We start from the raw sequence: 224515 nt of genomic DNA, 5'->3' as shown, positions 1-224515 counted from the left end.
AGTGTTAAAAGCAAACAGAATAAAATATAAAATGCATACCTTTTAAAATCTGCATCTCCACCACTACAATTGACACTGACAGTTATTTATTCTTTGTCCTCTGTCCAGACCAACTATCACAGCTCTTTGATATACTGTTCTCTAATATTTTTTGAGAAATAATTTTAAAAGCTCATCTCAGTGTCTCAAAAGCTGGCAATGGCTTGGCACGGTCAACAAAAACTATTTTGTAGGGGAAGCAAAGCTTTTAAAATGAGAAGCAACGTGGAAATGAACTATCAGAGAGTGAAGCAAAGCTTTTAGTTATACTGAAGTACAGCTGAAAAGTACAGATACACCTCAGTCAGTCCACGACTACACTGCAGAGTTAAGTTTTGTCGATGATCGTAAGTCGCTTTAACAACATCGGTGGAGCACATCCACACAACAATCCTTGTGTTGGCTGAGCGTGTCCACAGTTATTGCTCTTGCATCGACAGAGAGAGCGTTGCATCGTGGCAGCTATCCCACTGTGCAACTCGTCACCTCTGTTGCTGGGAGCTCTAGGAATGGATGCAGTGCATCTTGGGGATGTGCTCGCTGACCTGTGATGCAGTTCTTTCCATTCCATCATTCCTTGGGCTTACTACTTCATTTCTCACTGTTTTTCAACAGACCTTATAAACTGTGTGTCTGCCCTCTCTGCCTGGCAGCATGAACACTGAGCTGCTGACCATTCTGGGGATGAGCATTATGAACGCAACACAGCTGGTCATGCAGTATTTCATGAGCTGCGAAACGGAGAATAAATCGGTAGTGCCTGCCCTGCTGTCTGCCATGGAAACAAATAATTAAAGATTGCTGCTAGCATTCACGGACCAGCTTGCCATGGTGGACCTTCGACACTGGGCTCGGGAAACACACACTGAATGGTGGGATCGCATCGTGATGCGTATACGGGTTGATGAGCAGCAGCTGCAGAACTTTCGGATGCGCAACTGTGAGCAGAGCTCGGCCCAGCGCTGCAGTGCAGGGACACCAGAATGAGAGCTGCCCTCACCGTAGAAAAGCAAGTGGCGATTGCTGAGTGGAAGCTGGCAACTCCAGAATGCTACTGGTCAGTTATGAATCAGTTTGGATTTGGAAAGTCCACGGTGGGGGCTGCAGTGATTCAAGTGTGCAGGGCCATTAATCGCCTCCTGCTATGAAGGACTGTGACTCTTGGTAATGTCCAGGAAATAACTGATGGCTTTGAAGCAATGGAATTCCCTAACTGAGGCGGGGCGATAGCTGGAACACATATCCCAATTTTGGCCCCTGACCATCTTGTGACAGAGTACATCAATCGAAAGGGCTAGGTCTCCATTGTCTTGCAGGTGCTGGTGGATCACCAAGGACGTTTCACAGACATCAATGTGGGGTTGTTAGGGAAGGAGCACGCATCTCTCGGAACACTGGACTGTACAGAAAGCTGCACGCTGGGACTTTCTTTCCAGAGCAGAAGATTCCAGTGCGGGATGTGCAAACGCCCATAGCGATCCTTGGAGACCACCCTTGCTCCCGTGGCTCATGAAGCCTTACTCTGGGAACCCAAACAGCAAGGCAGCTTTTTGGCCGGTTAGACCTCAGTGAGGAAGATATTCTGATGGTCACCGCGGCATGCTGTACTCACTAAATTATTTGTGAATCAAAGGGGGGAAAAGTCTCTCCAGGGGTGGGTCACTGAGGCTGATTGGTTGGCTGCTGATTTTGAGCAGCCAGATACAAGGGCAACTAGAGGGGCACAGTGAGACTTTGAATCAGGGAAGCTTTGAAGGAGCATTTTGACAATGATTCCCAGTAACGTGTCTGTATGTGATGCGTTCAGCCAGGCAATGTTTACTTCCTGCCAGCGCTGTCCCTAGGCATTGTGGTACCCTAGCAGACCCCCTGTGGGGGGAGCTGGCCCCAGGCCTCCATGGGGGGGTGGGAGAGGGGTGCTATGCCCAAGGTCTGTGGGGGGCAGGAGTGGGCTTGGGGGGGAACGACCTCCCAGCCTGAGCTGGCAGAGCGGGTTGGGGCTGGGTCGCTACACTTCCATGTGGAGCGGGGACTTTGGGGAAGGGGTGGAGTGGGGGTGGGGCAGGGGTGGAGCAGGGGCGGGGGGCCATGGGGAAAGAGTGGAGTGGGTGCAGGGCAGAAGCAGCACGCAGAGTGGAGTGGGTGAAGGGGCTGGAGCAGCACACAGCTGAGTAGGGCACCAGGAAATTTGGGGCAATTTGGTGCCCCAAATTTCCTGGTGCCCTACGCAGCTGCACAGTTTGCATATGGGTAAGGACGGCCCTGCTTCCTGCCATGCCCTGTAATGCTTGCTCCACGAACGGGTTAATTGCAAGGAGCTAATATTCTTACCTGTAGTCACTGTGTTTCAATGTTAGCACTGAGCGATGTATGTATGTCACAAACAAAGACTCAAGTTTAATAATGGAGTAAAACACAAACTTTGGACAAAAGGGATATGAAAATGAGGAAGTGTCTCACGGTTAGGGCTCTCACAGCTGGGTGCAATTCCAGTTTTCATTGGAAAACCAGTCCCAGGCGTGGCGTGCCTGGGGTACTGTTAGGGACCAAGAACACGTGATGAATGTGGCTCGGGAGTTTGGGGAGGGCATGAACTGGGGTTCTGTAGTGGCTGAAAGGGGAGTCGGGCACAGATTTGCTCTGATGGCAGGCTAATGACAGACGTCAACATCTATCTGGTCCTCCAGGAGTTTTATCATCCGCTCCTGCCTGTGTCTTTTCCTGGCTATTCAGCCGCAGGCTTTCATTAATTGTCGCCCTCCATGCTCTTGTTTCGCTATGTGCTGAATCTGTTGACTGCAATACTTCGCAAAACATATCCTCCTTACTCCTCATGGGTTGCCCCCTTATCTGATGGAGGTGCTCTGCTGGTGTGGAAGAGTATGTTCTCAAGGGCACATTTGCAGAAGGCAAAGAAATAATTAAAAGAAAACGATGAGCATGCTCACAGTCGTGAATCACAAAAGTTATACACACCTCTTTCTCATTGCCCCTGGTCTAGCACACAGGTTGCTGAGAGTCCCAATTATGATGAGTTCACGGGGGTGGAGGTGGGCAATGGGCAAAGAGAAAGAAGGGACAAAGGGTGGTTACTATAAGTGCCTAGGGAGCTTATTCTGAATATTGGTACCGTTTTCCATAAGCTAGGGTAATCGAACCCAGTATCTCACTCCTAAAGGTAACCCAGGATGCAAGGGAGCATCTCCTGCATGCATGTGGCTTCAGACCAGCTCCATATGCTGCTCCCCTGTGTACTGCTCTGGTCCCTGCAGAAATAATTGCCAGGTGGTGCAGCAAAGTTTCCTACAGTGGGGGAAGAAACAAGGCAGCTCTCCCCCAAGGAACCTTCGGCAGAGGATTGCAGAATACCTACAGCAGGGGTTCTCAAACTGGGGGTTGGGACCCCTCAGGGGGTCACAAGGTTATTACATGGGGGGTTGCGAGCTGTCCGCCTCCACCCCAAACACTGCTTTGAATCCAGCTTTTCTAATGGTGTTAAATATATAAAAAAGTGTTTTTAATTTATAAGGGGGGAGGGTTGCACGCAGAAGCTTGCTTTGTGAAAGGGGTCACCAGTACAAAAATTTGAGAACTACTGACCTACAGGAAAGTTTCCTAGAGATCATTATGGAGGATTCCAGAAACATCCCCGGATACATTAACAAACTTTTCTGCCGTGGCCCCACTGTGTAGATGGACAGGCTCTGTTGTTAATTTCAGTCCATTATCCCTCTTCTACCATATAACAAAGCACAGGAGAGCTCAATCTCCTCTCACCGTGCAGTATCAAAGCAAAATGAGCCCTTACCGGAGCTCCCTTCTCCTGCATCCTGTGTGCCAGAGCTGGAGTGCTGGGACTGGCTAGACCAGTCAAGAGTGGAAATGAGGTCCTGACTCGCTGCATCACCAGATGACCCTGTCATGTGCTCCACATCGTCATCCACCTCCGCATCCAGCACTTCTTCACTGGGGTTGAGTCCGCTGCCTCCAGTCCTCCAGAAGTATCGATGGAGCTCTTGGCGGTGAAGGTGGGGTTGCCGCCGAGGATGGCACATTTTTGGCACCACACCGAAGTAACGGCTGGCCTCCTTTGCCTTCTGATACGCCTGCCTCAACCTCTCGATTTTAGCATGACACTGCTGCATGTTCCTTTCATGCTTCTTCTCCTGCATGCCACTAGCAATCAGCTCGTAGGTATCAAAATTCCTACAGCTGGTGCAAAGGTGCAACTGCAGAGCCTTCTCTCCCCATATACTTAGCAGATCCAACAGCTCTGGTGTGCTCCACGCAGGAGCGTGTTTGCTGCGTAAAGCTGGCACGATCAGCTGGGAACATGCTGTGGGAACTGTGCATGGTGAGCAAACAGGAAGAGGAATTTCAAAAATTCCTGGGCTTTAAAAGGGGAGAGGGGTGCATACCTGTGTACCTTCAGGGCAGCGGAGTTCAAGCTGATGACCAGAGCGGTCATGATAAGCATCATGGGACACCTCCTGGAGGCCAATTAGGGCAACATAACCAAGTGAGGTGTCTACACTGACGCTGCGTCACTCTAACTACGTTGCAAAAAGCTCTATGTCACTCGTGGAGGTGGTTTTATTATGTTGGTATAGCAGGGGAGTTGTATCGGTGGGAGGAGCATTTCAGTGTGTAGCCCTCCACTCTTGTCAACAAAAGCTGACTTTTGTTGACAAAACTGTGTATAGACAAGATGTAAGTCAATGTTGCAATGTTATTAAAATGCTGGTATACTGTTTAACATGCAATGCACAGTAACCACATGTACAATGGCTCTTCATCTGCAAATAAGCTATCTGACACTATTTCAAACATCCTTACAGATTTGCTAACTGAGAAGTTTAAAAGTCTAAATTTATAAATGCTGAATAAACCCTGTAAACAGTTGAAAACACAAAAAAACCCCACTCATTCCTGTATTTGCTTTATTTTCTCCGCATAAGGAACCCTGCACAGGCAATTCAAATTAAAACAAAATAAATATAGGACTACTCATGTAAAACTGTCCTTGCTAATGAACAATTATACACAATGTACAACTCTTCATGTTCACTGGGAGGGCTTACAAATGTACCATTCCCAACAAAAAATGAACCAAAATGGCTCCATGCAAAATTATCAAAAGTGACCAAAATATGGAAAAAACTTACTGACTGCACTTTTTTGCCCCCCCTCCACCCTTTTTTAAACAATCACCAAAAAATAAAAACATCTAATTTGTTGTTACATTTAGAGTAACTAAAATGTGGCCACTGCTTATTAATGTCTGTTTATGCTCCTAAAACATCTATGGTTACCATAAAATTGTGTCAACATTGAATTGGATTTAGGGCACTATCCGTAATAAAAGGAAGATGATTTTGTTCACAGAAAGTTAATAATCTGTGTCTGAGCCCTCTGCATTGTCCACATTGCGTGAGAGCATGTAATTGTCCATATCTATAGACCTGCAATTATTGATTGCATACCGCAGACGCTCTGCCATGATTAGTTGACTGGAGTATGGTGGAAGCCTCAGTTGAAAGAAACAAGTCTGTGAGGTAGGCAAGCTGTCATAAGGCTGTGGAAACGGACAAAAAGTAGGACATGGTTAAGACTGCAAAGGAAATTAAAAGGTGTAGCAAATTCACTATTTTTCCCTGCCCCAAAAAACAAACTTTAAAAAAAGCATGCCTCTCTCATCCACAATAAGGTCTCATTAATCAAGCCAACAAGCAGTAAAGAATTCCTCTGAACAAAAAGACAAGACTAGTACCATCTTATATTTTTATAAAAATGTTCAGCCCAAAATAATTAACACACCACCACTATCGTCCACTCAATAAGTGATTTCAACCACCAATGACATGCATCTTTTTTAAGAGTGGAACTTCCAGGCGTTTGTCTACTGCAATATATTAAATAATAATTTAGACCAAGCAGTAAAATTTTTGTATCCAACTGAAACAACAGGGGGCATGCAGGCAGACATATTGCAATTATTCCAAATTTAAAAGTAAAAAACCCCCCCAAAAACAAACCTTTTGAATGCAAGATTAAGAAAGTTATTTTCTAAACAGAAATTAAAGTGCAGAGCTTAATTATTAGGAGCAGCAAAATAGTATCAGTGTCTACTTGCTATCTAGTTTTCAAAATATCATGAATATCCCTTTTAACGTTCTTTTCATATTATGATAATACAGAGGAGGACTGTTGCAATTGTAATGTGAATACTTAATTTTCATGAAGATATATCCATCAGGTAGCTTTATTTGTTCTAAATCTTAAGAAATAGCTGCAGTCAGTTTTCAACCAATGCATTAGAAGCCAGTGAGCTGTAACTGTGTTTCTTGGGGTAGTGTCTGAATCTAGTGGGTTTCCACATGGGTAAGAGGGTGATATTTGGTGGCAATTAACATGCCAACAGTTTTAGCAGCTCCATTTCTATTTTCCATTTTCTCAAGTCATTCTATAATGTAGTATATTGAGAACGCTTTCATAGAGATGGAACAAGACTTCATTAAGGTTTGTTTTTTTTAATCTTTAAAATACTAAATCAGAAAATGTACTGTAGTAGAAAATTACTGTAGATTAAATATGGTACAATAATTCACACTGTGTTGTTTAGACACCAGCCTGAACTCCACCTAATAATTACATTTACACTTTATATGTTCAAAGTCCTGAGTGAATTATGCTATAATTCATGCAATGTTAGGCACTATCATATTTATTATAATGTTAGGCACTATCATATCATATAATTAAATCCCATGGCTCTAGCAGTCAGAAGCTCATTCCATTCCTCCAGGCTTAATGTTAGTGAAACTTCGCTCTTTTTGCCAAAGGATTGATTAAAGTGGACAGAAATGAACAACATATTAAGAAAATAGCATCTTACCCTATCAACCTTCATTATTTGGAATCGCTGAGAGATATCAGCAGTGTTTGCTGGCAGTCGAGATCTTCCTGACACAAACCTCATGAAAAGGACTCTTTCCTCATTTGAAAACTCTTCAAGGGTATGCCAGAACCACTGAACTAACTGATGCTGTTCATCAACCTCTCTGTACCGCACAACTTTCTTCAGGACCTCAACTGAGATTTCTGGCATTCCACAAACCATCTGTTCCAATTGCTTAGCAGTCAGAAGAGACAACAAGGGAACTGGAACAATCCAAGACATTCCTTCTCTCACAGCAGCCACCTTTAACACAAAAAGAATAGTTATTAAAGGAGTCATTACACTTATTTTGGATCCTTAGCACACAATCTGTATGCAAAAACTAAGACTTTGAGAATGAATACACATGTGGATGAACAGGCTAAGGGTACAGTTTAAGTCATTGCCTAAATACAAAAATACCACATAGTAATGCATATGGCTCCCTTCAAAGGATAACATTCCCCCTCAAAAATTGTTGATGTGTTGCAGAGAATTATCTTTGACCAAAATGATTTTATAGCACTTTCATGCTAAGAAAAAAACCTCAGATAAAACCATCTAAAAAAGTGGTAGAGTTATCAACACAAATGAGCGTCTGCTAAACCAAAAACTTTGTTGCCAGCATCCTGCTAGGACTGGGATGAAACTATGTTAAAAACAAAGTCTATCTTTGATCTGAAAGACTTAAGGTCTTGGGGTCAGTATTGAGAGGGCTACTGCCCTAAAGTGGAACAGCCATGTGACCTTGTGTGCATCTATCTTTGGAGAAAGAGGAAAATTAGTTCCCTAATGTAATGTTGCTGTATTAAGACACAAGGCTCTCATCTGATTCACATAATGCTACTGTATAAGTCACAAAATAGCTTTTCAGCAGATGATACAAAAGTATTTACATAGATTACTACTTACTTTTTCAATCCACTTATTGAAGTGTTTACAGTTACTAGTCAAAAGCAGGTAAGGTAAATATTAAGTAAAAATATATCCACAGTCCATTAATAAGTTAAACAAATATTATTACTTCCCAATGATATGTGCCAGATTATGTGCTGCTGTAAATGCAGGGTTAAAGGTGCTGAGCTTTCTGTGTGATCCCTGTTTAGTTTCCCAGTCAGTTTAATGATCTCAGTGGGACAATTCAGATGAATATAAAGCAAGTCCTCAGTTTTTCAGTACTCTTGTGGTCTTTCTTGACATTCTAGACAGCTAGGTAACAGCTGAGATGTGAATCAGATTTAATTTAAAAATGATTCACAAATTATTTGAAAAAACACAGAGGAAAAATCCAAAAAATGTATAAACCAAAACCTTTGTTATTTCTGGCATATTGTGATGGTCACCATCCAGTTAACAAAATAGGTCGAGTTCAGTGAGATTCTCACCTGGCGGTCAATTTCATGAAGTCTGTACTCAATTGCCCTCTCCACATATTCTTTCCTGTTTGAAAAGGTAAGTGGGATACTGTTCCCACCAGGAATTATGGGAACCATTTTACCATCAGCACTTTGGCCTACAAAGGAATCTAGAGGAATCATCTATTAACAGAAAAGAAAAAGTATTGTGCAGCATAAGATATTTGGGTAAAGAATTGAATTAAAAATTACCGTTAAGTCACTTAGCAATAATCTGATATTCATAGTTATATCCATCAGAGGCAATTATGAGGTGTCTGTTACCTTAAAGTATAAATGCCACCTCAGTTTTTTTTTTAAATTAGTGCATTGTAATTAGGTCAATCTATAAAAACAACTGGATTCAGAAGATTTGTGGTGGAGAGGGAGGAAGCATATTTCCATAGCTTACCTCATGGAAATTTTCTTCAGTAATCCCACTGTCTTCAATGTGAAGAATGCTGTTGAGGGTCTGCACATACAGCAAGTCCACCTCCTCTAAATCTTCCAAAGTAAGTGGGATACAACAAAGTTGCTTCCAAACCATTGGGGCCAAATGAAGATCTAAAGGCTTCTTGGTACGAATAGCCACGCCCATCAGAATGCCTAAGAACTTAAACTGCATCAAATGTTCATCTAAACATGCTGAAGAATTAAAAAGAAACCTAAAAGAAAACAGAAACAATGTAAAGGCTTCAGTAAAACCAACCTCTCACTTCTTCATATTGCTTCAAGTTAAAAGACAGCTATATGCAGGGATGCAAGATCTATATGTAAGATCCCCAAGTTCACCATAGCAGTGTTCTGCAAATCTGGAGAAGGGGAGAATAGGTAGATTGATGTGATCTTTCTGCCCTTTCTTCCCAAATCCTGAAAGTTGCCAGAGCCAAACTGGCCAGCCACAAGCTAGATCAGAGGTTCTCAACTTTTTCTTTCTGAGGCCCCTCAACATACTATAAGAACTCTACGGCCCACCTGTGCCACAACAACTGGTTTCTGCATATAAAAACCAGGGCTGGCATTAGGGAGTAGCAAGCAGGGCAATTGCTTGGGGCCCCATGCCACAGGGGCCCCTGCAAAGCTAAGTTGCTCAGGCTTTGGCTTCAGCCCTAGGGTGTCAGGGCTCAGGGTCCCAGGCAGCCCCAGGCGAGTCTAACGCTGGCCCTGCTTCGAGGTGGTTGAGAACCACTGAGCTAGAGCACCTTCAGTGTTGCTTTAATTTATTCTCCAGCAAACCTAGCTGTAGAGCTACCTCTTAGGAACCATTACCTGGCCTTGCACTTTCCCTCACCTTGAAATAACCCCTACATACAAGGGTGAAAAAGAAAAGTGCAGATGGAGCAATCAAGAAGCCTCAAAGAAGAAGGAGCAATCAAGAAGCCTCAACATTTGTGAAACAGCTGTTACAGGAAGTTCTTTCTTCCATTTTGTCAGCTAATATCCTGTAGTAAGATGAAATGCTGTCCAACTTACCTATCCCTATTGTAGCCTACTTCAGCAGTAGCATTTGGGGAAGGAATAAGCAGGTCTACCACACCAGTTTCAAGTTCCTTAAAAATAAAAATATAAAGTGCTTCTTAAATATTATAGTTCAGCACATTGTATTATCTTAATGATAATTTTGCCAGCAGTAGTATGTTGAATTTTATTTTTTAGGAAATCAGCACATGGTAAATATTTTTACCATGATAAAACTAGAAGAAAACAACAGAATAATCTAAGAACCAGAAATCTGTCTCTCATTTGTGATGGTATTTTATTTAAATTGATTTTCCTGCATTTCTGAAGCTAGCACAGAATACCTATGTACATACTATAGTAACAGCATTTAATGGCACCATCATCAAGAGTTAACATGCTATGCAAGATCTGCTGTCCTCCCCCCACGTTGTGGAAGATGCATGGTGGCCCTGGTGTAGCTTCAGAACTGCTGCCACTCGAAGGTATGGGTCCAAGGAGAAGGATTTCTTTCCTTCATGGAGGTACCCAGTGCACACACTAGTACACAGGCTGGGAATCAGATGAGAAGATTTGGGCCAAAGTGCTGCATAACAGGAAGTGGTCATAGGAATTGAAAAACAAATTGTGTGCTTTAAGATATTTAAAACATTTGTCATACCTGGCACATTTCTGTAATAGTGTCATCAAACACCCCCCCGGCGTCATCAGCCCCTTCTCCAACCAATTTCACTTTCCAGGCACGGGAAGGTAGGCGAAGGTCTGAAGCATTCAGCTTTACCACTTGTCTTGCTATTTGTACAAAAATAGGCTTACATTTCCGACCTCTTCAATGAAAAAGAAAGTGACAGAAAATGTAGTTCATAGAAAGATCACTTTTGTATACTTTAAAGGCTTGGCTATACAGTAGGGTAATGTGCACTACAGGGCTGATTTCTAAAGCACACTAAAATGTTGTGTGTTAATTGGTCCAAACAGAGCTTTCGTGGTGCGCACTAGAGGTTCCAGAGTGCACTTTAACGGAAAGCGCATGAGGGAGAGCTTTTGGTACATTATAGCAGGGTCTACATAGACCAATTAATGCACAATATATTAGCATGCTTTAGAAATCACATCCCTATACCATGTATTAACCCACTGTGTGGGTTGACTTAGGGCTTGACATCAAATCTTTCACAAACACAAAGGAGCCAATACTGACCTGGTTGATATTCTTTTTACAGTAATTTGAGGCCCGTAGTTTTTCCCCTGAACCATGGTTTTTCCTATGGAGCGTACCATGGGAAGTGTGTAGACTCTTGGTGCCAATAAGGGTCTTAGCTGTCCTTGGACTATTCCCCATGTTCCAGCATTGTAATGAGATGTGCTGTTCTGTAATACAGCAGCATATTCATAAACATAAAATGCTTTTGTTTATTCATATTAATTCCAATACTTCCGGAATAAGAATCTCCATAATTAAATACTACCTGAACTTTTCTCATAATAGTTCAGAAATTAATGAAAATATACAAAAAAAAATAACAGGAAAAACGATTTTAGTCTTACCAGAATCTTACAAAATGTTTTTCACCAGTTATAGATGTTAGGCTAATGGTTTTTATGACATTAAGATACTGAAATGTCAAGGTTCACATAAATCAGACTTTATTAAAACTATTTTGGGGAGAGATTGATTTAATTAAGTTTTTATTCCACAGACACAAAGACAAGAGAGCACTATTACCAGAATTGGATTTTGGGGGAGAACACTTTGGTGACAAGGCACAAAAATAAATTTGTTAACTCTTTTCAAAATAATGTTTTACCTGGTTATTGGGGCTGAGATTAAGTAATCTCCAAGAAGAGTACATGAGGTCTGAAAAATGGTACAGCAGTCTGAGTCTCGCTCTCACTGTATGAATGCTCACTTCCTTCAGTGCCCCATACTGTGGTGGAATGGCATCAGGTAAACCAAGCTGTAAAGGCACTGATACACCTACCACAGAAAACAGGAAATTATTTCGTGAACTGCCTGATCGTGCTCCTCTTTAAGCTAATGGCAAAATTCCTGTGGGCTACAGTGGAAGCAGTTTTGGGCCTACAGTGAAACAAATTTTAATAGACAATAAAAGATATTACCTCACCCACCTTGTCTCTCGAATAATATCCTGGGACTGACACAGCTACAATAACACTGCATACAAATTTTAATAGGTTCTTGCTGTATAATACTGTGTATGTGGACATGCACTAAAAGCTCATAAAAGCAGAATAAAATTAAAATACAAGCAATTATCTATTCTTCACCTGGAGCTCTTGGTGGGACAGGTGGGGCAGTCCATGCAGCACTGTGACAACGTCCTGCTGAGATCTGTCGAATATTCTTTCCTTGTAGAACAGTTATTAAGGTTGGTTCTCTGACATGGTTGGTATGGCCCAGTCCAAGCTAGCAATTTACAGGAGATTTAAAAAAGGATGCATCATGAGGTTCTACTAATGGGACCAAAAATTAGCTTTATTATTTGCAAAATTCTCTAAGCAGATGTTCAAAAGGAATAGGAGATGAAAACTGGTAAGATGACTCTCTCAACATATGCTTTTACTAGAGAATGTGATATAGCATTTACTAGCTATATTCCTCTAATATAATATTACACCTATGATTAAAGAAAATAGCTGCCTACATCTGCTAAATCACATTTCATGAATATGACAACATTTAAATACAAAAAGGATAAGCTATTCCACATAAATGTGACCTACATACCTGATAGCTTTTAGACTGACTAATGGTTTATGATTTGTGACCAACTTTGTACATAGTATTTTGCAGAATAAAAAAAATATACATTTTGTGATTCAATGGCTCATAATGACTGTTTGTTTAATAATGATTATTATTTGTGTTTTATTATTTCTGTGTTTGCCATTTAAAGTTGGGGTTTTTTTGGTTCTAATATATAAATTCCCACAATAGGCTTTTAAAATGTATCCTCTGTAAAAGACAAACATTTATTGCATGTATTAGCTTTTCCTACTGAATACCATTTGAATTTCATATTCTAAAACCAAAGATATAAATAACTGTATAAAAGTTATAAATCATTGATGTTGCAGCAGAAGACATATAGAACTAACAGTCTTTTAGAATCCAGACTATATTTTTTTTAAACCAAAGAATGTTTACCCTCCATAAAAATACAATACTTTCACTACAGAGAAAGCCCAAAGCTTTCCCTTTAGGGATTAATTCAAAATAGCCTGCTCACCCCAACAATGCCGACGTACCAATCCCTCTACTATCCTCAGAACACCAGTTTCACACACTTCAAGCCTCCTGCTTAAATCTGCAACCCACAAAATGGTCAAAATGCCATCCCATAACCCAAATCCAAAAGTCCCATGAATCTGTAATGGTTTGACAGAAACCAGGGGGTCATTGGACATTTTTTGGGTCATGCGCCAGAACAGGCCAATAACTACTGCAACAGACCACGAAAATTTACTGATAACTATAGCTGGTCAAAATGTTCAAATTTGACCTTTTTTGTTGGAATTTAGATTTTTGCAAATGGAAAAAAAATTGATGAAATTTTTAGTTTGTTTTCAAGTTTCAAATTGGTTGTAAAAGTTTTATGTTTAAAAAAATTAGATGAAATTGAGAAATTAGTAAAAAAATTCAAAAAATGTGTGACATTTTCATCATATTTTCAATCATCTCTATTATAACATTTTTAATTTGGGGAGAGGGGAAGAGTGCCAATACTGCATTGTATTTTTCTTTACTTACTCTTCACTAAAAGATTCCAAGTCCATCTAGGAAGCTATACTTATTCTTATGAACACCTGAAATAAACATGGTATTGTACACACCTGTCCTTCCGAGTTGCTACCCCAGGCATACACATCACCAGATGATGATAAAGCTAGTGTATGCTCTGCTCCTACAGCTATATCTTCAATGAAGATTCCTGACAGCACTGGAACTTGCTGTGGTCTGTTGTGATTTCGAGCTCGGCCCTCAGGCAAGCCAATCAGCCGATCTAAAATTGCACAAAATATTCTCATGTAGTACACAAATACCCCAGTCCTTTCTAAGGGTTAATTTTATTATGGGGAGAGACAGATAGCATTCATGTGGGATACTAATGGCATTGGCTAGAGACAGACCTAGGGGGCACTTACTCCCCTGAAAAGCTTTGTCAGTATCCCTTCAGTACTGATCTGAAGTTCCTGCTATTTGTGTTTTAAGCCTGATAAAGCCAATCACACTTTTTGGTGCTAGACTGTATGGTGATTTTGTGATTCAGGTTGATGTCCACAAGGGGGTAAATGAAAAACATTTAACTAATTTCACTTGGTGCCTCAATTCTATATATTTCTACACAGCCTCTGTAAGTGCATGGTTAATGACAGTAATTGATCATGGGTATAATCCATTACCTCTGTTCATATCAAAATTAATCAAGATTCAGGAAAAAGAACTGAAAGGTTATAGGTAAATGAGGTTAGTGCTACTATGAAACCTACATTAAGTTTGTCTTCCTTTAAAAATAGATACACAGCTATTAATTTGGACTTTAAGAATGCGTCAAGAAGTAGTTGGTCTCAGGTGGTCACATTTACACAAATCTATAGAGTAAAACTCCGTATTATGATTTCATATATTTTACATCTAATATTCTTCCTTTTTACTTTTAATGATTATATTACTGGTTATGCAACAGTGGTGGGAATTATACAGTAATAATTGCCAAGCCTATAAATGATCGCTTATGTACTGTATGGTTGGGTAGGTACCATATGGTGGGGGTCAATAATCTAAAATTATTGGCTTCTATATATCTTTAAACGTATGAAAGCCTACAATACAGAAATCCCTCCATATGGGCAACTGACCTTGTCCAAAAGTATATACATGGCCGCCTTTCGTCAGTGCCACAGAAAACTGCGTTCCACAGGCAACTCTTTTTATTCCAATTCCGCAAAGAATATCAACCTTCTGCGAACAGGAAAGAAAGAGCTAAATACTGTATTACGAGTATACGAATGGAAAGCAGACAAAAAACTCCTCCATTTCCACCTCCCCCCAAAAAGTGGTTTAAAATTCTCAGAAAGACAATCTGTATGTTATAGCTTTAGTGTGGTTCCTGTATTAAACTTGAATGTATTAAACAAAGACACTAATTTCTTGTAAAATTTCATTCTTTTAACACATTATTCCACATTAAATGAGTCTGAGTGCATCTCTATACTAAGGTAAACATTTCTCTCCTTCAAGCTAGCCTTCAGGTTTTTACTATTTCTAGAGCTGCAGAAGGGTGGTTGATATGGTTTAGAGAGCCATTGTGGCAATTATTAGTTTCAGTTTAACAAAACAATGGATAATTGTTTGTACTCTAAGCACTCAGGTGGGAATTTTCAATGGAAGTTGGGTGCCTCATTCCCACAGGCTCCTTTGAAAACCCAACCCTCAGATACCAGTGTTGTAAAAATACCAGCTAGTGATTCATGTAACTGTATTAGCCAATATTTTGACACAGTAAACTTTTCAAAAGTAGTTAAGTCCCACTGAAAGTTACTTATGCCTTTTTGAAAATTTACATCACATAAAAAATGAAATAAAATAAGAAGTTAAAAATTTCAAACACACATTTTGCAAATTTTCAAATTGCAAACACACATTTACAGACACTAAGCAATTATTCAAAGGATAATTTCAGTATGAATTCTAACCTGTGGTGAGGATTTTGCTGTGGAATTTCCCAGCCCAAGTTTTCCATAATCTCCATCTCCAAAAGCCCACACCATTGAGCCATCTGTGGACACAACTACAGTATGGTTTAGTCCACAGGCCACCTGGTAATTGTAATACAGTTTTAATTAGTTTTTCATCAACTTACTGAAACAAAAAATAAAATGCCATATTCTGAAAAAAACCAACAAAACAACCACCCCCCCCCGAAACGCTTTTCTAAATATTTAGAAAAAATGTTAAAACCTTTGTTTAAAATTTTATACTAAAGAAATGTAGTAGGGTTTATACATTGACACCCTTAGATAACATTCTTTAGACAGTTCTTCCCTCACCCAAACTATAGAACAGCTTTCAAATTATATATCCTCACTGGAGTTCTTTAAACATTAATTCACTAATGGTTAGGGCTAAAAACAACAAACCCCAATTTTATCACTCCCTTTTTCACAATTCAATGTTTATAAATGTTGCAAAATAGGGACACACCATTTCAGCAAAAGGATCAGATTATTCAATAAAAAAAAATATGAGAGATTATTATGGTTAGATATTTGAGAGTGTTCTGAGTGTATTAAAAATGCAGAGGCAGTAAAAACCAACAAAAATTATAAAGAGAATTTTTAAACTGACACTACTAAGGATCATAGCAACTGAACATCCTCAAGCACAACAGTTACTAACAAAATACATTTTGTTACATAATTTCATGTAAGTAACACTAGATAAACCATGCCTGTCCAATTTGATAACCCTCCAGTGCTGTCACTCTTTCAGGAAGTTTCTTGTTGGAAGTGTTTCCTAGACCCAGTCGACCATAGTCACCATTTCCAAACGTAAACAGTTTGCCATCTGCTGTCACCACCGCTGAGTGTTTAAAGCCACATGACATCTAGAAGCCAGAATTAATATGAATTTTAAAATGGAATATTAGCACCATACAATTCAAGAAAGAAGAGAAAAGAACCTTCTGAATGCAGACCTAGTCATTCACTACAGTTTAACAGGACAATTAAAAACTAGACTAACTGAATAAATTAACTGTTTTAGACTCTTCTTGTATTTCAATAACAATGTCATAAAACAATTAAAAAGTCTGAATATAGGATGACACGGGAATCAAATCATAACCAAAGACAGAAGAGTTTTTCCCACAACCCTCCCAATAATCTGTTTGCACAGTAAAGAAAGGAGTTTGAGTTCACTTCCTTTAATTTGTACCAGCACACCTAGCTGGGATTCTTATTTATATTTCTGTGATTACTTAATTCTTTAAAAAAGTGTGCTAACTGATTTGCCTTGTTTTCTAGTATTACATTACCAGGTCAATTAAATACTGTGTAAATTCCCCACCTCTGTATTCTGTTCCCCATCTTAGTCTCAAAAGAATTACTTATAGCAAAGACCTTTGTTTCAGTTTTTATTTTAAAATTTCCCAGGAATTTATGAGTGTTAATTACAATTTTTTTTTAAAAAAAAAAGGGTGAAAATCGGAGCAAAAAATTAACTTCAGAGTTTTCTGGGTAAATATTGGGGGATGATAGGACAGAAAAAAAGCACAGTGTACCTAGTGTAATGTATCAGATTTTCTTAATATAATCAGTATTTTCAGTGGTTCAAAATTTGGATGAAAACCAGTAAAAAACAAATAATAGCTTTTGTAAAACTCAAGGATTTTTTTTAGTAAAAATCAGTAAAAACTTAAAATGAAGGGCCTTATCAACAGTGAAGAAAGGAATTCTCTCTCTCTCAGTAAAGAATTTAGACTCCATTATCCCATGTTTGTCAAAGAACGTCACAATACAGTGCATAAAATATCAGATCACCACGTACACTATGTCTGATAAGTCAGCTCATCCCCTGGTTACATCAAAAATATAAAGATAGAAAAGTTTTCTAATGAACCATGATATGAAAGATAAAATGCCTCCCCCTCTGTTTACAATATTGTTCCTGTTCATATAAGTATCAACTACTTAAAAATTAATAACTGCCTACATGTTACAACACGTTTGAATGCAGAATGTTTGAAACATTTATTTGAAATTTGTAAAATGTGCAATATTAACTACAGGAAATGTATAGTTTTTCCAAAACTAAGCATAATGTTAAAAATACGGTATTTTTCTTAAGGTATCTTCAGCAAAACTGTTCTTATTTTAGAGATGTAAAACTATAGTAGTAATCTTTAGCCAGTCACTACCACTTAGATGCACAAAATTATTTTATATTGCAAATATATGGAAAAATCAATGATGTCCTATTTGTCCATGGCGAATGCAGACAAAAACAACTTTGTAGTGTTTTAATATTTGAACACAGATGCAGCTAAGCATGAAGATACAGTGGTTGCCTTAAGACAGTCAACATAGTATGTCAGTCATATTTACTGACATTTTCAAACTGAAACTGAACCAAATGATAGCATATATGATGGTAATTGAGATTAAAAGTATGTACTGTCAACTATTCAAGTCAATATAGATATATTGCACAGTTGCAATCAGCATAGATGTTTGGGCTGCAGTCCTTTAGTATAGGAGAGGGAGCTGCCTCAATGCATTCTTCACAAAGTGTCCTTAATTTTGAAACCAACTCCCCAACTTGGTCTGAAACCATCTGAATTTCTTGACCTCCAGGGCATGCTGCAACCTTGTTTATCTACCTAGGCTTTTGAGGAGTGAAGGGCATGAAAAGGGGCCGATATTTGTGTGGCAATAAAATTATTATTGGGATTGATTTATATTAATTTGTTATTGTTTGTGTGTGTGTGTGCAGACTAGCTGCTGGCTTTGCTTTTAATTTTGGTTAAAGACACCAACAGCCAAAGACAGGCACTTTTTGGTATAGTTTTACAATACACATCAGTACTAGTACTGTATTTCACCATTTAAGCGAATTTAGAGCTAGTGAAAAAAACTAGTTTGACATAAGAACACCATACTGGATCAGAATAATGATCTATCTAGCACAGTATCCTGTCTTACAACTGTGGTAAGTGCCAGATTCTTCAGAGGGAGTGAACAGAACAGAGAAATTTATCTAGTGATTCATCCCTTGTCATTTAGCCCAGATTCTAGTGGTCAGAGGTTCATGGACACCCAGGGCATGGGACTGCGTCCCTGACTGTCTTGGCTATCAGACACTGATGGACCTATCCTCCATGAATTTATCTAATTCTTTTTTGAACCCCTGTATACTTTTGGCCTTCACAACAGTCGCAACAATGAGTTTCACAGGTTGACTGTGTGTTGTGTGAAGCAGTACTTCCTTTTGTTTGTATTAAACCTTCTGCCTATTAATTTAATTGGGTGACCCCTGGTTCTTGTGAGAAGGGGTAAACAGCAGTTCCCTATTCACTTTATCCATGCACTCTCTCATGATTTTATAGACCACGATCATATCCCCGCTCAGTTATATTTTTTCCAAGGTGAAGAGTCATAGTCTTTTAAATCTTTGCTTGTATGGTAGCTGTTCCATATCCCTAATAATTTTGGTAGCCCTTTTCTATACTTTTTCCACGCAGTATTCAAGGTGTGGACACAGCATGGATTTATACAGTGGTACTATGATATTTTCCATCTTATTATTTATCCATTTCCTAAATGTTCCTAACATTCTGATAGCTTTTTTGATTGCTGCTGCACAGTGAGCAGATATTTTTAGAAAACAATCCACGGTGTCTCCAAGATCTCTTCCTTGAGTGATGGCCGTTAATTTAGATCCGATCATTTTGTTTGTATAGTTGGGATTATGTTTTCCCAGTGTGCATTCCTTTGCATTTATCAACAGTAAATTTTATCTGCCATTTTGTTGCCCAGTCACCCAGCTTTGTGCAATCCCTTTGTAACTCTTTCAGTCTGCTTTGGACTTATCTTGAGGAATTTTGTATTGTCTGCAAACTTTGCTTCCTTACTATTTACCCCTTTTTCCAGATTGTTTATTAATATGATGAACAGCACTGGTCCCAGTACAGATCCCTGGGAACCCTGCTATTTACCTCTCTCCACTGTGAAAATTGTTTATTCCTACTCTTTCTTTCCTATCTTTTAACCAGTTACTGATACATTAGAGGACCTTCCTTCTTATCCCATGACGCCCTTTGCTTAAGAGCTTCTGGTGAGGGACCTTGTCAAATGCTTTCTGAAAATCCAAGTATACTATATTCACTGGATCACCACTGTCCACATGTGCTGACACTGTTAAATAATTCTAATAGTGTGGCGAGGCATGATTTCCCTTTACAAAAGCCGAGTTTCCTCTTTCCAACACATTGCATTCACCTCTGTGTCTGATAATTCTGTTCTTTACTATAGATTACACCAATTTGCCTGGTACTGAAGTCAGGCTTTCTGGCCTGTAATTGCCTGAATCACCTTTGGACTCTTTTATAAAAATGGGCACCACATTAGCTATCTACCAGTCATCTGGTACAGAGGCTGATTTAAGCGGCAAGTTACATATCACAGTTAACAGTAATGCAATTTCATATTTGAGTTCTTTCAGAACTCTGTGGTCTGGTTCTGGTGACTTATTACTGTTTAACTTATCAATTTGTTCCAAAACCTCCTCTAGAGACCCCTCAATCTGGAACAGTTCCTCAGAATGGCTCAGGTGTGGGAATCTCCCTCACATCTTCTGCAATGAAGACCAATGCAAAGAATTCACTTAGCTTCTCTGCAACAGCCTTATGTTCTTTGAGCGCTCCGTTAGTGCCCAGTGTGCCAGGATTGGGTCTTCTTGGAGTCAGGTCGCTTGGGAATGCTAACCTCCACCTACAGCTAAATACTGGCAGGTGACCTAGAGACTGAAAGAGGTGCAGCACAGACAGGAGCAATGGAAGCTTCACCAACACTACTCTACTAGTCCACTAAACTTTCTCACACACACAGACACACACACACACACAGAAGTTTTGTGCTGCTGACACTCTTAGCTGGGAACTTGACTGAAACCACCAACTCATTTCACAATGGCCAGAGAACCATCAGCTGATGACGACTTTTATTCATTACTTACCTGTGCTTAATTCGATTTTGTGACATTAAAGAGAAAGTCTCCACATTCCACTGTCAATCCCTGTGTGAACCATCCAGTTGCCTACCAGCATTTATTAATGAGCCCTAGCTAATGTTCCTAGCAGCAACTATTATGTCTACATTTAATAGGTGAATAATAAATTTGTTTTTGAACCTGTGCCACTTCTTCTCCTTGTAAGGCCTCTATTTGCCTGGGTCTGCGCTGTCTGTCACTGTTCCCATGGCCCAGTTTACCATAATCTCCATCTCCCCAGCTAAAGACCTCACCACTTTCTGTCAAAGCCATGGAATGTCCATCGGATCCACAAGAAGTCACTAGTTGTGTTACAACAAAACCTTAAACAAAATGAAAAACAATATCAGAATAAGTTAGAAATATAAATTCAGTTATTTTGCATTGTACAAAATAGTCCACAATAATAACAATTACAAGCTAGTGAATGGAATCAGCTCTGTATATACAACCCTGTATACAGTCTTCCTTTACTTTAAGATATAACTTATGCTTGAACTGCTGCAATAACAAATATTATGTTAATAATTATCTAATTCTACTGTGCTAGTCTATTAAGTTTGGGTAGGTGTTCAGTTACATAAATGTATTTCCTTTTTCAGTCCTACTTAAAATGATAAATAATAAAGTTTAAAAACATTAAGTAGGCTTGAATAAATGCATCAAAAGAGACTCAGACATGTGTTTATCTGTTCAAATTAATATGAATATAAGATTTTTATTAAAGAGAGTAAAGTACATTATTTTATTCAGTAAATCTGTGTAAAGACTTAGACAATTGTCCTTTTAGTTTTTGAAATATCAACTTCTGCTTCACTAATAGAACAACTCAAAAAAATTAAGACAATTTTACCTTGAAGTGCTGAAATAACAGTTAACACATGAAGGTCATCAGAATTTCCTTGTCCCAATCGGCCATAACTCCCTTCTCCACAAGCCAAAACTGTACCGTTAGCTTGAATGACAAAAGTACAGTTCTGACCACAAATAACCTGGTTAAAGAAAGAAATTAGGGTTTTTTAATGCAATTACATCACAAACCATGAACCAAAATGTGCTAACTTCGTCTTTATTCATAACCTGAATTGAGACTACAAAGCTGAAAACAGCAGGTTCTGGACAACCACCAACATATTTCTTGGCCCTGGTCTACACTAGGACTTTAGGTCGAATTTAGCAGCGTTAAATTGATGTAAACCTGCACCCGTCCACACAATGAAGCCCTTTATTTCGACTTAAAGGGCTCTTAAAATTGATTTCCTTACTCCACCCCTGACAAGTGGATTAGCGCTTAAATCGACGTTGCCGGCTCGAATTTGGGGTACTGTGGACACAATTCGATGGTATTGGCCTCCGGGAGCTATCCCAGAGTGATCCATTGTGACCGCTCTGGACAGCTCTCTCAACTCAGATGCACTGGCCAGGTAGACAGGAAAAGAACCGCGAACTTTTAAATCTCATTTCCTGTTTGGCCAGCGTGGCAAGCTGCAGGTGACCATGCAGAGCTCATCAGCACAGGTGACCATGATGGAGTCCCAGAATTGCAAAAGAGCTCCAGCATGGACCGAACGGGAGGTACGGGATCTGATCGCTGTTTGGGGAGAGGAATCCGTGCTATCAGAACTCCGTTCCAGTTTTCGAAATGCCAAAACCTCCCAGGGCATGAAGGACAGAGGCCATAACAAGGACCCGAAGCAGTGCCGCGTGAAACTGAAGGAGCTGAGGCAAGCCTACCAGAAAACCAGAGAGGCGAACGGCCGCTCCGGGTCAGAGCCCCAAACATGCCGCTTCTATGATGAGCTGCATGCCATTTTAGGGGGTTCAGCCACCACTACCCCAGCCGTGTTGTTTGACTCCTTCAATGGAGATAGAGGCAATACGGAAGCAGGTTTTGGGGACGAAGAAGATGATGATGATGAGGTTGTAGATAGCTCACAGCAAGCAAGCGGAGAAACCGCTTTTCCCGACAGCCAGGAACTGTTTCTCACCCTGGACCTGGAGCCAGTACCCCCCGAACCCACCCAAGGCTGCCTCCTGGACCCAGCAGGCGGAGAAGGGACCTCTGGTGAGTGCACCTTTTAAAATACTATACATGGTTTAAAAGCAAGCATGTGAAAGGATTACTTTGCCCTGGCATTCACGGTTCTCCTAGATGTACTCCTAAAGCCTTTGCAAAAGGTTTCTGGGGAGGGCAGCCTTATTGTGTCCTTAATGGTAGGACACTTTACCACTCCAGGCCAGTAACACGTACTCGGGAATCATTGTACAACAAAGCATTGCAGTGTATGTTTGCTGGCATTCAAACAACATCCGTTCTTTATCTCTCTGTGTTATCCTCAGGAGAGTGAGATATAATTCATGGTCACCTGGTTGAAATAGAGTGCTTTTCTTCAGGGGACACTCAGAGGAGCCCATTCCTGCTGGGCTGTTTGCCTGTGGCTAAACAGAAATGTTCCCCGCTGTTAGCCACGGGGAGGGGGTAGCCACGCGGTGGGGGGAGGCAAAATGCGACCTTGTAACGAAAGCACATGTGCTATGTATGTAATGTTAACAGCAAGGTTTACCCTGAAAGAGTGTAGCCACTGTTTTATAAAATCTGTCTTTTTAAATACCGCTGTCCCTTTTTTTTTCTCCACCAGCTGCATGTGTTTCAATGATCACAGGATCTTTTCCTTCCCAGAGGCTAGTGAAGATTAGAAAGAAAAAAAACGCACTCACGATGAAATGTTCTCCGAGCTCATGCTGTCCTCCCACACTGAGGGAGCACAGACGAATGCGTGGAGGCAAATAATGTCAGAATGCAGGAAAACACAAAATGACCGGGAGGAGAGGTGGCGGGCTGAAGAGAGTAAGTGGCGGGCTGAAGACAGGGCTGAAGCTCAAATGTGGCGGCAGCGTGACGAGAGGAGGCAGGATTCAATGCTGAGGCTGCTGCAGGACCAAACCAGTATGCTCGAGTGTATGGTTGAGCTGCAGCAAAGGAAGCTGGAGCACAGACTGCCACTGCAGCCCCTCTGTAACCAACCGCCCTCCTCCCCAAGTTCCATAGCCTCCACACCCAGACACCCAAGAACACGGTGGGGGGGCCTCCGGCCAACCAGCCACTCCACCACAGAGGATTGCCCAAAAAAAAGAAGGCTGTCATTCAATAAATTTTAAAGTTGTAAACTTTTAAAGTGCTGTGCTTAAAGTGCTGTGTGGCATTTTCCTTCCCTCCTCCACCACCCCTCCTGGGCTACCTTGGTAGTCATCCCCCTATTTGTGTGATGAATGAATAAAGAATGCATGAATGTGAAACAACAACGACTTTATTGCCTCTGCAAGCGGTGATTGAAGGGAGGAGGGGCGGGTGGTTAGCTTACAGGGAAGTAGAGTGAACCAAGGGGCGGGGGGTTTCATCAAGGAGAAACAAACAGAACTTTCACACCATAGCCTGGCCAGTCATGAAACTGGTTTTCAAAGCTTCTCTGATGCGTACCGCGCCCTTCTGTGCTCTTCTAACCGCCCTGGTGTCTGGCTGCGCGTAACCAGCAGCCAGGCGATTTGCCTCAACCTCCCACCCCACCATAAACGTCTCCCCCTTACTCTCACAGATATTGTGGAGCACACGGCAAGCAGTAATAACAGTGGGAATATTGGTTTTGCTGAGGTCTAAGCAAGTAAGTAAACTGCGCCAGCGCGCCTTTAAACATCCAAATGCACATTCTACCACCATTCTGCACTTGCTCAGCCTGTAGTTGAACAGCTCCTGACTACTGACCAGGCTGCCTGTGTATGGCTTCATGAGCCATGGCATTAAGGGGTAGGCTGGATCCCCAAGGATACATATAGGCATTTCAACATCCCCAACAGTTATTTTCTGGTCTGGGAATAAAGTCCCTTCCTGCAGCTTTTGAAACAGACCAGAGTTCCTGAAGATGCGAGCATCATGCACCTTTCCCGGCCATCCCACGTTGATGTTGGTGAAACGTCCCTTGTGATCCACCAGAGCTTGCAGCACTATCGAAAAGTACCCCTTGCGGTTTATGTACTCGGCGGCTTGGTGCTCCAGTGCCAAGATAGGGATATGGGTTCCGTCTATGGCCCCACCACAGTTAGGGAATCCCATTGCAGCAAAGCCATCCACTATGACCTGCACATTTCCCAGGGTCACTACCCTTGATATCAGCAGATCTTTGATTGCGTGGGCTACTTGCATCACAGCAGCCCCCACAGTAGATTTGCCCACTCCAAATTGATTCCCAACTGACCGGTAGCTGTCTGGCGTTGCAAGCTTCCACAGGGCTATCGCCACTCGCTTCTCAATTGTGAGGGCTGCTCTCATCTTGGTATTCATGCGCTTCAGGGCAGGGGAAAGCAAGTCACAAAGTTCCATGAAAGTGCCCCTACGCATGCGAAAGTTTCGCAGCCACTGGGAATCGTCCCAGACCTGCAACACTATGCGGTCCCACCAGTCTGTGCTTGTTTCCCGAGCCCAGAATCGGCATTCCACAGCATGAACCTGCCCCATTAGCACCATGATGCATGTATTGGCAGGGCCCATGCTTTCAGAGAAATCTGTGTCCATGTCCTGATCACTCACGTGACTGCGCTGACGTCGCCTCCTCGCCCGGTATCGCTTTGCCAGGCTCCGGTGCTGCATATACAGCTGGATAATGTGTGTGGTGTTTAATGTGCTCCTAATTGCCAAAGTGAGCTGAGCGGCCTCCATGCTTGCCTTGGTATGGCGTCCGCACAGAAAAAAGGCACGGAATGATTGTCTGCCATTGCTCTGATGGAGGGAGGGGCGACTGACGACACGGCTTACAGGGTTGGCTTCAGGGAGCTAAAATCAACAAAGGGGGTGGCTTTACATCAAGGAGTATTTCAGGCAGGACTTCATGGAGGGTTCCAATAGGAAATCGTGCACCTAAGTTATCGTTCTTATTGGAACAAGAAGGTTAGCTTGGCCTCTGATTGATACATGGCTAGATTTACCTCGCTGCACCTTCTCTGTGAGTGACTGCAGTGTGACCTAGAAGAATGAGTCCCCTAGACGGGGGAGGGGGGGAAGCAAATGAATACAGAACAAATCTGGTCTATTTCTTGTTTTGATCCACTCCATCTATCTTTTACATCTTTGGCTGGCAGCAGACGGTGCAGAAGGACTGCATGCCATCCACATCTCATGGCTGCTCGGCAGAAGATGGTACAGTACGACAGCTAGCCATCCTCATCTCTTGCCTGCCCGGCAGAAGATGGTACAGTACGACAGCTAGCCATCCTCATCTCTTGCCTGCCCGGCAGAAGATGGTACAATACGACTGCTAGCAATCCTCATCTCTTGCCTGCCTGGCAGAAGATGGTACAGTACGACTGCTAGCAATCCGTATTGCCTGCCTGCTCACCATAAGACGGTTCAATAGGACTGACTGCAGGACTAAAGAGAATGACCTGGTCAAGTCACTCCAAATTTAGTCCCTGCGCCCATGTCTGCCCAGGCGCTCCCAGCCGACGTGGCCAGGAGCACCTCGGACATGACGATGACGGCTACCAGTCGTACTGTACCGTCTGCTGCCACAAGGCAAGGGGTTGCTGCTACTGTGTAGCAATGCCGTACCACGTCTGCCAGCACCCAGGAGTCATAGGGTGACTGTTACCTGAGTGGGCTCCATGCTTGCCATGGTATGGCGTCTGCACAGGTAACGCAGGAAAAAAGGCGCGAAACGATTGTCTGCCCTTGCTTTCACGGAGGGAGGGAGGGAACGGGGGTCTGACGATATGTACCCAGAACCACCCGAGACAATGTTTTAGCCCCATCAGGCATTGGGATCTCAACCCAGAATTCCAATTGGCAGCGGAGACTGCGGGAACTGTGGGATAGCTACCCACAGTGCAACGCTCCGGAAGTCGACTCTAGCCTCGGTACTGTGGAAGCGCTCCGCTGAGTTAATGCACTTAATGCACTTAGAGCATTTTCTGTGAGGACACACACACTCGAATATATAAAACCGATTTCTAAAAAACGACTTCTATACATTCGACCTTATTCCACAGTGTAGACATACCCTTAGTTTAATCACCTAACTGTTACTTCACTTATTCTGAATTTAGCAGAAAAATACGTTTTAAACTAAGGGGGTTTTACCACATCATCACATCACAATAAAATTCCTTCATTCAGTGTTTTGGATGAAGGTGGCCCCTGGAGATCTAAAAACGGCACCACACACAAAAAGCTCTCTTTATGATTTAGCTTCAAAGACTTTCCCTTTCTTTGCAAAACTATTTGGTCTGGTAGTATGTTCTCCAGTGAGATTCTCAATGTATTTCTTGCAGCAATTTGGTTGTCTCATTATTTCACCCTGTGCTCCAGCATCACATTATTTCAGAAAGCAATCTTGCAACATGGATTATATTAAAACTGTGCAAATATTTTTTTACATTGTACTCACTCTAATCCTAAGAAATGATTTTGCCAGTTTCTTGGTGTGAATTTGACAAAAACTATAGCAAATCTAATAAAAATTCTAACTGGGGGGAAAGTACCTTATACATTTCGGAGTTCTTTTGTTTTCTGGAAAATTAGCACTGAGTCCAAAAGGGATATTGATAGATATTTTGTAACTAACAACTGAAAATAAGGCAATTTGTGAAGAATAAAATGTAAATCTCTCCTAACACTGTTACCTGTTGAGCCTGTGAGAATGAAGGTGCTGCTACTGGTATCATGACATTTCTACCGGCTTCTGCTAGCTGCCCATGGCGCCCTGCTCCCCATAGATACACATCACATTTGCCACCAAGGTGCCAATCCTATGAAACAGCATAAAGGAGCACTTGAAAATTATATTGATAATTTTAGTATTTTAAATTTAAAATAATCAATTTTACTAACCTCAGGCCTTGATGTTGCCCAAGACATAATCTGCTCATCCATACCATTAATCCATTTACTGTTATCCTGAATGATTAAAAACAGGTATATTAGGGTCAGCCCACCATTTGTGCATTATTCTTTCAGTTAATAATCTTTAAATAGTCTAAATAGTTTAAATACTTTAAATAGTCACTTGGAAATGGCAAGCCTTTTCCTAGATGAAAAACGGTTATACGGGTCTACTATTGAACAACAAACAGCTTTTGAACATAAATGTAAAATAGTTTTAACTGTGACTAAAGCAAAATTTATGTACAAATTATTTTAATAAATTCATTCATATTCAGTATTACTCATGTAAACTTTAATGTATCATTGTTGTCCTTGGGGTACACCTATTTTTCTTAATACTGGAATCTAACATTTAATATTGTTACCATAAGAAAAAATTCGGACTCATGAGTGTCTAAAACTACTTATGGTAAAAACGGTTGCTTTTAACTGCTGCAGTGGAAAACAAGCTAAGTGTGCCACTCAAAATAGGCTAGTGAAGGAAGATGTGACAATGGGTTCAAGAAATGTACAGAAAAAATAAAATCTTCCTTGCAGATTTGGACCAACAACCTGCCAAGTCTAATAGCATGCATCTTGCACTGGTATATGCCCAATGCTTCAGAAAAAGGCAAAACCCCATAGTGCTCTTGTACACAGAAGGGAATCCTTCCTGATCACTGTGATAATCTATATGAATATTTAAAAATAAGGGACGAAGGTATATGTGGGGTCAATAGGTATATAGCAAGGAAAGCAACTAGGAAGAGCCATAATTATGTTTTCCCTATGTAGCCTTAATTTTAGGAGTACATAAGTGAAAGTATTTATTTGCAAAATTATACATACTTACTGATAAAATCCAATAAATACAAAGTTTCCACTTCAGGTTCACCTGTCATAGCCCATTATATTGGCATTTTGGTAGTGCCAATATAGTTAAAGTGTAGGACTACTCTGAAAAACTACTTTAAAGATGGCATAATAGGGTGCCATTGCATTTCAATGACTCCATATAAAATTTACTCTGTCTACACGTTACAAAAATGAATGAATGGTCAGCCCTGCAAGCTCCCCTTGGAATGTCATAGTCAAGCCAAATTCTCACTGGTTTATGTAACCATAATAGAGGTTCTGCAAATGGAACTTTGTTAGTTCCGTTGATTTGTGAACCAGAATTAGTCCAGCTCACTTTTCCCTGTGTCAACTCTGCAGGCTAAGACAATATAACAAAAACTGACTGTAGTTAGTAAAGCAAGTAGATATGACTCTGAATAGACACAGAGGGAGCAGATCTGCTAAACAAGGAAGATGCCACTTTCACACTATTAGTTCTATTACAAATATTTATATGGCACCAATTGCCTCATTTTATATCAATTAAAATAAAGTCTATGCACTCTCTTGGTATTTCCATTAAGTAAAGCATAACAATTTACTCTTTACAAACTTTTAAATTTTTTTAGGTAATTATTACAGATGTTATCTGCACAATATAGTGCATGCTATACATATACTTAATAATTGGCAGAATGAAGTGCATATTACCATTAGAAGTATAAGCTCATCCTCTGGCACAGGCTCCAGATCTGGAACAGTAAAGGATTCTGGAAACTGTGCTCCTTTGGCCAGAGCTTCAGCAGCTTTTATAGTAGTTGAAAAACATTCTAACCAGGCCCACTCTGTAGGATTCCAAGCTGAGGGATCGGGGAGGCAGTTCTGGTGATGAGGCGGTATCGGTGGATTACACAAAAGCTGATCGAGGTGAAGCCCCACAGCAAGTGAAGCCAGGCACTGCATATAAGGGCTATGAACAAGCTGATCTCCACAGACCACATGGGGCTAGAGGGAAAAAAAAATGGAAGGTCAACATATGAAGCTAGAGGCATACTTTCATCACTTCAGAAATAGTAATTCTTCAAAGCTCTTTCTATAGAAAAAATATTTCCCAGAAAAACCCCTTTCCAATAATTTTCATTCATTTCCGCACAATGAATCGGGACTATTTGTCAAAGTATCAGACTTCACTCTCGTTCGGTATTTGAAACAGAAATACTGCAAACATATTAAAATGATTTCACTAGCAAATGCACTTCAGCATATTATCAGAAATTACCATTTTTTAGACAAGGTACATCACTCAAATATATTACAATATAAAAACATTTTTTTAATTTGGTTTTTCTCTCTCTCTTTTTTTCCCCTTTCTTCTTTTTAAGTAGAATACATTATTGACTAGAATAATTTCTTAACCTAAACAGCAAATTTACAATAATTTGATGTATTTTATGAACAGTTTAAATAATTCTCTGAAAAGCCTACAATAATTTTCTCTTCATTTTCTTCTGCATGTTAAGGAAGACACAAAATCCAGCTTTCAAACATGATTTTGTTTCTCTTCAGTTGGGAAATTCTGAAGAATGAAAAGCAGAAGTGGAGAAGTGAGCACTATTACATGCCTGAATGAAAATAACCTGAAGGAAAGAGGTTACTATGGCATTACAACAAATGATGAATAGAGATTGAGAAAACTGTAGATGGTGACAGATGCTGTAGCCATAAACAGATGAGGGAATGCATCAGAATACCAGCAAAATAAAGTATTTGTGACATATCTCTATGCTCCTAGGTTTAAAGGCCTCAAATGAGTGGACAGAATTTGGAGATGTATTCGGGAAAAGGATATGTAGCAGACTTAGCTGCCCGCTGCATGGAGTGCTGTATTGTACCAGCTAGAGAGAACTGGATAGGTCTAATGGAAAAAATGTACCTTGGACTCCAAATTAGGGATGTAAAAGTTTAACCAGTTAACTGATAAACTTGATGCTTATCGGTTTCTGTTAACTATTAAACTCCACCCAGGGTCCTGGCTACCACCCTGAGCAGAGCCCTGGAGGCGGGTCCAGCAGTGGAGCCCTGCCTAAAATGTGGTGGTACTGCAGCACCCCCCACATCCCTAGCACCCCAGTTAACCGTTTAACTAATAGAATTTTAATCGGTTACATGGTTATTGTTTTTACACATTATTTACATCCCTACTCCAAATTGCTTATTGATAGAAGTAAAGCAGCATCCTAGTTTGTATGGGAATCTGCAATGAGGTTTTGTTATTAAAGGTCATTACAAAAGAAGACTGATAAAAGAAAATGTCAGATAAGTTTTGCAGAGTTTCCTGTAACTATTCTGGCAGAGATTCTGTAGTAGACAGAAAAAGGACTTTACAAATTTGATTCAGACATATGACCAAATATGACAGGTTTCAGAGTCCACATGTTTTAAAGATAGAGTGTGTCTTGGTTAGCCATTGTGAAGAACTATATTAGAGTCAAGCCAGAGAAAAGACGATTAAAGTAAGTGATGGATATCTTGTAGGATTGTCTGGTTACAGTTCAGGAAATCAAAATAGCCTGAATCCAGTATCCAATTTGTCTGGCAATCCTGACATTGTCTTGTGTCAACAACAGATGTCAACAGGTGGAACAAATCTAGATTTCAGTGTGTAACAACAAATTCTATCTACACTGCCCCCATCATTTATACTGCTCACACTGATGGGAGGGACATGACACAGGACTGGCAATGCCAATAGGATCAGAATCCTTGTTTTTTAGTTAAGCCAGTTGGTTTATTTTTAAAGAGACTAAGCAGAATAGTATCTCTCTCTCCTATTTGTTTGAGTAGAGATACTTTCTTTCCTCACAACTGGTTTTCTGGGAAGTATACATAGGATCCTATGTCCTTCTTGGTATATCGGTGCCCAACTCAGGAAGGTTAGTTCACAATTTCTATAATTTCTAAAATTCTTTAGGACATTTATTCTATTGACTGCTCAATAGTGTTAAGGCACACAGTGATTTCTGTGAAGTACCTCCAGCTATACAACTGAATAAATGGGAGAGAGAGTAAGGGCATGGAAAGTGCTAATGGAGTAGTTCAGCAGGCAAAATCACATTTATTTGCATCCGGACCATATGTTAATTCCACTGAAGAGGTGCAGATATTAATACCAGCACCAGAACTGCAGATCTAAATACACACTTCCAGAGAAATCTGTAAATTCCTGTATTAAAAAAGAAACACTGGCTATATTTCATAACAAGGCCTTGCAAGAGATTTTGTGAAGATTATTTGTATACCAGCCCTTACAGTCATAAAGAAGCTAAAATAATGAGATTCTGAGTGGATTTTGCACAAAGAAAAATGTTCATATATATGCAACAAATTGTTTTCTGAGACATGAGAGCAATCTCCTAGCCTTATCATTTCTTATTCTAGAGGAGGATGCAAAGTAATCAGGACAAGTTTAACACCATGTTTAAGGTCATTCAAATTAGGTCTCGAAACAATGTTTTGAAAAAACATGTGGATACCACAGAAAATTAAAACAAACAAAGGTGAGAAAAGCCTAACTTCCTGGTTGTTTTTTTTTTTTGGTTGATTGGTTTTAAGGGAATGTGTGTGGGCGGGGGAGGGGAGGAGGAGGGGCGGGGAAGGCAACCTGATAAAGGGTCAGTTTGAGGCTGCTTTATCCAAGTGCTGCAGTTAAAACAATACAGCAATTCGTGTGTAGTGGTGCGGTCAAAGTGAGTTAAAGAAGAAACTTCTAGGATAGCTGAAACACCTATTTAAGGCCACAAGAGCCAAGGATCTTGTAGTAGGTGACAAAACAAGAGGAAGATCAGAAACAGCCCGACATTAGGACAATGTAGTTCTGCTAGAGTACTCAAAAGAGAAACTATAAATCTGATGTCCAAAGGTGGGATTGAACCTCAACAAAGGTTTCTTGGGTTGACCGTCAAAAGTTTAAGACAGTTGAAATTCAAGACAGACATCTAATGTTACATATGTCAGTATTTGATGTTCCGCATTCAACTATTCTTACCTTTTCATAGGCATACTGTTCCTGAAGCATTATTGGCAAACGTTCCAAGAAAGCCCTCATGCAAGGGGCCATATTTAATCCTAAAACTCCCTGTTGTTTCAGTGCAGTCCTACATGTTGCAAGGACGTGATTGGAAGATATCCACTCTGATGTGCAATTCACCACCAACACATCCTGTTCAACAATACAATCACCAGATACATTTTATATACCAGAAATTAAACAGAGGAAATATGCTTATTCAGATCAATCTGACTACTCTCACTAATTGTCTTTGTCCCAATACTGCTCAACACCTAAAAGTATCAGTGTGAGTAAGTGACAATGCTGAGTTGAAAGAAAAATTATGTACCTTTATCATCTGTGTATTTATACAACACTTTAAACAATTTGTCTTAGACAGCATTATAAAATGGGTTGGTAGCACCTACTATTATTAAGATTGCCTGATATTTCTCATTATAAAACCATTTTCAGTTTCTTATATCTTTTCTAAACTCTAGATGTTTGAGCTGAGGTTTTCTATGCTGGGTGTCATCCTCAAGATGAAATTTTTTGAAAAATTTCAACCAAAATGGTTCCAAAAACTAGGCTAGGGAAAAATATATCAAGAACAAATCTCCTTCTTTGACAGGGTTACTGGCCTATTGGCTGGGGGAAAGCAGTACATATGGATTTTAGTAAGGTTTTTGACTCAGTCCCACATGACATTTTCATACACAAACTACGGAAATGTGGTCTAGGTGAAATTAGTATGAAGTGGGTGCACACCTGGATGAAATACTATACTGAAAGTAGTTTCAATAGTTCACTGTCAGACTGGGAGGGTGTATCTAGTAGTACGTAAAAACACCCCCGCATATAAAATTTCAGCCCAAATGGTTAAAATTTGGTAAAATTATAACCCAATGAAAAATGAAGGTTACTCATCAGTACCACTTACAGGTGAGTAACCTCCATTTCTTCTTCGAATCACCTCAGCACATTCGATAGTTTGATAAATAGAACTGTCTTCCAAGGAAGATGGGATGTGGTTTTCTAATTAAACAGTGACTCAAGTACCACTTTACCAAACTGAGCATCTGACCAGGATGCATAATGTTTTGTTAACATAAGAATAAAGCTCCATGTCGCAGCTCTGCAAATTTCTGCAATGGGAATATACCTAAAACAGCATGCCATGGAGGCCACCTTTGCCCTTGTGGAATGGGATCTAATCCCTGCTGGGAGAGGGACAGAGGCTAATTTTTAGCTCTTTTCAATGCATTGCCTAAGCCACTTAGATAGTCTTTGTGAAGTAAATGCCTGTCCTTTATTATTTTGTGCATAAGAAAACTGATCTGATGACATTCTAAAGTCTTTGGTTATATTTAGATAGAAAGCTAAAGCCCTTTTAGCATCTAGTGCAGGGGTCGGGAACCTATGGCACGTGTACCAAAGATGGCACGCGAGCCGATTTTTAATGGAACACTGCTGCCTGCCGGGTCCCAGCCGCTGGCCCCACTCAGTCCGCTGCCGAACCCAGGCTGGGACCCTGGCAGGCAGCAGCATGCCATTAAAAATCCTGCCCACCCTGGCCCGCTCTTCTCCGCCCCCTGTAGGAGCAGGGTGAAGAAGCTTGGTCCGCGGTTGCTGCTGAAGGGCAGGCAAGGTCCCCCCTCCCCCATCTCTTCCCCCAGAGTGCTGTGTTCCCGCCCCTCCTCCTCTCCCTCCCTGCCGCCGATCAGCTGATGGCCCTTGCGAGGGAGGGGCAGAAGCAGAACCACAGCACGCTCGCTGCTCCGGGGAGGAGGTGGAGAAGAGGTGGAGATGGGGCCTTGGGGAAGGGGGGTGGAATCAGGGCATATACCCTCCAGCCCTGTCATAAATATAAAGGGAAGGGTAAACCCCTTTAAAATCCCTCCTGGCCAGAGGAAAAACCCTTTCACTTGTAAAGGGTTAAGAAGCTAGGATAACCTCGCTGGCACCTGATCAAAAGGACCAATGAGGAGACAAGATATTTCAAAAGCCGGGGGAGAGGGAGAAACAAAGCCTCTCTCTCGGTCTGTGTGATGCTTTTGCTGGGGACAGAACAGGAATGGAGTCTTGGAACTTAGTAAGTAATCTAGCTAGATATGCGTTAGATTATGATTTCTTTAAATGGCTGAGAGAATAAGCTGTGCTGAATGGATATTCCTGTTTTTGTGTCTTTTTGTAACTTAAGGTTTTGCCAAGAGGGATTCTCTATGTTTTGAATCTAATTACCCTGTAAGGTATTTACCATCCTGATTTTACAGAGGTGATTCTTTTTACTTTTTTTTCTATTAAAATTCTTCTTTTAAGAAACTGAATGCTTTTTCATTGTTCTTAAGATCCAAGGGTTTGGGTCTGTGGTCACCTATGCAAATTGGTGAGGATTTTTATCAAACCTTCCCCAGGAAAGGGGTTGTAAGATTTGGGAGGATTTTTCGGGGAAAGACATTTCCAAACGGACTCGTTCCCAGTAACCGGTGTTAGACGTTTGGTGGTGGCAGCGAAAGTCCAAGGGCAAAAGGTAAAATAGTTTGTACCTTGGGGAAGTTTTAACCTAAGCTGGTAAAAGTAAGCTTAGGAGGTTTTCATGCAGGTCCCCATATCTGTACCCTAGAGTTCAGAGTGGGGAAGGAACCTTGACAAGCCCCCTGCCATGAGCCGCTGTGGGCAGGGGGCTGGGAGCACCCCCATGGCCCTAGCCCACACCTCCAGCCCTCTGCCCTGACTCCTGTGCACCCCCCTAACACACACCCAGCCCTCTGCCCTGACCCCTGCACCCCCCATGATCCCAGCCCTGACTCCAGCCCCCGCCACACATACCCAGCTCCCCCACACCCCATGCCCTGACTCCTGCACACCCCTCATGTTCCCAGCCCTCTGCCCTGACTCCTGCACCCCCCACACATACCCATCCCCTCCACCTCATGTCCTAACTCTTGCACCCCACACATTCCCACCTCCACCCTGAGCACCAAACAAGAGCTCCTGCACACACACCCCCACATTCCCACCTGCACCCCTTGTACCAAATGGGAGCTGCCCAGGTAAGCACTCCACACCCAAACCTCCTGCCGCAATCCTGAGAGCCCTCCCTCATTCTAGCTCCTGGCCAGGCCCTATACCCCAACACCCAGCCTACTCCTTCACCCCCAGCCCTGTGCTCAGTGCACACCCACCCTCAGCTCAGTGCAGAGATAGAGGAAGGGAATGGGCTAGAACCAGGGAGAAAGTAGGTACCCACTCTATGTGGGCCGGGCTGGGATCCCAGACCGGCAATGTGCTGATCCGCTCAGCCCACTGCCGGTCTGGGGTCCCGGCCGCTGGCCCCGCTCAGCCCGCTGCCGGTCTGGGGTTCCGGACGCTGGCCCCTTGCCAGCCGGGGTCCTGCCCGCAGGCCCCGCTCCGCCTACTGCTGGCCTAGGTGAACGGAACCCCAGGCTGGCAGCGGGCTGAGTGGGCCGGCGGCGTAAGATCAGCATTTTAATTTCATTTTAAATGAAGCTTCTTAAACATTTTGAAAACCTTGTTTACTTTACATACGACAATAGTTTAGTTATACTAATAGAGAGAGACCTTTTAAAAAACGTTAAAATGTATTACTGGCATGCAAAACCTTAAATTAAAGTGAATAAATGAAGACTTGGCACACACTTCTGAAAGGTTGCCAATCCCTGATCTAGTGTTTGAAGCTTTGCTTTGCCTGAATGAGCATAGGATCTAGGAAAGAATACTGGCAGATTAACTGATTGGATGAGATGAAAATTGGTTACCACCTAGAATAAGAATTACAGATAGGGATGGAAAAATCACCGTGTCCTTGTGGAAAATAGTGAGAAGTGGGATCAGTCATTGTGGCTTGAAGTTTGCTTACTCTTCTGGCAGATGTTATGGCTATAACAAATACTGTTTAGATTAACAGGTAAAACCGTGAATATTCATTCAGATGCTCAAAGGAAACCTTTATAAATTGAGTAAGGACTAGGTAAAGGTCCCATGATGAAGGTGTATCTTTGACTGATGGATAGATGTTCACTAGACTAAGCCCTGGTCTGTAAAATATTCTGGGGTGGATCTTTCCCAGTCTTTCCTTTGAAGCTGTTCCATTTTGCATATGTAATTAGTCATTAGGCCAGAGACAGCAAGAAAGAATGACTCTAGAAACTGGTGGTTAGAGGACTCACTTGCGAAGTGGAAGACTCAAGTTCATTTCCCTGTTACAATTAGTATTTAATTATTTATACACAGTGGAACAGCTTTAACAACAGAGAGAGTCCCACACCATATCATCTCATAGTCCAGTGGGTAGGGCACTTTCCTCCAATGTGGAAGACCCAAGTTCAAATCCACATTAGCCAGAGTGGGAATTTACTTCGGGTCTCCCACATTCTAGGTGAGTGTTCTAACCACTGGGCTAAAGATCAAAAGGGAGAAACCGCTACTTCCAACCCGTTTTTTGTGACTGGTGCCTCAGTCCTGAAAAAAAAATTAATATTTTTTTTGACAAGAACTATTTGGCAAATTCACAAATAGATTTGGCCAACTGAAAATTGCATTTTTCAAATTTCACTATAGGCCAAAAAGAAAAAAATCACCCAGCTCTAATTGCAATAGAACACTAAAGAAAGGTACTGTACAATGCTAAATTTTACATTTTCAACCACAAAGACTATTTTAACCTTCTGAAGCAGATATTTCTTCTATGACAGACACATTTCACATCTCTGCCATAAAGAGGGGTGACATTTGTTACATGCAATAAATTTCAAAATGACAAAGCATTCACCTGGGTGCATATTTTTTTAAATTGATTTCCCCATTTCTCTCTTTTTCATACATGAAGTCTGAAATCTAAACAAAAAGTTTTTTAACTCTTTTTAAAAGATAAGATGGCAGTTGAGAGTCAAAACAATGTATTCTGCATGTAAACAGACAAACTATGTACAGCAGAACTTTAATTACTCAAGCTCCTTATTTGACAGCAAATGCGCGTGGATAACATGGACTAAGCAGAACAGGGAGAGAAATATGCTAGCAGTTTGTTAGAAAGAAAAGTTTGGGTAAATGGGCTTCTTTTTGTAATAAGAACCTTCCCTTACTACCCACAAATTTAACTCAAAAGAACAGCACTTTAATATACAATAATACCTTTGATCTATTCGAGCAAGCAGCTACTCCAACATCAGGGATCCATACTGCAGTTTGAATAGCTCCAGAACCAATCACAACACTTTGTAATACAGAGCCATCCTAAAACAAGAAATGTTTTGATCAATACACATATTTAGTTAAACATTTGAATTTATCATCCTGTAGTACTCTAAATAAACACCCCCCAAACATTTCAATTAATGCTTGTTTAAAGTATTTTAAACCCTTTGAACTAAAATTCCTATACGACAGTCAAAAAGGCATATGCGTTTTCCATAATATATTATTAAAAGTTAAAAATAGCATTGATATAACATCTTCTAAGTGTTTTACACAGTCTCAACAGCCAGTGAAGAAAGCAAGTATTATTCCCTTTTTTCAGAGGGGAGAAACAAAAGCACAAATTGGCTAAAGACCTGAGGTCATAAATGACTTGACCAGGCACATAATCAGTTGCAGAGCCAGAATTAGAATTCAGGTATTTTACCCCAAATCTTGTATTCATTATTCATGACTACGCTTCCCCTAATTTTATAAAGTATTTATCAAAGAAAACTACAAAGGACATAAAATTATCCTTTAGCTTTTGATCTTAAACATACCTATTTTAACAAACTTTAAGAAATATAACTAAGCTTTCATCACGGTTATTATTAGTAAAAGTCATGGACAGGTAATAAACAAAAATTCACAGAAGCCCTTGACCTGTCCGTGACTTTTACTAAAAATAACGTGGGGGGAGAGCTGATGAGGGGGATGACTGAAGACCAAGTGTGGGAGAGGAAAGCCCAAGCTGCGAGGGCCCTCTGGGTGCCGCAGCCACTCTAGAATCCATGAATTCTGTGACATCCATGGCATAATCTTTGAGTAATCTTAAATATAACTCAAAGACAACCTTACCCGTAAAGACCAAATGTTCATGAGCCCACCGAGTCCACCAGACACTAATACCAGTCCATCAGAGCTGAAGGCCAAAGTCCGAACAGGAGTAATATGTCCTCTCAGTTGATAAATGCACTTGGCATCTACTGCTTTTCTGTATCCATCCTGCAAATTATTTTATCATTATGACATATCCTGGATTGCATTTATAGAAAATTGTGAATAGAAGAGTGTTTCAGATTTAGACTTTTTTGCAACCAGTGTATAGATTTTCTTGGTTCAACTACTTTTATTTTAACAGGGAAAGCAGAATAAGGCACCATAAAAAGAAAAGGGCTTATAGAATTATTCAAGCTGATACAACAGACTACGAGCACCTACAGTGATGTTGCACTCTAAGTAAATATATCTAAATGCATATTTACTTAAGAAACCTTAGTTTTATTTGTAATTATTTTAGTCATGTTTTATAAGGATGCCTTTAACTTATTACCATCTATATTTTCCTCTTCGAAATACCATAAGCATTCAAGATCACATTACGGCTGGGTCTTACCATTTAAAAAAACATTTTAGTTAAAATTAAGTCGAGGCGAATTTATATGCGAAGAAACTTTCAATATTATTTTAGTTTTCTCTTTTGGAAATAACTGAATAATTTTAAAAGAACTAGATAGCATTACCAAGTTTTAGCCAAGATCAATAGCTCTTGCAAATAAGTTGTTTTTAAACCTTGACCTCCCGTTTAGAGTCATAGACCTTAAGACCATAATGGACCACCAGATCATCTAGTCTGACAACAGGTCACTGACAGCACCCAGCAACCACACACTAAACTCAACATCCAAAATTAGACTAAAGAATTAAACTACCCAGGAAATAATACTATTAGGCAGGGAACAGAAGGGACCAAGGTGCACCAATGCCCAAAGTACCTGTAATAGCAGGGAATTGATTAAGGGAAGTACACCCAGATAATCCTGGCAAGCGACCTGTACTCTAATGCTACAGAGGAAGGCGAAAATCCCCACAAGGTCACTGCCAATCTGACCCGGGGAAAATTACTGAGCATGTGAGCAAGACCCTGAGCATGTGAGCAAGAACCATTTCCTGCCTTGGAAACACCTCCATGTGCATAAGCACAGACAAATTAAAATAAATGTAACTTTTTTAAACTAAATGGTTTTTAAATATTTCTCTCTTCTCCCTCTCCATCCATGCAGATATTTAAATATCTTGCTCCCATCCTTTCCTATTATCGTAGAAAAAACCATGGATACAACCAGGTTAAGATTTCCTAACATTTGCTCAATTGTCTTTACCTTGCCACTTGTTTCCTGTTCCCACCATCCTTCTGCACTACTTGAGCTGGACTGCAACACGATCAGCATGTCTTGGGGAACACTCCAAACACACACTAAGCCATTCTGGCATCCTCTGAAGAAAGTTAGAATACATCACATGAAAACAAAGTAAAGTTATTAACATACAGCACCAATCAACAAATGTCCTAAAAGTATGTCAGTCTGTAATGATATACATTTAGAGCAAGGTGATTAAGAAAGATAATCTGCTTAAAAACAAAGTCCAAGGGCGGCAGATAATTTTTTAAAAGTTGTATACAGATTTAGGGGTAATGCTGATTGAAAAAGTTCATTTTTCTTTGTTTAACTCTTTCTTAATATTAATTTTTGCCAAAACTAATTTTGTCAGCACCACTTCGTTTAAACGGAAGTTAGTGAAGTAGTATCTCCAATATAAAAGGAAAGCTGAGGCAGACTGGAAAAAGGAAAAACTTCTTTTTCATTGTACTGTTTGAAATTTTACTATATTATTTAATTCACTTTTTATTTTTACATAAAATATGCATATTGACAGTGATTTTTTTTTATTCCTGCTCAAAATATTTAGAAATATCCTCCATAGGTTTTCACCCTATTTTTCACATTAAATATTTTCATATTTTACCTAATACTCCCTTGCAATCATTGCGCAATCAGAATGTATAGGTCCCAGGAATATTTATCAGCACAGGAAGCATTTGCAACTATGGACATAACTGGCACTTTCTACAACAATGATTGATGTTTCCAGTAACCTGCAAACATACCACATTACGTTTTCATTGTGACAAATTCAAGTTAATTAACTAAGATCAGCCCTGGTCAGTACTTGGTGCAGATCCCTCCAGAGAAAAGCCTAGGTGGAGGGGAAAAGCTGTTGGTGATTTAGTAATGGGAACTTTTTGCATTTAAGTCAGTACTGAACAAGTGTTCTACTATGAACAGCTTGTTGAATTTTGTTGTTTTTTTGTTTAGGATGAAAGATGCTACATAAATCCAAATTGCTATAAGTATTAATACAAAGTACAAAGACTACACAGGAAGTATTAAAGCAAAAATGTTAACATACGTAGCCAGTAACAGCTGCAACTTGGGTCCTTTCCCTGGAAGGTTGCACCAGGTAATACTATTCACAATAGCTGGATGGGAGAGTGAATGCAAACGCCTCCAGCATCCCCCCATATATCTCCAGAGTTTCACCATTTCTTCTTTGCAACATGTCATAAGAATCTTACCAGTTGGATCCCACTTCACACTAACAATGGTGTCCTAAAGGATTCAAACAAACAATCAAAAAGATTACAACATTCAGTGTCTTCATAATATGACTTACGAATATGAACATCACACAAATCCAACTAAACTTCCTTCCAACACAAAAGTATTAAGCACTTGAACTTCATATACATCGTCATATAAACCACAAAAATGGAACTATGTTGATGATTTGATGCAGCAATTTATAACAGAAATGAAGTCATACCTGGTGGTTATCACAGTTCTACGAGAGCGAGAAAAAAAAACAGTTACTCATCTTCTCAAAACTCTTCAAGATGTGTTATTCATGTCCATTCCAATCAGGTGTGTGTGCGCGCGCACGTGCACAGTAGCCGGAAGATTTTCCCCCTAGCAGCATCCATGGGGTCGGCCTGGGTGCCCCCTGGAGTTGCATCTTCATGGCGCCCAATAGAGAGCCCTGCTGACCCACCACCCTCTCAGTTCCTTCTTGCCAGCTACTCCGACAGAGGGGTAGGAGGGTGGGTATTGGAAGGTACATGAACACCACATCTAGAAGAACAACAGTTACGAGAAGGTGAGTAACCGTTTTTTCTTCTTTGAGTGCTTCTTCCTGTCAATTCCAGTCAGGTGACTGAAAAGCCCAAGTTCCGGAGGTGGGGTCGGAGTTGTCCACTGACTGGAGCACTGCTTGTCCAAAGGCCACATCGTCTCTGGCCTGCTGGGTAATTGCATAGTGTGTGGTAAAAGTATGAATGGAGGACCATGTAGCGGCTCTGCAGATTTCTTGAGTGGGAACCTGAGCCAGAAACGCTGTTGAGGCCTGCACCCTGGTGGAGTGCGCAGTGATTGGAGGTGCAGGAACCCCTGCCAGGTTGTAGCACTCCTGAATGCAGGACGTGATCCATGATGAAATTCATTGCGACGATATAGGCAGACCTTTCATTCTGTCCACCACTGCCACGAATAACTGGACCAACTTTCTGAATGGCTTCATTCTCTCGATGTAGAAGGCTAGCGCCCTACGGACATTCAATGAGTGAAGTCTCTGCTCCCTGCTGCTGGAACACAGCTTAGGGTAGAATATCAGGAGAAAGATGTCCTAGTTGATGTGAAACTGTGATACAACCTTCAGTAGGAAGGCAGGATGCGGTCTGAACTGAACCTTGTCCTTATAGAACACGGTGTATGAGTGCTCTGATGTTAGGGCTTTAAGTTCAGACACCCTCCTGGCCGAGGTTATCACCACCAGGAACGCAACCTTGTAAAAGAGGTAGAGCAGGGAGCACGATGCCAAGGGTTCAAAGGACAGTCTCATGAGTCTACGAAGGACCAGGTTAGGGTCCCAAGCCAGGACAGGCTGCCAGATGTGAGGGTATAGCCTGTCGAGACCTTTTAGAAACTGGCTGACCATCGGGTAAGCAAAGACAGAATGGCCCTCCGCGCCCGGGTGGAAGGCAGAGATGGCGGCCAAGTGAACCCTTATTGACGACACTGAAGGCCCCTGCTGCTTCAAATGGAGGAAGTAGTCCAGAATAAGCAGCACTGAGGCTAGCATCGGGAACAAATGGCGCTGTGCTGACCAGATTGAAAATCTCTTCCACTTGGCAAGGTACGTGGCTCTCGTAGAGGGTTTTCTGTGGCCAAGGAGGACTTGTCTAACCTGTTCTGAACAGGAAAGCTCCACCAGGTTCAACCACGGAGCTTCCAAGCCGTGAGGTGCAGAGACCTGAGGTTCAGGTGTCGGAGACTACCGTGATCTTGTGTCAGAAGGTTCGGGAAGAGCGGCAGGGTGATTGGAGCTTCCATGGACATGTCTACGAGAGATGTGTACCAGTGCTGGCAGGGCCAGCTGGAGCTATCAATATGACCTGAGCTCGTTCCCTCCGGATCTTGAGGAGTATCTTGTAAACGAGTGGTATGGGTGGAAAGGCATATAGGAGACAACCTCCCCATGGGAGGAGAAACGTGTCCACACTGGAGCCCAGGCTGTGATTTTGGAAGGAGCAGAACTGCTGGCACTTCCTGTTGCATCATGTGGCAAATAAGTCTATCTGGGGAAATCCCCACCTCTGGAACATTGAATTTGCAACGTACAGGTGAAGGGACCATTCGTGGCCAGGAAAGGCCCTGCAGAGGTGGTCCACCAGCTTGTTCTGTACCCTGGGGCGGTACGACACTTGTAGGTGTACTGAATGTTCTACAGCAGGAGGGCTTCCTGGCACAGGGGAGAGGAGCGGACACGCTCTTGTTTGTTGATATAGAACATTGCCGTGGTGTTGTCCATTGTAACTGATACACATTGTCCGTTAAGTATGCCCGGAAGGTCTGGCACACCAGGCACACCGCTCTCAGCTCTCTGACATTGAGGTGGAGAGCCAGATCTGCCTGAGTCCAGAGACCCCGAATCCTGTGGTCTCCTAGATGTGCTTCCAAGCCCAAGTCTGATTCGTCCATCACTAGCAAAAAAGATGGCTGTGGACTGGCGAAGGGGACCCTGGAGCACACTTTCTGAGGGTTAAGACACCACAGGAGGGAACTGAGGATTGGGCGAGGCAGGGTCACGATCCTGTCCAGGTCGATGCTAACCATGACTGGTGCAGTCAGAGCCTGAGTCTGGCATGCTGCACCACGCAGGTGCAGGCAGCCATATGTCCCAGAAGCTTCAGGCATTTTCTTGCTGTGGTGGTGGGAAACTGTCTGAGACCTCCAATGATACTGGCCAGGGCCTGGAACTTCGCTTCCGGCAGTATGCTCCGGCTTGGGTCGAGTCCAGTACTGCTCCTATAAACTCTATGCTCTGAAGAGGGCACAGAGTCGATTTTGCTTCGTTTAGAAGGAGACCCAGGTTGTCAAAGGTGGCCCTTAAGAATCTGACTTGCGTTTCCACTTGGGTCCTGAAGTGACCCTTGATCAGCCAGTCACTCAGGTATGGAAATACCTGTACCTTGTGCCTGCACAGGAACACAGTGACAACACAACACAGGAACACAGCGACAAGTCTTGGTGAAGACTTGAGGTGCTGCCACCAGGCCGAACGGAAGAACTGTAAATTGGTAGTGGGTATTGTTCATCACAAACCTGAGGTACTTCCTGTGTGGCTGAGTGATTGCAATATGAAAGTAAGCATCCTTCAAGTCGAGGGTGGCATACCAGTCTGCTGGATCCAGTGAGGGGATGACAGAGGTCAACGAGACCATGCGGAAACTGAGTTTCTTTACGAACTTGTTGAGTTCTCGCAGGTTCATGATTGTCCTGAGGCCACCTTTGGCTTTCGGTATTAAGAAATACCGGGAATAAAAGCTCTCGCCCCTGTGCTCCTGGGGAACCTCCTCCACTGCCCCTAGCAATAGGAGCGACTGTATCTCTTGGATAAGGAGTTGCTCATGAGAAGGGTCCCTGAAGAGGGACGGGGAAGGGCAGGAGGGCACAGAATTGGATGGAGTATCCCCTTTCTACCCTGCAGAGCACCCAGCGGTCCGAGGTGATACAGGACCATGCACGGTAGAAAGGGGATAGTTGGGACGAGAAGGTAAGGCAGGGTGGATCTAGTCTTTGGAGTGGTACACCGTCCTCGACCGTGCCTTCAAAAGACCAGTTTGGGTCCTGAAGGTGGCTTGGGTTGTCCTAAGCCCTGGTCAGAGGGTTGACGCGGCCTTCTCCTGGCCAGTCCTGTTTCTCCTTCTGGACCCGTCCTGGTGGTTCTGGTGACCGAACATCTGAGGAGGCTGTGGATGGAAGTGTGTCTGCTGCGTTGACAGTGTACAGAGGCTCAGGGACCTGAGGGTGGCTCTGGAGTCCTTTAGGCTGTTTAGATTTGTGTCCATTTTCTCCGAAAAAAGAGTCTCACCCTCAAAAGGCAGGTGTTGTATGGTCTGCTGGACCTCATAGGGGAGACTGGAAACCTGGAGCTATGAGCCCCTTCTCATGGCTACTCCTGTGGCCATAACCCTGGTGGCAGCATCTGCTCCATCAAGTGCCGCCTGCAGCGATGCCCTGGAGATCAGTCTCCTTGACCAAAGCCGAAAATTTGGCATGGGAATCCGAGGGGAGGAACTCTGTGAATTTAGCCATTGCCGAGCAGGTATTGTAGGAGTACCGACTGATGATGGCCTGCTGGTTGGCTGTTCGGAGTTGTAGTCCCCCCGTTGAGTATACCTTTAGCGCGAATAGGTCTAGTTTTTTAGCATCCCTATTCTTGGGAGAAGGGCCCTGAAAGCCTTGCCTCTCCTGCTGGTTAGCAGCATCCACCACCAAAGAGTCAGGCTGGGGGTGGGATTATAGGTGTTCATAATTCCTGCAGGGCACAAAGTACTGGCGTTTGTTACGCTTGGCAGTGGGTGGCAGCGAGATCTGGGTCTGCCACAGGGTCTTAGTCATATCCATAATTGTCTTTATAAATGGGAAGGCAATATGGGAAGGGGGCGAGGGGGCCAGGATATCAGCCATAGGGCCTTCATCATCTACTTCTTCTGCCTTAATGCCCAGATCCTGGTGACCCGGCGCAGCAACTGCTGCAACACCCTGGAGTCTTCCAGAGCTGGGGCTATGGAAGTGCCCGCCAGCGCCTCATCTGGTGAAGAGGAGGAGGAGGCCACTAGAGACTCTCTACCATCCCCACCTGAGGGATCTCGTGACCCCAGGGGGACTGTGGTTGGTTGGCCCAGTCCCACGAAGGGCATGGGTATTGGTGCTGACGTCGGGTCCCACGCCGTTGCTGGTATAGACACCTGGTGTAGCATCTACTCTGGGGTCTTCATGGATGCCGTTGCAGCCGGCTTAGACAACGATGTCGGTGCCGTCGTCAGTGCCGAAGGTGCAGCTGGCGCCACAACAGCAGCACTCCGGTGCTGAAGGCGTTGTCGTTGTTGGTAACGGTGACATGGCCGCCAGCATTGACACTGGAGATAATGGCTCAGTCGCTCGTCGTGGCGGATGCCACTGATGCAGCTCCCAAGCGGAATCCTGGGCTCTGACCCTGGCCTTGATGGAAAGCCCCGAGAGTCCAAAAGGGCCACTGAGCCAGGTTCTGCCATTGTGAGGGCCACTGCATTGCGTGGGACCCTCTGCTCCTGCTATAGTCAGAAAGGTACGAGTTTGACTCTGATGTTTCAGAATAGGAGGACCAGGGTGGTGCTGCACATCGCGATGTAGTGTTGGGAGCTTGGGGACCGACTGCGCTCTCTGGATGGAGGCGCTGGGGTGTTGAGGGGGTGCCGTGGTGACGGGCGTGACATCATCGACGACTTTCCCTTTGACTGAATGGGGTGCTGGGATGAAGCCTACAGTGCTGGCACATCTTTCTGCCTCGGGGACGAGAACGGCGCCGTGAGTCTCAGCAGGTCCTGCGCTGCCTCAAAAGCCTCCGGGGTGGACAGGAGTGGCAGGTGCTCCAAGGGGTTTGGCGAGTGCGGTGGGCCTAGACTCGACTGCCTCACTTGGGCAGGAATTCACGTAGCTCCACTCTGAGCCTCAGAGTCAAGGCCCAACTGAGGTGCCACTGATGGCTGGTCCCTAGATTTTGCCACGGGGGATCGGCCTCTTTCCATCCTCTTCTTCTTCTGCACTGGTGATTGGGACCAGTGCCGAAGGCTGGAGTGCCCCCGAAAGGCTCCATGACAGTGCTGAGCCTCCTTGTCGGTGTCTCTCTTTGACTGAAGACAGCACCGGAGTGCTCCGCACCGAAGATGACATACTGGGAGCGGGATCTCCGGCACCGGGTCTGACTGAAGTTGGAGAGCTGCCTCCATGAAGAGGATTTTAAGCCACTGCTCCTTCTCTTTAAGAGTTCTCAGGCGGAATTCTTGACAGATCTTGCAGCAGTCTTTTTGGTGACCTTCGCCCAGACACCGTATACAGGAAGTGTGAGGGGTCACTTTTAGGCATGCGCTTCGCGCAGCCCTGGCAAGTCTTGAAGCCTGGGGATCGTGGCATGCCCCAGTGACAAATAAGGGGGGGGAGAAAAATGGGGGAGATGGGGGATGACACCCCCCATAACTGAAAATTTTAAGTGAACTAACTACATTATTCTAACCAACTAGAACTAACTATCTACAGAGAAAACCAAAAGTACTACTAAGCTGCTTGCCGATGCAAGAGCAAGAGGAAGTTCCAGCTACCGTCACTGGCAGTAAGAAGGAACTGAGGGGGCGGCAGGGCACTTTAATGGGCGCGACTCCAGGGGGCACCCAGGCCGACCCCCCAGATGCTGCTAGGGGAAAAAATCTTCCGGCTACTGTGCACATGCGCGCGCACACACCTGACTGGAACTGACATGAACAAGCACTCAAAGAAAAAAAGTTTAATGAAAACAGGATCATTACTAATAATAAAGAATATGGGGAAAGATTCACAGAAAGTACACAATAAGCAGAATTCTCTTTCTACAAAATGTTTTTCAAAGTATCCTGCGAGGCTTTACGCAACTTTTTAGTTATGAAGTTGTAATATGAAAGTACTCCAGTGACACAAAGTCCTTACCTGAATCTGTAGATAATGGGCCAGATTCTGCACTGTGCTTCCTGAAAGATGTAGCACAAAAGGTGCAGCCCAGAAGATGGAGCAAAGGTGAATTTATGCCACCTTTTCATTCTTGGAGTCCAGCCTGCTGTCAGAGCCAAAATGGATCCTGGCATACGTTAGAACAGCCCAGTAATCTGTAATTTATGGCAGCCATTCGCAGGCTATTTTATGGGTTGCACTGCAGATTATTTCCCTTCCTGCTTCCAACTTGCCTATTCCTGTGCTTGGCATGCTCCATACAATGGGAATTGTGAATGGAACAACACTGGGTCTGCTTACATCAGCCTTTCACTGTGGGGGAAGTCTCTTTGCAAATTATTTATTGATTTTATTGGCCACTGGACTGCCATATATTGGCCAGAACAGGGACATAAGGTGCAATGCCGGAGTATTTTGAGAAACATCTTTTACATTTCATAATAACTTTTTTAGTTCTGGCAAAAAAACCCTATCTGTAAAATAAATGATACATTTTAAGTAAGAAAATTTAACAGGCTAGTATCTAAAATTACTTTTAAATTTGTCAAATTGTTCATAGAGAACTACATCTTTTTTTAGATCAGAAGTGCACAGCAAATCTTGAAATGCACTTCAGTTACAGTATAAACAACATACATTTGAAGAACCCTACTGGAAGAACTCTTGTTGCACACGTGTGTGCGTGTGCGTGCGCCTGCAAATCACCTTAACTTCTTTTGGCCTCTAAATTTACTTCAGTTTAAAATGTACATCAGACTGGATGTCCATCATCGGTAACAGGTGGCTTTCTTTAAAAAATGGGCTATTATCTTTTAAGCCATTTTTATACACAATTTTGAAATGAAGACTATAGTTTAAATCCTGAATTCTCTTTGGGAAACTAGGAGAGTATGAATTAGTTTTCAAGAAAATTAAAACTCTACCTTATGTGCATCAACTAGAACAATTCCTCCTTTTTCAAGTGGCTCCTTCGTACCTATCAGCAATTTTCCATCTGAATAGCCAACTGCAAATGGTCTGTCTTCACTGAACCAGGCAAGGCATGTGACAGACACTATTGGAACAATAAGCACAAATAAAATATATTAAATTACAAGCTATACTGTTCAATTCCCATTGCATTTAGCTCAGAGAAAGAGGTTACTTACCTTTTCGTAACTAACTGTTGTTCTTTGAGATGTGTTGCTCATGTCCATTCCATTCTAGGTGCGCGCCCATGTGCGTGGTTGTCGGAGATTTTTGCCTTAGCGGTATCTGTAGGGTCAGCTGTGGCACCTCCTTGAGTGCCGCACTCATGTATTAGTATATCAGGTGCCGCCGACCCGATGCCCTCTCAGTTCCTTCTTGCCGGCAACTCCGACAGAGGGACAGAAAGGCGGGGTAATGGAACGGACATGAGCAACACATCTCGAAGAACAACAGTTACAAAAAGGTAGGTAACTGTTTTTTCTTCTTTGAGTGCTTGCTCATGTCGATTCCATTCTAGGTGACTCAAATATCCTTGGAGGTGGGCTCGGAGTTCACAGTTATGCAGCTTGAAGCACTGCTCTGCCAAAACCAGCGTCATCTCGAGCCTGCTGGGTAAGTGCATAATGAGATGTGAGCATGTGGACAGATGACCAGGTAGTGGCCCTACAGATCTCTTGGATTGGTGCCTGCGCCAGGAAGGCTGCTGATGACACTTGAGCCCTAGTCGAGTGAGCCATCACGATAGCCGGCAGAGGCATTGTTGCCAGCTCACAGCCGTAGCGGATGCAGGCAGTGATCCAGGGCGAAATCCTTTGAGCAGACACTGGGCGACATCTCATTCTGTCTGCCACCATAATGAACAACTGTGTTGATTTACAGGACGGCTTTGTTCTATCTATGTAGAAAGCCAGTGCCCTCCTAACGTCCAGGGCATGCAGCCTGCGTTCCTCATCTGACATAGGAGGCTTTGGAAAGAAGACAGGTAAGTATATGCCCCAGCCAGTCTGAAACTAGGAAACTACCTTGGGCAGAAACGCTGGGTCTGGGCGCAGCTGGACCTTATCCTTGTAGAATACCATATAGGGCGGTTCTGAAGTAAACGCCCTCATCTCAGACACCCTCCAGGCTGACGTTACTGCAACCAGGAACAAAACCTTCCAGGACAGAAGCAGGAGAGAGCAGGAAGCCAGAGGCTTGAAGGGAGGCCCACTTGAGCCTCGACAGCATGAGATTCAGGTGCGAGGGAGGGAAGGGATCCCGGACATGCAGGTAGAGACGCTCCAGACCCTTCAAAAACTGGGCCATCATGTTGTGAACAAAGACAGACCTGTCTTACAATGGAGGGTGGAAAGCCGAAATAGTGGCCAGGTGGACCATGATCAAGGATGCGGATAAACCTTGGAGTTTGAGGTGCAGAAGATAATCCAGGATCTCCTGCACAGAGGCCTGTGAGGCTCAGATACGCCGTTCTGAGGCCCAGCACGTGAACCTTTTCCACTTGGCCAAGTAAGTTGCTCTGGTGGAGGGTTTTCTGTTACCCAACAAGACCTGCTGAACCCGGGCCAAACATTCCCGTTCGTCCGCGATTAGCCATGCAGTCGAGTGTCAGTGCCGAAAAGTTTGGGTGCAGAAGACTGCCATTGTTCTGGGACAGCAGATCCGGCCAGAGGGGTAGCTGCAGCGAGGCGGCTACTGAAAGGTCCAGCAGCGTGCTGAACCAGTACTGGTGAGGTCATGCAGGGGGTATTAGGATAATCTTCATCCTGTCCTGTTTGAGCTTCACGAGGACTGTGAATCAATGGCACTGGTGGGAAGGGATACATTAGCGCCCCCGACCATGGGAGGAGAAACACATTGACAGGGAGCCCCGGTCCATCCCCTGGAACAAACAGAACACATGGCATTTCCTGTTCTGCCTGGACACAAACAGGTCCACCGGGGGAGTTCCCCACCTCTGGAAGATTGTACTGACTGCCTCTAGATCAGGGGTCGGCAACCTATGGCACGTGAGCCAATTTTTAATGGCATGCTGCTGCCTGCCGGACCCAGGCAGACAGCCGCGTGCCACTAAAAATCCTGCCTTGCCCGGCCCGCTCTTTTCCGCCCCCCCCCGTGCTCTCCGTGCAGGGCATGCAAGCTTCCCCCCCACACACACTTCCTGCCCCTCCTCCTCTCCCTCCCTGCGGCCGATCAGCTGACGGCCCTTGCTTTGGAGTAGGAGGGGTAAAAGAGGAGCCACAGCACCTCTCTCTGCTCCGGGGACCTTGGGGAAGGGGGCTGGAATCAGGGCATATCCCCTCCAGCCCCCTGCCGTGAGCCGCTCAGGGCAGGGGGATGGGAGAACCCCCATGACCCCAGCCCACACCCCCAGCCCTCTGCCTTGACCCCTGAACCCTCCTCACACACACTCAGCCCTCTGCCCTGACCCCTGCACCCCCCTCACAACCCCAGCCCTGACTCCAGCACCCCCCACACATACCGAGCCCCCCCCAGCCTTCTGCCCTGACTCCTGCACCCTCCTCACACCCCCCCCAGACCCTATGCCCTGACTCCTGCACCCCCCACAAATACCCAGTTCCCCCACACCCTATGCCCTGACTCTTGCATCCCCCACATCCCCACTCCCACCCCTCACACCAAATGGGAGCTGCCCAGGTAAGCGCTCCACACCCAAACCTCCTGCCCCAACCCTGAGCCCACTCCCTCATTCTAGCTCTTGGCCAGACCCTGCACCCCAGCCTGCTCCTTCACCCCCAGCCCTGTTGTCAGCACACTCCCACCCTCATCTCAGTGCACAGAGAGGAAGAGAATGGCTAGAACCAGAGAGAAGGTAGGTACCCACTCTATGTGGGCAGGGCTGGGATCCCAGACCGGCAGCAGGCTGAGCGGGGCCGGCAGCCAGGACTCTGGCTGGCAGGAGCTGGCGGACGGAACCCCAGACCGACAGCAGGCTGAGGGGTAGTGGGCTGAGCAGCTCAGCCCACTGCCGGTCTGGGGTCCCAGCTGCCGGCCCCGCTCAGCCCACTGCCAGTCTGGTGTTCTGGCTGCCTGCCCCTTGCCAGACAGGGTCCTGGCCGCAGGCCCAGCTCAACCCACTGCCGGCCTAGGTGAACGGAACCCCAGGCTGGAAATGGGCTGAGTGGGCCGGCGGCGTTTTAATTTCATTTTAAATGATGCTTCTTAAACATTTTGAAAACCTTGTTTACATACGACAATAGTTTAGTTACATAATATATAGACTTATAGAGAGAGATCTTCTAAAAGATGTTAAAATGTATTATTGGCATACGAAACCTTAAATTAAAGTGAATAAATGAAGACTCGGCACACCACTTCTAAAAGCCGACCCCCTGCTCTAGATGGAGCAACCCTTGTGGCCAGATGAGAAGGTCCTGCTGAGGTGATCTGCTAATACGTTCCTGGTCCCGGGCAGGTGTGTGGCTACCAGATGAACAGCATGCCACACACAAAAGTCCAAAAGGCGGAGAAGTTCTTGGCAAAGGGCCAACAACCTGGCTCCGCCCTGCCTGTTGATGTAATACATTGCAGCAGTATTGTATGTCAAGACCTGCACCACCTTGCCCTTCAGGTGGGGTAAGAAAGCCTGGCAGGTCAGGCGATCTGCTCTGAGCTCCCCGACATTGATATACAGGGCCAGATCATCCCGCAACCAGTGGCCCTGCATTTCATACTGGCTGGGCCCGCCACAAGTCTGGGTCCCCTACTGCTCCCGGGAGTCAGTGGTGGATCCTTTGGGGGGGGGGGGGGGCTAAGAGCCCGAACAGGGAGGCATGTCCATGTGGCTCCAGTGTGGATGAGCAGCCTGAACTGGGTCCTTTGCCTGATAGCTCATGTTCTTTCCTGGCCAATGCTGGGGAGCCATATTTCTGGGTCTTCTTTTTGGGCACTGGCGATGGAGAGCGGTGCTGCGCAAAGCCTGGTGCCAGGCGTGCACTATGCACAGTGGCCAAGGTACCAGGGGTAGAGTCCAGCCGGGATGTCTTGGAAGCCAGTCGGAAGCACAGCCTCCCTGAGGAGAGCCCTCAAACAGATATTGCACTCTTTCTGGGTCCTGGGTCAAAAGTTTTTACAGATACAACACTTGTCCTTCACATGTGATTCCCCCAAACCCTTGAGGCAGCTGCTATGTCGGTCAATAACAGGCATAGGCCTGTTGCAGTCCGAGTAGAGCTTAAACTCAGGAGACTGGGGCATGCCCCACTTTGGGCGAAGTCCCTGATGGGACTCTAACTTCTAACTACACTTAACACTAACTACTGTAAACAAACTATTTACAAGGCCCTAAGGCTCAAAGTCAGAATGTACGAAACTGCTAGACTTTGCTATGTGAGGAAAAGCGCTCTAACCACCACGAGCAGTAAGAAGGAACTGAGAGGACGTAAGGCCAATGGTGCCTGATATACCGACACATGAGCATGGAACTCCATGGAGAGCCAAAGCCGACCCTACGGATACTGCTAAGGCAAAAATCTTTGACGATCGCGCACGTGGGCATGCGCATACACCTAGAATGGAATCGACAGGAGCAAGCACTCCAAGTTTTTGTATTGTAATTACTTTCAGAAAACAAAAATGACATGACAAAATTACAGCTTAATGAATGTTAATATAGCTGTTTACTTTATGTTTTTTATTCTATGCCTATCACCTTAAATATCTAAGTACCACTGTAGTTATACATTTCTATCCACAGTGCTATTTTATAGGAGACAGTACCGTAAAAGCTTTTTGTGGTAGTTTAGAGATAAATGCAATTCTAAATATACATTTCAATAGGATGAGCATAACCTACGTATTTACCCAGCTACTCTTCAAGTTTTATTTAATATAGTATTGCCACTTCTTTTTTTCCTTCTTTTCCATTTTAAATGGGATTCAAAATAGACAGTCCTTTTCTACTTTGAATAAGTTAATGACCAAAGAATTTCAGTTGCAAACCATGCCACAGTACTTATGGCTAGAAACCATGAACTTTCCACTGAATGCCTTTTATTCAAGGCACTTTTCATATGATTTTGCCTCCTCTTTTTTTTTTTTTTTAATTCATGCATTTGCTAACAGTCTGTCTTAAAGAGGGAGGCAAATAGCTTTCCTGTTCTAGCCCTGATTACTTCTATGCTTTTTTCACAAAGTCTGTGTTTCCTTTTTGGAAGTCTCTCACAATTTCACAGTCACAAATGGAGCTGCACCAGTTACAGTAAGATTGTTCCTCCCCCCACAAAAAAATCGCTAATGTAGATAAGGTCAGAGAGGATACATATGTCTTTCTTCACACATCCAACCTGTAACGGTTAGGCAAGGGAGTCTTGAATCCTACATTGCTCACATAGCAATTTAACAATAACAACTGCACTGTTTTTTTAAATGCCCCTTTGAAGAAGCAGCATTTGTAGTTGTAATAAAATCCCTGTTGGAAGTTTAGGCATTAAAAGAATGAAAATGGTTACCTATTCTACAGAAAGTGCAGATCTTCAAGATGTGTAGTCCACATAGGTTCCACTTCTAGTGTGCATGCATCCCATGCACACAAGATGATATTCTTTGACCAGTAGTGTGCACTGGTGCTGTGCCTGTACTCTGGATGCCCTCCCACTCGAGGGCATAAAGAACAGAATGGGCCAACTGTCCCTCAGTTCCTTTGTCAATATGGGGTCCAGATGGCCTTAGACTCCAGAGTAGCAGGGAAGGAGCATGAGGCATAGAATATACGTGGACAGCACATCTTGAAAAATGACAGTTGCTGTTTTTTCTCTGAATGATTGTCCACATGGATTTCACTTCTAATGACTTGCAAGCTCTGACCACATCAGAAGGTGGATGTTAGGAGTCCTATTTAAATAATGACTGCAGAATATCACTGCCCAAGAGGGCATCAGATCTTGAGGCCTCAACTAATGAATAATGCTGGATGAAAGGTGGACTAATCCCCATGTAGTTGCCCTGCACATTTCTGACAGGGATGCTGGGCAACGTTAGATTTTGGACTTTAATGCTGCACCCTATATGGAAGGATATTCTAGCACTTTATATGTTAATTGATTAAGCCACACAATTTCCTGTGTGATGTGTATTAAAATCCCCATTTAACAGAGATAAACTGAGGCATGCAGAGGTTAAGTGACTTGCCAGACATCACACAGAGTCAGTGTCAGAGTTCGGAACAGAAATCAGGAATCCCTGCTCCATGTACATCAGTAACATCAAGCACCATGCTTTAGGGCATTAACTGGTCACCAGCTGAGGTCAGGAAGAAGTCTCTTTCCTCATGGTAAGGTAGTGCATTATGAAGTACTGTCCAACATCATACACAAGATAGTATAGCATACACCATTCTGAGACCTGGTGGAATGGGCTCTAATCTCTATGGGTGCTGTATTTAATATAATTAGATACCCATTTAGAAAATCTTTGGTTGGTATTGCCTGACCAAAGTGGACACTAAAGGGGTACCAACTTGATGCCGCGGACAATAAGAAGAAACCGAGGAAAAGCTGAGCCTGCTACACTTTTTATGCCTTTGGGGTGGGGAGCTGGGGATGAGGCAAGAGAATCCAGGGTGCAGACACAGCTCTAACAGACACTGTTGGCCAAAAAGAATCTGATCTTGTGTTTATGGGGCATAGGTGTACTAGAACTGGAATCTGTGTGGACAGTTCTTCATAAAACTGAAGTAGACTGCATTTTCGATACAGATGGCAAAAAATTCTAAGTATGTAACTTACAAGTTTTCTTTTGAAATATCAGTACGGTCACCTACCATCCTTTCTATAGCAATGCTCCAGTTCTAATCGATGCATGGTTGAAACATCTACAACTTCAATAAGACCAAGAGATCCATCCATACGACCTACTAATAATACTTCTGGGGCGTCTCCTGTCCATGTTGCAGTTGGCCCTTCTTCTGGCCAAGCTAGAGCAGATACCCAGTGCGGCTGAAGGTCTAATAATCCTTTTCCTCCTAAAACCCACAAAAATCTGTTACTATAATACTTCATTTTACTTCACATTAAAAGACCAAAGAGTACCTTTCAGAGGACAACGTTGAAAAACTATGTATACAACTTGGACATATACTACTGATGATCCTTAAAATCCTTTAAGCTGACATATGGTATGTGATTACAAAGTAACTGGTTACTAACTTGCCATGAAAAATAAATCAATATAATGTCTCTAACAGCATCACATATAGAACTAATCTTCAAACAAATTACTCCAGAAAAAGTAATTCACAGAAGAAGGAAGTGAAATTTTATGAAAGACTGCAGCATTCAGACAATGATGAAGTGCCAGTAACCATATAAATGAAACAATACACTGAACCAAGCGTGTGTCAAGCACATAGGAACAGTTCTCTATGGAAACATCCAAGACTGTCAAAAACTGTAACTAGTGATTTTTGCAAACGTAAGAAGTTAGATAGAGATCCTACAGCTGTCTAAAGGATTAATGCTCTTCTCCTTTCAGAGTTAGTCTCGAACGTACCATTTTGAGCATTCTGGTGCACCTATGGAAGGAAAATGTTGGAACCTTTTTGAACTGCTTTCTAAAGAACTATTTATACGAACTTTTAGAGATAGCTAGTTTAAATGTCAAATATATTTTATACCCTATAAAAAGAATAATATTTATAGGCAATGATTGTTATTGTAGTAAGCAAGTCTAAAGCCCAGCACAAATTTCAATGACTCTTTTCTGGTTCAATGATAGGCTAGAAGGATTCATGTTAACTACTGAGTTTCCAATGCCTATATTGTAACAAATGTTGAAAGAAAGGCACTAAGGTGCTAGTGAACTAGCTGGGTTCAGAGCACCTAATGAAGGACAGTAGGCATATTAACTGACAATTAAATCTGCAAAAACACCTACCAATACAAAAGTGCCATTTCTCAGGAGTTTTTAAATAGCTGTCATAGACACAGGTTAAACTATTAAAAAAAAACAAAAAACCCATGTGCATCATACCATTGACTTGCCATATGTTCACCGTTTTTTCCAAAGCTCCAGCCAGATACTTGCCACTGATGCTCCAGCAGATGAGAGACAAGCTAAGGTCACTGGGTGACCCCAGACTTTCTTCTGAATCACCTTCTCTACAAAAGAATAAAACAGTGCACTTAAAGTAGGCATTTCTAACTGGAGAAAATGAGAAAAAGTTTAATCTATTAAAGATCTGAGTCATTTTCTGTACTTCCCTTGTTGTTATTGCAGATATAGAACCAAGCATTTTTTCCCCTCAATTTTTTATTCCACATCATCCCCTGGTAAAGTTATTAGAGAGACTCTCTCTGTAGTTAAATGTTGCAGCTAGCTTTCTATAATAGTCCTAATTCTGACTATCTCTGACATTGTCAAACTAAACCAGCCTGCCTGAAACATCACAAACTTTATCTTATGCCAAAGTAGAGTTTTCTGGGAAGTCTCAGGAAAACCGAACAGGGAAGTTAAGAGGTCTAAGAACAAAAAAGTCAGAAGAGGTACTCTCTCTTCTTGATTTTTGGCCCCAATTCTACTCCCACACTGGGGCAGCTTCGCACAGCTCAACTAGAGTAAAGCTATTTTAAAGCCAGTTTAGCCAACCACAGTAGGATCACCGATTAAAGGTCTAGAAAACATGACCTATGAGAGAAGATTGAAAAAATTGGGTTTGTTTAGTATGGAGAAGAGAAGACAGAGGAAACGTAACAGTTTTCAAGTACATAAAAGGTTCTTAAAAGGAAAAGGAAGGAAAATTGTACCAACCTATGAGTACAGGACAAGAAGCAATGGGCTTAAATTGCAGCAATGGCAATTTAGGTTGGACATTAGGAAAAACTTCCTGTCAGGGTAGTTAAGCAATGGAATAAATTGCCCAGGGAGGTTGTGGAATCTCCATCATTGTCTAACCTGCTCTTAAAAATCTCCAAACACCTGTCAGGGATGGTCTAGATAATACTTAGTCCTGCCATGAGTGTAGGGGACTGGACTAGATTAACTCTCAAGGTCTCTTCTAGTCCTATGATTCTATGATCACCTTAGCTTAACAGGATTCTTTAGAGTGCAGAGCTGTATAGCAGCTCTTATGACCTCCAATTCTCTGTGACAAGTGCAGGGCGTGCAATCATGGTATCCCCACATGTCAGATATCATATCAGCTTGTTGGGGCCACTGGCAGCCAGTGTAAATTGCAGTACTCCTCAGGCTGTTCTAATTTATGCTGAAGGAACAGCTCCGTAGCACAACGACACCAAGATAAGACAGTGAAATGATGGCTTAAACCATCATTGACCCTCCCCACTAACTTCTATTAATCACTCCTTGGCTGGAATTGGCAATTGTAGACACTTCATTTTTTTTGGCTCATCACAATGCCAAAAAAGCTTGGCCAAGAAACATCCAGTTTGTTTTAATTGGCTTTGTCTGGAACTGGTTTCATTTACCAGTTTTGGAGAGTTGCTTGGTGAATTATTTAGTTTTTGAAAAACAGTTCGTGTGTGTATTATAAGCTCTGCAAAATTCTTAATTCTGCAAGCCATCTTTTACAGAGCTTAAGAAGTCCATGCTAGAGAGAGATGAAATTTCTGAACTGCACAAAAGCGTGTGTGTGTGTAAAAAACTCCTCAGGAGACAGCTCTAATGCAAGTCTGCTAAAGCCCAAAACAAATACATACTTCAAGAAACTTGCAATCAGCACATACAGGTACCTAAAATACGTAAATGCCATAAGGAGAAGGGAGTACCACTTCCCGCAAGGCCAAATGGCCTAGAGAAATAAGCAGTGGAATGCAAGCCCATGTGTCCTGAATTCTATTCCCACAATTAACCCCAAAATTACCTTAATACTTAGTACAGTATAAACATATTTTTGGGCCATATCTAATGCACTTTGAAATCAAAGGAAAGACTCCCACTGAGTGAATGGGAATCAGGCCCTTCGTTAGGCTTCTTAAATCCCTATGAAGCAGGCAAATATAATTTGATACACCCCAACTTTACAGATAAGGAAGAATAAGCATTTAAGAAGTCCAGGGACTTGCTCAAGGTCACACAGCAGTTAGGAAAACAATTAAATTCATTCAAAAGTACATTTAAGTCAATATATTTGTAAGCTGCCCTCAGTATGACAGTCCCTCTTTAAGCTTATATTTTGCTCGTTAATCTTTGTTCTTTGGTAGATTTATTATAAAGTAATACATAAACATTTTCAGGTCAAGAAAAAAAAATTTAATCCCCTTATCTGGATTACTACCTCCACCTTCAATTTTAGGTTCTCTTTTCAGTTTTAAATCATTTACTTTTAATCATTTTTGTTATTTTAAATACAGTAATCCCAAAGAAGAATAAGAGCATCCTACGCTCAGGCAGTTTCCTGTGCCCATGGGAATCCCCACATGATTGCCATTGTGGATCAATTAATAACTGACTTCCATAAATAAACAACTTACAATTTGTTGAATACACATGTTTGCTGCAATGAATATTGCTTCTTTGTTACATTCCACACTCTTATAGTCCCATCATTCCCACTAGTTGCCAAAAGTCCCTTTTTATTGCACCAAACACATGTCATCACCTGCAGAAATTAAATTAACAAGTGTAAAACCAGAGTTTAAAATTTAAGGGTAGACATATTCATCTCATGCAACTCATTAAGTTTGCCTGATTTGGACAAAGCATTAGCTGTATTATTTAAATCAATTATACTAAACAGAATCCAACAGTGCCCAAGAAGAAATTTCCTTTCATCGTACAGTATTGCATAGTTAGGAGCATTATTAGGGGTACTGCACATGAATCATCTTCCATAGGCCACTGTCAAACAGAATAGTAAACGAGACAGATTATCTATTATGGCAAAACAAATTAATACATGTGTACTTTTAAAACAAATGTATAAGAAAAGACTTGTAATAATTCAGTTGACTTTGTGTGTTTATTTTTTTAAATCAGTTTAATGAATCCGACAGATGCAAAAGGTCTCATTTCTGCAACTGCCTCTATGTTGACAGATAGTGATGTCAACAAGATGCTGCTCATGCAGCGCCATTTTTGCCAGATCAGTGCCTTAATTATTGAAGCTGACACTAGAATAAGGAATTTGAAATGTAGTTACCCTCATTCCCCACCCCACTCCTAGCTCATTTAATTTGTCATTTTTGAGGATATAATTTACTGTGATCCTCCTCCCATTCATTTCTTTTGTAAAAAGAGGGATTAAGCAATGTTAAATCTTAATTTTAAAAGATTTGTAGCTACAACAACAAAATTAGTAGCAGAAGGCCAAAATCTTTGATAAAAGTAAGCTGCACAGCAGCAACAGGTTAAATGTTTTATGGCATAAGATGTTGTCCCAATCAGTATTTATCACTACAAAATTTTATTTATCTTTTGTGGGAAAATACTTTTTCTATAAAATACCAGCAGTCTGTTGCTTTGCTTATATGGTTATGTAATTACTTGCATTTTTTCTGTGTTCTAAAGTAAAAGGTCAATAAAAGAATAAATTATACATTAAAAAAAACTATTTTGGGAGGAACAATACTTACCCTGTTCTGATGAGCCTCCAGTTTTATGAAGGAGCATTTTCGTAGATCTCCACCCATATCAGCAAGGGTCTGAGGACTAATTTGGTTGTCTCGGTCATGTGCTGCAAGAGTTCGCACAAGCTGCTGTGCAGCCCACTGCCTATGTTGTGAAGACAACCTTGAGGAAAGGCAGCAAGCTGCTAATGCATTAGCCAGCTCCAGAGGGCCTACAGCAGAAGGATCACAGGGAGGATGGGCATACAAATGGGCAATTAAACCTGCTTAAACAAAACAATAAGATGATGCCCAAATGAATATTGATAGTATTAAACAAGCCAATAAAATATTACACACAATTGCTAGAAAGAACAAAATTTCTGCAAAAAGATGTTTTTTTTCTTTACTAAAAATACCACAGAGCCATCTTAAATTTGGAAAAACTGTTCTGATACAGACTGAAAACCAGCCATCCTCTAATCTTTTTTCCACAAAACTCTTCAGAAGCCCTTTAGATTGACGGCGAAATACTGTCCTCATTAGAGTCAATGGGGAACTCCAATTGACATAATTGGGCCAGGATTTCATCCTAAAACACCAAGCTTTTTAAGGCCCCAGTCCTGCATTGGGATCTATTAGCATAAACGTCTGCACCCATGTGGAGCCTCACTGGCAGTCAATGAGACTCCATAAGAATATGAACCATACACCATTGGTTTTATAACTAATTCGTAAATAAATGTCTCTGATGATTATTCAGGTATAACATAGAATAACATAGAATATCAGGGTTGGAAGGGACCTCAGGAGGTCATCTAGTCCAACCCCCTGCTCAAAGCAGGACCAATCCCCAATTTTTGCCCCCGATCACTAAATGGCCCCCTCAGGGATTGAACTCACAACCCTGGGTTTAGCAGGCCAATGCTCAAACCACTGAGCTATCCCTCCCCCCAATTCTATTCTCCCTGTACCTTTTTTTTTTTTAAAGCTTCAAATAAACTTTTCTGCTTCTCCACCCTGTTATAATTATTAAGTAAAGCACACCGGGTAACAAACCCCTCCTGTTGTTTTGCCTCTCGGCACTGGGTGCTGGCAACACTTCCATCAGGCAAGGGGGACTTGAACCAGTGGCCTTATACACGGTGGGTGAGTATGCTAACCATGAGGCTAAAGATTATAATTTATAATTTCCAACAGATGTTTGGGTAATGAAAGTCACCCATTACTATAAGGTCTTGTGTTTTGGATATATCGGTTATTTCTTCCACAAGTGCCTCATCCGCCTCCTCTTCCTGATTTGGTGTTGAAAAGTTAGACCCCTACCATGACATCACCCGTTTTCCCCCTTTTATCTTTACCCAGAGGCTTTTAACTGGTCTGCCTCTCACTTCCTTCTGGACCTCAGAACAAGTGTATATATTCTTGTATATATTTTACTCCCTTTTTCTTCTGCCTGTCCTTCCTAATCAAGCCATCCCCATCTATGCCAATATTCCAGTTATGAGACTTATCCAACTTAGTCTCTAATGCTCACATGCTAACAAATGACCTCTCTAAATATTCTCCCTTATAACTAGGAATGAGCTATCAACTAACCAGAAGACTACTAAAGTTTGCCCTAATATCTCCACAATATTCAAGCTTCCCCAAACCCAGGGGCCGCATCCAGCCCTTCAGACATTTTAATCCTGTCCTCGAGCTCCCGCCAGGGAGCAGGGTCAGGGGCTTGCCACACTCCGTGTATACCATGGCTCCTGGAAGCAGTGGCATGTCCCCCGATGCTAACCACCATATTAACTTTTGTTCTTTCATGTAAGTGCCATAATTTTATGCATCTATGTTTAGGAGGGTTAGAGCCTTAGTTCTGTGCCTAATGACACTTCTGTGATTGGTGGCATGTGGAATAGTAATGAAGAGTGGGTAATGATTGCTTTAAGTATGCTATCTGTCTCATCAGGAATTAGTAAAGTATATCTTTTACTGTGGACTATGTATGTCCATAAAAAAGGCTAGAGCTGGAGCAATCACTGTGATTAAGAGTGAAGCATTTTACTTTCTGTGGTTCCTACAGACATGAAGTTTTGACATGAATAAAATCTCCAAAGGGCTCCCCCCCACACTTCACTGCCTAACTATAGGGGCAGAGTTAGAACTGAATGCCTAAACTATGGATTTTCATACTTTCAAATATTTGGGTTTCTTTCCAAGGAACAACCAGCAACTTGATAATCACATTTCTGCCTGAAAATTTTGCATCTATTATAGTTAAGTAACACCTAAGATTACACTCTTTGAAATCAATAGTGAAAAAACATCTAATCTTTAATTTATTTTGTGAATTTGACAGCAATTTATGTATAAGCAGTTTCGCAGTGTCCTGTATATAAACAGTTTTACTCTTATAAACATCAACAGGGAGCAGAAACCTCTTAAAATAATTTTAAAATTCAGGACATACCATTTAAAGGGTGCTCCATCAGAAACTGGATTTTTTAAATTAATCTCAGGTTTCAGAGTAGCAGCCGTGTTAGTCTGTATTCGCAAAAAGAAAAGGAGTACTTGTGGCACCTTAGAGACTAACCAATTTATTTGAGCATAAGCTTATGCTCAAATAAATTGGTTAGTCTCTAAGGTGCCACAAGTACTCCTTTTCTTTTTTTAAATTAATCTTTTTTTAAAAATTAAGGTAAATTCAAGTTCCAATCTGACTGAATTTCCTGGGTTTATAATGGTGATTTTTATTGACAATTACAAAACTCTTGCAGGGTTTTTGAAAAAAACAAAACAAAACATATTTCTCTTATGTGCTCTCAAGCTTAACTCCAGTTTAACAAATCTGTCTGGGAATATAAATGAGAAAGTGCAGATTTTTGTGAATTATATTGACAAACTTTTTTTTTAAATACAAAAAATACCTTTCTTTTCAATTTCTGCTTTATCATAGTTCGGCCTCAATTTAGCCCCTTTGTCTGCCAACAATGCTACAAGTGCCTGAGTTACCACAAAGTTGGGTGATGTTACAAGCTTGTTTTCTTCTGCAATTCCTCGCAGAAAGCTTGGCAAAAATTTTCTTTGAATTGGATCATCAACTGTAGTCAAATTTACACCAGTCGCAGCAGAAATCAAGTTCTAAGAGAAAGGCAATCAAGTGAAAAAATTAAATGTATCCAAATGTTTTTAGTCAAACAAAAATAAAATCTAAAATGTATAGATTTTTCAAGAACTTCAGTTTATTTGTAGAGATTATCATTGGCTAACCAACATCCTCTAATTATGCAAATATTACATACAAAACAGAATTCAAGACCTGTATCCCACAAGCTGATTGGACTGAATGGACTCCTGTGCCAGTGTGAAACAGGTTGTTTGTTGCTTGCAGGTTCAGGGACAAAGAATTTAATGTGTTGTTATTGTCATCACTGTCAGCTAGGTAATTTAATCTATTGGAGAATTTTGAAAGTTTAGAAAGTTGTGGATGGGAGAAGCAAAAACAAGATATGTAATAAAATCAGTTACTCCATCTCAGGGTAGTTATAAGTCCTTCACTTACACACACTTCACAGTCAGTAAAAGCAAATCAATAATGAGCTTGCGTGCTACCGAGGTTATAGATATACATGGCACCTTGCTACATATATCCACTTTTTTCAAACTTGAATGTACAGCGCTGGGTATAGTTGACTCAATAAAACGTAGGTAATTTGTGTAGCCAAAGATTGTTCCCTTTTAGGGTGACCTGTTTAAGCAGCAGCAATTTAAAAAGAACCCCAACAGATTCATGTTTTCCTTGGCAGATATACATTCCTAGCACCCAAATAAAGATACATGAAGTTACCAACAATAAAACATAAACTTGTGCTAAAGCATGAGGGAAAACTCCAAAGAGGGAATAATCTCTTCCATTTTACTTTCATCTTGATTCTTTTATAAAAAAGAAAGGTGATAAACATGAACAAGTTTCAGCTACATTTTTCAAGCAGTCCTTTCTAATCAAAATAATTTTCACATCCAGTTGCACATGGTATGGTGGAGCATACAATATCCTTGGTATATTAGTGCCTTCTTTATGTAAATCATTTCTCACAAGATTTACCACTTCGACTCATATACAAAAATTTCAAGTGTAAAATACCAGTGTTTTAAGCAAATGTTTGTATAGAAATAACAATCCTACCTGCGTACACAACTGTACCAGCAGTTTTGCAGCACTAGGAGTATTTGATGCCAAACAGCCTACAGCTGTACTCAGGTACGCCAAGCAAGATATAGGCTTGCTTGTTTTACTATGTACTCCTCTAGAACGCTCTGTAGAACTGGACATAGTGGATGGACTTGTGGAGAGGCCTGCTCTCCCTGCTGCAGCCAGGCACATTAATCGAACCAAAGTTCGGATATCTGTTAAACCCAAGGACTCAAGACCAGCCGCAAGACTACAGCTGGACCCACTGTCAAAAATGAAAAAAAAAATGCTTTAGTTTAGGGTGTTGTTTTTTTTAATGTTAGGTACATAATAGGAAATTTCATCTTGCATACAATGTAACTATTACTAAATGTCATTAATAAATAGAATACTGCTTGCTTGATTAGTGGGAAATTATTTCCCTAGAAAAGGGTAGAAGAAAGGAAGTATTACCCCCAGTTTACAGATGGGGAACCGAGGAAGAGTTCTGATCTTGCAAATACCAATGTGCTAAACTTTAAGAATGTGTGCAGTTCCACTTCAGAAGAAGAGACTACTCATGCTTACAGTTAACCACAGAGATAAGTATGCTCAATAGTGAAAACTAAGTAACTTCTTCACATCTGCATCTGCATCCTAAATACCCCCATGCTGTGGTGTGAGGGCATACAAGACCCCTGTACAGAGGCAAGTATTGAAACCTGATCTCTTCACTTCATAACAAGTGCCATAACCACAAGACCACCCTTCCTTTACTGATTTAGCTTTAGAAATTCTAACATTTTATACTATGCGTTTCTACAATGTGCAGCACAATTGGGCACTAATCTCAGTTGGGTCCTCTAGGCATTAACCATGATATATAAAGGAAGAAGTGTCTTTTAGGGAAGGAAAGTGAAGAGGATGGGACTCAAAAGAAAGCCCTCCTCATAAAAACAGCACCAAATTATTTAAAATGAGTAACACAGGCCCCACCAGATAATAAAACTGAATCCCTAGCAAATACAAGTTGATAATTAAACCCAGAGGAAATAAAGAATGTCACAAACCTGACAGATAATAGTGAGAGTGCTCTCATAACCATGGTTCTTGCAAGAAGCACTTGGGCTGCTGCTGTCACTCTTCTTAGTGCCATAACACGGTCATGTGGATTTACTAGAGCAGCAGCTTGTTCCCCCAGGGTTATCCTGCCAGAAGAACTTTTTTCTATGGAGCCATGACAGCCTTAAACGTAATCATGTTTTGAATTAGTGTTAAACAAAAAGGGAAAATTATAGTGTGCTATTAAACACAAAACTACTGTATACAAATTAATATAAATTTTGCAGATTTCAGTTTGTGAGTCCTTATAAAAACTAAGTATTGTTTGTATACTCCTAAAGTTCTACACCCAATTTAGCCTTTTTTAATTTTCAGCAGATTGGGAACAATTTGACAACAGCCAAAATGCATTACAAAGCCCCTTCAAAACTGGGCTACAGAAAGACCTAACTACTACAATCTGATCTCCTAGCACAGCCCCTTGTGAGAAGTCCATTTAAGTTACTGTAACTTCCCTAAGGGTTCAGGGACCATGCTAGTGAAGCCCATTGCAGGACTGGGGACCTAGTGTTAACCGAAAATCACAGGTTTTAGTTTTTTGTCAATATAAAGTATCTTGTCCCTCCATCACCACAGCTTCTCTAAAAAATAAGAAAAATTAAGGTCTGCCGCATTTCCTGATGTTGGGAGGCTGGGCAGACTGACTGACCCATGATATCATAACTGCCCCTATAAGCACACACCAAAGAAAACAAAATGTCTGTACTTTAAATTACACTTGTTTGCCAAGTGCTGTTGCCTCCCTCCTGATTATGAGAAAGCATTCTGTCTAAATGAGAAAACAAATTAATAGATTCTCCAGTGTCTCACTCCTCCTCTCTGCAGCACATGGGGTTTAAATCACAGGGTAAAGCAGAACATAATGCATCTCCTTTGCTCAAATTTACCTATCTGCATCAAAGTCTCCTCCATACTATTGGTGGCTGTGACCATTGCAACTGATGCTCCCAGTGGATCGCTGTCAGGGAACTGAACTGCCTCAGGTACAATACGGCGATCATTTAATCCCAGGGGTCCAGCCAGTAATTCAAATTCCTCTTCTCCTGTCAGCTTTTCATCTTCATCAACATCCAACATATCCCAGTCTTCTAAGATTGGAGAAATAAACAAGGGTTAGGCACAAAATCTAAACTAGTGCTATCAACTGTGCAATAATGGGATGCATTTTAAGTAACAGCATGCTTGTGCATTTAAATAATTTCAATGGATTTAAGAACCTAGGCCTAGTGTCATAAAAATATGAATTGCAATCCGCAACCTAATTTTTATTAAAAACAACCCTCATCTTTAGAAGCGTGTATCGATATAGTACAACTGAAATAAAAAAAATCTAAAATTGCTACATTTGTACAATTTCTGTATTTCTTGTATAAAGAAGTTGTATGGATAACATTTCTCAAAAGCAAGTGGCATATGTTATGTGACTACTTGCAGCATCAAACTAACTAGTTATCCTTTATATCCTTTCAAGAAAATAAATAGGAAACTCAAAGGGAAGGTTACTCACCTTGTGCAGTAACTGAGGTTCTTCGAGATGGTTGTCCCTGTGGGTGCTCCACTTTAGGTGTCTTGGAGCCCTATGCTTCTATGCAGAGATTTGTAGTAGCAATCCCGTAGTTGGCTGTGCTGCTCCGAGCAGTTACCCCATGTGTGCAGCCAACCGTCCCCTTGTTCCTTCTCTACCCCAGAGGATCAAGGTGAAACTCTGAAGTGGGCGGGCGGGGTGGGTGGAGTACCCACAGGGACAATCATCTTGAAGAACCTCAGTTACTGCACAAGGTGAGTAACTTTCTCTTCGTGTTCGAGGAGTGTCGCTGTAGGTGCTCCACTTTAGGTGACTGCCCCTCAATGGAGGGGCGGGGCTTCAGAGTTGATTTATGTGCAGAGGAGAGGACTGATAGTCCAAACTGCACATCTGTAGCTGATTGTTGTTCTAATGCATAGTGTGTGGTAAAAGGTATGGGCTGATGCCCAGCTAGCTGCTTTACAAATGTCCATGATGGGTACATCATTGAGAAATGCTACAGATGTGGATAGTGCCCTAGTGGAGTGTGTGCGAAGTCCAGAGGGAGCGTGCATATTATAATTTTGGTAACATAATTGGATACATGTAGATATCCATTTCGATAGACTCTGCTTGGAGATCCTTTGACCCTGAGAACGTTCTGTTGTGGATAGGAACAGTCTGGATGATTTTTTAAATGTTTTTGTTTTTTCTATATAGGAAGCTTGCGCTCTGCAGTCGTCCAGTGTGTGGAGGGGGGCCTCCCTGCTGTCAGCATGCAGTTTGTGGAAAAATACAGATAAGTAAATGGGCTGGTTGAGGTGGAAGGGGGAAGCAACCTTGGGTATGAACTTGGGATGTGGTTGCAAGATTACTTGGTCTTTGAGGAATACGATATAAGGTGGATGTGCCATTAGGACACCCAGCTCTCCCACACTTCTTGCTGACATGATGGCTAAGAGGAAGGTGACCTTCATGGAGAGATGTAACAGCGAGCAGGTCACTAGTGGTTCAAAGAGCTTGCCCATGAGGGCATGGAGAACGAGATTGAGGTCCCACATGGGGATTGGGTCCTGTAATGTGGAGTAAGTGTTCACGATGCCTTGAGAAAGCATTTAGTCAGTGGGTGAGCACAGATGGCCTTGAGATGGAGTACCAAGATGTTGGGGTGACAAAGGTGACCTGCGTCCTGTGTCAACAGATGAGGCACAAGGGGAGGGGTTCTAGCCATCTGTTTCAGGTATAGAAACCATGTTGGTCTGGGCCATGTTGGTGCAATAAGGATGATCCTGGACCTGTCTTGCTTGATCTTTTGGAGGACATGGTGCAATAGAGGGATCGTGGGGAAAGGCATACATTAGTGGGGCCTCCCATTTCATAAGAAAGGTGTCTCCCAGAGAATTGTGGCCCAATCCGGCTGGTGAGCAATATTGCGGGCAAAGATTGTAAAGATCTATTGTGGGGAATCCCCATTGTCTGAATATAGTTATTATTCTGGGATCCATTTCCCACTCGTGGGTTTGTCCTGCTTAGGTCGTCTGATATTACATTCTGGGGTACGGGCAGGTAAGATGCTATGAGGTCTATGTTGTTGGAGATGCACCAGTGCGTGTGGCAAACTGCTTCTGCACAGAGGGGGTAAGATCAGGCCCCTCCTTGGCGATTTACATAAAACAGTCGCCAAGTTGTCTCTAGGAATCTGTACAGTCCTGTCGCGGATCAGAGGGAGAAAGTGTTGGCAGGTGTTTTGGACCACTCTTAGCTCTAGTAGATTTATGTGGAGATTGGATTCCTCTGGAGACCAGCGACCTTGAATGGTACTGTCTCCCAAGTGTGCTCCCCATCCCACCAGAGAGGTGTCTGTGGTGAGTGTTATTGTTGGGGGGTTTTGTTGGAAGGGGACACCCAAGTAAACATTTGTATGTTGTGTCCACCATCGGAGCGAGACCTTTACTCTGCTGGGCATTGTAAGATGTCTGTTGATGGAGTGTCTGTGTGGAATGTATACAGTACGGAGCCAGGCACGTGGGCATCTCATGTGGAGCCTGGCATGTTTCACAACAAACGTCGTAGCAGCCATGTGCCCAAGGAGTTGTAGGCACGTTCTGGCGTACATTTGTGGGCTGTGTCTGACAGTTGTAATTAGGTTTGTTAAGGTCAGGAAGCGTTGCTGTGGTAGGCATGCTATTACTGTGCGGCAGTTGAGGTGTGCCCCTCTAAACTCCAACTGTTCGGTCGGTGTCAGAGTGGATTTTTGAAGATTGATCTGAAACCCTAGGTCTGTAAACCGGACTACAGTTGTTCAAATGGTGTCGACTGCTGTCTGGTGTGTTGGTGCTTTTAAGGAGGTAGTTGTCTAGGTAGGGAAAGATGATCACATCCTGCCTGCGAAGATGTGCTGCTGCAACAGCGAGAATCTTGGAAAAAACAAAAGGAGGACTTGTGGCACCTTAGAGACTAACCAATTTATTTGAGCATAAGCTTTCGTGAGCTACAGCTCACTTCATGGGATGCATACTGTGGAAAGTGTAGAAGATCTTTTTATACACACAAAGCATGAAAAAATACCTCCCCGCACCCCACTCTCCTGCTGGTAATAGCTTATCTAAAGTGATCACTCTCCTTACAATGTGTATGATAATCAAGGTGGTCCATTTCCAGCACAAATCCAGGGTTTAACAAGAACATCGGGGGGGGGGGGGGGGGGAGAAAAAACAAGGGGAAATAGGTTACCTTGCATAATGACTTAGCCACTCCCAGTCTCTAGTCAAGCCTAAGTTAATTGTATCCAATTTGCAAATGAATTCCAATTCAGCAGTCTCTCGCTGGAGTCTGGATTTGAAGTTTTTTTGTTGTAATATCACAACTTTCATGTCTGTAATCGCGTGACCAGAGAGATTGAAGTGTTCTCCGACTGGTTTATGAATGTTATAATTCTTGACATCTGATTTGTGTCCATTTATTCTTTTACGTAGAGACTGTCCAGTTTGACCAATGTACATGGCAGAGGGGCACTGCTGGCACATGATGGCATAGATCACATTGGTGGATGTGCAGGTGAACGAGCCTCTGATAATGTGGCTGATGTTATTAGGTCCTGCGATGGTGTCCCCTGAATAGATATGTGGGCACAGTTGGCAACGGGCTTTGTTGCAAGGATAGGTTCCTGGGTTAGTGGTTCTGTTGTGTGGTATGTGGTTGCTGGTGAGTATTTGCTTCAGGTTGGGGGGCTGTCTGTAGGCAAGGACTGGCCTGTCTCCCAAGATTTGTGAGAGTGTTGGGTCATCCTTCAGGATAGGTTGTAGATCCTTAATAATGCGTTGGAGGGGTTTTAGTTGGGGGCTGAAGGTGACGGCTATTACCAACAGGAGAGTGGGTTTTTGTGTGTGTGTGTGTGGGGGAGGGAACCTGGATTTGTGCTGGAAATGGCCCAACTTGATTATCATACACATTGTAAGGAGAGTGATCACTTTAGATAAGCTATTACCAGCAGGAGAGTGGGGTGGGGGGAGGTATTTTTTCAAGCTTTCTGCATAAAAAGATCTTCTACACTTTCCACAGTATGCATCCCATGAAGTGAGCTGTAGCTCACGAAAGCTTATGCTCAGATAAATTGGTTAGTCGCTAAGGTGCCACAAGTACTCCTTTTCTTTTTGCGAATACAGACTAACGCGGCTGTTACTCTGAATCTTGGAAAACACTCTTGGGGCAGTGGAGAGGCCAAAGCGGAGTACTTTGTACTCTGTTTCTGAGTGAATCATGACATGAAAGTAGGCATCTTGTAGGTTGAGGGCTGAGAGCCAATCTCCTTTCTCCAATGCTGGAATTATAGCTGTCAAAGTCACCATCTTGAAGCATTGTGTTCTTACAAACTTGTTCAGCTTTCGCATGTTGAGAAGTCTGTTTCCTTCCGGGTGAGAAAGTAATGGGAATAGAACCCTCTGCCCCTCTGTTGAGCTGGCATGGGTTCCACAGCACCTAATTGGAGGAGATGTGTTATTTCCTGTTCCAGCAGGTGCTCGTGAGAGGGGTCCCTGAAGAGGGATTGGGAAGGGGGGGTGGGTAGATGGAATATAAGTAAAGGGAATGGAATAGCCCTTCTGAATAATTTCCAGAACACATTTGTCCATGGTGATGGTTTGCCAAACTGGGCAGAATGGTGACAGGTGGGTCTCCAAATGGGCTGGAGGTTAGATGTAACTCTGGGATTGGAGAATGTGGGGTTCTCGTGTCCTTGAACTACACTGCAAAACACTTGTCTCGAAGTGGATGATTGAGACGTAGATGACTGATCTTGTGGTTGTTGATGCCTCATCTGCCTCTGCGGAGCTGGTTGTAGTGTCTTTGAGGCTGGACGCATGGGTCAGTTCGGAACAGTTAGTTATAGAATCTGCCCGTTTCTTTTTGTTTGCAGGAACGTAGATTCTGAGTGTCTTTAGAGTCACCCGGGAGTCCTTCAAAGTGTGTAAGGACTCGTCCATGCTCTCTGCAAACAGTTTTTGACCTTTGAGACTGAGGTCCTGTACAGTGGCCTGAACTTCTCTGGGAAACCCAGAAAGATGGAACCAGGAAGCCTTACGCATGACTATGGATGGGGTGATGGCTCGTGCTACTGTGTCAGCCGAATCAAGAGAAGCCTGCAGGGCAGCTCTGGCAATGGGGAAACCCTCTGTAATACTGGCCTTGCATTGCTCTTTTTTGTCTGCTGGGAGACGGTCAAAGGTTGACATCTGCAAAAACGTGTTGTGTGTGTATTGGCCAAGTAGTTGGCTGGGCGGAATTGCAGGGTAGCCGATGAATAGGCTTTCCTCCCGAAAAGGTCTAGCCTTTTCCAGTCTTTATTGTAAAGGGTGGTTTTAGACTGATGTTGCTTCCCCCTTTGGTTAACAGCTTCTACCACTAATGAGTTTAGAGTAGGATGGGTGAACAGAAACTCAGCTCCTGAGATCTTTAACAGGAAGGCGGGGCTGTGGTTGGCGTCTGCCAGACAATTTTAGCCAGGTCCATAATGGCTGCATTGATGGGCAGTGTAACCCTGGCTGCTGGAGAGGCTTGGAGTATATCAGTCAGTTTATGCTGTGGCTCAGGTAGCTCTGTCAGTGATATGTAAAGGGAGTCAGCTACTTGTTTCAACAAGTCCTGAAATGATTTGAAGTCATCACCTGATGTGGGAGATGATGGCATTATTGTTTCGTCTGGTGACAAGGACGAAATGTGAGTAGATGGGAGGGTATCACCCTCAGGCGCCTCCTCAGGTTCTTCCACTTCCTCCTCCAGCATTTCTATAGATGCTGGAGCCGGTGGTGAAGGTGATCGTGTTGGTGATCTGCACCTGGATAGGTGGGGGGGCCTGATGTCCTGTGCCCTGTATAATGTACATGGGTCCCAGTATGACCAGTTGGGTGGGAGTGGCCATGCGGGGTGGCATTCATTGTGGACCTTTCCAGCCTCTCACATCGAGGGATGTTTGGTGCCATGGTGGTCCAGGTTTGGGTGAGGAGTGGCGTGGGGTGTACATTCCTGCCTCCACTTCCTCCTCCTCATTGCTGGAAAGAGGAGGGACTAAGCCAGCAGGGGTAGCAGTCAGGCTTAGTCCCATTCTGGCTGGGGTGCCGTGAGTGCCAAAAAGCAGAGTCCCCAGAGTAGAAGAAACAAGGAGGCCTGCATGTCTGATGAATTGTTGCGGCACCAGAAGGCTTGATACCGAAGGTGGAGACACACTCTGGCTGGGAATCAGAGGCAGTACTGTCGGTACCGTAGGCTTGCTGCATTGTATTGGTGTGACAGATGGTGCCATTGCACGGCTTGGTGCCTGGGTTTTTGTAGGCTTCCCCGGTGCCGAGCGAGGAGGCTTATTTTTGTTCTGTGTGCCTCCATGAGAACTAGACCGCACAGGGTTTTTAGCTCCTCAGGATGTCTCGGTACCGGCTGGTCCTGGTGCCTCATGGTCTGACTCTCTCAGTGCCGTCGGTACCAGGGAAAATTCTGCAGTCGGAGATGGCTTTTAATGAGGCAAGTCTCGCTGTGGTGAAGAGTGAAACCGCTTTTTTGTGGCTTTTTTAGGAGCAGGGTCCTTAGTAACTGTTTTTGAGAATATCCCCGTCAGAGGCAGCTGTAGGCAAGTGCTGGCCAGGACGTGTCCTGGACTCAGGGTCAGAGGCTGGACTGAGGGATTTCTCCATCATAAGAAGTTTCAACTGGAGATCCCTAGCCTTCCTTGTCCTAGCTGTCAGTTTTTTGCAGTGAGGACACTTTTGAGTTATATGTGTTTCTCCCAGGCTACAAACACACTGTGCGTGGCCGTCTGAGACTAGTATGGAAAGTCTGCAGGTGAGACAGCATTTGAAACCTGGAGAGCCAGGCATGTCTGAGAGGCTATGCTGGAGACTGAATGGGGTAGTCCTATTCTAATTCCTATCTTGGTAGGCAACTGCCTGCCAGAGGCAGGGGAAAAAGGGGAAAAAATCCTCTCTTCTCTTTTTTTTTTTGGTAAATGGGAAAGACATTTTAGAGAGAAATTAATAAAGAAAGGTTACTAGTTGGAAAAAACTAAAATAATAAGAAAGAGCTAAAGCTGTTAAGGGCACTGCTGTTGTTCCAACCAAAGCCAAGGGTGGTAGAGAAGGAACTGTGCGATGGTTGGCTGTGTGCATGGGGTAACCCCTCAGAGAGGCGTAAGATGGCTGCTGCGCATGCGACCAACTGGGGCACTGTTACTACAAATCTCTGATTAGAAGCACAGGGCGCCAAGACACCTAAAGCTGAGCACCCACAGGGACACTCCTCCAAGAAGAACCAGACTCATGCTCAGATATATATTCAAAGGGAGTGAGTTCCAGAGGCAGTCACTGGGAATGCCTTGCCCTCGTATTCATTACAAAGTATTATGAATGTGGTTGTGGGCTTTGTGCAGTTATAGGGCCATGTTTTCTCTTTTCCCTTTTCAGGGGATATATATAAATATATAAAAAGAATAATTTTAAAGTATGATTTTAGTGATAGAAAAGACTGATCATTTCACTCGGATTGTCAGAGAAGTCAATTAACGTGCTACTGCCCTCCTCCACCTTTGTCACTCACCTTGTGGAATGGAAACATGCTAATTTACACATCCAGAGAACTCAGCACCTAGTAGAAGCTGAATCTGCCCCTGGGTGCTGGTCTTGGAAGATGCACATGAGCTTCCCCAGACCCTGCTCCAAGGCTCTTCCCTTTAAGGCTGAAAGGACTGAGCTCAGGGAGCACATGACAGGTGACTGCAAGTTGCAAGCAGCACGTGCTATAATAGAGACAACCTCCCCTTAGAAAAGAGAGACCCAGGACCAGGGAAGGACCTGGGTGGAACTCTCCAAAGGAGCCAAGAAGTGGGTCTTAAGTGGTCTTTGTGAGAGAGGTCCCTGAAGAGGGATGGGGACAGAAGTGTAAGGAGCTGAACAGGATGGAATAATCTGTAGAAATCACTTCTAGGATCTGAGCTGATGAGCTCCCAGGAAGGAAGGAAATGGGAGAGATGATCCCCATACGGGTGCGGGGGGGCCAGGTGCAGTGTATGATCTGGGGTAGACAGTTTGTGACTCTCAACCAATGGGTCAAAACAGGCATTTTGAGGATGTCACCGACTGAGAGGTTGCTAAGAAGAGGGCGTAAGTCTGGGCTTTTGCCTCGGGCAGTGGGGAGGGGTTCAGCTGGTCTGATAGTGGACTGTGCAACACTGTTGAGACGTCTGCGATTTGCTATATTTTCTTTTTGTTGCAGTTGTACAGATGTCGAAAGACTGTAGTGTTACCCAGGAGTCTGTAAGAGAATGAAGGGACCCATCCACGGAATCACTAAACAACTTAGGCCCCTCAAAGGGAAGATCCTTGACAGTTTTTTGTGCTTCCTGGAGGAGGCCAGAAGACTGCAGCCAGGAAGCTCAATACATGAATACTGTCATAGTCATGGAATATGAAGCTGTGTCAGCAGCATCACGTGAGGCCTGGAGAGACCCCTTGGAAACTGCCTGGCCTTCTATAACGAGGACCTGAAATTGTTCTCTCTCCTCCTGGGGCAGATGTTCAATAAAAGATGAGAGTTCTGAATAGACTGTGAAGTCATATTTTGCTATCAGGGCTTGATAACTAGCTACTCTGAACTGCAAGGAGGCTGAGGAGTAGCTCTTGTGGCCCAGAAGGTTGAACTGCTTTAGCTCCTTATCGGATGGTACTGAATGGGATCAGTGTTACCTTTTCTATTTGTTAACAGCTGCAACAACCAGAGAGAGAGAGGAGAGGAGAGTGGAAGGAAAAATATACTCCGAGCCTCTTGATGGGATGGGATGTAGGACCTTTTGTCAGCTCATTTACAAGGGAATGGGACAGTAGCTGGGGTTTGCTACACTGTGCATGCCAGGTTAAGCAGAGCATCGTTGATGGGCAAGGTCTGCTACCCTTTTTATAAGGTCTTGGAAAGCCTTAAAAGTCATCAGCGTAAAAAAACTGGAGAGTCATGGCAGCCTCATATGGTAAGGAGGAGGACTTATGATAAGGTGGAGTTTCTTACTCTTCTGTTGGTTCTTCCTCTGAGAGATGTATCTGTGGGGCAGGGCCTTAGGCCATCAGTTAAAGCTCCTGACAAGTCCTCTTTTGAGAGGGTACCCTGTAAAAAGGGTTGCCATAAGGAGCCCACAGGTTCCACTAAGCCCACTGGTGTGCGGCATAAGGGAAAGAGGCAGGACTCCAAGGTTGACCTTGCCAGCATAGTCAGGTATGCATCCTCCTAAGAGCCTCCCTTTCAGTGGTAACCTCAAAGGAAGAAGGCTGGAAGGGGGAGGAACCTTGTACAGATTGTTTCTGAGTCAAATGAGGTATCATCCCCTGCATCCGCTTGGGGGAGGAGGGGTAAGTAGTGCCAGTACCCAGGTATCAGATCAGCACCAGGCCCCTGGAAGAAACCTGTACTTGCATCGGTACAGATATTTGAAAGAGAGGATGGTGAGGCAGTGCCAAAGAATGTTGTATCACTACCAGCTAGAAGTAAAGCTCAGTACCCCCAAAGAGGCTGCATGGAGACTGTGTTGGTAGCAGTGGACGAGTCACCAAAGATGAATATGGATGGCAAGTAGGCTCTTGGAGGTATGCTGGTACCAGTGCAGAGTACTGGTGATTTGGGCTCTTTAAGGATTTGCAGGTCTTCATGAGATAGGAGCCTGGACTGTACCAGGGACTCTGGATTGGGTTCCTCAGGTGTCAGAATGTCAGGTCATACTGAAGACTGTACCAAAGTGTAATGAGTACAGCATTTGCTTCAGGCTACAGAAGACAGTAACAATGAGGACTGCACCTTGGTTCTGGACTTGGGAGGCCCTAAGCCCAGTGCTCGTGCCGCTCTAGACAGCTTCTCAGTATGCAACATGGTCTTCTTAGCTGGTACCCTGGATACAGTAATAGAGGGAATGGGAGCCTCAGTGGCACCAATATTGGGATGTGAGGTAGGCCTGGACTTGTGTACACTGCTGACAAAAATCTCATTTCATAAAAGTAACATGTATCTTCAAAAATTCAGAGTAAAGAAATACCTTCATAGACACTGTCTTGCTTGCCTATTAAATCAGGAGCCTGGCCTTTGTACCTGCACCAAACAACAAGAATATTTTATTAAGAGCATACTAAGTAAAAAAAGTCTCAAAAGAACAACAGTATACACATATTTATATTTAAAAATAGAACTATATTACAGTTAGGTAATATGTAAAATGTTTTCCGAGGTTTGCTACTCAGGAACAATAGTCTATATTTAATAAAAGGCCTGTTAAGAGTGGGAGCCTTACACGTACATCCTTCAAAAAAATCCATTTTGTGATATTGAAAGAAGGATCCAGTGCTAGTATTCCTAAAAAATATTGTAATAGCTTCATTTTTAAAGCTGCTGGGCCGATCAAACTACTTACTTGTTTCTTAGTAAAATGAATTGAACAGAGCTTGAATCTAGGCTCCAAGGAGTTGTTTATTATATGTATTTTGGAAAATTATTAAAAGATGAAAGGATTTAATTTTCCCTTTCCACAAAAGGTGTGATCATAGAAAGATTTTTAATCTCAGTTACCACCAACAATACTGGTACAAACTGTAAAGCTGGCAAATCAACGCTTCTTAAGATACATACATTGATGGACGTTTTCAATTTTCCCTCCTAATGAAATTTCCCAAACCTAATGAAACCTCCCACCACAATTTTCTTCTGTACCTTTCTGATGTTGATGTCTTGGATTTACTTTTCAAGGCCAAATATTTCTCTCTGCAGCTGCCACACAACAGGTAGTATGGATTTCCACTTCCACATTCACCACCGAACCATCCATCCACATAGGAACCATTGCTACGATAGCCTTGTCGATTTGCACTACGGCCACAACCAGGGTGATTTCTTTTCATGTGTTGATTGAAGCTGACAACACTGGATTCACACAGTTCACAAACTACCACTTCTTCTCTGTCTTCAGACTCACAAACATGCTGTGTAATATAATTTTCATATGAAATTACTAGATATAGAATAATTATGCTCATAAGAGTACTTCTATTTTTGTTAAGTGTTTTCTTCTATCTATGTCTGTTAAGCATGCATGACAGTATTTGTGCTGTAGGTTTTACTTAGAAGCAGACCAGAGATGGCTAAGTTATTGTGTGTGGGGGAAGGTGGCAGGTGTCTTTCCCTTTTTGATTATAGTACAAAGTACAGAAAGGATGATTTAAAAAAAAAAAGGGGGGGGGCGGAGGAAATCTGTCCCAGTCGGTCACATTATTAGAATTTCTGTCTCTAAACTCCTTACAATCCAGTCCTCAAGAATCATTCTGCTTCAGCCCACCAAAGACTATATGAGTTATTAATTTCTTCCTTAAAACTTGGCAAAGTCTAGATACAGAACGGAAAACATTTAACAACTTTTCAGACTGTTGGCTACTACATTCAGCGAGTGACACTGATTAATGCTCAAGTCAACACATACTGTACACCAAGGTGTCTGAATTTGGAACTCACTGATCTAAGATGGCAATTCTACCACAAGCTGGTACTACTGTCAAGAATCTCTATTTAAACAGACTTACTAGGAACTTAAACTCACATGGCCAAATTTTCAAATTCTGCCTTTGAAACTGCACATGCAAATATGTTCATATTGTCTGAATGTGCAAATCAGGTAACGGCGTGTTACCAAACCCCCCCAAGTTTCGACTGAGTGTACTAATTTGTGAAATCAGCCAACAAAGCTGCATACACAACGTTTAAGGAAGCTGCAGTTATTAAATTTACCAATCCCATTTTAATTATAGGGAACACTGAAAATACCACAATAAAGACAAATACTGTATGTGAGATAGTAATAATAACTTTTTAACAGAACCCACTGTAACATGCATAACAACACTGAATACAGTCATACTAAGACAACAAGCCTAATTCACCTGTAAATTACATTGCTGTAAATCAGGACTAACTCCACTGAAGTCAATGGAGTTACACAGTGACAGGAGAATCGAGCCAATCGTATCAACTTTTGCAAAACCTAGATGTAGTAATAGTATTATAGGACACTGTCACCAAAGAACCAGCCTCTCAATCCTCTTCATATGACTACAATGAAGGAAAAAAAGCTAGTCTGAACTAATGGTTCCCTCTAAATACAGAAAAAAAAACTTTCATTGCTATAAAGAAGATACAACTGAATGATGAATGGGAACTTTATTCCATTTCACTGGACAGCGTCTCCTATCAGTTTCACTTGTTTGCTTTGTTTGTTCTAACTGAAGAATGGTTAGCAATTGTTTTATCCTTATACTGCTTTACCCCACATAAATTTAGCAATCTAGTACAGGTGTTTGTTTTCTAAAATTGGATGTCATGATCAAAATAATTTAGCTAATGTACCACTTATCCCTTTTCTTAGGGAAGAAACTAATGAAGTTTGTGCAGATGAACACAGCAAGAATCAAACGAATAAATTAGTTATGTACTGCTGTCTTCTCATTAAACTGAGGCGACAGACATCAAAGCAGCTTTAAGCACCATTATGGTTTAGAAACTCATTATGTCCAAGCAGAAAACTATTAATGCAATGTGTTATTTTAATTTTAAAATATGATTTTGCAAAAAGCAGTAAGTAAGTCAAAGCAGCCCCAGCTGCAGTCACACACACCCAGGTAGGCCAATCCAATACCTCTGGGATCCACATTCCCAGAATATCATTATCAGTGGCCAGATCCTGTCCAAACATTGCTTCCATTGCTTCATCATCAAGGTCAATTTCTAACTCTTCATCCAAGTTGAAGTCATATAAGGCTCCTGGATCTTGCTGCAAAGATATTCCCTCTCTCCGACTCTGATTTCTGTGAGCCTGTACTGAGCGGTATAATCCCGCTCAAATCAAAGAGAAAACATTCTTTACTTTGCATGTAATTAAAAAGATAACCTATTCAAAAGCTTTTAAAAATACTACTAGTAAAATTAATATTATTTATTCATTACTGTATAAAAGAAATTAAGCTAAATATATACTTAAATATATACAAACAGGATTTATATTTTTAAAGTTCCATATTAGATGCTAAATACCTTCTTCTCACAAATTTACCAAATGAACAAAAGATATTCGAACCATTTTAGTGCACTTACCAGCACGTGCTAGCAACGTTCGGGCAGCTAAGTCAAATTTATGTCTCCTTGTTACTGCTGACCGACCTCTTGAGGGGGGTCCACTTCCAGAAGCAGCATTCTCTGCATGATCTATATTATCAGGACTGGGAAAACAGTTTGAATATTCAACAGATAAGCCAAAAAACATTTAGCATGGATCTTACAAAAAAAAAAAAAAGTGAAAACACTGATGGTAGTAAATTCAATTCTCTCCCTCCAAAAAAGGAACTTCAGAAATTTATCATCTTGTGTCTGTGCATATTTATACTATAACCCCCATTAATAGTGAGGAGTTGCATGCAGGTGTTACATCAGCAAAGGAACCCAAGAAGGCTGATGTGTCTTCCTTCACTTACTCTGTGGGGCCTAGATATTGCAGAAACCGCAGAAAAGTATTCATTTTACATTCTGCACACTACTATAGAATGAACGGGGAAACAACAGAAATATCAACATCAGTTTATCTCCTTAATCACTCTCCCTTTTCGACAAAAGTAAGGATATATATATGGAAAAGTAATCTTTAAATGTGTGACTCCTAAAATTTATTCTTCACCTGAAGTTAAGTCTCTGTGACATCATAATTATCTCTAGAATCAGTAATTGTGACACGCAGGGTCAAATATCTAATCAGGATTAAGCAACCAAACGCGATAAACTCTGAGACAAAATGACACTGTTTTCACACAAATAATACTTCCTAATAAAAATCTGAATGGCCTAAGATTTATGACACAGGCACAATTGTTTCTATATAAAATGTTTTCCCCTCACAATTTGCAGTATCTACTTTTTAAAGGACAGAATTGTTCTTATGAGATAAATATCAATATAAAACAAAACACTATTCTTTCCTTTCTAGAGAACAGAGTTTAAATCTGCCTGAGGTCAAGAATGTGATTAAGATTATTGGCTTTAGTTTAGTTCCTGATTGATGTATCTCTTCCTCATAAAGTCAGCACCTAATTTAGCATAATCAGCACAACTGAAAGTGCTTTTGACTGACAGGTATTAACACTATCCCTCCCCTCAGGAGTGGGCCATAACTTAAAAGGGAAGTGAAAGTAAGGAATGCAGTCGCATTATAAAGCTCAATGAGAAAACGTGCATGAGCTCTGCATTTTAAAAAAATTAATAAACTAAATATCCAATGAAATTTCTTTTCATTGTAGTCAGACCATTAATATCATATGGTTTAATTATCTTGGAGGGGAATATATTCAGTTTACTTTTTTCTTAATAAACACAATACTGTAAACAAACGTATACAAAAACTAATTTACTGACAACTCCACTTCTACGCATATACAACTTTAGAAAATTAATTCATAGTGGTATTTTGGAGTCTTCTTCTGTCAACTATCAAATTGCTGAAATAGCAGCAGCAGGATTTATGCAATCAGAAAAGAACTACATTTTACCTTTCACTGAAACCTTCCTCCATTTCAGTGGCATCAGCTGAAGGGATATCTCCTGGGGATTGTAAATAACATTGGTCATTAGATTTTCCACTGCTTCCAGAAACTATTGTCCCATGATGTGAATCTGCAGTTCCTTCTGATTGGGGCTCTTCATCTTCTTCATTCCCAGGATGCTCTATCATCCACATGGCCAGTACTGTGATATTCTGAGCATCCGCTTCTCCTCTTGCACCTGAAAAGAAAAAATCTTACCTCATAATTTTATATCACTGTTGATGAAAAAAATCCATTTACTCTTTCCATAATTCGCCATGCATTTGTGAGTTCAAAGCTTATAGCATGCAGTGTTCCATTAAAAAGACCTGTTTCTTATTAAACTGTGTTTTCAAGTGTAATAGGTATTATTCAACAAACAGATCACCTGTGGCTTCCATAGCTTTTGCTATTTGCCTGAGAGAGAATCCCATTTCTAACAATGGAACAGCAATGGCAGGTGGAGGAGGAGAAGTTGAAAGCCGACTACTTGGATCTGACAAAGCTAAGAGAAAAAGAAAAAAGTTAACCGATGGTTGCATAAATTATCGATATTCTTTTGCCTTTCTTCGGTCTTTTGCATTTTATTAGGCTTCTTTAACCATTTATTCCAATATTAGTTGATGATTAAGAATTAAAGAAAATTTGTTCCCTGAGAACTTTCCTTCTAACATCTTCACTAATTTGCAGCTCTGGATCATCTCCTTTCCATAATAAAACCAGAGAGAGTTCCTCTTCCTTTAATTGGCCAGATGATGGTTTCCAAGACTAGGTAAACATTTACTTGATCCATTAAGGTCAATGCAATTTCAACTTTTTGAATTAAATTTATTTCCTTTACATCCAGTTGAAACCCTACCACACTACTCTTAGATGGACTGGACTAAGTTCAGCTTGGTTGGACTTGGTTCAGAGGATCAACAACCTTCAGGAGATCACACCAAGATATTTTGCCATAATTAGCAGCTAGACACACTTGCATAGCTGCTGAGGATACTTCAAAGTCTCTTTGAAGGGTGTGTTCTCTTTTCCTGTAACAGAGTCTTTCAAAAGAAAAAAAATCACCAACGGAGAAGGATTATTATATCCTTGAAAAGGCCAACATCTCTCCAAGAACTGCTGCCCCAGAGCTTAGAAGAAAAAAAAAGATTTACACATTACTTGCCATAAAGGTGAGGATTAATGTCTGAAAGCACTAAAGTAGCAAGAGAATTTGCTGCCACCTAATCCTAATACTGGAGGCAAAGCATCTGGAAAGAAAAAAAATGAGGCAGTCTAGTTGCTGAGCAGGCAAGTTGCTCAGCAACAGTCTGAGTTGCCAAAAATAGCACTACAGAAAGGAGACAACCAGAACTGTGGATTAATAAAGATGTTATGAAGAAGGAAAACATAAATTGTATACCTCTATCCTGCCTCATTCTGGAATCTGAAAAAAGTCTCTCCCCCTCAACACTGAACATCAATTCTAGAGGAGAGATGTTGATTTAGTTTTCATGTTAGTCACTCAAACATATGAGCTGACTTTTTCTTATTATATTATTATTACTACATTATAAGGTGAACATTTTACTGAGTGATGTCAATGTTAACTCTGACATCAGCAGGAGTAGGGATTTACTGATGCAATATAGAAATTCTAATAATGGTGCTTCCAACTGGATATCATCATTCCCCAGATAAGAGGAAAATAGTCAGAAAAATGGTGCTATTTAATTACTCTATTCAGTTTCAACTTTTTATGTATTACTCAAAATAGAAGCTTGCCCCTGTAGCTCACAGGCAGGATTAACTAGAGAGACTGTATTTCAGAAATATACAGTAATGATGGATATCAGAAAACAAATCAATTCATTCTAGTGTTATAAGTGATATATTCTAGGTTGTGATGGATCACTCTTGAAGTTTGTTCTGTTAAGCAACTCTGTAAGCAAAGACCAAAAAGAAACTAAAATAATATTCTAGAGTTATTTATCATAGTTAATAATACCACCTGTTCATTCTTGTACATGGCTACTAGTATGCAATCTATTCAGCCACTTATAAGCACCAATTTTAACTTTTTTTTCCCTAGCAGTCAGTTGCTGACTTTTAGTACTAAGATCTCTACCATAAGATTTTAGTTATGACATGCACACTTAAATTTTATCAAAATGTAGACTTCAAATTAGTTAATGATGCCTTAAAAGCCTACACTGAACATACTTAAATTTAGGAAACTCCTATATTTCCTACTAAGTTATTTGTTGCTTACAAGTATACCTGTACGATTGGCAGGTCTTGTGGACTGGGAATCAGGAGAGGTCAGACTTTGCCTCCTTCCCACTTCATCAGAAGGAGATGTTGGTAAGGAGGATATTGGAGGAGTTTGTGCACGTCGTGTTGGAAGTACTGTGGTGGTTGGGTAACTTGAGAACATTTGCCTTTCAAAAAAGGAAAAATGTATTTAAACTACACTACATCTCCACACTGTGGAAATCTTGCACTATGCCTACCATCAGCTAGTACTAACCTAGTTAGAGAGAGGGTGGGCACTTAAAGGTAGCCCATGCTACCTTGACAGCAGAACCCAGTGCAGTTTCATATAAGGTTAGGGGGCATTATTCTGGTGGGAAGGGCTCTGCAGGGACAACACAATCCCTACATGCTGTGGCAGGGCAGCTCAGTTTTGCAGCGTGCCTCTGCACAACAGCACACAGGAGTGGGTAGAGGCAGGATATGGGCTAGACTAGGAGATTCATCATCAGAAGTACTCTTCCTTCCAATTTCCCAGAACATCTGCTCAGTGTCCAAGCCAGCTATGCTGACCAGAGGATATGTCCTTTAGGAGCTGAATGTTCCAGAATGTGAGGCCTCCCACTATACTAGTCCTCTGTTCCTAGCTGCCTCAAAACAGCCCCTAAAGAGTCCTAAGAAGAGGGAAGATCGGTATGGATCTGCAGAAGCAATTACTCAAAACTGAATTCCATATAATGAAAAGAAGCTTTCCTTCTTCATCATGAATTGCAGATCTACCCTGTAGGAGATTAACTAGGAGTATCTCACTATGACAACTGAGGAGACTTTCAATACATAGTAGGGTCTGAAGGAAAACTCTCTTGAACCAAAGCCTAATCTAGCTCCAGAATCAACAGTAATTAGTTAAAATTTTAAGTGTTGGCAGCCTTTTAAAAAACAACCCAACAAACAAAAACCAGGACATGAGGAAGGGTACGAGGAAGGATATAGGGAAGGTATTTTTAATAGCTTCCAAGTTCTGGAACATTAAGATCCTAAGTGTACAAGTGCCCCTGAGCAGCTTTACTACTACTAAAAGTCCAGTGTTTTCTGAGATATGGTGAGAGACATATAGCCTATCTCTGTAGAAACAATTCATGATGGAGAATGAAAGTAACAGAAATTTGAAAAAGCCACCCAACAGGACAAAGACACTAAGTAGTAGTATATCAAAACGACCCACTTGAGCTAGGAGAAAATGTACTTTTTTTTTTTTTTTTTATTAAAGTCAAGCACTCTACCTAAGAAGACTAAGAGGCATAACTCCAGGTGATTCTGAAGCTGGCACTGTTTCAGTATCTGTTACTGGGGTAGTAGCAGTAGTAGTATCCTCCAGAGAGCTGCTCATGAAAGATGTAGTACTAGAAGCAGAAGGACTGGTAGTAACTGGTGTTTGGGCCTGCTGAGCTTGTTCACTTTCTTCTGCTTGCTGGTCTACTTCTGCAATGCAAAAAGGATGTTACAGGAACATTAAGCTAATGCTACAGAATGAACGAGTGACTCTACCTAGCCTTAAATTTTGTGTAGTGGTGTTTATAAATATACACACATCCACATGCACAGTTCACAAAAATATTTCTGCCCAATATCTTGCTGACTAAGGAAAATATGGTCGGTCAACTCATGTTATTCTCATAATGATGAAAAGTAGTTGATAAACAAGTTTTTTTTAAAGATGGCTAGAGAGGAGAGCAAAAGCTCCTTTCTTCATTAGATCTTATTATAGATGCTAAACTACAGCAGTTAGATTGTAACTTTCCCTTTTGTCTGAGAGATCAGGTTTAAGAGATTAAGACATGTAATCTCTGGTGTGGAAACAGTTATTTACAAAAAATACTATGTAAAATAAACCGTATAGTTTCCTGCAGCAAAAGAATCTAGACTATTTACGAAGTTTCTACATCTGAGCCAGTTGGATCTTTGCCATTTTTCATTTATTTGTTCTTTTATAAATAAAACAAAGAGGTTCAAAATCTGCTATTTAATTGGCTATGACTGGGAAAGTGTGACAAGTAGCTTCCCTGAAGTTCCGACAATGTCATACTACAGGTATACAGGGATTCTAAGACTAAGAGCAACACTATTTGTATTATCTCCTTGTCTCTTCGAAGTCAGCATCACATCAGCTAATTCCAAAAAACTCTGCTCACTGAGGGTTTAAACATTATTGGTGGATTATGTTCAACACATTTATTCTTCATCTGCACTGACTACAACCATGGTCAGCCATGCTAAAATCAGGTAGACCTGTGTCACAATATAATACAGAAAGGGAGAATCTATCTTTCAAAGTTGGGTATAAACACAAAATATAAATCTATTTTTTTCTCACTACAGTGATGTGCATTCCTCCTGCATATAGCTCTGAAAGTGTACCCTAAATATCAATCTCTATTTTAATAAGCTATGCAAATGAAGGGGGGTGTGTGAATCACCAATGTCCATAAATTCTACAGAATTGATAGGATTTGCTACCATCCTTAATTTTGTTGGTTTGGATTACCACAAGTGTCAATCGCTGCAGAAATATAAGCCTATATGTTATCTATGTCCATATTCTAGGTAATTTTAAGTTAACTCTAATTAACTTTACAAATCTATATATTATCATAACTTTAAAAAAGTACCTTGTTTAATTTTGCCACCAAACTGGTCCTCCAACAGCCCGTGAACCACTAACTTGTAGATCATGGCTTGTGCTCGTTCCAAATCTGCTAGTCCTAGAGCTCTCTTTATTGGTGAACGCATGACTGCCCTTTTCACCATGTGTCGCATCAGGAACTGCAATGCAGCACGCATTTCAACATCTTCATGAACAACTGGAGAACTAGCACAATCAGAATTGTGACCATTTTCTGCAAGGACTTTTGGTATCAGTAGTAACTCAGCATATTTACTACAACTAAGAAGAGCACTAAGTGATTTCATAGCACCAAGGTAAAGATAGGATAACTGTACTGCTCTGATTTCTGACTGTACTACATCATGATTTCTTGGTATGTGTTCATGATTCTTTCTTTTTCCTTCTATGGGTTGATGCTGGGACTCCATACCTAGTAGTGTTGGTTCTAAAGAGAAGGAAGCTATTTCGTTTTCTGACTTGGAACATGTAGTGATAGGTCCTTTGATATCATCAGCACTTATTAGTGATCGCATATCTGATCCAGCGTCCCCCTCTGTTTTCTGTTCAATGTCCCCTTTATCTTCAGTCTCATGTCTGTGTTTTTTCTCATGTCTCTTCGCACTTTGTTTTCCTGTGTCTTCATGAATACCAGTCAGATAGGTAAGGTCCAGCAACACAGTAGCTGTCAGTCCACGGAATCTTGCAACATCAAAAGGCAGTGGTTCACAGGGCTCCAGATTATACAGTGGAGTATCACTAGGCGACCAAAAAGTTGGGAAGCTTTAATAAAGATCAGAACGACACAGGAAGAAGCAAGTGAGGGATAGACAAGAGGAAAGTACAGGAAATAATGTAGGCAAAATAAGACGTAAAATATACTTAATAAAATAATTTAAATGAACAGACAGTCTAAAAATTAAATGTAAACAAGGGAAAGAAATGAGGTTATGATCAGAAAACGGGGATATATGATACTCAACACAAAGGCAGTGAGACATGCACACATTTTCAACAATGAATGTTAATTTCCAAAAACTTCATATAATCCATCACTTAGGTAATGACAAGTTTCTACTGCATTATTTTAAATGTTTTAAGACATTTACAATATAATTTCTTATAATTATCATTTAAGCGTCTGGTAATTGGTTTGAGCGAAATTTTATCTTTAGTTTATGAAGGACACACAGGCAAAGATTTAATCATGAAAACTTCTGAACTTTTGCAATATTAACTTAAAGCTGTTGCCAATGTTTTATCAATTTCACTCTACTACTTGTCTTTTTATTGCCAAGATGCACAAAAACGATAACCAGAAGCAAAAGCGTCACTAGCAATGCAGGGAGCAATTCCATCACTGAATATGAGTCTATCAGTTTCTTTTTTAAATAGGTCAACAACATCCATTCCTGCATCCTAACAATGACCATTCAGCTGAGGCATACCATGTATGTAAGAGCTCCTACCCCTGGTGACAGACCTTTATATTAAATATTGCCATACGAGTCTCTGCCTCCATCATAAACAGGGCAAACAGAAGAAACTTGTAGGCATATATTTTCCACACATCCCGCAGATTTACAATTCAGAATCTTCCCTACAGTTTTTGATATCCTCAATATTTTCTTCAGCATTTAGACTTTCTCAATTTTTTTTTTTTTTTAAAAAGCAGGCTTCCATTTCTAACCCTTCTAGAGATTAAAACATTCTAAACAATAACCATTACAAGTGTTGTGTTACGGAGACCTTGTCTATATATTAATGAATATCACACCGGCTTAAATAGATTTTAAAATTGGTACAATCCCCTTCTGTGGACTCACTCAAATCTGCTTACATCTGATTTAATTTGGTAACCGAATTAAGTGAAATTGATTTAGTTAAATTGGCACAACTTTTGTGTATGCACATGGCATTAGTCTGCAGACAAGCTAACACAACAGTTCTAAGAGGTGTGAACAGCCACCATTCATCTCAAAGAAGAATTAAACTTTAAAAATTTAATTATGCCCAGAGTCAAAAGAAATCAGTGGTGATGAATTTATTTAGAAGACTGGAAATCAAGCTATCTCCAAGAAACTATGAATATAGGGAAATCTAATTTTCTGCAGAGAACACTCAGCCAATTCACAAACAAATATAGGAAAGCAAGAAGAGTCCATGAAGTTCTCCTCACAGAATTTTCTTCAGATGTGCCTCCCATAGATGGAGACACTCGAGGGTCTGTAAAGAAGGCAGAGGTGCAGTCACCCAGCCCTGCAGATTCATAGGATCTGCTGGAAAGGAAACTCCCAGTTTGATGAAGAGATAAATGTAGTGTTAGTTCTTTAGCCATTGACGGCAGACCAGAGCATAAGTAAATGCTGCTTCAAAGCAGCATTAACTTAGATGTGGCTATCCACCACTTTGAGAAGGGAGAATCATCCCACCTGCTGGCCTTGAATCCTCAAGACCCATGGAGCAATTTCCACAGAGACCCAAGCAGGAGAGGACAATGTAGCAGAGCTATCACTTCCCAATTCTGATAAACCAAAACAGAGTTTCCCACCACTTGCAGAGGCATCCTAGCTCATTATTTAAAGCAAAAATGCAAGCTAGTCAATAAAAGTTTGTGTCCAAGAAGTTGTAATAAAAATTCAGAAAGATAACATATTAATAAGCCTATATATATAAGTTTCAAACATAAGCAACACTTACGTCAAATGTAGCTCACAAGCATGTGGATGTCCTCAAATTAGGAAATTTAGAGTCAAAACTCAGTTTAAAAACTACCAAATCATGTAGATGAATTCCAGTTTTCCAAATGACAATTATATACTGGATATACAAGACAGATATTTTATTTCTCTAAATTCAAAGTTCAACTGAGTTGTTTTTCAAACCAGAATTCTTGAAAGTTGATTTAACAAGTTAAATGCCCAAGCATCTACTTTAAACTTAAAAGTTACTAAAAAAGGAGGACTTGTGGCACCTTAGAGACTAACAAATTTATTTGAGCATAAGCTTTCGTGAGCTATAGCTCACTTCATTGGATACTGTAGCTCACGAAAGCTTATGCTCAAATAAATTAGTTAGTCTCTAAGGTGCCACAAGTCCTCCTCTTCTTTTTGCGGATACAGACTAACACGGCTGCTACTCTGAAACCTGTCATTAAAAGTTACTAGTGACTGAAAATTCATGTTTCAGATGTAAAATGTATGTTACTTAGGAAGTTTTCTAAGCACTAAAAATTGCTAATTAGTTCAAAGAATAACTGAACGCACTATACCTGATAGTAATCTCTGCTTCATCCCACTGGACCTTAGCAGACGTACTGCCCTCTTTGACTACTCCAAGTAAGGTGGCATGACGCCCAGTTTGCTTGTGTACACATCGGCCTCCAACTCTAAGACCAGCATCAACTCCACCAATTACTGCAAGCACAGGCCACACCTCTACACAGAGAGTCTTAAGCTGAAGCTCCGGGAGGTCAGCAAGACCATGTCTACTGTGTTTATTTTTCTCCTCTTCTTTATTCTCTTTCTCCTCTCTCATGTCATTCTCATCTCGGCTTTGGACCGAACGACTTTTCTTCAGTTTTTGACCTGCTTCTTTAAGGCACATTTTGATTTTGTGCAGCCGTTCCATCATTTTCTTATTGATGCAGTGTGTCCAACGGTCTGCACGATGAAGAATGCGGATAAGTTGGATAGTGGCCTCTGCGAGCACTGCAGCAACAGGACTACAGATAGGGTCACCAGGTAGCAAATCTCTTGGTGTGCCACGCATCTGCATATCACAAATTTTCACCTTAGTGTTTAAAAGAAAAAATAAAAAATCAAAGTTATGCTCTCAACTTGTGTTTATAAAGCTTATTCTAATTCCATAGTCTTTCCAGCTGAATTGAAAACTCTAACATTTTTGTCTTTTTGTGTCTATCTCCAGTGAAATGCATGATAATATTTTCTTGGTATTGAAGAGAAAACTCACCTGCACCTTTACAACAAACTCCAATAGAACTGTGAAATGCAAGAACTAAATAAATTCATGGCTTCTAAGAAAAGAACTGTAGGTAGTCCAAAATATTCCTAATACTGGAATTTGTTCCAATTCTACTGACAGACATCTGGGTACAAGATTCAGAGTCTTGTAGGACAAACTACAGGTCTATCAATAGATTATAAAATGTAGGAATTTAACTAAGGTCTACAACATATTTTTCTGGTAGTGTACAAAATTCATACAGCATAATGAACAATCAGTGAAGTTCTTTCCATAGACCAGCTAAAAAGCAGTCAACATTTCCATATAGTAGGACAAGAAGCAAAAAATAATCCTGTATGACCTCTTACTGTTATGCAGATATAAATTTCAGTTACCTTTTCTCCTGGGTTACTGCTATAGAACATTACACAAGGGTATAATTCTGCTGCATCCACATCTTCAAAAGCTAGCTTGGGCTCCTAGTTAAAAAATAAGGCAAGGAATAGAAACTTTTAAAACAACAGGTTTTTAGAACTAGACAAATTTTAAATAATTATTTTTACCTCTTTATAATCTTTACAAGTAATAAAACTAACTTTTTTGTGGTTTTAGAATCATGTGTAAGTTACTGAATGTTCACAGTCAAAGTTACAACAGGAAAATATTAAAGAAAAAAGAAACACAGAAAACAGTTAAATACCTCTCCATTTTTACCAAAGGAAATGGTTCTAGCTTCCATATCTAATACACATGTGATGAAGTCTCCTTGGGTAAAACTGGACAGAGTCAAAGTCTGTTCCCCATTATGATATAGGTTACCACTGTAGGCTCTATACAGCCACATATCTGAGGTAGTGCGATGGTTAAAGTCATGTACTGGCCAGCGAGACACTCCTACGCATGTGCCTTCATTGCCTCGATTTTCCTTCACAATATAGAACTAGAAGGATTAAAAAAAAATTAATACCATGGCATAATTCAACATTCCAGTATAATACTGAGCATAGGAATTATTATATTCAAGGAGTGAGGAGAATATACCCTAAGTATAAGAATTTAAGGAGAGTTTTAAATATGTTACATGTAAAATAGCAACATTTTCATAAATTAATACCTTTAACACATTGGTTGAACACACTTTTCTTGCCTCAAAAATTATATTTTTCCAACTACAAGGTCAGTTTCTAACGAGTGATTTATCCTGGTCTACTAGCAACCATTAGTATTGAGTATTTGGGCACCAACAGATGTCTCAAAAGTTCATGTTAACTTTTCCAGACATAAACCAAATTCTGGCACACTTTCAATTTAAGTAGTATATATGTACCTTACAAGTTAGGAGGTAAGATATAGTTGAAGTGATGTTAGTCAGCAAAATAAATTAGTTTCACTCATGTTTAAAGTGAATGATTTATCCAGAAAAGCACAAGCTACAATATACTATCCTCAGAGAGAAAGGATACAGAAACAAAACAAAACAAAAAATATAACTCCATATGTAACTAGGTTTGTAACAGAACTACTCTGGATGATTTGTTAGAGAATTACCTTGTCTAACTGAGAAGTGTCATTTACCCATGAGAAAATGTATGCATTCTCTGAGTGGAGAAATTCAGATCTACATAGGCTGGCGACTAATATTCCCTTCAGACGGCAGTGCAGCCTTATTTGTCGAAAACAGAAGCTACGTAGTGCATTTGCATTAGCCTACATATATCTGTAAAATCTAGTGAAAGTGTGTGTGGAGGCCTAAACAATAAATTTTCGTAACTGATTTAGTAAAGCTTTGCCTTTCTCATCCAAAAGCTGGCAGAGCTTCTTCTGACATAGACCTTGACCTGGGTAAGACAGGGCAGGCCTTGGGCAATCATCTTTGGCCAACATGTTTTGGCTTTCTCCCTTTTTTTTGTCCATTCAAAATTAATGAGAAAAGTAATCAGTTTTTTTTTTTTTAAAGCTAGTTCTATTTACATAGGATTTTATGGCTCATCCAATATTAAGAAAGAGGAGGCATCTATCAGTCTTGTTGAAGAGGACAAATCCTTCATAGTGAAAATCAGTAGGCACTGATGAACAGAAGGTGGCACAATATGGAGGACAACCTAGTGATAAACTAAGTTTAGAGAGCCTGTATACAAGGGCTGTTAATCTCAGACATCTGACAATTATCACGAGAATGTGTGATAATAAGGATTAAAAACAGATGGACACTTGAAAGAGGTTCATTAGGAGGAGTGCACAGAGAGAGGATTCAGAACCAGGATTTTAGCCAAAATGCTAAATGGGCCACGTTAGCACAGCCACTGCCACTAATTGGGCCCAGTGTCAAAGGTACAGATTCCGAGACCTGATTGCTTACATGGTGTGTGTTGTTCTATTGATTTCAAAATGGACTATTTGCAGATTAAGGTACTCCTAATTATGAGCAACGCTATTATCTGGCCCAATGTGTATAAAGAAAGGCATCATGCAAGTATTTTGGTAACAAATCAGTCCCTTCCAAATGTCTTGAGATGGATCTTAGACTAAGATGAGAGAAATTCAGTATTCAACAGTCTGCAGGTGGCATACAGCTGGTTAACAGGCAGGAAGAACAGAAGAATTCATAGGATCTTCATCAGAGCAAAGGGCCTTCGGGCAGCAGTTAGCAGCAGCGGAACTCAGTTTGGGGACAGCATGTCTTCTGAGTTGGCAACCTCTTTTGTTGAAGATATTTGAGAGAAGAGTGAAACAAAAATCAGGTGCACTCCACCTGATACCAGGATGCCACTGATTAGCATCATCCTGTGTGTTCACACAATTAACAGAATGCAAATTAAATCTAGCTCTTTTGAACAGTGTGGAGGGGAAAACTTCAAAGGGTTAGTAAAATTAAGCATAAGAGGTAAAACTACAAGGGTGAATTTTAGACTGGTTAGGAACTTGATCCTGGAAACAGACCTTTGAAATGCAAGGATAAAGTCAGTTCATACTGAGAGAGGTAATTGTGGCCTAAGATGTCTAGGGCAGTAAAAAGGTTCTTCTGAAATGCAGAGTATGAAGAATAATTTATGCTATTGACTGACACATTATCAAATAGAAGAATGACACCAGAGACTGGGGTAAGGATATTGGAGAGAGTACATTGACTGATGGGCCCAGACTGGATTTTAACAGATCATTTTCTTCTATGTGCAGGTGATTTTTAGACAAGATTTTGGCAAGAGCAAAGAATGGATAATCCAACTTTGCTGTGGCTGCCACAAAGGTCTTCACTATCAGAGAAGATACATCTTGGAGAAAGGGGATAGATCCACATTCCAAATCCCAAAATCTAGCCTTACGCCAAAATACAATTTCAAAACATTTGGTCTAATTACCCTAAAAATGGGATTTATAGAAGACAGTTTTGCAAAAAAAAAAGCCATGAAAATTTACTAGGCCAGATACAAGATCTACTCCCCCTTTTACCATGATGATTGATAATAAATAAATAACAAATTAATTCATCCTTCCCCACTGCTCCCCCCACCCCACAAAAAAAAAAACTAAAAAAATTACTTGCAATGGAGAAAGAGAATTTTGCAAGTCTGTTTTAAACTTATGACTTTTATACTGACTGTGGATTTAAAAGGAAACTACCATCAACAATGAAAAAAACAAAGGACTTCATAGCCATGTTCTTGGTTTGAAGCAGCAACTAAGAGATCTGCTTCAGTAACACCATAAACAGGAGCACTCAAAATACAGCATTGTGCAGTTTATTTTAGATAGAGAATAGTCCTTTAATCACTAGGTTTTGCTTCTTCTGTAGTACAGTATGTTCTTGAATATTTATTTATAAAAAAGTATTTTTCTGAAGCAAAGAAAGAACTGAAGACAGAATTAAAATAATGCGTTTAATTCCATATACCTTCCACTGATAACACCCAGAAGTGACTCCTGTGGATGCTAGTCCATATCCTTTACCTCCACTGCCATGAGTTAAAATCTGCCCATTCTCTACTATGCAGCATTGAACTTTCTCAGGATCAAAGGACACTTCCTGTATAGGAAGATTCTCATCCTCTTCTTCAGTTTCTCCCTGCTTCTATCAGAAATGGAACAAAATAAACACCTCAAATTATGACAGGTTTCAGAGTAACAGCCGTGTTAGTCTGTATTCGCAAAAAGAAAAGGAGTACTTGTGGCACCTTAGAGACTAACCAATTTATTTGAGCATGAGCTTTCGTGAGCTACAGCTCACTTCATCGGATGCATACCGTGGAAACTGCAGAAGACACTATATACACACACAGAGACCATGAAACAATACCTCCTCCCACCCCACTCTCCTGCTGGTAATAGCTTATCTAAAGTGATCATCAAGTTGGGCCATTTCCAGCACAAATCCAGGTTTTCTCACCCTCCACCCCCACCCAAACTCACTCTCCTGCTGGTAACAGCCCATCCAAAGTGACCACTCTCTTCACAATGTGTATGATAATCAAGGTGGGCCATTTCCTGCACAAATCCAGGTTCTCTCACTCCCTCACCCCCCTCCAAAAATCACACACGCAAAGTCACTCTCCTGCTGGTAATATCTTATCCAAAGTGGTTTTTGGAGGGGGGTGAGGGAGTGAGAGAACCTGGATTTGTGCAGGAAATGGCCCACCTTGATTATCATACACATTGTGAAGAGAGTGGTCACTTTGGATGGGCTATTACCAGCAGGAGAGTGAGTTTGTGTGGGGGGGGTGGGGGTGGAGGGGCGGAGGGTGAGAAAACCTGGATTTGTGCTGGAAATGGCCCAACTTGATGATCACTTTAGATAAGCTATTACCAGCAGGACAGTGGGGTGGGAGGAGGTATTGTTTCATGGTCTGTGTGTGTATATAATGTCTTCTGCAGTTTCCACGGTATGCATCCGATGAAGTGAGTTGTAGCTCACGAAAGCTCATGCTCAAATAAATTGGTTAGTCTCTAAAGGTGCCACAAGTACACCTCAAATTATATAACCCAGAAGTATCTAATGAAAATTTAAAAAGAACTATTACCTGCAGCTTCATTTCTTGTTCTCTCTCTTTTATTTGTATTGCATATTTAGCCTGAGCGATCGGTGTCTCCCACATGCAGTCAGACAGAAGTGAGAACAATCGTTCAACAACCTGTTGTATGTATTAGAGCATACTTCAGATCACTTTAATCCCAAACTTGTAAAAACAAATAATAGGTTTAAACCATTTTGGTCTATTTTGTAACTAGTTTAAGATCCGTAGTGATCATTCCTAGATAAGTAAATACATTGAGCATCGGGTGGCCAAAATTCTGAAAATCTAACAAGCACGGCTTAATTTAAATTTTTATTGTATGAGATTTGCTGCAGAAAACAACAACTTAAAAAGTTTATTTAAAAATATATAAACCTGAGCCATCTGATCATCTTCAACACCAGATTCACAAGCAGGCAACACAGCTTCCAGTACATGAAGTGCAAGCAGTCTGGTCCTTAGGTTGCCCACTAGGGGTACTCCTTCAAGAGGAAAAGTATGTTACTGACAACCACTAAAACACATTGAGTAAAACTACAATAATGATTACAATCATAAATTTACTAAAATCAATTAATTTTTTTAATTGAGTGCTGAATAAGTAACGAATGTTAGAAACAGCACACACATACATATACATACAGACACAGAGAGAATCCATTTTGAATAGATCATACCTGAACAACACTTTTGAGATGCAATATTAAGAAGCACCTCTGTCCATTTGGGAGAAGCCATTTTTGACTGAATGGCTTTTGAAGAAACAACTCTTCGCAGAAAGACTAAAAAGTCTCCCAGGTGCAGTTCTGCTGCATGTTGCTTTCGGAGTGCAGCTGAAGAGTAAAATAAAGTTATTGCTAAAAATTCTAAGCAATGAATTGATTGATATATCTGCGGTAAACAACCTACATATACACAATATTTAGGTCATGAAAAATGTCAGAAAATTCACAGACATTCAGTTGGGGTTCCAGGCTTACTTTGTTTTTGAGAGCAGTGAGAGCTCACAACAGAATGCCACCAACTTTGGCTATCCTGTAAGACTGTAAAACGTGCATCAGCATGCATCTGGCAGATCATAACTACAGTAGAACCTCAGAGTTACAAACACCTCTGGAATGGAGGTTGTTTGTAATGGAAACGTTCGGAACTCTGAACAAAACATTATGGTTGTTCTTTCAAAAGTTTACAACTGAACATTGACTTAATACAGCTTTTAAACGTTACTATGCAGAAGAAAAATGCTGTTTTCCCCTTCATTTTTTTTTAAAGTAGTTTACATTTTACCCAGTACTACATTTGCCTTTTACTTTTGGTCTCTACTGCTGCCCATGTACTTCTGGTTCCAAATGAGGTGTGTGGTTGACTGGTCAGTTCGTAATTCTGGTGTTCGTAACTCTGAGGTTCTACTGAACTCAAAATCAGCCACACGTGCCTTATGGAACACAGAGAGACTATTTTAAAAAAAATAAATTAGGTATACAGCTATATGCAAGTTTACCATAACTGCACAGAGTACTTGGCATATAGATGACCATAATCAGCTATGTGCAAACAATGGCACACCTACCTTACTTAAAAATCAGGCACAAAAATTTTAGTATTTGCAAGTTGTCTGTAGCAGTTTAATTTTCTGGACATTTTATATTAAGGGTATATTCACAAAGTGTTTATAAATGATTAATAAGTGTTTTAAGAATGTTAGACTCTTGAGTAGAAGGTGTTATGGATGGTTTTAAGATTATTAGCAATCTATTGACCAATTGGATTCTATAACAATCTGTAATAATTGATTAGCCATTTATTAGCCATTTATAAATGTAGCCATACATCAAATGTAATCAGTTGTCTTAGAGGCTCTTTTTTCCCTTTTAAATGGATTTTTGATCCAAAACACTAAGCCCTCCTTTGTTTCCTGTCTTTTTCCGAAGTTGATACTACTATCTTAACTAGTTGGTGACTTTTAAAAATGAAAACATTAAAATTGTTAAAACACACCCAACAGTACTAGCCCATGCTATGAATCTATCAGGTACAAAACTACTACTAAAAAAACCAAACTCCTGTGACTAGTCATATGACCTAACACCAGGGATTTGGAGCAATCAAATTTTTGAATTGCTCCGCTCCGGCACCGATAGTGACTGTTCCAGCTCCGCTCCCCAACTCAAATTAATTTTTAACTAAATAAAAAAGTGAATACTGTAATTCTGAAAAAACATTTTTATTCAGACTTTTAAAACAAATTTAAATGTCATCAACAATTATACAAACTAGAATCATTCCTAATTCATTCTGTAAAAAATTATTGCAGCAATCAAGTCGTCTTTCATAGCCTGCCACAAATCATTTAAAATTAACTTTAAAGTCGAAAACAGTTGCTCTACACTAGCTTGAGTTGTTGGCATACTCGAAGCAATTCTACAGGCAGCTTGAATGTGGTGTGAGTAGCTGTGAAGGGCCTCAAACACAGACAACTTTTAGCCTACCAATAGTCTCCATCGCCTCACAATCTTCCCGAAAGTTTCTCTCGAATAATGCTTCATTATAATTATGAATCGCAGAAACTCGTCTGCATCTTTGTTGTTTATCCAATTCCTTTTCGAAGGCGTCATCTTCTCCATTTCCCTGTGATGACTGAAGACGGGATGGACGCTCGAACAAGTTCAGAGTGGAGACGGACGTTTGAGAACAGCCCGCTATTTCTGAATGATGTGAACTTTCCAAAACCGCAACTTCGATTGTTAATGACTCCTTTTGTTGTGTTTCGTTTTCTTCAACCTCTTTTGCCGAGTTCAAATGTAGCAATAGATTTTGTTTTTCAAGTCGTCGAGCAATATCAAGGAGCCCTTCCTTTGCCGTTGGTATGTCTCTTGAGGTAAGAAGAATCTGATACCGTGGGTCAACATAAACTCCAACAATGAAATGAATATTGTCAAAAAGTTTCTCTTAGCGTTTCTGCGTGGAAGATAGAATTCCTTCTGCAATTTATCCCTCATTTTCTTGCAAGAATTTTGACAATTTTCGCCATTCCTTCATTAAAACTCCCGGGGTTACATCGACAACTTGAAGATTCACGGTTGTTTGGTTTGGCTTTTTCAAGAGGTTTCGCAGGTTCTTCACTTCGTCCCATTCAGCTTTTGTTAACTTGAGTTCTCTTGTTCTAGCAGCAGCCACTTGTTCACAGTAAGACTGAAAAACGAGAAGCCGATCAATCATCGCAAATGTTGAACCCCAGTGAGTCACAGTATCCAATGATTGAGTTACCCCGTGTAGATCAAGCAGAACACTTTGAATACTTGGGGTTCATAGTTTGACGACTTGGCGAATTTTTGCCAGAAATTTCTTCGCATGTTCTTTGTTCAGTCCATCCCAGATTGCCAACTGAAGAGAGTGAATACCACACCTCATCAGTTGTACTTTTGAGTCATCCTCATGAAGCCATGTTGGAAGTATGAGGCTAGGGTCATTAACCCATTGCGCAGCAGCATCCATGTTGAGTTCAATTTCATCCATTCCTTTAGTTCCTTCATCAGGCAAAATAGCTTCAGTTCTGTCCACATCCCTGTTCTCAGAGGTAGAAATGGTTTCATTGTCCTCGCTGAAATTTTTGATGGCACACGTCATGTTTGCTGCATTGTCAACGCAGATGCTCAGCACTTGCATTTCACTGATCCCAAATTTTTCTAAAATAGCTTTTACTTGACTTTTCATATACAAAGAATTATGACGCCCTTCAGTATCGATTATGTCCAAGGTTTTTCCCACAGCTTTATCTTTTCCTTCTTTGTAGTACTGAGCATTGATTGCAAGAAAATTTCTCTTTCCACGGGTTGCCGCATCCATTTTCAGGTAGCACAATTTTTGCTCCAAAAGCTTTCTTGAGCTCTTCACGACCAGACTCAGCTGTGCTGACAACTAAATGACGAACTGCATCGTGCCCTGTCGAAACGCCAAGCTGCAGACCCATTTCACCTGCAACTTTTTGGAATCCTTTGTTCTTTAGCCTGAAGGTAGTGAGCGGTGTTAAACTCAAGCAAACCATTTCCATCAGCCTTTCATGGAAAGTATTGGCATCCATGGTGACTGTAAACTTTGAGGACTTTAAATATGAGTTAAGTTTTGTTTGCTCAATTTTGGGTTTCTTTTCCGATGAAGCTCTGCAAAAAAAATCTTTTCTCCAGGAGTTTTCAAAGAGCCAGAGGAACGTCATTTACTGAGTTAGCTTTCTGTTTTGCCTCATCTTCCTGGTCCTTTTTTGAAACCAGAGCTGCATAGTTTTCAGGATGGTTACGTTTTCCATGTCGCCAAAGGTTGAAACTTTTCATGGCACTTGCTTCACTTGTCTTGAAGCTACATGGTTTGAGCTCGCCATTCACTTCCTTTTCCACCTTGCATGTTGCCGATTTCTTCTTTGCTTTTCCCAAAAGCCCAAATTTGGGCTTTTCAAATTCAAAAGTAAAGACACTGTTGAGATCCTTTTCCATAAATCGGCTATCAATCATGGGGGGCAGATTTGATTTTTTTGTTGAAGCCAGGGCCAAATCTTCTTGTGCTGCTACCACATCCAAATATGTTTCTTGTTATGATCTTCGAAAAGCAATGAACAAAATCATTATTTTTTTTTATAATATACCTACTTGTGATATCTGAACCACTTAAGGTACTTTGAATTTATTTTGGATTTTCTGGACAAAAATGATCACATTTTCCTTTTACACAAAATTATTATTAAAGTATATTTTAATATTTTAACATGTTTCTTGCAGTTTTAATGAAGTATTTTTAATATACATAATTAATATAAATTTGTATTTATAAATTGCAAGTTAGTTTTTCTTATGACATTTTTCAGTAAAAATATTTAAAATATTTTCCAAGTTTTTAATTAATATCTCAAACTCTTTAATATAGATATATCAATAAAATTTGGTATGTGCCATAGCGTTAGTTCGTACTATTGCTGTTCTACAACATTAATTGTTGGGAAATAACGAGGCTACATGTTACAAGGTTGAAAATAAACTTTAACGGGAAAACGGATTCAAATTGCAAGCACAGTCCTTTTAGTAAAGAGAGCAAATTTTCGGAAATGTGTTTTTGCTTCGTCAGCCTGAATAGATTATACAAGATAGAGCATATAACAGGTTCTATCTTGTATAACGTTTCCAGCCTGATGAAGGAAAAATATATTTCCGAAAATTTGCTCTCTTTACTAAAAGGACTATGCTTGCAATTTGAATCCGCTTTTCCGTTAAAGTTTATTTCCAATGTTCTATCATACAACATCATTCAAATAAAATTATTTAAACTAAACTTGGTGGAATGGGCCAATCTTATTTAATATTTTTTAAATCTTTGACTATTTAACAGATATGACCCTGGAATATGATTTAATGCTGAAACATACATTAAAATGGTACTCTTAATTTATTTTGTATAATTAACCGTTTCCGAGAAAACTATTTAAAAATTTTAATCTGCTTAGATGCTTAGAATGATACAAACAATTTTACTTATTACTTATTTTTCAACTTTGGAACCATAAATTTTAAAAATAATAATAAATAACCAAAAATTATTAACTTATTATGGAACATAATATTACCACTCGTAGCCAGGCACAGTCTATGACAAGCTTTTCTTGAAATATGAAATAAAAATGACCAAATCGCCAGTTCAGAACGCCTATGGTTTAAATAATTTTGGATAACGTAATATGGTAGCACATACTAACGCTAAGACACAGACATAATTTCATTACTTTATATTAAAACGTTTTTGAGATATTAATCAGAAATTAACTTTTCATCACCTCCTTGAAGGGACTGTAGCTCTCTTAGGAAGAATTTTAGGACACGTGTTCACAGAAAAGTTTTTTCTTAAAATTATCAAAAGTTGCGTTGGACATTTTCCAATGACTCTGGATATATCACAAAAATCACACCTAATTTATGCAAAAATGTTTACTGTATATTTATATGCCTCCTGCACATGACTTTTTCAGTAAATTTAAAATTACAAACAACGCTATCAAACGACTGTAGAACAGACGACATATAAAATAAGTCCGCCAGAGTGATACGGGAGCATGTACAAATGAACAAATGTACCGGTAACGGGAGCCTGTGTGAGAAATGAGCTTAAGTGGTTAATACCTCTTGCGATATGTTAATATATCAATAAACAAAAACATTATCTTTTTTGCAATATACCTGTTTGTGATATCTTAAATGTTGCGTCTTGCGTCACACTTTTCCGTAATCGCAGCACTCAGCGAATCTCGTTGATCAACCCTTACAAAAGAAGTATCAACACATACTAATCTAACTAACTAATCTACGCGAGTACGTACTCGCCTAACCATGGCACAAGGGTGGGAGTAGTCTGAAGTGTTGCCGGATGTCTCATAATTATCTGATTCTTTAATAAAACATATCTCCAAAAAACTTTGTAATTTTGTATCTGTACATTAAATCTCGATTTCAGCCGAAGTGAGAATAACTGTGACATATTACGTAAAGTGGTAAAGTAGATATTAATATCAATTGTTATACAATCTGAAACTTTATGGCACCTTTAGGACTTTCTTGCTAAATATAATTCGTTTTGGATTGAAAATGAAAAAAAAAAAAAAAAAACCTGGAGCAGTGGAGCAGTCAAGATTTTCTGTGCTCCGGCTTCGCTCCAGCTCCGGGCAAAAACCTGCAGCTCCACTACTCCGCGCTCTAGCTCCGGGCTCCGCTTCAAAGCCCTGCCTAACACACATCTAAAAGTAAGTAAAATTCCGTAAATTGTTTTTTAAAACACACAATTTCCCTAGAAATTAAATATTTTTATATCATATTATACAAAATAGGTTCCTTAAGGGACAAGACATTATTTGACTACTTTTATACTGGAGGAGCTTTTTTCTTAAAGACAACTATAGACCCTTGAATATAAAGGTTAGGCTAAGTTTTTTGACATCAAATCACTCTGCACTCCCTGCAGAATATGAAATAGGTTGATAGCTATAGAAAATTTTGAATGTGGACTATGTGATAGCGATAACCAGAGAGGAACCCAGAGAAGAATTCTGCCTATATTATGGGAAATTCAGCTCCTTAAATTACAATTGTGCAAAACACAACCACTATAACAATCTTATTTGCTGGAGGGGAACAATATTCTCTCCCTAAATATGGAAATGGAGGAAATGGGCCTGATTCTCCACCACCTTGCACCTTGTTTAGTCCTTTACGTATGCACGAAGTAGGTGTAACACTTATGTGAATGGAGAATTCTTATTCAGTAGCATTTCATTCTATTCTGCACAGGAGGAAAAGACCACACAAAAGGCAAAATAGTGGAGAGTTAGGCTTTTATTGTCCGCCCTCCAACCCCCTCTTTTTTTTTTTTTTTTAAAGAAAAGATTAATTCTAATATAACAAAAATGGTGTAAACATGGTACCTCTGAAGTCTTTCTTCTCATTATCTCCGTTTGAATCTAATTTTTTTTCTTCTTCCTCCTCCTCCACCTCCTCATCTTCCTCACCTTCACCTTCTCCAAAGGAAGCCATAAGCATCACGCCAGCTTGTGATAACAGGTTCTTCAACTGACTGCATAGCAGATCCAGCAAAGACTGGACCACTTTGGGGCTCAATTTATCAGCATAAGTTCTTTGTGAAAAACAAAGATTAAAACATTTCAGAGCTATTCCAAGTAGAAATCATTTTAAGACATGTACATTACAAAACTCTCATTATGCACACATTCAGTGCACATGAAAATGAGGCACTAACGTAGCACAGGCTGTAATCAGTTACAGTGTTGTTGGGCACTTCCCCAATTGCTTTCCTACTCATTCTGCATTGCACCTCACCACTAACTTTAGCACTCTGATATTCCAGTCCTCAGTCTCATTTTAGCAAAAACTGTTAGTGATGTTAAATTACTTAACGTTTCACAGTGTGGCAAATGAGGATTAGATGAGACCAGCCAACTCATTTTCATTTATGACAAACTAGGATCTGAACCCCAGTTTTAAGAAATTAAGGTGATTACAGTTCAATCGTAAAACCACTAAACACAGTGGGAGCCTTTCCATTGACTTCCGTGGGTGCTGGATCAACCCTTTAGTGCATAAAATCACATCACCACCACAGCCCCACAACAGCACTTCTTAATGACGGACAGCAGCTGAGTGTTTACACTTTATAAACATTTAAATAGAAGTGATACATACTGAATATTAATACTCTTGATCAAAATCAGAAACCCTTATTTTCTCCCCTATCTTTTTTTTCTTTATTAGTTATGCACTTAAACTAATTCAGTAAGAATAAGGCTGGTCCCTTGTTCCCGTGACCAGCAGCAAATGTTAGCAGCACTCAAGGAAATCTGTTAGACCCTGTGAAGAAGCATGGAGTCTCCCTCTTGCTAACAACAATGGAGGGAATTATGCATCAGAATAGCACAAATGACCTCCAAAGAGAGCTACATAAAGCTTCATCAGCTGGAGTGATGGGATCCATGACAAGACCAAGCAGGGAAAAATGAGGAGGATACAGGAAGATCAAGCTTACAACCCTTGTAGGCACAGGATACTGAACCCAAACTCAAATCCTTACATAGCAGCTAGTTATGCTATTTTATCGGAAGGGTACACATTGATTTGATTAATACCCGTTTAACATTTTTGTCAAATCTTCCTCTTTTTTTTAAGCTAGTGTGCTTCTGAACACTGTTCTTCCATCAAATAGACATTCTTCTGAAAACATTTTTTTGTTATTTTTAAAAAGGCACTGTTCAAAGAGCTACCGGTGAATTATCATCTAGGAAAAAAAGTCTTGAATTCTTACCCTGTGGTAATGGCAAGGATTTGAAGTAACCTTGTACTAGCCACTTTCAAAGCAGTGCTGAGTTGAGAAATACCAGTTCTGGGCAACAATTGCAGTGGCTGTCCAAGCATTGTGTCTGTGCCACACAACTGTGATAGTACATTGAGTAGACCAGTGGAAATGGCCAAGGAGACATCAACAGGCTGATAGTGTACACTTAGAGCAAAGACAGTTACCAACAGGAGGCGCTGTTGTGCTTCTAAAATAAAAATAAAAAATGCTTTTGAATCAAAGTACTTAAATAACTCAGAAACAATAGCTAGGTCTTTAACAACAAAAATGTAATGCTTGAGGAACGTGCCAGAATGAAAGCCCACTAGTTATGCCCTCAACAAATTCAGCATGAGCAGTAAGGTGATTTTTTATTTTTATTCATCTTTTGTAATCCCACTGTATATAACGTACAGGTCTTTTGGTGTTCCATTGTGACCCCCTCACATGATTCACGTGTTCTCAAACTTGTTCTCCACTTACCTATGTGGTGCTTATTTGCTTGCAGAGCTCTCTCCAACGTAGCAGATAATTGCTGGTAAATCTTGTGCACAGCCACTTGGATTTCAATCTGAATATTTCTCTTGGCTGCTCTGATACCATCCTGAGTCAAACAAATAAGTACTGTAATAATCGTACACATTTTAATTTTTCAACTATTGGAACAGAAAGCATAGACTAGTGATTAAAACAGAGAACTAGGGCTCTGGAGACCTGGAGTTCTACCTCATTTTCCTCACCTGTAAAACAGCAGTAATACTGTTTGCCTCAGTTTCCATACCTGTAAAACAACGGTAATACTTCCCCTATCTTACAAAAATGAGTCATTAAAGTTTACAAAGTGCTTTTAACATCCTCAGATACAGAATGATATGTAAGTGCAAATTATTATTATTGTAATACATACACAAGCAAGGAGGAGGTCTGGTAGTATTAAACTGAGTTTCACTGACCACTCTAATTGTATGACACAGCCTCTTGTTTAATTTGAGTATGTGGAAACTACAACTTCCTCAATAGGCTTTTCTCACTGATGCAGTTTAAAACAGATTAATTTCACTTTTGTTATTTGAAGACAACAGCATTTTCTCCCAAATTCAAGGACTGGGCTACATGTATTTCAGTGAAAGGTTAGGTTTGTTTGATCTTTCACCTGGAGGGAGAGAGCTCTATTGCCCGAAGAAAACCTCTGCCAAAATGGTTTGATGTTTTGGGCATCTCTTGCAGTTGGTAAGGGGATGTGCAGAAGCTTGAGTCTCCACAATATCCATGCTGTCTTATCTCTTGTGCTCACAAGAGTGGAGCACTCTTCACCGTACAAAATATAATCTAGAGGGGAAGCGTACAGGGATATTCCTAAAAAGAACAGGAGTACTTGTGGAACCATAGAGACTAACAAATTTATTAGAGCGTAAGCTTTCGTGGGCTACAGCCCACTTCATCGGATGCATAGAATGGAACATATAGTAAGAAGATATATATATATATATATATATCACTCACACACACAGGCTAATTAATTGTACGGCAGCTTCCACCTTCTCTGTATGTATATATCTTCTTATTACATGTTCCATTCTATGCATCCAATGAAGTGGGCTGTAGCCCATGAAAGCTTATGCTCTAATAAATGTTAGTCTCTAAGGTGCCACAAGTACTCCTGTTCTTTTTGCAGATACAGACTAACACGGCTGCTACTCTGAAACCGGATATTCCTAAGAGATTCCAGAACTTTCTCTTGGGAAGGAGAAGAGTGCAGTGATGCTATCATTCTAGATTCCTTACCAAAGTGACTTAATTATCCACTTAAACTGAAATACTGCTCTAGAGTTTTCCTCTTTAGTGGTGGATTGACCTGGGAGATTTGGGATCATTTTTAGGCTTACCCCTGAAGATCTTTGATCAGTGATGATGACTGGGTTTGCTGAGTCCCAAAACCTAAAGACTCACCCACCCTTGCGGATGTATCTCAAGAAGAGTCTCAGCTGGTGTGTATGAGGAGGAGCATGATGTGGGGGGAATGCAGAGCCCTCCACAAGCTGTCCAAACTTTGAGCGCCTTCCCCTGGAACAGCAAGAGACTGAACTGGGAGTGATCATGGCAGCGCTCCCTTTCTGTGGTTCCTGTGAGGGTCTCCTCACAGAAAGAGCATCTCTTTCCCTTTGGCTTGCTTCAGACTGCTTTACTATGACTTGAGAAGGGGGAACAAACAGAGCAGCCTGTTAGGATATAGATATTCAGGCCTGTCTGCAAAGGCCTGTACTTTAAGAATTTAGGTGTATTCTTATCACTTGGCTAGTTCCAGAGGTATAAAAGAAAGAATCAAAACCACTGTCTGCCAGTGTAAGGGCCTTCTCTTACTGTGACAGTTTGTGGCCCTGTGCTTAGGCTCAGGCCTTTGGCTAAGCAGCAGAGGCAGCCATAAGCTGGGAAGCAAACGGTCACATCCTCACATTCCAAACTAGTCACATTGAAATAAGGTGCTATTGGGCTGTTAGGCACTATCAGGACAGGATTGTATTCCTATCACCTCCAGAGAAAGGGAAGTGCCTAGAAAATGTAAAAGGAAACTTAGTTTGATAGCATCCTGTCTCGCAAGAACTCACTTATCAATAGCTGGGATGTGAAATCCTCTCTTCTGCGTTGTCTTGTCATTGTAGTTCCCACTTTGCTATTGTTTGTCTGTATAATCTCTGTCTGGTTCTGTGATTGTTCCTGTCTGCGTATAATTAATTTTGCTGGGTGTAAACTAATTAAGGTGGTGGGATATAATTGATTACATAATCACATTACAATATGTTAGGATTGGTTAGTTAAATTTCAGGAAAATGATTGGTTAAGGTATAGCTAAGCAGAACTCAAGTTTTACTATATAATCTGTAGTCAATGAGGAAGTGACTGGGTGTGGGTGGGGGTGGGCATGTGGGTTGTGAGATGGGAACAGGGAATGGGGGTAAGAAAATTGGAATCATGTTTTGCTAAAGGGGGAAATGGGAATGGGAGTAAGGAAGTTGGAATCATGTTTGGCTAAGGGTAGGAATGGGAACAGGGACACAGGTGTAAGGCTCTGTGGTGTCAGAGCTGGGAAGGAGGATACTAAGGAAGGAAACTGGAATCATGCTTGCTGGAAGTTCACACCAATAAACATCGAATTGTTTGCACCTTTGGACTTTGGGTATTGTTGCTCTCTGTTCATGTGAGAAGGACCAGGGAAGTAAGTGGGTGAAGGAATAAGCCCTCTAACACAGCCTGATGAATGGTCCAATTCAGAGATCAAAGCACTGGAAATGTTAGCCCCCTAAAGAATAGCGGAGAATGTGAGGATGGGAGCACAAGGAAGAAATCCTGTTTGCTGCTGCAACAAAATCAATTTTGAAAGCTGGGATTGCAAGGAATAAGGTGGCAATGCTGAACCACCCTTCTACTTGCACCACAGGAAACAGAGAATCTGGAGGGGGGGAAGGCTATACAGACATGCCACAGAACATTGTGGCCAAGTTTGGATTTCCTCTAGTATTTGGTGCAGGAGACAATCAGATAAGAACATTCGCAGGAGTGCTCTTAATGTTTGTCATTGTTTTAAACTGTATCAAAACACTGTCCTCCTTAAAAATGGTTTCTACATAGGGAAGAGTTTGGGGCTCCAAATAAACATTGTTCAAGATATAAAATATACAGTGAATATCCTCAAGTGAACATAATTCTAGTTTGTTCTCCTACCGTCTTTGATACAGACTAAAATAAGAGTCATTAACATCTTCAAATTAAAACTTTCTGAATCACAAGTGTCTGTATATTAAAACAGCTTTATTGAACGAAAAAATTTGGTCAAGAACCTATTTTTTCAAGCTATGTAAGTACATTTCATACCTGATAGTGATGCAATCGGACACTCTCCCCTTTGGCTCCTGCAAGGCCAACAGTGCCCAAACCAAAGCATCCAGCTAGAAACTGTAGTCTAACAGAAGTAAGTAGTGAGGAAGACTGAAATGCTGGCCCTTGACGGCTTCCCATTAATGGGGCACTACCTTTCTCCTCCATCCCTGACAGCAATACTAGGATCTGATGAAGTGCTTCCAAACGAAGCTTAAAAGAAAAAAAAGAAAATGAAAAAAACTGATTTACTTCACTTAGATTTTATATAACAAGGACTGTTAATTGAAGTATTTAATAACTGAAATACCTTAAGAATTGATAACGAGATTACCTGTAAATCATAAATAAAATAGCAGGTAGTCAACTGTGAGTAATATGGCCATTAAATCATGGAAGGGTTTTGTTTGCATTATATATCATGGGGATAAAACTCTTGTGGTTTTTACATTTAAATTTCCTGAGGTAGGTATATTTTTTGTTGGTTTTGTAAGAAAAATTCTGAGCTGTTGACCCTGATGCCTCCTGATCCCTGGATCACAGCTAAAATGTTTCTAATCTAAGCTCCACAAGCCAAACATGATGCTTAAGAACTTTAGGCTCCAGGAGCAGTATAGTGACAGCTACATTTTAAAGGTTTCAGAGTTTTAAGAAAGTCAAAGATTTAGCGTTTTCAAGCTTCCACTGAAACTTTTAAATATCCTAACTTGTCTGTTTTCAACACTGATAAATTTACCACACCTGAGATAATTGTCTTCAAGTCTGAAATATTTCAAGTTTACAGAACAGCATCTTACATAGTTTTTATGAATTCCAGAAAGTACTTCTTTCTCTTCTTTCAAACATGTTAAGTGAAAAGAATGCTCTTAAAGTTCAGCCTACTATATATTTAAAGAATACTGAAACAAGCAGCAGCTTCAGTTAAAGTTTGTAACAAAGAAGGGAGAAAATATGAATAAAATATGCTTTGTGGTTCAAAACATTTTCCAGTAGAAGTTTAAGAGTCAGCCCCATCATATTGATTCATTCTGAAGTTAAGATCCATCTAAAGTTTAGTACACAAGGAATATAAAAATAATAACTATATAGTAACTATAACTTACCTCAGCCCTCAGCTGCTGCTGTTCCATTGCAATAACTGAAGCCTGGGGGCTAGTAGACATACTTTCCTCTGGCTCCTTAAAACCTGGTGAGTTTCCTACATCTCCACTTACGAAACTGACAACATTTTCAATCAAAGTATGAACTCCAAGGGATTTTGAAAGATCAAAATCAGATTCAACAAATGAGTAAGAGGAGCTGTACAACCAATCTCTGCTGTGTTTTAGTCGAGCCCATGAGTCACTTAGAGGTTCCACTTGACTGTGCATTGCTCCTAAATATAAAATATAAAATTCCATAAATTCCAATTCAATAGAACATTGCATTTTGACAGTAGGTGAAGACTGAGCTGTTGCTGTTCAAATAGGTGGGAAATGGGCATTTATGTTTAATTATACCATGCATTAAGAAATTAGAGCAAAACACCTCAGTTAAAGGATAGCAGTATAATAAACTAAAGGGAAGGCCACATTTCTATTACTACATATCCTTTAAGCAGTATAGCAACAACACCTGCCGCAGGAAAAAAAGAAAAGGCAAAGCCACTCAAACCATTTAGCTTAAAGCTAGAACACTGAATAAAAATGCTATGCAGCTAAATGGCAAACAGTGGTGAAGAAAAGATCTGCAACGAAAGAAATTGTACACTAAGGTATTTCTTTTAAGATTTGATTGTAAAACAAGATTTTATTTTACTCAAGCTATTATATCTTTTCTATAGGCAAAACGACATAGTGGTTTATAGCCTGTTTTGGATGAAATATTTACAAAATTCATGAGTGAAGTAAACCAACAAAAATACTTCACTCTTATACAGAACATTTACTTTGTCATGATTATGTGTCAGTGGGTGGTGTATTTTAAATGCAATAAAATAATTACATATATGTTATGTCTACAAACTATAATTTTGATTTCATGAAATTCTCTTTGAAATACTTCTTGATATTTCCTGTAATAACTGTATGTGACTACATCTATTCTAGGATATCTACCCAATGAAGACAAGTGCCCCCAAAAAGCTGAATCAGTGTGGAACATGGTTTAGTTTCAAACCACACCATGATCAATGAAGTGCTGTCCGGTCCTGGTCTACATCTGTACTTAAACCATGTCTTGCAGAAGTTCCTGGTACTCATCAGCAGTGGGTCATTTTCCATTGCAGACGAAGTTTATAAGATTATGGGTGAAATGCCCCTCTGGCAAAAGTGGGTACAACTCCACTAAGTAAATGAAGTCACAGTTGCTCAGGCATTTCACCCTATAACTTTAGCTTTGGTAATCAGTATTTTATTTTTATTTTTTTTGCTAAGCGTCACTTAGTGTGCTTGGTGCAATACAAGATATAAACAAAAAACAGCTCCTACTTCAAGGAGCTTACAATCTATAGACAGACAATGAATGGAGACAGACAAAGAGATACCCAGAAAATGGTACTAACTTAGATTTTATTTGATACACTTATTTTAAATAGTCTGAGGAGTTTAGTTTATACTAAGTAAGCTACCTTGGCATCATTCAGTATTAATGTCTCTTGTGAGCCTGAAACCACAAACATAATTTAAAGAGTCATATCCTTATTGCTAAATTAAGTTAATTGTGCATTCACACAACTGTGACAAAACTACACCAGCATTTCTGTTTTAAAACACTATTTGCAGGGGATGGGGTTTAAAACTCAGTTATACAAATTCTAAATCAGAAAATTCAATCTTTTCAAAACAATCCAAATTTTTACTTTCACAACTGACCACAACTACATCTTAGGTTTTAAATATTTCCTTTTCCAAATGTGGTACATAATATGGCTTAGCCACAACTTATTTAGATTATCAGAGCATCTAAAAGTGACCACAATTAGCATGAGTATTTGTCTCAGTTATATGTGGAAACCACAAGTGAGATCCACACTTCTGCTCCAGCCCCTTTACAACAAACAAAAGGGCCAGAGTGGTGTAAATGGACCCTAAAATCCCTGATCCTGACCAAGGAAGGATGCTGTGGGCACAAGCACTGATGAAAACAACCATGAGACTGCCTTTTGAGCCCTCCCTTGCAAGCCCAAGAAGAGAAGGCATGCTGGAGGCAAACACACAGCACTGTAGAAATTCCGGACACTGGTATGGCCCACAGAGTAGCCTACTCTAAGGTTGAGAGGCCTCCCCTGGGCTGCCTAAGTTACACTAAAGGCCTCTCCAACCTCCTACTGCAACCCAGGATCAGGAAGGCACAAAGCTGGCTTAAAGGCATCTTAGTTCCCCTTCACACCAAACTGTGAGTTCTGCATTGAACCTTTAAAAGCACAGCACAGACTCTCATCCCATGGCTTCAAACATCAAAGGGTTGGTAGAGAAAAAGCAGTGGAAAAAAACAGTTTATTAAAACTATGCTACCCTATCATCAAGGTCTGACAAAATATTAAGTGAATTTTAAATTTCGTTAATAGAAATTTTTTTTTTTGAAGAAAACAGTTGATATTACTGAACCACAACATAAAAACGTTGATACAGAGGGAAAAATTTCAAAACCAATTAAAAAATTTAACTGCCATTATTGAAAAAAAAGAAGCGTGTAAAAGGATGAGAAAAATCAAGGACTCTGACAAGCAAAATGAAATTAATGAATATGAAGAAGGATTCCAGATGAATACAGCCAGATTTTTTTAAATGAATGTAATATTAAAATAGGATAAGTTTGGAACAAAACAATTTTTTCAAAAGTTAGCATATATAAAACAAGAATGAACCAAAAAAAAAAAATCAATCTCATGTTCTGAGAAAAACGTTTAAAGTAAAAATTCAAACAATGAAATATTTCACTCTGTATTAGCTTAGCTGGGAGATAGTGATGACATTCTGAGAACCTACACAGTTACACTAAGGATTTCTTATAGAGCATTTCAGACCATGTAAATACAGTTACACTTTAAAAAAAAATCCACAGAGCAATAATCTTGAAACTTACATGAAAAATGACTGAACGTTTACTTGTCCTTATAAGCTAGCTTTTAATAATGGAGTTGTCAAAATGAATGTGGCACAGCTGCAATACATACTTTATAAAACATAAAATATGTAGGGAAGCTATAGAGGAAAAAAAAATAAACATGCCATCATGTACTTGCTTGAAGCTCTTCTTTTTTCTGGGGCTCAACTGGCCAAAAAGGAGTAAATACACTACCACATAAGAATCAGAAGACAAAAGGAGACATTTGATACAAAAGACAACATTCATAAAATCTCTTTCTTCATATTACCCTGGCTCAAATTTAATTGATCTATCTGCATTTCATCCATGCATGAAAAACATCAACAAGCAAACTCTGAAGAAAGCATTTTCTTGGTAACAATATTCATTAGTGTATATCATCTAGGCAGCACAAACCTTGTAAGTTCTCTGCATCACAATTTTTGATTTTGTGTTTCCTCTTCTGTTGCATTTATATCTATATGCTTATATATATTAATATTCATACTTAAGAGTCACAATCATTTAATTCAAAAATTCAGAACTACACTCACTACTACAGGTACAGAAAAATATTTAAATTACTACAACAGTAGATATTTTAGATGTAAGATATCTGCACTATTGTGTCCTGTTGGTTATCATTCAAGTTACTAGAAATTTAAGAGGCAAGCACTACACTGTACTTAAAGAACATCTGTGTAATATACCACCTCATGACAGACATTTGTGCAACATACCAACTCATAACAGATTGAGACAGCGACTCTTGGTTTTGTTTGCCCACAAAAATGTATGTGTGATTGCATGTCTAAATGTGTGTGCATTTACTACGTGTGCATTTACTAGAAATGTATATGCAGAATCTGGTGTTTTCTTGCCCAAACGACCATTTAGATGCATTAACACTCACTCTTTCCTGCCCTAAAGGAACTGGGGAAAAGATCAGAGGGATAAGAACAAAGAATGCAGACAGGGTGCTGCCTACTGAGCTACATCAGTGTTGGGGGTTCTCTCTGGTCTGGCAAGACTGAAGATGATGAATCAATAACAGACAGAAGAGAGGAGAAGAGAAGGCTGAGGGAGGTCCAGGGAAGATGCTAATCGCTCGTCTCCATCTCCAATAGCCAAAAGCATTTTAGAGAAGATTTCTGGAGGGATTTCTACCTTGTTGGGGTGGAAGCTGATGGTGGCTTTCTAGAATCTGAGTAGTAATGGGTGGGTATAAGAGCTCCAAAGGATCCTAGAGCTGAAGAAGGGGCCTTGTTGTCATGCTACTGCTCAAGTGGAGCATCTGAAGAAACGGGGAATGGAGAATTAGCCACTCAGTCCCTGCTTGCATTTTTGGATCTAACAAGAACTTGAGGTTCATGTAGGTGAAAAAGCAAAGCTTTCCTTCCACACCCACCTACAGAACCACCAAGAAGGGCAAACACTTTTTTTAGCAACTCTTGCACCGCTCACTAACTATGTTGCTGATGACGATTGGGAGCAACGTTCACACATTAAATTTGACCATGGGAAGTAGTGAGCGTTAAGCTATTGGGAAAGAGGAATTGGGCAGGGAAAGACAGTTCAGTAACTCACTATTTAACAAAACTATCTGAAATACACTATTTCTAAAGAGATGTAACCCACTCAAGAGCTTGCTCATCCCCAAAATGGGGCTACGTGATTAAATGTTTCTCTTCAAATAAAAGGAACACAGTATAACCAAAAGGAACAAAAAATACTTCCTACGGTACAGCATGGTTCCATTTGCTCTTTTTCCTTCCCAAACAGAAGATTAACATCTCTGTGCACTAACTCATCATTCAAACTGGTAAGTAAGAGTCCTAAAGCTCCATTATCAATCCCCTAAATCAACAATATTCTTCCCTACAAAACAAAATTAACAAATCCAAGACCTTAAACAAGTCACAATAATCAATTCCCTTGAGCCGCAATGAGGAGAAAAAACAATAGTTAATTGCCCTACGTAACTAGTTCTTCAAGATGTTGTAGCCAGTGTGGATCCCACTATAGGTCCATGTGCACCTCATGCACACAAGGCTGGACTTTTTGGCAATCAGTGTCTGTTGGGGCCATGCATGTGTCTCCTTGTGCTAAGTGATAAAGGGAGGGACAGCCACTACCTACCTCACTTCCCTTGCAATCCAAAGTCTTTGCTAGAGGACTCCAAAAAGCAGATACACAGGATGGGTCATGAAATCCACACTGAAATCGCTTTGAACAGTTAGTGTAAGGTAAGTAACTGTTCTTCAAGTATGTGTCTGTGGATCCCACTAAATGTGACTGGAGAGCAGTATCCTCTCTGGGTGGTGGGAGTAAGCAATGTCAGCTGCGACAGTCAGAGACTGAAGTACTGCTCTTCAAACTTGGAACCTGCAGACATGTCAAGTGCCTAATGTTAACAAGAGCCAGTGTGTTGCTCCACATGGCTGCCTTACAGATTTAAGAGATTGGCACATTTCTGAAGTAGGCTGAAGATGTTGCCTGTGCCATGGTGGAGTGAGCCTTGATGTTTCGAGGGAGAAGCTTGCCAGCCAGTTGACAGCAGGTGGAAATATGCCATGTGAGTCATTTCAAGATTCTGTGGGATGAGATAGCTTGGCCTTTGATGTGCCTGATATGACCACAAAGAGGGAGAGAGCCTGAAATGATTTGTACTGTTGGAGTAACAGAGCAAGGCCCTGGAAATATCCAGATAACTAGGCTTCTTTTCTCCTGGCAAAGTGTGTGGCTTCAGGAAGAAAACTAATGAGACAACAGACTGATTCTGATGTAATTCTGAAACCACTTTAGGGAAGAACTTAGGGTGTTATTTCATCACATCTTTTGCCTTTGGAAGATGGATACAGACGTAAGAGCCAGGAGCTTACAGACTCTCCACACTGATGAGAAAGACCATCTTGATGGTAAGATGGTATATCGAGCATCTGGTAATGTTCTGAAAGGAGGCTCCATGATGTGTTAGAAGACGTGGAGGTCCCAGCCGAGAGTCAGGTCTCTAGCTGGAGGGCAGATCTGAAGAAGGCCCTTGAGGAATCTCAACTCCACAGTTTGTCAGAAGACTGAATGTGATCGTTTTGGAACGCAGCACACCAATATTACTGCCAGGTGGACTTTGAGGGTATGTCTAGAATGCAGTTGGCAGGTGTGATTCCCACATGGGTAGACAGACTTGTGCTAGCTTAGCTCAAGATAGCATGGTAAATACAGCAATGTGGACACTGCAACACTGGCAGCAGTTCGGGCTACCACCCAAGTCAAAGCCCACTAAACACCAGGTCCACACAACCCCATGGGTCCTAGCTCGAGCAGCTGGCCCAAGCAGCCATCAGAGGCCACAACATCCACACTACCATTTTTAACAAGCTAGCTCACCCTGAGCTCACGTGAGTTTGTCCGCCTGTGCTGGGAATCAAACCTCCCAGCTACAGTGTAAACATTTCCTAAAGCAGCTAAATGCTAGTCCTGCCTGCTTCAGGAGCAGCATCTAGTCCAGAACCTTTGGCATTGAGGCCTCTACTGCATTCGTATTGTTTTGGGCTGCCCACACAGAAATCTTTTCCACTTTGAGGAGTAAATTTACCTGGCAGAAGGTTGCCAGCTTAGTAAAAGAAATCTCCTGAACCTGTGAGAAGCAGTCTCCTTCGGTCCTGTTCATGCAGCCAACATCCAGGCCATCATGTGTAAAGCCTATGGATTTCAGTGCAGTATTTGACCCTGGTTCTATGATATAATGTCCAGATAGGTGAGAAGGTGCATGGGTGGCAGTCTGGACATCTGCAGGAAATGCAATAGCCAAAGCTGACTTGGCCAGTAGGCAGCTATCTTAATGATTGTAAATTTGTCCTATCTGATGTTGGATATTATCATGGGAATCAGGGAAATATGTGGGAAGGCATATAGGAGTCCTCGAGACTATCGAAGAAAAAAAAAAGACATCTGGAAGGGAGCTTGGGCTCACTCTGCCTCTGGAGCAGAAGTCACTGCACATGGCATTTTCTGCTATGGCAAACAGATCTATGGAGGGGGTTCCCCACTGGCAGAATATTGGGCCTAGATGGATTTCTGCTGTGACCACTCATGTCTAGTTACTATGTTTCTGCTCAGTAAGTGAACCAGGTCATTGCTGACTACTGGAAGGTGTAGAGCTAGCAGCCTCCTTCTGTGCTGATGGCACTACTCCCATAACTCAACTGCTTACAGATAAATGGATAATTGAGCACCTTGTTTGTTTACACAGCGCATAACTGAAGTGTTGTCCATCAAGATCTGCAGAATAGAGTTCCAAAGAACAAGTAGGAAAGCAGTGCAGGCTAGCTGGATGGCTCTTAGTTCCAAGAGGTTCATATGGAGCTTTATATGATTATGAGACCATATGCCTTGCATCTGAAGATGGTTCAGGTAGGTGCCTCAATTTGTCCCTAAGGCATCTGTGACCAGCTTTGTTGCTGGGAAGAAGACTGAAAAGAGCATCCCCTTTTTCAAGTTCAACCGTCATCTTTTGAGGTCCCACATGAATAGGGGCAGAAGTGTGATTCATTTGTTTGTATAATGCCTGGGTGGGGAGTAGATGGTCCTTAGCTATTTTAGCAGCCCCAAGTGGAATCTGGCAAGTGACAGCACATATTTGCACATGCACATATTGGTTAGGAGCCTTATATACATATGCATGCATGGTCATCTGTCTTGTCCATAGGTAATGCACGACTGACTGAAAGGCCCAGAATCTGTCCTCTGGCAGGTATGCTTTTGCTTCTCTGAAGTCAAGAAGAGCTCCTACAAACTCTCTCGCCTGTGGTGGTACGAAGGAACATTTCTCATAGTTCAGCAGGGGTACCAAGAGAAAGAACAGGGAAAGGATACAATCTAGGTCTGTTTTGGTCTTCTTCCAAGACTTGCCTCTGATAAGTCAGTCATCCAGGTTGAGGTAGACATGGATTCCCTGTTTCCATAGATGTGCTGCCATCACAGTCAAACACCTTGACTGCATGAGGGACTTGGTTGTCTTGACTCAATACCTTCTTGTGCCTCTCTTTATGAGAGGACACCAACCTCCTACTCAACCTACTGCCCTGGTGCTTGGAGCAGCTTGTTTTGGCGCTCTGCTTCAAAGAGGTGTCAACTTCAGTGTCTGAGGCGGTGCTGATGTTGATGTCGGCATGGGGTCATGTTCAGTGGAGCACAGAATGATGGGAGCTTGACCATTAGAAGGGTCTTCAAGCTTTGTTCTTGTGGATCAAATGCCATCTTCATGGACTGCTCCAGAAAGTGGAGCTTCAGCCTCGCATCTTGTGACCTGTGAATCCTTGGAGAAAAGACTAGACCAAGCACCTGCTTGGCATATGGGATTCTCCCAGACAGAACAAGCAACTGTGCCCATCTTTCAGAGGAATAAGTTCATCACATTATGGATAAGACTTAAAGCCGACAGGTTTATAGTTTGCCATTTCAAGGTCCTTGCACGGGGAGTCTCTATGGAGGAGGAGAGTCTGATCAATGATGTTAAATCCAACAGGTGCTAGAACAGACTACAGTCATTAAATTTAAAGAATAAAGGTTGTTCGGAGGATTCTCAAAAGGTCTGAAAAAGTTTAGCCTAAGCCAAGGTCTACTAGGTCAGACACCAGCTAGGTTCCATCTCACTGCCAGGGGAGCTAGAGGGAACAGATAGAGGGTTTCAGAGTAACAGCCGTGTTAGTCTATATTCACAAAAAGAAAAGGAGTACTTGTGGCACCTTAGAGACTAACCAATTTATCTGAGCATAAGCTTTCGTGAGCTACAGCTCACTTTATAGTAATTTCATTTAGACTATGCTTCCTTAGTTTATGAGAATGCCGTGTGGAACTGTATGAAAAGCCTTACTAAAATCAGGATATATAACATCTACTGCTCCCATCCCCTCCACTAGACGAGACACCCTATCAAAGAAAGACATTAGGTTGGTCTGGAAAGATTTTTTTTTGAAAAATCCATCCTGGCTATTCCTTATAATCTGACTATCCTCTAGGTCAGGGGTCTCAAACACACGGCACACGGGGCTATTTCCTGCGGCCCGCCAAGCTCCCCGTGCCACACTGCCCCCTCCGCCTCACCTACCTCTGGGCCAGGGGTGGGCAAATTACAGCCTACGGGCCAAGATTGCCCCCCCTGGCGCCATGAGCCCAGCGCTGGGCCCAGCACTACATCAGAGTTAGGTGGACCAGACTATAATTGCCTGAGTCCTCTTTGTTCCCCTTTTTATAGACAGGTATTATTTTTGCCCTTCTCCAGTCCTCTACGACTTCAACTGTCCTTCATGTGGTCTCAAAATAATTGCTAACATTTCTGTGAGATTGCTTCAGCTAGTTCCTTATGTACTCTAGGATGAATTCCATCAGGCCCTGCTCACTTGAATACATCTAACTCATCTAAATATTCTTTAAGCTATTTTCCCCCAATTCTGGCTTGTGTTCCTTCCCCCTTGTTGTTAATATTAATTGTGTTGAGTATCAGGGTCACCATTAACCTTTTTAGTGAAGACTGAAGCAAAATAGGTACTGAACACCTCAGCCATCTTAATGTAATCAGTTATTAGCTCTCCTTACCCACTAACTAGAGGACCAAACACTTTCTGTTGTCTTTTTCTTGCTTCTTTTGTATTTAAAAGAACCTATTCTTATTGCCTTTTACGTCCCTTGGTACATGTAATTCATTTTGTGCCCCAGCCTTTCTAAATTTGTCCCTGTAAGCTTGTGCTATTCTTTTGTACTCCCCTCCTTAACAACTCATCCATATTTCCAATTTTTGTAGGATTCCTTTTTGATTTTCAAGTTATTAAAGAACTCCTGATGTAGCCACACTGGCATCTTCCGATCTTTCCTTCTCATCGGGATAATTTGCAGTTATGCCTTTAATAGTATCTCCTTGACAAACTACCAGGTCTCCTGAACTTTTTCCCTTATATTTTCTTCCCATGTGATCTTACCTACCAGTTCTCAGAGTGCTTTTTTGAAGTCCACTGTCCTTATTCTGCTGTTCTCACTCCTTCCTTTTCTTCAAACCATGAAATCTATCATTTCATGGTCACTTTCATCCAAATTGCCTTCCACCTTCAGATTCATTACCAATTCTTCCCCGTTGGTCAGAATGAAGTCTAAAAGGGCTATCTCCCTGGCTACTTTCTCCACTTTCTGAAACAAAAAGTTGTCCCCAATACACTCCAAGAACTTATTGGAAATTTTGCATTTTGCCATATTACTTTTCATAGAATAACATAGAATATCAGGGTTGGAAGGGACCTCAGGAGGTCATCTAGTCCAACCCCCTGCTCAAAGCAGGACCAATCCCCAATTTTTGCCCCCGATCACTAAATGGCCCCCTCAGGGATTGAACTCACAACCCTGGGTTTAGCAGGCCAATGCTCAAACCACTGAGCTATCCCTCCCCCCAATTCTATTCTCCCTGTACCTTTTTTTTTTTTAAAGCTTCAAATAAACTTTTCTGCTTCTCCACCCTGTTATAATTATTAAGTAAAGCACACCGGGTAACAAACCCCTCCTGTTGTTTTGCCTCTCGGCACTGGGTGCTGGCAACACTTCCATCAGGCAAGGGGGACTTGAACCAGTGGCCTTATACACGGTGGGTGAGTATGCTAACCATGAGGCTAAAGATTATAATTTATAATTTCCAACAGATGTTTGGGTAATGAAAGTCACCCATTACTATAAGGTCTTGTGTTTTGGATATATCGGTTATTTCTTCCACAAGTGCCTCATCCGCCTCCTCTTCCTGATTTGGTGTTGAAAAGTTAGACCCCTACCATGACATCACCCGTTTTCCCCCTTTTATCTTTACCCAGAGGCTTTTAACTGGTCTGCCTCTCACTTCCTTCTGGACCTCAGAACAAGTGTATATATTCTTGTATATATTTTACTCCCTTTTTCTTCTGCCTGTCCTTCCTAATCAAGCCATCCCCATCTATGCCAATATTCCAGTTATGAGACTTATCCAACTTAGTCTCTAATGCTCACATGCTAACAAATGACCTCTCTAAATATTCTCCCTTATAACTAGGAATGAGCTATCAACTAACCAGAAGACTACTAAAGTTTGCCCTAATATCTCCACAATATTCAAGCTTCCCCAAACCCAGGGGCCGCATCCAGCCCTTCAGACATTTTAATCCTGTCCTCGAGCTCCCGCCAGGGAGCAGGGTCAGGGGCTTGCCACACTCCGTGTATACCATGGCTCCTGGAAGCAGTGGCATGTCCCCCCTCCGGCTCCTACATGTAGGTGGCAGCCAAGCGAGTGTGCAGAGCTGTCTGGCCGGAGGGGGAACATGCCACTGCTTCTGGAAGCTGCTTGAGGTAAAGCACCACCCAGATCCTGCACCCCTCACCCCCTCCCAAGCCCCAACCCCCTGCCCCAGCCCTGATCCCCCTCCTGCCCTCTGAACCCCTTGGTCCCAGCCTGGAGCCCCTTCTTGCACACTGAACTCCTAATTTCTTGACCCACCACAGAGCCCACACCCCCAGCTGGAGCCCTCACCCCCCCCCCGCACCCCAACCCCCAATTTCGTGAGCAATCATGGCCTGCCATACAATTTCCATACCCAGATGTGGCCCTCAGGCCAAAAGGTTTGCCCACCCCTGCCCAAACACCACGTACATCTGAACTGCAAAGTTAGTTTCCAAGCCCTTTGTAGAGATCAGGCACTGAACTCAAAATTATTTTAGCATCAGCTGGTCACTCTTGTGACACATACATCCCTATCTCACCCTCTAAAGACAAGACATATTCTTTGCTTCCTCCATTACTTCCAAGATGACTCTTTGATAGTCTTCAGAAAGAAAACCATTAAGATTCTTCAGACTGATATATCATATCATCTAGAAGGACCAGGTACTTGGACTTACATATACTGTTAACGGAAAACTGCCCTCCCACCCTCTTCCAAATCAAGTGCCTTTCATCTTCTGGATTAGAGTTCTGAAAGCTCTGAACTGCACTCTATGACAAAAATCCATTGTAAGCATAAGGATAGAGAACATCACTTGAACATCCCCCATCAGTTTCTTCTTGCTGGCTTCAGAAAGCGAGTGAAAGTAGAATGAAAACTCTCTGAAAGTTCTGTAGTAATAAATGGACCTACAAATTTACCCTAATTGTAAGCTCAACTTGTGAAAAGTGGATAAAGTTTCATGAATTGTCACAATGATCTATTATATAAAACTGTTTAAGAAAAGATATGTAAAGAAGAGAGAAAGACTGAATTAATTTAAACAAAAAGTTTACTGATATAATCTTAACACAGTTTTTGAATTTAACTGGTAAGCAAGAGGACCACTCATCACTCCTTTTTGAAGTCCTTAAAAAGATATTTTCAGGAAGAACAGTGAGAAGAACTTTTCATCACCACTGCTGCTGTGGTGGAAGGATTGTTCCCATGACGCCAGACCTTGATATTCTATGGGGGATGCTTGACCATGATCGCTGCACCAGAAAGGATGCCAATCTGATACGTTAGATCCCGCTGTCTTCTCCTCCCTCAGGTGCCCCTTTTCGCTCCCTATCTTCCTCCTGTCCTACCTCTATCCCTCTCTCTCAGTTTTTAACTGGATCCTGAAATCAACTGTACTGCACAGTGCCAGCACGGTGGAATGAGATGGTTCATCCAGCTCTGCTCAGCCTGAGGACCAGGGAAGGAAAGGGACCTGACCAGACCAGTCAGATGATGTCTCTGATGAGGCTGGTGAGCCGGCATCCACAGCAACAGCTGTCATGGTCAACCTACCTGCCCAAAACATCCCAGCCGTGACTGAGCAGGCACCCAATATCCTGAGATCATCCACAAAATCCATATTCCCCCATCTTTACTGTCCTATTTATTCTCTCCCTTCTGCATCTGTCTGTTTTGTCTAAGGCAGGATAATGACTATCATTCTCAATTCAGAACTGAACAGAAGAACTTTCTCCTCAACCAGGAAGGACTGTTAGACTGCATAAGAGACTTTAACCAATATTCACTGTCTCCAGAAAGGACTTAATAGGTTTTGATTAAGTTTGTTTTGGAAAAACGATCAGAGTTCTAATGCTTTTTACCTCGTTTTATTTTCCTTGTGTGTGTTTCAATCAATACATTTCTTAAGTTTGGTCTGAGTTTCATAATGTGTTTGCCACGGTATTAAGCAGGCTGAGGACTCTGTATATCAATCCCCAGACCTTGTTTAACACAGTTTAATGTTGGACAGTAACTGAGTTGTGCTAACACCTTTATCCTCTATACTCCATCTAAATTAATACAACAGCTTTCACTAGCTCCTAAGAAATATCCCACTAGGAAAAGATATATACAGTGGGTTCTAGAACTTACCAATCAGACATCTTTGCCACACAAAGACATGATCAAAGAGTGGTTATTTACGATCAACAGTAATATATAAGAGACTTCAAAAATTCTAATTTTTTTAAAATAAGAACAAAATTTTCATGTACCATTCTAATGAGCTAAGATCGTATATATGATACTTCAGAAACAAGTTATTTCATGTGAATCTAAAAGTACTTTAAAAAACACTGAAAGCAAGTTTAAAATCTACTAGTTTACACCAATATCCAATATATTAATAAAAACTTACCCCTCTTTCTATGTGAGGATGCAAAATCCAAATCAACATTTCGTCTTCCACTCTAGATTAAAAAGAATCAATACAAAACCTCATTTCTTTTTCTAATTATACAACAAAAAAGTACCTCAAGATTTAGGTACTTAAAGCTTTTCAGTGCTAAGTGAAATGAGATAAAGCAAAGCATTTTATTTTAGTTAAAACAATCTGAGTTTTAAATAACACGACAGAGAACACCCCACATTACATAAGATATAATTACGCTAACTGCCAAAACTTAAAAAAAAAAAAAAATAGGGAAATACTCTTAACTAAACTTCAGATCCACATGAGTACATGTAAATCTAAAATCATGTTCCTCAGAATACTCCAATTCTTCATATAACAAGATTTCCAAGCCTTTGGGGGGAAAAAACTGTGGTGCATAGCTTTGGCTGTGTAAATGTCACTGCTGCTCATGAATAAGGCTCCGTGTTTGTCACGGAGGTCACAGATTCCGTGACTTTCCCTGACCTCCGTGACTTCTGCAGTGGCTGGTGTGCCTGGCCTGCGGGCTGCCTGAGCAGCTCTAGCAGCCCCTGGGCCAGGCGCACTGGCTGCTGCTGGGGCAGTCTCCCCACTCCCCCCAGCAGCAGGAATTTGGGTGTGAGGGGGCTCAGGGCTGGGGACTGTGGTGCGAGGCGGTGCTTTTTGTTTACTGCCCATGACTTTTAATAAAAATACCCATGACTAAAACGTAGCCTTACTCATGAACAACAAAAAGACAACCTAAACTAACCTATAATAATTTTAAAGTTCATTTTTGTGCAATCATTTGTTTTCCCAATAGAAATGCAGGTGGTTTGCAGTGGGCTCCTCTGTATATCCACCGTAAATTCACAATGATTCTAAGCAAAATGGCACATGTTTAAGATATCTTTCGTATCTGAAAAAATATAGATGTAAGACTGAAACTGTATAAAATATCAAGTTAGTTTTACCTACCAGTGAGTAACCCTCTTCATCTGATTCAGGCTGAGATAAATCAGATTCACTCCTCGATTTGATCAGCCTATAGTTTGAACTAGGATGGGTTGAACGACTCTCTGCAGTAAGACTTTCACTCCTGCCTCACAAAAATACACAAATAAAAGAGAAAATTATTTCACAAATGCCCTTTGTAGAATACAAAACTAAAGTAAATTAGCAGCCATAAGATGTTGCACAAAGTCTCTGCTACAAATATTAATTTCAGGGTATAATACTCAAAAACTAAACTTTGTATATTTAATATGAACATAAGAAGTGTGTATACTACCTACCTGTATCACCATTAATGTTTATATCAGACAAAAGTAAGCACTGATAGTCAAATATTGATTCAGCTGGCAAAACAGCTTTATTTGGGAGAAGCCTAACCAGGATTGTCTCAAGAGCAAAAGGGGACAGGAATAGGATGTGAAAGGGCTTGCAAACGTTTACTAATGCCCTCTATTAGCATACATTATTGCTCCTCAGCACTGTTACTGAGCTGATGGCAGCCTGAGATGATTGATTTGCCTGAGCTCTTCAGTAAGTGTTATACATAGTAATGTTCAGTATGCAGAAACACTTAGATTTCTAGTGGAGGGGACATGGCAACAGACAAGGAAAGGCACTATATTTATTTAAGACCCACCCATTAAATGAATCCTAAGGTCAATATGCTGAAGATGAAAGCCACTTTGATACCACCACCAGACATAGCTGCCCCTGTTTTAATGCCTGGACTCCCAGCAAACAGTCAAAAAGAATAAAAATGGAACTGAAATTAAAAAGTCTTCCCTATAAATTTCTATTAAAATTTCAGTTTAAATACAGTTTAAATGTGAAACAGTCACAGAAAAGCTAAAAACACTGACTTTTAGTATAACTCTACTGAACAGTGTGACAGATGTTAAAAAGGACAAAGTCAAGATAGATGTAGTTTAAAAAAAAAAAACTACATCTGTGTTACTAGCAATACCTTAGATTATTAAAATTAAATATTTTTTAAAATACACTTGACTACCAGAATTTATACTGTTTACTTCACATGCTGTTTCACTCCAATTTAGACAATGAAACTAGTTAGCCTTCCTTTCTGGTTTTCATGCATCTGGCTAAAAAAATGCTTTGTTTTCCAGGAAATATTGAATTTGTTTTTTTTTTAAATCATGAAAAACATTTCTATTTATATTAGGCCCTGTCTATCTTACTACTTTTTTTTAAAACCCCAAATTTGGGGTGTAAGCAGTGTAACCTTTAGCCAACACTATGTTAAATCCCACTAGATACAACAAATATAAACAAAAGAACAAAACAAAGACTCTTGTCAAACTAATTAAAATATGAATTTTTCAACAAATCAAATTAATTTTAAATCCTAGATGATCTGGATTTCATTATGAGTCCACACACCTATACTCAATTTCAAAAAAATCAAACTGTTTCAAGTATATCATACTATATCTAGGTTGCCAGTATGGCTCATGAGTATCATGTTGGCTTTTCTTATGAAAAATTGAGACACACCACTTTTCCTCTGAACCCAAGCATCAGTGTAATTTTATCTAAACCCTTGAGTTCTTTTTCTTTGTTGTCATATCCTCAGTTTATCTTCAAGGGTTATCTACTAAATTTTAATAAATATTTTTGGAAAGAAAGAACTAGAGGAAAATTAACTACTTTAATTAGTTAATGAATCCCACCTAGTCATGAGTCCAATCCCTTCAGGAGTACTAGTTGAAGGTTGCTGCAACTGTCCTTCCTCCCTTCGTTTTTGGAGCTCTTTAATAACAGGGCTTACTCCTAAGATCAACAAGGCACATCTATGGATCACAGAGTTGCATGCAGCAGTGTACACATCTTGACCCTCCGGAAGATCTGTGCTAACTCTTCGTTCCTGTTGGGACTGAGGAGGCTGATCATCAACTCTAGTCCCATTTCCAGTGTTCATCCTATCTCGATCCCGACTGCGAGCTACTTCACGGGCTGATAGGAAACATTGAAATATTTCTGTAACATGCAACACAAAAACAAGGTCTTAACTTCTAGGCAAAACTAAATGATAATAAAATAGTCATCTTCAGTTTAAGCCAATCATTGGCATTGACAAGTGGAAAATAACAATTTTTTCCTAACAGTAAAAAAAAGGATCCATTAACAAATAAAAAATCTACAAAACAAATTAACAAACGTAGAATAATTACTTAGTCTAGCATTTACAATGTTAAATTTAAAATGAAGGGAATAGTAAAATCTGACATGCTGCTAAACAATTCCTTCAGCAGCGCAGCAAGAAAGGGAATGATCAAAATTCTCACTCCGTTGAATACCTTCAAAGAGCCAGACTAAACAGGAAAGCTTCTACACTGCCATTTAAAAACCTCACATTTTATTTTTTAACATAAAAACACATCCCGTATTACAATGATCGGAGCAGGCATTGGCAATGTGCTATTCCTTGGATGCATTGTGCTTATGATAAACAACCTCCTGAAACCTCCTAGAGAATGGAATTTGTTTATATGGTACTATATAAAGATGGCCTGGGATTATAAAGTTAGGCTCAGGAAATAAGGAACAACTGCTACCAAGTAAAAGTAATAACTGGCTTTTTAAGCATGCCAGCTTCTGACTGTAACACTGTCTATCAGTGGCAGTGCAGGGTTAGCCATGTCCCTTAGAAGAGCATAAAAATTAGAGAAAATGCTTCCAACTAAATATTTCTAATTCTTACAATAAACTGGTGAAACTTACTGCAGTGCATGCATCCTACTCAAATTAGCCAAAACAACACAAATTCCAATACACACCAAACTGCAGCCTAACCAAAACAAGTGCTGGTTGGTCAACATCTGTGTACCTGAATTCTTGGAGAAAAGAAATCATCTGTAAGAAAGATAAACATTCCAATTTTCAATCAAATCTAGGTCCACAGACCCACCAATGGGATTTGTGTAACAGTATCCATCTGGGGGATATACAGTCATACAGAAGAACTGGTGTTGGCAGCACTGTTTACAGACAGTGCGTAGCCTGTAAAATCTAGAGGTCATTTGATTTTTGGTCTGTTCATTTCCTCTGGCGAAGTGGCTTTCCCTTCAGTCATATCTCTATTTCAGTGGGAGACACAAAAAGACTATACTCTTCTCCCATATTGCCGGTAGTAGTTCCAGCATATTTGGCAGGTGCCAATTTCTTTTTGGACTTGCCTCCTCAGAGGTCACTTTGCTAAGGTATTCTCCAACAGTCTTTCTCCCAAATATTTAGAGGCTAGTAGTAGAGTTTTTGCCTGAATATCACCACAGCAGGATTGAAGACAACCATGTCTGAATAAGAGAGATGAAACCCACAGCTCTGGCAAAAAATCTGAAAGAGCTGAGCAATGCTTTGGAAACAAAAACAGCTATTGGAATTATCTTACAGAAAGAGAGACCACCTGACCACAACATTTCCTGATCTTCAGGAGTACATCAGCCCATGCTAATATTGTTTGGGTAGAGCATGTGGATACACATGAAGCTGTCAAAGCTGTTGAGGATGCTTCAGAATTCCTCAGGAGAGATGAATCCACTTCCCCACCTCCCTTTCAGAAGGTACTGTGGCTCCTTTACCACAGAAGAAAGAAATTTAGGTAGAGAGATAACAGGTTTTGAACTACTTCACCTGGTAATATTTTCAGGACCTCTCTCCTAACCATCTGGGATTAGTTGGCTATTCACATTCTTTCCTAATCACATCTCTAGAGCTGAGTGGATTGACACCAAAATCTCAGATTTGTCTCCAGAGAGGAAATACTACTCTGTGGTCTCCCTTTCCTCCATAAGCTCAGTCCTTTTCATAATCCAAGCTCCATGTTTTGAAGGTTCTTTTAATGAGAAGTCTAGGAATTACGAGGCTTTTTTAATTTTTAAACTAAGAAGAATCCTAGTCTGTTTACCTGTGCTATGGGGGCAAAATAAAAACAAGTATGTTCTTCTAAGGGAAATGATGGCCCAATCTAGTTCTATATCTTTCTACAGTGCAAGCTGGAAGACCCTGTTGATGGGTCTATGGATCTGGGTTCGGTAGCAAATGGTGTCTCTTTATAGCTCCAGCCTGTTTCTAGGAAAACAAACTTAGGCTTTTGTTAGCTTTGGGTCACTGGGAAGAGTCTTCTGCCAAATGTTTGGCAGGCCTCTCAGTCCTTACAAATCAACAGAAAGTAGAAAACAGTCTCATCCAAGACCCCCCTCAAGCAAAGTTAAGTCCCTGAGCAGAAATTAAGCAATTTGCTATGCAGGTTCTCCTTAACCCTTGGTCAGGGTAGCCACGGCAGGCTCCTCCCTGAGGAGAGGGGAATAAGTCCTTTCTCCATGTCACTGAGAAACTCCAAACCACTTCCTCTTCCTGTTTTAATATTTGCCTTGTTCCAATCATGAGGCAAAGCAGGTTCTCTAGGATGAAACAAGCAACCTACCTCTCCTTCCCTAAAGGAAATTAACCCCTTCCTAACCTGCTAATGTGGTGATGACTAAGCAAAGGCTGGGGAGATGGATGTCTTAATAGTGGGATAATGTTTGGGGACGGCGGGGGTTAAAATATCCATTTTCACAAAGCTTTTAATATTTTCCACAGTGCATAATACACATTTGTTAAACCTTGCAAACTTACACAAAATAATTTTTAAAAACAAAACACGACTGATTTCTTTTTAAGTCAAATTCACTTTACTGCATTTTTCCACGACTGAAATGACTTCACTAACATAGAGCACATTGGGAATGTCACACTGATATAGTAACTAGCCACCTGAATATGGCTAGATGTGGTTTCATCAAAGGAGGAAAAACCACAACCTTTTAATTAACAGGCTGATTATTCCTTTCAGCCTGGGCACAAGACCCAATTCAGCAAAAACTACCAAAGCTGAAGGAATTTTGGCAATTTTCTTTGCAAGCCATATTTAAATATCAACAATTACAAATTATCTAGACAGTCCATGACGTTTACAGATGGTGGTGCAAATATGAAGTGTACTGAAAAACATACATTGGTAGTGTTACCAAGATCTGATTAAAGTAGGCATTCAACAGCATTAGTAAATTCCAAACCAATCCAATGTTAGCAACAATATATTTGATTCCAAACTCTAGAATAGGAGATATTTAAAATCTATTACTACATACATATAGAAAATATATTACAAACACACGTTTATTTAAAAGTGATGAATATTTCTTATCTTTTGACGCAATGAATATACTAAAATTTAACACAAATAAACTCAATGACATTTTGGATGTCTGAAGTAAAAACTCCTAGATTAATTTTTAATTTTTCCTGTGTCAAAAAAATGTACTGTTCTTTCTAGAAACCATGAATTGCATTCATACATTTAATGTCTACTTACTTCCGGCTGTCATGACTTCATGCTCTCTTTCCTCCTCTTCATCTTCTTGTTCTGGATGCCCCTCTTCTCTGTCTCTCTCTGCCTGCTCCTCCATTTCAGCTTCTTCATCAATGGTCCGAGTAAAAGAATGCTCTTGAGGATCAATATCTGCAGACTCCTGGTTTTCTGACATCTAGACAAAGTTGTTTAAGTTACATGGTGAAATCACTTCTCACTAAATGAAAAATTGTAATGTTGAAAAAATATTAAATAAAAAAGTTTGTACTCATTGTACTAATTGCTATCTACTTTTATGTACTTGGACGGGGTGGGCAAACTTTTTGGCCTGAGGGCCATCTGAAACTGTATAGAGGGCCGGGTAGGGAAGGCTGTGCCTCCCCAAATGGACGGGAGCTCAAGGGCCAGGCAGGATGGTCCCACGGGCCGGATATGACCCACGGGCCGTAGTTTGCCCACCTCTGTACTTGGGCCTCAACCTTTAATTGCCTGCACTGAACTTGTCCAAGTTAGACTGTGTCCTATCTAAGCTAAAGGCTTTGTAAGGCACCTTATTCAAATAATGGGTACTAAATAAATAATGAATAATAACTTACTGAAATTGAGGGCTATTAAAATCTCTATATATAGTCCACATTTTAATTTGTAAACATGCTTTAAAAACTTAAAGTCATTTTAATGAAGTGCAAAATTTCTTACTGAGGAAATGAAGAAACGTTTGGAAAGTGATCATTAAACCATAGCGTATATACAGTATTTGGTTAACAAATATATCCTCATAATATGCAGCAATATCCTATAATCAAGCAGATATTTTTCATTCTTACCCATCTGTCTCTTGAGGATGATCTAGTTTGAATAAGTTCCATGTTTTTGCAAGCAAGCAAGCGACTCCGAACTTTATACACACAGCGGTATACTTCTGCGAGGGCTTTACCAGGCTGGTATCTACAAAGAGCCATAATAGAAAAATCATACATTTCATTAAAAAAAAAAAAAGTACACAAAGATTTAAACATAGTTTCAAGTTACTTGCCTGCTCTCACCACAAGCTTGACTAAGTAAATTTGTGTGTTTCAAAAGAGCTGAAAGAACAAATCTAGACACAGTATCCAAGAGTGACTCGTTACTTAAGGTTGCACTGTCCCAATCTGAAAATAAAAACGAACCATTAAAATTTACTGGAATTTCCAAAAACTAATTCTGACAACATTTTAAAACAACATCAGTTACGAAGTTACATAAAAATCTTTCTCCCGCTAAATTTTTTGCCAATTTATAAATGAATTTAGTGTTCATGAAATAAACTAAGAGTACTGATTAACACAACACATAATGCAACAAACAAGGGGTGAACTAAAACAAAATCCTTAGAAACACCAATGAAATTTGAAATAAATCATGTTAATAATTATAGCATCATTTGCTTAAATGAGATGTTAAGAACTAACAAACTAATATTGATAGACTTGAAATATGCTTCAAAGGAACTTTCCAGCCACATCTTTCATTATTCTTTACTTAAAATTTTCTATTAGAACATTATGAAGATGCAGTTTTACTTCTGGATAACTCATCTAAAGACTGTTTGAAGTGCTGTTGTAGCCGTGTTGGTCCCAGGATATTAGAAAGATATCTTTTATTGGACCAATTTCTTTTGGTGAAAGAGACAAGTTTTCAAGCTACATAGAGTTCTTCTTCAAGGGGATGTGGAGAGTTGTCAACAGTCTTCTTCAGAGCTCTCTGTAAACTTCACAGCTTGTCTCATTCACCAGCAGAAGTTAGTCCAATCAGAGATATTACTTCACCCTACTTGTCTCTTTCAGAATGTGTTAACTACTTATGCTAAATGATCTGTATTTAGTGTGATACTCTGAGTACCTTTCCCTGATCTAAACAAGAGTTCTGTGTATGTCGAAAGCTGGTCTCTTTCACAAACAAAAGTTGGTCCAAAAAAAGATATTACCTCACTCACCCTGTTTAGTTTAAGATTGAAATTATGTGAGTTGCTTATAATTTGACCTGAAAATTACAAATACAGAAGATGATCAGAGTACTCCAAGTCTAAACTAGGAAGAGTCTTTGCTTAAGGACACCAGTCTTATCTTCAGATCTACCAGTGCAAAAATTGTGGCTGCTACAGAGATACTAAATTGCATTGAGCAAAGCTTGAATAAAAGGAGATTCTGACTAGCAAACAAGGTTTCTGAGACATTCATTTTAGATCACTCAACTGCACTGAAATTAACCCTCTCTCACATCCATATGACCAGGAAAAGGCAATGAAAACAACAAGGTTTTCCATCCTATTTATACATTTTTTTAAAAGTTTATAATATTGAAACACAACAGGGTCCTGAATAATACAAAAGTTACTAAATACTCATAGTAGAGTGACAGCTTGCTCGAGTCCCAAATAACTAAATTGAACAACAGATTTAGTAATTCATGAGCTGTCTTATGAGCCGTCCTGCTGCATTTTTGAAATCACCCAGCTTGGTTACAGTCGTGACAATCTAAAACAGACCAGTATTTTTTATTTATTTATTTATTTATTTATTTTTAAGTAGCCTTCCTCCCTTGGCATCTACATTTTTCAAACTCTGTAGGTGTTTTTCAAAAACTTATTGGAAAAATAATGGCTCTTTTAAAACAGACCTTGTTTTTATGAAGCTATAGCAATTTCAAACCCAGTAAAAAACTCTCAGTACGTAGATAAAAAATTCTACTATTAAAATAATTACAAAACAAGCTATTACTTTACTAAATGCAGCTACTTTACAGTCTTACATGTTTCTAAAAGCTCTAGGGCTAGATTGTGCATTTATAAACTGCCCTGCAAAAGGGTAGTGGGATGCACCTGTGTCATCCCAGGTGCAGCACAGAGAAGAAATCATGACCCAGCCAATCACAATTCCTTCCCTGTTGCTTCCCATTTGCCCTTGGAAAAGAAAAGATGGAGAAACAAGGGGAAATGGAGAGTAATCTGTTGCTAGCCCTGACGTACGTACACACACGTGTACGTGTATGTGTGTGTAAGGGGCAAGGCTGCACCCATGCCCTCCATTCCTGCTCAAGAAAGTTAGTGGGCTCACGTATGTCTATGCACCCAAACCCAAGGTCCAGAAAGGCCATGCAGGTGCATGTACACCAAGCCATGATTTTGCCCCCTTTAGTGTTTCAGGTTCTAATTCAGGAAGTCACTTAAGCATGTGCTTAAATTCAACCCTATTCAAGATAGCATTTAAATATATACTTAAAATTTAAGCATGTGCTTCAGCCCCATCAACCTCACGTCCTTAATTACTGTCCTTATTAGGGAAGCTTTCCTGAATTAGGACCTTACTGAGGATTGCGCAAATCTTGTTATTGTGTTTTGAGTGAAATTCCCACCCTTGAAAAACTTCAGTATTGTTGCAGGCCATTTTGAGGTCCAAAAGTCAAACTTCTTGCAACATTTTTATTAAATGTCCATTTTCACATCAAACCGTGACAATTCATAATTTTAAAAATTTCATTTCTGACTTAAAAAAAGAGGACCATGAAGAAAATAGCCTGCTTTTGCTACAACCCTACCATCAAGCAAACCCAACAAAATCTAATGTGTTTTTCACAGAAGTGGATCACTGCCACAGAATCAAAAAATGTATAAACCACATTTTAAACTTTTCCAATTCCCTTGCAAACATTTATACAGCCATACTTTCAATATTAAAAGTAAGACTAATCCATAAAAGGAAATGTTCACATAGATTCATAGATATTAAGGTCAGAAGGGACCATTATGATCATCTAGTCCGACCTCCTGCACAACGCAGGCCAGAGAATCTCACCCACCCACTCCTGCGAAAAACCTCTCACATGTATATTTGGAAACTAGTTTAAATAGAACAGCAACCTATTTCATGATTAGGGCCCTACCAAATTCACAGCCATGAAAAATCGCATCACGGACCGTGAAATATGATCTTCCCCATGAAATCTGGAGCCCAGCCAGGCAGCTCCTACCATACGCAAGGCTCCAGCTGCGAGTCCCAGTTGGGGATTGAGACTTCCTCTTCCCCTGCAGGGGTCGCTCCAGGACAGACCCACCTCCAGGATTTCTCCCTAGGCTTCCGGAAGCTCTGCAGCTTGAGCTGTCCCTTCCCCTCCATCCAGGGAGGCTGTGGCTCTAGCTGTCAGCCCTCCACTGGGACACGAGATTGCGGGGAAAACTGAACCTATGGTAACTCACCCTGCCATATCCTGCAACCTCACTTCTAGGCTGCTGCCCGTGGTGGTGCTGGCTTTAGAGCTGGGTGCCCAGCCAGCAGCCTTCCTTGCTGGCTGCCCAGCTCTGAAGGCAGTGCCCCAGCCAGCAGCAGAACAGAAGTAAGGGTAGCAATCCCATGACCCTGCTACAATAGCCTTGCAACACCCCCCACCCTCACCCCCCGACCACCTTTTAGATTGGGACACCCCCCAGTCACAACACTGTGAAATTTCAGATGTAAACATCTGAAAATGTGAAACTGACTAATTTTAAAACTCCCTGGCTGTGAAATTGACCAAAATGGACCCTATTCATGATGTTATATATCGTTATGGAGCCAAAGCAGTCTTTTTGGATCTCAAACCTTATGATTAGGGCCCAGCATTTTCCATAATGATGGTATTCACATCTTGCTGCAGACTCATGATTCAAAAATCCTTTATTTTTAAAAATAATTATGATTCTAGCCATTATAGTTGCAATGCAATAGCCTTGAAAATGTGAACTGAGCCTGGCTTGACTGAATCCGCAGACAACCTGAAAGAATAGCTCTAAGAGGTGCAAAGTGACCCATTCATCTCAGAACGCCATGGATTTCCCAGCTCAGAAATCTGTTAGTTTTCCAAGGCACAATGGAATTCGCATTCCTTCAACCAAATTCTCCATTTTGCTGCAAGCAGATGCCCAATATTTTGATTTGTCCCCTGCCCAGCAAGCCTCTGCCTGCAATTGCCTCTTATTATCCAGCTTTCCTCACAAGAGAGTGTTACAGGATAACAGCACATACTCAATGTGTTGTTCCACGGAGATAGTTGGCAGGAGCCGGAAATGGAGTGCAGTTTGCAAACACTAAGTAAGGGCTGCCAGAAATGTAGGCTGGTAAGCTAGGCAATACAAAGAGTCAAAAAAAGCTGTACATTTTTTGTGGGAAACATTTCTTGAGTATTTGTTCCTGTTTTTTCTTTAAAAAAAATGAAATCAAAATTGTATTGACCCATTCTACTAGAAAAAATAGATTTATTTTATAACAATGGTTACTTCCAAATATGAGCCATAGCTGTGTCTGTGTAAGTGTGTAGTGACTGGACTGAATGGCATGACATGGCAACATAATTTATCTTGCCATGGAATTTACATATTGTTGTCACAGAGTACACAAGGCCCGGCTGAGCATGCCTGAAGCAAGCAAGTAGCTTGGCAATAGGGCTAATAGTCTGAGCACTGTAATGTCATTATTCTGCACATAAAGTTGTCTTTCAGGTTTACAAGATATGTAGAAGTCTCCTACTTCTGTTTTCATCTTCTTACCTTTACTAACAGCATAGTCTTGCATACTGAGCCAGAGACTACGGGCTGGCTCTTTTGTACAACCCAAGGCCAAATCAACAAAGACACCAATCTCAGGTCGCAGCTTATAATCAAATGGCTTCTGTTCCTCATTTCCAGAGAGGGCCACTTCCAACAGGGAACTCATGCATTTGTCTAAAGTAAGGGAAATATTTAGGTTTTATATTCTGCTGATTTTGATAAGCACATACATTCACTGATTTTGCAAGCTATTAAAGGGGTAGAAAAAGGACATCCCAATGAACACACCATCAACCCACAAGGAAAACCCTATCATCCCCGCTCTTTCTATTCCTCAGGTCATGGAATATCCCTGTCCCCAGCTGTAAAGTTACCACTTTGTGCAGAGGCCACCACCCATACTCAGTGCCATGGCTCAGTATCAGGACTCCTGCTCCTCCATATATTTCACAGGGAGATCCAGAAAGAAGGGTGACAGCCATCCCAGCAACTGCACTGTAGTTCTGCACGTGTTTCTCCTACTGCTGTATATTCATATAGGTACGCTGTGTTTTTACTTTACAGCAAAAGCTTTTTTATCCGGCATGGTGGGGGAATGATGGGTGTCGGTAGGTCAAAAATTCCAGTTAACTAAGAGGGAGGGAATTTGGGTGGGGGTGGGGGCTCAGGGCTAGGGGATGTGGAAGCGGGTGCCAGATCCAGGCAGCAGTCACCTAGGGCAGCTCCCCGCAAGCAGCGACATGTCCCTGCTGCTCTTAGGTGGAGGCGTGTCTAGGTGGTTCTGTGAGCTGCCTCCGCCCAGAGGTGCCATCCCCACAGCTTCCACTGACCGTGGGTCCCGGACAATGGGAGCTGCGCAGCCAGCACTCGGGGCGGGGGCAGCATGCAGAGCTGCTTAGCCGTGCCTCCGCCTAGGAGCAGTAGGGACACGTCACCGCTTCCAGGGAGGCACACAGAGCCAGGTAGGGAGCCTGCTGGCCTGTGCCAAGTGGATTATAAACTGGACTTTCCATTAAGATCAGAAATTCTGTTTTATAGAGCTTTCTGGTTGGTAAATGATCCTTTTTGACAGTAAATAAGAATGTTTAATGCAAATGGAAATGAGAAATAGTACATCCAAGTTGAAATGATACAACCTGGTGAAAAAAGAAAGCTTGTTATTTTTTCCCTTAGAAAACTTGAGATAGTTGATTTTTCTGTTTATAAACATCGAAGTTCCTACACTGATTAAGCACAGGAATAAATTGCCTAGGGAGGCTGTGGAATCTCCTTCATTGGAGATTTTTAACAGCAGGTTAGACAACACCTGTCAGGATGGTCTAGATAATACTCAGTCCTGCCATGAGTGCAGGGGACTGGACTAGATGACCTCTCAAGGTTCCTTCCAGTCCTATGATTCTATGATGTGCTGAAGTTTATATTTACTTATAAACATCCAATTTCCTACTTTTTCATATTAAAATATAAATAAATCAGAGAGTTCAAATGGCAAACCATACAGCACAGATCTTTCTAAATCTGATTAGACATTTCAGAACTGAACCCAAAGATTTACCATATGTGTTTTGGTGAAATGTCATTTATGCTCATTTAGCCAGAATCTCCTTAAAGGAGAAAGGGGAGGGAGGTATAGCAAAACCTAACAAATAAATTATTTCTTATAAGAAAGAAATATAAAGATTCCACATTAAATCAAATCTTACAAATGGTAAACACAATTTAATATACTACAAAAAAGGAATAAATTGACAGAGCTTAACTGGTGGAAAAGTTAGGCCAATATTTTAGAATACAAAAATGGTAGCTATTCGCAAATTTTATTCTTTTCTTCCTCCTTTCCATCCACTCCTAGGAATCCACAGGATGAGACTTGCTTCTCATAGCCAAGACCATCCTACTGTCAATCTCAATTTGGAGGCCAAAAGCATAAATTGGCTTGGAAAGAACCAGGCTTTTATATATCTGTCTACTATGAGGGCATTTTCCAAAAGCTTCTCACCATTGTTAAGATCGTTCCATCAATTGCTATGATATTGAGTGCCCTAACATAGATGCTCTGCCAAGTACAGTGTTTCCTAACCCTGCTTAGACCAAGTGTAACTGATACTCTACTTAAAATGGTATCACCTATACAAGGATTCCTAATGTTGTTAAAATCACTGTGAGGCAAGTGACAACTAAAATATGTGCATACTTAAGTTCATGAAGGCTGGAAATTAAATATCTAGATCTCCTACAGCCTACTCCTCAAGCATCTCCAAAAGTTTGTGAGGATGGCAATACCCAGGCTTGAAAGTGTGGCAATGTTAAACTGCAATGAAAAATTATAAAAGCCTACATATAGTAAGTTTACATTTAACAATGTAGCAAACTACCTAAATGAGGAATGTCCATTTCCACTCCATCACTGAACAGTGGTGTTTTCAACCAATAGGCTGTATCCTGTTCCTCAGGGGACACATGGGATCCCTGAAGCATTCCACCAAGACAGCGTCCAATAAGCAGAGCTACAGTTCTCTCTAGATCAACAAGCCATACCCAAGATTGGGCAGGCTGTGGTAAGGGCACTCCAGCAGGATCAATTACTTCAGGTCCACCTAAACCATTATAAATAATTAGTCAAAATAGATTTAGTTTTCTATTCTGAAAAACAGACTGGAACAAAACTCAATCTGACAGAATTTACTGCTTTAGAAAATCCTACCGAAGGACATACGTACATTGCTGTAGATCCTCAGGTAACTTTTTGGGAGGTAAATATTTTAGATCTTATCATTCTCCTTGGATATGACCAATTACTTACTTTTTCCCCACCTTCCTTGTATAAGAAAGATGGTTGAAAATACTGCAGTTTTACTATCAACTTTCCAATTTAGAATTTTGGGGTTCAATTCTGGTGAGAGCAGGTACAAAAGCCTTTTTTAGTTTCACTAGTAATCTATTACTTTCATAATGGTCTTCCAATTTTGTAACTAAATTTCAAAGTAGTGAGAAAACTCCTTTTGCCTCTTAGCCATTTTATTCACCTTAACACAGTCCAGAAGATATTCCTTTGTGAATCACTTTTGGAGTGTTTATTGTGAAGACATTTTGTGCATTTTGGGACAATTTTTTAAAAATATATTGTACCTGTATGTCATCATCATCTTTGCCCCATACATGGCTGAATTTCCCTCCATAAAAGTTGTCTGTTGAACTGATAAAAAATTATTCCACTGCTTCTTAAACTTTGTCCCATATTCCACTCACTCACGATTTATTTAAAAAATTGCTTTTGCAAAACCTTTGTCACATGTTGCAAACAGCATTTCTCCAAAAAGCGGTAAACACTGTCATATATAATCTGATTAGGAAATAATTCAAAGTTTGCAAATAACTATAACAATTCCCCTTCCCAAAACCCCTACCATTTCTCCCTCCATTTTGTATTTTGGAAGGAGCATAAATATTTGACAGCATTTATTCAGATAAAAGTTAGTAGCTAATCTTGTCTATTAAAGTTAATTTTATCACACTCCATACCAGAAAGCATTAATAATACTTGAAAGTCTGGATAGTATACTATATAAAGGCACATGAGGAATAACATTTTACAACAAAAGCAAAACATGTTCATGCATTACAAACTGGGTATTTTGGCCCTAATCCTACATTCCTTGTGCACCTGAAACTCCCACTGAAGTCAAAAGGAATTATAGACATGCAGGATCAAGCAATTTGTTTGTAGTGCAAAATACTTAGTTTACAGCAAGGTATCTTAATAAATTTTCAAGGTTAGAGGGGAGGCGTACTGAGACATTTTGAGATTAAAGGGACACAAAATACACAGTTTCCAATTTATAGAACATATTTACATATTCTAATTTTAACTTGCTATTTAACATTTTTCATCTGAAAAAGAACAACTTACCATGAAGCGGCCACTGTAATTCCTGATCTTCTAATAGCGCAGCAGCAGGCAACAGTCTATTAAGGCGATCAAGAGGTGGCAATAGATCTAGCAGATAACTCAGTAAAGGCCGGGCCACTGACACAGGCAGTAACAACAATGAGTTAACAATCTGGCATAGCATACTGCCAGCTGCAGATACATAAATTACATCTACAAGGAAGAAAAGGGAGGGAATGTGTGTTTATGTTAAACAAATTACATTGTTTTTTAAATTCAGCACCCAAAAATGTCTTAAAACATTTTATATTTAAATGGTTTTGGCAAGAAAAACATCCCAATTGTCCTTAAAAGTTTAATTATTCTATATGACTTCATACTGTGACATAGTAAAATGTCCTATGAAGATCACCTTAAAAATATCTTTCTAAAGCACATTTTTTTAACAAGTTTACATGAGACTATGATGCATACATAACCCTAATTTGTAACGTTTTCAAAATGTACCTGTGTTGGGTTTTTTGTTTAATATACATCACCTTAAAAAAAATCACACTTGACTAAAATATTTTTATGAATATACTACACTACCACTACAACAAGCATAACTAAAAGCAGTTAAGATTTAAAAATTCCCCTTAACTTTATCTTCACGTTTACTTTATGCACAATGTGCTATCAAATGTACCATCTGTTTTTTTCTGCTGCATCTGTGCAATTAGTCAATTTCCTGTTTGGTCAGGTTTTGCCCCACACAGCAACAAGGGACAGAAAAACATTTGAAATTTATTGGAATCTAAGTAAACAAAAATTGTCAAGTGAGCTGAGGGCATGGCTACACTTGCAGATGTAGAGCGCTGGAAGTTAAACCAGCCTTCGGAGGCTGCAGCAGGGGAAAATGCAGCCGTGTGTTTACACTGTCAGATTCAAGCGCACTGGCGTGGCCACATTAGCAGCTCTTGCAACACCACAAAGAGCAGTGCATTGTGGTAGCTATCCCAGTGTGTAAGCTGCTGCAACATGCTTTCCAACGGGGCAGGGGAGGGGGGAGAGAGTGTGACAGGGAGTGTGTTGTGTGTATGTGGGGGGAGAGAGAGTGTGGGTTTTTGGGGGGCTGAGAGCATGTCAGCATGCTGTCTTGTAAGTTCAGACAGTAGCAGATTCCTTCCCCCCAAGACACACCAGCAGCAACATTCCACAGTAATGGCTTGCTTTGTCCCAGAGCAGATAAGCATGCCTGATGTCAGAAACGGAGCTTTGAAAGGGGATATCCACATTCCTGCAGCCGATTCCAAAACAATGAGAAGAGTGGCCACTTGACTTCAGGGGACTATGGGACGTTTCTGGAGGCCAATCTCATTCACACTGATGCCTGGACGTTTCAGCTGGGGCACAGCAAACTTCATGCTTCTCATGGAGGTGGATTACCAGGACACTCCAGCTGCAGAGTCCAGGCGTTCTACGTGCCTTGCCAGTGTGGACGCGTCACGAGTTAGAGTGCCCGGGGCTGCTTTAATGTGCTCTAACTTGCAAGTGTAGCCAAGCCCTCAGAAGCAGTTGTGGTACCTGAAGTTACTTTAAACTCTTTTTTAATTAGTATATTTCAAGTTTGTGGTACCTCTTTAAACTTGACCTTTTTAGCAATATATACCTCTTAGTTTTTCCCCAACACTGCCATTCCAAGAACTTTCCTTAAGAAGAGTTGCAGAACGTGAATAGGTATCTGTAGCATGCGGCAGTAAAAGCTGGAGGTGTTTGTGTAGCAGTGCCACACTGCTAGAATTCTGGAAAAAAGAGAAACTACGTATAACAAAATAATACAAACGTATTTTAGAAGGTTTCATCATGTATTAGACAAATACACATTATTCAAATCTTATCCTATGTAGATGCTCACACAATGAAGAGGAGTAATGTTATATTTCCAGAAGATATGACCAAAAAGCCCACGTACCTCACTAACACTGTTGGTATGACAATAAGCCAGCAATTGTTTCTGCAGTGAACACAACAGCTCATGAAGATGAGCAGGTTGGCTGTTTTCAGATGATGATGTCCCAAGTAAAAACTTATCACTATTCTTTTCCAACTCTCCAAAGGCTTGATCCTAATTAGACAAAAGGAATAATCACATATTGTCCATTTTAAAATATTATAATACTCTTAGTATCTTAAAATGAAACTCTTTCACCTCCAAATATTTACAGTTGGGATTTACAAAAGAACCCAAGAAAGTCAATGGGAACTGGGCTCCTTACTCTCTTGGGTTCCTTCGAAAATCCCAGCCTACATAAATTTGGACTTCTCAGCTGATAGGCTGCATAGAAGAGTGCAGCAGAAGCCCACTGGCTCACACAAATCTGGAGGGAGGATTTATGAACCCTTTTCATCTGTCTGGGGCACCATCCTGCATCTGGGAGCAACTATATATAAACAGAAGTCAAATGCAACAATAAGTATTACAACAATAATATCAGACCCTTCGTATTAGGGATAGTAAATTAGTTTTAGTCCTGTTTTAGGGGGGAAATGAGGCTAGTGCAGGTTCCTGTTGCAGGTCTCTTGAACAAACATTAAAGGAGGAACATAATTATTTTACCCAAACGAAAGAGAATTTTTTAAAAATAACTTGATTACTACTATAAAAAATTAAAGACAAGCCCTAAACATACCGTGTAAAATCCTAAATTTCTTAGCAGAGTCTTCATTAAAATTTCAGCTAGATGAGTATCAGGATGGCTGCTCTGGACACCATATGTTTGATCAGAGAGGTTTCCATAGCCAACACATAGTGAGGAAACTTCTGTTGCATCAGATGGTGAACTATAACCAAGTAGCGAGGCTACATGGGTATGATCTTGCAAACTCGTCAGAATAATATCCAATTGCATTCTCTAAAGGAAATAATTAGATAGGAACAATTGTTCTTGTTAGACAACTTGTTAGACAACAAAGTAATGAACTTTAAAAGTTAGAAATTTTTTCCTTTAACTATTAAAACACTTGGGTAATGTAACCACCTGCTAACAAAGTTTGATGACTAGCTTTCACTGCAGATTTTCAAAGATAAGCACTCGATCAATATACTGGACTAGATGACAGTCTAAAGCAGGGATGGGCAAACTTTTTGGCCCGTGGGCCACATCTGGGTATGGAAATTGTATGGTGGGCCATGAATGCTCATGAAATTGGGGTTGGGGTACAGAAGGGGGTGTGGGCTCTGGCTGGGGGTGCAAGCTCTGGGGTAGGGCCAGAAATGAGGAGTTCAGGGTGCAGGAAGGGGCTTTGGGCTGGGGCAGGGGGCTGGGTTGTGGGAGAGAGATCAGGGCTGGGCACAGGAGGGGGTCAGGGGTGCAGCCTCTGGGCAGCGTTTACCTCAAGCAGCTTCTCGGCACACACGCGTGGAGCAGCCTTCGACCCCGCTACCTGGCTGGAGCATGGGAGCAGGGCAAGCCCCAGACCCTGCTCCCCAGCAGGAGCTCGAGGGCCAGATTAAACTGGCTGGAGGGCCGGATGTGGCCCACAGGCCATAGTTTGCCCACCCCTGCTCTAAAGATATCTAGGATGCTTTAGAGAGAATTAACTCAATATTCCCATCATTCAGGGGGACAGAACAGATGCCAGACTAGAAGATCCTCTCCAACTCAGTCTTAAGAAACTGTGGCTAACAAATTCACAATGCTCTTCATAATGACTTAGCAAAACAACAGTATAAATGAAGCTCAAGCAGAAAAAATTCAGTAAATTTGTATTATTTATGGCAATTGTGAGGTCTAGAGGTTTAAGCGAACAATTACAAACCACAGAAGAGAGCACATAACTTCATGGAAGAAGATGAAAAAAGCAACTTAGAGTCACCATATCCTACAGTCAACCTTTTCCAGCTTTGTATTGTGGTACTCTCAGTACACAAGGTTTTGTAAAAGACAGAATGGGTAAAGGAAAGAAGAATTTTGTTTCTAAACACTTTTCACTACAACATTTTAGTGTACTGCTCATGTCATACAATTTAGAATGTAAGAATCTTCTTTTAATCTGTAGACCACACTACTTTTGCTAACTGTATAATCAGTGTCAGACAATTACTAGGCATAACCAACAGTTACATTGTTAAATATCCTTGGTGTCATCTCAGCATGTTGGAATCAGATTTTACAGAGTTTTGTACAATTCTCAATGCATTAATAAATAAGGTATCCATGCAGTATACCCATATTTTAGTTTATTCTGTCTGTAACATCCACCTTGTCATAAATCATTCACTTGATTCAGTGCAGCCTTTTGAAAGCCAAAACTGCCCATTAAACTGCCTATATTTAACCCAGCCAAGCTTCACTCATCTGACTGTACGATATCCTAACTTATACCATGCTTCCATATAACTTTGGACAAATCTCATACTTAAGTTTTAATTCCTTTGACCAAAAAGTGAGAGTTACATTAACAAAAGTACACTAATGTGGATGTACTTATGAAATCCTTTAAACCTATCCCAATGCCTTTGTTCTGAGATGCTCCACACTGCTTGTCTGTATGCACTGTAATCACTATCAGTTAACAGGGGATAAGTTAAATTATAAGGAGTAGCGAAAACTCCAGTCTACTAACTATTATACAGGAGGTCAGGCTAGATGGTCACAATGGCCCCTTCTGGCCATATAATCTATAAATCTATGAAGATACCAGGGTTCTTAGTTTGTGCTGGCCCTAGTGTACTGTACTTTGAGAAACAATCTTCCAGTTTTGTTAGAATTCGTACTCATAATTCTGACATCATTCTAGTACACTGTATACTCCATAGTACTCAAGTTTAAAGGCCGTGATTATCCTATGTGACAGCTGCCCAATGTTATTTTAAACTTAAGGCTCAAATGCTGAAGACCCACAGTTCCCATCCATTTCAAATCAGGGAAAGGTCTTTTTGTTCTGTGTCTGTAGCATGCCTAACACAATGGGGTCCTGGTCCATGACTAAGGCTCCTAGGCACTACAGTAATAAATAACTAAAACAAACAAACAAAGGTCTGTCTTTAACTTCCCACTCTATGATGGGGTGGGCAAGAGGAATGTCTCAACAGGATATTCCCCACTCCTCAAATGAAGCACTGCTAAATGTAACTCCTCTGCCCAGCAGTAAATCACTAGGCCTGCTTTTCTTCTTTCCCACAAGGAAGGAAAGGTATACAGAGAACCTGGTCTGAAGCACACTCTACTCCAAGATACCACTGTAGCTTATGCTCACTCATTTCACTAATAGAAGTATAGGATCTTTACCACTGGGGTTTGGGTTATAAACATTATGGGGAAGGATAGCCATCCACACACACTGGATAGCTGAGATTTAGGCTCCTGGACTACACACCCCGTGAGGAGTTAAAATTTGTATTCTGTTCCTGATTCTACGATTGACTTGTTGGATGACACTTGGCAAGTCATCCAACCCTTTTGTGTTAATCTCAGTTGCTCACATTTGTAAAAAAAGGGACAGTAATACTTATCCACTTTTGGAAAGTGCTGTAAAATCTATGTATAAAAAGCATTACACAAGTATTCTGATTATTAGTACAGAACCACAAGATCTAATTCCAGCACTTTTCCTTACTTTTGAAAAAAGATTTAGGGCACCGGCAACATAAGATTTTTAAATTTACATTGTTCAGATTTGTTTAATTAGATTGGCTCTCAACAGCAATTGACCTTCAAACTGCTCCAGGTGTATCTTCTAATATAGGTATTCACATAATTACTTTCAAAGGGTGACATAGTTTTACAAGGCCTTACCTGTCCCTTTGATAAGCTCTCCCATCTATCAGGGCCTTGGGGTAGAAGAGAATGCAGCAATTCCATTCTTTCTCGCAAGGGAGGCAGTAGCATAGTTGCACCTACTGACAGAGTCTCAATTACAACCTAACATGAAAGGAGAGGGGGAGACAACACTTTATATTTTGAAATATTTTTCTATCAACATAATGGCTCAGGGACTCATTCACCTGCACATCTACTCATTTGATAGATGCCATCATGTGCCAGCAATGCCCGTCTGCCATGTACATTGGCCAAACTAGACAGTCTACATAAAAGAATAAATGGACACAAATAGGACATCAGGAATGGTAACATAGACAAGCCTATAAGAGAACACTTCAATCTTCCTGAACGTTCTATAACAGATTTAAAAGTAGCCATACTTGAACTAAAAAACTTCAGAAACAGACCTCAAAGAGAAAAGGAGTACTTGTGGCACCTTAGAGACTAACCAATTTATTTGAGCATAAGCTTGAAGTGAGCTACAGCTCACGAAAGCTTATGCTCAAATAAATTGGTTAGTCTCTAAGGTGCCACAAGTACTCCTTTTCTTTTTGCAAATACAGACTAACACGGCTGTTACTCTGAGACCTCAAAGAGAAACTGCAGAACTAAAATTCATTTGCAAATTTAACACCATTAATTTGGGCTTGAATAGGGACCGGGAGTGGCTGGCACACTACAAAAGCAACTTTCCCTCTCCTGGAATTGACACCAACTCATCAATTATTGGAAGTGGACCACACCCACCCTGATTGAATTGGCCCTGTCAACACAGGTTCTCCACTTGTGAGGTACCTCCCTTCTCTTCATGTGTCAGTATAATAAATGGTTGTATCTGTAAGTTTCACTCCATGCATCTGAAGAAGTGGGTTTTTTACCCACAAAAGCTTCTGCCCAAATAAACTGGTTAGTCTTTAAGGTGCCACCGGACTCCTTGTTGTTTTTGTAAATTTGGTTAGTGCACTAGCTTTTCTTATTTTCTAGGAATGTGTGTTCAAACCCTGATTGAGCCCAAACTGATCACAAATAATAGCAAATTACTTAATTTCTTCCTAGTTCTTTCAAAATACATCAGTAAACCACCCAAATATTAACACAATTTGGTATGATTGGTAGTCCCTGCTAAAGAGAGGCCTATGGCTGGAAGAGCAGTTTTATGTATTTAAGATGTAGGACAATATCCACACATCCTAACATACTGCATCTTTCACTTGTGTCTTTTTAAGCTTTTTAGAGCAGAGACTTTATTTTTACCAGTTTACACAGCACCACCCACACTTGGCTCAAATCACAGTGGTGCCCTAATGGATAGTAAGGCTGCTTTGAAAACTGCACCTAAAGCGGGCCTAAAATTCCACCCTATAATTACTTTAGTCTCAAAATTTAACAACTCACTCAAGAGTGATTTATTTCCACATAATTTTTTGTTCAAAAAGATTCTAACTTCAGCAGAGGAAAGAGTTTGCAAAATGAGCTAGTGCTGAAAATTCAGACTTCCTCACTTTTTCAGACTAGTACAACTACAGAACCAGTGTCTTGACAAAATCCAAAAATTACACAATAATAGGACCAATTTAAATTTAAAGTAGGGCTGTCCATTAATCAGTTTTAATCGCACTGTTAAACAATAGAATACCAACTGAAAATTATTAAATATTTTGGATATACATATACACACACACACACACACATATATAGTATTCTGTGCTGTAATTGAAATCAAAGTGTATATTATTTTTATCACAAATATTTGCACTGTAAAAATGATAAAATAGTATTTTTCAACTCACCTCATACAAGTACTGTAGTGCAATCTCTTTGTAGTGAAAGTGCAACTTACAAATGTATTTTTTTTTGTGTTACGTAATTGCACTCGACACAAAACAATGTAAAACTTTCTGAGCCTACAGGTCCACACTGTCCTACTTCTTGTTCAACCAATCGCTAAGACAAACAAGTTTGTTTACATTTCCGGGTGATAATGCTGCCCTCTTCTTATTTACAATGTCACCTGAAAGTGAGAACAGGCATTTGCATGGCACTTTTGTAGCCGGCACTGCAAGGTATTTACAAGCCAGATATGATAAACATTCGTATGCCCCTTCATGCTTCAGCCACCATTCCAGAGGACATGCTTCCATGCTGATGACGCTTGTTAAAAATATAATGTGTTAATTAAATTTGTGATTGAACTCCTTGGGGGAGAATTGTATGTCCCCTGCTTTGTTCTACCCGCATTCTGCCATTTATTTCATGTTATAGCAGTCTCAGATGATGACCCAGCACATGTTGTTCGTTTTAAGAACACTTTCACTGCAGATTTGACAAAATGCAAAGATGGTACCAACGTGAGATTTCTTAAGATAGCTGCAGCACACGACACAAGGTTTAAGAATCTGAAGTGCCTTCCAAAAAACGGAGAGGGACGAGGTGTGGGGCATGCTTTCAGAAGTCTTAAAAGAGGAACACTCTGATGCAGAAACTACAGAACCTGAACTACCAAAAAAGAAAATCAACCTTCTGTTGGTAGCACCTGTCTCAGATGATGAGAATGAACATGAATCAGTCCGCTCTGCTTTGGATGGTTATCGAGCAGAACCTGTTATCAGCATGGATGCCTGTCCCCTGGAATGGTGGTTGACGCACGAAGGGACATATGAATCTTTAGCTCATCTGACACACAAATATCTTGTGACTCCACCTACTACAGTGCCATGCGAATGCCTGTTCTCACTTTCGGGTGACTATTGTAAACAAGAGGTGGGCAACATTTACTCCTGCAAATGTTAACAAACTTGTTTTTCTGAGCGATTGGCTGAAGAAGAAGTAGGACTGAGTGGACTTGTAGGCTCTAAAGTTTTACAATGTTTTGTTTTTGAGTGCAGTTATTTTTTTGGTACATAATTCTACATTTGTAAGTTCAACTTTCATGATAAAGAGATTGCACTACAGTACTTGTATGAGGTGAACTGAAAAATATTTGTTTTTTACAGTGCAAATATCTGTAATCAAAAATAACAATATAAAGTGAGCACTGTCTACTTTGTATACTGTGTTGCAATTGAAATCAATATATTTGAAAATGTAGAACATCCAAAAATATTTAATAAAATTTCAGCTGGTATTCTGTTGTTTAGTAGTGCGATTAAAACTGCAATTAATCGTGATTAATTTTTTGAGTTAATCGCGTGAGTTAACTGAGATTAATTGACAGCCCTAATAATATAGCTATATAAGTACGATAAAAAAGCCAACTGAAGTTATACTGAGGTTCAGATATCTATTCATCATCAATAACTATTTAACAAACTGGCTCAATTTACAACTCAAAACTGGATTTTAAATCAGTAAATCAAATATTGATAATAATAAGGTACCATTTTTACAAAATATCTTTTCTGATCTTAACTATACATCAAAGAGAATTAGATGTGAATTAAATAAAATTACTTACTTCCTGTATTTCATCTGGGACAGAGGAGTCCATCAACCTAAACAGCAAATTCCGAAGTGGGCCTGCCTGCCTTCCAAGAATGCTAGTAGCTACTCCTCCAGCTAACGCAAGAGCAAGATGATTAGAAAGTAACTTCAGGCACAACTTGAGGAAACTGTGATGTTCTCTGCAAAACAAAATGTTGTTGTTAATCTTGCCTGTAAATCAGCTTTGACACAATACAAGTTTAGGTCCCATGGGGGAACCGGGTCTTATACATGAGAATATAATCTTTCCAGGCCTCTCAAAAATCTTATTGATATTCTAATATAAAAGACAGATTGGTTATCCACCTGAGGGTGGAAGGCCGAGATAGCTGCTAGGTGGACCTTTATCGAGCTAATGGCCAAAACCTTGCCGTTTTAGGCACAAAAGATAGACCAAGATATGCAGGATTGAAGAATGCATTGGCGAAACTGCAGAACCAGACCAACTAGAGAAACACTTCCACTTAGAGAGGCAAGTAGACTTAGTAGATAGTATTCTACTATCCAACAGCACATCTTGAAACTCTTTTGAACACATTTGCTTCCTAGAATCTAACTATGGAGCATCCATGCTGCTAGATGGAATGTCTGCAGGTTTGAATGGCGCAAGCGACCAGAGTTTTGAGAAATCAGATCCGGGTCCAATGGAAGTGGTATCAGCTTTCACCAAAAGGGACAGGAGGTTGCTAGACCAGCGCAACAGGAAAGCATCTGTCATGGAACCCAGACTGTGACCCTGTAGGGAACAAAATTGCTGGCATTTCCTCTTGTATCTCACTGCAAACAGGTCTACCTGGGGACTCCCCCAGAGCTGGAAAATGGATCTGGTTACATCAGAAGGGACCACTCGTGGTGACTCGTAAATGACCTGCTTAGATAATCTGCCAACGCATTCTGTACTCTGAGAAGGTAATAGACATTGAGATAAATTGAGCTAGCAACGCAAAAATCCCATAAACAAATTGCATCTTGGCAGAACAGGGATGAGCAGGCCCCTTCTTGTTTGTAGAAACAGAACAATGCTGCTGTGTTGTCTGTGATAGTGAGCAGGCGTCTTCCCTTGATATGGGGTAGAAAACCTGACATGCCAGCCAGATAGCTGCCAACCCCCTGATATTTATGTTAAGAGTTAGGTCCTTTGTGAACCATATCCCCTGTGAGTGAAGGAACCCAGACAAACCCCTCAACCTACGGCAGATACATCCATTACTAGCATTAGCCATGGTTGAGGAGGGACAAATGGAACTCCTATGCAGACGTTAGTGGGGTTCGTCCATCAATCTACAGTGTCTAAAATGTGAGGGGGGGGGCCCTTGACCATAGTGGTCAGATGGTGACAGCACAGCAAAAATACTGAGGCCAGCCAACCTTGTAGAGTCCTCAGATACAATCTGGCATACCAGACTATATATGTACAAGAGGCTGTTTGTCCCAGACGCCTCATACAATTCCATACAGTTGTGATTGGGTAAGTCTTGAGATCTAAAATGATGGACTGAGTTGTCTGAATCCTTGTCTCTGGAAGGAAAAAAATGGTTACCTAACTCTCTAACTATTGTTCTCTGAGATGTGCTGAACAAGTCCATTCAACTGTAGGTTTGTGCATGCCTCATGCACAGCTGTCAAAGATTTTTCCCTTAGCAGTACCCATCAGGGCAGGGCAAGGGCCCTCTGGTGCCTTGTGCCACTGCACGCATGCATAAAGAGGCACGCTGCCCCCAACCTTCCTCAGTTTTTTCACACCAGAAAGACTCTGATAAAGAGGGGAAGGCAGGCAGGTCATGGAATGAACATGTGCAACGCATTTTGAAGAACAGTTACAGAAAACCAGTTTTGCTTCTTCGAGTCATTGCACATGTCCATCCTACTGTAGTGATTCACAAGCAGTTCAAACTGGCAGGGGGCTCAGAGTCTACTTAAACGAGGATTAAAGGACAACTTGTCCAAACCTGGCATCCTCTCTGGATTGATGAGATATGGCATAGTGAGAGGCAAACGTATGGAGCAATGCCCATGTAGCTGCCTTACATATATCCAGAACTGGAACCCTAACCTGCAACCTGGTTGAGTGAGCCATTACTCTACTCGGAGGTGTGATGTCAACCAGCTGGTAAGATAAACAAAAGCAGCTGGAGATCCAGGCAGAGATCCTCCAAGTTGAGACTGGTTGGCCCTTTACTCTATCTGAAATGATGAAGAAGAGTTTAGTCGAAGACCTGAATGACCTAATCCAGTCTTGATAAAAGGTCAAAGCTCTTCTAACATCAAGAGTATGAAGCATTTCTTTCCCTTTACAGGAATGACACTTTGGAAAAAACGTTGGTAGATAATCTCGTGATTTAAATTCAATTTGGAGACCACTTTAGACAGGAATTTAGGGTGAAGCCAAAGTAAAACCTTGTCCCTAAAGAAAATTGTATAGGGAGGCTCTGACACTAAAGCTCATAGCCAAGGTTATGGCAACAAGGAAAGCTACTTTCACTGACATGTGTAACAAGAACAAGTTGCAAGCAGCTCAGGGGGTGGGGAACATCAACTTTGCTAGTACTAAACTTAAGCTCAACTGTGAAATATGATAAACCTATAGCTATAACTGAACAAATCCTTCAGAAACCTGATGGACATGGGATTTGAAAAAAATTGATCCGTTATCCACAGGTAGATGGAAAGCGGATACCACTCCCAGATGAACTCTAATCAAACTAAGAGCCAATCCTTTAAGAACAAAAGATAGTCCAAGACGTGGCTAATCAGATCTTGAGCTAGAGGAATGCGCCTCTGAGGGACCAGGTATAAAATCTCTTCCATTTAGCAAAGTAAGCAGACCTAGTGAAGGCTTCCTGCTATTCAGTAGGACTTCCTGTATCCCTTTAGAGCAAACTTGTTCCAAAGTTGTCACCCACAAAGAATCAACACAATCAGCTAGAGAGCTTGAAGCCTGGGATGAAGAAATAAACCGTTGTGCTGGGAGATAAGATACACCTCTCTCAGGAACAACAGTTGAGGTCTGACTGATTTTCAACCCTATTAGCGATATCAATGTTGATGGGGCTATGCAGGGGCTATTAGAACAAGGTGAGCAGAATCTTGCTTACCTTTGGATAAGACTTTCAGCTGAGGCCCCCTCGGGGAGGAAAAAGATGACTTTTGTTTTTTCTTGCTGCAAACATGCCCACTTTGGGAGTTCCCCACTGCTGGAATATGGATCTGGAAATGCCCAGTCAGAGAGATGACTTGTGGTGGCCTGTGAACAACCTGGTCAGGTGGTCTGCCAGAGAGTTTTGAACTCCTGGAAGGTAAGGTGCTTTCGGGTTGATGGAACTGATAATGCAAAAGTTCCATAGGAGGATTGCTTCCTGGCATAACATTGTGGATCAGGCCCCTCCTCGTTTGTTTACATAAAACATAGTTGCTGTGTTGTCCATGAGCACCAATAAGTTCCACGTCCTGATGTGTGGAAGGAATGCCATGTAAGCTAGGTGGATGGCACAGAGCTCCCTAACATTTATATGGAGTCAGATCCCGGGGAGACCAATGCCCCTGACTCTAAGTGAGCGTCAGTTGTGGAGGGGCAAAGGGAACTCTCTTGCAAACATCAGCAGAATCTATCCACCAGTCCAGGGAGGATAAGACCCCATGGGGATACTTGAACCACACTGTCTGCATGATAACAGGCTGGTGAATACACCGAGGCTATCCCACCCTGTAAATGTCTGAGGTGCAGTCTGGCATGCTGTATCTCGTAAGTTCATGCTGCCACGTGACCTAGAAGTTTGAGGCAGTTCCAAACTTTGATGATAGGATGCACCTTTAGACCTAGAGCAATAAGACACAGCTTGGAACCTCTGCTACGGTAGGAAAGCCCTGGCTTTTGTAGAGTCCAGGACTGCCCCAATTAATTCTATTCTTTGTACAGACGGCAGGACAGATTTCTATGCATTGATTAGTAGCCCCAGTACATCAAAAGTGGATTGAATACTGCCAATGCTGGAAAGCACCTGAGATCTGGACCAGGCTCTTACTTGCCAGTCAGGTAAGGAAACACATGGACTCCTAACAGTCAGGATGATGGTGCAGAGGCCATGGTCCTAGCAGCCGAGTCAGCTGCATCCAAATCAGCCTGCAGTGAAGTTCTTCCCATCAACTTCCCTTTATCGACCAGAGAAAGGAACTTCTGCTTAGTCTCCTCAGGCAACTTGTTCTTAGATTTTACAATAACATCACAGATCTTAAAATCATATCACCCTAATAAAGCCTGTTGGCTGGTGATTCTAAGCTATAACCCTGCCATAGAATACATTTTTCTCAGCAAGTCCAGCTTTTTTGCATCCCTTGACTTAGGGGTAGATGCCGGATTCGCCTAGCACTCCCTCTCGTTGGCAGCCGAGACAACCAGTCACCCTGGAGGGGCCTGGGAATAAAAATGCTCAAAACCCTCGGTGGCCACAATACCTGCACTCCACTAGCTTTGCTGTGGGAGGGAGGAGAGTTTGCCAGAGAGCCTTGTTAGGTTCTAAAATTGCTTCATTAATTGGCAGAGCCACTTGAGATGGAGCAGCAGAGGCATCGACGAGGCAGTGAGAAGATTCCCTAACTGCCTCCACCTGAATATCTATGGCCAAAAGCCCCCCTTTTTTAAGAGCTCCTGGTGAGCCTTGCAGTCATCAGGAAGAGGCAAAAACACCCCCAAAGAAACTGCTTCATCTGGAGAGGAGGATGAAACTAGCCCAGATTTAGGCTGTGCCTCCTTGGTTAGCTGTCCTGACAGATGTTCCTCAACACTTTCTTCCTGCTCAGTACCAGACTCAGTAGCAGGTTCAGGAGGGGATCGATGAGTTGATTTCCCACGTCTATCCAAGGAAACTGAATGTGACTGACATAGGGAGGATTCAGAAGGGGAAGGAAACCCTGACTCACAAGTTCAGAAAGGCCAGTGAAAGAGTGCTGGACCCTAGTGTCACAGGTCACATGTCCATGTCAGCACCAGTTTCAGGGTCTTACAAATACCCCAAGTGGTAAGGTCTAGGACAGGCGTAGGCAACCTATTGCACGTGTGCCAAAGGGGGCATGCGAGCTGATTTTCAGTGGCACTCACACTGCCCGGGTCCTGGCCACCAGTCTGGGGGGCTCTGCATTTTAATTTAATTTTAAATGAAGCTTCTTAAACATTTTAAAAACCTTATTTACTTTACATACAACAATAGTTTAGTTATATATTATAGACTTATAGAAAGAACTTCTAAAAACATTAAAATGTATTACTGGTACGCAAAACCTTAAATTAGAGTGAATAAATGAAGACTTGGCACACCACTTCTGAAAGGTTGCCGACCTGTGGTCTAGGAGAAGAGTGGCAAGACACACTTTGCACCTGGGAAACATAAGAGTCAACCTCCAAGTCAGAAAAGTTGCTTTCTCCTGACCACAGAGGGGCCAATCCAGTCGGCTCCGGGAACTGGTGCCAGGAGTCCAGGGAAAAGCAAAGACAAGACATTATTGCTTGCTTACATCTCTACAGTACCAAAGAATAAGAGCTCCAGAATGGAGCTGACTTGATGCTGGGCACTATACTGAGGAAGCTGAAGTCAAGCGGTCTACCGCTACAGGAGGAGTGATCTCCTGCACTACTGTGGAGACCGGCACCAATAAGCTCAGCAAGCCTCTTGCAGCTTGAGGGTGAAGATGGTACTGGGACAGTCTCTGACTGGTAGACAAGATATATAGATAGTGCCAAAGATGATGAAGATGCTGCTTTGGACTCTAGACTTGATAGTGCCTAGCTCAGCACTTGATCGATGTTGATCGATGAGTTGAGGAGTGATTTGATTTTAACTGCACTCTATTCAACACTCTGTTCCCTTTCTTGGAAGGCTGAGGGACCAGAGAGATCTGCCTCTCCCAGCAGTGTCCTTGGAAGCCTTCTACTTTTTCCTTGGCAGTGGTGATGGAGAGCAGTGCCGCATCACACTTGGTGCACGTCTCACAGATGCTGAAGTTCTTGGTACCATCTCTGACCGAGAAGGCGCTGAAGGTGGTCTCAGAACACCTCCATCAAAAGAAACTTCAGCCTACCCTCTCCATCTTTCTTAAGCTTGAAGTTCTTGCAAATCTGGTACTGATCCCTAATATAAGACTCATGCTAGCACTTCAAACTAGAGTGCGGGTTTCTCACAGGCATGGGCTTAAAGCACTCCAGACAGGGCTTGAATCCCAGTGCCCAATGCATCCCTTGGTACCAATAATGGAACCCCAAACTTGGCGAACTGAGAATAAATTAACTCAACAAATACTAACTAACCCTAATGACTAAACAAATATGTAATTACATGTAAGAAAAAACAGCTGAGAGCACTTGTTAAAGCAAAGCCAACAGATTAAAACAATCATCACAGGCAGTAAGAAGGAACTGAGGGGGGCCAGGGGCAGCTCCTCCCTGAATACATGTATGCAGTGGCTTGCTACTGCACAAGGCACACAAGCTACCTCGATGTGTACCACTGAGGGGAAAAAATTTTGACAATGGTCCTTGGGATGTACACACACCAAGAGCGAAATGCACATGTGTAATCACCCAAAGAAGAGTAGTTTGATTTTTGGCATTGAAAAAAATATTGTATTGCAAAACAAAATATATCTGAAATGCAAAGGCTGTTTAATCCAGGAAACCAAAATCCCAAATCTTTACTATTAAAAACAAAAAAACAAAACCAAATATGTATATACTGTATAGATACCTTGATGAAGGGAAAGGAAGAGGAGGAATCTCACTGTTAATTTTATCACAGTACCGCTCAAGAAAGGAGCGCAGATGGGAGAAGGTACTTTCTTCCAGGTCTACACAATAAGGTCTGTGCCATGCAACAACTTGTCTGGAATCAAACATAAGAAATGCATGAAGTACACTGAAATAAATGTACATGTAAAACATGCAACTATCTGTATAATAAATTAACAGTTACAGTAAATTAATACGGTTGTCACGTCAAGGACACTATCATTGCATTCATAGGCAGCAGGGACACTTGCTGGGATTATCTGGGTTTCTCTCACTTAATTCTCTGCCATTGCAGGGACCTCAGTCCCTCCTATTCTCTGCCTGTGGCACATAACCGTTTAGTGTCCTGTGGGCTATAATACATAGGTCTAAGTTTGGTTGTTGGGTTCAGTGACTCTGAGTAGTGTTGGTGGCCTGTGATATACAGGAGGTCAGACTAAATGATATGGTGGTTCCTTCTGGCTTAAAACTCTAAGGTTTTGGCTCATAGCTTGACCTAACAAAATAGTTATCTGATTGGGGCAGAAAATCTTCCTGATTCTTGTAGCTAGTTTCTCTTTTTTCTGTAAATGTCTCTCTGAATCAAACACTGAGCAACTAAAACAAAATATGTGCTTTTATGGGTACCTCAAATATAGGGACATGGGATTTTTTTTGAAGCTGATTCTTAGAGGAGCTGTAAAACATTCTCAAAACTAGTTTGGCATCATGAAAGTTACTAATTAACTACAGAAATTTTGACATAATACTGACAGTTTGAAGGGATGCAGTCATTTGATGTTATATGAAATTAACTAATTTTTGAAATTCCAATTTCCACTATAGCTCCCTTTAAAACAGAAGGTTTTGAAAAAAAAATTCTGTCATCCTTAAAAAAATTGTTAAGAGTTTCTCTAGTTCTATGTTGCTTTTTATCAGGGTCTTCTCTGTTAAACTGCTTCAGCTTCAAGCATGGACAAGGCCTAACAAACAATTTTTAAAAACTGATTTAGGTCAACCAGAGCGAACACCTACATGGACACACTTATTTTGATGTTAGAATGGCTTATTTCAGTTAAGTAATAACAATTCCCAATTAAGTTAAACTAAAAAAGCCTCTCAAACTGAAGTGTGTCTATCCTTGAGGTTTGTTTACACAAGACGTGAGACATTTTTTTCCTTGCTAATAGATTATACAGGGAAACAATGTAACTGACACAAAGTGCTGTCATATCCACAAAATAAACAAACTTGAAAAACAATTATTTTTCAACTTTTCAGTTTTATTAACCTTAAATGTTCTTTGTCCAATAGTAGGTACAAAGCTTTCAGAGAAAATATTTCTGAATTGACAGTGTCCCTATCTGTTATAGCTGTTAAACACGAATCACAATGATAAAAAAAACCAAAACAGAAAATCTTTAAAGCATTATAAACAGAACTATTGCAATACTGTGATGTACAATGCTGTTAACAAGTACAATTAAAAATTTTAACATACATCAGGTTATTTTTATAAAATGTAGTATTTTACCTGTCCCTTGGAAGGGCTGTCCAGGCAAGGCTATGCGACGTGCCAGCTGAAATCTGTTGAATTGCTATTCCGTCTAAACCACTTACTTTCTTTGGTTTAGTAATGGGACCAGTGGAATTTCCCTGACCGCACTGTCCCATGGAATTGTTACCCCAAGCATAAACTTCATTATCTAAAGAGATAATCAAAGAAGGAAATAAAATGTGTGGCTCAGTGTCTTTTAATCAAAGATGATTATAAACACCCTATATACCATATTTATATTACCATGAGAGAGTGCCAAACAATGGCTGTCACCAATTGACGTATCAACTATTCTTGTAGCAGCCAGCTCTTCAATCAGCTTGGGTCTAAGAGCAGTAGCTTCTGAAGAACCACAGCCTAGGCATGCACCACAGCCCCACGCATATACCTAAAAACACAAATATACATATAGGTTTCAAACACAATATTATTGGTATTTGTCAAGAGACAGAGCTACAGAAGACTGTGTGTGTGTAATTACTGCAATTATACCTGTAATTGCACAAGCAAGTTATGTATGTATACTTGTATTTATGCACTCTGTACAAATCTGGACTCTGATATACCCACTTATATAAAAATTCCTGACTGCTTCATAAATTAATTATACACATTATGCCACGGAAAATTCTTCGGGATAACAATTCTCCAATATACAACACAAGAAAAAATATTTGAGAAATTAAATGACCTCAAACCTCCATAATTTCCAAAATCATCATTACACATAAGCTATAAAAGATTATTCTTCTGTTTTTAGTCCCAACATTATTTGGTATATAAAACATCCTGTTGGGGGTAAATTTAATCCAGAATTCCTTCCCATTTGTAGGCTTAAATTTCATTCAATCACACCTCACAATACCTTTACAAACAAATCAAAACAAATACTAAAAGAGTTGCAATTACATGTTAAGTAACTGGGGTTAAAAGAGATTTTAGTAAGGGTGATGGACAAATATGGCTGTTGAAATTTAGCAAACAATGCAACAATCAAAATTTATCTGAAATATATGTATAAACCTTAAAAAATTATTTTCTTTGGTTATCAAGACCCTTGGGACCACAGACCTTTTCTTTACTATCTGACATGGACAGGAATGGACTGCTGAATCCGGGCCCAAGTACATATATGGCTTTATATAAACAATGTATTCAAACCTATTACTATATATGCTGTAATGTTCATTAAGACTATGAAATACTCTATATAACAGCTCCACATTTCTGTATTACCCTTTAAAAGAGAACCTTTGCAAGACTGGACCTTTGGTGTTTTGCATTTATAATACAGAAATGTATACTAAATATACAGATAGAAATTATAAAATGTAGTTCTAGTCTGTAAAGATAAACATATATTCTTTTTCTATATATATTATAATCTTGGGAATTTTTTCCCTATAGACTGAAGAAGTCATGTGGCACTTGAATATTATACTACAGCTATAGTATATTACTGGAAAACAGAAATAATTGTTATGTATGACAACTACGATTATAAACTATGATATTAGTTACCACTTGTACCAATTTTGATCTTGAGGAAGGATGACAGCACTGCATGAATTATTGTGTGATAGATCCTAGATATGTTAATAAAGTTGTGGCCTAGTTAAACCACACTCCTGGTGTCTTGTCTTTCTTCCAGCTATGCTTGGAACAAATTATACTTCTCTAAATTGTATTTCTCTAAACAGAGCATCTATGCTAAGTAAAATTTTACATACCTGTTGTATAACATTTAAGATTTTTTTTGGTTTTAAAGTGTCTCAAAGGCGTATATTCCTTTTCATAATTTTAACCAAAATAATAACCATACACATTTAAATAACAAGTCTCGGGCATCTTGTCAAACAGCAAGACTGTCGTTCAAGTAAAAATATCTTTTTGCCTACCTGTCCTGTTGATGTCAAGGCAAGTGAAGATTGGCTCCCAGCACATACTTTGCGAATGAACATTCCTTGTAAAGCTTCTATAACCTTAGGTTTATATACTCTATTGGTATCACCATGGCCGAGTTTACCTATCAGACAGACACATAAGGTAATATTAGACAAAAGTAACCTGCAGTTATGACAGTTATGTGAAGATTTAACTTCCCAAACAAAAGCCTTTTAGATTTCTAAACATTTGCCTCAGTGTTTCTCTTTGGTAGGTAAGTGTTTTGCTTTATTTTTAAATTACTTTATTGCTATTCAGTAGAAGGAAGCATAGAGGTTGTAGTAGATGTTTACTGAACACACACCTAGCAGACTAAACTGAGTTTTTTCACTAATGTGTTGCTTAGCTCCTCATTTTGTGATCTGTCATTTACTTAAGTCTTCTTAAATGTGAAGCCTTAGCATGTTTAGTAAAACAAAAATCCAACTCTATTTTTTTTTTTAACTTAAAGGATGGCCTGAAAAGTTTTTCTGAAGTTTTCTAACAGTCCTTCATACGTTAATATGTCTGTTTTTAAGCCCTTCACATAATTTTAAGGTTTTCTGTCTTTTCTTCCTCGAAGTTTCTCTTTTGAATTCAGCCCTTTGCCCTCAGAAGTTCACGTAATGTCATTTTCTGTGAAAGAGCAGTTGTGACCGGGTGTATAAACCCCACACTAGACCTGAAGTTAAAGCGCAACCATAGGCCCAAACGACCCAGCCCAGCTGCAACTGCAGAACATATTTCAGATGGAGGAGGGAACTTAAAAGGAAAGCAGACAGTTCAGAAGGGGGTTGAACAGGCAGGGATAAGGACCTGCCTTGGGAGCTGCTGCAAAGGGGTACTACAGGAGCTTTCATCTGGAGAAAAGGAGCCTAACTGCTCTGCCCAGACAGAGCAAAGGACAGTCCAGTCCATATCTTTCTCTTTTACTGGTCCACCACAGTAAAAAAAACGGTTACTTACTTTGTCGTAACTGTTGTTTTTCGAGATGTGTTGTTCACGTCCATTCCACATTAGATGTGTGCGCACTGCATGCACGAGCGTCGGAAACTTTTTCCCTTAGCAGCTCCCATTGGGCCAGCGGGCCCCCTGAGTGGCGCCACTGCGCCCCGCATATATACCCCTGCTGGCCCGACCCCCTCCAGGTCCTTCTTGCTGGCGACTCCAACAAAGGGGTAGGAGGGTGGGTGGTGGAATGGATGTGAACAACACATCTCGAAGAACAGTTACGAGAAAGTAAGTAACCGTTTTTTCTTCAAGTGCTTGTTCACGTCCATTCCACATTAGGTGAATTACAGCTTACCTCTGGAGGACGGTAGGAGTCACGGAACAACTGCTCGGAGGACCGCTCTGCCAACTGCCACGTCCTCTCTGGCCTACTGGTTGACCACACAGTGGGTCGTGAAAGTGTGCACCAAAGACCAGGTGGCTGCTCTGCAGATCTCCTGGATGGGGACCTGTCCCAGGAACACTGTGGAAGTCGCCTGCGCCCTGGTCAAGTGGGCCGGGAACACCTCGGGGCGGGAACACCTGCGAGCTCATAGCATGCCCTGATGCAGCTTGTAATCCAAGACGAAATCCGCTGCGCCAACACTGGGAGGCCTTTTAACCTCTCGGCCACAGCCACAAACAACTGTGCGGATTTGCAAAAGGGCTTGGTGCGCTCCAAATAGAACGCCAGCACTTGACGCACTGGATGTGCCATGTTTGTCTTTCTTCCACAGGACAGAAGCGACTTTGTCTGTACAAAGTGCAAGCTGGTCTCCATATTGGAAGAGAAGATTGAAGGTCTGGAGCAACAGATAACAACCCTGCGTTGCATACGGGAAACTGAGGATTTCCTGGACGAAACTCAGGATAGGCTTCTAGGGGCACAAAGCTCTACAGATATAGAGCAGGTTGCACAGAGGAGCCAAGAGACCAGTGAAGAAGCTTGGCAACATGTGACCTCCAGAAGAGGTAAGCGGAATGTCCGGGTTCCAGTAACACAGACACAGGTAACTAACCGCTTTCATGTTCTCTCCACAGGTATCGTTGCGGAGAGTGGACCAGATGATATGTCTGGGGCGAGAAAGCAGAAGGAGACTCCGCTGGTTGGAAGGCATGAGATGCGCTGTCCTGAGGTTGGGGGTTCCACGACGACCACCCCCAAGAGGAGAAGGCGGGTGGTGGTGGTCGGGGACTCTCTCCTCCGGGGGACTGAGTCATCTATCTGCCGCCCTGACCGGGAAAACCGAGAAGTCTGCTGCTTGCCAGGGGCTAAGATTCGTGATGTGACGGAGAGACTGCCGAGACTCATCAAGCCCTCGGATCGCTACCCCTTCCTGCTTCTCCACGTGGGCACCAATGATACTGCCAAGAATGACCTTGAGCGGATCACTGCGGACTATGTGGCTCTAGGAAGAAGAATAAAGGAGTTGGAGGCGCAAGTGGTGTTCTCGTCCATCCTCCCCGTGGAAGGAAAAGGCCTAGGTAGGGACCGTCGAATCGTGGAAGTCAACGAATGGCTACGCAGATGGTGTCGGAGAGAAGGCTTTGGTTTCTTTGACCATGGGATGGTGTTCCATGAAGGAGGAGTGCTGGGTAGAGACGGGCTCCATCTTACGAAGAGAGGGAAGAGCATCTTTGCCAGCAGGCTGGCTAACCTAGTGAGGAGGGCTTTAAACTAGGTTCACTGGGGGAAGGAGACCAAAGCCCTGAGGTAAGTGGGAAAGCGGGATACCGGGAGGAAGCACAGGCAGCAATGTCTGTGAGGGGAGGGCTCCTGCCTCATACTGGCAATGAGGGGCGATCAACAGGTTATCTCAAGTGCTTATATACAAATGCACAAAGCCTTGGAAACAAGCAGGGAGAACTGGAGGTCCTGGTGATGTCAAGGAACTATGACGTGATCGGAATAACAGAGACTTGGTGGGATAACTCGTATGACTGGAGTACTGTCATGGATGGTTATAAACTGTTCAGGAAGGACAGGCAGGGCAGAAAAGGTGGGGGAGTAGCACTGTATGTAAGGGAGCAGTATGACTGCTCAGAGCTCCGGTACGAAACTGCAGAAAAACCTGAGTGTCTCTGGATTAAGTTTAGAAGTGTGTGCAACAAGAGTGATGTAGTGGTGGGAGTCTGCTATAGACCACCGGACCAGGGGGATGAGGTGGATGAGGCTTTCTTCCGGCAGCTCACGGAAGCTACTAGATCGCATGCCCTGATTCTCATGGGTGACTTTAATTTTCCTGATATCTGCTGGGAGAGCAATACAGCGGTGCATAGACAATCCAGGAAGTTTTTGGAAAGCGTAGGGGACAATTTCCTGGCGCAAGTGCTAGAGGAGCCAACTAGGGGGGGCGCTTTTCTTGACCTGCTGCTCACAAACCGGGTAGAATTAGTGGGGGAAGCAAAAGTGGATGGGAATCTGGGAGGCAGTGACCATGAGTTGGTTGAGTTCAGGATCCTGACGCAGGGAACAAAGGTAAGCAGCAGGATACGGACCCTGGACTTCAGGAAAGCAGACTTCGACTCCCTCAGGGAACGGATGGCCAGGATCCCCTGGGGGACTAACTTGAAGGGGAAAGGAGTCCAGGAGAGCTGGCTGTATTTCAAGGAATCCCTGTTGAGGTTACAGGGACAAACCATCCCGATGAGTCGAAAGAATAGTAAATATGGCAGGCGACCAACTTGGCTTAATGGTGAAATCCTAGCGGATCTTAAACATAAAAAAGAAGCTTACAAGAAGTGGAAGGTTGGACATATGACCAGGGAAGAGTATAAAAATATTGCTCGGGCATGTAGGAATGATATCAGGAGGGCCAAATCGCACCTGGAGCTGCAGCTAGCCAGAGATGTCAAGAGTAACAAGAAGGGTTTCTTCAGGTATGTTGGCAACAAGAAGAAAGCCAAGGAATGTGTGGGCCCCTTACTGAATGAGGGAGGCAACCTAGTGACAGAGGATGTGGAAAAAGCTAATGTACTCAATGCTTTTTTTGCCTCTGTTTTCACTAACAAGGTCAGCTCTCAGACTGCTGCGCTGGGCATCACAAAATGCGGAAGAGATGGCCAGCCCTCTGTGGAGATAGAGGCGGTTAGGGACTATTTAGAAAAGCTGGACATGCACAAGTCCATGGGGCCGGACGAGTTGCATCCGAGAGTGCTGAAGGAATTGGCGGCTGTGATTGCAGAGCCACTGGCCATTATCTTTGAAAACTCGTGGCGAACCGGGGAAGTCCCGGATGACTGGAAAAAGGCTAATGTAGTGCCAATCTTTAAAAAAGGGAAGAAGGAAGATCCTGGGAACTACAGGCCAGTCAGCCTCACCTCAGTTCCTGGAAAAATCATGGAGCAGGTCCTCAAAGAATCAATCCTGAAGCACTTGCATGAGAGGAAAGTGATCAGGAACAGCCAGCATGGATTCACCAAGGGAAGGTCATGCCTGACTAATCTAATCACCTTTTATGATGAGATTACTGGTTCTGTGGATGAAGGGAAAGCAGTGGATGTATTGTTTCTTGACTTTAGCAAAGCTTTTGACACGGTCTCCCATAGTATTCTTGTCACCAAGTTAAGGAAGTATGGGCTGGATGAATGCACTATAAGGTGGGTAGAAAGCTGGCTAGATTGTCGGGCTCAACGGGTAGTGATCAATGGCTCCATGTCTAGTTGGCAGCCGGTATCAAGTGGAGTGCCCCAAGGGTCGGTCCTGGGGCCGGTTTTATTCAATATCTTCATAAATGATCTGGAGGATGGTGTGGATTGCACTCTCAGCAAATTTGCGGATGATACTAAACTGGGAGGAGTGGTAGATACGCTGGAGGGGAGGGATAGGATACAGAAGGACCTAGACCAATTGGAAGATTGGGCCAAAAGGAATCTGATGAGGTTCAATAAGGATAAGTGCAGGGTCCTGCACTTAGGACGGAAGAACCCAATGCACAGCTACAGACTAGGGACCGAATGGCTAGGCAGCAGTTCTGCGGAAAAGGACCTAGGGGTGACAGTGGACGAGAAGCTGGATATGAGTCAGCAGTGTGCCCTTGTTGCCAAGAAGGCCAATGGCATTTTGGGATGTATAAGTAGGGGCATAGCGAGCAGATCGAGGGACGTGATCGTTCCCCTCTATTCGACATTGGTGAGGCCTCATCTGGAGTACTGTGTCCAGTTTTGGGCCCCACACTTCAAGAAGGATGTGGATAAATTGGAGAGAGTCCAGCGAAGGGCAACAAAAATGATTAGGGGACTGGAACACATGAGTTATGAGGAGAGGCTGAGGGAGCTGGGATTGTTTAGCCTGCAGAAGAGAAGAATGAGGGGGGATTTGATAGCTGCTTTCAACTACCTGAAAGGGGGTTCCAAAGAGGATGGCTCTAGACTGTTCTCAATGGTAGCAGATGACAGAACGAGGAGTAATGGTCTCAAGTTGCAGTGCGGGAGGTTTAGATTGGATATTAGGAAAAACTTTTTCACTAAGAGGGTGGTGAAACACTGGAATGCGTTACCTAGGGAGGTGGTAGAATCTCCTTCCTTAGAGGTTTTTAAGGTCAGGCTTGACAAAGCCCTGGCTGGGATGATTTAACTGGGAATTGGTCCTGCTTTGAGCAGGGGGTTGGACTAGATGACCTTCTGGGGTCCCTTCCAACCCTGATATTCTATGATTCTATGATTCTATGACGCACATCCAAGGTGTGCAAGCTGCAGTGACTCGGGTCCGTATGGGGTTTCGGGAAAAACACCGGCAGACAAGTGTCCTGGCCTAGATGGAATTGGGACACCACCTCAGGGAGGAACATGGGGTGCGGCCGGAGCTGCACCTTGTCCTTGTGAAATACTGTGTATGGTGGCTCAGAGATGAGGGCCCTCAGTTCGGACACCCTTCTGGCCGAGGTAATGGCAACCAGAAACGTCACCTTCCAGGAAAGGTGGAGGAGAGAACAGGTAGTGAGGGGCTCGAAAGGGGGTCTCATGAGTTTAGAAAGGACCAGGTTAAGGTTCCATGGAGGGACTGGGGGGCGGGAGTAAAGAAACACCCTCTCCAACCCTTTAAGGAACCGTCCCACCACTGGGTGGGAAAAAACCAAGCCCCCGAGAACCCCGGATGGAAGGCAGAGATGGCCGCCAGGTGCACTCTGACTGAGGATGGGGTTAGTCCTTGCTGCTTGAGGTGCAGGAGGTATTCCAGAATGGCCTGCACCGGGGCCTGGCCCGGCCGCACCTGTTGGGGTTCACACCAACACGAGAACCTTTTCCACTTGGCCATATAGGCCGCCCTGGTAGAGGGCTTTCTACTGCAAAGCAGAATTTGCTGCACAGGAAGGGAGCACTGGCTCTCCAGGGCGTCTAGCCACAGACCCTCCATGCCATCAGGTGCAGTGACTGCAGGTTGGGGTGGAGAAGCCGCCTGCCGTCCTGAGTAATTAGGTCCCAGTGTAGGGGCAGGACTACTGGGGCTCTAGGAGCTATGTGTACCAGTGTTGGCAGACCCAGGCTGTGGCGATGAGGATCACCGCCGCCCTGTCCCTGCGCACCTTGAGCAGGACCTTGTGCACCAAGGGGAGCAGGGGAAAGGCATACATCAAGCTCCCTCTCCACGGGATCGCAAATGTGTCCGCGAGTGAGCCTGGGCTGTGGCCCGGAACAAGCAGAACCGCGGGCCCTGGGCATTGGCCCTGATAGCAAACAGATCTACCCGGGGAAACCCCCACCTGCAGAAGAGCGAAAGCATGACGTCCGCCCAGAGCGTCCACTCGTGCATGCAGTATGACCTGCTGAGGGAGTCCGCCAGCTCGTTCCGTACTCCCGGGAGATTGCATAGCCCATGCGATTCATCTCGAGGCATCCTAAGGTCCCAGAGGAGGAGAGCCTCACGACAGAGTGGCGAGGAACGAGCCCCGCCCTGCTTGTTTATATAAAACATGGCAGTAGTGTTGTCTGTGAGAACTGTCACGCTGCAACCACTCAGCGTGGCATGAAAGGTCTGGCAGGCGAGACAAACCGCCCTGAGCTCCTTCATGTTGATATGGAGCGACCGCTCTGCCTCGGACCACAACCCCATAGTCATGAGGTCCCCCAGGTGAGCCCCCCATCCGTGGTCTGATGCGTCCATCATCAGCATCAGGTCCGGAAGTGGGGCAGCAAAGGGGATGCCTTCGCAAACCACAGGCTGGGACTGTCACCACAGCAGGGACTCCAGCACATCCCTTGGGGATGTCACTACCAGGTCCAGGGGGTCCCTGCCTGGTACACCTGAGCGAGCCACGCCTGCAGAGTCCTGAGTCTCAGGCTGGCATGCCTGACCACGTGTGTGCATGCTGCCATGTGGCTCAGCAGCCACAGGCAGCATCTGGCCGTTGTTGTTGGAAACTGGCGCAGGGAGGCCACTGCCTCTTGGATAGCCCAGAATCAGGATACCGGAAGGCTTGCCCCGACCTGCACTGACCGCCCCTATGAATTCCACTCTCCGTGTGGGTACGAGCGTGGACTTGGGGATGTTGACCAGGAGCCCAAGCTCTTGGAACAATCTCAGGGCCACCTCCACATGGCCCCGTACCTCCGCCTCGGATCAGCCCACCAGGAGCCAGTCGTCGAGGTACGGGTACACCCGGATTCTCTGCCTCCGTAAGAAGGCCGCCACCACCGCAATGCACTCCGTGAACAGCCTTGGGGCCGTGGCTAGACCCAACGGAAGAACCACAAACTGATAATGTTCTCGGCCCACGGTGAAGCGTAGGAACTGCCGATGTGCTGGCAAAATGGCGATATGAAAGAACACGTCCTTCATGTCAAGGGTGGCGTACCAGTCCCCCAGATCCAGGGAAGGGATGATGGTGCCCAGAGAGACCATTCGGAACCAGGCCTTGACCAGGAATTTGTTGAGCCCACGCAGGTCTAGGATTGGGCGAAGGCCCCCTTTGGCCTTGGGGATGAGAAAGTACCGGTAGTAGAACCCTTTTCCCCTTAGGTTGTGAGGCACCGCCTCTACCGCCCCCACCCCCGTAGCAGCGAGCAGACTTCCTCCTCTAGGAGATGCTTGTGAGAGGGGTCCTTGAAGAGGGACGGGGAAGGGGGGTGGGGTAGGGGGAGACAAACTGCAGCGCGTACCCGTTCCGCACCGTGCATAAGACCCAACGGTCCGGCGTAATGGTGGACCACGCACGGGAGAAATGGGACAGGCGGTTCAGGAAACAAAGGGACGGATCCGGTGACTGGTCTGTTACGCTGTCCTCAAGCGCACCTTCAAAAGCCTGGCTTAGTGCCCGGCTGGGGTTTGTGCTGGCCTTGGCTCTGGCCCGGCGCATTATTGTTATTATTGTTATTGCGCCATCTCCTGTTATCCCTGCCTCACCTACGGTAAGGCTCATGTCTGTGGTGAGGCTGGTACTGGCGTTGAGGGGGAGGCTGAGGCTTAAAGGGCTCCCTCTGGGTCGCTAGTCGCTAGGGTGTGCCTACCCAGCGACTTGAGCATAGCCCGCAAGTCCTTGAGGCTATGCAGCCTCGCGTCTTTCTGATCCAAGAAGAGCCCAGACCCTTCGAAGGGGGAGGTCCTGGAGCGTATTCTGGACCTTGGGGGGCAGCCCTGACTCCTGGAGCCATGCCGAGCGCCTCATGACCACCCCTGACGTGATTGTTCTAGCTGCCACGTCTGTCAAATCCAAGGAGGCCTGGAGAGAGGTCTTGGCTACTGCCTTGCCCTCGTCCACCCGGGCCTTCTGTTGGGAACCTTGCCGGAGGTTGTCCTTAAACTTCCCCACTGCCACCCAGGAGTTGAAATTGTGACGGTTGAGGATGGCCTGCTGGTTAGCAATCCTCAACTGAAGGCCCCCAGATGAGTACGCCTTTCTACCAAAAAGGTCCAGGTGTTTTGCTTCCTTGGTCTTAGGGGCCGGGGCCTGCTGTCCATGGCGCTCCCTTTCGTTCACCACTGAAACCGCTAGGGAGCCTGGACTCGGGTGGCAGAATAGGAACTCATAGCCCTTAGCTGGAGCAAAGCATTTTCGCTCCACTCCTTTAGCCGTTGGAGCACTGGAGGCCGGGGTCTGTCATATAGTCTTATAGTTAGACTGAATGGTCTTAATGAGCGAGAGCACTATTCTGGATGGCCCTTCGGGGCTCAAAATGTCCACCATGAGGTCCTCCTGCTCAACCATCTCCTCAGCCTGCAACCCCAAATTTTGGGCATCTCTGTGCAGCAGTTCCTGGTGGGCTCTATGGTCTATTGGCGGAGAGCCAGATACCTCTGTACCCACCACCGTTCATCAGGGGAAGACAAGGAGGTTAGTTGCTGCTCGATCCCCTCTGGTTGGTCCTCCTGCTCCCCATCTTCCGTGGCAGGGGCCCCCAGCTCAGGCCGGGGCAGGAGTCCATGGGACAGCACTGGGCTCGGTGCCGGACTCTCCGGTCTAAGCTGGGGGGATGCTGGAGGCCTGGATACTGTTGCCTCCGGCACCGTCTGGCGTCGGTGCGGGGACCGGGACCTCTGCACCAAGTAACTTGCCCTGGACGGGGCCCCTTGGCACTCCTGATAGCCCCAGGGGGTCCAGAAGGGCCAATGGCCTGGCAGCCCCCATTGAGGTTGCCAGCTCCCCGGAGGGTCCCTGCTGTCCGGGCCCTGGTGTGGGTAGCTATAGCGGCTGGAGCCGACGCCGGACTGTGGCAACGGCGATCGCGAAGGCCATGGCAGTGCCAACCATCTGTTTACTGGTGGGAGAATGAGCGGCTCCTGGCTGAGCGGGAGCGGGACCGGGACCAGCATCAGCGTTCCCTGGACCGGGACCGTCTACGGGAGACCTCTGGCGAGAGCCATCTCAACTCAATTTTGGCAACAAAAATGATTAGGGGACTGGAACACATGAGTTATGAGGAGAGGCTGAGGGAGCTGGGATTGTTTAGCCTGCAGAAGAGAAGAATGAGGGGGGATTTGATAGCTGCTTTCAACTACCTGAAAGGGGGTTCCAAAGAGGATGGCTCTAGACTGTTCTCAATGGTAGCAGATGACAGAACGAGGAGTAATGGTCTCAAGTTGCAGTGCGGGAGGTTTAGATTGGATATTAGGAAAAACTTTTTCACTAAGAGGGTGGTGAAACACTGGAATGCGTTACCTAGGGAGGTGGTAGAATCTCCTTCCTTAGAGGTTTTTAAGGTCAGGCTTGACAAAGCCCTGGGATGATTTAACTGGGAATTGGTCCTGCTTTGAGCAGGGGGTTGGACTAGATGACCTTCTGGGGTCCCTTCCAACCCTGATATTCTATGATTCCTCCCGGTGCCAGTCTCTGGGCAGTGCTGGAGAGCGATGTGCCCTTCCTGGTGCTTCTTCGCGTCAACCCACTGCCGGTGCTGCAACCTCTTTCTGGGCCGCTGGCAAGTGCAAGTCTGCGGAGTCGGAGCTCAACCGGGACCAACTCTGGGAGCGGTGCCAGGACAGTGTCTTTGAGCGGCACACCATTGCCGGCTTACCCCTTGACGGCGCCCGAGGCATGGGTGCCAGAGGGTTCTCCACATATGGGAGGGGGCTCGCCGCCGACAGCTCGATGAGGTCCTTTGCGGCCTCAAAAGGTGCCAGGCATAGAGGGCTGACCCGTTATGTCCTCAAGCCCATCCTCCGCACTGAGCTCACTTAGGTCTGGGCTCAGTGGGGCTTGTGCCGCCGGGACCGCCTGCGTCAGCGCCGGTACCGCGGCCTTCCCGCTCTTGGTCAGCGCTCGGGGCCTTGGGAGGCGCCAGCCTCCTGTGCGGGGAACGACCGCGCCTTCCTTTAGGCTGCACCAGGGGCCACACCGGGGAGGACCATCTGTGCCGGAGCCTAGCCTGGAGCTTCGGGGCCGGGTCTGAGGAAGCCTGAGCCAGCGTCGGGCGCTCCGGGCCCAGCGGCTGCAATGCAGCCTCCATCAACAGTTGCGTTAGGCGAAAGTCTATTTCTTTCCTTGTCCTTGGCTTGAACGCCTTGCAAATCCTACACCTTTCAGTTTGATGTCTGTCCCCCAGGCAACGTAGACACAAGTCGCGGGGGTCACTAACTGGCATAGGTTTGTGACACGTGGCGCAAGCCTTGAAGCCGTGAGCCTGCGGTATGCCCTGCGGCCCGGGGCCAGTGCTGGAGACCTCCAAACACCTAATCACTTAAGTGTTCACAATCTATATGTAAACGAACTGAAAACAGCTACTCTCCGGCTAAGGGACTGCTCTTCTATGAGAGAGAAAGGGGGTGCGGGGGGTTGTTCCAACACCACCATGGACGGTAAGAAGGAACTGGAGGGGGTCAGGCCAGCGGGGGTATATATGCGGGGCGCAGTGGCGCCACTAAGGGGGCCCACCAGCCTGACGGGAGCCGCTAAGGGAAAAAGTTTCCGACACTCGTGCACGCAGTGCGCGCACCCCTAATGTGGAATGGACGTGAACGAGCACTCAAAGAAGAACTTGGATTATAGAGAGTGGGTGATAAGGAAAAGGCCCAGGGAGTGCAGACTTAAGGCGCTCCTAGGTGCTAGACCCTTGGTAATCCTTGCAGGGCTCTGGGTTGGAGCCCAGTAGAGTGAGAGGATCCAGGCTCCCCTACCAACCCCCCCCGTGTATATTGTGTATCATTTAATATTTTAATGTAATATTAAAGTCAAAATGAAACATTTCAATGGTCTTGCATAGAAAATTTCCTGAATTTTACAGGACATTTTGGTTTTCATTCCAATTTGGAACAATTCCTCCTCCCTTCCCCTTCCCCCCGACCCGGGGTCAGAATTCCCCATGTAATGAAAGTTCTAGTTCCCAACTAGCTCTATTAATCACTGATGGCAATATGAGCTGCTGCTCTGAGCTTTTTCACCTTTCACACACATACACTGCGCTAGGAGGTCGCAAAGTAACAGCTTTAATCTTAACAAATCCAGCTGCTCTAAGGAAGACAGTGAGTAAGTAGAAAAGCTTGATAGAGGAATCCTATATGCACTTCTGGCACTGAAATAGCTGTAAAGACAGGAGATGGCAGAGTCTGAGTCTCTCTTATTTTGGCTTTTCCTGAGAGATGTGGTAGTGACAGCAACTATTCCAAATATATATATATAAAAAAAAAAAAACATTAAAAGTTTTGACAAAAACAAAACAAACAGAAGTAGAACTTCATGGCTCAGGAGTCACATGAGATGAAAAAGTGAACGAACTTGAAAAAACTTTACACTACCTTTAAATATTTCATTCTACATATTTGCAGACATGATAAACTTTTAGTCCATTTTTACACAAAGTCTACGTTCTAATATTAAAACTTATCCTTATATTTGTGTATTGACTTCACTATACCATTTCTGTCTTAAGAACTACCAAATAAAACAAAGAAGTCAAAGTACATGGACTGTACTCTGGTTGGAATCATATGGAATGGTAATTGAGCTAATAGTGATCACTTCCATAGGATGTAAATGCATAAAAGATACTTGTACTGAAGAATGTTACACCAAAATGTATTGGATTTGAAGCCCATAATGAAGATTGTGAAATACATCTTAGTTTCCCTATATCTTCTGACAAGAAGTTATTCCACCTAAAAAAATCACAGATTAGATTCTGACCTCTCATACACAGGCGTATTGACATGCACAGCAATAAAAAAATAAAATAAAATAAAAATAATAGAAAAAACGTATGTAGCTTAATTCCAATGTGTTTCCCGCAAAAAATGGGTGAATCTCATTATAAGTATATTAAATATATGGAAACTGATGGGCATGTACTTAATTTCTCTATACAAGATCACACAGCAACCAGGATTACGACTTCAGAGACCCTGTGCTATAATCACTGTACAATGCTACTTCAGTAAGGTCAGGTAAAATCATGCGGATCTTGTAGTTTTACAAGTCTCTCACACTAAAAGACATTATAATTGAAATGTATGGTAAAAATCAATACATACAAATGTCTTTTTTTTTTTTTAAACTCTTCATGGACTTGCCTCAACTTATCACATGAACTTAAATCTCCTCTTACACCCCTGAACAAGTCCTTCTGCTTAATTACAATCTTCCTTTCTGTATCTTTACACAATTTCACAAGATATTTGCATCTACAAACAACCTTTTACCTCAGCGTCTCACCAATCCTCAGTTTTAGCTCCTCTGTGGATAACAACTCAGTCCATTTGATGTGCAACAGATTTTTCAAAAATGTAGAAAAACTTCATCATATTTCAGATCACAAATGACCCATGTTAACTATTATTAAAATTTTAGTTTTTACATACCATTATCTCCTCCTCCAAATGACCACACTGTTCTTCCATCTTTGGATAGCGCTATTGTGTGTGAACTGCCACAGGAAACTTCTCCCACATTGCTAATGTCTTTTACTAAAGTTGGAATGTTACGGCTATTGCTGTCACCATGACCTTGGAAAAACAAAAAATGTATTTTGATATGTTTCCTTCCTCCTGTTTATGAATTTTAAGATCCATCTGTAATTATAACGCACAACAGAACTTTGCTAATTCATCACCTTGTAATTGACACAAAAATTTTATGTTTCTGCTTACTTCTCAGCAATGATTTAATAGAAAAGTTCTGTAGTAAGGTCTCAAATTACCAACCCTTCATTATTTTTACAAAATGTACTACAGAATGTTTACTAGTGCATTATGATGCATCATAATTTAGGGAAATTTCTTACCCACTAATTAGATTTGCGTCACCAAAACTAGGCTAGATGGGGATAACGTACCCTTTCTAATGCTGGGTTGTAGCTAGCCCAAAAGGTAGTGGTCTCATAGGGTAAGTGACTTCCTGAATGTGGACCTTAAAAAAAATCAGTGTGTGCAGGTAAGCATCACAGAAAGCCACTGAATAGAGAACTACCCAAGATGAGTAGCCTGAAACACTGATCTCTGAATCAGAACAGCAAATCCAGGAATATGTTCGGCCCACTTCGGGTCCAGGTAAACTTTTGAAAGCCAAGAGGACTGTGGGACTATAGCATAAACTAAATAGATGCTATGATCATCCTTATCTCGAGAAAATAGAGCAATACGACTGAACGTGAGACTGATTTTCTAAAATCTAGCAGCAGAAAGACCTGAGCCTCAGAGCAGCACCTGCTGGAAACAGGAACAACTGAAACCTGGTATCCAATAAACCTTAAATGTACCAATTGTGTTCTGCTTTTGCTACCTGCTGGGAGGAAAGCTACATTACCCCAGATCTGATCTGGCACAGGACAAAAACTGAAATAGTCAAATGAATGAAATAAGTTTTAGATGCAGCATACTGGTTTTAATTGTTTTCTCACTTATTATTTTGCAAAGTTCAGTAATTCATAATGGATCACTCTAACCAGTGTGAATTAATAAGGTTTTAGTGATACTGTTATTTGAGCACCTTTTTCCTGATGAAAATTGCAGTGAAAAAAAATTTTAATAACTTATTTGCATACACTGTGAAATTTCAAAACACAGAAAAGTATGTTTTCCATTTAACAAAATTAACATAGCACATACAAATTTTAATTTGCTCACCAAGCACACAAATCACCATTAATCCTTCTAAAGATAGTAACTCCTGGAGTGCTACTGTTTTAACTTTTAAGAATTAGTAGAGGTAAACTTTTATCTATAATAATTTCTTTACCATAAACAATTACATATAGCAAACCATTAATATTAATATCAACAGTTTAATAGAAAAAAATCAGTCACCTAGTTATAGCCCAAATAACTATAAAAAAGTAGAAAATTCAAAATCAGACAAACCAAAGGAAAGAGAAATATGACTACAGTACACTTACCCTCAATCAAGAAACAGAAATCTTTTCTTCCCTCTCCATTTCCCCCATGAGTATGTATACAGTTGGCCACAACATTTCTAACTTCCAGTTGGTCCTTTCTGTATGTAATCCTACCACTTAAGAACCCAAAATACTTTATGACAAACTTGACCTACATTTTAATTTTGCAATGTTCTACAAAGGTTTTTTGTTCTGTGTTTTTATTATTACAGAAGTTGTTGCGGAAGCTGGAGTATTTGAAGTATGGGGGTTTTGTTACCAAGGAAGGCATAGGGGACAGTTTGGAGCACTGGGAGAAGCATGCTTTTTGAAAACAATCAGACATGTAATAGTTAATTTTGCAGAGTAAATATGAAAACTTTAGAAACCCTAATATACAAGGAAAAAATCTGAATAAATGTGTAGGATCATTACTGAACATATGCCCTTTTCAAAAGCAACAGGTCATGTCAATTTCATACAAGGAATTTTGAAATTACCTAGTCTTCCAAAGTCTCCTTCACCCCAAGTATACAATTCTCCATCTTCTGTAACAGCAGCACTGTGTCTGTATCCAGCTGACACGCATACAACTACCTACGTTACATGCAAAGAAAACGACATTTCTAAAACTGAAGCTGTTGCAAGTAGTAGAATCATACAGAATTTTGAGTCACTAAGGAACAGGGTTATGAAAGTTTGCCTTCAGTAAGAACATTGGACTACTGTATTACAGATCCATTTTTTTGCCCCCATAAAATATATCTTGTTCATTAAATTATAGTTACAAACTCTCTTTTAGTATTTAACAGGCATTTGCAAATGGCAGGGGGGAAAACAAAGAAAGACAGAAATCTGAAATTTGGCCATGTGGCCACAACTTTTATTTATCAAGCAAGCTTAAACAGGAGTAATTTAAACTGGATAATGCCTGCAAGGCAACCTAGTCTGGCAGCACTAAATGGGAAAAGGGAGGAAAACCCACACCCAGCTGTCATCTGCCTTATTCCCTACAGGTGCAAACCAAGAGCTATTATAGCATGAAAAGGCTCTCTTCCACCCTTAAGACACTCTTATGAATATTGCACCACCTTCTTCTGGATGGACCAATCTGCTTCAGGGTCTGGGAACTGTGAAGGACCTGCCGCCGAAGGCTCGGAGTGCCGACGGGTGAGTAAAAATTCACAGGGAAGCCTCCCCAGCCGAGAGCTCAGGCGGGACGGACAGGACGGTCCCGCAGGTCGCATGTGGCCCACGAGCCGGAGTCTGCCCACCCCTTTAACAACCGGTTTTAAACCGGCTTCAAAATTTAACAACCAGTTCACGCGCACAGGTGCGAACCGGCTCCAGCTCACCACTGGGCCTGTTCCTTTCCACCCCACTGCCCCCCACATGTACGGCAGTTGTAAGAGTGACTCATCTTAATCATCTCAAGAGAGTCACTTAAAAAGAAAATCACTTAAAGTGGTATGTATTGCCATTTAATACTGAGAGAGAACTGACAGCAAGAAACTTCCATGGGCTACTCCTGGCTCTACAACTGACTCCGTCTGTGGCCTTGACAAGTCATTCAGCCTCTCACTCAGTTTCTTCATTAGAAAAAATGGGAATAATACAGTATTAATCGACTGCACCGAGGAGTTATGAGGATTAACTAATGAACTCTGAAAAGGAAAAGCACTGTCAGTGTTAAGGATTCTGTGTTAAAATTATTACATGCAACTAAAAAGATCAGTAATCTTCTAAAATTAGGTACCAGTTCAACAAAGCACTTAATCACATGAGTTAGACCCACTGACCACCAAAGGAACTACTCACGACTAAAGCTGAGTGCATGTTTAAGTGCTTAGCTGAAAGAGAGAACTTCTACCCTTCTAGCCTCCCCAAAAGAGTAGTCTTGTATATAAACTGAAATATTTGAATCTTTATGGAAGTAACAGCATTGAATTAAAAAAGCATGAAAACAAAAAGACATTCCATTACATAAAACATACCTTTCCTTGTAAAGGACCCTGAATAAGTTTGGGATATTTCTGTGTTGAGCTATTTCCATGTCCTAGTTTTCCATAGTCACCATCACCCCAGCTGAAGACTTCCCCCTCTGTGGTAAATGCTAAAGTGTGACCATCAGATCCTTTTGAAGAGGATACCTTTTTAATAGACCTGTGAGGCTCAAAAGTCAATTTTTTCAGTGTGGACTGGTTATTGGAGTCACCAAGTCCTAGCCGCCCATAGCTGCCTTTACCACAGGCTCTGACAGAACCATCCGTGGAAATGACAAAAGTACAATATTGTCCAGCTTCAATCTATAAGCAAAAAAGGTAAAAATATTACAAAAGGAAATGCATTAGATAAATACATTAGAGCAAAGCTTAAAGTCTGTACTTTTAACAGAATGTTGTATTCCTTCATGGATCCCTTTTGTGATAATTTTCAGAGTGGTAGCTGTGTTAGTCTGTATCAGCAAAAAGAATGAGGAGTACTTGTGGAACCTTAGAGAGTCTGTTTTTGAAGTTTTTTTGTTGAAGAACTGCGACTTTCAGTTCTGTAACTGTCTGACCAGAGAGATCTTGGTAAGCAAGGCCAGTCCTCGCTTACAGACAGCCCCCCAACCTGAAGCAAATACTCACCAGCAACCACACACCATAAAAAAAAAAAAACACACTAACCCAGGAACTTATCCTTGGAACAAAGCCCTGACCACATAGCTATTCAAGGGACACCATCACAGGACCTAATCACATCAGCCACACCATCAGAGGCTCATTCACCTGCACATCTACCAATGTGATATATGCCATCATGTGCCAGCAATGCCCCTCTGCCATGTACATTGGCCAAACCAGACAGTCTCTACGCAAAAGAATAAATGGACACAAATCAGACATCAAGAACTATAACATTCAAAAACCAGTCAGAGAACACTTCAACCTCCCTGGTCATTCAATTACAGACCTAAAAGTCATAATCCTTCAACAAAAAAACTTCAAAAACAGACTCCAACGAAAAACAGCAAAACTGAAATTAATTTGCAAACTGAACACCATTAAATTAGGCTTGAATAAAGACAGAGTGGATGGGTCATTATACAACGTAAAAACTATTTCCCCATACTAATTTTTTCCCCTACTGTTACTCACACCTTCTTGTCAACTGTTTGAAATGGGCCATCCTGATTATCACTACAAAAGTTTTTTTTCCTCCTGCTGATAATTGCCCACCTTAATTGAATAGTGTCTTTAGAGTTGGTATGGCAACACACATTTTTCATGTTGTGTGTGTGTGTATCTATCTATCTATCTTCCTACTGCATTTTCCACTGCATACTTCTGATGAAGTGGGTTTTAGCCCACGAAAGCTTATGCCCAAATAAATTTGTTAGTGCCATAGGTACTCCTCGTTCTTTTTGCGATAATGCAAACTAAAAATTAAGGAGCATTTGGACTTGAACGAGCTATGGGAACGCAGGTTAAGTTGATCTTCTGTAAATCTTAAATTAAAAGCATTCTTAAATTCCAAAATAAAGCTATTTTCTTGCTACATAGATAATATAAATACACCCCAATAAAGCTATTTTACCTAGTAATTTGCACCTCTTCACTCACATAGTTTAAGTTGTAATTCTCACCTTAAACACACAAAACTAAATCAAGCAGGAATAGTAAAACAACACATAGGTACTAGGGACTTTCTCTGGCATGAGTTTAGCGAGGGTGATTTGGGCCTCCTTTAGCTCTGTCAGATTCATGAATGGACATGGATTTCTTTGCTGCCTCGGCCATCCCTGCTTCCAGGGTTAAAAAACAAAGAAACAACTTAATGAAATAGATTTACAGTAGGTTATGCTTCACTGTAACTGATGATAAATAGTCCCTTCTATACACTATTATGAATTCACTGAACATTAAAATGTGTAGTTCCATTAACAATACACAAAACACAGAAGAAATATGTTTTTAAGGGCAATAAGACCAAGGATTAAATGTTCCTGGGCAGAATAAGATTACCTGGAGAACACAAGAAGGAATTTTTCCACACAAAGTGTGCAGCACACAAAATATGTTGTGTGGGTATTTACTATATTATTTAAATAACCAAACACACACATCATACATTAAGCTTTTGTAGATTATATTTGCTTGAAATGTAGTTATGTTGATGCATAAGCCTGCCCTATTAGAGATGTGAACCTACTGTCCTTTGGCATATAAAAATTCCCATTGACTTCAACAGAACTGACTGCAGAATCTGGACCATAATCACATCTTTGTCCAGTGACCAAAACAAGCTTTTACCTACACAAACATTGCAAAGCCACAGCAGCAAAAGAACAAACTTTTCTATTTTGTGTCACGTATCAACAAAAGTGGTAAGTTGTGCCAGCATAATCCATGACTGAAAACGGAAAAAACAAAAAGCTAGTCAAGCTTGCTGTGTCAGCAGTTAGAAAGATCCTGCTTTGACTTTTAAACTAAGCAAACTTGATGTGAAAGTAATTGATGGAGAATAAATATTAACAGCTAGAACATCTTTTGGTCTTTAGAGCCACTTTTTTTTTTTTTTTTTTTTTGGGTAAAGAGTGAAGCACAAAAAATGTAGTAACCCAAAGAATAATCTTCTTTTCAAACAGCTTTTACAATGAACTAGAGGATTTACTTATACACCTGTTCACAGTCATTTAGGAAAAAACTGATTCATGTTTAAGTGTTACTATAGAGAACAATCATGTTTCTTCACAGACCCATTAAGAATTAGGATATATTTCCAGATGTTTTTCTCTCTTCAAATATTAGGACTTGACAGTCAAAACTAATCACAAAAAACTCTTTAGATCTTATTTATTAAAGTATAAAAACTGGAAAAACTTAAAAAATGATATGCATCTTCTTAAGTTTACGACTACAGTACATTAGATACCACTACAAAAATCACTCACAGTTTGTGCATCAGAAAAACTTGGTGCTAGTTTGGGCTGAAGTATTTTCTCTTGTGTTCCTTCTACCAGCTGGTGGCTGCTGTTACTACCCCAAACATACACTTCACAAGTCTCAGAAACAATGGGAGCATCACCAGTTTGTATACTGTCAGTGCTGGCACATGTTCTAGAATAGTCTGATGCCATTCGACAAACCTAATGCAATAAAATAAAAAACAACACTAACAAGGTAACTAAACAAGAATTTTAGTTAACTTTCAATGCATTTTCCTATTGGCCAACCAACATGTGCATTCTTACATTCCCATCATTCTGATTAATTCAATTTTCTACCTAATGCACAGTACTGACTTTTAGCAGTCATCTGGTGGTTAAAATGCAGGCCTGGGTGTCAAGAGATATATGGGTTGTATGCCCAGCCATCCAACAGACTTGTTGCATTATGATCTTGGCCAAGTATCTTAGCTTCAGACTTCCTTCTGTAAAATGGGGATTTCTCCCCCCTCCCCACCCTCCATTTCACAGGATAGGTGTGAGGCTTAATTCATAAAACATTTGTAAAACACTTGGATATCCTTGGAAGGACCACAAAGTTAATAATCTCACTTTTAAAAAATGTGAGCTAAACAAATAAGTGAATTGTATTTTGCACTGTTTCACTCGAAACTCAAAGTTCATTAAAAGACATACCTCCTCAAACAAACACAAAGCTGCCTCATAGAGAGAGCATAAACCATCAGGCGTTCTAGTTGGTTCCCTCCACTGACTTCGATCAGCAGATGATCCCTACAAATTTAAAAAATATTGGTGATGTTGTCAGAAAGAGAGAAGTACACACAGCAATGGCACATTACACAACATATTTTTGATGCATTTATTCTTCTAGTTGTGCAGTGAAATCAAATTTGTTTTCGGAAATCAGTCTATAACCAAAACAAGTTTTAATTTTGAATAACTAAACAATAACATGGGAAATTAATATATTCCTAAGACTTTTCATTTTTAAATTAACCACTCCAAAAATAGTGGTGGGTTAAATTTTAAGTTTGAGTTTTGATTTCCTTAATACTGTTTTAAAGTAGTTGTTTGTGTGCATTTTTAAGGTGAATGCTTTTTCTCTTAAACCACAGATCACACACTATTATTTGTGTATGATGCAAATCCTCCAATGGTTTCAATGATGTTTTTATATTTAATCATCAAAACAAGTTAGACACATTAGACAGCTTCAATTTTATATAAGCAGAGGTTTTCTATGCAAACACTGGTCTTTCACTGGTACATTTATCGCACATAACTAAGGTCTGAAAGACAAACACTATTACAAGCATTTTAAAGCGTCTGGTTTGATTCAGAATCTGATGCAAATCCTCCTAAATAAAGCACTAGTCCCTAATATATCCCTGGGTCAGCTCACCTTCTTTCAACATAGAGCTGACACAAACTGTAAAATACCCATATGACCAACTGTATTACTGTGCATATACAATAGTGATTTTCTGCAGTACATTTAGTAGTTTTGTGCTGTGCCCCACCCCACCCAAAAAAAAATAAAAAAATTCTCCCATTCTTTTAATCCCTTTCAAAATAGGTTTAATTTAGGTTTTTTTAGTAGATGGGCGGGCAGAGGTTTTTGTTTTTCAGTTTAAGAGAAAAATCTGCCCCTGTTTGAGTTTGTGCACATTAAGCTTACGCCCGATAGGTTTTTGACTGCACATCCCCCCAAGATTTCAAGACTTTAAAGAATATTCCAGAGTGGGGAAAGGAACCTCACTCCCAAGGGCAATTTACAAGAATCGCATCAATTTCACTCTTGTTCAGAACTTACACAACAGCTTGTAAATTTTGCTGTTTCTCCCAAAGGTACAAGCAGCAGACACCTGGGTTAATTAGGAGGGTGGGGATGTCACATGCTACACAAATTTGAACAGTGAACCAAGTATATTACACAACTTTGAACACTAAGTGAGTCCAACAGAAAGCAAACTTTAAAACCCAGTTTTGTACTTTTTACTATATTTACTTTGGAATAAAATGTATTTGCAAGTGGATAATTATTCGTACGTTCTTCATACTCTGTACTGTCACACAAGAAGTGTCAGATTTCTTGTTTAGTTGGCTTTTTTAGGCGGCTGAGAGTGGTAGGCAAAAAGACATTCAAACAAGATGATGTTACTGAATATAATCTTTCCAATTTCTAACCCCTTCAAAGCAATTATACTACTACTAAAAATGGATACATATTCCATTCAGTTTTGAGGCGATATGTTTAGATTCAAATTAGTAAGAATTTATTTAAAGTTGTTAATTAATGACAATGAAAGATTTAACCATAATAAAAATCAAATTCCAAATAGAAGTCTTAGATACATACCAAAGATCTCCGCATCTGTGTTAATATATTCATAAAGCAGTCAAAACTGATCATCCCTTCAGGACTTTGCTGTATTTTGTTTTTCTCCATAGCATTTACTACTGCTGATGCTCCTAAAGCCATCTCTATCCATTCAAGAAGGTATCTCAGAGAACCACGCTGGGCAGCTAAACCAAGAAGCAACTCAGATGCTAGCCTACGACCTAAAGTATCTGCCCCAGAGTTAGGAATAGTTACTCCTTTAAGAAATGTCGTTACTTGTGATAAACAGTCAAGTCCCATTGGTGGAATCTTACTTTCATTTGCTAGAGATAAGGGTGGCAAAGAGCTCACAACTTCTATTGCAGTATGAATGACATCATTGCAAAGACTGAGGCCAGGTCCTGAAGCAGGCATCATCCAACTTTGTCTTAGTAGTGCAAATAGCAAGCTTAGTCCAGTCCGGACTCCCATTTCTATTAGAGCATCTGTACTTGACCTGGGACGCTCACTGATAGAATGAACATCTGTTGATCCAGAACTGCTTTCTGGAGAATGCTGTTGCTGTTTCACCTTGCCTTTATCATGATATTTATTAGAAAGTGCATAGAAGACACGCTGCAGCACAAGCAGACGTTTTCGAAGTGCTCCAGCAAATGGAGAATCTGAACACACCATCTTAGCCAGTGCCAGCTGGCTGCTAAGAAGGGCATCCAAGTAGTGGTCCTGTTCATCACTGGATAAGGATTCACGTTCAAAATCTGGTAACTGAGGTCCTTTGAGGCACAGAACCTGTTGGGGCAAGGGCACTACTTCCTTATTGCTGACTAATTTAGAATACAGGACAGAAACTCCCTCCCTAGTGGCAATAGATTCACTGTCCTCTGTGATCCAGGAACTGTTTAGATGTTCAAGCCATTTCAGCTTCACTGGTGGCACCATAGCTGCCATCTTTGTTTATTCTTCTGCCATTAGTCCTAGAAATGCAAAAAAGATTTATAGGCATATGCAAAACCATCCTTATTACTTGTTCCTCCAATTAAAAACAACTCCATTTTTATATTATATATATATATACATACAAAACAAAACAAAACACAAAACAAAACACAAAACAAAACACAAAACAAAACACAAAACAAAACACAAAACAAAACACACACACACACATATATATATATGAAGCCAAGGATTTCCATTTGTTTGTGCCTAAATTTAGGCACCTCTACCTAAGTTCAGATACCTAAATAGCCATCAGAGTTCCCACCAATTGCAATACAAAAACGTATACAGAAATTCTGCAGACTAATTTTTGATCCTCATTTGAAAATACACATCAATAATCCCTAACAAAAAGGCAGAAATCTGCACAAAAAATTAAATGCCAGAATCTCCATTATAGCTCAAGTTATTCACTCTTAAAACAAATTTAATCCAGATACTTTAGAGTCAAAGTAATTACCCCCCCTAAGACAAATATGTCCCCATTTTACATATATAAAAACGGAAGCAAATAAAGGTTCTATGAATTGCATGGGATCATACACAAACTCTATGCTACATTCACAAAATCATTCTGCCTCTGAACATGTATACTGTGGGGATAAGGCATGAAAATGAAAACATTTAGTGCACAAGAAGTTTTTATATTATCATAGTCCAATATATAGAAGCACGCACTATTAATGACAACTGTATTAATTTTCCCCAAAACACAAAGACTTCCCAATTCTTTAAACCTTTGACATTCTTGAAATCAAATAGTATCAATAAACAGGGTAGTAGTGGCAACATCCACTACTACAATGAATGAAGAAACAGATTTGAGGACATCCCTAATAGCCTATGCCACAACAAAGGGTCTGATCCTGCAAACATACATGTCCTTAAACTTTACTATTATGAGCAGTCCCACTAGAAGTAATAGTCCCCTTTCAGAGTAGGAATCTGGGCATTATTGCAGAAATGATGTTTTCAAAATGGCTGTGAATGCATTAGTAAGGGTCAGCAAAGAGCCCTTTCATCGTATTTGCAGACTTACGCTGTGGCTACGCTGCAGAGCTTACAGTTCTACTAGCTGTGCCACTGCAACAATGCTAGTGCAGATGCCCTAAGCCGATGAGAGAGAGCTCTCCCGTTGACTTAATTATTCCAGCCCGTGCAAGCAGCAATAGCTATGCTGGCGGAAGAAACTCTCCTGCCGACATAGCACTGTGGGCACTTAGGTGGATGTAACTTACATCGCTGAAGGGGATGGCTTACTCACACCCCTGAGCAACATATAACTTATACTGATGTAAGCTGTAGTGTGTACATAGCCTTATTCTCTGGATTGTATTTTTGACTTTATCAGTAGCACCTCAACGGTATTAGATGGGCACATTACTGGATTCATTACTCTAAATAAAATTAAGTATTCAAATAAATATGTACTGCATGTAATTCTGTAGCTTCCCCCACACACATCTTTTGTGTATGGGAAAGCTTGCACACTAACTCCCTAAAGGCAGGAAAAATACCTGTTTGGGGCTACAGAAGACATATATAACTGACTCAAAGGACTCTTGTCAAAAGAAACAAATAGCAAACAACCCAAGCAGATACAAAAATGTAGTCACATTTGTTCTGGACTCTTTTCAAATGCAGGAAGTGACCTGGAGCTCAGAGATAAGTTTATCACTCTAATGAGTACTAAACACTATCCCACTGGCTGCCACCTGCCTGACAAGCAGAGGAGGAATTACCTGTGAATCTGCATTGATGGCAGCTAAATCAGAGAAAATATATACTGTGCCACTCAGTCCCTTGCCATTTTTACTGTTTCTGTTGTAGATTCCCAAAAAACTTCTATAATAATTACTGCCATGAATGGTGCATGCTCTGCTACATGTGTTCCAGCCTTTCCCACCCCCACCCCCCCACCTCCACTCTCAAACTCTCTCACACACACACCCTTGCCAGAGTTTCCATCAGGATTGCCTTTGGGTCTTTTTGGGGAGAGGGGTCTTAATGTAAATATAGTAACATGGTGCTTTTTGTTTCTAACTCTAGAGGTTTCCTTACTATATAACTTCCCTCTTCAGCACAGCAGAACTAAAGAAGAGTAATTTCATATTAGATAATATAACATTTTTATCACTTCTTTATTGCTCCTCTAAACATCAGCCATTGCTATTTCACACATAGCATAATTGCACATCTTTAATGATAGACAGGATAACAGAAGTTAAGAGACCTTGATAAGTGAAAACAGGTTCCGGAATTTGTGAACACATGTTGATTATACAATGCGAAATTGTCCGAATCCAAATTTATTTGAAAGATGGCTCAGCTCCTATTAGCATTCTGGTAAGAAGATAATTAACAGCAGAGCATTAACAACCTTCGGATAGAAGTGTGCACCACAAAACAGGTCTACTATATTCCCTATAAAATAAGAAGATTCTAGAAAGCTTTCATTAGGAAAATACAAATGAGTCCTTATTAGATTGTTGTTCTCTCATCCAACACATCAGCAATCACAGGAAGGCCAAAATGTATTGTTGGAACCTGGGGGAATATCTTGTTCATATCAATAGCACACACTTCCCATGAAAGGCTCAGCTTCTACAAACTAGTATCCAAACAAAATCCCTAAACTAATGGCACCAGCACTGACACAAGGGGTTGAGGCAATGATCTTATCACTGGCAATGAGCTTATCCAAAGTGACCACTCTCCCTACAATGTGCATGATAATCAAGGTGGGCCATTTCCAGCACAAATCCAGGCTGTCTCACCCCCCCCCCCCCCGTACAAACATTTCAATTTGCACAGTGCTTTAGTCACATTCTAGCACTCATTTGTCAACTGCACAGTAGATGAGTAGATCTACAGTGAGTCACAGGAGGAGTACCTAATCCATCTGCAGATGGCACTGGAGAAAAATCTGCCTAATTTTCCCACACACGGAGTGTGTTTGGCTGTACCATTATACAAAAGTGCTGGCAGTACATACTAGTAGTGAGTGAACTACAGGTGGATGGAGTCAATGTCATCAACCAGACACCAGCCCCAAAGATAAAGCAGATGATCAAAGTTTTCCTTAGGCATGTGGGTTGGTCTAGACTATTTATCCTGCACTTTAGTATTACTGTGGTTCTGTTAAATTTGGACAGAGAAGCAAAGGCTAATAAAGTGAAGAGGGATCAAGGATTTTCACACACTGCCTGTGTGATGATCGTTATTTAAACAGGATTTTAACAGCCAAATCCAGGACCCAACTGATACCTCAGTAGTAAGATGTGGAGTAGTGCCCAGGTGAAGAACAGTCAGTCACTTTTCTCCCCTGAAAGCCCTTTCCTTCAGGATATCAAGTACCCTACGCTCTGGTCAATTACAAAATATTTGGCAATTAGAAGTGAGCGAGAAATCTAAAAGCATTAGCTCCTCAAATAAAAATTCATCCTAAGGATAAACTAGAGGATACTAACGGCATCACTTGATGAAGGGAAAGAATGCCAGGCTTAGCACAGGGTCTCTATTTTCATCAACCCCATAAATGAAAGGCAGGAGCAAACCACGACAATCTGGGAGTGCGCCCAGACTGGACCACAGGTTTGACAACCCAAGCAATGCGAAGGCAGTAAAGTACATGCGAATTTTTGAGGGGCTAAGGGCATTTCAGGCCACATTATTAACTGGTTTGTATCTCCCATTTTCAATCCCCCACATTCCTTTGAACTTTGAGAACAGGAAAGATGGATCATGAGATGCACATTCTATCTGTTTTTTCTAACCATATTCCCTTTTCTTTTTGGGGCTGAAAACATACTAGCTCTCTGTCAGAGACTGGGATTAAACAATCCAAAATGAAGGCAAAGATATTTTTAAAAAGTAAGTCCTTCTCATAGGAGTGGTTAATTAGAAATAAAACAAGGGTCCTATGGTGCACTGTTCTGGCTATGAGTGTAGTCGGGCTAGTTGAGCTCTGGAGAAGAAAGATGTGTAGAGCAACTGTGCTTAAAAGATTTTCTATATAGACAGATATAAAAATATATAATTAAATAAACAAAAAAACACATGCAGCACACCTGCATTGTTTTCTTTATTGTCCTGTTATTTTTATTCATTCACTTGCATTTTAGTCACATTTTGGTATTTGAACGGGCACTGTGTTGTGCAGCCTAAAGCTAGATTAAGGACTCTATCATCCTCCATTCCTTAAAAAGCAGTGAGACAGATTCTTTAATTCTTCACTATTACCTGCCAACAGAAGACAAATTTTTGTCCAAACATAAAACATTGCACAGAATGTAAATTATGTCACTTTTTTTAAAGAAACCAGAAGTAAAAAAAAGCAGCCACTGCACATGTATTTCTGGGTCAGTAAAATCACTACAGGGGTTCAACACATGCACGGCCAACAGGTAAAAAAAAAAGTTTTCAAATGTTCATTTTGGTCCATTCTTTTACTCTGTTTATATAGTACAGTGCACCTTTAAATTTTTCTGCTGATCAGAAATGACAATATTTGCTCTAGATGGATAAAATTAAGATGCCTCCTCCACAATGCCTGGGTAGATGAATAAAGAGCCATCTTCAAACCAGACTTCAATCCTGCAAGGAACTCTACAAAGGTAGAGCAGTGAACTCATACCAGGCTTTAGGCTTCATTCAGAGGCGGCTTGATTTGTGTAAAACTGATAATATTGATAAGGAGACTTAGAGGACACATTCAGGCTCTAGAGACAAAAATATCGATTTTGAAAAATTCTTAACAGGAAAGTAGAAAGATGGTAGTTAATAGGGCTAAATCTAACTCTAAATGTGAATGATATAAACACTGAAAAAGTTAGACAAAAACAAAACTTTAGCTAGAAAGAATGTGTCAGGGTACATCCATGTGCCCCCCCGCAAAAAAAAAAAAAAAAAACCAAAACACACCAGAGCAGCAAGTTTCACAGCCTAAGTCAACTGACTTGGACTTGAGTGACTTGCGCTACAAGTCTACAAATAGCAGTATAGATTTTCCCACTCAGGCTGGATCCCAGGCTCTGAGACCCACACCCCTCACAAGGTTTCAAAGGCCAGCCTCCAGCCCAAGCAGGAACTATTTTTAGCCCTGTAGCACAAGCCCCTCAAGCCCAAGTCAGTTGATCCAGGCTCTGAGACTTGCTGCCATTGGGGTTGTTTGTTCTGTTTTTGGGAGAGGGGGGCCTTTGCAGTGTAAATGTACCCTTAGAAAGACAGCTGACCCAGGGTTCTAATTTCCTCAAAATGTTTTTAGGTCTGACAATCTGTTACTTCAAATTAACCATGAAGTCGAATATGAAAGGAAGAAGTTTTCAAAGCACTGCTGTAATTCTTGTAAAATGGGTGTCATTTCAAATGAGTAATAAATACGCTTCAGAATGGGATTTCTTTTAGGGATCCCAAAAAGGTTCACACCATGTTCTGCAGAACAGGTTCAGTACAATGTGTCTGACCTTGTCCTGATGAGTCCGCCTCTTAAAAGAAAGTGATTTGGTCTGCACCAGTTGAGTTCTTAGTTTTCCTTATGAGATTTGCTGTAATGAGTGTTGTCCATACCACAAAAACTATCATTATACAAAATAGGCTCAGAAACCAAGTCATTAACCACAGACAGTTCAATAGAGACTTTGAATGGTAACTAATTTCTAGTCACTTGTGCCAAATTTTGATGAGGGGCCCAACAAGGTGACAAGCATTTAATTAGGGCTGTCAAGCAATTAAAAAAATTAATTGCAATTAATTGTGCGATTAATCACACTGTTAAACAGAATACCTTTTATTTAAATGTTTTAGATGTTTTCAATTACAACATAGAATATAAAGTGTACAGTGCTCACTTTATATTTATTTTTGATTACAAGTATTTGCACTGTAAAAAAGACAACAGTATTTTTCAATTCACTTAATTAATACAAGTACTGTAGTGCAATCTCTTTATCATGAAAGTTGAATTTACAAAATGTAGAATTATGCACAAAAAGTTGCATTCAAAAATAAAACAATGTAAAATTTTAGAGCCTGCATGTCCACTCAGTCCTACTCCTTGTTCAGCCAATTGCTAAAACAAGCCTGTTAACATTTGCAGGAGATAATGCTGCCCACTTCTTGTTTACATCACCTGAAAATGAGAACTCGCATACTCATGGCACTGTAGTAGCTAGTGTTGCAAGATATTTACGTGCCAGATGCGCTAAAGATTCATATGTCCCTTCATGCTTCAACTGCCATTCCAGGGGACATGCTGATGACAGATTCTGCTCAATAATGATCCAAAGCAGTGCAGACTGGCGCATGTTCATTTTCATTATCCGAGTCAGATGCCACCAGCAGAAGGTTGAGTTTCTTTTTTGATGATTCAGGTTCTGTATTTTCCGCATCAGAATGTTCCTCTTTTAAGGCTTCTGAAAGCATGCACCACACCTCTTCCCTCTCAGATTCTTAAACCATGGGTCAAATGCAGTAGCTATCTTTAGAAATCTAACACTGGTACCTTCTTTGCGTTTGTCAAATCTGCAGTGAAAGTGTTCTTAAAATAAACATGTGCTGTGTCATCATCCAAGACTGCTATAACATGAAATATATGGCAGAATGCAGGTAAAACAGAGCAGGGGACATAATTCTCCCCCAAGGAGTTCAGTCACAAATTTAATGCATGCATTCTTTTTTTAACGAGCATCATCAGCATGGAAGCATGTCCTCTGGAATGGTGGCCGAAGCATAAAGGGGCGTACGAATGTTTAGCATAACTGACACGTAAATACCTTGCAATGCTGGCTACAAAAGTGCCATGCAAATGCCTGTTCTCACTTTCAGGTGACATTGTAAATAAGCAGCACGCAGCAGTATCTCCTGTAAATGTAAACAAATTTATTTGTCTTAGCGACTGGCTGAACAAAAAGTAGGTCTGAGTGAACTGTAGGCTCTGAAGTTTTACACGGTTTTGTTTAGCAGTTATGAAAAAAAATCTACATTTGTAAGTTGCACTTTCACGACAAAGATTACACTACAGTTCTTGTAGGACGTAAATTGAAAAATACTATTTCTTTTGTTTATCATTTTTACAGTGCAAATATTTGTACTCAAAAATATACACTTTGATTTGAATTACAACACAGAATACAATATGTATGAAAATGTAGAAAAACATCCAAAATATTTTATAAATTTCAATTGGTATTTTAATACTTAATGCGATAAAACTGCAATTAATTTTTTAATCGCAATTAATTTGAGTTAATTGTGTGAGTGAACTGCGATCAATCAACAGCCCTACATTTAACTATATTATGAATTCACAGAGTACATTAATACAGTATTTTTAATTGTACTGGGGCAGGTGTTTTTTGTGTCCAGTGGTAATTTAAATCCTGATTTGGGTTTAAGTTTCTTTCTAGACAGATGAATTACCTGGAAGAAAGATACTCTATGCCAGCAATTAGAAGGTGCTTACTAGCTACAAGCACTGTTTTCTGTTTGTGTAATTGTGTAACTCAAGGGTTCTCAACTGGGGGTCAGGACGCCTCAGAGGGTCACAAGGTATTACATTCGGGGGTCGCGAACTGTCAGCTTCCATCCCAAACCCCACTTTGCACCCACCATTTATAATGGTGTTAAATGTATAAAGAAGTGTTTTACCGGTAATTTATAAAGGGGGGTTCACACTCAGAGACTTGCTGTGTGAAAGGGGTAACCAGTACAAAAGTTTGAGAACCACTGATGTAACTGGTGACCTTTATCATTCCTCAGAAGATTCCAATTTCATTTGCCATGTTCTTAACAGCTGGGACAGGTAAAGTGATGGGAACTGTAAGCATAGGGCTACAACTGCTCTTGTGCCGATATCTTAGTGAAAAAAGGCTTCTGGAAAAAGATGCGAGTTGCATTATGCTCTGAAGAAGTCATCTTTATTCCATCTTAATTTCTGCTGAAAGATCTCCACCAGCAGCCTCATTTTCAAATGAACCTTGTCTGGATAAACTCAGTTGCAGCACAATCATCGTTCACAATATTCTTGGAGTGATGCAGAGAAGTGGTCTTAAGTATGTCCATCCCATTGAAATTATTATGAGCAACAGAACCTTCTTTTGGGTAGGACACTCAATGGAAAACTAATGTAGCAGTGTGTGTTTGCTACCATTTCCATGTAAGGAATGGTCTTTGGATTTGGTACTAGTTGCAGCTTCTGTGAGGCTGCTACTGTGAGTCTTAAGTAGAGAGCACTGCAGTAGTCCAGCCTCAAGTGTCAGAGCCATCAACAGCCACTCCTTTGACCACAAGGAGCAGGCAGAATTTTCTTGACATTTGGGATGGCATAAAGGCCATTCTTGGCCATTGCTACATTCTGATCAGGCTGGTGGTAAGGCTGAATTCAAGTGACTTTGAGATTCCAGCCCTCTCTACTAGCTATGGTACGGACACCCTCCCATGAGGTGGAAAACATGGACCTAACTATATCAAGAGATTTCCAGATAAACACATTGTCTACTCTGACTTCTTTAAGTTATTTATAACCTGTTATTCATCCAGACACTAGAGAAGATGGTCAACTGTATTGTCTGCCTCAGAAGTGAAAACTACACAGCTATGTCATCTGAATACTGACATTTGAGTCCACAGCTTCTCCTCATGTCCCCAGGTTATCTTTTTATGTATGTTTAACTTTGGGGAGGAATGGGGTGGAGAATCAATTTGAAACACAGGTGAGACTGCTCTCCTATCATGACTCTAGGAAGAAAGAAAGAAACTATTACAGGAAAATTTGTCAACTCCTGCAAGAGCCAGCAAACAGTCTTATAGCACCAGACAGATCCAAAACTGCTGTTTTACCACTTCCCATAGTTATGAAATCATCTACTAGTGTGACTGGTGCCGATTCTGTACCCTAGCCAGGCCTTAAACCCATTGGGTGAGGACCAGAATACCAGCAGAGGTAAATTGTTGCTGTCTTATTGATGACCTTACCCAAGAAAGCAAGCTCTGAAACCAGGTGAAAGTCAGATTATTGAAGTTCAATTAAAAACATATTTTGTTTAATATTGGCTGGACTACACCATATTTCAAGGATTATACCAGATGTTGACATCCGTGGTGAGAAGTAGCTACAGGCATCAGTAATATAGCATAACAGGTGTTCATGAGACTAATAATCCTTCCTACTTTTAGGCCATCCTGACCAGTAAATCTTAACATTTTAGGATAAAAAAAGCCCGTTTCCTGGAGTCTTGTCTGTACTTAATTAAACTGGATAAAGCACTCAAGAGACCACTGTAGAGAGAAATCATTCAAATCTGCCAATACAATTTAATGGAGAGCTACAAAGTGAAACAAGACAAAACAGTAAGTAGACCAGGAAATTGAAGGTTAGGACTCCTGGGTTCTGTTGCCAAACATGCTATATATTTGCTGTATGGCCTTTAGCAAATGTCTGGGTTGTAGTTTATATATAATCTAAATTACACGGATATTAAAGACAATGTTTGTCAAAGTACTTTGACAATGTTGAATGAAATCTGAACTCCAAGAACAAAAGTATTTTAACCAGTACCAGTAAAAAAATTTATAGTTATGATCACAAAAAAGGAGTTACCTTTATAATCCCCTTCTTTGACCCATATTTACATGCTTTTAACTTTCACCTTTTGGGCTTCAATAAGAAAAATCCCTTCAGCTACTTCAGTTATAGCTAAATAATAAAAAAAGACTTTCCACTGTAAAATCATTAACCAACCAGTTTAAATAACTAGGAGCACAGCAAACATTTTAATCATGCACATAGACAGCCCTTGTTCATTTAAAAAAAAGCTGGTTAGGATTTAACCAGGATAGTAGATTGAACATTGTCTGGTGATAAGAAAATTTCCTTAAGGCTACAGATTCACACAGCAAGATGATTCAAAGAGTTTTGTTATTTCAATCTTACACAATGTGCCTATTTTAAACACTCGGTGCATGAATAGTTCCATCATTAAAGCAAAATTCAGGTTGACTCAATGTTAACATAAAAAGACAGGCCATAAATCCCCAAATCCTCCCTGTCCAGCACAGTCACTTAGAAAAGCCAAATCAAACAGCAAAGGTTTGTTACATGACAGTTAGACTTTATCAGGATTGGAGTGAAGTTAAGAGGAGTAAATTCCAAAGTCAAGGACACTCCCCTTACAACACTGCCCCTTGCCAAAGGCACATGCGAGCCTCCTGATAGATGGTTTACTTTGAGGGAATAAAGGTGACAATACCCAGTTTGTGCTGACTGCTGCCTTCTAAGGCAGCTTCTTAATTCTGGTTCCAGGAGTATGAAGTGAAGTATTGGAGGGAATTAGGAGTGAACAAATTCATATTGCTCCCTGAACCGGAACCCTAACTGGGCCAGTTTCACTAAAGTAAAGTTTAAATAAAATGATTTAGAATAGTTTCTCTGTTCTGAACAATGTTTCCCAGACTGATTAAGGCTTCAGCATTGTGCCTCTTCCCAGAAAGCTTGTGTCCAATTTGTCAATCCAATTTTGTAAGAGACCACTCTTCACTCTCCTCTGACTCTCTACCATTACAGTGATCATTGGACCTAAAAATCAAAAAAAAAAATGTAGCATGGAAATGCCCGCTCTTTCCCATTCCTACTTCTTCCCCCTGCTTAGCAGTGTATAAATATATTTAGTGACATACCACAACAGATCCTGGATGGCCTGGAGGACGCCACTGGCTTTAATCTTTTGCTAGAAATGTTAGCACAGATAAGACTTCTAGAACCTGTACACCAGGGCCTCATGGTGAAGAGGAAGGGAAGATAAAGAGAAGACTCTGTAAAACCGTGGCAGTATCACCACCATGGAGGTAGTGTCTTGCCTGCTCCAAAAATTCTCCAGTGTTTCGTCATTAAAACGGGATAGCTACTATGCATTGCTTGGAACTCTAATCTGCCAAGTTCTGAGGTACAGACTGCCAAAGTTTTGGAGAGTCAAGCTAAAGCAAAGCCAGCCTAGATGCTTTTGGTATTGAGCTCATGACCTCCCCCGGGCTCATTTCTTTTGAATGGCTCTTTGACAAACATGTCCTCTTCCAAATAGGTAGGGTAGACTGACTGCCACTGCTATGTAGATCTGAGGCAAAGGTTCCCAAACTCATGATGCTTTTTGATAGTTAGAAAGCACATGTCTGAAGTGACATTGGACCAGAAAAACTTTACTCTTTTCCCTTCAGCTTTGGGACTCCTAGAAGAATAGACATTATCTGTTGTTCAAATTCATGGAGGATGTGTGCGCACCTCTGTCCCTGTCAAGAGGGAAAATACATCTCACAGTTGTCTCTGAAGGGGCATATAAGGAGCCCTACTTGAATGATGATTGCAGGACAGCACTACCAAAATCTGCACCCAATCTGGAAGCACACACTAGGGAATAGTGAGTGGCAAATGTGGATAGTTTCACATAGTTGCTCTACATATGTCAAATGGAAGTGTTCCCCAAAATAGGCAGAAGCATCTGCCAGAATTCCACTGTGGCTAGGATGATCTTTCCTAGCTAACTCGTAAGTTCCTCCTATTCAGTCAGACTCATTTGAATAAACTCTGTGTTGATATAAGTTGCCCCCAATCCTGTCAGTGAAAGCCAGGAACAGCCTAGATGTATTTCTGAACAATTATATTCTATCATAATAAAATGACAATGTTCTCACTATATCTAGTGTGTGAAGCTTTGCTTCACCAGGTTAGCAAAAGGCTTAGGAAAGAAAATTAGCAGGTGAATGGACTGATTTATATGGAACTCGAGACCACCTTAGGCAGGAACTTAGGGTGAGGTCTAAGTGAAACACTTTCTTTGAAAGTGAAAGATCTTGTGAAACACTTTCATTGGAAAACCAGGCATAACAGCCTGAATCTCTTCCAGCTGATGGACTCCTATTGAGCATATTGCTTTAGGGCTAGCAAATAGTCCAGGACTGAATAAACTGGTGCTATCAGAGGAGAAAACTGGTGCTGATAAGATAGAAAATCTCTTCCTTCTAGCTTTGCAAGACTGTCTTCATTAATTTTTCCTGCTCTGGAGTAGAATGTTCTGAACAGACTCTTTCATGGAGGTCACCCAGCCAGAATCCAGGCTGTCAGGTGTGAAGATGCTGGGTCCAGATGGAGGATCAGACCGTTGTCCTGGGACACTGATTTGGGAGAACGGGAAGAAGATCGGTAGCTGTGCTGATAGGTTCACCAGATCTAAGTTCCAGAACTACCTGCTCCACTCTGGGGCTATCATGGTCATTCACCCTGTGTCTTGCCCCAGTTTCCTCAGGACCCTATGAATCATGGAGATAGGAAGAAAGGCATATATCAATCCCAGTGTCCTAGGGATGAGCAAACAGTTTGTCAGAGTCTGGGCTTATGCTAAATGTCTGACACTTGTTTGAAAAACTACAAATCCACCTCTGGGAATCTGTATTTGCAGAAAATCCTCTGTATGCCTGAGTCTTTGAGGAACCACTTGCGGTTTTTACAGAAACTCCTGCTAAGCTGGTCTGCCAAGATGTGCTGAAAACTGAGAAGCTGTAGAGCTACTGGCAAGATCTGATATAGGATACACCACTTCTACAGACATGGCCACCTGACAAAGTGGGAATGATCTTGCACTCCTTTCTCTTGATGTACCTGCATTGTTGTGGGGTTGTCTGTCAGTACCTGACTTGATGATCCCTAAAGGACAGACACGAAAGCATTGTATGAAAGATGGATGGCTCTGAGCACTACAAGATGTGTGTGTAAGCAGGCTTCCTGAGGAGACCACAGTCCCTAAATTTTCAGTTGATCCAGATTTCAGTTGATCCTGAGAGGAGGCGTTTGTTACCAATATCTTTGTAAGCAGATATGTGAAAAAGGAAGCTCTGTTGCACATCAGAAGTGGTTCTATCCATCACTTCTTGTGAGCCTTGACCGTCATGTCCACACAGTGTCTGCTGAGTAACTACACTGATTTTGACCACCCTCACCTGGATTCAAGGTGAAGTCTGGTATGCTGTGTGTCATAAGTACACGAAGCCATGTGTCCCAGAAGTCCAGGACAAGTACTCACTAGTGTTCTTTGCTGGTCACAAAGTTGATTGATAAGGCCAAACACTGTCTGAAATCTTTGCAGTAGAAGGTAGGTTCTTGCTTAACACTATGAACTCTATGCTGAGATGGAGCATGCATGGATTTCTCTCTGCTGACTTTCAGACCTTGTGATGCAGAGACTTTCAGGATTGTGTGTACTGAACTGGTCACCTGTTGTGGTGATCTTCCTCAAATTAGCCAGTAGTCTATGTAAGAATATACCTGGATTCCTCATCTCCTTGGATGAGCTGCCACTACTGACAGATATCTCATGAAAACCTTTGAAGCTATAAAGAGCCCATCCTATCAGGAATCTCAACTATTTCCTATAATCCAGATATATGGAGATATGAAAACAAGCATCTTGCAGGTGGAGAGCTGCAAACCAGTCCATAGGCTCTAATGAAGATACTACTGAAGTTACTGTCACTATTCTTCAGAATCTTGAGAGAAGCGTCCCTGAAAAAGGACAGGGAAAAGGGGAGGGAGTTGGAATAGGATATCCTTGCTCATGATCGCAAGGAAACACGAGCTCAAGTATTCCCAGCCCAAAACTTGAAAATAAAAAGGGACACCAAAAAATAAATTTCTAGAGGGAGGAGGGAAAGAAGTGGTGTAGAATAGAATACTTCTGGGGCAAATTCTGTGCCAAAAAATTAAAAATTCTGTGAACAATATTTTAAAATTCTACAAAAACTTTTGCATATTTTATTTGTCAAAACAATACGATATAATCAAGTTGTCAGCAGGTATGTCTGTAACAACACAGATGCGCACAAACATTGCCCCAGGAATAAAGAATTAAAGAAACCCCTACAACAACCCAGTTCCTGTTTCTCTGCCCCCTCCCCTCTCAGAGCCCAGCCATGGGGCGCTGCCCCCCAACCCGGACACCCACACCCCTGCCCCCCCAGAATCAGCAGCGGGTCTCCCCAGGCCAGGCACCCACACAGCCCAGCTGTGGGCTCCCCCAGCACAGACACCTGCATCCCCTAACCCCCAGAGCCCAAAGATCCAGAGGGAGAAACAACCTGATGCTGGGTCCCAGGCTTGTATGCAGTTTCCTGCATGCTGTCTCCTCCTTCAGGATGTGCTGAGAACTCCAGCTGCCGGGAACCCTCCAGCTCCTTCCCACACCTCACGACAGTGTCTTCTATTTGCAAGCTGGGCTCTGCTGAGTCCAGCAGCCCTAGTGGCAGCCAGCAGCTCTTCCGCTCATTGCTGGGCGGAAAGGAAATTCTGTGCATACAACATTAATTTCTGCACAAATTCTGCATTGTGCAGTGGCGCAGAATTCCCCCAGAATAGAAAAGATCTTGTGGTAATCAAGCAAGCTTCCAACGTTTGCATCAAATCTGCTGCCTATTCAAAGCCCTGAACGGTAGGGCAGCTTAGGAGGTAGCAAAGGGTCACCTCTGCTGAAATTTCTAACTCCTCAGTGGCTCAAAAGACCTTGGTGGTTGACGATAGTATTAGATCAAGATGCGCTGCCTGAAATTTTTGCTGTTGTGTCCGCTTCCTTTTAGGAGTTGTGACAGAGAGTCCTAAGGAGCAAAGGGTTGCCCTGGAATCTTTTAACATCATGGGTTTCATCAGTACCACTGCTGAAAGAGTCATTGCTCTCAAATGAGAGGTTCTTCACTGTTCCCTTGACCTCCCTAGGAACATCAGATGACTGGAACCAAGTCAATCTCCTCATAACTACTGCAGGGGCCATTGTCATTCCCCACAGACAGACACATTCAGACACAGCCTGTAGTGCCATCAGCTGGACTTTGCCATAAGTAATTTAAGCCCTTATGTTCCTGGGAAAACATCAACAAGATTAGATCATTTGTCCTAATTTAAGAAACCATGTTTTCAGACCAGCACTTGGTAGTTAGCAACCTTCATTTACAGACTTCTAGATGAACAGACCTCTTGGCTGAAAAGATTCAATATTTTGGGATCCTTTTCTCTGGGGTAGATTTCAAAGAACTTCATTGTTTTGTCTTCTCCTGTACAGCTTGCACAACCAAAGAGCCAGGTGCAGGATGAGAGTTTAAATGCCTACATCACTTTGCAGGTAGTCAATATCCTCTTTATGTTCTACTGGAGGTGACTGAAACAGAAACAAGCGTATGCCAGACAGACTTGGCAAGATTCAGCAGGCAATATTTTATTGGCATGGCTAATCTCCCTGCTGTTGCGGAATGTAATATGTCCAAGGGCTTGTGTTGTTTCTCTTGCACAAACTTGAGAGAAACACATAAGTCCTGTGCCATGCACTTTATTACATCCTGGAAAGTCTTGAATTTATCACGAAAGGGTAATGTAGGTGCAGTTACCACCTCATTGGGAAATTAGGAGGCTGCAGCCAGAACTTGATTTCTCCCACTGGAGAATGATGTTTGTCTCAACCCTCCTCCTCTTGCCTCACCAGTAGCTGCAGTTGGAGCATCTGAGTTTCCTGAAGAGGCTGAATGTGCCTGCTACATGAAGGAGGCTTACCCCTGGACATACGGGATGAGGCTGGCTTCCTAGACTAAGAGTCAACAGCCAAGGGATCCAGTATGGCCAAGGCTGATATGGATAGGAATTGTGTGGTGGAGGGCACACTGGGGATACCTAGTGGGGTGATCTCTCTGCAATCCTGATCACTCCCTAGAATCTCTCCCCGATTCCCACTGAACTACTGAACAGGAAGATGTAGGACAAGCAAGTGAGGAGTCTCTGCTGTGCTCAGCAGAAGAGGAAGGCAGGGCAAAGAGGAGAAGTATACCTCTTCTGTGGAGATGTAGTCTTATCAGGTGTACCCTGTCTATGCATAGGGGATACTGGTATAGGACAACTATCTGGCCCTGTATGGAGGTTCTACAGAAGAGGACTTTACAATGATCTACCTAAGTCTCTCCTGCAGAAATGACTCCAGTACAGGGTCCACCTAAAGATCATCTGGTATCGTGTATGTACTTTCTGGATGCCAAGGTGGTTGGCATGATACATCAAGCACCATACAGGTAGCCAGTACAGAGGTGTGGGGTACAGCTACAGCTGAGGATACAGTCACTGCAGAGACTCCAGATACTTGGTGTACTGTTTAGCACAGTCCTTAAATTTCGACAGTACTCCATGAGCTGCCTTAGACATTAGTATCAGGTACCAAAAGGGGGTCTTCTCTAACTCACGACCTCTCACTGACTGACCAAGCAGCAAGCCACAGGGCTTGTCTACACAAACATTTTGTTTACAACAAGCTGGAGTGTTAATCTATCCTGCACTAGCCTGCGGCGTACTAAGTGTCAGTGTCAACTTAATTAACACTAATTACACTACACTAAGGGCATGGCTACACTTGCAGATGTAGAGCGCTGGGAGTTAAACCAGCCTTAGGAGACCACAGCAGGGAAAACGCTGCCGTGTGTTTACACTGTCAACAGCAAGCGCACTGGCATGGCCACATTAGCACCTCTTGCAGCACCACAAAGAGCAGTGCATTGGGCGGACATCCCAGTGTGCAATTGGCTGCAATGTGCTTTTCAAATGGGGGAGGGGCGGAGGTGGAGAGTGACAGGGAGTGTGTTTTGGGGGGCTGAGAGTGTGTCAGCATGCTGTCTTGTAAATTCAGACAGCAGCAGACCCTCCTCCCCCACCTTCTCTCTCTCTCTCTCTCACACACTCACAACAGCAGCATTCCACAATAAAGGCTTGCTTTGTCCCAGAGCAGATAAGCATGCCAGTTGTCAGAAAGAGAGCTTTGAAAGAGGATATCTGCATGCCTGCAGATGATTTCAAAACAATGAGAAGAGTGGCCACTTGACTTCAGGGGATTATGGGATGTTTCCGAAGGCCAATCACAGTGCAGTAATGCAACACCTCGTCCACACTGATGCCCGGGCATTTCAGCCGGGGTGCAACAAGCTTTATGCTTCTCATGGAGGTGGATTACCAGGAGCGCTCCAGCTGCAGAGTCCAGGCGCTCTACATGCCTTGCCAGCGTGAACACTTCAGGAGTTAGGGCACCATGGGCTGGTGGTTTAATGCACTCTAACTTGCAAGTGTAGCCAAGCCCTCCGCCAAAAATCTCACAGTGCACATGAGAAGCAGACATTGACAAGGGTTATGAAACTGATGGATAGTTGAACAGCTCCACCCTTAGGGGGAGTGTGTGTATTTTCGGGAGAAGGGGGCCCACACAAAGGCACTTTGGCCACAGGCAGGGATGCTGCTAGCCAAAGATAATCTGATCTTGCAGACATGGGGCACATGTCCACCAAAGTTGAAACCACACGGACAAATCACTCAAAGAATGAGATATGCTTGTCCTAAGAGAAATGTTTCCAGGACTAGTTACTAAAATATCAACTGAATTCTTTTTTAAAAAATTCCTCCAAAATATTTAAACCTAAACATTGCAGGACTAGGATTGTGCAGGAAAATCTCAAAATGAAACCTACTAGAAAAAACGAATAGAAACAACAGTGAAACTTTTTTTTTATTTTCATTGTCCACTCAGAGAAAATAGACCATCTAAACAGCAAAAAAGTAAGTTCTTAAAACAGAACACTTCTATCGAAAGTGTTTTGGATTTTTTTTTAACCTGACAGAACCCCTAACACTAAAAAAATATCTTCAGAAACTAGTGAAATAATTTTCTGTTAAACAACTGTATGCCACTTTAGCAGGGGTAAAGTTTTTTTCAATAATGTAGTACGGTCCTTTACTGTAAATAAGAGCTTTTTAGTCCCTGTGATATCAGAAATAGGTCTGCTTCACAAGATGCATCTCAGTGCAGCCACCAGCTCAGTTCCACCTTGAACAGTGACCCCCTAAATTTTCCTGTTTATATGTTTTAAAGAGCAAGGACTGAGCAACCACCCTATATGGTTCAGCTCATGCCTTCTCCACTAAGAATGAATGAATAAAAAATGGCTATCCTCAGAAGCAAAAGCAATACTAAGAAGTCCACCATAAATAGTACTTCTGAAGTTGGAACATGCATACACACTCTGTCAAGGACTTCTTCTATTGGTAGTGTAAAGGAAGAAGACATTTGACTGCACTTTCCAAGAATATGTGCCTGTCAGTCATTTTGACTATTCTGAAGAGTTAACAGACAGACATTTTGTGTCCAATAAACCAGAAAGTATCACATTAGACTCTCACAATTCATAGTATTTCCTCTTTTCACATGTATTTCTGCAAACCATGTTTATTTTGTATCCTACAGAATGATTTAGCAATAGTTTTGTTTCTAGACTGTCATGAATATATCCAAGACAAAGCAGACCTTCGATCAAATGCTGGTGTGTTTGCCTGCAAAACAAAGTAAACTGCATTTTTAACCATCTATTTCAATTTTGAAATTTTAGTTAAAACAAAAAAGTGAACGGTTAGCATGTTTTGAGACAAACACATGCAGGCTTTAGCAATCAAGCAGTAAGAGTTCTGCTGGCTTAAAAATTAATAAGGATTCACCGTAATGTAATCCTATTTTTCTAGCTCTCAAAATATTTGACATTTATATGAGTTACAATTTACTTCAAAAAGTAACATTCAGATCTAACTAAAATATTAGTGCAATTTAATGTTTAAGATGCATGCAACAGGATTACCTGAAACAGGCATCTCACATACATTTAAACTCAGCATCAGACTGTGCAAATTAACGTTCTTTCTAGTTCAAGTTTAATAGCACACTAACAGTACGTGTACTAAATAGAAATAGAAAACTTCATTTGCACAAAATCAAGCAAAAAACAGCATATAATTTCAAAAATAGAAAAGAGACACTGAAAAACTACACATTTGGTATTAAAAAAGTTATTTTAACAGTATGAGAAGCAAGCTGTAAAACAACAAGCTGTAAATATTTCTTTTCCTGCCTCCTCACCACAGCCTCTTAAGTCCATACATGAAGAGGAACATCTTTCCAATTCACCCCAGCTTGTCTATTTCATAGATACAGAAACCAGTCACTAATTTCATGAATGTATGGCCAATGCCTGAGCACTTGTCTACACAGAGAAACTACACCAGCACTCCTATTCCAAAATGCTTCTGTATGGATATTTTATTCTGCAATGAGTGACTTTATTCCAGAATAACTGATCTGCTTTCAAATCAGGGTAAATATCCTCGAATAAAAACAGTTACCTACCACTTAAAACTGTTCTTCAAGATGTATTGCTCATGTCCATTCCATTCTAGGTGTGTGCACGCCCACATGAGTGGCCGGAGATTTTTGCCTTCGTGATATCCGTAGAGCCGGCCGTGGCTTTCCCTTGAGTGCCACGCCCATGCGCTGGTATATCTGGTGCCGCTTGGTTCCTTCTTGCCGACAACTCCAACAGAGGGGTAGGAGGGTAGGATGGAGTAATGGAATGGACATGAGCAACACATCTCAAAGAACAACAGTTACAAAAGGTGGGTAACTTGAGTTCTCCTCTTGAGTGCTTTCTTGTGTTGATTCCATTCTAGGTGACTCACAAGCGGTATCAACGGAGGTGGGCTCAGAGTTCAGTGCCTTGCAGCACAGCTCTGCCAAAGCCAGCATCGTCTCAAGCTTGCTGGGTCACCACATAATGCGTGGACTCGAGGACCACTCCAATGAATTCTATGAGCTGGACTGGCGTTAATATGGACTTTTTTGTTTATTAACAGGCCCAGATTAGGGTAGCTCGAACTCACCAGATAGAGGCTCCTCTACACCTGCTTGCGAGACCAGCCTTTGATGAGCCAGTCGAGATATGGGAAAATCTGGACCCTTCAACATCTCGGGTAAGCCGTGTGACACTGTATGGAATCTGGGGGACACTTGAGGATATCTGAATATTAATATTGTAAAATTGCAACGAGTTCTCCCAGATGCGCCATGTAAGATATCTGCAAAAATGTTATAAATTTGCCAGATATGATAATCTCATTTATGTGTTTGTTATCACCTTTGTATTATGGAGTTATAGATATGTATGTATGTCTATTTCAAACTTGTGCTATGCTTCTGGGTGACACCACCAGACAGTTTGGAATCAGCACTGCTTGGCCTGCTTGATGGCCCATTAAGGATCATCAGCTATACAAATGACCCACAGAGAAGGCAGAAACACCTTATGACTTAACAAGGCATTCAGGGGCATGCCTATGGACAGAACTCTAAGGCTTTCAAGACATGCTGGGCAGCTTGTGGTTGAAACAAAGGAAGCACAGGCCACATGGCAAAAAGATAAAAGGTAGCTGTACTGTCTCCATTTTGTCTTCAGTCCTGCTTCTCACCTCTAGAGGAATTTTGCTACAAACTGAAGCTCTGAACAAAGGACTTAATGACCCATCCAAGCTGTGGATATATTCCAGAGGGACTTTCAAGCCAGCAAACTCACCAATACTGCTGATATATAGACTTTGATGTCTTTGTATGTATGTCACTGTTTTACCGTTTAATCTCGCTCCTCTTGTTCTTTCTTTTCTCTTTATAATAAACCTCTAGTTTTAGATACTAAAAGACTGGCTGGCAGTGTGATATTTTGAGTAAGATCCAAAGCTATACTGACCTGGCGATGGGGCTGACCCTTTGGAGTCAGAAGAACGTTTTTGTATATGTGAACAGAATTTAAAATAACTTCTCACTGTACTGGACCTAGGTGCTGATTGGGAGACAGAACTGGAATGCAATAAAGTGGGCTGCGTGATTTCATTTTTGCTTCTAGATAACCAGTGTGGGGGATCAGAAGCAGTTTGTGACTGGTTGAGGAGAATAACTTCAGTGTTATCCACCAGTCTTGGGAGTATATCCTCTCCCTTTTGCAACCTGCCATGACCTTGGCATTTCCAGTCAGGGCTGCCCTGGGCACCCCAGGTCACAAGCCGCCACTGGCACCGTGCATTTTGTGAACACCCTTGGGGCCAAAGACAGGCCAAAGGGCAGCACTGTGAACTGAATATGGCACCCGCCCACTATAAAGTGGAGGAAATGCCTGTGACCTGGGAATACGGAAATGTGGAAATAAGCATCATGTAAGTCAAGAGCGGCATACCAGGCTCCCGAATCCAGGGAGGGGATGATGGAGGCCAGTGAAACCATGCAAAACTTCAACTTCTTGAGAGACTTATTGAGGCGACGCAGATCCAGAATGGGTCTGAGACCTCCTTTTGCTTTTAGGATTAGGAAGTACCAGGAGTAGAACCCCTTCCCTTTCATGTTCCAAGGGACCACCTCTACTCCCCCAGGCGCAGAAGGTTCTCAACCTCCTGAATGAGTTGCTAGTGAGAAGGGTAACTGTCAGTGTCTCTGTCCCTTCTTCTAGTGGATCCTGGATGAGGCTGCCATGGCCTTCGCAGTGGAGGCGGCCCAGAACTGCTTACGCACCAACTGAAGCATGTGCATGCCCAGTGAGCAAAGGGTGGCTCTGGTCTTTCAGCCCATGCAGCCTCGCATCGGTTTGGTCAGAGAACAGACCGTTCCCATTACATGGAAGGATTTGGATGGATGTCTGCATCTCCTGGGAGAGTCCAGTGGTTTGAAGCCAGGAGCTGTGCCTCATTATCACAACGGACACCACCACCCTGGCTCCCAAGTCCGCCGCATTCCATGCCATTTACAGGGAACACCGAGCCGCCATATTGCCTTCCTGCACCAGGCAATATTGCCTTCCTGCACAAGGCAAAACTCTTGGGCCAAATCCTGCGGGAGGGACTCAGACTTACAGAGGCATCATCTGGTCTTGTCTGGAAGGAAAATTTATTCCAACCCAGTTTACAGTTTCAGGTGGCAAACCATCAGGCCCTCTTGGGTCGTTACAACTTTAGAACAGGGAGAGAAGTTCAGCTTCTCACCTGGGCACTGCCAGAAATGGTTGATGTCACCTCTCCCATTAGAGACTGACACAAACACAGGCAATAATTTTGATTTATAACCTTTGTTAAGAGATAGAAACACTAATACTTATCTTGCAATCAAGGTCTTTATTTGCAGCTGAATGTTTTCTGGGTTTTTTTTGGTCAGCCTTCTACGCAGACAGGCCGCCTCTTGTCATAAAATTCTCGAATCAGCCCACAGATTTATCCAATGAGTATCACAACTTTACAGTGTTAACTGAATAAAGTATGCAGTGTTGTTGCAGCTCTCCCAGAATACGAGTGAGATAAGGTGGGGGAGGTAATACGTTCTATTGGACCAATTCTTTTGGTGAAAGAGACAAGCTTTCAAGTTTACAGATACCCAAAGACCACCTCACATTTCCTGTATAAATTGTTAAGTCGTGTCCCTGTGCACATGTAAAGATAGCTGCATCATTCCACCCAGGAGCAGCTGGATTTCTGATAGGTGAAGTGATTTTCCTCTAGAATGGAAGGTGCTAAAATAATGATATAGCATAATGTGCTACAACTAAGATAATCACTGTGACAGATATGACGATTTCCTGCAATATCACTGGGAGACATTATTGAATTAAGTTTCATCATCTTTGGGGTACCTTGTATTAAATGAAAAAAAAATTATATATTATTGTGGGCCAGGATTGTATGTAACCTCTCTAAGGCAGAGACGTGATGTGAGGCCTGGGAGTTTAAAGGACTATACTGAAAATGTTCCAGACAAGAATGGGCTTCTGGAACAAAAAATATGAAGTGGATTTCCTGGGGAACACTCACTCAAGGAGAGGTTAATACAAACTGCTGGGTTGTGCAAAAGCTCAATCTTTTTTTAAACTATGCCCCAAGAAGTGGGTCTTGTGTGTTATCTGTTCCCAGAAACTGGAAATCAAAGGCCAGAGCTGTATAAAGAAAACACTCAACTGTCCAGCCAGGGTTCTGGTTTTGAATCTGACAAAGTTATAAACTTGTAACCACAGTGAAAACCCAGTACAGGTTTTGAAGAATCAACAGCTATGAGAGGTTATCTTTGATAAGTTTTCCAGCATGCATTAGGTTCTTCTATTGTTTTTAATATGTTTTTGCTGTAATACTTTCACCGTAAGAATAAATGTGCTTGATTACAGAGCTGTATGGTAATTTATCAAGCAGGCAATACACTGCACTTTACTTTCTCTCCAGAGACTATGCCCAGACACTGGTCTTTTAGGCAGTCTGGCTTTCTGGGAAATATCAAAGTGTAGTTAGGGAACTGTGCAGTCTGAAAAAACTCTGGGGTCAAGAGGTATGATGCCAGTCTCTGCTCAAGAGAGGTGCCAGCTAAGGTGTGCGTCCTTGGTGGACTATATGGGGGAATACAGGTGCAGTCACCCCGAAGCTGTGACAAATCACATAACACTAACCTAGATCCCTGCTTAAAAAGTTGTATGCAAATAGTAAAACACAGGCATTCTTCTACCGCTAACCTCTTATTTTTCTAGTAATGGTAAAATGCTTATTCTCAGAGGACAACATTAAGTTCTTCTGCAGCTAGTTAGAATACACAGAGACTTTAAATTATATCTAATAATTCTTCTGGTCCTAAAAAAGACAAAAAAACACTGAAAAAGAAAAGTGAAGAGTGAGTTCATTCTAAAGCCTTGCACACATTAAGGAAATTCACATTAGTGTAACTGCCCCAAAATCAGACTTGCACCCATGTAGCTTAATACAGTAAGATAAGCATGCACCAGTGCATCTACATTAGGCCTTTGCATCATCATAATTATAGTGACAATCAGACTGGCGAAAACTTCCTTAACAAAGACAGTGCCGACATCTTTATTGCAGAATATAAACTGAATATTACAGAAAGATGACAAATTTATGTGTGTGTCTGGAAAATATGAAGCCATCATTCAGCCTGAAAAAACAAGCAAGCTGCTTTCGAGTATGAGGCTAAAGACTGTTGTGCATATGTCTAACAAAGTCATTGTCCAGTTCATGTTAAGCACAGTTACACACTAGAAAATTCTAAGCCCTCTGGAGTCTGTTATATTGGTTTTTACAAAAAGAAATTAAGCAATACCAAACTTCATCAAATATTAGGTTCAATGAAAAAAATGTATCTAAAACTGGTCCAGACTTGCAAAGTTTCACTTTCCGAAAGTAACTTTTTGACAGGAAAGTAAAATCCCACTTCCCCCCAACCAATCAATCAAGGCAAAGGGTAGTCATGTAATTTTTCAAGACAGTTTTGTATGACTATTCTCAAAGATGTAATTGAAAAATCATTATCTCTGTACTGATACAAAATATGCCTTTGTGTCTAAAATAGTAATGTTAAGGGATAAAGCCCATATAAACAAGGAGGGTACAAGACAAGGAAAAGGAATAATGCAAAGGATTTTTAAGGACTGCTGTGTACACTAAACCACAGTCTATGAAAAACTGAAAGACTGCTCGACAAATGAACTCTGAGGGCTTGTGTACACAGGGGATATTAGTAGCATACTTATACTGGTATAGTTCTACCAGTATAGTTATACAAGTATAACTCCATGTGGACACACACATTCCTGAATGTCCCTTCACTTCAGAAGCAATACAGAACAAACAAACCAGAAGACGACAGTCTTATTCAGGAATCTAAGTATCCACATGGAATTATACCTGTGCAACTACAGCTCTTGCCCTGACCCAGAGATGGACATGGGGTTGGTGGAAAGAGAAGCTCTGACGTGATTAGATTAGAAGCACCAAAGGAGTGAGGTGAAGACATAACAGGAGCTGTTCCTTAACTTCCCCTCCCTGGCCTCCTGTAGCTCAACCTAGGTATTTTGCTTCTCTGAGATGGTGGATGCAAGCCATTAGGTGCTGTCTTGTGAACAACACTAATTACCTTTCCCTTTTATTCTAATTTATTCATTTTATTCTATTTTCTAAGACAGGGATTGTCAAATGTCTTCAGAGAGTGGGCCACGTTTCTGAGAGTGTCTTTACAGGCTATTTCCCCTTCCATCTGTTGCTACCCAGGACACTCCCCTCATTCATAACACAGCCACTTCCCTTCCCTCCACATGACATAACATCCATGTGGCAACTACGGGAGTAGTTCAGGGAAAAAGCAAACAGATACTTTTATATCTTTACTTTCATTTGTATTGATCTGGCAGCTGCAAACAAGGAGAAGGCAGCACCATGTGACCAGACAATGGCTGGGAACCAAAGTAAATAAACTGAATAGTAGCACCTTTGCTTGACTTGGGGACGGAATATCTGGTATGCTCAGTGGACAACTGCTAAGATTTTAAACAGAGCTATAATTTAATGAAGCCCCACATTACTACACATTCATTCTAACCCAGTCTGACCAACGCAGGGGTCAAGCAAGGACAAGCACTGCTGTTGGGATAGTTTGTATGGAGGATATTAAGTGTCCCTGATAAAGGGAAACTGTTTAAAAACTGCTTTAAAAAATAGTAGAATTGCACAAATTTATAAAAACTACAGATCCTACAATTTTAGATTCTCTACAGCATTGTTACAAAATCTAAGCTTTCCTTAAACACACACAAACATCCTTCATTGCAAAATATAGCCATCAATGTAAGCCAGCAGAACACTTCCAAACAGAAGAGTCCCTCCCACACCATCTCATCTCAGTGAGATGATTACAAAGCCTACAAACAGCTACATGATTAAAATAAAAAATATTGTCTACATTTAAAGTTATTTTTGATATAAATGCAAAAAACTGCTAATGTAATAGCATTAAAAGCTGTACAGTTAAAATCAAAGGCCAGAAATACCAACATTAAAGCATAATTATGCATGCTGAAAAGTGGCTGTGAAAAATGCATGACTAAATTCTATGGTTGTCTTCTGGAAGTCTGTATCAACTTTGTTCCATTATAAGAAATTTTTCCTAACATCCAGCATTGTAACCTATGATCAGAGTTTGTCTATAGCAGATAAATTCTTCAAAAGTTTAATTCTTCAGTGTGAATTTATTGATGTAGTTTTTTCCAGTTCACATCAGTTCAGCTCCATCAGTGTTGGCAACATTAGCAGTCTTACCTAGTGCAGACCACGTTGCCAGTATTTTAAGTGTTATGTCCATTAGTCTTGCTCTGAGCAAGATTAGAGGACATTTTATTTAAAACAGGCAGCAGTCAGGGTGCATGACAGCACTTAGTGTTGCTAAGAGTAGAATTTAATTTGTGTCTGAAACAGCGAGAAATATTTTTTGCAGATGGGGCCTGAAAGTCAAGCTGGGCTCTTTCTGGCTATTGCATCACAAGTAAAAGATTTTGCAGTCAGAATGTAGTTAATTCACTAACAATCCAACTCATTCTTCCAAAGCTGTAGTGACCCTACAGTACTAACAGGAGTAAAAGTTGGTAAACTTTTCATCCCTAAAGCAAACAATCACATTAAGTGCACAAAATTCAGAGTTTCTCTGGAGTTAAACAAAGTGCCAATTGTAGTCACTTTTCTGACTATAATAATATTTCTATATACATTTAATCAGAAAAAACAAGGAACATATTACCACCTTTCACATCCCCAAAAGCATACAGATGTGTAACATGACCATATTAACATTCCTACAGAAATGCTTTAATAGAAACCCAAATTTTAATATTTCCCCCACTGATTTTTACTGTGAAATCTTAATACATTAACAGGGTTTGGAGGAACCTTTTCATACAATAGTAACATCTAATGAGAGTGAAATACAAAGACTGCCATATTGGATCAGGCCAGTTATTCATTTAATTTAATATCATGTCTGACAATGGACAATACCTGAGAGGTAAGAAGGTGCAAGAACCCTTAAAGTGAAAAATTATGGAATAACCTGCCCACAAGGAAAAAAATTTCCTGACACCCCACCTCAGTCAATAGTTATCTTATGCCCTGAAGCATGAGTTTATATTCCTTATAAAATATTCTCACCTTAACATACATAACCATGGATGATCCCATTATCCAATGAGCGTATAAGCCTTATCTAGGATTTTACTAAATTCTTGGCCTAATTGCTATCTTGTGGCAAAACAAGTTCCACCAGCTAGTTATGTTGTAAGTAGCTACTTTTGTCAGTTTTACATTTGTTGCTTTTTCACTTCATACAACATTCGCTTGCTTTTATATGATGAGACAAGATAAATGGGAGCACACCATTTATTTTTTTGGCACCATTATTTTATATATTTAAATCATGTCCCCTCTTATTAATCTCCTCTCTCTAAACAGTCCAAAATCTTATTATTCTCTTCATATGGAATTCTTTCCAAGCCTCTGATCATTTAGGTTGCCCTCTCTGGGCTCCTTTTTATGCTATATGTTATATTTAAGATTGTATAAAAAATTGAATACAGCATTCCATTGAGAATAAGCAGTGGTTTTTATGATGGTATAATATTTTCAAAGCTATTTTCTATCCTAATCTTTATACTACCTAATTACATACTTTTAAACTGCAGTAGTGCATAAATGCCCCCAATCAGAATTTGGGCCTCCCTGTGGCCACATGGAAAGTTATGCAGTCCCTGCTCCAAGGATTTTCAATCTAAGATGACAAATGACAGACAGAGGACACTGATATGATCAGTTATGGAATTTGTTATATATTTATCTATAAAAAAAGCTGCAGAGTGTTCCATACCCATATACCCCTCCAACAAGCCATTATTAATGGACTGATTTCTTATTTTTGAGCAGATGTTTGTAGTTAGCTATCCAGAATGACACCCAGGTCTTTTATCTGAATGGTTGTTAGTACAGAACCCAACAACATGTTCGATTAGTTCAAATCAGGTACTGAAGAATTCATCCTCCAACTTGGCCTTGAGTAGCAGCAATCTTTCCCATACAAGTGTCAAAAAATTGTGTAAAATCTAAGGCCACGTCTACACAGAAAAGTTGTACTTCTCACATTCCTAAGGCCTATGCTTTCATTAAAAAACTCTTAAAATAATTTTCCAAATGTGAACCAAGAGTAAACTGATTAATACTATTTTGCAAAATAGTCTTCAGACAGCTCCAGTGCTGTCACTGCTGCTCATAGCTTTGCCAAGCTGCAGCAAACTGAAAACTGAATAATCATATCTGTTTTCTGTGCTGCCCTTCAGAACCACAGTAGCAGCAGTGAAAACAACAAGAATGAGGTCAATTTCACACTGATGCTTGTTGCTAAAACTATGAGCAGATTTAAAAACAGACTGGAAAAGCGATAGATCAACAAAAAGACATCCTCCTGCAGGAGCCAGGAGGATGAGAAAGGAGGAAGGACAGAACAGTGTACTCTACACTTCCAGCAGTCCAGAGATCTGAAGTGGGGGGTGGGGGGGGAGGAGAAGCAAAGCAAATGCTGCTTCTCCCCCAACCCCTTCCAAAAGGAAAACAGGCTGAGGATTTAAGGCCTGGTCCACACACAGATTTTGTACCATTATAACAATTTTGATTAGGGATGCGATTCTTTTTAAAAACCAAAATAGTTCTACCAGTACAATCCCCTCCAGCATGGAGCTAGTTACATCAGCATAAAAGATGCCTTATACCAGTATAGCTTAAGGGCTGTATACACAGGTATGTGTTTTTCCACTTTAACAATATAGGTATCATCATCACAAAAGAGTGCATCCACACTGATTTGTTTAGGCCAGCATAAGCTACTTCCCTGTTGAATCACTGAGTCCACACAACTCCACATTTTTCTGAAATATGCACACAGCATTCTGGGTAGATATCCTATGATGTAATGTTTCACCACCAGGATCTATGCATTCTGGGATTTTTCTCATGGCTTCTTTTGGGATATCTACCAGAACCTGATGGAATTCCAGGACTTGGGCTCTCTTTGACCCCCATGATTCATTCTTCATGTCATCCAATAATTCATCTGGCTTTTGCAAGCCAGCACTATATTCAAACTCCTGCATGCCTCGATCCTGATAATCATTAATATGAACAGGCTGCTCTAAATATATTGGCAGTTACACAGCTGGATTGCTATGGAGGAGTTAAGAGACAGCCATAGTAACATCGCAAGGAAACTGCTGAAGGAGAAGTAGGATGAAAGAACAGTTATTTCTGAATGACATTTTTCCAGAGCAGCTTCACTCACTAGAATACTGTGTCTGGGCTCAGCCAGTTAGCACTGTGTGCTGTGACTGGACACTGATGCAGAACTGGGATAACCAACAGTGGTTTAGCTACTTTCCTAAAAATCTGTACAGATCTCACCTGGAGCTGCAGTGGTGGACTACCAACATGAGAGTTCCCCAAAATATGTAGAGCATGTGACAACTGCCATCTGAAGGTCACCACATTCAGTCAGTGGGTGTGAGATTTGATATTTCAGAAAAACAATACTTTGGATCTTAAAGTCTCTGGCATACATGTCATTTTGAGCACACAAGGCGGAAGAATAAAACCCAAGCAAGTGGAGCACATCCAACAAGACAGTGGCCAGCCAGTACCCAGAACAAAAATTGTTTAGTTCTTCCATATAGCTGTACTGTAATACAGCAACTACTACCTACTAGAAGAAGTCCCCTCCACAGCACTTTCAGGCTCTCTCTCTGCCTGAGTTTTGGGAGACATCTCTGGCACTGTTGCTTCTTCTGAGTTTGGCGTGCTAGAGGTCTTGGCTATCTAGGGAAATCTCCCAGTTGGGGTCCATGATTCTTTAATGTGGCCTTCTGGTGCTGTGACCAAACTATCCAGAACACCATGCCAAGGTTTGGTTGTGTCCACTGTAGCAAAAATCTAGTCCAGTTCCTCAGAATAAGTGGAGGTAGTGAGAGCGTTACTGGAGGTTTTGTTTTGGTCTGACTTTTTAGAATTCTGCTAGAGTTCCTTTGCTTTGGGACTTGTCCCAGGAGTGACCCATCTCCCACCTTTGCTCAAATAGCTACTCCTCTCTTGATATTCTAGTGACTACTGTTAAGATACGACTGGACATTCCCCTCTCCTAAAAGGGCAAGAAAGCCCAAAACCTCTCAACAGGACCACATAGAGGCACAGGGCCTGGCTGCTATAATGAGTATGTGATTCTGGGGGTATGAACTCACCATAAACTGGAATCTCAAAAGGGGTAAACCTGGGTGTGCGTCAACATTTAAACAGAGAGGCAACATCCAGTCAAGGTGATCCTGGCGCAGCAAAGAGCACACATGTAAACGGAGACTGATCCAGATGTGAAGCAACATCCCATGGTAAAGAAGGGGGAGAACTGCCAGAAGTATATAGTTAATCCAAAATAGGGATGCATCTATGTGGTCCTTTTGGGAGGTTCTGGGCTTTCTTGCCTGTCACTTGGAAAGCAGAAGATAGATAAGATGACAGGTAAATTTTAAAATCTTGTGTGGAAACAAATTTATACAGAAAAAAAAAAGCTTTCGCATGTGGACAAACTCTTATTGACATACAGGAAGGGGAATAAGCTACGTCAATCTAATGAATCTTGACACTAACATAACTGCACCGACACTGGGGAGTGGGAGGGAGGTTGTACTGTTTCTACTATATTGATATAGTGATTTTTTTTTGTTTCACATTGAAGTCAGTTGTCTACCCGGACAGAAAGTGTTGCAACATGTTTATGAACTTGAAACAAAGTCCGATTTTTTCTACTAGATTTGAATTTCAGCAACACAGTCACTGTATGATCCCCACTGTTTTGTGCTTTTGGTTTACCTTGCTGATATTTTTGACAAACTGAATTCTCTAAATGTCTCATCACAAGGAGCGGAAAGTACTATTTTTGACCTGCACAACAAGATATCAGCATTCAAGAGAAACATTCACTGGAAAACGAAGATTGAAACTGGTTTAAGCGTTCCATTCCTGTCGTTACCTGACACTATTGACTAAACAGAATCTGAACTATTGAGTGTTGAGAACCCAATCAAGAATCACTTGACTTGTCTCAGAGCCAGTTTGGATATTTTCCCAAAGGAAATGCACCCCTGAATGACTGGATTTTCCAATCTTTTCTAGCTGAGGCACGGACCCTGTCCCATCTCTCAAATGGCATTCAGAAGAAGCTGACTGCTCTTCAGAGTGATAGGACACTGGACATTCGATTTAAAAAACAGTATTTGGGGGACTTTGGGTTGAAAGTTGGTTCAAAATATCCAGCTTTGTCAAAAGGGCGCGATCAAAATTCTTTTACCGTTTGGTTCATCTTATTTGTGCGAAATCAGAGACTCTGCACTTGCTGTGCTAAAGACAAAAGTACTGTTCGAGCCTGGAAGTGGAGGACAACCTCAGAGTGTCATTTTCAAAAATCTCCCCACAAATTTATAAACTGTCTGCCGAGAAACAGGCACACTCTTCACATTAATTGGTAAATATCTGTCACGGTGGATTTGATTTAAATAACTAGTAAGGAAGACTCAATTTAATCATAGATTTCTACATAAAAGTGCATTCTTGCTGGTTGTTATAACCTTAATACATATTCTTCACAACTCAGAGATAGACGTAGGTTTCATTTTCAGAAGGTACATAAATCACTTTAAAAATGTATAGTATTTTGAAAACTTTTCAGATTAGTTTTACAGCTATATCAGAAAATGAATAATTGTTTCGTTATTTCATTTACCAAAGGCAGTGGTACCCAACCCAGTGCCTGTGGGTGCCATGGTGCCTGCCGGGGCATTTTTGGGAGCCCACAGGACACCGCCCGCCGAAATGCCACCAAGAAGCGTTGCCGTTTCTCGCCGGCATTTCGGCAGCAGTGCTTCTTGGCGCTGCCGCTTCTCAGCAGCATTGTGTCCAGCGCCCGCCACAGTCCTCTGAGAATAGCAATATGCAATAGCAATATGCTATTCCCACAGAAAAGTTGGGGACCACTCACCAAAGGTAATTGAAACAGATATTTATGAAGTCATTGGGAGGTGAACTATCTCCAATTCAACAGGTTAATCATTAATATTGGGAGGATTTTCTTGACATGCTGTATTAGGAGACCACCACCAGACAGATATTTAAATGGTTTTATTTAATCAAAACAACAATGTTGTGTGTTCTGGATTTTTTTCTTCAACAGCAAACATAATATTTTAACAAAAAATGCATATGAATTTTTGTATGTAGTTAAACATTCAAGTTTTTTAAAATCAGGTTTGTTTTTGTTAAAATTGTTTTGAACTAAAATAGCTGAATGAAATATTAAAAAAAGTTAAAATCCACTATGTCAGCCAGCTCAACATAAGAAACTTAAAATATTGGCTTCCACAGCTAACAGTCATCTTCACCTTCATTTTCCTGTTTCTTCATAATCTGGAAAAGGAAAACAAGCTTTCCTGCTTTTTCAGGTCCCAAACGATTTCTCAGTTTGGAATGAATTAGTCCAAAGGAAGAAAATATTTCTACACTGACAGAAGAAGCTACTGCTGTTAAAAGTGAGATTATCACTTCAACAGTCTCTGAATCCAAGCACTTAAGTGACTTCCACCAGTTCACTGGTGTGACTTTCTTTAAATCATCAACAAACATATTTCTTGAATGGTTCACCCTTAGCTCTGAAGTTTATTATAGTTGGCATTATGGAGGGATGATCGTTGAGTTGGCTATGACATCGACATCCAGCAGCTGAAGAGGAAAAGGTTTGACCCAGGTACCAAGTATTGAGAATACTTGCAAGAAAGTGAGCTGCAGATGGTGCTTGTCCCATTTGTTTTTTTAATGCTTGTAATTTAACTCTGTCATTGCATATTTCTCTTTTTAAGATAGCCATTCAGTTCCTTCCAAATGTCAACAGCATCAGCAATAAAACAGCTATTTCCCTGCATTTTGTTCAAGGCTATAGAAATAGGCTTCAGGGTACTCAGTATGTGTTCAACCTTTCTCTTAAGCCCAATTTTGAGAACTTTGGCTGTGACAGTGCCATCTTTTTTTTCACAATTTTGTTCACAAACTGTCATCAGATTAGGCAAGTTTTTGAGATAGCGTTCAAAACAGTCCACTACTGAGTTCCATCACACATCTTGTGAAAGAGTTAGCTTGGTTCCTCCCACTTTTTTCAGAGCAGCTGCTGCGAAGTGGTTGTTACGGAAGTATTTTGCAATTTCAACATTAGTCTTTATTTCTGGAACACTGAAGTCTTTGGCTAGGAGGTGCATCAAATGAACACTGCAACTGTATGTTATTAGCTTGTGACTCTCTTCTCTCTCTTCTAAATAATTTCTTCTCATCTTGGATACATTTGCAGTATTCTCTGTGACCAAGCTGCGTACTAGACATTTGAATTTTTTTTTCAAAGTTTGTTATAGCTTTTACTGCTACTTCTTGTAAATATTCTGCTGTGTGCGCATTTCCTGATGTATCAATTGTTTCTGTAAGGAAGACATTCCCTTCTTCTGTTGTCACACAAGCACACACAAGAGGATCATTGTGGACATTGCTCCACTCATCAAGACTCAGGTTAACAATTTTTCTAGACGTTTGGCACACTGCTCAATTGCTCTTTCATACACTTTATCCAGCAATTTGCCTGCGACATCTGCTCTGTTGGGTGGACTGTATCCTGGTCTTAATGACTGAACCATGTTAATTAAGTGTGGGTTCTCAATCATACGGAAAGGAGAGTTTGTTGCACAAACAAACCAGGCAATTTTTTCATCAATTACCTCTTTTTCTAATCTGCTGGTTCTTATCACAAACTTATCTATGGCTGTTTCTGGATGATGGAGTTTTTTTTTTTCTTTTTTCTGCAGGTGATATACTGTGGCTATGTGACATATATGATGTGACTGAAACACTATCATTAGCAGATAACTCAAACTATAGAAAATGATGGTGATCTTGAAGGTGGATAGTCTTCAGAATCCTGTATGTTGAGGATGGATTCTCCTAAACAAAGTAAATCAATCCAGTTATTTAATTATTATTACCATACTGCGCATTTAGTATGCCTCATTGCATTCACTGATACTCAGTACTACTTTAAAGGTGAAATTGTAAAAGGAAGATCTGCCTATTTCAGATATTTATTTTTTTATCTCAACTGGATCTAAAATGATAGTACCTGTGATGTTGCACTACATGTTTTATGAAAATATGCTAATGAGCGTGAATATAATGTAACTGGAATATGCTTCATGCAAAAGGTCTCTTGTAAGGTATCATACAAAGCTTATAGTTTACTGAGTGTGTTCATCCTATTTGTATGAATGTATCATTCTTGTATGTGAAGCTGGAAATATGATGTATTACTCTAAAGTCCTAATGTAACTATTCTAAGTGTGGGCCATTAATGATGGTTCCCATTAACCAGGACAATTGGTTGTAAATGGCTCAGTTTACTTGTAAGCCTTCCTGTGTTTATGTGAGTTAGGCCAGAAAGAATGGCAGCTTGGGGTCTAACAGGACGTGCGACCATGTCACCTGGTACTGAAATCCATTTTAAACCTGGTGTTTTTCCATTTAGAAGGAGGGGTGGGGATGCAGAGAGACAAAAGATTCCCGCCTTGGGCCAAAGCTGTAAGAGGGGGTGGAACAGAACAAAGAAGATTGCCAGTCATGAGAAATCCCCTAGTTACCACCTGAGCTGAAACTAACAAGAACTGTACCAGGGGAAAGAATTGTGCCCAGACTAGAAAGGTGTCTAGTCTGTCAGAGAAGCTTATTTGAACATCTCTAAGATTGAGATTTACCTGTATTTAGTTTCTTAATGTATTAGGCTTAGACTTGCATGTTTTGTTTTATTTTGCTTGGTAACTTACTTTGTTCTGTGTTATTACTAAAACCACTTAAATCATACTTTTTATACTTAATAAGATCACTTTTGTTTATTAATTAACCCAGAGTAAGTGATTAATATCTGGGGGAGAAAACAGCTGTGCATCTCCCTCTATCAGTGTTATAGAGGGCGGACAATTTATGAGTTTACCCTATATAAGCTTTATACAGAGTAAACCAGATTTATTTGGGGTTTGGATCCCATTGGGAGTTGGGTATCTGGGTGCTGGAGACAGGAAACCTGCTGAGCAGTTTTGGTTAAAGTCTGCAGGTTTGGGGGCGTGGTTCAGACCCTGGGTCTGTGTTGCAGTGGAATAGCATGTCTGGCTCAACAAGACAGGGTTCTGGAGTCACCAGCTGGCAGGGAAAACAGGCTCAGAGGTAGTTTCAGCACGTCAGATGACAGTCCCAAGGGGGTCTCTGTGACCAAACCCGCCACAGTACCATTGAGTAACAACTATATTTTTTGCTCAAACATGAGAATTCAAGAATAGTCCAGAAAGGAAGACAGGCAGGCCTTAAGAAAGTAAGGAATAAAAATGTTTACCAACCTGAAGATCCTGCATGTTCAGACATGTTCCTTTCATCATCTTCAGCGCAGCTTCCTCCTGAGAAGAAACACTTCTCGTGATGTTGTTTCATTTGGGCAACCAAGCCTTGTATTTCTTTGTTGCACTGTTTGCATTTTTCACGCATGCCTGTCTTACCCGCAGGTAGAGGAACTTCATTAAAATATTCCCAAACTGGGTCTCTTATGGCCTGCTGCCATTATAGGTTTTACCTTCTAGTGAGAGAATAGTATGGTAGATCTCAAATCAATGAAGGCTACACTCAGAAAGACCTCAGGACTTCTGGAATGTGCTGCTCAAACAGTTTCACTTTTGTTTCTACTGCCTGTCACTTCTCACATTTATCTATTCCACCCCCAACAAAATCTTTTAGTCATTGAACTTTTTGAAGCTTTGCACTTTTAGAGAGGTTTGGGATTGAATCTGTGTACACAAATTTGCAGAGGGACAATAGGGTTGAGGTCTGTTATTTCTCACCTCTCTGTATTATTTTATTTATTTAAAACATTTTTGCTGTTAACAAGCATGTTATCTCTGGAGACACAAATCCACAGTTTGAGAACTGCAAAACTAAGCATCTCTGATGGTATCTTCTAGACTGAGCACTGAGTCCCATTGGGTAGAACAATTAACCTAAATAATCTATACAGAAGACCCTGGAACTCCATAAAATTGGGTCTCTAATCCATGAACTATTGGAACTCATTTACAAAACTTTTCTTAAACATTACATGAATATATTGTCTCATACAATAGAATTAGAATTTATAATCCCTATTCCATGATGAGATATCTTTAAGCTATAATGTATCGTAATTAAAATGATCTTTAGATAAATGCTTTTTGAGGAAGAAACCTATAAAAAAGTCTGATTTTTTTTTTGTTTTAAAAAAAATTGATTTTTATCCACCCTGGTATCTGTGTATTTAAAATTTACAAGTGTACATAATTCAATTAAAGTTATGTCAAGGTCTCCGTTAGGTTTATAAATGGGCTATCAAGCATATTTTTGCACTTGTCTTTTTTTGGTCTAGGTTGGGGGGCATAACTCAAAGAGGGGGCTCAGCTCAAAAAGTTTGAAAACCGACCTAAAGGCTGATGCAAGTGATAGGAGCACCATTTATAGTCTAGGGACAGCACCCTAGTACAGTGTCTCTCAACCTTTCCAGACTACTGTACCCCTTTCAGAAGTCTTATTTGTCTTGCATACCCTAAGTTACACCTAATTTAAAACTTACTTACAAAATCACAAATAAAAATACAGAAGTGTCAAAGCACACTATTACTGAAAAAAATGGCTTACTTTCTCATTTTTACCAGATTATAAAATAAATCAATTGGAATATAAATATCTTACTTACATTTCAGTGTATGGTATATAGAGCAGTATAAACAAGTCATTGTCTCTATGAAATTTTAGTTTGTACTGACTTCGTTAGTGCTTTTTATTTAGCCTGTTGTAAAATTACGCAAATATCTAGATGATCTGATGTACCCCATGAAAGACCTCTGCGTATCTCCAGGGGTACCTGTAACCTCGTTGAGAACCACTGCCCTAGTAGATTCCTACCTGCTCCCAGTTGCTGGGCTTCTGGCTTCTTTCCCAAGCATTCCCCTCAACATTTTTCTTATTACCTAATCATTTTAGTTCTATATTAGATGTCTGGTAAAATGTGGGGTAATGGGAGTCTGGAGGGGCAACTGGATGGGCAAAAGAGGGAGCAATTGATTCCAAAATGTTAGAAAACATTAGTACAGCGGAGAAATTATGGGGGAGAAGAAGAAAGATACAAAGAGGAGACAGAGTTGATAATGTTATAACTGAATATGTGATAATTAGGGCTGTCGATTGATTGCAGACAACTCTCGCGATTAACTCAAAAAAATTAATCATGGTTTTAATCACAGTTAAACAATAGAATACCAAATGAAATTAAATATTTCGGATGTTTTTCTACATTTTCATATATATATATATATATATATAGTATTCTGTGTTGTAATTCAAATCAAAGTGTATATTATTTTTATGACAGATCTTGCACTGTAAAAATGATAAAACAGTACTTTTTAATTCACCTCATACAAGTACTGTAGTGCAATCTCTGTCGTGAAAGTGCAACTTACAAATGTAGATTTTTTTTGTTACATAACTGCACTCAAACACAAAACAAAGTTCACTCAGTCCTACTTTTTATTCAGCCAATCGCTAAAACAAACAAATTTGTTTACATTTACAGGAGATAATGCTGCCCTCTTCTTATTTACAGTGTCACCAGAAAGTGAGAACAGGCACTTACATGGCACTTTTGTAGCCGGCATTGCAAGGTATTTACGTGTCAGTTATGCCAAACATTCATATGCCCCTTTATGCTTCAGCCACCATTCCAGAGGACATGCTTCCATGCTGATGGCGCTCTTTAAAAAAAGAAAGCACGCATTAAATTTGTGACTGAACTCCTTGGGGGAGAATTGTATGTCCCTTGCTCTGTTTTACCTGCATTCTGCCATGTGTTTAATGTTATAGCAGTCTTGGATGATGACCAAGCACATGTTGTTTATTTTAAAAACACTTTCACTGCAGATTTGACAAGACACAAAGAAGGTACCAATGTGAGATTTCTAAAGATAGCTACAGCACTTGACCCAAGGTTTAAGAATCTGAAGTGCCTTCCAAAATCTGAGAGGGACAAGGTGTGGTGCATACTTTCAGAAGTCTTAAAGGAGCAACACTCTGATGCGGAAACTATAGAATCTGAACCATCAGAAAAGAAACTCAACCTTCTGCTGGTGGCATCTGACTCAGATAATGAAAATGGACATGTGCTAGTCCACACTGCTCTGAATCGTTATTGAGCAGAACCCATCATCAGCATGGATGCATGTCCCCTGGAATGATGGCTGAAGTATGAAGGGACATATGAATCTTTAGCACATCTGGCATGCAAATATCTTACAATGCCAGCTACTACAGTGCCATGCAAATGCCTGTTCTCGCTTTCGGGTGACTATTGTAAACAAGAGACGGACAACATTTACTCCTGCAAATGTTAACAAACTTGTTTGTCTGAGCGATTGGCTGAAGAAGTAGGACTGAGTGGACTTGTAGGCTCTAAAGTTTTACATTGTTTTGTTTTTGAGTGCAGTTATTTTTTTGGTACATAATTCTATATTTGTAATTTCAACTTTTTATCATAAAGAGATTGCACTACAGTACTTGTATTAGGTTAACTGAAAAATAATATTACTTTTGTTTTTTCTACAGTGCAAATACATGTAATCAAAAAATATAAAGCAAGCACTGTACACTTTGTATTCTGTGTTGTAACTGAAATCAATATTTGAAAATGTAGAAAACATCCACAAATATTTAAATAAATGGTATTCTATTATTGTTTTACAGTGCGATTAATCGCACAATTAATTGTGATTAATTTTTTAAATCGCTTGACAGCCCTAGCGATAATATACAATTTTTTTATTTGTACGCAGTACTGTTGTAGCCGTATTGATCATATTAGAGAGACAAGATGGGTGAGGTAATATCTTTTATTGGACCAACTTCTGTTGGTAAGAAAGACAAGTTTTCAGGCTTACACAGAGTTTATTTGTTTAAATTGCAGGGGGTGTACCCTTAAGGCATAATGCCAAGTATTTTTCACAGCGGCTAGTAGGTTTAGTCCACAGACCAGTACATGTTGGGTGAATTACTGACATCCTGATTCAAGATATTCCTTCCACTTACCAATATAAGATTTCATCTGTCTTCACAAGGCTCATCACCTAAGTTTTCGAGGTCCCTCTGGAGTTCTTTAGTCTTGACTAACCTAAATAACTTGGTCTTCAAGTTCACTCCTCTTTTACAAATCATTAATATATTAAACTCCACCCCACCCAATCTCTTGTTTTCACCTGCTCATAATCAAGGCTTGAAAACACCCATCTGCCCACATAAAACTAGAGGAAGTGAGCTCAAAGTAGTGGAGTTACCCAAAGAACTGAAACTCAGAAAGGAGTAGCAGAAATCCAAAGGTAGCAGCAAGAAGAAAAGGAGAAGAGTTGAGCAGCAGAGACACCTGCCATACACACACATACACACACACCCCTCAAGTCTGGGCAAAGCGAAGCAAGGGGTTCCCTGCCAACAGCTAGAAAGGGCTTCAAGTTTATCAGACACATACTAACCAGAAGCCAACACAAAAGATGAAGCCCCTAAGCAGGGTCCCAGGACAAAACCGTGGTAAGAATTGTATTACCCTTGCTCTATCCAGTCGCTGGAGGCAGGGGAACTGGTCTTTTAATCAAATCAGACACACTACAATTCACTGCTTCCTCCCACCCCCTTATCTTTTATCAGCCTGGAGCAAGTAGAGTTATCAGTTTTCAAATCCTGTTGAGAGTTTTCTAACAAAAAAAGGTTCTTTTTTGCTGAAACTTTTCATCCATTATACCAAAGGTAAGAGTTTTTTTGGAATGTTAAGTTACATAAGAGTGATAATTTTTTAACAATTATAACTGGCTGACAAACTAATATTCATGTGCAGCATGAAACTGCTACTAAGTTTAGAACTGTATGCTTTTGTGCCCGTTTCATTGTGGGGTTCTACAGCTGTGTAGTCCAACTATGGCAGTATGCAGAGAAAACAGTAGATAGTCTCCTTCCTCCTTCTAAAAACCGAAATGCATGGAAATATAAGCTAATGTCAGTCACACTTTTAAACAGCTCCAGAGTCAGGAAGTAAAAATAAGATTTTATAGCAATCATTACTCACCTACATTACACCAAAACAGTATTTTAGAATAGTAATTAATTGTACTTTAAGATCCAGTGGGTTCCAGTTCTGTCCTCCTATATGCACTATTCCTATTCACTTCAGTGTGGAACAAGTGTATTTGAGAGATAGATTAGGTACTGTTTGTACAACGTAGACAAGTTAAGGTTACTGTGAACCTTAACTTTTGCATTTCCAGCCTCAAATATTTCATACTACAACTATGTTTATACACTAACTTCCATGATATAGAGAGAGTCCTAAAGAACTGAGATCCTTCAGGATGAAAGATCTTCACAGACAATGTATCTTATCACTAGTATTAAAAAAAAAACCCTCATGCACAGTAGGCTCTTTGTAAATATAGTAAATCATTTCCCACCTTCTAACAGGGAATACTACTATAGCCACAGAGGCATTTAAACTGGCTTGATAAGAAGGTCAATCACAAGAGGCAGTCGTGACCAGAGGTTACACTGGGCAAGTTCCCAGTCACTGAGTAGCCCTTGCTATTGATTGGTAACCTCCACAGCTACTGGATTCAAGGATAAACACTGCAACCAACTGGGACATCCAGAGGGGGGAAACCTGACCCAGCCTTACAATACAGGAGCTGCCTGTGGGAGTGTCCTTCTCTCCTACCCTCCAATCTCCACCCTTTCCTTGATTTTTTTCCCCTGCACCTCTACTATGAAATTTCACCAAAATTTATGAGACAAAATCATATCCCTACTCATGAGTTATGCAGCCCAGAAAAAGACAACCTGCTCAGGTATGTTATTATCAACACAGGAAAGAACAGGTCAAACAGGGATAAGGAGGCTCTACACCTCAACACCCTGCTAAGTGGGGTGCAAGATGAGAACAAATATGTCTAGAACACACCCCAAAAGCAGTCTATTTAGAGAACATAGAAAAAGCTGCATGCAGGCCAAAATGAGCCATTATGGCACCATTCAACTAAGGTCATGAAAAAATAATTTGGAAATAAAAGTACGAGAATACTTTCTCTCTATTGCAGTTGGAAGCCAGCCAACAAGCCACAGGGTGCTACACAACTCAGACAACAGGTCGGGAGATGTGTACAACACTTAAGGTCGTACATGTCATTAACAAAAGTCTGCACGATTAATTTCTGCCTTCATTTTATGACAACAGCCAGAACAGCCCAGAACACAGAATTACATACATTGCACATGCTACAATCATTTCATAGTTACCATGAGATGAGCACAGACTTAGAGGACTTGTGGAGCTCATTCCAACATACAGCAAAAAAGTACCTTATATTTAATACTGTCTAAAAGAAGAGACTTGACGAGACCTCCAGTCCTGAAGGGAAACTTCCCTCCCTAAGGCTCAGGAACTGGGGAGCGGAAGGGGGAATATCTGGCTTCGCTTCATTTTCTGCCCTTCACTCCACCCCATACACAGCTTAACCCTTCTGCCCTGCCTTGCCCTGACCAAAGGGGGCTCAGCTCCCGCCCCCCACAGCGCCATGGGGGCGCAGCCCCCGCCCCCGCCGGACCAGGGAGCGGCAGTCAGTTGGGCTTTGAACCCTGCTGCGGAAGCGGCGCTGAGGAGCCCCGACCCTCCCAGCCCGCCTCGCCGGGTTCGGCCCTCCCGACCCCGCTGCTGCCGGCTGGGGACGCGCCGAGGCCGGGGACGCGCACCGCTCGCATTCGGGGCGGAGGGAGCCAGTTACCGGGGTCCAGGCGGAGCGGCAGCTGGTCGGGGTCCGGGGGTGGCGAGTCCCGGCCCAGAGCCGCGTTCTTTCCGCAGCGGCGGCAGCTTGTCAAAGAGAAAACATGACGTGGGAGGGAGGCGGTGAGATCTCGCGGGGCTACCGGACAACTCTCGCGAGATCCGGTCGCGGCTTCCCCTCTGCTCGAGGCCAGGGGGCGGGGCAGCTGTAGCAGTCCCGCCCTTTCTGCGTCGGGGCTGAGCCTGCTGGGCGGGACCGCGCGTAGCAGGGACCGAGGCTGCGCTCCGCCTCCACGTGCTCCCGCCACACCCCCACGAGCCGCGCGGCAGAGGGCAACGTGCAGCTTGTTTCCCGCTGTGCGAAGCGCCCCCCCAGCACAGTGTGCGCCTGGCACCCCGCCCTATGCCCCATGTAGTGTGTCCCTGGCACCGCGCTGTGCCGTGCCCTCTGCCACGTCCCCCTACGCCCCCCAGCACAGTGTGCGCCTGGCACCCCGCCCTATGCCCCATGTAGTGTGTCCCTGGCACCGCGCTGTGCCGTGCCCTCTGCCACGTCCCCCTACGCCCCCCAGCACAGTGTGCGCCTGGCACCCCGCCCTATGCCCCATGTAGTGTGTCCCTGGCACTGTGCTGTGCAGTGCCCTGTGCCACGTCCCCCTACGCCCCCCTGCACAGTGTGCGCCTGGCACCCCGCCCTATGCCCCATGTAGTGTGTCCCTGGCACCGCGCTGTGCCGTGCCCTCTGCCACGTCCCCCTACGCCCCCCTGCACAGTGTGCGCCTGGCACCCCGCCCTATGCCCCATGTAGTGTGTCCCTGGCACCGCGCTGTGCCGTGCCCTCTGCCACGTCCCCCTACGCCCCCCAGCACAGTGTGCGCCTGGCACCCCGCCCTATGCCCCATGTAGTGTGTCCCTGGCACCGCGCTGTGCCGTGCCCTCTGCCACGTCCCCCTACGCCCCCCAGCACAGTGTGCGCCTGGCACCCCGCCCTATGCCCCATGTAGTGTGTCCCTGGCACCGCGCTGTGCCGTGCCCTCTGCCACGTCCCCCTACGCCCCCCAGCACAGTGTGCGCCTGGCACCCCGCCCTATGCCCCATGTAGTGTGTCCCTGGCACCGCGCTGTGCCGTGCCCTCTGCCACGTCCCCCTACGCCCCCCAGCACAGTGTGCGCCTGGCACCCCGCCCTATGCCCCATGTAGTGTGTCCCTGGCACCGCGCTGTGCCGTGCCCTCTGCCACGTCCCCCTACGCCCCCCAGCACAGTGTGCGCCTGGCACCCCGCCCTATGCCCCATGTAGTGTGTCCCTGGCACCGCGCTGTGCCGTGCCCTCTGCCACGTCCCCCTACGCCCCCCAGCACAGTGTGCGCCTGGCACCCCGCCCTATGCCCCATGTAGTGTGTCCCTGGCACCGCGCTGTGCCGTGCCCTCTGCCACGTCCCCCTACGCCCCCCAGCACAGTGTGCGCCTGGCACCCCGCCCTATGCCCCATGTAGTGTGTCCCTGGCACTGTGCTGTGCCGTGCCCTCTGCCACGTCCCCCTACGCCCCCCAGCACAGTGTGCGCCTGGCACCCCGCCCTATGCCCCATGTAGTGTGTCCCTGGCACCGCGCTGTGCCGTGCCCTCTGCCACGTCCCCCTACGCCCCCCAGCACAGTGTGCGCCTGGCACCCCGCCCTATGCCCCATGTAGTGTGTCCCTGGCACCGCGCTGTGCCGTGCCCTCTGCCACGTCCCCCTACGCCCCCCAGCACAGTGTGCGCCTGGCACCCCGCCCTATGCCCCATGTAGTGTGTCCCTGGCACCGCGCTGTGCCGTGCCCTCTGCCACGTCCCCCTACGCCCCCCAGCACAGTGTGCGCCTGGCACCCCGCCCTATGCCCCATGTAGTGTGTCCCTGGCACCGCGCTGTGCCGTGCCCTCTGCCACGTCCCCCTACGCCCCCCTGCACAGTGTGCGCCTGGCACCCCGCCCTATGCCCCATGTAGTGTGTCCCTGGTACCGCGCTGTGCCGTGCCCTCTGCCACGTCCCCCTACGCCCCCCTGCACAGTGTGCGCCTGGCACCCCGCCCTATGCCCCATGTAGTGTGTCCCTGGCACCGCGCTGTGCCGTGCCCTCTGCCACGTCCCCCTACGCCCCCCAGCACAGTGTGCGCCTGGCACCCCGCCCTATGCCCCATGTAGT

General features: G+C 41.5%; 1 protein-coding gene across 9 annotated transcripts; it reads right to left on the bottom strand.

Annotated features, from left to right (window-relative positions):
* Positions 1–4962: 4962 nt before the first annotated feature.
* Positions 4963–222483, bottom strand: HERC1 (HECT and RLD domain containing E3 ubiquitin protein ligase family member 1). Of its 9 annotated transcripts, none has more exons than XM_073303562.1 (78): positions 222336–222483; positions 179634–180589; positions 177950–178045; positions 177260–177454; positions 174318–174629; positions 172824–172920; positions 170813–170956; positions 157572–157699; positions 155917–156061; positions 155650–155821; positions 154096–154230; positions 147336–147501; positions 143855–143980; positions 140747–140968; positions 140029–140181; positions 139726–139858; positions 138096–138287; positions 136561–136782; positions 134186–134359; positions 129662–129776; positions 129453–129573; positions 128629–128800; positions 124943–125249; positions 123219–123339; positions 122247–122298; positions 108653–108924; positions 107547–107762; positions 104160–104280; positions 103647–103884; positions 102256–102464; positions 95480–95635; positions 95178–95284; positions 94809–94919; positions 93686–93862; positions 90494–90733; positions 90189–90272; positions 89099–89619; positions 85835–86610; positions 84449–84647; positions 83193–83353; positions 81322–81438; positions 80901–81132; positions 79459–79583; positions 78983–79203; positions 77032–77300; positions 76364–76416; positions 66191–66391; positions 65252–65426; positions 64197–64467; positions 62938–63151; positions 60047–60306; positions 58946–59073; positions 56487–56614; positions 55279–55479; positions 48455–48585; positions 40864–41063; positions 39774–39888; positions 38470–38616; positions 37567–37668; positions 32410–32583; positions 29076–29369; positions 27495–27560; positions 27287–27412; positions 21471–21609; positions 20759–20940; positions 16302–16457; positions 15547–15669; positions 14710–14812; positions 13684–13853; positions 12118–12256; positions 11637–11806; positions 11030–11199; positions 10490–10655; positions 9844–9920; positions 8783–9035; positions 8362–8514; positions 6935–7240; positions 4963–5614 (listed from the first exon to the last, which is right to left on the bottom strand). In XM_073303562.1, exons 2-78 carry the CDS (start codon positions 180561–180563, stop codon positions 5429–5431), a joined length of 14661 nt encoding a protein of 4886 aa, XP_073159663.1. In that variant the 5' UTR covers positions 180564–180589; positions 222336–222483; the 3' UTR covers positions 4963–5428. The 9 variants fall into 9 exon arrangements, with proteins under 9 accessions (XP_073159663.1, XP_073159664.1, XP_073159669.1 ...); XM_073303563.1 differs by having other exon boundaries at positions 60047–60303; XM_073303568.1 differs by having other exon boundaries at positions 60047–60252.
* Between the last annotated feature and the right edge of the window lie 2032 nt (positions 222484–224515).

The sequence above is a fragment of the Lepidochelys kempii genome, chromosome 10 (assembly GCF_965140265.1).
Source record: "Lepidochelys kempii isolate rLepKem1 chromosome 10, rLepKem1.hap2, whole genome shotgun sequence".
Taxonomy (NCBI): domain Eukaryota; kingdom Metazoa; phylum Chordata; order Testudines; family Cheloniidae; genus Lepidochelys; species Lepidochelys kempii.
Note: the sequence above shows the minus strand (reverse complement) of the source record. Positions and strands in the feature narration are given on the sequence as shown.

Bases quoted from the DNA above. Each gene is read 5' to 3' on its own strand.
- HERC1 (XM_073303562.1), bottom strand. From the start codon at position 180,563: ATGGCAGCTATGGTGCCACCAGTGAAGCTGAAATGGCTTGAACATCTA. The intron at 104,281-107,546 runs GTATGAAATGTA...TGTTTGACTCAG, and splicing joins TCCGATTGCATCACTATCAG to GATGGTATCAGAGCAGCCAA. The intron at 37,669-38,469 runs GTAAGGTTGTCT...TTCTTGTTTTAG, and splicing joins TGAACATTTGGTCTTTACGG to GATGGCTCTGTATTACAAAG.